General features: G+C 41.0%; 2 protein-coding genes and 2 long non-coding RNA genes across 6 annotated transcripts in view; 2 read left to right on the top strand and 2 right to left on the bottom strand.

Annotated features, from left to right (window-relative positions):
* Window positions 1-20,858, bottom strand: part of TNIK (TRAF2 and NCK interacting kinase) — a 273,951-nt gene extending 253,093 nt beyond the window's left edge. For 2 of the 3 annotated variants that reach the window (XM_070945923.1, XM_070945924.1), the window contains exon 1: window positions 20,796-20,810. The gene's annotated coding sequence lies outside the window, so the exon portion shown is untranslated. Of the gene's footprint in view, window positions 1-20,795 lie in introns of all 3 variants that reach the window. The other variant, XM_070945925.1, reaches the window with a different exon arrangement.
* A 65,745-nt stretch (window positions 20,859-86,603) lies between these two features.
* On the top strand, window positions 86,604-92,064 carry LOC139317869 (uncharacterized). Its single transcript, XR_011600482.1, has 3 exons — window positions 86,604-86,723; window positions 88,353-88,463; window positions 91,863-92,064. It is a non-coding gene; the product is annotated as an uncharacterized lncRNA (long non-coding RNA).
* A 70-nt stretch (window positions 92,065-92,134) lies between these two features.
* LOC139317870 (uncharacterized) lies at window positions 92,135-126,016 on the top strand. Its single transcript, XR_011600483.1, has 3 exons — window positions 92,135-92,182; window positions 124,691-124,777; window positions 125,911-126,016. It is a non-coding gene; the product is annotated as an uncharacterized lncRNA (long non-coding RNA).
* Window positions 125,420-266,006, bottom strand: PLD1 (phospholipase D1). Its single transcript, XM_070944998.1, has 26 exons — window positions 265,888-266,006; window positions 213,391-213,573; window positions 210,489-210,616; window positions 209,370-209,515; window positions 204,955-205,063; window positions 199,614-199,679; window positions 192,891-192,949; window positions 189,511-189,603; window positions 177,327-177,479; window positions 177,015-177,164; window positions 174,042-174,125; window positions 169,623-169,704; window positions 164,544-164,654; window positions 161,767-161,973; window positions 157,762-157,963; window positions 156,608-156,736; window positions 156,265-156,383; window positions 155,756-155,869; window positions 152,760-152,870; window positions 150,871-150,959; window positions 144,792-144,905; window positions 138,961-139,010; window positions 137,416-137,550; window positions 131,433-131,586; window positions 129,069-129,183; window positions 125,420-126,361 (listed from the first exon to the last, which is right to left on the bottom strand). Exons 2-26 carry the CDS (start codon window positions 213,542-213,544, stop codon window positions 126,137-126,139), a joined length of 3,099 nt encoding a protein of 1,032 aa, XP_070801099.1. The 5' UTR covers window positions 213,545-213,573; window positions 265,888-266,006; the 3' UTR covers window positions 125,420-126,136.
* Between the last annotated feature and the right edge of the window lie 22,352 nt (window positions 266,007-288,358).

Genomic DNA, 288,358 nt, shown 5'->3' with positions numbered 1-288,358 from the left:
TTCTATTCTGTTCTGTTCTGTTCTGTTCTGTTCTGTTCTGTTCTATTCTATTCTATTCTATTCTATTCTATTCTATTGTCCCTTTTCTGCCAGCAATTTAGTATTGAACTTTAGTTGATGAAATTCTTCTGTATAAGATTTGAATAAATCTTCTATGCTGCAATCTCATGAATGGTTCTGATTCTTTACACCTGACAGATATACATCAAATGAATGGATGAATATTTCTTTCCATACTATGCCAATGAATCCATTAAATTAATTAAACATACTCTCTCTTCATGTATCATTTCAACACAATTGGGGGGGGGGGTTTAGAATTTATGTCTACCTGACTTTCTGTTCAGATTTATAAAAATCTTATGTATTCTACATTAAAGAGTTACTTTATGTCTGCATCTGCTATTTTCGACCTTGAATCATGAATGTTTCAAACTCCAATTACTTCCAGAATTGACAGAATGACCAGTTTCAAATTCATCGCAATTGTTTCAAATTTGAAATAGAATGCTTCAAGCTTGAAATCTTTTAGTTTTAACCATGATTTTTATGCCTCTTCATTAGTTGGCCTTTTGTAGTTTTAAAAAATTTAACAGTAGGTAAAATGTGTCACACAGAGAAAAATGTATAATCTGAGCCTTAATTTTCCCCACACCTTTTCAATATTTTCCTGAAAATTAATATTTTCTGTACATTATTTCATACATTGCATGATATCTCAAGCCCTTAATATCATTTTAAGTAAAATATTGGCAGTTTAATTGTTTCTCTACTGTCTCCCCAAAATGGGCAATCCATCCATCCATCCATCCATCCATCCATCCATCCATCCAGAGACAGTACTATTTATAGAGTAAGAAAGCAATGTAGAAACTTGATAAGCTTATCATATAGTGCAGCAACTAAAAAAGAAAAAGATTTTCTGAACTGTGTTCTCCAGATGTTTAGATTTCAATTTAGATTTAGATTTCCCAGAATTCATGCAACTTTTGAATTGGGAGAAGTCATTATACTACTTGGGGGGCAGGAATCCAAATTAAAGCACCCTCTTTCTGTTCAGTCATTTCATGAACATTTCCAGTTTTCAGGGTAATGAGTTCTACTGTTCAATTTCCCTCCATGATGTCCCAACATGATTCTGTGTCCCTTTATTCCGTATCAATTCTGGTGTGATAGAGAACACAGGGCCCAACTTACTTTTGCTTGGCATTTTTTCAGTTATTCAAAAACGACTAGTCCTCAACGTACGACCAAAATTGAGCCCAACATTTCTATTGCTAAGCGAGATATTTGTTTAAGTGAATGTTGCCCCATTTTATGATTTTTCTTGCTACAGTTGTAAAGTGAATCACTGCAGTTGCTAAGTTAGTAATACAGCTGTTAAGTGAATCTGGCTTCCCCATTGACTTTGCTCATCAGAAGGTCACAAAAGGGTATCACATGACCCCAGGACTGTGCAACAGTCATAATATGACTCAGTTTGCCAAGCACTTGAAATTTGATCACGTGACCATGGGGATGTTACAACAATGGTAAGTAAGTGTGAAAAGAGGTCCTAAGTTGCTTAGGGCCGTTGTAACTTTGAATGGTCACTAAACGAACTGTTGTAAGTCATGGACTACCTGTATTATTAATCCCCTCTGATCTTTTCAACAGGTCCTTTAGTCTCTCCAGAATGTATATTCAACTGGAGAATTCTGGGAGCTGAAGTGCAAACATCTGGAGGGTACCTAGTGGTGTTGAGTGGTGACTTAGCTCTTCACGAGATGACAGATAACCCTTGAGAAATGATTGTATGGGGACAGGGTTGCAATCTTTCCATAACTCAAAACGGGAAGAACTGTAACGGGGAATATTAGCAATCTAAAATGCAATGGAGTTTTCCAGGAAGGGACCCTATGTCCGGATGTCATCCTGAACATTTGCTACATGCTGTTGCAGGTCCTAATTGAAAAAGTGGGTGGATTTGTTTGCTAATACCACAGAGATAAGGAAATCATGTAACTACATGTTGGAGAAATATGCAATGCAAATAGTTCCCTGTTCACAACAAGAAGAAAATGTGATAGCTTTATCTTTGCTGAGGCCTAGTGCTATTTTCAGACGTCCCAGAAAAACATCAGATTAGGAGGCACCATGAAAACATTCCCACACTGCTTTAATTTCTGACAAGAGGACTTGCACAATTGCTGACTACAGTTGTTGCAAGTACTTTGTAGCTGGAGCTTCCTGGGAAAGAAGTTCTCACACCATATCATAAAAACGAACAGTGACAGCCATCACCAACCCATCAACGCCCAGTGGCCCTCTCCGAGAGAGATGGGCGATTAGGAAATATGAAAATAAATAAATAAAAGCAACAATATATTAGCATTAGCTTGATGGGTTCTAGACTAGCTTGCTTCGGCAATGGATAAGGCATGAATTTTTGTTCCTGTTTTCATCCCTTTGAAAATCTGCATGCCATTTGTTTGCAGTTTTCCCAATGTATACCTTATTCTTCTTTATTTTGGCAAGCATTTCCCACCCCCCCATCTTTTGGATTTTTTTTCCTATAAGTTGGAGAATCATGTCACAAAGCTCAGAAAAGTTGCATCCACTTATTACTCAGAAGGTCTAGATTACAAAACTAATAATTTATTATTTAAAAAGAAACTCCCAGTATTAAGTTGTCGATCCATTTATCGTATGGTTTCTAAATTTTCTAAATGTCATATGCAGGGGTGAAATCCAATTTTTTTCCCTACCGGTTCTGTGGGCGTGGCTTGGTAGGCGTGGCACAGGAAGGATATTGCAAAATCTCCATTCCCATCCCATTCTGGGACCAGCCAGAGGTAGTATTTGCCAGTTCTCCGAACTACTCAAAATTTCCACTACCAGTTCTCCAGAACCTGTTAGAACCTGCTGGATTTCACCCTTGGTCATATGCTTTCTAAAGACAGCAAATTTGGTCCAATGGTTAAAGCACTAGGCTAGAAAGCATGGGACCGTGAGTTCAAGTCCCGCCTAAGCTATGAAAGCTAGTTGTGCCAGTCACTCTCTCTTAGCCCAACCATCTTACAGGGTTGATGTTGTGGGGAAAATAGGAAGAGAAAAGTATGTTGAATATTATGTTGACTTGCAGTTATTTGTAAAACTAATAAAGGTGGGAGATAAATAAATAAACAGGTACTCTTCTCTAAAACACTATTTTTTTTCTTTTAATTTTCACTCTTTCACACAAACATTTCAAGTGAGTTTGATGCAGTGGTGGAATCCAATTTTTTTTACTACTGGTTCTATGGGCGTGGCTTGGTGGGTGTGGTGTGGCTTAGTGGACGTGGCTTGGTGGGTGTGGCAGGGGAAGGATACTGCAAAATCTCCATTCCCACCCCACTCTGGGGCCAGCCAGAGGTGGCATCTGCCAGTTCTCCGAACTGCTCAAAATTTCCACTGCCGGTTCTCCAGACCTGTCAGAACCTGCTGGATTTCACCCCTGGTTTGATGGGATTTATTCCCCAAGGTTTTGGAAGCCTGAAGCTTGTCTATTAGGCGCCACACTAGAAAATCCCGATTTCTCCAATTTATGTCTTTGCTGAGGTGCTGCAGCTACAACTTTCACACATTTAACTAGCATGTGAATGAAAGCGAAAGTCAGCAAGCTTGATCATATCACAGACAGGATAACATCCCAAAACAGAAGTTATTACAGGCAATAAAGAAAATTAAAAGCAGGCCCTTTTAAAATAATACACAGAGATATTAAAAATATGGTTTTTATTGTAGTCTGTTGCTTTTTCTCAGCAGGAAAAAAATAATGAATTTTTTAAAAGACAATCGATCAAGATTTTTGGCTCCATGTGCATTCAAACTTTTTTTAAAAAAAACCCTGGCCATGGAGAAAATCATGATTGAAAATATTCACTGCTGAAATTCGTGCCAGGAATTATGAAATTGCAAGCTTGGGAAAAAAATGATTTCCAGACTAACCTTAACATTCCTTCAATTGCAATGTCCCGTCTGACAATTGCCTGCAGTTGTTTTGAAAGGAATACTTTCCAGTCATCCCTCAGGTAACCAAACTCTTATGCAACATGGTGTTAATCAGGGATGTCCAACCTTGGCAATTTTAAGACCTGTGGATTTCAACTCCCAGAATTCATGCTGGCTGGGGAATTCTGGGAGTTGAAGTCTACAAGTGTTAAAGTTGCCAAAGTTGGACATCCAACCTAGTGTTAATCAAAACTACCTGACATGCATCAGCTTCGGATCACGTGTGCATGTGCATGCATGTGCATGCGCCAGAGCACCGGAAACCCAAAAACCAGCTGGCTGGTGCATGCATGCCTGGTTTTTTTGGCTGTTTTTCGGGCCATTTTCAGGCTGTTTTTCAAGCCGTTTTCAGGCTGTTTTTTGAGCTGTTTTCAGGCCCTTTTTCGGGCTGTTTTCTGGGCCATTTTTCAGGCTGTTTTTCAGGCCATTTACAGGCTATTTTGGGGACCTTTTTCAGGATGTTTTCAGGCTGTTTTGGGGGCCATTTTCAGGCCGTTTTTGGGGCCGTTTTTCAAAAACCAGAAGAGCAACTGGTGAAGGTGTGTGTGCCCACAGAGAGGGCTCTGTGTGCCACCTCTAGCACGCGTGCCATAGGTTCGCCATCACGGGCATAGGGTTTCCTGCTTGAGCAGGGAGTTGGACTAGAAGATCTCCAAAGTCCCTTCCAACTCCTATTCTGTTATTCTATCTACTCGATACCTAGAAGGTTGCTGGTTCTGTTCTATATTACTACATGCTGGCTAGGGAATTCTGGGAGTTGAAGTCCATGCAGTTTAAAGTTGCTAAGGTTGGAAAACCGTGGACTACTAAACAGTGCATGGAGTTACACCAGCACAGTTGCAAAGAAGCAGAATGAAGTACAGTATAAAACAGGGGTGAAATCTAAAATTTTTTGCTACCGGTTCTGTGGGCGTGGCTTAATTAGTGGGCGTGGCTTGGTGGTAAGGTGACTGGGTAGGCGTGGCCAAGTCAATGTCACTTCTTTGCTCTTTTTTAACCTACAAAACACAACACAACACAACACAACACAACACAACACAACACAACACAACTGGCTCACCCACAATGTAAAAGCAGCTGTGCTAGAGCCAAAATGGCCCCGCAACAAGCAGGAACCTCACACAGCCACAAAAAGTCCAAAAAAACAACTTTCACACTTTACACACACACAACACAACTGGCTCACCCACAATGTAAAAAGCTGGAGGCTGGGCGGGGGGGGGGGGGAGAAAAAGAAACTTTTTTTCTTTTAAATGGGTCTGACAATCCAAGCTGAGTTGCCTGATTAGCAGGCAACTCAGCTGGGATCGTCAGAGCTTGGCTCGTCAGAGCCATTTATAAGGAAAAAAAGGCTCTGATGATCGCGCGGCTCAGCTGGGCATGGGGGGCGGGGGCAGGGATTTTTGCTACCGGTTCTCCGAACTGCCCACCGCCATCGCTACCTACTCGCCTGAGCTGATCCGAACCAGGAGCATTTCACCCCTGGTATAAAGCATTTTCAAGAGGACTGACCTTTCACGAATGAGTTAAGACCAAGCTACATAGCTTGGTCTTAAGCTCATTTTAGGGCCAGCAAGAAACAAAAGGCAAACAAGAATGCCAACTGGATTGTGAAAATTAGTAGAGTCATATCTATATGGGGAAGAGGGAAAAAACCCATCTCAAAGTATTCAAAACAGAAAGGGGGGGGACTAAAAATAGTTCAAAAAGAAAAGAAATAATATTAACCCTCCCCTTATCATTTCATCAAAAACTCATGCTTCAAAAAAGAGAAGGGTGATCCACCTTTGACTCAAACTGTTCCCCAAACACAAGTGCTATCATAACATCTTGATGAGGAGGAGTGTGTGGGCTGACTTCTACGTTTTGTGTCTTTCTCCCCCCCTTCCCCCCCCCCCGCTTATTCTTTCCAGAGTTCAGCTGTATCTTCTGCATAAACCAAGCAGCACAAGATGTACCAGTTGCTCCGGTAACAAGACTCTCCCCATCTTGAAACATCAATTTGAAGAGTTTTCCCAGGGAAGATTTAGCTCCCTAAGAGTTCAACATTTGTGGGTCATAGTATTATTATTATTATTATTATTATTATTATTATTATTATTATTATTATTATTATTATTATTTAATCTTTGGTAAGATTCACAGCCTTTGAGGCTGGTTAATAGCTCAGCAGCTCGAGTCCTAACCAAGGACCTAGGAACTGTTAAGGTATCATTGGAAGATGTAAGCTGTTCCGAGTAAGGTGGTTTTTTGTACAGTCAAAATGTTCAAGTCCGGTAAATTTAGAATTTCTAAATAGCGGGGTAGCCCTTTGGGTATTGCTCCAAGGGCTCCAATTACAATTGGGACAACACACGATTTCTTCTTCCATAGTCGCTCAACTTCAATTTGCAAGTCCCGGTACTTTGTGATTTTTTCTTGCTGCTTATCTTCAATCCGTGCATCACCAGGTATTGCAATGTCAATGAACCATACTTTTTTCTTTTCAACTATTGTTATGTCAGGTGCGTTGTGGACCAAGTGCCTATCAGTCTGAATCCTGAAGTCCCACAAGATCTTGAGTTTCTCATTCTCTAAAACTTTCTCAACCTGATGTTCCCAGTGGTTTTTGCTGTACTCAAATCCAAACTTCTGGCATAATTTCCAGTGAATAATAATAATAATAATAATAATAATAATAATAATAATAATAATAATAATAATAATTATTATTATTATTATTATTAATTATTATTATTATTATTATTATTATTATTATTATTATTATTATTATTATTATTATTATTTCCTTCCTCCTAACAAGCAAGCTCAGCCTTTTAAATTTTGCCCATGAGGACAAAATATCCCAGAAAATATGCTTTTAAAAACAGGTTTATTTTCAGCAGGGAAGAGAGGAACATTTCACGCCATAAGCATGTTTCCACCACAACACCACCTTATAATCTGTAACACTAATTACAGTACAATGCAGCGTTTATCTTTGTGGGCAAGAACGAATGGCATGGAAAACAGCCATAAACCACCAGCTGTCTTCCATATTACTGGATTTCTGCTACCTTTGTGGTACTTAGCTCCCTTTAGCCAAACAACACTTCATGCTTGTTTGGATTTGTTTTCATTTCATTTAATTATTTAATTAATTGGTCAGGGAGGGAGAAACACAAAGATCTGATCCAGACTACACAAGAGTGAGGGGGTGGAATTCCATCCCTACTACCACTCCTCAAGTCTTAATTTAATACACATACACACACCATTCCCTTTGGAGTTAAAAAATAGGGTAAGTTATAGCAAAAGAAATTACAATAAACTTGTTTTGCAAGTTTCCTGGCTCTACATGAATATTTTGCCAAGAAATTAAATGTAAAACAAATCATGGATTCCGTTTTAGGATCTAAACCTACAATCTGGGTTCAAGTGTCAAACTAATAGTGTTGTGAGTGAAACAGGTCATTAAATGTCAGGACACCATAATTTAACTTGCACAGTTAAGGGGTGAGTGTTTATAAATATAGTTGTAGCTGTATTTGTTTGGCTTCGTGATGGGCTGCAATCCAAAGGTTATACCAATTCAAACCCTGAGGAAACGAGATATACATTTAATGACCTTTTGCATGAGAGATAGTAATTCCTTTAGATCACGGCTGGTCTTGTAAAAGTAGCAATGATATAGATTATAGAAAATATCATAAATGCACCATCTTCCTGGACTTTATATTGCATTTGGTGGCCATTTTTTCAATAGGCTGAATGACAACCCCATTAGAACATCCCTACTGCCTTTGGGAAAAAAACTCTATGAAAACAATGGTTTGATAAGTAACCAACATCATAGCAGAGCCACAACTGTCACATCACTACAACTAGAACAACTAGACACAAGAACAGTTTTTTCCCGAACTCCATCACTCTGCTAAACAAATAATGAAATTATTTACTAAGTCTGCGGTAAACTATGGTTAAGTCTGTCCATGTGTAACTTAACCATAGTTTCCTGGACCAAGCCAAATTCTTAGAAGCCTGGCACTCAGACAAATTGGTCATCAATAAGCACAAAGAGGCAAACATTTACATCAAAAGAGACATCAAAAAGCCAAAAAGGAAACAAAAGACAACGACACCAGCAATCAACACCCAGATAAGTAGTGATTTACACCAAGATTAACATTAGATCAATAGTCAGGAAGCAAACAGTACCCCAATCACAGAACTACCAACTCGGACAAGATAACAACAGCCTAATGAAGGAACCACCAAAACCGATATGGCAAGCCAGGAGTATATAAAATGAAAGCAAACCCCACTCACTAGTAGCACTGATGATGTTCCCTAGTTTGGTAATGAAACATCTTCTTGCAGATCAACAATCAAGCTCAGGGAGCATCTCATTTCAATCCTGAGTTACAAATATTCTCTTCTATGAAAAGCCCATTTATCAGTTACTTCTCATACAGTTTGACTTTAAAAAAACAAAAAACTAAAACTAAAAACTATATTGCTATCCAGCATCTTTGCAATGAAATGGCCAGAAAATGATGCAAATATCACTGTTTATCCTTGTCCGGTGATATTATTCCACTACTATGGAGACTGTGCTATTTTAAGAACAGGATGAAAAAAGCCACTGGGAAAGTAAGGCTGTTTTCATTTTCTCTTTCTTTCCTCACTTTTCCACCTAATTTTTAAACATTATAATGTTTCCTTGATCCTGTGAAAAAGGTAGGAAAATCTGTTTTGAACAAGGGTTTTTGCACATGCTGGAATCCTTATTCAGTCTCCTCATTTCCTCTCTATCTCATAATGAGAGGGGGGGGAATCTAAGTGACATGACCTATAGATCAAGAACAAAATCTATACCCCACACACAAAGCACACGTGAGAAATCAAAACAGTACATTTGGGGAACACGAGAGTTCATGCAGAACTTGAAGCCTTTTCAGAAACATTTCCCCAGTAAATACTTATTTGAGCTTGTTGTACCCATTTATCCCACTCAACTGCAGAGCCTAAGATTAATTAAACTATTCACTAATGGTCTTCCAGATAGGTAATGAAAGCAGCAAAAGGGTTCAAACAATTAGCACCGTCTTTGTCTTGGCATTAACTCATCGGCCTCCCCCAGGTCTCACTAATGCAGTTTTGACAATTTGCATGGGACCGGTCCCTTCTTTCAGAACCACCTTCTGAAGTGTACAAGGACTTCTTAATAAGCAAAACTTTCTGCACTCTGAATAAAAATAGGCCTATATAAAAATGAATTCATAAGTGCCGGTGGACTGCTCGATTTGTTTGCACTAAATATCAGTACTATGAATGAAGAATATGGTATTTGAGACACGGAGTATTGATGCAATCTAATTAGGGCTGATTGGTACTGAAGCAATCCGGTACTGATGATTGATTCATTCATACAAGTAATTATCATCTGAATTTGTGAGTGGCATGCAATGTCCTTCCCTTTTTTAATATATCCTTAATCTCTCTCTCTCTCTCTCTCTCTCTCTCTCTCTCTCTCTCTCTCTCTCTCTCTCTCCCTCCCCATCCATCCATTTATCCAAAACATTTATATGGCTGTCCATCTTTCAATCAATTCTGTGAGGGTCCCAGATTTTCCTCAAACAATGGTTAGTGGCGAATATTCAAAGTTAAGTGAATTTTGTGAAGCTGCCATAACATTTTATACAGAAGTATCTGCAAAATTCAATTTCTTCAATCAAATGCATCAAGGAAAAATAAAGAGCTAGAAATATAGGGAGATCAATATATAAATTTTAAGAGGGATTAAGGGAGAGGAGAGAAAATTAATTAAAACCTATGGACCTTCAAAACTGCAAGAAATCACACAAACACAACAAGGTTAAAAGGTGCAGCTCTGGTTTTGGGTGACTGGATGAGGTGGGGTTTTAAAAACTGCAATTAATTCATTGCAGCACTACATGAATTCAGATGAGAGCATATATTCATAAAATGCTTTGCCAATTTCTTTAAATATCTGTACAGGCAGTCTTTGACTTTTGACCACAATTGAGCCCCAAAATTTATGTTGTTAAATGAAACATTTGTTAAGTGAGCCCCATTTTATGACTTTTCTTGTCACAGTTGTTAAGTGAGTCACTGCAGTGGATAAGTTAGTAACCTGGTTGTTAAGTGCATCTGGCTTTCCCCATTGACTTTGCTTGTCAGAAGGTCGCAAAAGGTGGTCACATGACCCTGGGACACAACAATGGTCGTTAAGTGTGAACCAGCTGCCATGCTCCTGAATTTTGATCACATGATCATGGGGATGCTTCAAAGGTGGTAACTGAAAAATGGTCATAAGTCATTTTTTTCAATGCCATTGTAACTTTGAACGGTCATTAACTGAACTGTTGTAAGTCGACTACTATCTGTATTACATATAAGTATCAAGAGGCAGCAGTTTCTTAACCTTTGCTATTTTTCTGCCACTCCTACAATCTGTTGATTGATCTCGAACAGAAGCTAATTAACACTTTCTCTAGCAGGGACACCAAGCAGGAGGTATGGGTGTAAATTCAAGTTCTAAAAACATTTCCTCCTCTCTCTGCTGAGTTGTTTCAAATTTAGTAGGTTTCTAGACCTCATCGTGCTGGGAATACTTTTCGTAAAATAAAACAAAATACTGAACTATACATTAGTTAATAGCACGAGACAAGGAATAATGGATGGAAACTGATCAAGGAGAGATTCAATCTAGAAATAAGGAGAAATTTTTTGACAGTGAGAACAATCAACTAATGGAACAGAAGTTGCCTTCGGAAGTTGTGGGAGCTTCATCACTGGAGGCTTTCAAGAAGAGATTGGACTGTCGTTTGTCAGAAATGGTGTAGTAGGGTCTCCTGCTTGGGAGACGGGGGTTGGACTAGATGACCTACAAGGTTCCTTCCAACTCTGTTATTCTGTTAAAAACTACTATAGCTGAAACAAACTTTGTCATGCTTTTTCTTTGCACCTGCTGAAGGTCATTGTGTGGTATATCTCTTCAAGAAGCGGGCTGGATTTCTCCACCCACACATTTTCCGGGGGGGGAGGGGGCACGCACAGGTGTGGGGGCAGGTTCACAAAGGAAGTGCCTTGAGCTTATTAGGGCCTAAATTGTTTTCAAGTGAAAACTGTGCCCCTGTAATCTGATGGCTCACCGTCAAATTTCAACACAGCAATTCCAAAGAAATCAAAGGCCTACAGAAAGAGGGTTAGGATCCGTATACAGGTAGTCCTCGACTTTTGACCACAGCCCAATATTTCTGTTGCTAAATGAGATGGTTGTTAATGAGTTTTGTCCCATCTTGTGACCTTCTTGCCACGGTTGTTAACTGAATCACTACGGTTATTAAGTTAGTAACTTGGTTGTTAAGTGGCTTCCCCATTGACTTTGCTCGTCAGAAGATCTCAAACAGTGATCACACGACCTCAGGACCAGGGTGGATAAAAATCAATGATTTTTTTGATTTAAATCGGATTTTTTTTATTTTTATTGAATTTATTTTAATAAAAAACTTTTGGGGTAAAAATCTATCGTAAGATAGTTTTCTATTTAAGATACATAAATAATTTAGTTTATTCAGCATGAAATGGAGCTTAGTTATATAGCACAAGGCTGTATATTCTGCAACACTGGGACTATCGGTGAGTCAACAATGGGTCAAAGGAATAGCAGAGATGACAGTTGCTTTTTAAAAATTATGATTTAAATCGAATTGATTTAAATCAAGTCTTTTTACTAGTGATTTAAATCATGATTTAAATCGACTTGATTTAAATCAAATCCACCCTGCTCAGGACATTGCAGCTATCAAGTTGCCAAGCGTCTTAATTTTGATCACATGATGCTACAGCGACATCCCTTGGTGGCGCAGCAGACTAAAGTGCTGTTAAATAGCACGAGCTGCCTGCAATTACTGCAAGTTCAAATCTCACTAGGCTCAAGGTTGACTCAGCCTTCCATCCTTTCGAGGTAGGTAAAATGAGGACCCGGATTGTGGGGGCAATAAACTGACTTTGTATAAAAAAAAAAAGAACACCACTTAGGGGGGGCCCGAAAGCCCTACTAAGCAGATATATACAAAAGTATAGAGGCTATTGCTTAACGCATTGTAAGCCGCCCTGAGTCTCCGGAAAAGGGCAGCATATAAATCGAACAAACAAACAAATAAACAAACAAACAAACAAACAAATAAATAAATAAATAAATAAATAGTCCAACCTCCTGTTCAAGGCAAGAGACATTATAACTGTGATGGCGAACCTATGGCACGCATGCCAGAGGTGGCACGCAGAGCCCTCTCTGTGGGCACATGCACCGTCACCAGCTGTTTTTCTGGTTTCCGGCCAGCTGGTCTTCGTGAGTGCCGTGGCACCGGAAAACTTCCAGGAAAACCGCCCAAAAAACAGGCTGTTTTTCAGGCCATTTTACAAGCTGTTTTCAGGCCGTTTTAGGCCCAAAAAACAGCCCTGAAAATGGCCAGAAAAGGGCCTGAAAAACGGCCCTGAAAATGACCTGAAAAACGACCTGAAACTGGCCAAAATACAGGCATGTGCACGCCGGCAAGCTGGTCTTTGGATTTCCGGCACTCCGGCATGTGCACATGCACACACATGCATGATGCGCATTCCAGTTTGGGCACTCAGTGCTAAAAAGGTTTGCCATCACTGACTGATAACTATCCCAGTCCAGTTGTTGTCCAGTTTGTTCTGTTCTGAGAACAATGTATGAGAGCGGAGGCAAGGCGAATTAATAATAACTTTTATTAACAACAACAGCTATCATCAGACCCACTCAGTGCTGAGGACCTTGGAGAGCAGGGCAGCTTCTGAGGCACTGACAGCTCTTAAATATGCAGAGCTGTCAGCGGCTGGGCCAATCAGGACGCGACCATTTCCCGCCAGCTGGTAGCCGACGATCGGGCCAATCGGCTGCTCTGTCCTTGTCATGTGTGCAGCCTCCAGATGCAACACAGTCTATTTTTGAAAGTGATGGAGGATCCATAATTCCAAGGAAGCAAGTTATTCCATCGATTAATTGTGCTCATTGTCATAAATTTTTATTTTACTTCTAGGTTGGCTCCCTCTTCAACAACAGAGCTCCACAGAACTCCACAGTTCAACCTGAGATAGATAGATAGATAGATAGATAGATAGATAGATAGATAGATAGATAGATAGATAGATAGATATAGATAGATAGATAGATAGATATTCTTCTATTACCACTCATATCCTAATGCATTCTCTTTGTATGGTTTTGTCAACACTCAGTATCTAGTTCAAATATTTGATATTGTTTGCATTTTCTCACATTATCATTGAGGTTTAATGGAAGTAGGAAACCAAGAACCATGACAGATGTGACTGTACAATGAAATGTAAGGTGTGTGTTTGTGTGTGTGCGTGTGTGTGCGTGTGTGTGTGTGTGTGTGTGTGTGTGTGTGTGTGTGCGCGACATACACACATAACTCTTTGGGCTATCTTTTCACTCCTTGCATGAAAATTTCACTCAACATCCTTTTCCTCGCTGAACATTTTAAAAGAAATTCCCTCTTTCATCAAACTGAATCAGAGAGGGCGGAGGGAAGGGAAATGCTGAACTTCTCTGCAGGACACTCGCTTTCCTGTCCTCCTTTCTCCAAAAAAGCCTACCGAACGCTCAATAGGTGTACAAAATAATGGCATTGATTAGAATAAAAGGGATAAAAGATTAGATCCAAGCAGGTGGTAGACCAAACAGCGAGAGATTTCAAAACCAACCACAGTATCCTTTATTGCAAAACGGCAATAAAAATAGAAAGAGAAGCTTTGAGTAACTGCTTAGGCCTTCCTTAGGAGACCGCCCCGCTATCTGGTAAGTCTTGAGATGAGAAGGCATTTTATTTTATTTATTTTTTTACAGAGGAAGAGGAAACAAAGAACACAGATGCACACCCTGAGCTAACTATCTTTAAAGCTAAATAATTCCTCCCACTTGCCACAAAGAAAAGCAGAAATTACTAGCTATGGCATATCTAGCTACAATTAATACGTTTTTGTACCCTAAGAGCATTCCTTAGCAGCACACACACACACAAAAAAGGTCAGAACTGGTTCACTCACGCCAGAATTTTTCAAAGAAGGCACAGTGGTTTGGTGGGTCTTTTACGCATGCATATGAATGCAAGCATCCATCGCAAGTGAAAAGTCTTTTGCAGTGAACAATGGACAAATCCAGCCTTGTGTTTTACCCCCTCCACCACCACCGCAGTATTCATTTAAGCTACAAAATTAACATGACAAGAACTTAAGAGATTCACCACAGACCGTTATTGTCGAATTATAAAACCCAGCAGATTCACATGAAAGGGATACACCGCCAAAGATGTGCTCCCATTCAAATAAAAACATATTCAAATTAAGCTGCATTATAGGGAGCCAAGAATTTACACCTGTGTCAAACGTACCGCAGGGTAGGAAATGTTTCTCCTATTTATGACCAACTAATTCTTGAGCCAGAATCACAGAATGCATTGAGTTGAGCCCTGACGCACCCACTCATGGCTTAGCACAGCTACAACAACTACAGGTATTCCTCGACTGGAAGGACTATGATGGAGCCCCAGATTTCTGTTGCTAAGTAAGACATGTGTTAAGTGAGTTTTGCCCCATTCTACAACCTTCCTTGCCACAGATGTTAAGGGAATCACTGTACTGTTAAGTTAGCAACATAGTTCTTACGTGAATCTGGCTTCCCCATCGATTTTGCTTGTCAGAAGGGTTATAATCATATTAGAGGATCGTAAGAGGGTTATATAACATGATCCCGGGGACATTGCAAACCGTCATAAATTGGAGCAAGTTGCTAAGCATCTGAATTTCAATCACGTGACCCTGGGGATGTTGTAATGGTCATAAGTGTGAAAAACGGTCTTAAGTCACTTTTTTCAGTGTCGTTGTAAAGGAACTGTTGTAAATCAAGGACTATCTGTATGTCATCTGAAAACGAATGTATAAATTTTAAAAAGAAAAAAGAAAAAAAGAAAACAAATGTAGTATTTCAGGTTCTTTCCTTAATCATAGATACTAGTTTTCAGGTAACCCAATCCTGGGCATAGTTCAAGGTTTCTCAACTTTCTTCTGGTAGATGAAGTCTGCACATCTTAAATTTGTTGACGTTGAGAAACACTGACCTAGTTGTCCTACTTTTTAAGCAATGGTTATTATTTTAGCAATAGGGAAATCCATAATCTTTAAATAGCAAAAAAGAAGTGTTGGGACATAACCATGTGACTCTACCAAGAGGCCTTATCCCTTCCTCTTTCAGATATTGAAGAGCGGCAAAATGTTGCATTACATATCCATTGCTGAAGATGACTCAGACACCAGGAACAAGGTCAGGCTTCCCTTCACAGTAATGACTTGGCTATATGTAATATAACAGAGCATGGACTAAATCTTCATGGTAGCTCATGAACAGTACCATGGCAAACAGCTGATGGCCTCCAATGCTGATTCTTAGCACTTACATCCTCGCTGAATTTGTATCTGACATCCTGTCTTCTTACATCTTCCTTGCATTAATAGTAAACCAGCTTTCTGTTGTTTCCTATACTCCCTTCTGAGCAGGAAAACGTAATTTTACGTTTTCTACAGGTATTTCTTGACTTATGACCATAATTGAGCCCAACATTTCCAAGCCAAGCAACACAGTGGCTAAGTTAGTTTTGCCCCATTTTACGACCTTTCTTCACATGGTTGTTGAGTGAATCACTGCAGTTGTTAAATGAGTAACATGGTTGTTAAGTGAATTCAGCTTTCCCATTGCTTTGCTGGTCAGAAGGTCACAAAGGGTTTTCACAAGATCCCAGGACATTGCAACCATCATAAAGATGAGTCAGTTGCCAAGCGTCCAAATTTCGATCACATGAACATGGGGATGCTGCAATTGTCGTAAGTGTGAAAAATAGACATAAGTCTCTCTTTTCATTGCCATTATAATTGAAATGGTCGCTAAATGAATGGTTGTAAGTTTCCCTGTATATTCTTGCCTCTATCTATTAACATTTCCCTGTATATTCTTGCCCCTATCAATTAACAAAACAGCAATGGAAAGGACAATTTATTTATGAGCCACAGTGGCGCAGTGGTTAGAGTTGAGTACTGCAAGCTGCTTCTGCTGACTGCCAGCTGCCTGCATTTTGGCAGTTCAAATCTCACCAGGCTCAAGGTTGACTCAGCCTTCCATCCTTCGTAGGTTGATAAAATGAGGACCCAGATTGTTGGGGACCATATGCTGAGAAGGCTGGAAAGCACTGGAAAGCGGTATAGTATATAAGTCTAAATGCTATTGCTATTTATATATAAAATTTCATTATTGCCCAACTCACAGACAGAGGGACATGTAATGGACTGGTGAACTAAACTCCAGGTTCAAATCTATTATATCCAAGATGTCCATGGGAAAACAGGCTAAAATAGTAACTGATTTTACAAGCAGAGAGATTACATACATGTTAGCCATAGTCAATCAGTTCCTTCTCTGCTTTTGGAAGGGAAAGCCATACACTTAAAGAAACATCGAGGGGTAATTTTGAAAAGAAAAGTGGCCCACTAATTTTTCTAGGTTTTGACTTTCCTTTGTCTCTCCTCTCAAAGATGATAGTTGCTCAAAAAGTTTGCAAAATGAATAGGATTGGATTAGGATTGGATTAGGATAGGATAGGAAATAGAATAGAATAGAATAGAATAGAATAGAATAGAATAGAATAGAATAGAATAGAATAGAATAGAATAGAATAGAATAACAGGCTCAATTCAAATCAACTGCCTCTACTAGAAATCTGGGGGCGGGGGGAGCCCTCCCACTGGGGGAAAATGGCTACAGGCAAAATTCTTTTTTAAAAAAAAAAATCCACACTTTAGAATTTTATCAATCCAAAGACACTGGTGGAAAGTCTGCTAAATGTCTATATGACTAGGAAAATGAGTGGTGCTCTCCAGCAGATTGTGCTTTAATGGATTTAAACAGTTTTATTCTTTAATGTTTTAATGATTTATGTGGATTTTTTTTAGTCATTTCTGTACTGTTTTGGGAATTTGTAATCTTATAAACCTTATAAGTCATGGTAGTGAGATAAGCAGCTGTATCAATTTAATAAATAAAGAGCCAAATAAACAAAAGGAATTCAAAATGTCTCCTGACAGCATTAAAAACAGAAAAAAACTCTGAGAAATACTTCTGAGTTTAACTCAATATATCCAGATAGGCTGCTAGGCCTAAATATTACTGTAGCATTTTTTATTTTTTTTTGCTGAACATCAATTAATCTGGGTTGTTGAAGCCTAAACACAGATTACCTGTGAAAATACAAGTATTTCAAGAGCCTTTGTGGTGCAGTGGTTAGAGTGCAGTACTATAGGCTACTTCTGCTGACTGCCAGCTACCTGCAATTTGGCAGTTCGAATCTCACCAGGCTTTTGACTCCGCCTTCCATCCTTCTGAGGTGGGTAAAATGAGGACCCAGATTGTTGAGGGCAATAAGATGACTCTGTAAACCCCTTAGAGAGGACTGTAAAGCACTGTAAAGCAGTATATAAGTCTAAGTGCTATTGCTATTGCTATTTCTGTCTTTCCCATTAATGCTTTGACAACTCCTTTAACATTTTTGTTAATGATAAATGCACTGCTTCCGATATTTAAAATGATTTTTTCAAGTGTACTTAGATAAGTTGAAGCTCCAGCAAGAAGTAAAATGGAAAATAAATAAATATAGAAAGACCACCATATAAAGATTAGTAAACATTTTTATTGTGTTTTTTGCTTGAAACATTAAGCTTTCAAAAAGGATGTTGTCACATTTTCCATCGGGAGCTATTAGTACTAACCAGATACTTAAAACTAGGTCAACACCATAGTTATCTTGTCAACAGAACAAAACCGTTTAGACATCACTCTGCACTGAGCCTCAGCAAATCAAGGCAAATGGTTTCAAAATTCAGCATTGTAAGGGGGAGGGGTATTTCCTGTGCCAATCACTTTTAATAAAACATTTTTGGCAGATTATAATTTTAGCAAAAGTTTGATGTTATTTTGGAAATTCACACTTCCAAAAACATCTAGAAATTTTTGTTCCAGTCTTGGTTCAGTGGCAAATTTTGAACATGCTTATTGAAGAGATGAGCACACAGCAGTACAAGAATAGAGAAAGCAGATTTCAGAATAAATATTTCTTTCCTATTGCTAATTCTATTTCTTTCCCCTTTTCTTTGATTTAGGGAGCAGGAAAGGAGGAAGAAAATGAGTGTTTATGCACGTCAAATACAGAAGTACAAAAAACAGGTTCAGTTGTACCATCTCCAAATTTGTTAATCCTTCACCACCATTTTCAAAACCACATACAAGAATAATTTAACGCAATGTAAATGCTCAAATTTATCCTTTCCTATCTTTATGCCCTATCTCCCAAGGATAAATAAAATAACAGGGTACCCAGAATTTCTGCTTGCAAATCCTTATTCGCCAGTCCTTCCTTAAGCTGGTTCCCTCCAAATATAGTTTAGATACTTTTTGACTTACAAGGACTATTGAGCTCAAAATTTCTGTTGCTAAGCAAGACAACTGTTAAGTCAGTTGCACCCCATTTTATGATCTTTTTTGTCAAAGTTGTTAAGTGAATCACTGCAGTTGTTAATTGAATCATGTGGTTATTGTGCGAATCTGGATTTCCCCATTGACTTTGCCAGTTGGGAAGGTTACAAATGGTGATCACATGACCCCAGGACACTGCAACCGTCATAAATACATGCCAGTTGCCGAGCACCCAAATGTTGATTATGTAACCATGGAGAGGCTGCAACAGTCTTACATGTGAAAACTGGTCTAAAGTCACTTTTTTTCTGCACCGTTGTAACTTCAAAAAATCACTGAACAAATGGTTGTAAATCAAGGACTACCTGTACAGGTAGCTTTTGTTTAGCACTGTGATGGTGAACCTATGGCACACGTGGCATGCAAAGCCATATTGGTGGGCACGTGAGCTCAGCTCCATGGACCAGCTGATTTTTGGGACTTCTGGGCCCACCGGAAGTCAGGAAACAGGCTGTTTCTGGCCTCCAGAGGACTTCCGGGAAGGGTGGGGAAGGCCATTTTCGCCCTCCCCAGGCTCCTAGAAAGCCTCTGGAGCCTGGGGAGGGTGAAAAATGGGCCTACCGGGCCTATTGTGCCATCGCATGCCAAAAGCGGGGTCAGCGTGGAGGTGTCACACACACATACGCGGGGATCGGGATGCATACAATTATGGGTGCGGGCACGCGCGTGTGACACCCCACCCCCCGCACTCCCCACGCTTTTGCCAGGCGATGGCAAAAAGGTTAGCCATCACTGGTTTAGCAAGTTTTTCAGTGACCGCTTGAATAGTGCTGAACAAGAAAACTTCAAACTGATCCTTGTAATATGGATGTTGCAGATCCTTGTAGTTATATAAGCATGATTTGGGCATTTGGCAACCATCTTCCAATTATGATGGTTGCAGCATCTTGCGCTCACATGATCACCATTTGTGCTGGTGTCCAACGAGCAAAGTCAATAGAAGAAGGCAATCATCAATGGTGCCTAACAAAGGTGTAGGATTCAGCTAACAACTCTAATTTGGACTGCTCGGACTACTGTTGTTAAGTTGGCACAATGATGTGATATTGTGCTTTGAAATTATACTGCTTATTGATGGAATTGAGAATCCCAGTTAGCATCGTTAAGCAAAGTCTACCTATACAATATATAGGACCATGTGGTTATAGTCCAAGAGGTATAAGGATACCAATGTGTAAAAGGCAAGATTTTTCAAGAGATTATAAAGGACAGCACAGCCCAAGAAATGTTGAGGTCCATCACAAAAACAGCACTTCTTGTAATAATAAAAACAAACAAGCAATTAAACAAGTAAAAAAATAATAATCATCAACCTTTAATAGTTTTACAAAGCCTGTCACTTGAAGCAAGTATCCTCCCTGTTGCAACTGCACTTATAATTAAATTGACAGTGACCGGGAAATACAATCTCAGCATTTTATCAACTGAAATTACCAGATTGCATGTAGAGTAATTGTTAACCCTGGCTTCTGCCATGCAACACCCCTTAGCAGTACTGGATTACAAACTCATTATCGCCAACTGGCTGGCCATGGAGATGGATATTCTAAAACCAAGCCTACCAGTTTGACAAAGCTACATTAACACCTTCACACTTACTCAAGCTGGTAGTCCTGAGGATCTGCTTTCCTCATACCGTAGAAGAGTCACCTTTGTCTTCTGATAAGGGATAGAGGTGAGAGGACTAGAAGGGGATAAGTCATACTACAGGTTTCCTCAGACTAGCTGGAAAGCTGTGAGAGTTTCTCAACTCAGAAGGTGATCTTTATGTTAGTTGAAGATTGTCCTACTGCTTTATCTTTCACTCTTTTCAGAAACATATGGGCTGCCTCTGTTGGGATCCAGCAAATTAAACTATCAAGAATCAGCCATAGTGTATTGCATCAATTTAAGAACCTTTTTCCCCATCTTCTTGAAGTTTGTTTATTCGCTAAATTATGCAAAGAAGAACAGACATTGTCGTGTTCCCTTTCACCATTTTATGCCGTTGCAGGAGGTTGTAAGAAAGCTTGAAGAAAACGGAAAGAACTTCATGAATTAATAATTCAGAATCCCAAAATAGTAAAAGAAGGGTAAGCAAAGGAATGTTTTGCATATAAACCTGTGCAAACAGAAGTTACATAAATCTTACCTTATACACTTGTCCGTAAGTCCCATTGCCAACCAGTTCAACCAGTTCAAAGATGCCTGCGGGATCCTGGAAAAAAAAAACACGAGAAAATTAAAGGGAGCCCAAACCAGATATTTTAACCGAATCCAAACAATGCTTTCATAAGAGTACTATTTCATGGGATTTCTCAGATTTATTTTGGCTGCCTTCCGAAATGGAGACCGCTTTAAAAACAGAAGCCCTGTTTCATTTTCAATGGTTTTAGGATACTTTAATTCTCTTTTCCAATAGCTTTACATAAGGTACATTTTGGATGGCATGTAACTGGGGTGTGGTCCAATATCCTGATTGCCACTGACTCTCACAAAATTTAAGCTAAATATTCACACAAACCCACACATCAGTTGATCAAGTTCACGACCGAATCCAAATCTCTTTTCCAAATGAAATTGCAATGTAAAGTTCAAAAATCAACAAAGTCTGTTTCAAGAATACCGGTTGGGTGATCCATTTTGACCCTGCTCATCTCAAATTGATCAGGTTGCCTAGGTGACTATAATAGGCAAATTCTACACGAAAAAGAATGATTGCCTTGATAACGTATAGAAGTACAGGGCCAGCCACTAGCACAGAGAGAAAGACAATACCCAAATCAATGTCTTAAATGCGCCCTTTCCAGGGGTGGCTGCTGGCAGTTCACAGGGGTTTGAGAGAACCTCTAGCTAAGATTCTGTGCAGTTTGGAGATCCCCCAAATCCCATTCCTGGCTGTCCCTGCCCACCCTGTCCCTCCCAGGAGTCCCCAAGCGGCCCATTTTGGATGCAGGTAACTGCAGGGCGTGCGCGGAGGCTCAGGGAGGGTGAAAAACAGGTCTACCAGAAGTTCAGGAAGGCCGGAAATTGCCCTGTTTCTGGCCTCCAGAGGGCCTCCAGAGCCTGGGGAGGCCGTTTTTGCCCTCCCGGAGGCCCAAAAAAAGCCTCTGGAGCCCGAGGAGGGCAAAAACACCCCACCCACCCATCGTGGTGCAGGAGGCTGACTAGGCCACACCCACCATGGCCACACCCACCCAGCGACTCGGCAGAGAACCCCTTGCTAAAATTTTTGAAGCCCACCCCTGGCTCTTTCACACCAGTTTAGAAGGCAAAGAAGATTTCTCAAGATGGGAATGGTCAAAAGACTTTGGCATAAAGATCATCTGAAGGATATTTCTATCTGGTCAAGGAAGACCAAAGTACACCAGAGAAAATGCAAACGGAAGTGAAATATTTCTAGAATCTAAAAGGTTTGTTTTTCCATCATAAGCAGTAAGTTCCTATTTTCAGACACTGAATGAGAGAGAAAGTAAGTACAAGGTAAAAAATAAAAATAACAAAGCAACTATTGTTTGTCAAGCTGCAGATTATTCAGCTGCATACAGAAAAATGTAGAACACTTGTTTTTAAAAAGACTACTGCAGCCAATAAATGTGTTCAAGTATGCCCACCATGAAAAGCAAAACCTAGAGAATTGTTAGCCATAAGTTTTTGATAATTGCAATGTTTAATTAAGTAGGTAACAAAAACAAAAAGTGAAAACGAAGAAAAGGGAAAGGAATACATAAACATATATAAAAGAAACTTTACAGTAAAGTGAAACCTGAACTGAAAATATCATTATTATAAAGGCAAAAGAAAAAAAAAAACTAAAAACATGAGAAAAAACATCCAAGTACCCCCAACCAACCGCATTTTTGAAAATGAGGTTGAATAAAGGATTGGCTTAAATGCAAATAGACTTCAGGATTTCTAACAGCTTTAATAGCAAAATATGGAATCACAACAGGAGGCTGTTGCTAGGAGTCATTCTGTATGGACTCTAATTTACAGCTGTAAATGAAAAATGAGCCAGTTTTGTTGACCCATTCAGATAACAAGGAGAATTACCGTTTGGGGGGGCAAAAACGCAGTTCGTGGGGGGTTTGAGAGGCCAAAAACGGGCCTGTTTTTTGCAAAAATGGGGGGTGCAGAGGGTTTGAGAGGCCTGCAGAGTGATCCTGGGGGCTGAAGAGAGCAAAAACATGACCCGTGGGGGGTTTGGGAATTTTTGGCCTCCCTAACCCCCCACGCATCGTGTTTTTGACCTCCCCAGTCCCCAGGAGCACTCTGCAGGCCTCCCAAACCCTCTGCGCATCCCGTTTTTGCAAAAAATGGGCCTGTTTTTGGCGAAAACTGGACACGCAGGGCAGGGTTTCAGGAGGCCCAAAATGGCTGTATTCAGTGTATAAAACACACCAACATTTCTACCCTCTTTGGGGGGGGGTGCGTTTTATACTCCGAAAAGTACGGTAATCCATACTTGCACACACTTTGATAAAATGCAGGTTAGAATCCTTTCTTCTACCCTAAAAGAAATGGAAGGAAAGAATCTTCGTAATTGTATATTTCAAAGGAGTATAAAGGGAGAGGTAAAAAATATTGGAAGAAGCATTCCTCATTAAAGTGAACTCATTACAATAAACTAACCCACCCCCTCAAAGTAAAAGTGAGAGCTTTTTATGGTTTACCAATCTAGATATCCACGTTCCTGTGTCTGTTCACAGTTGTTTTGACTCAATCGATGCCAGATATAAATTGCTTAATGCTACAAACTCGAATGACTAGGAAGAGCGGAAGAACAAAATTAGACACAGAAAAAAGCAAATAAGACGTACTTTCTGACATTTTGGAATCAAAATATGAAAAATCGTTTAATGGAACCTTTGAATTATTCAGGATAAGTTTAAATGGGGACCTGATGCAAAATACTGTAAAATCCCAGATCACATATAATCACTTTTATAGATAATGAGACTTTTGCTGCTAATACAAATGCCTTATGTTTCCATTTAACAAACGTTTTCTTTCACCGGCCACCCATCCCAATAAATCTCGTGTGACAGACATGAACTGGAGGGCCTTCTATTACTTTTCTTTCCTAAAAGTTTTATTTATTTCTTCCTTTCCCACAAGGCTTCAAGAGGTAAAATATGAAACAGCACCTCACGAGCAAAAGCCACAACAAGCAGTATTTGAAATGAAAAAGGTGAAGAGACAGCCTCTGCACCATCAAATGGTTTGCAATGTCTCTTCCTTGCACAGTTTTGAAGGTTTTTCAAGACATCCACCTCTCGTCTCCTGAACCTACACTCTCACCCACAGTAAGCTAAGCATCTGCAACATCTATGGAGACAACAAGGCTTTTATATCCAGGTCTATGCATGAATCCATGCATGCGTAAGAAATGAAAAGAAGGACTAGGGGAGACATGATAGCAGTGTTCCAATATCTCAGGGGCTGCCACAGAGAAGAGAGAGTCAAACTATTCTCCAAAGCACCTGACGGCAGGACAAGAAGCAATGAGTGAAAACTGATCAAGGAGAGAAGCAATCTAGAACTAAGGAAAAACTTCCTGACAGTTAAAACAATTAATCAGTGGAATAACTTGCCTCCAGAAGTTGTAAAAGTTCCAACACTGGAAGTTTTTAAGAAGAGATTGGATAACCATTTGTCTGAAGTGGTGTAGGGTTTCCTGCCTAAGCAGGGGGTTGGATTAGATGACCTACAAGGTACCTTCCAACTCTGTTATTCTAAATTTCACCGAACTTGGAAAGATGGAAGACTGAGTCAACCTTGAGCTGGTGAGGATCGAACTCCAGGCTGTGGGCAGAGTTCGCCTGCAATACTGCATTCTAACACTGAGTCACCACAGCTCTTTGATGGGGTTTGGAAGCAATGCAAACTATGGGGTCTCTTGGTTCAACTAGAAATGGTTGTTTGGAGATTTGTTCAACTCCTTAGGAATTGTCCAAGACAATTCGTAGAGGCAGTTGATTTGAAAAGAACCTGTTATTCTACTTTACGAAAGTGGTGGGTCAAAAGTGTTGGCTATAAAGGACACAATTTTCTTTCTATCAACAGCAATGTCCAATGCCTAAGTGGTTATGGTAGTAGCCTAGAAACCAGGAGACTGTGAGTTCTAGTCTCACCTTAGGCAAGATAGCTGGCTGGGTGATTTTGGGTCAATCATCAGTCTAGGTAGACCTGTATTAATTTGGATTTTTATATTTTATATCTTTTTTATATCTATGCTTATATCTTACAATTTATATTGTTTACTTAGCATCCTAGTATGAGGGTCGAGCTGAGGATTTTGTGCAGTATCTGTATGACAAAATCGCTCAGATTCGGGAAGGGCTGGCCTCTGACTGGGTATGTCCGGACGGGACGACTGAGGCAGGTCTTGAGAGCGTTATCTGGGGGGAGTTCGATCCTGTGGCTCCCGAGGACATGGACAGGGTCCTGGGACGGCTGAACGCGACCACATGTTTATTGGACCCGTGTCCCTCCTGGTTGGTACTGGCTTCCCGGGAGGTGACACGAGGCTGGCTCCAGAAGATTGTTAACGCTTCTTTGAGTGAGGGGGTCCTGCCGGCCGCTTTGAAAGAAGCGGTTGTGAGGCCCCTCCTCAAGAAGCCCTCTCTGGATCCGGCTGTTTTGGCTAACTATCGTCCAGTCTCCAACCTTCGCTTTGTTGCGAAGGTTGTTGAGAGTGTGGTGGCGCAACAGCTTCCCCGGTACCTGGATGAAGCTGTCTATCTAGACCCGCTCCAGTCCGGCTTCCGGCCTGGGCACAGCACGGAAACGGCATTGGTCGCATTGGTGGATGATCTCTGGAGGGCCCGGGATAGGGGTTGCTCCTCTATCCTGGTCCTGTTAGACCTCTCAGCGGCTTTTGATACCATCGACCATGGTATCATGTTGCACCGGTTGGCGGGGTTGGGGGTGGGAGGCACCGTTTTGAGGTGGTTCTCCTCCTACCTCTCTGACCGGTCGCAATCTGTGTTGACAGGGGGGCAGCGGTCGACCCCGAGGCACCTTGCTTGTGGGGTGCCACAAGGGTCGGTCCTCTCGCCCCTTCTGTTCAACATTTATGTAAAGCCGCTGGGTGAGATCATCCGTGGCTTCGGGGTGGAGTTCCATCAGTACGCTGATGACACCCAGCTGTACATCTCCACCCCAGGCCACCCCAATGATGCCCTTGAAGTGATGTCCCAGTGCCTGGAGGCCGTGCGGGCCTGGATGGGGAGAAACAGGCTCCGACTCAACCCCTCCAAGACCGAGTGGCTGTGGCTTCCGGCGTCCCGATATAGCCAGCTGATGCCATCGCTGGCTATTGGGGGTGAATCACTCGCCCCCACGGAGAGGGCTCGTAACTTGGGCGTCCTCCTGGACGCACGGCTGTCTTTAGAAGACCATTTGGCGGCCGTGGCCAGGGGGGCTTTCTATCAGGTTCGCCTGATACGCCAGTTGCGCCCCTTTCTAGATCGGGACTCCTTACGCACAGTCACTCAGGCACTCGTCACTTCCCGCCTGGACTACTGCAACGCTCTCTACATGGGGCTCCCCCTGGGGTGCACCCGGAGGCTCCAGCTGGTCCAGAACGCGGCCGCGCGGGGGATTATGGGGGCGACAAGGCGCTCCCATGTGACACCTCTCCTGCGCGAGCTGCACTGGCTCCCGGTGGTCTTCCGGGTGCGCTTCAAGGTGTTGGAGACCACCTTTAAAGCGCTCCATGGCTTAGGGCCGGGGTATTTACGAGACCGCCTTCTGTCACCAATAGCCTCCCACCGGCCAGTACGCTCACACAGAGTAGGCCTCCTCAGGGTGCCGTCCGCCAGACAATGTCGGCTGGCGACCCCCAGGGGGAGAGCCTTCTCTGTGGTGGCGCCCACCCTCTGGAACAACCTCCCCCCAGAGTTACGTACAATAACAGACCTCCGGATTTTTCGTCGGGCCCTGAAAACCCATTTATTCCAACTAGCTGGGCTGGCTTGAGTCAAATTTTAAATTGATTTTAAATTGGAACAGTTTTAATTATGGCCAAGATATTTAATTATTTTAATCAGTTTTTTAGATTTTGTACGTTTTGTATGTATGTCTTGTTTTTACTTTGGCTGTTCACCGCCCTGAGTCCTATATTGGAGAAGGGCGGTATAGAAATTTAAACAAATAAAAATAAATAAATAAATAAATGATTTATGCTGATTGCTAATTTAGTATCCATGACTATGACTAAGTGTTGTACCTAATGTTTTATGATGAATGTATTTTTACAATAACTATGATAATGATCTATCACTATTGTTGTATGTACACTGAGAGCTTATGCATCGGAGACAAATTCCTTCTGTACCTAATCACACTTGGCCAATAAAGAATTCTAATTCTATTTGTTGCTGTTATCTGATTATTATACACACCCAGACTTGCTTTTGGCGAGTTGAGTGGCTATGTAAATTCAATTAATAAATAAATGAATAAACAAAAATATTTCTGTCCATTATTCTGTGTTCTTCTGGCATGACAGAGAACAAGTCTTGACCTTCTTCTATGTGCTACCTGCCTCCAGGCATGTCACACTTGCTCATATTTTTGTCCATGAATGATTGCTAAGTGTACAAAGCCTCTGAGTACAACTCATGGTACAAGTCAAATTACAGAACTAATGATCTTGATATTTTCAGAGCTGAGGAAAGCAGCCATTCCCTTTAGCCCTTCAATGTTAAATGCAAATTGACATCAGTAACATTTAATGGACTTCATTCACCATCTCGAGAATGACTTGAGCTACAGATTCAGGACTGAATTGCTCGGCCTTGTTGTGGACTTTTTCTCTTTGTGACTTCTTTTCTGACCAGAGCAGTGGTGAAATCCAAAGATTTTTACGACCGGTTCTGTGGGCGTGGCTTGGTGGGCGTGGTGTGGTTTGGTGGGCGTGGCTTGGTGGGCATGGCAGGGGAAGGATACTGCAAAATCTCCATTCCCACCCCACTCCAAGGGAAGGATACTGCAAAATCCCCATTCCCTCTCTATTCTTGGGGAAAGGATATTGCAGAATTTCCATTCCCACCCCACTCTGGGGCCAGCCAGAGGTGATATTTGCTGGTTCTCTGAACTGCTCAAAATTTCCGCTACCGGTTCTCCAGAACCTGTCAGAATCTGCTGGATTTCACTCCTGGACCAGGGTCCTGGAGTATTTTTGCCCAGCTGGTATAAGGTTTTTTTTTTTGTTTTTTAAGCTATTTTTCCCTCATGAATCACTATAGCTATGCTATTTTCTTTTAATGCTTGTAATAACTCAGAATTGAGCATTCAATGCAATTTTGCTGAAAAGGTTTTCGGAGGCATCCTGCCATTACAATGGTTTTGCCCTCTGCATCAGACGCCTCAACAGTGGAACTAAAGAATAGGCACCTGTGACTATGCAGCAAAATTTCATTAGGCGGCTCGAAAAAGCCAATTTGTTCACCCTGTGGTTCATTAAATAATACCTCAAAGAGGCTCCTGTATAGAGAGAGGAGATTGAATCCTGAACTAAGTACAGTGTCAAAAATTGCAAGTGTTATCCAAATGTAAAATTGTTATTATTGAATTAAAAAGAACAGACTGCAATCTTCCCCTATATGCACTCCAATAAATTAATATGCTCAACATGGCACAAGTGTACATAAATAAATGGAACACATTTATAATATCAAACTTTTTAATTCCCAAACATACCCACCTACATATCATGTTTAAATCCAGCTATTACTTCCCATTTTGATAAATATCCATATCATCTGTTTTTCTCCAAAGAAAATTATCTCATATACAGGTAGTCCCCCCCCCCCGCGACTTACAATAGTTTGTTTAATAACCATTCGAAGTTACAACGGCACTGAAAAAAGGGGACTTATGACCATTTTTCACACTTATGACCGTTGCAGCATCCCCAGTGTCACGTAATGAAAACTCAAGACGCTTGGCAACTGACTCATATTTATGACAATTGCAGTGTCCTAGGTCATGTTTTTTTGCAACCTTCTAACAAGCAAAGTCAATGGGGAAACAAGATTCGCTTAACAATCATGTTACTAATTTAACAACGGCAGTGATTTGCTTAACAATTATGGCAAGAAAGGGCGTAAAATTTAATGGGACAAAATTCACTTAACAAATGTTTCGCTTACCAACAAAAATTTGGGCTTCAAGTCAAGGACTACCTGTATTCTTCCAAAGGGCTTTCTGATTGATTGCACATTTAAAGTTCTGTCACTTTATCTATCTACAGCTTTTTTTCTACAAGTAGAAATAGAAAGTGGGTTTTTGATTTATATGTGTTTCCTTCTAATATTTCTTTTATCATTAATTAATTTGTTCTATACTTTGTTCTTGTTAATCACTCCGAATGCCTGCATAACTCAATCAAACTTAATAGTAACAACATATTACAGCGCTGTTCTGCAGGTGTGCATGGATATGATTTTTTTGTTGAATTTATTTGCTGTATATCTTGCTGTAGGGCTAGTCTAGGCCAGGGGTCTCCAACCTTAGCAACTTTAAGACTTGTGGACTTCAACTCTGGGAGACTTAAAGTTGCCAAGGTTGGAGACCCTGATCTAGGCGGTTTAAAAATAATATGTAATAATGTCAGACAAGCAAACAAAGCAATTTGTGAGACAAAGAAGGACAAGTTCATGAAAGTGTATAAACTAAGCCTTTGGTCTACCACTATGATATACTCTCCTAGGTAATGGCCAAAGTTTTTTTGAGATATCGAAGTTGGAAGGTGGAAACCACCATAGTCTTTGACTTAAGACTACTTATTGTAGTCTTTGTAATTGTAATGTACAATTACATTACAATTGTAATTGTAATAGAGTGCAGAATTTCCATCATAAGTCATGGCAATATTAAGGCTTCCATGTGACTAACCTAATTTTACGACTTCTTCTCTGGGGTCATTAAGTGAATGTGGCGCTTGAATGATGAACACGGCAGTTATAACATGGCTTAAAACAAATACAGTTGTAAAGCTAATCAATGTATTTTTTATTTTATTTTTTTGCAGAAACTGGCTGAAAAGCCCCAAAACCGGCAAAAACCATCATAATTTTCAATCACATGACTGTGGAAGGCTGCAACTGGCCTTAAAAGTGAGCTGGTTGCCAAGCACCCAAAATACCTTTGTGGAGTGGTTCCTTCGTAACTTTGAATTCTTGCTAAGCAACTGGTCAATAAACAAGGACTACCTGTAATAAATTCTCAAGGATTGATCTCCAAGTGCTCTGCATTTACAGTAGAGGCTTCTCCATCAACAAAAGGCATCATCTCAAATGAGTATCAGCATTGTCTAGACTGAATTCTGGATCCTATAGACTTACACCAATAGCAAACACTATATATTCACCAAAGGTGAATAATCTTTAGCCTCAGGTCTCGATTCAGTCCCCAAACCTCTCGGTTACAGAGTCCCAGACCTCCAAATATAGCCCTAAGCCATTGTTTATCAAACTTGGCAACTTTCCCTCCCAGAAGTCCCTAACCAGCCTGGCAGTCCACACATCATAACGTTACCAAGGCTGAAAAATAGCGCATTGCACAAAGAAATAAAAAAATTCTGAAATACTCTATATCAAGAGTGTCAAACTCGATTTCATTGAGGGAAATCGCATCAGGATTGTGTTTGATCTTGGGGGCTGGGGGGGGCATGACCAGGTGGTGTGGCCAACCGGCGTGGCCAGCTCGACGTCTATTTTCATCCGCAACGGCCTCCTGCAGCCCCCTGCCAGCGAAAACGGAGCTCAGGGGGGCCGCCCGTGGCCCTCTCAAGCTCCATTTTCACTGGCAAAAGGTTGCAGGAGGCCATTGCAGACAAAAACAGGCCTTCTGAGCTCCGTTTTTCCTGGGAGAGGCACCACGGGCCAGTCCTTGGCTGTTTCCAGGGTGGCCCCATGGGCCATATCTAAGCACCCCAGGGGCCAGATTTGGCCCACGGGCCTTGAGTTTGACACCCCTGCTCTTTATCATATGTAACCCTCCACAGGTTACATGTGTCTTTCTGCCATTTTTATGTCTTCAGGGCAGACTATTTTTCCTGCCGATTCTGCCTCCATTCCCAGTTTCCACTGGGAATAAATTCTTCTTTGTCGTCTCTCAGGTCCAAACATATTACACAAATGGATTAAATAAAGAATTTAATCAGTGCTTTTGCCATTTTTTTTTTTTAGTAGATTTAAAAGAAAAACAAGCAATACCATCTTATTAGCTTTCATTAATTATCTGGCAACATACATTTTATAATAGAATAACAGATGTCCATTTAACAGATGCTGGAACAGTTCATTTATACATTTATTTCCATCATTTCAATCCAACATTGTTAGAGTGATTTTTATAACGTTTGATATTCTCATGATACTTCAGCTATTGCCATCTCTCAAAGTCACACTGCAGTCAGATTTATATTTGGCTCGAAAAGAAGCAGTAGCTAAAAGCAATTAAAAAGTTTGCTTGTCCAATTATTATTAAACTCTATGTATGTGTGACTTTTTCAACTGTGGAAACCACAAAACCCTAACTGGGTCCATTCCTGCTAACCTTTTTCAAAATCAGTAAAGGTCAGCCACCTTCCAAATTTTCTGCTCAAAATCTACCCTTCCATTTCCCAAACTTCAATCCTATCTCAAGCCCAAGAACGTTGAGTGTGGCCCTTGGTCTCCACCAGTAACATAGATATTTTTTTTCCCAAACAGAAAACTTAACAACTACCTTGCCTCTAATTTCATAGCACAGAATGTGCCAAAATAAATGGACTCAAATCCACTAAATCAAATTCAGATTAACCTTGCACCAGTTCCATTTTTCTGTGGTTGAATAAAAGCTTCCCTTATAAAATCACTTTTTTCAGTACTGTCATGAACACAGGCACTAAATGAATGGTCATAAGTCCAGGACTTACGTCCCTTTATAAGAGAAGTTATAAGGTCATGTGGGATGTTCCCAGCAAGTAAGGGAAACTGGCAGAAAAGGTCACAAGTTGCAGTCACACGATATCTTGCTTAACAGCCATGGTGTTTTGTGTAACAACCACAGCAAAAAGGTTATAAAATTAGGCTGGATCACATAATGCTCCATTTAACAATTACCGTGCTTAACGATGAATTTTCTGGTCCCTACTGTGGTCATAAATTGAGAAATAACAGAAAGCAAAAGATGTCTATGGAGATTCTCAGTCATCCAGGCCATGGTTTTCCCAAAGGTGCTTTTTTAAGAGGCCACTGGACTTTCTGGTTTTTCTTTGAAGATGTTTCGCTTCTCATCCAAGAAGCTTCTTCAGCTCTGACCTGCATATTCCCCACCATCCAGTCAGAGCTGAAGAAGCTTCTTGGACAAGAAGCGAAACTTCTTCAAAGAAAAACCAGAAAGTCCAGTTGCCTCTTGAAAAAAGCACCTTTGGGACAGAAAGCAAAAGACCAACATGGTACTCATATATATTTTTCATTGTACCTTATTGAATAAACCACAAATGACTGTCTTTCTATAGTCAATAGCCAAGATTTACAAGCTACAATATCTGGGTTTAATCAACCTAGGCCTCAACTTATTTCCCTTATTTGCTGAAATCTTACAAGGAAGCCTCTTAATGCCAGATGCTAATATAAAGCACATTTGCTCATTTAAGCACACAAGTACCACTGTTCAAACTCAATGCTCTTTGGCTCTTTTGTAAATCCCCACGGCTACTTACTTACAGCTGCTAATGCCATATGACCAGAATCACCACCATATCTGCACAATGAACAGTAGATTACTGTGGTATGTTAAGGGAAGATCTCAGGCTGGAGAAACTAAGCATGTTCTCTCTGCAAGAAGCTAATTCATTTCAAGCCGTTCGGTTATGACGACAGAAAAAAAAAAAGAAAAGAAAAAGAAAAAAACACCGGCCATCAAATCGTGAGAAATCTGGCCACAGATGGGCTTGCAAAATGACTTTGCATTTGAAGTGCAGGTAGACCAAGATTTGTTCAGAGGCTCTCGAAAAAAGCTCCCTCAAGTTCCACTTTTCAAATGCAGTAGCTGAAATGTATTAGCTGGAGAGAAAGGATATCAATAAAGTTTGCATACAGAAGATCCAGACATGGTCCTCGACTTACAACAGTTTGTTTTAGTGACCGTTCAAATTTACAATGGCACTAATAAAAAGGGACTCATTAACGTTTCTTTCTTCTTTTCTTTCTTTCTTTTTCTTTCTTTCTTTCTCTTTCTTTCTTTCTTTCTCTTTCTTTCTCTCTTTCTTTCTTTCTCTTTCTTTCTTTCTTTCTCTTTCTTCTTTCTTTCTTTCTTTCTTTCTTTCTTTCTTTCTTTCTTTCTTTCTTTCTTTCTTTCTTGGTTCGATTTATACGCCGCCCTTCTCCGGAGATTCAGGGCGGCTTACAATGCGTTAAGCAATAGCCTTCATACTTTTGTATATACCTACTTAGTAGGGCTTTTGCCCCCCCCCCAAGCGGTGTTCTTTTTTTATACAAAGTCAGCTTATTGCCCCAACAATCCGGGTCCTCATTTTACCTACCTCGAAAGGATGGAAGGCTGAGTCAACCTTGAGCCTGGTGAGATTTGAACTTGCAGTAATTGCAGGCAGCTGGTGTTACTTAACAGTGCTTTAGTTTGCTGTGCTACCAAGGCTCTTTTCACTTATGACCGTTGGCAACTGACTCGTGCTTATGACGGTTGCAATGTTCCAGAGTCCTGTGAATCCCCTCCCCCCTTTTGCAATCTTCTGACAAGCAAAGTCAAGGGGGAAGCTAGGTTGACTAAATGACCGTGTTACTAAGTGAACAACTCCATTTAACAACCGTGGCAAGATAGATTGTCAAATGGGGCAAAACTCAATTAATAACTGTCTCGCTTTGCAATGGAAATGTTGGGTTGAATTGTGGTCATAAGTTGAGGACTACCTGTATGATATTATGGGAACCCACCACCACTACCCACCATACCCGCAGTATACTTTTCAACAAGGTTCTCCATTTACCTTTTCAAAGAGGTTGGTCAGATTTCCTTAGGTTTTAGAATATCATCATTTTTTATCTAAGCATTGTGTATACTTGGAAATGGGACATGGTGGCTCAGTGGCTAAGACGCTGAGCAAGTCGATCGAAAGGGCGGCAGTCCAGCAGTTCGAATCCCTAGTGCCGCGTAACGGGGTGAGCTCCCGTTACTTGTCCCAGCTTCTGCCAACTTAGCAGTTCGAAAGCACGTAGAAAATGCAAGTAGAAAAACAGGGTCCACCTTTGGTGGGAAGGTAACAGTATTCTGTGTGCCTTTGGCATTTAGTTATGCCGGCCACATGACCACGGAGACATATTCTGACAGCGCTGGCTCTTCGGCTTTGAAACGGAGATGAGCGCCGGTCCCTAGAGTCAGGAACGACTAGCACCAGGGGTGGGTTCTAAAATTTTTTACTACCAGTTCTGTGGGCATGGCTTATTTTTTGGGCATGGCTTGATGGTGATGGGACAATTCTTTAGGATTTAGCGGAGGTACTGGTCTACCAGGCTTTTAACTGCTTGCAGAGCTGTACTGGTCTACCTATTTATTTTTGCAGGCACTGGTCTACCCATTTATTTTTGCAGGCATTGGTCTACTCATGTATTTTTGCAGGCACTGGTCTACCCATTTATTTTTGCAGGCTCATTTGTTTTGGAGGTACCGGTCTACCACCAAACTGCCTTTTACCACTGATCAGCTGTAGGGCGGCCCTTTGAAGCCCCACGGCAAGAGTTTAAACAGTTTTTTTTCCTTATAGCCCATCAGCTGGGACTCAGGAGGCAGCAATAGATTGGGGGTGGGGCCAAATAAAAGGTAAGAATAATGCGGGGGGGCAGAACTGGTTCGGTGACGTCATATCGTCATCACTACCAGCTCGGCCGAACCGGGCCGAACCAGGAGGAACCCACCACTGACTAGCACATATGTGCGAGGGGAACCTTTATCTTTACCTTATACTTAGAAACCACCCAGGATCACACTGTTTGTTAGGGTCAGAAAAAAAAATCCTCTACTTGTGAGTTGCTATCAATAAGATAGCATGGACCTTCTTCCTGATCTACAACTCTTCTCAACTGCCTCCTTCACATGCCACTTGGAAAGAGCCCGTCTTCTTCTCAAACACAAGTTTTGATCTCCACAATGATTCTTGTGTGGAAACACATCACTGGCATAATAGGGATGTTCTACCTGAGGAGTCTTTGGTCCTCTCTGAGCTGGGTTGCTTTCTTGCAGACATTTCATTCCGCAAACTAGGTATTTATTTATTTAGAATTCTTTATTGGCCACGTGTGATTGGACACACAAGGAATTTGTCTCCGGTGCATAAGCTCTCAGGGTACATACAAGCAATAAGTGATAAATCATGATCGTAGTCATCGTAAAAATAGGATACTAAATAAGCAATCAACATAAATCATACTAGGTTACTAAATAAACCAATATAAATCATAAGCTACAAACAACAAAGTTATACTCCTAAGAAGATAAGGAGATAGGTAATAGGAAAGATGAGAATAATGATGGTAATACTGCTTTCCTAGATAGTTTGACGCTGTTGTGGAAACTAGTTATTTAGCATCATGATGGAACTAGGGAAGAAAACTACCCTTGTGTCCAGTTGTTCTGGTGTGCAATGCCCTATCCCAGTGATGGCTAACCTTTTCTGGACCGAGTGCCTAAAGCACATGCGTAAGCGCACAAATGTGCATGCGTGCATCCAAACCCCCAAAACGCAATGTGGCATGCCCCCATGCATGCTCATGCGGCCCCCTGCATGCACCCCACTCCGGACATGCGTGCGCCCCCGGGCATGCACACACACCCCCCACGCAGGTGCCCCACCCCCACGCATGCGCGGCAGAGACCCAAAGACCAGCTGGCCGGCAGGAGGCGTGTGCACATGCGCAGCAGATCTGAACTGGCGTGACAGCTCACATGCCATCAGAGAGGGCGCGGCATGCCACCTCTGGCACACGTGCCACAGATTTGCCATCACGGCCCTATCCTATAGTATCATTTTGAAGGTAGAAGTTGAAAAATTTATGACCAGGTTGTGTATTGAAATTATACTTCGTATTTCTGAACTTCTCATCTCCTTCGGAGGTAAGATCAACAGTGCTAGTTATAACACTGATTATCTTACCTAGCTTGGGTAATGAATCATCTGCAGGAAAATAACCCAGCTCAGAGAGCACCAAGGACCTGTTCTGCCCCAGCTACGGACCCCAAAGAACGCAGCACACACAAACTCTATACAAAGCTTATTTTACTCAAATAAGTCTTTATCATTCAAAAGCTGTTAATGAACTGTCTTAACAGCCTACCAGAATCCTAAGATAAGGTAATCAGTCTTACTAGAGTTGGCAGAAAGCCCAGAAGCAATTTTGCAGACACGAAGGAGAGTGAACTAAAGTTGTTCTCTACAGCTTGTTGCAAGCGGCGTTCCTTCTTAAATAGGCTAAGGGAGTGGCCACTTAGCCCCAAGCCTTACTCTTGAGGAGACCTCCTCCTGAGGAGCCACTCCTGCCTTTTGGCAGCTCTGCGCGCCCGTGCATTAAGAAGAGGCGCCTCCTCTTCATCCTCTTCACTTAAGGGAGCTTCTGGAGGTTCTGAAGGCCGTGGCTGAATCCCTGCCTCTGGCACCACATCTTCTTCAGCCTCCTCACTGTCCGACTCGAGTGCCAGCTGCACAGGCTGCTGGCGCAGCACCACACCAGCCTCCTCGTTGTCGGAATCAACTACAATCTGCACAGGCCGCTGATGGGCCACAACAGGACCCCTCATTTCACATTCTCCTTTACTAAAGTTCTACCTTTAATTTATTGAACTAATCCAATGATTAAGATCTATTTCACCAAGAGACCAATCCATAAACAGCCATTTTTTTGACTTACGTATTTCTTCTAAGTATCTTGCAGATTTTTCAAGGATCAAACTTTATCAAAAATTGTCAACTTCAAGTGTATACATTCACAGAAAGAGACACATGAAGAACTGATGCTCCTCAGTGGAATAGCAAAGAAATTTCCTTTGCTACAAAGTATACAATAAGAACATAAGAACCAAAAGAAGTTCTCACTTAATGACTGATCGCTTAATGACCATACAAAGTTATATTGGTTTCAAATAACTTACCTACGACCCATCCTCTAAGCTACAACTGCTACCCCTCCACAGTCACATGGTCACTTTTTAGGCACTTGGCAACCGACTCGCATTTACGACCAGCTGCAGCCTCCCATGGTCATGGGACTGCAATTTCCAGCAGAAAATGGCAACAAAAAAAAAATGCCCTTTGGATATGCTGGATTCACTTAACAAACACATGGGGATTTGCATGGGGTCATTCTTAATTGCAGTGACTTGTTTTACAACCATTATAAAAATGACTGTAAACCGAAGTCAGGTGCTTAATCCATGGAATAACCATATGCACTTACAACCAAAATTCCAGGTTCAATTGTGGTCATAAATTGAGGATTATCGGTATCCTAAATGGGACCAAATTCAGCATTGTCAATTACACATCATGTAAATCCAAGCTAACCCTGCTATCTGTATCATTTTCCTAGACCAGACGCTTAAATATTTGCCATTCTTTTATTCCACAAAAGGCTTGACTGCCATAAACAGTGCATATATTACTGCTTTTCTACCACAAAGAGTATTATACATGCACTTGCATTTCCTGGGAATGATACTGTATATGTTACGAATGAAGGCAAATATATGTTATTTGACAAATACAATTATTTATCAGATATACATGCCTAATAAAAACATTTATCCTATGTCCCTCAACATTTATCCAGGTGCTTCTCAGACCTCTAGGGCATCAAGACTCCCGTTCACCAAAAATTAATATTAATAGGCATTAGTTTTAGATACTAGAGGATTACAGACAACCATAACAACTAAAAGCCCTTGACAAATTTACCCTCCACAAATGTATTTAATCTGTCTTTCCCCCTGTTTCTTCATCTATATCTTGTAGAAACGTATCCTTTAGATTCACTGTGGAGTGTGTAAAAAAGCACATTTTCCCCATGGATATTTCACCCGTTTCTGCTGAAGGTATGCTAAACTTTTGAAATACAGTTAGTGCTCAGGTTACAACACCAACCGTCCCCATAATTTCTACTCCTAAGTGATGCAGTCATTAAGTGTGCCATTACATGACTGCACCATTTAGTGACGGAAATCGTAGCAAGAGCCGAGGTGGTGCAGTGGTTAGAGTACTGTACTGCAGGCCAATTCAGCTGATTGCTAGCTGCAGTCCAGCAGTTCAAATCTCACTGGCTCAAGGTTGACTCAGCCTTCCATCCTTCCAAGGTGGATAAAATGAGGACCCAGATTGTTGGGGGCGATATGCTGACTCTGTAAACCACTTAGAGAGATCTGTAAAGCACTATGAAGCGGTATATAAGTCTAAGTGCTATTGCTAATCCCAATTGGTACTGCAACCCAGAACCGCACAAGTCATTAAGCAAGGAGGCAGGAGTTCCAGGCAAGGAGGCCGGTGGGTGAGAGCTTCAGGTGAGAACGCTAGGTAAGCAAGTGCCATAGGCAGGTACTACAAAGCACAGGCAGAGGGGTCCTTTGGGAAGGTGCTACGGAGTGCAGGTAAATGCACTGGTGCCGCAGGCAGACAGGTGGATGCCACAGGCAGGCCCAATTTTGCAGACCCATTGAAATGTTACCTTCATTTAGTCCTATCATAACTAAATGGTCATTGAACAAATAGCCTTAACCCAAGGACTACCTGCAGACAGCTCTGATTCAGTGGTGGGTTCCAACCAGTGTTACCATCGGTTCTCTTCGTGCATGCGTTTTGAGCGCGATCGCCAAACTTGCGCTCCGAGCAAGCGTGTTGAGGTTTCTGCCCAGCTGAGGTGCGGCAATCCAGTCTGCCGCGCCTATCAGTTGTGCTAAACAACAAGAAATAAAGGTAGGAATAGGGCAAGGGCAGGCAGGAGGGCCCATCTCCCAGTCAAAGAGAACCAGTTCGGTGACATCACATCGTCACCGCTACTGGCTCGGCCGAACCGGGAGCAACCCACCACTGCTCTGATTCATTCTAATGCCATTTAAGTCAGGGGTCTCCAACCTTGGCAACTTTAAGACTTGCGGACTTCAACTCCCAAAATTCTGGGAGTTGAAGTCCGCAAGTCTTAAAGTTGCCAAAGTTGGAGACCCCTGATTTAAAGAATTATAGAGAAATAAGAAGGAGGACTCAAGGTTATGTTTTCTGACGTGTTCCAAAAGTAAGGAAATTCAAAAAGAAGGCACATTGTCACATATCGGCTGCGGATGGAAACTGATGATGTCTTGCACCGTTTTCAGAGAGGGTCTGCTCTGCAACCTATCACCTATCTTTTCTAACTGCTGGTTTATGCACAGCTCTGTGAGATTAGGTAGCACGCAGAGCGTCGTACAATCTATCGGTGGGGAATGTTCCATCAAAGTTCAGTACAGAAAATAAACCATTTGAGGTTTTTGTACTTTCACTTCTCAAAAAACTGCATGAATTACAGTGTTGTGTCAAGCTGCACTGTGGTTTTTCATAAAAAAAAAAAATAAACCAACCAACCAACAACCTGCCAAATGAGCTGCAAAAAAATCCACAAAGCAAAAATATAAAATCTTAATTTGCAGTCTGGATGATCTTTTCTTCCCACAGTTTAAGGGGACTTCTTGGGGTTGTGGGAACCATTCTGACAGGTGCTTGGGAAAGTGAGCAAAATGCCTTTTCCAACTCACTGCAGGAAATATCAAGGTGTCATATGCTCTTGATGCTTCAGCACAACCACTCTATAAAGGCCTCTCCTTATTATCTGTGGATTTGTGTACCCGTACAGGTGACAGTTCTGCTGGAATTGTCAACCACATCAAAGATCTTGGTGTTGTGGCCCGTCAGCGGCCTGTGCAGGTAGTAGCTGATTCAGACTGCGAGGAGGCTGGTGTGGTGCTGCACCAGCAGCCTGGAGTCAGACAATGAGGAGGCTAGAGAAGGTGTGGTGTCAGAGGCGGGGATTCAGCCATGGCCTTCAGAACCTCCAGAAGCTCCCTTAAGTGAAGAGGATGAAGAGGAGGCGCCTCTTCTCGATGCACAGGCGTGCAGAGCTGCCAAAAGGCAGGAATGGCTCCTCAGGAGGAGGTCTCCTTGAGAGTAAGGCTTGGGGCTAATTGGCCACTCCCTTAGCCTATTTAAGGAGGAACGCCGACTGAAGCAATTTGCAGGGAACAACTTCGTTCAGATACCTCCGTGTCTTGTCTTGCTTATCTTATCAGCTTCCTGCAAATTGCTTCTGGGCATTCTGCCAACCACAGTAAGCTTTCAGTATTATTCTTTGAATTCTTGGCGGCTTTTAATGCAGTTAATTAACAGCCGTTGTTGTAAAAAAACTGGTTTATTTAGTAAACTAAGGTTTGAACGAACTTTGTGTGTGCTGCGTTCTTTGGGGTCCGTAGCCGGGGCAGAACACTTGGCACCTTTCCAACAGAAGAGACCATTTGTAGCTCTGAATTGAACAATAGGGCGCTTGGTGCTGGTTGTTTGCTTGCAGACGTTTCATTGATGATGTTACCCAGTTGGGTCATTTTCTGCAAGAAAATGACCAAACTCAGACAGCAACGAAGACTTCACAGCAAGTATTTTGCATGCATAAACACATGTTCAAACAACACAAGGTGGTTTTCAAAATGATTGTGATAAACCACCAAACAATGTTCCTGCCAATAATTCACACAACTCTAGCATCTCTGTGGTTGCCTTCATACATACATACGTACCTTGTGTGGTTAAGCATTTATGTCCATAGGTTGTTGAGATTTAGTTAAGGTTGATGGATTGGGTTTGGACAAAGCATTGAACTGTGTAACTTGATCAAATCATCCAGGGTTGCCTAATTCTTCAGCCATGCACATGCACACAAAGCCCTAAGCAACATTTGCACAGCCCTATGAGTTTTCCTTAGCATCAAGGAGAGAATTATACCAGGTTGTGTAAATAAATAATAAAAAAAAAACTAAGCAAACCTGAAAAACGCATCTGCTACATCTTAACTAACCGAAGTCATGTAAACACAACCATAATCGGTACCATGCCCTTTCTTTTCACATTTCATCCAGAATCTAATACAAGTCATAATCTATATGAATATTGTTTTATCAGATTTATCTCGGGATGCTTGCTTTTTATTTTTAAAAAAAGAGAGAAAATATTTGTTTTTTCAATATTTGATACATGGCACAATTTATAAAACAGTATGATGAAATTTAAAAAAAATTAACTTTCTGAAGGTTGCAGAGTGCTAAAAGCCAAATGCTACAAAAGAAAAGTGTCAAAAATAACATTTTCTGCCTATTCATATGCCGTGCATGATTTTTATGCACATCAATCACCTTCCCTGCCCCTCATTGCCATTTTTCAAAACTGAAGCATCTCTAACCTACTAGCGTCTTCTTGCAAAGAATGTGTTTGAATTCTCTGTACATTTTAGATGCCTTTTTTGGCTCCCGTTCAGCTTTACTATATCCTTTTTGAAATGTGGTGAGCAGATGCAGGCTCTCACAAAAACAATTTGTACTGGAGAGAGAGAAGGGAAATTGTATCATTAGCAGCCAGATGCAGCATTCAATGCTTTTTTTTAAAAAAAAAAACTATTATAGAAAAACCTGCATTGTGGAGAGGTGGCATATATCAAACAATGTTCTTCTCCGAGACTGCTACAATCACTTTGGGTTGCAGTGCTTTAGCTCAAATAGAGCCAAATGCTTAGCTATTAAAGAATCAATATGATGATTTAAGCAAAACAACATACTTCAAAACACACAGTTATCCTATGTACCATTGTGGGTAATTTATAATATACCTTAGGAAGCAGATTGTATAGGTCTTGATTATTTGCAAGGATGCATTTGCAGGGATATGTGAAATGCATTCATATGTATTTCTAGAGATGCAAGGGGAAATAATGTCTAGAAATCCTGGGGAGAAAATTCAGCTTTGGAAAAAAGCAATGCAAATGACTTACACTAGCCAAATTGTAAAAAATTTTGTAGGTGTACTACAGGTGGTCCTTGACTCACAACCAAGTGGCTTAACCAAATTTCGGTCCAACCCCAAAAAAGGGGGGGATCTACAACCTGGATTCTGACAGTGGTCTAGGATTTTTCGTCCCTGCCACATGCTCGCACCCCGCCGCCCGCCCTCCAGCCCCAGCAACCTCCAGTAATAACATTAGATCTGAATCCTTCCCAGCACATTCCAGCAACCTAATTATGGCATTCTTTTTCTCTAAAGAAGATTTTGGTATTATGCATTAAGACCTTGCAGCTTTAGTAACATTTTTCTGGACCAAAAGTTCTTTTCTACAAAAGAACCATTCTACATTACGTTAATCAAATAAAGTAGGCCACAGGGATTAATTAAAACAGTAAAAAAAAAAAACAGTAAAACCCAGTCTCACTCCATCACATTGGCCATCTTTCATTGTTATCTTTTACTAGTATTTACTATACTTTCTTTGATTGTTGTGAACCACCCGAAGTCATTGAGAGTTGGGTGGCATACAAGTTTAACGTATTGCTCTATCGCTGTTGCTGTTACTTGTCTCAAAGGGAAGTACAAATACTATTTGTGCTCACTTGATGGATGGAAAAAGGGACAGATTGAAAAAAATCACTCTTTCAGCTCACCAGGAACTGGGCAAAAGACAACTTTTCTACAAACTCAGAAATATGTTAATAAATAGGAGGTCATTCTTCTAACAACATTCTTGTATGAGAGCCATATATCCCCCAGGGAGGAGGATAAATACAGAGGATTGAATGAATGGGAACTATTTGTTTTCCCTCTGGGAGATACTTCTTCAATAATTTTGTTCCTAAACTTAAATCTCATTTAGAATCATATGTCCTTTGTTTTTCATTTCTCTATCCTTTCTTATGGAGAAAAGCCTACAACAATACTTCCCACATGGCCGTCCATAACCATTCTCATGGTCTCTCATGGTCTTCCATGACCATGACCATTCTCACCAAGTACTCAGTCTGCAGTTAGGACCACTGGCTGTGGGTGCTTGAAAAACGAGGTCCTTCCTTCCTTGCCATAGCAATAGCACTTAGACTTATATACCGCTTTACAGTGCTTTACAGCCCTCTCTAAGTGATTTACGGAGTCAGCCTATTGCCCCCAACAATCTGGGTCCTCATTTTATCACCTCGGAAGGATGGAAGGCTGAGTCAACCTTTAGTCTGATGAGATTTTATCTGCCAAACTGCTGGCAGCCGGTGATCAGCAGAAGTAGCCTGCAGTACTGCACTCTAACCACTGCGCCATATGCTCTTTCACTGGTTTGAGAGAGTAATAGACTTGTATAGGAGCTGCTGTATACAGATAAGTCCACAACTTACAACCATTTGTTTAGTGACCAAAGTTACAATGACACAGAAACAAGTGATTTATAACCATTATTCATACTTATGACCATAGCAGCATCCCCATGGTCATGTGATCAAAATTTATACACTTGGCAAGTGGCATGTATTTATATCATTGTAGTGTCCCAGTGTCGTGTGATCAACTTTTGCAACCTTCTGAGTCAATGGGGAAGCTAGATTCATTTCACAACCCTGTTATTAATTTAACTATTGCAGTGATTCACTTAACCAACTGTGGCAAGAAAGGTCACAAAATGGGACAAAACTCACTTAACAAATGTGTCGCTTAGCAACATAAATTGTAGGCTCAATTGTTATCATATGTCAAGGACTACATGTATATAGTGCAATGCTTATTCACACAAAATAACTTTCCTGTTACTATTGTTTGTAATAACTTACTATTAAGTTATTTAAATTTTATTTTAGGTCTCAGGCAACTAATTGTTCTGGAATGCTGCTTTATTTGATGAAATACTGCTATATTTTCTCTGGCAGAGGAATACACAAATGAATGGGTAACAAAAATGCAACGTGTACCTATACAGTCGCATAGCAACTGTCTTTAAGTTATCAATTCTTGTGAATGAAAACTTAACTCAGGGCAATAAGCAAACCCTAATTTATTAAAATCCCTAATTTGACACCCACCAGATGTGCTGGCAGTATAAAAACATGAAAATCTTCAAATTGTGGTCCCAAAGCATCTGGAGACTGCCAGATGGGGCCAAGAGATTTGAAGATATAGTAGAACAAACAGGGTAACTATCAAATATTTCTTTGCTGCCTGAAAATGCATCTCACACAATGGATATTTTCATTATCTGGAGTTACCGGTATTTATTCGGAAGATTTATATAGCTGCCCAACACATATAATCATGACTCTGAATGACATATACTAAATAAAAGTTAGAGTTTCTAAGCCAGGAGTAGGCAACCTCTAACATGTGAATCAGTGTTTCTGTATGTGTTTATGTGTTTGTGTAGCGTATGTTCTCTGCAATTTATTTTGACCACCATTTTGAGTAAGGAAAATGCCACAACCTGCAATTTTCATTCTATCCACAGTTTGTTGGACAAGTCAGAATTGTCCGTATTACTGTGCTATGTCATATCCCAGTGACTGAGTTCCCACAACACACTAAGCTAAAATAAGAAAGCTAACACTAGCACTAGTAGCGAATGCAGTCTTGAAGGATGGAAACACTAAAAGGGGATATTTATAGCTCAGGGTTGAACTGTGGGGTCCTTGGTGCTCTCTTGGTGCTTTTCTTGAACGTGTTTTATTACCAAACCAGGTAACATCATCAGCGCTAGAGCAAACCCCACTCCCTTCTAATACTGATGATGTTACCTATTTGGGTAATGAAATATCTGCAAAAAAAAACAAAAAAAAACCACAAAGCTCAGGGAGCACCAAGGATCCCACAATGGGAAAACCTCTTCAAATGCAGGCATTAAACGTAACTAATTCAGGAATGATGAAGAAAGTTGCATTTTAAAACCAGGTTCATTGATTATCTATACTAGAGAACTCTCTGAAAGCAAGTTTAAATTTAAACATTGTTACCGTTCTGGGGAAAAAAAAACAATTGATGGTCTAGCCAACACCAGCTGAATTTTCTGCATACATTTTAAAAGCAGCCACACAATACAATGTACAGCTTCATCTGGACGTAGACAACTTGCACATTTTGAATGCAAACCTGTTCAAGTGTAAAATGAAGGATGATCCTATTTTAATTAAAAAAAAACATTTTTTAAATCAACCAATAAATTGTCTGCTGTTTTTGTAATCTGCTGTTCTAAATCCTTTGGAAACTAAGTTCTTTGCTGTTATTTTTTGTTTTTTTGTTTTGAAGAAAACATCTAGGTGAACTTTAAACAAGTGATTGATTTATTAATTCCAAATATTTTGGGTTCCCAACTGAGACCAGCTCTGCTGAAAAGAAAATGAGTTCAGGAAAGTGCTGTGTCCACCAGGAATACCAAGATAGGATTGTGAATTTATATTTGTAACAGAAGTGTTTGGAAGAAACATACACAAAGACAGACCGATGGACAGAAAGAATCAACTACAGGTGCAGAATTAGAAAGGATCATATTTCCCAATTGGTTAACACCTGACTTTTTCAAGAAGCCACAAAGGTGAGTTAGTTGTTATAAATCACTCCTCTTTAAAATGAGTCAGGTTGTACATATATTTAGTATATTCTATTAGAAAAATGACTTAAAATGAATAACTACCAACTTCCTCGAAGTGACCGCTTAGGTAAAGGTAAAGTTTCCCCTCGCACATATGTGCTAGTCGTTCCTGACTCTAGGGGGCGGTGCTCATCTCCATCTCAAAGCCAAAGAGCCAGCGCTGTCTGAAGACGTCTCCATGGTCATGTGGCCGGCATGACTAAACGACAAAGGCGCACGGAACGCTGTTACCTTCCCATCAAAGGTGGTCCCTATTTTTCTACTTGCATTTTTTACATGCTTTCGAACTGCTAGGTTGGCAGAAGCTGGGACAAGTAACGGGAGCTCACCCCGTTACGCGGCACTAGGGATTCAAACCACTGACCTGCCAACCTTTCGACCGACAAGCTCAGCGTCTTAGCCACTGAGCCACCTCGTCCGTATGCCATATTTGTGTGTCAGTATAATATAAGGCTAGGAGTTCCATTCACACATGAGCCTTCAAACCAAATTGGTAGTCTCGCTGTACTTCTACTTAAGAAGTTTGGTGTTGTGGTTAAGTCATAAAGCCAGAAGGTTAGGAACCAGGAGACCATATGTTCTCGTCCTGCCAAGGCAAAAAGTCAACTGGATGACCTTGGGCCAGTCTGTCTCTCTCAGCCCAGGAAGGAGGAAATGGTAAAACACTTCTGAAAACCTTTCCAAGAAAGCTGCAGGAACTTGTCCAGACAGTCTTCTGAGAATAGCAAAGAAAGAAAAGAGGATCTTAGGTAGATAAGCCAATGGAAAATGGTATCTATAATATATTAGGTGGAGAGCTGGCACAGCATAACAGTTCAGGGAGAAACCATTATCTGGATACTACCTCACATTTAGTTGAAAAATGTAAGTTATGTCATATTACTTTGTTGTTTCCTATTTCCTGAAAGTGTCATAAAATAACCTAGAATAATGCAATAACTGTTAAGAACTCAAAATGCTCAGTTCGATTTATTCTGAGCCTCTAATAGCAAAAGCAATAGCACTTAAAGTTTACAGTAGTCTCTGGGCAGTGTATAGTGTCAGCATATTGTCCCTAACAATCTGGGTCCTCATTTTACCGACCTCGGAAGGATGGAAGGCTGAGTCAACCTTGAGCCTGTCAGGATTGAACTCCAGGCTATGGGCAGAGTTATCCTGCAATATTGCGTTCTAACCACTGTGCCACCCAAGTTCCTAATAAAGTTTCTTTCTCTAATCTGAGTCCCTCTGGGACCAAACTAAAACTCTCAGAGCATTTAAGATCTCATATGTAGTAGACATGTCAACTGGCAATTCCACAAACTGCAATTCCAAAATATTTGGATGACATCAAAGGTGACAAGACTGAATTATGAAGCTATAGACCAGCCACTAAATCTCTCAACTAATCACGATCAATAATCTTGGAGGCAGAATTATAAGCCCAAGTATACAAATAGTATGAATAAGTTACATTCACAAAGTTGTTGTAAAATCATTACAATAAAGTGCTGTGCTATGCAAACACCTCAGTGTTCCATCCCAAGGGATTACTGCCATTCAATAAATTAAAATTAATTTCTTGGAGGTGAACTCTTTTACTAAATAACCAAGGCATTTTTAAAAAATATGTTAAAACTGGGTAGAAAAGATGGCTACCAGGGGTGATATCTGAATCTCTTCTAAACTAACCAGCTAATTTCTTTTATGTACACTGAGAGCATATGCACCAAGACAAATTCCTTGTATGTCCAATCACACATGGCTAATAAAAAAATCTATTCTATTCTATTCTAATCTAAATGTATAAAAATTTTGCTCCCAGACAGATAAAAGGGAAAGTAGCTTGCATGCCTCTTTATTTAAATCCATCTAGACATTAGCCAGCCACACAGACAGCTGTATCAAAAATCTTCATTTACTGCATGCAGTAAGCCTGTTTTATATTACAGTTTTGGGTCAACCTTTATTACGTACAGAAGGCATCACTACCAATTTGGCCATGTTTCCTCTGACAAAAACCAACACAGGCAATTTCCCCACCATAGACTGAACCCAAGAGAAGTAAACAATTACAGTACCAGAGAATAGTAGCTCATAAATTGATAGCATCTCTACAGAACGATTTTCACTGACAGCAGAAACAATCCATGACAGTAGATGCTGAACAAGACAGAAGAAAATAGCAGCTCTATTCATCAGAAAATCTTATGGGGCTGGATATACTATGAGTTATAGGGTTCAATGCTGTAAATCTGAGGTTGATGGCATTATTCTTGATTGGCCAAATGTGAGTGGACACACAAAGAATTTGTCTTTGGTGCATAAAGTCTCTGGGTACATACAAACCAAAAGTAATATAATCGTAAGATACCAATAGGAGAAGGTAATGGTACCAATACCAATAGAGACTGTAACTGAGACAATCCACGGTTCCAAACCATGCCAGCAAAGGAAGAGGCCACACTGTGAGTAGAACGGGTCTCTTTACTGGAGTCTCAGCTTGGCACGTGGTAAACAATAGAGTAAAAGGGTTACTAGCCAGCATTACTGGCTTCTGCTAGCCAGCTGGCTATATGAACTCAGCACGCTCCACCCTCCTGTTCCTGGCCGGCTCCAGCAAGTACTTTTTTGGCCCAGCTCCAGCAAGCACTTGGGAGGGGCGGCCCTCCCGAGCTCTGATTTCACTGGCAGAGGCCGTCGCAGCTGAAAACTGAGCATGGGAGCCCATCTTTGCTGGCACTGCACTCTGGTCACCACAGGTGACCCCGACACAATGATGTTGAGCTGGCCATGCCCACCCTGGGCCCCCCAAGGTCAAACACAATGCTGATGCGGCCCTCAATGAAATCAAGTTTGACATCCCTAGTCTATGGCACCTAGAATGCTTTATCTAAATGCACGCCTACTTATCCTAGACCCGCGATGGTGAACCTATGGCACGTGTGCCACAGGTGGCACGCGAAGCCATATCGGTGGGCACGCGAGCATTGCCCTAGTTCAGCTCCGCCAGCTCATTTTTGGGCCCTCTGGGACCACTGGAAGTTGGGAAACAGGCTGTTTCCGGCCTCCAGAGGGCCTCCAGGGGGGGTGGGGAAGGCCTATTTTTTGCTCTCCCCAGGCTCCAGAACCTTTTTAGGAGTCTGGGGAGGGCAAAAACAGCCTTTGCCACACACCCCCCGGAGACCCTCCCGAGGCCGGAAATGGGGGGGGGGCGAAGGCCATTTCCATCCTCCCCAGGCTCCTGGAAAGGCTCTGGAGCCTGGGGAGGGCAAAAAACAGGCCCACCGGGCCATTATGTGCCAAAAGCGGGGAGCGTACGGGGTGGTCACACGTGCATGGGTGGGGCACATTGAATTATGGGTGTGGGCACGCACGTGCACAACACCCCCCCGCGTTCCCCCCCCCCCGCTTTTGGCATGCAATGGCAAAAAGGTTAGCTATCACTGTCCTAGACCTAAACTATTCCATCTAAGGGTGGGGCTGCCATGACTGGACTGCTAAAAATCCACACCACCACAAAATCGCATAAAGACTTAGAGCCCACATAAGCCTGAGAAAACTGCTTTAAGGAAGCCCCGTAAAACTAAATTTGACTTTCAAAACCTTGAACTCTTTTTCTGTCACCCACTGTTTTGTATTATTCTTGACCTCTTGTAAAGTCTTCTATAGCAGACTTGCAGACACTTCTCTGGATAGCAATGAGATTTCCCATCCTTTGGTAGATTTGGTTCTAAGACTGCATATATTCTGCCTTAGTTTTCTGTTGTGTGGTCTGTATCGTCTGTAGGAGGTTTGCAAGAAGGCAGGTGAGGCTTCACTATCCAAGTCCTGCCCCCTTTATTTCTGTGTCGTTGCCTTCTTGCAGATATTTACACTCTCACGTGCATCCTTTGTTCAAGATGCGGGTAGGAAGTGGAAATCGAGTCGGAGGTAGGAATATTAAGCGCCTACAGAACATAATATCTGTAGCTCAGGTTTGAACTGTGGGGTCCCTGGTGCTCTCTGAGCTTGGTGGTTTCCTTGTAGATGTTTTGTTACCAAACTAGGTAGTCTCATCAGTGCGTCTGCAAGAAAAACACCATCAAGCTCAGAGAATATGAAGTGAATCTTGCTTGTGCATGCATTTCTTCACTTCTGCACGTCTTCACAGTGTCACAATTGCCTTCAGAAAATAAGGTAATTTTGTAGACTTTTGTCTACGAAATTGTGGTGAGAAGCACATGATTAGGTCTTTCTGGTCAAGACCTTATTGCTGTCCTAACATCTTGGATTGCTTAATTTTCTTTTAACTTCTATATTTTGTTTGTTTGATAAAAGGGTATTTCACGACTCATTCACTATGGCACCCATTGCCAGCAAACGTTGGTAATTCAGGAATATTGTGAAATGAATTAATTGCACAGAAGCTACTTTTTCAAGACATTCCCAACTCCTCACCTTCCTGGTTAATTACATCAATTGTTTTGGTCTTCTTGAGTGGCCTTTGATTTGTTTTGAAGATTAGGGCTGAGTGACAGCACTGAATTACTGAATGGAAAACCTAGGATATAACTCTAGAGAGCAGGGGTGTCAAACTCAATTTCATTGAGGGCCCATCAGGGTTACGTTTGACCTCCAGGGACCAGGGTGGGCGTGGCCAGGGTGGGCCCTAGTCAAGTCACTCATGGCAGGAGCACCTGTGGTGGCCCAAGTGCTCTGCCAGCAAAAACAGGCTCCTGAACTCCATTTTTGGCTGCCACGGCCTCCTGCAACCTTCTGCCAGTGAAAACGGAGTTCGGGAGGGCCCTCCCAAGCTGTTTTCGATGGCAGAAGCACCATGGGCCGGTCCTTCACTGTTTCCAGGGTGGCCCCGCGGTCCAGATCTAAGTACCGCGTGGGCCGGATCCAGACCCCGAGCTTTGAGTTTGACCCTGCTCTAGAGGTTGTGCCAGATATGAGATGTTATCTTTTACCGTACCTGAGATGTATATTTTTTTTTCTGATTATCATCTTAATACTGTAAAAGTGCTGCGATAAACAAAAGCACTACTAGTTTAAAAGGCCCCAGAGAAATGTCAATCAGAAATTGCACAAAGTAGCCCATGGAAGAAAGCATGAATAGTTTCATTCATCCAGATTCTAGAACTTCTGAGCCTAGAATCTGGAATTCTGGTGCCTGCATTCATTTGAAATTCCTATGCTTAACAATTTAAGAGATCCAGAAAAACTTTTTAGTATATTTAATGGCGACTTTAGAAAGAACACTTTGATTCCCACAACCACACTATTTCCTACTTGCATTGTCAGGATACTTACATAAAAAGTATGTTTGCGAAGACCAGGAAGAGTAACACAAATGGGACTTTTTCTGGAGACCACAAATTGTGTAATGTATTTTCATCAAAGAGTTCTCACATGCAAGTGCCATTGACTAACAATACTTCTACTGCTTGTTCTTCCATCTTTCTTGAGTCAATAACATGCTCAGCATATTATGAAACTGGAGTGAGAACCAAGTCCTTTCCCAGACAATTTTTAGATATTGTGTCATTAGCCTGAAGAGCTGGTCTTATGATCTTGCATACATCTGCTTCCCTTTACTAAGGTCTACTACCTCTAGAGGAGGTGAAGAATAGGAGGTAGTTTCTATATTAATAATAATAAAATAGCCATTCAACAGATATTTTCACTTCTGGAGGGTTCTTGATTCCCTCCAAATTGGACTAACCACAAATACTTTAGATTAAGCCAAGACAAAACAATTAATTGACACAAGTCCTCAATTTTCATCTAGATGTCAATATCTGTTGGTTTATCTACTCACTGTCTAAAAACACTTCCTTCCTCTCTTTATTTGTATCCTTGCATCAGTCACATGCCTCAACTCTACATCTATCAGAGCACACGTAATAGTATCCTCCAGATGTCTGCTGCGATTCTCAGACCAGCATAGCACACATCTGGAAGGCATAGCTTTGGATGGGCTGACCTAGGTTTTCCTGTATCAGGAAATAAAACTGGGTCCATATGCAACTTCCAAAAATTAGGCAAACTGGAATTGTTCTGGAGGGCTTTGGGGCAGTGGTGGGATTCAAAAAATTTTGCTAGTGGTTCTCTGGGTGTGGCTTGGTGGGTGTGGCAGGGGAAGGATACTGTAAAATCCCCATTCTCCGAACTACTCAAAATTTTCGCTACCGGTTCTCCAGAACTGGTCAGAACCTGCTGAATACCACCTCTGCTTTGGGGGTGAACTGAAATGCCACCAATAGACATAGATTTTAGACCAGGGGTGTCAAACACTGAGAGCCACATCAGGGTTGCATTTGACCTCAGGGGATTGGGCTGGGTGTGGCCAGGGTAGGCGTGGCCAGCTCAATGTCACTCATGTCGGGGCGCCTGTGGTGGCTCGAGCACTTTGCCAGCGAAAATGGGCTCCTGAGCTGTTTTCAGCTGCGACAGCCTCCTGCAATCCTCTGCCAGTGAAAACAGAGATTGGGAGGGCTGTGGGTGGCCCTCCCAAGCTCCATTTTCGCTGACAGAGGCACCGTAGGCCGGTCCTTCGCTGTTTCCAGGGCGACCCCGCGGACCAGATGTAAGTACCCCGGGGGCCACATCCGACCCCTGGGCCTTGAGTTTGACACCCCTGTTCTAGACTAATTGGATTTTTTTAAAATTTAGAAACCCCAGAAAATCAACCTTCTTATTGAATCAACTCAAGCTCCATGACAGACTTTATTATAAACACTCTGGCTATCAATTAATAATAAAATCACCATAAAAAATAATTAAGGTCTTAAATTTTACCCGTGACTGAACATAGGCCCAGCAGAGCATGCACTGAGAAATAGCTCTTGCCGGCAGCTTAATATGTGTAATTATAGCTTTGTGGCAGGGTCCTTGCTTTGCAAACAAAAATTCCCAGATTTAAGGGCTGGCATCTCCATTTAAATGATCAGGTAGTAGAGGATAGGGAAGTCCATGGTCCAACTCCATGGAGCATTTAAGAGCTTTTCCAAACCTTGCTGTTAGGTTTAGCAGGCAGTAGGTTCAAGAGCAGTGGTATGTAACAAGTTTGCATCAAGAACTAGAAAAACTATTCATAAAGAATTCCAGTGACTGCCAAGTATAAAATGCAAAGCCTAACTTATGATTAATTGAAGCTTAATTCAATTAATCTGTGTATCTCTTTCTCCCACCTACGCAGTGTTACCAACTAGAGACTTCCCTTCTGGGAAGGAGGAAAATTTTCCACTAGTCCCTTGTTATGGTAATGGACTTGTCTGGTTTCAGGTTGTTGGTTTCAGGCTAGTTTGCCAGGATTAGTTCTCACACATGCTAGAAAACCTAGTATTATTTATTTATTTATTTATTGGTTCGATTTATATGCTGCCCTCCGGAGAGACTCAGGGCGGCTTACAATGTGTTAAGCAATAGCCTTCATACTTTTGTATATACCTGCTTTAGTAGGGCTTTTGGCCCCCCCCAAGCGGTGTTCTTTTTTATACAAAGTCAGTTTATTGCCCCCACAATCTGGGTCCTCATTTTACCTACCTCGGAAGGATGGAAGGCTGGTATTGAAGTCACAATACATTTAAATGCATCAGGCTGCAGGAGGGACTTATATAATACCAGACTAAAATGGAGGTGTACAAACTGCAGTTTTGGGCCCAGGTCACAAAGCCTCTCCAAAACATTAGATCTCTGACATAACAGAAGACGAAAAAAATAAATCCAGAAGGGATATATTTAAGTACATTATTAAATATGTTACTATATTAAATTAAAATGAATGAATTTTTGTTCTTATCTCACCCAAAAGTCAAATTTAGCACTTGGCACAAAAAAGATAATTTCTGAATGAGGTGGCCTTTCTACACACAGGATGGAGTAATCTTGGATGTGACCATGGTTCATAGTATTGTCAGGGACGCTACACCTTCTCTCCATGACCAGTTTTCTTTGTTACCTTCTGAGAGGAGGCTTTGTAGTATCCAAAGCAGAACACCTAGATTCTGTAATAGCCTGTACCTTATACTATCAGTCTTGATCAATCTTAAGAACCTTTTTCCACTATGTATTCAAAATGGTAATTAATACATATATGTACAAAATGGTTGTTAATACATATATGTACATATGTACATATGGTGTATACGTGTGTGTGTGTGTAGCTATATCTATATCTAATCTCTATATCTATATCTCTATCCATATCTTTACCGTGTTTCCCCGAAAATAAACCCTCCCCCAAAAATAAACCCTCCCCAAAAATATTTAAAAGCATGCGCAACCGGTCGCCGCCATTTCCTCTGGTTAGGGTTAGGGAGACAGAGCTGGAAATCAGGTAAGATGCAAGAGGATCCCGTCTCGCTCCACATGCCCCAAATAATTTATTTATAATTTATTTATTTATTTATTTTTAAATTTGTATACCGCCCTTCTCCCTGAGGACTATTATAATATATAATAAGACCTCCCCCAAAATAAGGCTGAAAATTTGGGTGCGTCTTATACTCCAAATGTAACCCCGCGCGGTGCACAAAATGGCTACCCAGAACAGCTGCTGCCTTCTCTTACCCCTTCCGTGTTTTGCCTGCTTTAGTCACTGCAGCTCCCTTTTGAAACTGTTTTTCATCCCCAACGTGAGCTAAGCAATCTTTCGTGCTTTACCTGCTTTTCTAATTGTTGCTCCCTCCAACGATCAGCTCTGCCTTAGAAGCTGCTTTTTAGCCCCAACCAGCCCCAACCTCAAAACCAGCGAGTGAACTAATGTGCTGGGACTAGCCAGATGAATACCTGGTAGGCAGAATTTTTCCCCCTATTTTCCTCCTCAAAAACTAAGGTGTGTTTTATACTCCATTGTGTCTTATACTCTGAAAAATACGGTACACACACACACACACACACACACACACATACACACACAGGTGTGTGTGTGTATTCTTTTGAAGCAGGCATCAAAATTTCATTTTTTAATGTGTGCCAGTGTTGAAAGAAAAAAGTGACAATAAAAATTATCTTATCATCTTGACCTATCCTACCCTACCCTACCGTACCCTACTCAACCTAGCCTATCTGTGTGTGAATATTTCAAATAAATTTGGCTAGATAAAAATGTCTATTTTCCCCTTTTTCCAAAATGCTCTAATAATCCAAACTCCTGTACCAGGTAAATCACACTAAAGCAGTTCATATCGCTGTAATACAACTTCGTTGTTTCATGCAGCCAATCTGGGCCTTCCATAAAATTCAAAGAAATGTTGGGAAACCCATGGTTTAGAAATTGTCAAATCGGAGAGAGAGAAAAAAAACCAGATCACAGGACTGAGCAAATGAAAATAGCTAGGAACAAAGGAAGGCACAGAGAGTAACTAGGGCATTAAAAAATGAAAGGGGAAATGAAATAGACAAGGAATAAGTTGAGACAGATCATGTTGAATGAGGAGGCGGGGAAAAGAAAGAACATCATCATTTATGGAGTTATCTTGCAGAAGCTAATATGAGTGAGACATCGGATTTTAACAAAACCTTCTCCCTCACCCCTATTTTAATGTGGAATCTGTTTCTGGTGACCTCCACCGTGATAAAGCTCTTCACATCACAAACTGTGAACTGTCCCCCTTTGACTTCTTCTGAATAACAATGGAACAGCTAAGTAATCATCTCAAGAACTTCATGACTGGTAGACTTCAAGACCATGCATGTGATGTAAAAAAAATTCATTATCCCAAGTTTATAGACAAGGCAAACCAGACAGAACAAGTCAAGTGACTGGATAAAGAAGGTGAGGTGGCCAAAACCAGGGTAATCTAACAAGATGCTGCACTGATACAGTACATGTCAGATTTCAGCCTTAACAAACCAATCATTTTCAGACTAGTAAAACTCTTGTCATGTATCTCAGGATGGGAAAACAGGATAGAAATATAATATTGTATATACAGTAAATGACCAATTGTAATTTTTTAAAATGAGGGTTGACGAAGGACATGAATAAGATTAGATATTGGCTTGGCAAATGGAAAGCATAAGTGCCGAATGCTTCAAGAAAGAGTTCAAATCAAGGACTGAAGGAGTTGGGCAACCACTATTTGTAGAAAAGAATATTTTCTTTTGGATTGAATTGTGGGGTCCTTGTTGCCAGTGGTGAAATTCACTTTTTTTACCACAGGGGCGTGGCTTGGTGGGTGTGGTGTGGTGTGGCTTGGTGGGTGTGGCGGGGAAGGATACTGCAAAATCTCCATTCCCACCCCACTCCAGGGGAAGGATGCTGCAAAATCCCCATTCCCTCCCCACTCCTGGGGGAAGGATATTGCAAAATCTCCATTCCTTCCCCACTCTGGGACCAGCCAGAGGTGGCATTTGCTGGTTCTCCGAACTACTCAAAATTCCCGCTACTGGTTCTCCAGAACCTGTCAGAACTTGCTGGATTTCACCCCTGCTTGTTGCTCTCTGGGCTTAGTTATTTTCTTGCAATTTTTTTTATTACCCAACTAGGTAATAACATCAGTGCTAGAAGGCAGTAGGGTTTGTTCAACTTTGGTGGGAGTATTTCTGGCTTGTTTCTCTATGCTGGTAGTTCCTTGAGCTTCACACAGGAAACAATACTCCAAATCAAGCAACTACCAATTCAGACATACACTCAAACAGTAAACAACATCTCATCAAGGAACCACCAAGTACACTCCACCAACACTGAGGTGAGCCACTTGCATATAAACAGAGACCAAACTCCATTCCCTTCTAGCATTATGTTACCTAGTTGGATAATAAAACTCCACAGAATTTCTTTTAATGCACAGTTTATTTTTAATATATTGTTCATCTTCCTATCGTTTTCTTCTATAACTAGGACCTCCCAACAGAGTTAAAAATCAAGAATGTCAACGTAGGGTTTAATACATTGAACTAAGCCATATTTAATTTTAACCCTGATTTAATGAACAAACCACGGTGGCTAAATTCATGCACTGTGATAAACTATAAACCATAGTTTACAATCTACCATAGCTGAATTCACACAACATGCTAAGCCTAAACCAATCACATTACAGTATGGCTTAAATCTATAAGAATCTGACTGGGAGAATCCAGTCAGTGACTGAACCACAGCATAAGTTAATAATAAAGTTTTGAAGCTGAGGATAAAAAGATGGTTTAAAACCCATGCAGCATTTACGATCCCTTAAAACATTTGTATATGTCCTGGAATTGTGAAGGTCCCCTCTGCAGCTGCAATGCAATCCCTAAACAGTAAAAATCCATCAGTTTTAAGGAAAACCTATTTGCAACCCTAACTGCAATTCTTCTCTACTTAATAATAAAATGAAGCTTTATTCACAAAACAAAAAATTGCAAGAACCTAAAGTGCTCCTGGCTATTATTTTGTGGAAATGTAATTTCTTTAGCTTCCATCTGACAGCAGGAAGAAAAGAGGCCAACCGATATTCCAGAGCAAATTTAGGTCACATGTCAACCAACTGGGTATTTTCATTCCCAACTTCATTTTAGAGGTTAAGGAAGTTCTGCTTAATACAAGAATCCAACAATAACAACAACAACAACAACAACAACAAAATGAAATGGAAGCTTAAAGGAAAGGCTGAATTATCCCATTTTTTAAAAAAGAGCAAACATGTTTTAATCACATTTTCCTTAACGTTTCAAAGAACAACATTTCTTTGATTAAGCTGTTTTAGGAAGGAAATGTCCATCTCCTGCAGAAAGTAGTTACTATACTAAGCTCAACTTTACAAGTCAACATAAAGAGCTGGAAAACCATATTATAACAGGAATTGAGATAAAGGGGAGAAAATGGAAGATTTTTAAAAAATATTACTTTATCTCCAATGAAACAGGAGCCTCCAACTTCAATTTCTACTTGTAAATGACATCATGGCACAGAGAACTTCAGCCCACAGAGCAAGATAACCAGTGCAAGTTTTGAGTAGCGTATGTATGTATGTATGTATGTATGTATGTATGTATGTATGTAGTAAAATGCAAGAAACATCTTTAGCCTGCCTTGGAAAACAACCAAGCCTCATTTCTGCTTGCAATTTAAAAATGTATCAATATAAATTTTATTTATTTATTTTGTATCGTTTTAATTATTTTTACAAATAACTCAGAGAGATGAATATATCCAACACATCTTCCTTCTTCTATTTTCCCCACGCAACAGCTACCTTGTAATCCAAAGTTACTGGCCCAAAATTAATTAGTTAATTAGTTAGTTAGTTTTCACATTTTTGAACTGCCCGTCTCCCTCACAAAGGAATTCTGGGCGGTGTACAATAAAATGTTATCATGTAACAGTGTTGGTGAACCTTTTCGGCACCAAGTGCCGAAACGGGAGTGTGCAGGGGGGTTGTGCCAGAACTGGAAAAGCAGCCCTCCGCCGTGCATGCGCAGGAGCACAGCAAAACGGAAGAGTACTTCCCTGGTGCTTCCCTGGTTTCCCCAATGGAAACCAGAAATTCATGTGTGCCAAGGAGCTGCTCTTCCACTTTCTGGCACTCCCGTGAACACGGAGACTAGCTACCTGGAACCTGGAAGAGCAATGGAACCTGGAAGAACAACGGGCAACGTGCCATAGGTTTGCCATCACGGCTGTATAAGAACTGCATAGGTCCGTGGGAAAATTAAAATTTTGAATTTAGAAGGAGGAATGAATAATTAAATGCTGTTACAATTAGTTTAAAAGGCGAAGGGAGGGGTCTCAGGCAGTAGTGGGTTTCAATTTAGTTTGCTACCGGTTTGCTTGTGTGTGTGCGAATGTGCGACACTTCTCCGCATGCGCAGAAGCATCTGGGCGGGTGGGCTGAGCCTCCCGCCGCTATCGGTTTGCCTGATCCACGGCAAATCCCACCACTGGTAGCAACCCACCACTGGTAGCAACCCACCACTGGTCTCAGGGCACCAGCAAGTCCCATGGCTGCATGCTGTTCTGGGCTCCCCATGCGAGGCTACAGACCCATGTTTTTTGCGGAAGGTCAGGAGATGGGGGCCTGTCTCACTTCCAGGGGGAGGATATTTCATGTACATATGTGTGTGTGTGTGTGTGTGTGTGTGTGTGTGTATGTATGTGTGTGTGTATGTGTATGACAAAGAAGATTTTCTTCCTAGACTCTGCCATTCAGAGTTGTTTAACTGACAAGGTTTGCAACATATATTTCCTGCCCAAATAAATGAAGTTTAGGCCAAGCATACTGCTTGTTGGCAATTAATGGCCCTCAACACATTTCCTTGCTTTTCAAGGTTACTTGTGGACATAAAAACATTGGAAGGTGGACATAAGCAAGGGGTAAGTGTAATCAACAATAAGTATTGCAATAAACATATGTTTCTATGGATTATTTCTGAAGAAAACCATTGTTTGTTTTAATTCCTGTTGGATTATTTTACACATCTCCATAAATTTGTAACCACATTTGGACCATAATATGTGAAATGCTAAGGGGTGGCTGTCTCAGGAGTTCTAGGAGTTGAAGTCCACAGGTCGTAAAGTTGTAGTAGCTGCTGACCCCTGCTCTAAATACTAGTTTTTCAACAAACACTGGAAAATATGGCTGGCTGTTTTATTTCTAGGAGGCTTTGTAAATTGGGAAGAATTTATTGATATTTTTGTTTCTTCCTTCCTTTTTAAAAAATTCCAAATCAGATGTTTTTTTGAAATTATTGATTCCTATATTTACCTCTGCTGCTGCTGTTGCTGCAATTCCATTCTGTGTTTGATTGTTTTTAATATATTTTATTTTTTATTGATTTCAACATTTCATTTTTGACTGATTCAGAGATGTTACATAGCACTGTTTTTATACACACACATACTCACATGAAGTATAGATATTTCATGTGTGTGTGTGTGTGTGATTATGTGTTTGTATTGTTCTTGTAGTTGATTTTTAATTGATTTTATAATTCTTTGCCGCCCCGAGTCACTTGTCTGGGAAGGACAGCTATAGAAATTAAATAAACATACAAAATAAATAAAAATGAAATGAAGTAGCCAAAATAACCACAACTTTGTACATGTTTTATATTGTTTGAGGTTTCAACATTAGGTGACAACAAATAAATGCAATAATTAATCCTTGGATTCTTTATTAATTCTTTCTTCTGCATAATATGCAAACAAATATACTACTATGTGTTTTAACAATTAGTCTCTCTAATCACCAGAGTATTTTTTTTTCTTTCATAAACAAAGAATAGATTATTCTCCCTGGATATCTGACCCTATTCTGCTTACTACCATCAGTCATTAGCAAAATTCTTCAAGAAGAGAATGAGGCGGCAAAGGATCACAGAGCTCAGACACGATATCATCAACAAAATTAACAGGAAACACACAGTGTTAATGGCTGAACTCCATAATGAAGACAAATAATGCAAAACGGGTCATAAACAAACTTTAAAACAGGTGCTCATCCTGTTTCTTCTGTACTAGAAGCTAGGTGGATCTTCCAATACTCTAGGGCAGTGATGACTAACCTTTTTGCCGTCACGTGCCAAAAGCGGGGAGAGTGGGGGGGATTGCACGTGCGAGTGCCCACATCCATTATTCAGTGCACCCCATCCCCCCACGCATGCATGTGTGACCTCCCCGCTCTCCCCCCGCTTTTGGCACGTGATGGCCCGGTAGGCCCCTTTTTTTGCCCTCCCCAGGCTCCAGAGGCTTTCTAGGAGTCTGGGGAGGGCAAAAACAGCCTTCCCCAACCCCCGGAGGCCCTCCAGAGGCCCAGAAACAGCCCATTTCCCGACTTCCGGTGGGCCCGGAAGGCCTGAAAATCAGCTGGCCAGCGCACACATGCGTGCTGGACTGAGGTAGGGCAATGCTCATGTGCCCACCGATATGGCTCCGTGTGCCACCTGTGGCACCCGTGCCATAGGTTCACCATCACGGCTCTAGGGTGTCAAACTCGATTTCATTGAGGGCCGCATCAGAGCTGTATTTGACCTCAGGGGTGGGAGTGTGACCAGGTTGAGTGTGACCAGCTTGACATCACTTGTGTTGGGAGCGCCTGTGGTGGCTTGAGCACTCTGCCAGTGAAAACAGGCTCCTGAGCTTCGTTTTCAGCTGCGACAGCCTCCTGCAACCCTCTGCCAACGAAAACGGAGCCCGGGAGGGCCGCACATGACCCTCCCGAGATCCATTTTTGCTAGCCAGTCCTTTGCTGTTTCTAAGGTGGCCCCACAGGCCAGATCTAAGCACCTTGCGGGCCGGATCTGGACTCCAGGCCTTGAGTTTGACACCCCTGTTCTAGGAGATGAGAAGATGCAATTCCATTTTCATTCAAGTCATACTTCAGTAGCCCTTTAGCCCTTTAATCTTTGTGGCTGACATCTTCAGATGGAAAAGCAATGAAAGCCATAAGCGGAAGCACCGATGAATAATTTGATCCTCCAAGAAGCAAATTGCAAATCACAGGATGGAGCAAGGCTTTGTTCAAAGTATGAACATTGGACGAAATCTTACAGTTAGCAATTCACTCAAAAATACCGGCCTATTTTTTCCCCCCTTCCAAGTAGAATAAAGAAAATCAATAACATAAAAAGCAAGCTGTGACATTTTTGGAGTAGAGGCTCAGAATGTCACAAGGTACAGTTCGTATCCTACTTAAACTGCACTAATTTTGACAAACTCTTGAGAATCTGACATTTTTTAGCCAATTCACTGAAAATCACCCCGAGAACAGTAGCTCCTATTCTACCTTCTGTGGATGCATGGATCTAGGCAATTACGCTTTTTCTCCCCCCACTGTATTCAGGAGGGAAGGGAAAAACATACTTCTGAGATGGTTTTCCATGGATCATTATGCACTTCATTAACTTTTCAAAAGGCAAAAGAGGAAGGTGATTAATATTATACTGCTTGTTGATTAACGACATCGCCTGCTGCAGCTGCTACTGTCTGGGTTAGCGTAATATCATATACAAACATGGATGTATAATAAACTGCTGATATACAAGGCAACATGTTACATTAAATTTGCTGGACAAAGCATAAGCTAACATCAACAGGAAAATAAAGGAGATTATTTGTAGCTCAAGTTTGAAATGAGAAATCCTTGGAGCTCTCCAAGCTTGGCTGTTTTCTGGCAGACATTTCATTAACAGCAATGAATGCTAGTGAAACAGGATATAGAACAGAGGTGTCAAACTCAAGGCCCGTGGGGCCGCCCTGGAGACAGCGAAGGACCGGCCCGCGGTGCTTCTGCCAGCAAAAACGGAGCGCGGGAGGGCTGCAGGCGGCCCTCCCGAGCTCTGTTTTCACTGGCAGAAGGTTGCAGGAAGCCATGGCAGTCGAAAATGGAACTTGGGAGTCCGTTTTCATTGGCAGAGCACTTGGGCCACCACAGGCGGCCTCCCCAACACAAGTGATGTTGACCTGGCCACGCCCATCCTGGCCATGCCCACCCCGGCTCTCCGAGTTCAAACACAGCCTGATGCGTCCCTCAATGAAATCAAGTTTGACACTCTTGATATAGAAGTAAGGTAATATTCTGATATGTCTTATAGAGATAGCAATAGCAATTAGACTTATATACTACTTCACAGTGCTCTACAGCCCTCTCTAAGCTGTTTTCAGAATCAGCATATGGCCCCCAACAATCCTCATTTTACCAACCTTGGAAGGATGGAAGGCTGAGTCAACCTTGAGCCGATGAGAATAAAACTGCCAAACTGCTGGCAGCTGGCAGTCACCAGAAATAGCCTGCAGTACTGCATTGTAACCACTGCGCCACCATGGCTCTAACCAGAGTTTATTCCTTATAGGTAGGAGTAAACAACTATGTATTTTCTAAACAGAACAAATAGCCATGTTGCTCCACAGGGGAAAATTATTATAGTTGTATAATAACTTTACTGGAATCAAAGGGACTCAAAAGAACATGCAAGCTTTTGCATTTTCAGAATTTTGCTAACTGTGATATGTTACTTGACGAAGAATCTTGAAAAACTTGATCGGATTTCACCTTTAATTCAGAAGGTTCTTAAAATAAATATAAAACTGAAACCAGAACTTTTTCCTTTTAACTTGGATGGATAAAGAATTGAAAGAAAATCTGAACCTTAATGATCATACCTCTTGACAGCAGCAAGAATCTTGTATGTGCAAAGATGAAAAGACACACTACCACCCACAATGAAAAAGTGGATAGTAAAATTGGAAAAGATGGTGAAATTGACTGTTTTAATTAAAGAAAATAATTTTGTTTCTACTTTGAGACTTCTTTTGGACTTTTTGCTAGAAACTAAAAAGAATGAAACTTTGATTTTAGGATTTGATGCTCGAATGGCTTGAAATGATGAGAAATGTCCAGCAAAAGGTTGATGTATTATTTTTATAATCTACTGCAATGAAGAAAGTCAGAAATAATTACTTTTTTCTCTTTGTACTTTTTCTTCCTTTCGTAACTTTTTGAGAGGGGATTTTATATTTGTATTTTATAATAAAATGGAATAAAAATGTATTACAGGAGTTTTTTAAAAAGCTCTGCATATTCTTTTGATCAATTTTTGTTGATCCCAGCAAACATTTTAGCTTTCTTTGGTTCCGGATAAAAGAATAACCATCAAACAGATGATAAACAAAGAAAATGTTGGTATTTTTAAACTGTTAAAAAGCAAGGCTAAGACCAGAAATAGGGAAACCGGTACCCTGAAAACATTTTGAACTCAATTTCCATCAGTTCCAGCCATTACCATCAATGGCCAGGTACTGTGAAGACTGCAGTCGAAATTTCTGAAGGGCATAAAATAAGGTAGCTTTATTCCACATTGAGGAATGGAACAGATTTTAAAAAATAGCAGGTCACTGATATACCAACAGGCAGATTTATGATCTGGACAATTCGAGTTCAGTATGAGAGTGAAGAAAGGCTATTAAATATTTTATAGTTTGGGACTAGGGAACTAGTTTCCACCTTCACAGCTTTATTTTTGCCCTTGCCAACTACTCTGCAGCACTGCAGGAGAGCATGAAAGCTGACAAAATATTGGTTTTAAGCTTTACGATTCTGAATTCTGACCATTAATCCAAAAATAAAGTACATGAGGTCCAATATACTCAGCCAGGGAAATTTGTTTTTTGTCCTATTTATCTATTTGTCCTTTAGCCAAGCAAAGACATCTGCCAAACAAATAAAAGGGGCGATCATCTAACAACAAATACACGTAGACCTCTACTTACAATCGAGACCAAAATTTCTGCTGTTCAGTGACAGATTTGTTCAGTGAGGTTTTGCTCCATTTTACGACTTTTCTTGCTACAGTTGTTAACTGAATCACTGCAGTTGTTAAGTTAGTTAAGTGAATCTGGCTTCCCCATTGAACTTTGTTTGTCAGATGGTCACAAAAGTGGATCACAAGACCCTGGGGCACTGCAACCTTCATAACTGTGAGTCAGTTGTCAAGCATCCGAATGTAAATCACATGGCCATGTGTGTGTGTGTGTGTGTGTGTGTGTGTGTGTGTGTGTTGCAATCGTGTGAAAAATGGTCATGAGTCACTTGTTTCAGTGCCGTTGTAACTTCGAATTTACTGTTTTAAGTTGAGGACTACCTGTACGACTTTTAGCAAACTGATTCACTCCTATTATGCCATTTGGCCACAACAGCATCCTTGAACATAGCAATGCAAGATTGTAGAGATAAGAAGGCCAAAGGGAGAGAAACTACGGAAGCAGCTAATACAGTGATGGCTAACCTTTTTGCCGCCGCGTGCCAAAAACGGGGGGAGCAGGGCAGGTTGCGCATGTGCATGCCAACAGCCATAATTCAATGCCCCCTGCACCCCCGCGCATGCGTGTGTGACCCCCCACACTCTCCCCGCTTTTGGCATGCAACTGCAAAAAGGTTACTGGTGGGCCCGGTAGGCCCGTTTTTTTCGCCCTCCCCAAGTTCCAGAGGCTTTCTTGGAACCTGGGGAGGGCGAAAACGGCCTCCCCCTCCCCCGGAGGCCCTCTGGAACACTCTCCCAGAGCCTCCGCGTGAGCCCTGTACTTACTTGGCATCCAAAACGGGCTGCATGGAGACTCCTGGGAGGGGAGGGCGGAGTGGCTGGGGCCAGCCAAAAATCAGCTGGCGCTGGCGTGCACATGCACGCTGGAGCTGAGCTAGGGCAACAGCTCATGTGCCCACAGATATGGGTCCACGTGCCACCTGTGGCACGCATGCCATAGGTTCGCCATCACGGAGCTAATATAACCTTTATTGTCACTGCACAATATATGTACAATGAGATTGGTGGAGCTCCCTCAGTGTACCCCCCCCCAACACAATACAACTCAGTGGAAACAAAAAATCCCTAACCCAATAAATCATATTAACAAACACCCGGTCCTATTGTACCAGTGTGAACATGTTACACATTGCGCCGGCACTGCAGTCCATCATACTACATAGTTATGATGTTATTTCTCATTCAGGATTCTGACAGCCCACGGATAAAAACTGTTCTTCAGCCTGTTTGTGCGGCTGGCTATGCTTCTATATCTCCATCCGGATGGTAGGAGGGTAAAGAAGTGCTGACCAGGGTGAGGGTTGTCCCTGAGGATTTTACTCACTCTTCTAAGGCAGCGAGGCCTAGTGATGTCGTCTAGTGGTATCAGGGGACAGCCCACAATGTTTTGTGCTGTGCTCACCATCCTCTGTAATGTAACTTTTTCATTATTGACTCAAACTAATGAGGATCCGTTCACATACATACATACATACATACATACATACATACATACATACTTTAAGCAGAACTTCTTTTGAATCATGGTTTCATTTCAAATAGAGCTATTCATGTTTGCAACGTATGAAACTATCATATTATTCCCTTTTGTGATAAGCACTGTTATACAATATACCGGAAAGGAATTAAGAAATAATGCACCAATTTAATTAAAGGTATGAGATAAGAAGAAGGAAGAAATATAAATCTTGATTTACGCCATTATCTCTCACTGTTATAGTGAGCGATAATTATTTAAACAATAATAATTATTATTATTAAAAAAGAAACACCAGATCAGGAACAGCCGTCCAAGGCATCAATTCAATCAACTAAAATGTAAACATAATCATACTCTTGAGCCAGCTCGATTAACAGTATGCAAGGTAGAAGCCAGATGAAATTTCAGATGGAAGAAATTATACATAACCAAGAGATAAGCTTAAAAATGTTCCACCTCAAAAGACAATGGTGTTGAAGGATATGTATGTACAATGCTGTATACTAAAAAAACATACTTGAAGCTCAGTATAGGTATCTTGGACTCAAATCTTTCTTTCCTTCCTTCCTTCCTTCCTTCCTTCCTTCTTTTCTTCCTTTCTTCCTTCCTTCCTTCCTCTTCCTCTCCCCGCCCCCCTCTGTGTAAATGAAAAGAGCCAGAATTTTCAGCTAGCTAGAAACCAGAAGACTGTGAGTTTTACTCCTGCTCTGGGCACAAAGCCAACTGGGTGACTTGAGCCAGTCATTCTCTCTCAGCCCCAAGAAAGAGGCAATGGCAAACATGCTTCTGAAAAACTTTGCCAACAAAACTGAAGGGACTTGTCCAGCTAGTCTCCCAGACACTGGACACAGCTAAATGGAAGGAAGAAAAAAACATTTATGAAAACTACCTGGAAAAAAATAAATGCACGTTTTTGCAAAAACAGATCATCAATGTCGGGTAACTAAATATATATGAAAACAGCATGAGAAGAAAGCAATTTGTCCCCGCCTCTCTCACAGCAGATCACTGACCTTTTCAAACTTAGTGAGCCCGCTTGGAAATGTGAAGGAGCGTGTCGTCAGTATTCTTATAAAATTGCTGGCACTGGGAGAAAGACTTGACCTTTAACAAGATGGCTACTGCGATCAGGTTAGGTCCAATTAAAAATCACAGCTGTATAAGATCAGTTTTATGAAAGACAGGATTGGCCAAATCTTCTTTACCTGGACAGATTCTTTCAATTACCCTTTAAACCAGAGGTGTCAAACTCAAGGGCCCGGGGGCTGGATCCAGCCCACAGGGTGCTTAAATCTAGGCTGCAGGACCATCCTGGAAACAGTGAAGGACCAGCCGTGGCCCTCCCGAGCTCCGTTTTCCATGGCAGAGGGTTGCAGGAGACCGTCGCAGCCAGAAACGGAGCTCGGGAGCCCGTTTTCTCTGGCAGAACGCTCGGGCCACCACAGGCACCGTAAACATGAGTGACATTGAGCTGGCCACGCCCCCAGGCCATGCCCCCTCTGGCCACTCCCCCCCAGGCCCCACCAAGGTCAAACACAATCCTGATGCGGCCCTCAATAAAACTGAGTTTGACACCCCTGCCTTAAACACTCAACAGCCTACCATCACTCACTTGCAATAGCTACAACTACAAATGTACCACATTTAAATAGAATCTGTGACAAAGGACTTGAAGAACCTTAACAGAAACCACTAATTTTTAATTAACCATCACAAGACCAGGCCATGAGATTTTTTGTGGTAGACTGGAATAATTCACCAAGTCTTATGAAACTTGCGTCTTGATCAATTTAATTTGGCAACAGAATCGGGACTATCATGCATGGTCTCATTATACAGCCCAGATTTGTTCTATTGGCAGTTTCTCCCGCTGTGACCTATCCTGGCCAAGGACTCGTTGTTTTTCCACTTTTTCAAGACAAAACAGTCCACAAGCAAAACATTACCTAACTTTTTTTCCCCACATGAGACAACTGAATCACGTATCACAATTAAAATCCTCAAAACTACAATCCATCATTTTTTATACAATGCTCTATGTACAGAACGACCCCTCCCCCCGGTTTCCATTTTTCAGGTTGAAAGTAAAAGGTAAAAAGTAAAGGAGTCCCTGCGGATTTTACTCCACTAGTCATTGCCGACTACAGGAGGTGTTGCTCATCTGTTTCAAGCCAGCACTGTCCGAAGACATTTCCACGGTCATGTGGCCAGCATGACATCACAGAGCACTGTTACCTTCCCACCAAAGTGGTACCTATTTATCTACTCGCATTTGCATGCTTTCAAAGGAGTGGTGCAGTGGCCTAGAAGCGGAGCTCTCGCCTCACAATCAGGAAGCTGCGAGTTCGAACCTAGGTAGAGGCAGGTATCTCTCTCTCTCTGGGCACACTGAGAATATATCTGCTGAACAAAACTCTGCATTGGCGACAGGAAGAGCATCCGGCCATTAAAACACTCTGCTAGCTCCATTCAATTGCCCAGACTACACCCCGCAAGGGATTATGGGGTCGTTAAATGAAGATGATGATGATTTGCATGCTTTCGATCTTCTAGGTTGGCAGGAGTTGGATCAAGGACAGGAGTTCATCACGTTATGTGGCACTCAGATCTTGAACCTGGGTTGCCGACTTTCCAGCCCACAAACCCAGAGTCTTAACCACTGAGTCACCGCACCGCCTCAGGTTGATAGTACCATCAATATATTTGTCTAGTGTTTTTCATTGCAAAACTAAAACTAAAACTACCAAAATAGTCTTGCATTTGTCAAAACAACCTCTCATACATACAAGAGAAGAGCAAAATAGGAAGCTTAGCAGAAGCGCAAGGTTTACAGAACTTTGTGGGAGGTTAACCACAAAACACAGCTTAATGGGTACTGAGCATGCTCAACTGACCAATACTGGAAAATTATGATTAGAAAAGGAAATAGAATAGAAGTCTAGCAATGGAGCAAGGTATTAGAATTATAAACAGTATCGTTTTACACTGCCATGTTTTGTTGCATTTCCAGTCTTACAGGGTATCACACAAGTTTTGGCCCTGGTTTAACCTAAATGGAAGCAAAGATTTCCTGACAACCTTTGTGGAGTGGTGTTGTATAAAGATAAGGTAGGGAAGAAGGAAAAGATTTTTATTCCTTTTAAGTTTCATTGCTCAATTTCCTTCCTACAGATCATGGCATTAATTTTTGCTAGAAACCCTGTTGAAGTAAATTTCTCTGCACTCACTGGCTTGATCTGTGTAAGAGTTATATTATAGTTATATCCGCAACTTGTTGAGATCATAGTTATGACAGTAATTCTTCACAAAGAAACTACACAAAGAAACTACTTTTCTCCCTTTCCATGCAAGGCACCAAACTACCATGGTTAACTAAATTTGGGCTGCCCAGTCTTGGCGATGGTTCACAGCAACGTGTATCACATCCATTATACACCAGGATAGATAGTTTTCTATTTAAGATACATAAATAATTTAGTTTATTCAGCATGAAATGGAGCTTAGTTATGTAGCATGAGGCTGTATATTCTGCAACACTGGGACTATCGGTGAGTCAACAGTGGGTCAAAGGAGTAGCAGAGATGACAGTTGCTCTTTAAAAATTATGATTTAAATCGAGTTGATTTAAATCAAGCCTTTTTACTAGTGATTTAAATCATGATTTAAATTGTGATTTAAATCAACTCGATTTAAATCAAATCCACCCTGTTATACACTGAACACAAACACATGTTGGGGCAGTATTTAGCCTTTGGTCCACAATAGCAAGAGCCATGTTTACTTATACCATGCGAAAAATTCTGAAGATATAATTTTTAAAACTAATTTCTCTACCTATTTCATTGCAGGTAGAAGGATAGATGGGATTATTTGCTGTTAGGAAGTACAAAACATTTCAGCTGCCAATGCAACAGCCGTCTCATTTATTTATTTATTTATTAGTTGCATAGCTTCTCACATTGTTGATTTGTGGCACAGACCTGAAGGATGAATAATAAGGGAATATATTAACAATCAAAGAAGGATAAGATGGGAAATGGTTTTTTAACTAGCAGTTGCTTCCAGAACACTGGTAATTAAATAGAGCTAAAGCAGAAAGGATTAAGAGAATTATGATTTGTTCTCCTTGTTAAATGCCTTTTCCCCAAACCCAACTGCTTTCTTGTCTCCTGACAGAAAGTAATAATTAAATCAGATTATTCTAGTGCGAAATAATGAACAACCTCTTGGGGAGGGTGCCAAGACCTCTGGCTCTGTTTGGTTCCTACATTCTGTTCTATACATATTCAGTTTCCTGATGGGAAAATCTTTATCACAGACATGTTTTTAATCTGAGTTTTAAAAAGTACCAAAAAGAGGAGGAGGAGATGCCAGGGGTTTCTCGACAGTCCAAGGAATATGCTACAGACCCAAGTTACTTTTCTCTTTTGAGTTTCCAAATTCTCTTCATCCACAGTAAAAGTAGCTACCAAGAAAAGTAGACATCAAAGAAAACTTCAACGTGCACTCATCATGAGCCACGGTGGCACAGTGGTTAGAGTGCAGTATTGCAGGCTACTTCTGCTGACTGCCAGCTGCTTGCAATTTGGCAGTTCAAATCTCACCAGGCTCAAGGTTGACTCAGCCTTCCATCCTTCTGAGGTGGGTAAAATGAGGACCCAGATTGTTGGGGGCAATATGCTGACTCTGTAAACCACTTAGAGAGGGCTGTAAAGTGGTATATAAGTCTAATTGTTATTGCTATTTGCTGATAGCCCAACAAGCACTAATCTCACCACCCACATTCAACTGACAAAGGGAAGGGGATCAAATTTAGAAAGAAAAGCAACAGGGCTCAGAGAGCATCAAGATCCCCCACATACCACATTGTTCTTAAGAGCAATGTGTGAAATTCAAAGTGTAGGTTTAAATCTATAAAGCTCTAGAACGGCTTGTTCTCAGATACCTTCAAAAATTTCTTCCCCAACCATATTTGACACATCCCAGGCAGAATTGCTAAAGGTTCTCAGTTTCACAAGGTGAGAAGGATTCAAAAGTGATGGCTTCCATTCTGTGTGAAAAGCTTTCCTCTGCAAGTTGGATTGGCAATTTAGATATCGATCAGAGCTTTTCCAGTAAAATGAGATAAGTGGGATGGTACTGTTTTATAGTGTCTGGTTAATGGCTCCAGGTGACTATTGGTCCTTTATATATTATTAGAGCCTTTGTTATTTTTTATGGCACCAAGGCTTATAGTGGTATACAAAACAAATTCCCAAGAATTCACATAGATCCTAAAGTGTAACTAAACAGATGTTAGGGCATCCTTAAAGATCATTCAAGGTTAACTCCAAATTACCAAAAATTAACTCCAAATTAACTCCAAAGGGTAGAGTGCAGACGAAGGAGAAAGACTCATACGGGACAGACAGCAACATCTAGGAAAAGCTGCCATGGTCTATATAAAAATTATTCCAGGAAAGAAAAGGTTACTAATACAGGTAGTCCTCGACTTACAACCACAATTGACCCCAGAATGTACGTTGCTAACTGAAAAATTAGTTAAGTGGGTTTCGTCCCATTTTGTGATTTTTCTTGCTACAGTTGTTAAGTGAATCACTGCAGTTGTTAAATTAGTAACACGGTTGTTAAGTGAATCCGGCTTCCCCATTGACTTTGCTTCTCAGAAGGTCGCAAAAGATGGTCACATGATCCCAGGACATTACAACTGTCATAAATATGAACCAGTTGTCAAGCATCTGAATGTAAATCACATGACCATGGGGATGCTGCAATTGTCATAAGTGTGAAAATTCATATGTCCCTTTTTTCAGTGACCTTGTAACTTTGAACAGTCACTGAATGAACCGTGTATTACCTGTATTATACTTCAGCGCTCAACTTACAAAAAAAGTAGGACAAAACCGGTGGTGGTATTCAGCCAGTAGCGGCGGCTGCGGGAGGGTCCACCCACCCGCCCGGATGTAATCACGTCCCATTTTTGACGCTCTGCACATGTGTGGAAGGCCCCGCGCACGCTCACATTTGAGAGAGAGAGAAAGAGAGAGAGAGAGGGAGAGAGAGAGAGAGGGAGAGAGAGAGAGGGAGAGAGAGATCTCATGCTCACATATACAGACAGACCATATATTTACTATTTATAAACGTTTATATCTGAGGACATGTTTGATGATCCATGAAAGTTAATATCATAATTACTTGGTGAGATCTGCTTCAGACTGTCTATCCAGAGTGTTTTTTGATATCTCATGCTATCCTATGAGCCCAATAAGTATTTCCCATGTGAGTATTAACCAGGCCTGATTCTGTTTTGTTTAACAAAATCTAGCAGCAAAATAAACTAAACTTAAATGTAGCTGGCAATGTGACAAACAAGTTCACAGGCCTTGACCAAAGTTTCAGGCTATTGTGGTCATATGTGCCCCTAAGGACATTCTACGGAGAGCTCAATGAAAGTTAAGCAGGGATACATACCGCTTAGAATACACTTACCGCTAATTTACCTCAGCACAGTGCTAAAATAAAAGATGTCCATGCCAGAGGATATGCTAAAACAAAAACACAATTTGCACAAAAATCCTTTTGTGTATCCTACAACTTTCCCCTCTTTTGCCACTCAAATGGAACTGATGGCACACTGATGGGACACACTGGCAACAGTGCAATAGATGAATTCTGTTTCGCACACAAGCATCTTATCTTAATTGAAAAAGATTAGCTGTAAAATAAACAAATGGCCTTTGAAAAAATGATTGTTTTTATAGATGTGGGGCTATGGGAATACATAGTTACACTGTTGGATGTCATCCAAACACATATCAACATTCAGCTCTGAACAAGTTGCCTGGAATTAGTGCAACAGCAAAATAAACTAAAATTAACAAAGCACTGAAGTTTTTGGCTGGATAATATCTGATATTAAAGACCCTTATTTTTGATTCAGGATGAAGAAATTCCAACGTCCCTGGATCTTCAACTTGAAGTACAATTTGTTTTTTTTAATTAATTAATGCACTAAACATCCAAGTAACAATATCCTTATAAAACTAGTAAGATACCATCAACAAAGGTCAACATAGGTGTACAACTACCTCTCTCTTCTTGGAAACTTCTCTTTATAAAGAAAAATACACAATCTGAGTTATGTCTAAAATGGCATACAACCTGTTAGAATCAGGAGTATACTCTTCTAGACTTACCACCAAATTCTCATGTTTAATGTGATATAGGGAGAAGGGTCGTTTAAATCCTTAAATCAATATGGAATTTGTCATTGGCCATGCCAATATGTAGAAGATAGTTCATAACACACTGCTAAAAATCTAGGTGGAATTCCTAGTACAAACTCAATTGGTATCTCTAAAATGACTAAAAATGGATTCTTACTGCAATTCTAGGTGAACAGCAGAGAATTCCCATAGATAGCGCATAATGCGTCAGTAACTCAACAAGCTCTACAGGGCACATATCATAAACATGTCACATAAAATGCAATAAAATTATATTGACCAGACAAGACATATCTATCCAAGAAATTCCAGTCACTAAGAGCAGGTTTCTTCCTATCTTTTAACGATATTTTAGGCAGCCAATAGCCTCCACATCACTCCCCACAACATATAACATGCACTTTTTTGTGTCTCTTTAGTCAACCAATCTCAATTTCTTTAATTATATAAATTATTTCCCCCTTGTTCTTTGAAGCCAGAAGTTCACTGATCACCACCTTTCAAACCGGGAATATGCAGACCTGCTATTTGTATGGCTTATATCAGAATCAAATTTGAATTAAAATGACTAGCTCAAGGTATAAGTAGATCACTACTCTTGGACAAAAAATTAAATAACCAACATTATTTAAGTACCAGCATGGTTTGATCTACTTAAATACAAATATTTCTTTTTCAAATGTTCATCTTTATTATAATTATTACGCTTGACTTTTTTTTTAAAAAAAAAATAATGCAATACATTTGTCACAGTACTTAATGTACCCTTGCTTTTAAGGAATTTGAAAACTGGAATCTTACATTTTGTGTATGTTCAAGGCAACCTTAACAGGTTCAATATGCAACTCTCTTTCATATGATTTTGTGATTGTGGGGGTCTAGTTACCTATTTAGTTTAGTAATGAAATGTCTACAAGAAACCAAGCTCAGAGAACATCAAGGACCCTACAGTTCAACCTTTTTTTATTGAGTGTGATGGTTTTACCAACCTCCAAGAACACAAAACATCTTTTGCTCAACATTCCTCTCTGCGTTTCACATAGTTTTAATATCCAAATGTAATTTTATCAGCTTGGCTTGAATTGCATTTATATTTTCCTTCCTCAAGTGTGTCAATTTCACTTCCACTATTCTCCTACACTTGATAAGCTGTATTGTGGTCCAAACCCTGACTTTGAAACAATCAAAAGTCAGACTGACGTATGAAATCGTTTCTGCCTCCATGCTTCTGGGCTCAGGCAGCAAAATCACTATTGATTTCTGATTGCAAGTCTTTGCATAATTATAGGTTTCCCTCACCATGCCCTTGCAGTAACTCTTTAACAATTACTGGAAGGAGAGAGAGGCAGAGGGTATTTGTATTTATGTCTGTCTGTATAGGTGTGTGTATAGTTATAGCAACCAAATTCACTTAGCTTTTTCAAGGTCCATAGTCTCTTGTCTATTCACAGATATGGAAACATATGACTAGTTTCTTCCCCACATCCCCCAATTACTTGTATAAGGATTAGACTCTATACTAGTCATGTTGTCTTATAGTTTCTGTTATGGATTGCACCAGTGGTGGGTTTCAAAAATGTTTACTACTGGTTCTGTGGGTGTGGCTTGGTGGGCGTGGCATTGCTTGGTGGGCGTGGCACGGGAAGGATACTGTAAAATCTCCATTCCCATCTCACTCTGGGGGGAAGATACTGCCAAATCCCCATTTTCTCCTGATCAGCTGGGACTTGGGAGACAGAGAATAGATGGGGGCAGGGACAGTCAGAATTTTTACTAGCGATTCTCCGAACTACTCAAAATTTCCGCTACCGGTTCTCAAGAACTGGTCAGAACCTGCTGAAACCCACCTCTGAATTGCATCAGTAGAACAAATATCGTTATATCCATGATGATGTACAATGACAATAAAGGCTATTATTATTATAATAAACTCACTGAACAACCTAGCAACTGTCTGAAGTTACAATGGACATCCCCCCACCCCAAAGAGTTTTGTCACCTGATTTAGAAGTTCCAACGCGCGCTCTCTCTCTCTCTCCCTCCCTCTCTCTCTCTCACACACATATGGCATTCTTGCATGGTATGGGAGCAGATCTGTAGCGGACAAAAAAGTTCTAAAGAGAATCATTAAAACTACCCAGAATATTATCAGACTCCAGCTACCAGCCCTGGACAACATCTTCGAATCTTGCTGTTTGAGGAAGTTGCATAACATTCTCAGAGACTCTTCGCATCCTGCTTACAATCTTTTTGGACTGTTGCCTTCTGGCAGAAGATACAGAACAATTAAAACTCGGACCACACGTTTTCTGAATAGTTTTTATCTCAGAGCTATAATTGCACTCAACAATGAACTAAAGGGCCACCATCAGTGAGCTCTTGGACAGTATTACTTGGTCTGTTGTGTGGATGTTTGGGTGGTTTAGGGGTGGGGAATTGTGGTGGGTGGGAGTGTGTTTGGGGATTATGTATGTGGGACCTGATCTTTGGGTGTCAAGTAAATTTCGTCGTATGTGTATACTGTGTATACACATACAATGACAATAAAGTTTGTTTATTTATTTATTTATTTATTTATTTATACAGGGTCATGTGGTCATATTTTGTTGTTTGGCAAATGGGGCACACTACTTAAGTGGCCAGTTTTAAGTTTCTGGGTATTATTATAAAAGAGACCTGACCTGGGACGCTTACATTGCAGCACTGGTTAAAAGAGCCCAGCAGAGATTATACTACCTGAGACTTCTCAGGAAACAACAACTGAATAAATCACTGCCGGTGACCTTCTACCATTGCACTATAGAGAGTGTTTTAACTTACTGTGCCTGTGCATGGTTTGCCAATTGCAGTGGCAGATAGGACAACACTCCAGAGGGTTAACAACATTGCTCAGAGGATCAATAGTTGCCCTCTCCCCTCCTTGGAAGAGCTTTATAGCTCCCGCTGCCTTAAAAAAATTCAAAACATTCTTAAAGATCCATCTCATCCTGGGCACCCTTTTTTTTGTACTATTACCATCTGGCAGATGGTACAGGACAATAAAAACAAGGACTAATAGGCTGAAAAACAGCTTCCATCCCAGAACAGTAACTATATTGAATTCTACTGTATAGTGCAATATTAATGCAATATCAGGGCTTTTCAATTTAATTGTATAGAATGTGAAGGATGTGGGGTTTTTGTTCTATTTTTATAGTTTTTCTTATATATGATGTACACTGAAGATGGCATTTAATTTTGTTGTACGAGGTGCAATGACAATAAAGTAACTAACTAATATACAACATCCTGCAGTCATGTGACCGTGATTTTCAGTGGTTTTTGCCGGTTGCCCAGTTTCCGGCAAAAAACACCCATTGACTAAATTGGCACATTTGTGGTCATATTTTGTTGTTTGGCAAATGGGGCACACTACTTAAGTGGCCAGTTTTAAGTTTCTGGGTATTATTATAAAAGAGACCTGACCTGGGACGCTTACATTGCAGCACTGCAGCTTCAAACAAAGATTATAAACTCAGGACCGATCACTAGTGACCTGCTTAACAACTGCAGGGACTTATGGCCTAATTGTGATTCTAAATAAAGGATGTTATCAGATACTATCTGCAGCATATAGTACTGCAAGAGTGTTTTTGGTGACTTTGGCCAGCATAATGCTTTCACTTGGAGGAAGTTGCTGGAGCTCCAAGTTGAACTTTTGCAACGTGTCATATTTTAGAATACAGATTTTTGGCCAATGTCACAACATATGGTTTACAAAAGCCACTTTCCAAAGGCTTAGTCATTCAAAAGCCAGGTATTTTGGTTCTTTTGTTTGTATGCATGAAAGTCAATTTGGTGTGGTGTTAAGACATCAGGCTGGGAAACTGTGAGTTCTAGTCATGCCTTAGGCCCAAAGCCAGTTGAACCTATGACATTGTCTCACAGGTGATATGCCATGCTATTTTTAGAGACACACCAGGCTTATGGACCCTCTGGAAGTCATGCGAGAGGACCCTGCTATGGGGTAGCCTCTGGAGCCTCCAAAAATTGTGTGACAACAGGGTGTTCTTTCCTGCTCTCTTTACACACTTCAAGGCCACAGAAGAGGTTTCCACAAAGTTTCCTGACCTCATGCAACCTGGAGCAGATTCAAACAGGTATTTCAAAAAAATATTTACAATTATGTAAGTTTTTATTTATTAATACATTGAAGTAATTTAATTTATTACTATGTCATGAATTGTTTCCCGTGTGTGTGTGTGTGTGCAATACACCAGTAGAATTCTTAGGCATTTTCTGAATTTTTGACACACCAATCCCAAAAAGTTCACCATCACTGGGCCAGTCATTTTCTCTCAGCCCTAGGAAGGAGTCAATGGCAAACCACTTCTGGAAAACCTTGCCAAGAAAACTGCAGGGATTTGTCACCTTTTTGGCACCGAGTGCCCAAACCGGAACATGCATGTGCGTGCACCGGAGCACCGAAAACCCAAAGACCAGCTGGCTGGCATGCACAGGTCTGTTTTTTGGCTGGTTTTGGCTATTTTTGGGCCGTTTTCAGGCCTTTTTTCGACCATTTTCAGGCAGTTTCTCAGCATTCCAGCACCACATGAAGACCAGCTGACCAGAAACTAGAAAATCAGCTGGTAACGGAGCCCTTGCCCACAGAGAGGGCTCTGTGTGCCACCTCTGGCATGTATGCCATAGGTTCACCATTGCAGGTCTAGGAAGTCTGTCCGAAAATCAGACAAGACTGAATAAAAAAACCATGTACGTATTTGTTCTAGCATGGCTATTTTCCACCATTTTCTTCAGCTGCTTGCTTGGGTAACCTTTTCCAAATTATATCGGACACCACCTTTGAGTCCTTGGAGAAAGCAACTGGAGATCATTTGAATGGGTAAACCAATAAATGAATGCCTCAAGTTCAATCCCCGCTATTTCCATTTGAAATGCATAGAAGTCCTCAAGATTTGGTCAGACCCAGATGCCAGGAACTGCTACACAGCAGATAAGCCATCTAGCCTGGTACTGTTTACTCAGTCCTCTGAGATTATAAATTGGTATCTTTCGTATCTCTTGCTCCCCGATTCTTTTCAGCAAGGATTTAGCATGGCTCTTTCTGCAAGAAAAACATGCTACTACTGAGGGAAAGAAATATTGAGGCCAGAAACCAGCTTCGTAGCTACATTAATACTGAACAATTCATCATATCCTTGAGAATATCCCAGAACCGATAGATGTGTGTATTTTAAGAAGAGAAGAAATCTCTCTCTCTCCCCCAGAGTTCTGTTTACACAAAGGTAAATCTGATGTACCATACAGTGTCAACCCTTAGAGAGCATTACAGCACCAGGATCAGATGGTTCAGAGTGCCTCGGCTGTTTCCTATGCAGTTGACCTTGAAGGATTACATTGTGTCAAACAGACGTACAGATATCTGTAACATTGACGTGTGCAAATGGTCTTTGATAAAAAAAAAAAAATGATGCATGCATTTCAACATCAGTAACTCTGGGAACATCCATTTGATTTAAAAAAAAAAAGCCTCAATCCTGATTCCACAAGACTAGTAACATGATGGAGTAACTAGGGCAGTGATGGCTAATCTTTTTGCAATCGTGTGCCAAAAGCGGGAGAGTGCGGGGGGGAGTCATGCGCGTGTGTGCCCATACCCATAATTCAATGCACCCCGCCCCCCCACATGCGTGCATGACACACACCCCTGTGCTCCCCCTGCTTTTGACATGCGATGGCACGATGGGCCCGGTAGGCCTGGGGAGGGTGAAAACAGCCTTCCCCATCCCCCCCCCCCCCCGGAGGCCCTCTGGAGGCTGGAAACAGCCTGTTTCCTGACTTCTGGGGGACCCGGAAGGCCTGAAAATCAGCTGGCCGGCTCACACATGCGCTTGCAGCTGAGGTAGAGCAATGCTCACGTGCCTACTGATATGGCTCCGTGTGCCACCTGTGGCACGCGTGCCATAGGTTTGCCATCACGGAACTAGGGCCAGAATCTCAATTGAGCCACATATTGTCTTAAGCATAGCAAGGGAACCCAGCCTTTGCAATTTCTAAACCATAGTTTAGAACCTGGTTCCAACTGGCCTGCTGCCCGTTGAGTAGTTTATTCTGAAATCATGGCTAAGCAAATCTTTAATACATTATGAACTTCGTGGTTAATTTAAGCTTGACACACTGAAATAAGAAAACAAAAGCAACTTCTTAGATCTATCAGCTCTGGCTACAATTGCAAAATGTGTCCACTTACCCACAGTTTACTGAACCACGCTGTACTCATTTAACACCAATACACCCACATGTATCGGTTCACATGACGTACTGAACTGTAAGCTAGCTAGCTAGCTATACAAGCTAGGTGAGATGAGCTTGGAGAGTTTGTGGTTTAGCGTTTCGTGAGAGCCCAGCCAACCTCTTAGCATGCTACTGTATGAGCTATAATATGGATTGTTTGGGCACAGCATGCTGGGTAACACTGTGCATTATTAACCTGGGTTTACTGTTTACTGGGTGTGAATCCAGAAAATATATTATGCACACTGAGTCACTGCCAGTCAGTGTAAACCAAGAAAAGCAGCTCACAGAGATCTAAAGATAGATTTCTAGCCCAGGTGATCAACAAGGATTTCAACTTCCATAATACCTGAACAGGTATTGCAACATCCTGCATCTCATTACTGAATTATGCAAATTTGAGGAATTTGATGTGGACATTTACTAGCTGGTTAGCTCAACTGTTAATGTGTTCACATAACAGGTGAAACCATAAACTAATCACATTAGCTTGATTTGCTACAAACCAACCAAGCACATTTTGGCTGGGGTATGTGTGATTGGCTAAGGGTTTAGTATGTCATGAGAACTCAGGCAATGATTGAGTAACTCATAGTTAAGGATGTAAACACAGGCATGATTTACCCAGCCGTAATCTAGCCACTGTGAATTATGCTCATTACTGATTCCAAAAACAAGTTCAAGGTTCAGCATATTTTGGTAATATGTCTCTTCTATTCCAGGGGTCCTAGGAATCTAGTAATAAAAGAGTTTCCCAAATAGGTCCAGTACTAAGACAATGAAATGAATGCTATGGCAAGAGATCAAACCAGAGTGTAGCAATACTTAAGGCCCAATTCCAGTTACAAGGAGGAGCTGTTCCTGCATTGAGTCCTCCAAAGGCTTCTGCAGAAGCCAAGAATCTATGCTAAATGAGACGCTCTGGGAAAATGTACCATTAAATCAATTATCTCCACTCCACAATAACATGTGTGTAGCATGTCATGTGGCTGCCATAGCCAGGAAATCTCCCCCCCCACTCCCCTTTTTTCAGGAGAAGTGCAAAGGGGAGCACACCAAGGTTCATGCAATTTCATTTCACCCTATGGTCAAGATGGACCCGAGCAGCAATCTTGAACGCTGACCCTGAAGCCGATGCAAACTCAGTTTTGCATCCAAGTCTACAAAGCATTGCAGTGTGTGGCCGGGCAATGTTCTCTCTTAGCATTTAGCAGAGGCCACATGTAAAAGACCACCCAATTAATCCTTGCAGAAAACCCTGATTTTTTTCCCACCTACTACAAGAGCTGTGCATTGTCTTTCGTTATAAGGAGGCTAAAAAGGTAAAAGGTTCAAGAAGGGGGGGGCAACTAAGTGAAGGCGGCTTGGACGCCAGGGAAACGTTTTAAGGAGGAGAAAATGTGGCAACCTATCAAATGCACACTAACCAATACACACACACACAATCTGCCTAGAAACATTCCCATGCTTTCCTCTCTAACTATAGGAGCAGCATTGCTGATTCTACAGCGGAAGGCAGTCCCCCCCCCACAAAAAAAACCAGGGTGGGGGTGGGAGGAAGGAGAGAGAGAGAGAGAAAAAAACCACTTGACTTGCAAGTGTGAAATTAACAGCTTTCCAAATGTGCAAAAGGTGATCTCCAAAACAGCTCTCCTCTCCAATCAACCTTCCACCCTTTTTCTTTCTTTCTTTCCTTCCTTCCACTTGCAGCTGAGAGATGCACCATTAAAAAAAGAGACAGCAAGAGACAGATGTTCTTTCCCTTTCCCAAACCCACCCACCCAAGCCGTTTTCATTCTCAGCAAAACATCAATGAGCGCCTACATTCCTCCGCGTCCAGCAAAAAAAAAAAAAGGGGGGGAGATAATCTAGATTAATCTAGATTATTTCCCCAACGCCATCCTTTTTCTTTGCAACCAGCTACCCTTTTTTTTTTTTTTTTTGCAAACTTAAGGCGATGCTCAGATCATAAAACGGGGAGGGGGGGGTGGGAGAGGAAGGAAACGGGCAGGGGGCAGAGAGGGAAGAATGGAAAAGGGGGGGGCTGTTCGGGTGGGTTTTCAAATCTCCCCTCCCCACATCTTTCCCAGCTCGCTCCGATTCTCCCCCCTCTTACCCTCAAGGCGGACAGATCTATCTCGTCCAAGCTCCGAGCCGGAGAATCACTCGCCATGTTGACGAGGGGGGGGGGCTACCACCTCCGCGCCCGTGGAGATGGAAAGGAGCGCAAGACCAAGGTTACCGACGCCGTCGCCCACCGGGGCAGCCTCGGCCAAGTCGTCAGTCTCTCGTACCCGGAGGGAGGGAGGCGTCCTCAGGGCGCTTCTCTCCTCATGCGCTGCGACCGACGGAGGGGAGACCCTCCCCCGGGCACTCTTCCCCAGGCAAGGGCGAAGGGGAAAGCCGGAGCTCGCTCTCCAAACGAGCGCTCAGGAGGGGAAGAAAAAAAAACCACTAAATCGCCCGAGGCGCGATGCCCAGTTTTCGTGCGCCCCAGCCCGGTGTTCCTCGGTGTCAGAAAAAGGAGGCGCGAGTTGCGTTCGGCGGCCGAGATTCCCTCAGGGGCGCGAGTGCTTCGGCGGAGGCATGCCCGTCTCTCTCTCTCTCTCTCTCTCCTTCTCCTCCTTCCCGACGGCTCGCCAACCGGCGGCTTTTCGGAGGAGGAGCGGCGCGTCACCTCGTCCACTTGCTCCGGAGAGAAGAGCCCTCGCCGTCACGGCGGCTTCCTGGGAGGAGAAAGAGCCGCTTGAAGGGGCGGCGCCTGAGCGCGCGTTTGGAGAGCCGGGTGGCGGCGGTCGGCGGAATCGCGGGCCGGGTGCTTGCCGCTAATTCGGTGCTCGGTACCCGGGGGGTAGGGTGGGGAGGAGGATGGAGCGCGGCGCGGTTTCCCTTTAAACGCCTGAGGGGGAAAAAAAAAATCAGGCGGGTTTGGAAGAAGGAGAGCCAAGGAAAGGAGGCAGGAAATAAAAGGGAAGGCAGCGTCGGCGGATCTTTCAGGTCTGCTGCTCCCCAGTTCTGGTGGGTCGAGCCGGCTGAGAAAATCCTTGCCCCAAAACGCAGCCCGATCCTCAACCCGGATCCGATGTACAAGGTCTGCGTTAAAAAATAATAATAATAATCTGGATTTAGAATTCGAAACGCCGGGAGAGCATCCGAGATGGCTCCGAGGAAACGGCACTTTGCGCGGATACGAACTTCTGCTTGAAACCCTTGTTGCGGCGTCTCCAGATCAAGCATAGGATGGGCGCGAGTTTCCTTCAGGGTAAAACTCGGGCTTGGCCCGAGTCGCATTCAGATGGTCTTATTTCCATCACCACCACCACCACCTTCGTTCCGGGCAGTTGCTTGGACTTGTGAGTTTGAAGCGGAGATGGAGCTAAAAGACAAGTCAACAATAATGAATGCCAAAAGAAGAACAAGACCTTTGAATCAGCCTTAGGAGTCTCAACCTTCTCCCCCCGCCACCCCTCCCGGTTCTCTTTCTAATGTGCCCAATAGCACTCTGACTTCGTCTATTTGAATAAGAAACTGACCACGCCTTATTTTCAACTACTTTTTTTTTAAGTGCTCCCTTTTGGTCGTTTTCCTTTGCTGTGCCAAATTATGAATTCAAAAATGAAAAAAAAAAAAAAAACAAGCTTCCCTGGGTGACTGACAGTCATTTCAAATCCACCGTTAAAATTCTTGCCGGGTTGGGTTGGGCAACATCTACAGATGGTTTTCTTTTGGCCTTAAATAAGCCGTTAAAACCGAGGAAAGCTAGCCAGGAATATAAGAAATACAGGCTCTGGCATTCACTATACTTAGCAGCAAGTGTATTTTACTTTCTGCAAAAAAGGAAAAAGCCAGGAACTGTTCTAGAAAACCCATCCAATTAAACACAGTCTTATGGTGGTCTGCTGGAAAGGGGAGAGTTATGTTTATAGTAGGAGTCAGACTTTTTCCATAGGCTTTCTTGGCTATGAGTTCCTAAAATACCTGCTTTATGCACATATGCATGCCTGCCTAGGTGCAGGCATGCATATGTGCACACCTGGTTAACAGGCTTCATTTAGAGCACAGATACCTAGCAAAGTCTCTTGGGAGAAATGGTCACCAAGGATTAGTTCAGTGGTGAAATCCAATTTATTTTACTACCGGTTCTGTGGGCATGGCTTGGTGGGCGTGGCAGGGGAAGGATACTGCAAAATCTCCATTCCCACCACACTCCAGGGGATGGATATTGCAAAATCTCCATTCACACCCCACTCTGGGTCTAGCCAGAGGTGGTATTTGACGGTTCTCCGAACTACTCAAAATTTCTGCTACCGGTTCTCCAGAACCTGTCAGAACCTGCTGGATTTCACCCCGGATTACTCCCATAAAATGTGCATCGGATGTATGGCTGAATTTGAATGGAAAGTGTCGTCATTGTCGTCGTCCCCCCAATCCATTTCCTTGTGTTCACACAACATATTCATGGTTACCCACATTTACTAAACATACTTTTCTGGCTGTATGGACTAGATTCACATAATGCATGTGGGTAACATGCAAATACTTTGTGATGCTTGGTCTGTCAGGCAAACAGCTCTTCAGTGCAGCAGGACGTATTTCTGAATAAAAGTGCATTATTTTAGTTTTCCAATGTTGCTGAATTGGCCAAGCTGGTTGGGACTCCTAACATTTGTAATTTAGTGTCAGAAGAAACATAAGGCCATAGATGTCTAGGCAACATCATGTTACAGTGTAACATCCTTATGCAAATGACAGAAAAGCGGTGTTGTTTTTTTAATTTATTTATTTGTATCCTGCCTTTATTGTTTTACACAAACTGGCAAACATATCCAACACACCTTCCTCTTCCTATTTTCCCCACAACAATCGCCCTGTGAAGCCAACACAGACACAACAAAATCAAATATATGTGATGCCATGTTTTGTACCAGATTCTTAGTAACTGGCTAGATTACCCTAACAATGCTAAAGGCGTAAGTGAGCAAATTGCATCTTGGCGTAGCACGTTCTGTGACACCCCCCCCCCAGCTGTTGTGGGTTTATAAACCAAGATATCCAGTATAGCATGTGATCCCTGCTCATTGTAATCAATCACGATCAAACAAACCATGACTTGACACGCGTACAAGTAGTCCAGAGGTGGGTTTCAGTAGGTTCTGACCAGTTCTGGAGAACCAGTAGCAGAAATTTTGAGTAGTTCGGAGAACCGGTAGTAAAAATTCTGACTGGCCACACCCCCATCTATTCTCTGCCTCTGAAGTCCCAGCTGATTGGGAGGAAATGGGGATTTTGCAGTATCCTTCCCCTGCCATGCCCACCAAGCCACGCCCACCAAGACATGCCATGCCCACCAAGCCACACCCACGGAACCAGTAGTAAAAATTTTTGAAACCCACCACTGAAGTAGTCCTTGACTTAACAACCATTTGTGTAGTGACCAAAGTTACAAAGGCACTAAAAAAAGTGATTCATGATTATTTTTCCCACTTAACAACTATTGCAACATCCTCATGGACATGCGATCAAAATCCAAACACTTTGTAACTGGTTCATAAGTATGACGTTTGCATGTCCTGAAGTCATGTGACCACCTTTTGTGACCTTCTGACGAGCAAAATTAATGGCGAAGCCAGATTCCCTTAACAACCATGTTACTAACTTAACAATCGCAGCGATTCACTGAAGAACTGTGGCAAGAAAGCTCATAAAATGGGAAAGCTCATTAATAACTGTCTCGCTTAGCAACAGGAATTTTGGGCTCAATTGTGGTTGTAAGTTGAGGACTACTTGTACCTGGTCATAATACAAGTTTTCTGAATTTTGGCTTTAGCTGAGGAACTATATGTGTCTCTGGAACTCCCAATATTTTGGCTGGGACTGCTGGGAAATATAGTTCAATTACAGTTGTTTTCCTCTCTTGCTTTATTTAGTTATCTTCAGCATGGGAGTCCATTATGTTTTGCAACACCTACAATAACAAGTCACAATTCTGAGAAGTTTGCCCTTTCATCTGAAAAATAGCCATTAGGGGAAAAAAACCACTTCCTTATTCTTTCATCAAAGAAATATTAGAGAAATATTTCTCACCCTTGGCAATTCTTAACAATTACTGTACAAACTGTAATTGAACAGTTGTTCAATTACAACAATTGTAATTTTTTTTTAAATTTGATTTATATGCCGCCCTTCTCCGGAGACTCAGGGCGGCTTACAATGCGTTAAGCAATAGCCTTCATACTTTGTATATTTATACAAAGTCAGCTTATTGCCCCCACAAACTGGGTCCTCATTTCACCTACCTTAGAAAGGAGGGAAGGCTGAGTCAACCTTGAGCCTTGGAGAGATTCGAACCAGCAGTAAATTGCAGGCAGCTGTGTTAATAACAGGGTGCGTAGACCACTGTACTATCAAAGCTCTTATTGATTAATTGAAATATAACTATAGGTGGACTTCAATTCACGTGTGGAGATGCAAACATTTGGATTAAGAAATGCTTGTTCCTTTGCCTGTAGACATGGAAGTAAACAAACAATACACTGGAACCTGATCTGGAGGAAGGGCAAGTCATCCTGTGTAGCATTGATGATATTACCTAGTTGGGTGTGAAACATCTGCAAGAAAACAACCAACCTCAGAGAGAATTAAGGACCCCACAGTTCAACCCTGAATTACAAACATTTTTTTTATTGGTATTAATGCCATTGGCGAAGTAGAGTTGTATATCTGATATTGCATTAAAGAGGTTCATGAACATCAGTTTATGCTTCACCGGGGAACAACAACCAAAGTGGCCCTTAGCCAATTCTGGCTGATCTCAGAAAGTGAAACAGGGCAAGACCTGATCAATATTTGTATGGGTAATTCAAATTTGTTTATTACCGATCCTGTGGGAGTGGCTTGGTGGGCGTGGCAGGGGAAGGATACTGCAAAATCTCCATTCCCACCCCATTCCAGGGGAAAGATACTGCAAAATCCTCATTCCCTCCCCAATCCTGGGGGAAGGATATTGCAAAAACTCCATTCCCACCCCACTCTGGGGCCAGCAAGAGGTGGTATTTGCCAGTTCTCTGAACTACTCAAAATTTCCGCTACCGGTTCTCCAGAACCTGCTGGATTTCACCCCTGGGTACCACCAGGAAATCCCTGGGTTGCAGGCTAGAGTGGGAAGTCAAAACAAACCCCCCAAAGTAAAGTAGGCAGTGCCCACCGCCTTCTGTGTTATTGCCAAGAAAACAACACACTAATGTTCATCTATACAATCAACAAAAGCTGAGTTCAGTTCAAAAGAAACTTGAATGCTGGAGTCAATGGCGTTTTGGTCTGGTCCAGCCTAAACCTCCTTACATTTTCATGTGCAGGTAGTCCTCAACTTACGATCACAATCGAGCCCAACATTTATGTTGCTAAGGAAGAAATTTGTTAAGTGAGTTTTGCCCCATTTTACTGTGACTTTCCTTGCCACATTGGTTAAGGGAATCACTGCAGTTCTTAAATTGGCATCACTGTTATTGTTAAGCAAATCTGGCTTCTTCCTGGCTTGTCAGAAGGTCACAAAAGAGAATCACCTGACCCCGTGGACACTGCCACCATCATAAAAATGAAGTTGTCAAACGTCTGAATTTAAATCACATGCTGAAATGGTCACAAGTGTAAAAAAAAATGGTCATAAGTCACTTTTTCAAGTGCCGGTGTAACTTCGGTCACTAAACAAAGTGTTGTAAGTTGAGGACTGCCTGTGTGCACCACAAGCTACAGCTTCAGAGAGTTTTACTTTCCACCTAAATTGAGACACAAAAATAAGTTTCCCAGGAATTTAGGTTGAGCACCACTGAAGTTTCACAGAGACACTGATTTTCATTAGAGGAAAGATGGACCAAAGAATAGAAGTCTCTTCCTTCTGTTCTTCTTTCTTTCTCTCCCTCCCTTTCTCTCTTGACCGTTGCTCTGTCTGCATTTGTTTTACGAGGCAGCCTCTTGCAAGCGCTGGACCTGAATCAATGCCTTATTATGGTCATTAGTGCTGAGTACTGAGGCACTTAGAGAAGCAACCTGCAGTCGTGTCTTCAGCCAGAGGAGGTAGCAAAAGGAGGAGATCCAGGGTGGAAACAGACGTCTCTAGCAATACATTCACAGCAGCAACTTATAGAAATGATGCATTCTGCAAAAACAGTAAGGGGGCAGCATAAGTGCCTGCAGATACAGTAAGTGGCTGATAATTATTTCATTGCAAACCAGAACAGTGTGGTTGATGTTATTTTTTTATAAACCAGTCCTGTTTCTCAGCCTTTATTTAGCCAGTGGGTGATGACTTATAGCAGAACTGTGGAGGAAAATGTGGACAGCTTGAGTTCTAAACCATCACACTTGCCTTAACAGGGTTTGTTTGGATTTGAATAAGCGTAAGTGCTATGCCATATCTTATGCATAGATGTTTGAATCTGTCTACATGCAGTATGTTCAATAAATCATGGTTTATTATTTCTTTAAAAAAACCATGGTTAAGCAAACCATGGGTTAGTGTGATGCAGAATTTCTGTCACATTCTTAATACCTTCAACTGGCTTCTTACAAAAGTACTTTCTATATTTATGTTTTATGGAAAGTATAAGAATTGGAGTCAGGTGACATCACATATGAGTAAACAAACTAGGTTTCAAACAAATGTTCTTCCTGTAGTAACTTTGAAAGTGTTTCTGCTATTAACAGTCCTTGTGGATCCACAGTGTATAATAATACATTTTAATTAAGTCATTTATTTCTTGGATTTTATAGGATTGTTGGTCATTCTCCACAAGACAAAATATCCTGGGATTAAACACTTCATAGAGGTAGTCTTTGACTCATGGCCACAATTGAGCCCAACATTTCTGTTGCTAAACAAGACAGTTATTAAGTATTTTACAACTTTTTTTTTCCACAGTTGTTAAACAAATCACTGCAGTTGTTAAATGAATAATTATTAAACAAAACTGGCTTCCCCCATTAATTTTACATGTCTGATGCCAGTCGTCGTGTCCAGCTTTTTTCACTCTTCATTCATTGTGGACAAATATATATTTTTTTTCCCATTTGAGTAAAACATTTTTAAAAGAAGGCAATTAGTGATTTTTTTTTATGCCTTCAAGTCAATGTTAGTTTCTTGGTCATTGTCCCTGCAGTTTTTTTGGCATGACTTCAGAAGTGATTTGCTATTACCTCCTTCTGAGGGCTGAGAGAGAGTGGCTGGCACAATATCGCCCAGCTAGCTTTTTGTATCCATCATAAGGCAGGACTGGAACTCACCATCTTCCGGTTTCTAGCCTGATGTTTTAAATACCTCACCAAAGTGATTCCAGTGAATAATATACACAGCAAAAAAACCCAGTTTCTGTTCCTAGAGTTAATCCTAGGGTTTTTACTCCCCACTGGTAATCAACTGGTATATCAGAAGAAGGAACACTTCTTCTGCCTTAGCTTTGTGAGGAATGCATGGGTTAGAAACAATACAGTTTTCCAGTTAAGAGTTTGGCAATGCTGCCATGTTTTCCTTCCCTTGAAACTGCAGATTGCAAACTGAAGGTGTGAACATAAAGGATTTGGAAAATCTGTGAATTGCATTTGCTCTCCCTCAGGATAGCTTGCCCATCTAATCAGCTGAGGTGTAATATTTATTTAAAACATTTCCATAGCCACCTATATTAAGCTCTTAGCAGCTGACAATGCATGCAGGCAATAAAAACAGAACAATAAAACCAAACCCAAAAACACCTGGCGCCACACTTTCCCAATGCAACCCACAACATTCTCAACATACCTCTAATCTCTTGTCCAAATGCTTCTTGGATCTCCAGGGCAATTGTGTTCACAAAACGGGTACTGCAATGAAAAAGGCACATTTACAAGATTCTGCAAGATGGCAATGTTTAAGAGAAGAGGCCTGGAGGAGCATCATATCCAATCTGGTAAGAAGGCAGGTACCCAGAGGCAGAGACAATCCTACAGATACCCTGGTCCTGTGCCATGCAGGGCTTTGAAAGGTGATAACCAACAGCTTGAATTGCACCTGGAAGGCTGAAATGAGGTGGAGGGAAACCATAGGTGCATGCATTTAATATTGGCATGGGTCAAATTTCTACCAAGCTGTAGGTGTTGTTTCAGTCTGGTATTTGAAGAAATGAGTGAGATAAATGTTATGAATGAAGGCAAATATACATGTCCCGGGATAATGTTGCAGGATCCAATCTGGGTTGGTCACAGGGACCAGAGCAGGAGTGAAATGCTCCCAGTTCGGACCGGATTGCCTGATCCCATAGCAATGGAGGCAGGTGGTTCAGAGAACCAGTAGCAAAAATCTCTGCCCCCCCCCCATGCCCAGCTGAGCTGCCCGATCATCAGAGGCTTTTTTAAAAAAATTTAAAAGCATTTTTTTCTACAACCTCTTCAGTCAAAAAAAATGCTTTTAAAAGTAAAAAAAAAAGCCTCTGATGATCACACGGCTCAGCTGGGATCATCAGAGGCTTTTAAAAGCATTTTTTCTACAATCATTTTGGCCGAAGAGGTTTTAGAAAAAAAAATGCCTTTAAAAGCCTCTGATGATCCCAGCTGAGTTGCCTGATCATCAGAGGCTTTTAAAAGAAAAAAAGCCACTGCCAATCAGGTAACTCAGCTGGGATCATCAGAGCCTTTTAAAAGCAATTTTTTACAACCTCTTCAGCCGAAGAGGTTGTAGAAAAAATGGTTTTAAAAGTACAATCGCAAATTACTATGAAAAAGAAATACAATATTTGATAATCCATATCCTGACAGCAGCAAGAATCACATTCACGCAAATGTGGAAATTAGAAGATACACCATTGGAGGATAAAATAATACAAAAAGTAATGGAATGTGCAGAGATGGACAGGCTTACCAAAGAAATACAAGAAAAAGAAGACACAGAGTACTACATGGTTTGGCAACGATGGTACGACTGGTTAGAGAAAAGGAAAACGAAATAAAAAATAATTAGTAGGATAGAAAGGGAATACCAACTAAGGAAACAAAAATCAAGAAATAATCTTAAAATATCGTTATATAATGAAAGATGTAGATAGATATATATATATAGAAATATAGAATACCGAAGTAACTTTCTTTTTTCTTAAGGCTCAAGTTGCAAGACTTGATTTAAATGTATAGTTTGTTTATATTGTGTATTGTATGTATGTATGTTTTTGTTTGTCTATCTTTAATTAAATATTTTTTTAAAAAAAGTAAAAAAAAGTTGGCCACACCGACCCAGTCTCATTACCCCCCACAAAGCCACGCCCACAGAATTGGTAGTAACAAATTTCACCACTGGACCAGAGGTTTGGTCTTTCGAACTTTCAGACTCTTGCTGGAGCCCATCCTGTAGGAACTTCTCTCTTCTGGTGAGAGAGAAGTTCCCTGATGATGGGTTCCAGGATGAGTCTGAAAGCGTAGAAGACTAAACCTCTGGTCTCAACGACTCACCCAGATTGGATCCTGTGAGATAAATGTTGTTCTCGGAAGAGATGTTATGGGATTAGGTGTGGTGACTTTCAGTCATGAAGCTGCTGGGAGCTCAAGGGGATGAAACATTCTTCCATATGGCTTCTTGAAGTAACAAACAGGAAGCTACTCATATGGTTACCACCATGGCTGTTTCTTTTAAGCTTCCATCTCATTGTCTAAATCAGGGGTGTGAAACTCAAGGCCTGTGGGCCAGATCTGGCCTGTGGAGTGTTTAGATCTGGCCCTCAGGGCTGCCCTGGGAACAGTGAAGGACCGACCTTCACTGGACCGACCATGTGTGGCCCTCCCAAGCTCTGTTTTTGCTGGCAGGGGGTTGCAGGAGGCTGTCGCAGCTGAAAACGGAGCTCAGGAGCCTGTTTTTGCTGGCAGAGTAGTCAGGCCACCACAGCAGCCCCCCCTCCGACATGTGTGACATTGAACTGGCCATGCCCACCTGGCCACGCCCACCCCGGCCTCCCAAAGTCAAACACAACCCTGATGCGGCCCTCAATGAAATCGAGTTTGACACCCCTGGTTTAAATTAATGTTTTTTTTCAAACTTGGCAGGGGTGTCCATAGGGTGTGGTCAAACAAGTCAAGATACGGACAAAGGAGGCAAAGTTGCTGCACATAAAAAAACCAGGTGAAGCTTTAACTATAGCTTCCATCCTAATTCTTTCGACATACCTGCTGACTCCCGAAAAGAAGATGGGACTTCTTACCCACCACCCCAGATGCCTTGTAACAGAGAAGGTGCCAAACAAATACGATATATAGGTGGTTCTCAATTTACAACCCCAATTGGAACCTTGGTTAAGACAGGCAGCTGTTCAGTGAATCATTCCTGATTTTATGACCTTTTCCGCAGCTGTTAAATGAATCACTGCAGTTGTTGAGTGAATCATGTGATCATTAAATGAATCTGGCTTCCCCATCGATTTTGTCAGTCGGAAGCCAGCTGCAAAGGTTGCAACCAGCGATCACATGACCCTGGGATGCTGCAACCATGGTAAATATATGCCACTTGCCAAGCACCCAAATTTTGATCATGTGACCATAGGGATGTTGCAATGGTTGTAAATGTGAAGACTGGTCATAAGTCACTTTTTTCAATGCCATTGTAACTTTGATCAATCACTAAACGAATGGTTGAGGACTACCTGTAAATCCATAATGTATTCAATCCAAGAGTAGGAGATGACCAGGCTGAACGTGATGGAGGGGCCAAATGTGTCATCAGTCCTGAGTTCTGTTGTGCTCAGAAGAGATATGAGTCCAGCCCACCTTGAATTCCATTGACTCTTATCTACCACCAATTTTTTTTGACTGTTAGTAGTTCAAATTCTTGTACAGAGGTTAAGGTTGCAATAAATGTTTATATTTGAACTGCCTGATTTCCCATGCTTGACACCAAGGTTTTGACAAGATTCTAATTTTCTTAGATGGGGGAAAAAATTAATTGCATCAAATGCAAATTCCCCATTTTCTTTGCATAGCAAGCTGCCTTCTATTAAACGAGACTATCTGAACGTCCATTTGCCGTAGTAGTATTCATTCTTCTGACTGTCAGTGGGCTGCTTCTGTGCAGCAGATCCAAAAAAATCTATAAACCATACTGTTGCAGCCTCCATCTTGACTTTTCCGACCACACCCAGCAGACACAGCTGGTGGTGGCCCGACCTAAAGGAAGACCAAGAATGGCTAGGGTAGGCCATCTTGGAAAGGATCTGCAGAGTTCAGCTGCTTCGGTTCCCATGTCAAAGCTGACATTTTGTGCTGCTTCTGACAGCCTCCTGTTAGAAAGGCTTCATGCATAATTTATCTCCATGCTTCTCTTTTAAAACCAGCTCCTGTAGCAAAGCAGGAATCAGCTTAGTCAATTAACCTCCCTGCCGCAGCCCTTCTTCTCCAGAGAGCCCATCAAAGTCCAAATCTGCTGATGGAAAAGAATAGAGGGGATCCACCACCAGACCTCTGATACATCTCTTTTCTTCTCTTTTGCCATGAACGATATTTTGGCACCGACTGCAAATAAATGCTGCGCTGTTTGATCCTTTCACAATTTATATCCTTCAGATTTTACCTGGATATATTGAACACGTATGCCTGAGGAAATGGCTAATATTTCACCACAGGCACACATCTTAGTTTCTTGGACCACATTCAGGTTGGTGAGGTTTTCAATTAACTAATTTCCCATACCTGACATCTGTTTCCAAGCACTGTCATTGTCACAGAAAGCTGAAAGATTGGCACATGCTTGTTCTGTTTTCACTGCCGGGGGTCTATGCAGGAAGGGGGTCAAAAGAAGGCAAGATGGCAGCTGCACCAAGCGATCAAATTCTCATTCGTGTTTTACATGTGTGGTTTGCTCAGCACATGAGGGGCACAGATTTGTTTGGGCGTCTCTGTTTTGACTCCTCCTGTGGACTCCCCTACAATAGTGTGCTGCATTGTGTCATTCCATTTCAAAAGGTTATTTTCCTCCGTGAAAGACCTGTCTGATTTCTACCTTATTTTCAAAATGATCTTCTGGTGGATACCGTTTGGTCTAGTGGTTAAGGCATCAGCAGACTGAGTTCTACTCCCCACTTTAACTGTGAAAGCCAGCTGGGTGTCTTTCAGCAATCACCAGGAGGCTGTGAGTTCTAGTCCTGCCTTAAGCACGAAAGCCAGCTGGGTGACTTTGGGACAATCACCAGGACAATAATCCCACTTTAGGCATGAAAGATGTCTGGGTGACTTTGGACCATTAACCAGGAGATGGTCAATTTGAGTCCTGCCTTAGGCATAAAAGCTGGCTGGGTGGTTTTGGGCCAGTGACTCTTTCTCAATCCATACATAGCACCTCACAGGGTTGTTGTTGTGAGGAAAATAGAATGAAGAAAAAATATTATGTATATTCCAGTGGTGAAATCTTCCCCGGTTTGCCACCGATTTGCTGCCCATACAGGCGTGGTGCACGCCAAGCATGTGTTGTGCATGCACATGTGCAGTATGTGCCAAACGCGTGCTTCCTGTGGAAAAAGGAGGTTTGGGAAGGTAAGTAGAACAGAGGAGGGGGGAATAGCTGTGCCGCACGATTTAGATTCACTAGAAAGTAGGATTTCTTGCTTTCTAGCGATTTTAAATCGTGCGGCACAGCTGATCATCGGAAATACCAGTTCGGACCAACCGGTAGCTTTTTTTTACTACCAGCTCACCCGAACCGGTAGTTTTTATCACTACCGGTTAGCCCAAACTGGTGCGAACCGGTAGCATTTCACCGCTGGTATATTCACTGCATTCGGTTTCTTGTAAATAAAGGAGGGATAGAAATCTAATAAAGTAATAAATACTGTACTTCCAAGATTAGAGGAAGGCATAAAAGATGCTACTGCTACTGGTGTTTTCTGTTACACGTCTTTCCATTATATTATACTTTCCCCCCTTCTTAGAAAAGCCAACAGGAGAAGCTTTCTTGGCACTTATCTAAGAGGCAGGGAGCCAGAAAAGTTGTAGACCATTAGAGAGAGGATTGTAGAGTGAAAGACGGAAAATTTTTGCATACCACCCCAGTTGCATTGTAACTGGGCAGTGTGCCAAACAAGCACAAAAACTCCATAGCATGTTTACCCCAGGAAGGTTTCACTAAGATTTGAATATCCTGGGTGTGTATGGGTGTGTATGTCTGTGGAGGATCAATTGCCTCAAGTGCAAAAAAATGTTCTTTTACGTAACAATCTTCCCGATACCATATCAAACTATTCTGAGTATCTATTCCATTCTCTTTTTCTGACTGGCAGTCGGCCTGCCCTGTGTCAGGGAAGACTAAGAACTCCACTAACTGAAATCCTAAAAACAAGCAAAGCTTTGATTACATTATTGATGCTGCCATCTTAATTGTTTTTTTCCCCCTAACCATACACTACAGCAGGAGTGTCAAACTCAAGGTCCGGGGACTGGATGCGGCCCACGGGGTGCTTAGATCTGGCCCGTGGGGCTGCCCTGGAAACAGTGAAGGACCAGCCTGCGATGCCTCTGCCAGCGAAAACAGAGCTTGGGAGGTCCTCCCGAGCTCTGTTTTCACTGGCAGAGGGTTGCAGGAGGCTGTCCTAGCCAAAAGCAGAGTTTGGGAGCCCGTTTTCGCTGGCAGAGCGCTTGGACCATCACAGGTGCCCCTGACACGAGTGATGTCATTCTGGCCAGACACACCCTGGCCACCCACCCAACGCCCTCCCCCCCCGAGGCCAAACACAACCCTGATGCGGTCCTCAATGAAATCAAGTTTGACACTCCTACACTACAGAGACTCTCATAGCTAGTCAAGGATATTCTTGATGATGATACCTTGAAAATTAAGGATTTCCCCCCCTTGCTGGTCATTAAATGCAATAGTGTGTAAGATGTGTGTTGAAAATCAGAGTATTAAGGCATCAGACTTCCCAGTAAGGCTCCAGCTATCAATTGCAAAACACTTAGCAACCATTAGGTGGCAGCAAGGATATACAAACAATCTTTGTTGCCACCTAGTGGACTAGATTTTGGCAGGCTAGATCGATCCTATTTCAGGAAAGAAAGTTGGTGAACCTTAGTCAAAATGAAAGCACTGAAGAAGAAATGGGAGGGATCACGTGGCTGGGAGGAACGTCATGAATTATACCTGTGTTGAAAATTTGGATAAGGAAACATCAAATCGTAATGAAAACTCAACTTTCAGTGAATATGATAGTTTGTTCACAAATTTAGATTGTACCAGGAGCTTGAGATGGCATACAAAAAACATATGTTCCCCAATGTTTCCCTCTAATAACCCTGTGAGGTAACTTCACCTGAAAAATTACTGTTGGCCCAACATCAGCCAGTGAAATTCCATAGTTGAGGAACTGGATTTAAACTGGGTCACCTGACTTGATCCAGTACAGAAGTGCAAAGGCTCCAAGATGTGTGAGATATCAATATCTAGAGAATGATATGATAATGAAAAAGGAAGATGGAATGAATTAAGTATTCTGCAAGGGAGCATGTCTGCGATTTTAAAGGCGAGCTCTCTACACTGCAACTTTGTGGAATAAACCTACCTTCTAGCATTTAACTGGTCTCTAATTGCTTTTGAAGAAGTTTTATCTGCCAGAAATGCTTTTGAAAAATTATTGTAACCACTCGATTGCTTTCATGATGCAAGGAAAGCCATCTAAATGATTTAATTGAAAGAGGGGAGTATCAATATTGTAATGAATAAGATTCATTTATTTACAGAAGGATTGGTAACGGCAATAAAATCAGTGCGGTCAACCCAGAGTGCAAATCATATTCTAGCTGAGGGACAGAACACCAAATCCTCTTTATCTATTGCTCTGTTGAACCTGTTTTCAGGGCCTCCTCCAACAGCTAAGCTGGTGGATTTAGATTACAAAATGTTGAGAAATATCCATTTTACCCAAAGAGCTGTACCCTCATTGCCTTAATGGAAATTTTTACTTCACAAATGTACTTGTATCCCACCACCATCACTGCCAGAAAGTAGCGAAACAGCTGCCATAATTTATCTGGATTTCAGGAACATGTTTGGTATTGTGCCATGCACCACTCTGATTTACAAGGCCAGAAACGATGATGAAAAGTAGGCTGTTTTGACACTGTCTGAAAACAATATCTAAGAATGGAAAAACAGGTAACAATCAATCTGAAATGATGGGATTCAAAATATCTCGCGGTAGCTGGTGATACACCAGCTGCTATTTTCTTAGATTTCTCTGCCTTTTTCCATCTGTGACCTTTTAGAAATTCTTATTTTGTTGCTTCTTCATATTGGACAACATCAATGATGTCAAAACTTTGATTGATTGATTGATTGATTGATTGAATGTATGTTCTCAAGTCATTTCAATTCTTAGCAGCCACATAGATATCCCAAAGGTGCTTTTTTCCAAAGGCAACTGGACTTCCTTTGTTTCGCTTGAAGACATTTTGCTTTTCATCCAAGAAGCTTCTTCGCAAAACAAAACAAGGAAAGTCCACTTGCCTTTGGAAAAAAGCATCTTTGGAACACCATGACCTGGATGACTAAGAATCTCCATAGATAATTAGCCACATAGACAGATTTCTCCATAACACTCTATCCCTAACCTATTGTTTAAAGTTTACCAATGGTGTCCCACCATCACTAACTGAGTCCATCCAGTTTGCTGCTGGTTGTCCTCTTCTTCTCTTTCCTTCCGCTTTTCCCAGCAGTAGAGCTTTTTCCACCTACCAAGGTCTTCACATCAATGGGTCCAAAATAGGATAATTTGAGCCTGGTTGTTTGTGCCTGAAGTGAGAACTCTATGTTGATTTAATCAATGATCCATTGGTTTAATTTCTTAGCTGTCTATGAGTGTCAATGAAGATTCTTCCAGGAACAGTTGTCTGGAAGTTGAGTCATGGCAATTGGATTTCTTTTCTCTTTCGGTTTGAAACATTTTACTGCTTATCCAAGTTGATTCTTCAGTCCAGTTCCACTGAAGAAGCTACCCTACTTGGATAAGCAGCAAAACATTTTAAAAACAGAAGTCCAACTTCCAGAATACACTCAGAGTCAGGGGTATTATCTAACACCAAAGTTCAGAGGTGTTGCAAGGTGCTCTTCCTGTCCTATATCTTTAGAATCTAATTTTTTACTTGCATAGAACGTCACGGGGAATTCCATGGTTACACAATCCTGATCTTTGTAGATATGGACATTTGGATATATTTCCCCAGGTTTTCAACGGTGCTTCACCAAGTGTTAATCTGTGGCCTACTTTTTGACAGCTGTGTCTAAGAGGCAGAAGCTGCCCACTGCTTCAATAACTTTGTTGCCCAATTCTCAGGCCAGGTGTTTTACCTGTTGTTATTAATCTGATCTTCTTTATGCTTAATTTTAATCCCATGATTTTAACTGCGCTGAGGAATAAATTATATATCGAACCCACATCACATTTTCCTGCCTTTCCTCCCCCACCCCACCCCCATTAATCAGGACAACAATGCCTTTGGATCCCAAATGAGTCCAATAGACTCTTAGAAGATAAAAATAATGGAATTATGCAACCCAGTGCAAAACTTGAAAGATCAAAAGAAAGCAGGAGGAGAAGTAGATAGTTTCCTGCAGAACGTTGGATAAGAGATAGGCAGGGAGTATTCTGTTGTATCATGGTTTTTAAGTAGTTATATCCCTTCTGATAGTCACTTCGTGAATGAACAAGTTCATTTCCCTAGTATCTGTTTTGAGAATGTGGACAAATCTGATGGGACCCAAAATTTTGCAAAATCTGATTTTTTCAGGGCTGCACAGACTCCACACGTGTACTTGTGTGAAGAGTAAATAAGTCTCAAATATTTAAGGTCTCCTCAAGGAGAAAATTCTCCGCTGGCACATCTTCTGTGACAGCCTAGTTTCAAGTTGCATAATGTACATTTATATCTGAGCCAGGGGTGAAATGCTCCCGGTTCGGACAGGATCGCCCAATCCGGTAGCGATGGTGGTGGGTGGTTCGGAGAACCAGTAGCAAAAATCCCTGCCCCTCCCCACTATGCCTAGCTGAGCTGCACAATCATCAGAGGCTTTTTTTTTTTACTTTTAAAAGCATTTTTTCTACAACCTCTTCCGACGAAAAAATGCTTTTAAAAGTAAAAAAAAAAAAAGCTTCTGATGATCACGCAGCTCAGCTGGGATCGTCAGAGGCTTTTCAAAGCATTTTTTTCTGCAACCTGTTGGCCGAAGAGGTGGTAAAAAAAATTGCTTTGTGAAAAGTCTCTGACGATCCCAGCTGAGTTGCCTGATCGGCAGAGGCTTTTCAAAGCATTAGAAAAAATGCTTTGAAAAGTTAAAAAAAAAAAAAAGTTGGCCACACCCACCCAGTCACATTACCACCACCACCACCAAGCCACGCCCACAGAACCAGTAGTAACAAATTTTACATTTCACCCCTGATCTGAGCCCCAGTCTGCATTTCACACCTGTGACCCACACACCTGTGGCTAAGTCTGTTTGTGGGAATCTTGACAGTAAGGCAGTAAGACTTGTTACCCAGATGATAAAATCTGATTTATAAGTTTTATCTCAAAAATCCCAACAGTTTGGGTTTGTTTTAAAGAACTCTTGTCGGTTCTTTGAGCAACTGAACCTGTGGATGGTGCTTTAAATAAATAATTAGTCACACAATTGGGAAGCATGGAGGAGACAGAATTGTGCCTAGGGGTGCCAGTGGTACCCAAGAAATAAGTAGGACAATTGATCGGTCTCATTGTAGAACAATGTTAAAACAATGTGTCTTTGTATAGACAATTGTGCTGCAAAGGGAGCAGATCTACCCACCTCCCAACAATTCTCTGGTATTAGCAAGCCAGCACAAGTGCCTTAAGCCTGGGCAAATATGTTACATCTCCAGAAGTTCTTAAATTAAAAGACTTGTATTGATCCTTTCCAGTCTGAGTTCAGACCCAGCTCTGGCATGGAAATGGTGTATAGATACTCCTCAACATACGACCACAATTGAGTCCAAAATTTCTCTTGTTAGGTGAGACATCTGTTAAGTGAGTTTTGCCCTATTTTACAACTTTTTTGCCTCAGTTGTTAAGTGAATCACCGCAGTTGATAAGTTAATAACCCGGTTGTTAAATGAATCTAACTTCCCCATTGACTTTGCTTGTCAGAAGGTCGCAAAAGGTGATCACATGACCCTGGGACACAGCAATGGTCATAAATAGGAACCAGTTGCCAAGCAGCTGAATTTTGATCACACAATCATGGGGATGCTACAAAGATCGTAACTGGGAAAAACATCTTAAATCACTTTTTTCAGTGCCACTGTAACTCTGAATGATCACTATCCAGAGCCTGGATAGCTCTGCGGACAAGGCACTGTAATTTAACACCAGCTGTCTGCAATTAAAGTAAGTTCGAATCTTGCCAGGCTCAAGGTTGACTCAGCCTTCCGTCCTTTCTAAGGTAGGTAAATTGAGGACCCAGTTTGTGGGGGCAATAAGATGACTTTGTATAAAATATACAAAAGTATGAAGGCTATTGCTTAACGCATTGTAAGCCGCCCTGAGTCTCCGGAGAAGGGCGGCATATAAATCAAATTAAAAAAAAAAAAGTGAACTGTTTTAAGTCGAGCATTACCTTTGTACCAGAATACAGGAGGACAATCTTTTAATAAAATGGATCACAGTATCATGTCGGAGTCCTTGGGGGAGATAGCAATAGTAATAGCACTTGCTTATATACTGCTTCATAGTACTTTAGAGTCCTCTCTAAACGGTTTAGAGTGAGCATATTATTGCCCCCAACAATCTGGTCCTCAAGAGAATGGTTGCAGGAACTGGCTATATCTAGTTTAATGAAAAGAAGGACCAGGGGAGACATGATCACAGTGTTCCAATATCTCAGGGTCTGCCACAAAGAAGAGGGAGTCAAACTATTCTTCAAAGCACCTGAGGACAGGACAAGAAGCAATGGGTGGAAACTAATCAAGGAGAGAAGCAACTTAGAACTAAGGAGAAATTTCCTGACAGTTAGAAAAATTAATCAGTGGAACAACTTGCCTCCAGAAGTTGTGAATGCTCCAACACTGGAAATTTTTAAGAAGAGATTGGATAACCATTTGTCTGAAGTGGTGTAGGGTTTCCTGCCTAAGCAGGGGGTTGGATTAGAAGACCTCCACGGTTCCTCCCAACTCTGTTACTCTAAATTTTACTGACCTCGGAAGGATGGAAGGCTGAGCGAACCTGAGCTGGTGAGGATCAAACTCCAGGTTGTGGGCAGAGTTTACCTGCAATACTGCACTGAGTCACCACGGCTCTTTGATGGGGTTTGGAAGCAATGCAATCTATGGGTTCTCTTGGTTCAGCCAGAAATGGTTGTTTGGAGATTTGTTCAACTCCTTAGGAGTTGTCCAAGACAATTCTGCAAGTCTTGTCTCTCATGTTCTTTAACATCTTAAGCTCCTGGAAACTCACAGATTTGGAGCCGATAATACTCTGCTTGAGTTCTTTCCTCAGCTCAGGGTTAAAGGTCCCATGGTGTATATATGCCCACAGGCTGCAAAGGATTAGATAGGAGAGACTAAAGCTGCACTCAACAAAAGATATTGGCTATTGGGGACTGGAGTTCAGGGCTTAGGTGATACTGTTCTGACTGGGATTACAATGCCTTTTAAGGAAGAAAGATATACAGATAGTCCTTGATTTATGACCGGTTGCTTAGTGACTATCTGAAGTTACAATCGACCTTCCTAAGGTACTTACAACCTGATTCAACATTCTGATGGCTGCCCCCACCCCAAGGTCACATGACTGCATTTTGGACACTCGGCACCAGCCTGCATTTATGGCCATTCGCAACATTCTGTGGTTGCATGACTTAGATTTATTATTATTTATTTATCAACTTTCTATACCGCACATCACACTTGAACTGAGAGATCATGATTGGCCCAAAGTCACCCAACCAGCTTTCATGCCCAAGGCGGGATTAGAACTCACAAAATTCCTGGTATTTCTACACCAGCACCTTCACCGCTATACCAAACTCGCTTTATTATTATTATTTTCCCATCGCTTTTGGCCTAATTGGGAGATCTTTCAGGTTGTTTCTCATACCTCCTACTTTCCCCATCAGGTGGCCTGTTACAGTTCTTGCACACTGTAAAACCTGCATACTGTCCAGTGACACTGCGTGGACTTTGGATATTTTCATTAAAAATTAATGTGGCTATTATCTATCTATCTATCTGTTTGTCTCTCTCTCTTTCTTCTCTCTTCTCTCTTTCTTCTCCCTCTTTTCTCTTTTTCTTCTCTCTCTTTCTTCTCTCTCTCTCTCCCCCTCCCCCCTCTCGATCTCTGAATCTCTTAGAGCTTGTTGATTGATTATGTGCCAAATGTGTGCGGTGTCGAACATAAACATTTGGCTTACTAGATTTCTGAAGTTGTCAGTGCCTCTTAGTAATTCAAAACTGCATGCTGTAATCTAGCCCCATATTCCACATAAGCTTGTAATTGATATAGACAAGCTTTGAACATCAGCCACACTCATTCCCAAGGCTCCAAATGTTGGCCACTAATTTAACCTGATCAAAAAGTCCTGAAGCACAAATAGAAGTTACACACTATTGTATGATACTGAGTTGGCCTATGAAAAAATATTTCAAATGAAATTCAGTAATTGTTGTTTTCTCCTTCGTTCCATTACAGTATACTTAAAACACATTATGGTAAATTGTGCTTAAAAGTACAGGGACCCATCGCCTTTTTCATATGTTAAAGTCAGTGCATTGATTTACCAGACTATGTATCACCTTCTGAATGATTTTGTTGATATAATGATACATCATCCAGCATACCCTGACACATACAATAACTACTTTTATTAAAAATGGTTGTACATGCTGAAAGTCCTTATCATAAATTAGATTTAATTTTAAAGTTGCACGCATCAAGAGGAATGAACTGGGAGAAAAAGAGAAATATTTTCTATTTATAACAATAATGTTCCTTGTGAAATTATATGAACTTTAAAAAGAACTCCACTGAACATGTTTTCTTGATGCAACAACATACCAAAAAAAGATATCTTCGTTCTACAAGACTAGTAGGACAGTTTGATAAGATGTAATATTGCAAATCCCATGCTACCCTTTTGTGGTTTCCAAGCCTAAATATTCTTGTCCCATTTTTGCTGTCTCAGCTGGGACAGAAAACTCAAGAATTTTATTGGCCTCTGAGAATTGCCCATAAATGATAAGCTGCATATGTGTATTGGACAACAGCTTGTTCGAACACTTTCTAATGTTAAATTCTATTATCTGCTTGATTTAGCCTTGTCACCAGGGAGTTTTCATTTCAAAGGTTTAGAGAGAAAAAATGGGTGTAGTTCTCTTGTGAAGCTGGTTATAAAAACTCAAGATTTAAAGTTCTTACCTTGAATAAGGTAATTCCATGGAATCATAGTCTTGAAAGACATGTTGTAATGTTGGGGCTTCCTCTAACCACCTTTTTTTAGCCTCCAAGATTCTCATCACCTTTGTTACTCTTCACTCTTTCAAGTCCTTATTTTTTTAAAATTTGTGATGACTTCTAAATTTGCATGGCCAAATTGTAAATGGATTCCTATATCTTCAGCACTGTTTAATTTGATGGAGATCAATTTATGAATGAATAGTTAAAATGACCAGGCCTAGCTCATCAAATATTTCCATAATGTGATACTTTTCTGTTATGTTGTCTTCCAAATCATCTTTCAAAATCCAGCACACTAGTTATAAGGATTGTAATCCCAACAACTATTTAGTTCACACAATCAAGGGAAAATTGGTCTAAGCTCAGAATGCTGATAGGGATATGGAAAAGATCAAAAGTGATTTCTGTTCAGTTCTGGAGCTCAAAACAAATTCCTGACTTCAAAAATTTTTATTACTAGAGATGGTCTTCCACCATAGGTTCCATTTGGTAGGTTGTGGGGTAATTGTGATGTAACAACAACCACCACAATTCTAGTGCTGTGAGCCAAGCTTGCCTACCTATGTTTAATTTAAGGCAATGCTTTGTGTGGATTTCAATCCCCAAATTTCTCAGGAATGAATTTCTCAAATAAAGTTCCTACATCTGGAATTTGCCTAACTTGAGAAATACTATTCTAAAAACAGAATTGGAGATCACAGGAAGCATTTTAAAGCCTTCAGTCTGAAGGTGTCCTCCAACCAAAATATTTGTTGCCAGGTTTTAATTTTTAAATGATGTAAAAAAATATTGAACCGGATGGAAATTAGACATACAGTATCTCTTCTAGTAAATCCAATTTATTTATTTATTTATTTTATATGCCGCCCATCTCACTGATAAAATGATTTTATCTAAAAAAAAAAACAAATACAAAAGCAATTAAAATGTAAACAGTTACATAAAAGGGAGACGGACAATGTTGGGATGATTTAAATTTAAATTTAATCCATGTAAATGTAAATCAATTAAATGAATTAAATTTAAATGTAAATCAAATGAATTAAATTTAAATTTCAAACCATTAAATGAATTACATTTCAATTATCTCCGTGCTGTATTAACTTTTATGAAAAATTTAAATTGAAATGGTTTCTATGTTTATCTAAATTACATTTAAATCAATTAATTTAATTGATTAATTTATTTAAATTATATTTACACCAATTACGTTTATTAAATTTAAATTTAAATGCATACCTTCTGTTCTAAGTTGTATCTTCTGTTCTAAGTATTGGTATGGCCTGTTGTGGCCATTCAACAGAAACACTACATCAAGAACTGATAAGATTTTGTTTATCAAGGAACAAGCTTAAGATTTTCATGGACCCACTCAAATGGCTGCAAGTGGTGGGGAAAAGATGCCCAGAGGGCAATGATATGTATTTTTCACATTTAGTGTATGGCTTCTACAGAGGTCATGCAATCAGTGATACATAACACTAATAAATCACCTTATGCGTACAAACACAAATATAAATTTAAATAAAGCATTGGCAAATAACATGTATATTTAAAATGTGTGGACGGTAGAGTAGATGAGATAAAATATTAAATTAGGGTGAAACCTTGGTAAAAATGCCATAATATGGTGCCACAGAATCACAATACCATGTTTCCCTGAAAATAAGACCCTGTCTTATATTTTTTTGAACCCTGAAATAAGCGCTTGGCCTTATTGCCATACGCTCAAAAGCCCAATTGGGCTTATTATCAGGGGATATCTTATTTGGGGGGAAACAGGGTAGTATTGATGTTATAATATGATATTGTAACCATGTAACTGCTTCTGGCGTGGCTGCATTGAGATCCCAGATGCCTTGAAATTTCCCGAAGTGACATTCTTGAACAATATGTGTGATTGTTTGTTCTGATGTACCACAGTTACATTGTGAGCTCTCAGCCATTCCTCACATAAAGAGCTTGGCCTTTCCTAATTCTATTCTGGTGGCTCCATATTTTTCAGGACAGCTTGATTCCTGGAAATGGTTTGGTTAGATCTACATGATCCGTTTGGTTATGGTTATTAAGGATCACCCATTTTGGCCACCATTTTTCATCTAGATCTGGTATGCTATGGTATATATGAGGCAGGGGTAAAATCTACTTCCCTTCCTTACCGGTTCAGAAGTGCACACGTATGCGCGCATGTGCTCACTTCACTCACTCACATGCGTCACATGCGCACACAGACTTGCGCATGCGCAGAAGGTAAAAAACACATTACTTCCTGGTTAAAACCAGGAAGTAATGACACCCGGGTGGGTGGGTGGAGCTTCGCTCCGCCATCGCTACCAGATCGCTGAACCACCAGCCAAGATCGCTCTGATCCGGGAGCATTTCATCCCTGATATGAGTTATATTTTTCATATCACAATGATGGAAGACCATACCATTCATTTTTCATAGTGACGGTAAGACGGAGCTCTGTAGGATGAAAGAGAAGCATTTGAAAGCTATTTCAGATATCCATCACTGCACTACTTTAAAAAACAAAAGGCATCCTCTGATTTTATGCATAAACTGAAGTGGTAGCATTGTTAATTGCAACATTAAAATAAGACTATCATCTACCTTTGCCTGGAAAAAAAAAAGCAGAGAAATATATTTATTTCAGTGGTGGATTTCAGGTTTTTTTTACTATTGGGTCTCTGGGCATGGGTTGGTGGGCATGGTGTGGCTTGATGGGCATGGCAGGGGAAAGATATTGCAAAATCTCCATTCCCTCCCCACTCCTGGGGGAAGGATATTGCAAAATCTCCATTCCCATCCTACCCTGGGGCCAGCCAGGGGAGATATTTGCCAGTTCTCCAAACTACTCAACATTTCCACTACCGGTTCTCCAGAACCTGTCAGAACCTGCTAAATTTCACCCCTGATTTATTCTGCATTTGCCAAACCTGGTTTCCACACTGTCTCAACATTTATTCTCTATGTCATATGATGCTCCCATCACATTCATTAAACATATTTAAATAAAACTGAAATCATAATATTATAGTACACAAGGAAGTGATAGTAGGCAGAAATTATGAATCCAGTGATTCATAATTTGAGAGGGAAACTAGTCTTGTGGGAAGAGCAATTAAAGGCTGTGTTTAAGATCAGGTAGCAAGTTACCTAGTGCATTTCGTCACAGATAATGATGTTTCCATATACAAGGAAGTACAATGAAGAGTAGCTTGGCTAAAGTTTTATTTTTAGGTTCCTGAAAGATAATGGCAACTATCATCAGAGTCAATAAAGACTTTCCAGGACATTCCTATGCTGTATTCAAATTGCTGTTTCACTTGTACCCTCTAATACAAATATTTAGTACCTTATTAGACTTTAATCAGGGTTTTACCTTCCGCTCTTTGACTGAATGGTGGAAAAGGAAAGGAAAAATGATTGGAGATGCCATTCCATCCTTATCCTAGGACCATAAAGGAATTACAGGTAATCTTTGATTTCCAACAACAGTACAATTGAGTCCAAAATTTCCATTGCTAAGCAACACAGTTGTTAAGTGAATTTTGCTTCCTTTTATGGCTTTTCTTGCCACAGTTGTTAAGTGAATCACTGCAGTTGTTAGTAACATGGTTGTTAAATAAATCTGGCTTCCCCATTGATTTTGCTTGTCAGAAGGTCACAAAAGGTGAAAGGTGAAGGTCACAAAAAGATAGTTGACCCTACAACCATCATAAATACATGCCAGTAACCAAGTGTCCAAATTTTGATCATGTCACATGAAAAACTGTCACAGGTCATTTTTTCCAAATAGCTTGAATTTCAGTCACTAAATGAATAGTTGTAAGTCAAGGACAACCTGTAGAAGAAACAAGTAAGAGATTCCCTCATGATTCCTGTTTCTCTCAGATCTGCTGTCCCCAGTTAAAAGACCTGACACTTTTCAGTCTGCGTTTTATAGGAAGAATAAAATACTTCCTCTTCCTCCTTCTCTTTCTCCCTTATACGAGGTTTTCTCTCTCTGTAGTAACTTCCTTAATACACAATACTTATTCTTTTAGATCTTAAATACCAACCTCTGTTACATGCATCCATGGGGAGGTGAGGAGGGAAAGACAAAATACACATTGTGTTATAATGATGGAGTTTAGATAACGGTACCAGACTTCATCAGACAAGTTCATATTTGCAGTGTGTACATGATGACATTGCCGTGCACATTAAGATTTTAGTATCAAGAGGTACCCTGTACGGCTATCAAGAATTGAGAGTTGAGCTCTCCTTGAGGTTTGGACAAAAGTTAAACAACATGGATATGGAATATGGAAATCCCAGCCTGGCTCTCTACGTTGGAGGTGTTGGTACATCCAAATTTCATTAATTTGGGAAAAGTAGTTACATCTAAGGATACATTAAATGAAAGAGGGGAATTAAGATCTAGAAAAGAACTACAAGAAGAAGGAATAGGACTGGAGTAGTGGGTATACCTTCAAATACAATCACACTATATGAAAGATAGCAAAGAATGGGGTATTATGAAAGAATTAATGACGCTAGATAAAATTTTATTAGGAACAGATGAAAAGGTGATAAAGAAAACTTATCAATATTTACTGGAATATGAAATGGCGGAAGAGCAAGCAAAGGAAACTATGGTAGTGTGGGCCAAAAACTTTGGTTACAATATTGAACTGGATAAATGGCAAGACTTATGGGAGAGAAATAGGAAATTAACGTTAGCCACCACGTACAAAGAAAACCTATATAAAATGTTTCATAGGTGGCATGTATGAATGCCAAGGAATTTTGGCATCAGATAAAGACATGGTTGGAAGAGATGCTAGACCAAAATATAGATTTGAAACCAGAACTATTCCTATTAGGAATTATAAAAGAGACATATAGTAAAAAAATGATATATTTAATGCTGCATGTTATAACAGCAGCAAGATTGGTGTATGCGCAAAATTGGAAAAATAAAGATATCCCCTCTGAAGAAGAGATACTGTAATAAAGAAAAGAATGGCCTGTGCAGAAATGGACAGACTAACACTAAAAATAAAGGTGAGTATTACGAAATTTGGAACAAAATGTACCAATGGTTGGAAACGAGAAAAAGGAGTTGAAACAGAAAATATTGAGGATTCGTAGAAATGAAACTGGACAATACTTAGACAAATATTTAAATGAGGATAAGGGATTGTTTATAGTATCAATGTAACAATGTATGATGAGTGGGAATTGTATCTTACAATTATCTTAAAATATCTATGAAAATGACAAAGCCAGGATGGTCACACTGTGTCCATTGTTTTAATGTTTATTTAATAAAAATTTGCAGTAACCTTACCCTGGAGTGGGGTGGGAATGGAGATTTTACGTATCCTTCCCCTGCCATGGCCACCAAGCCACGCCCACCAAGCCACACCCACAGAACCGGTAGTAAAATTTTTTGAAACCCACCACTGCCTTGACTCTGATGTAACTGAAGAAATGTTCGTGGATGAATGCTGGTTTATAATGAGAAATAAAATTGTAAATTTATTTGAATTAAAAGAACTTTGACAAAATCAACATCATCATCAGTTATTATCAATCATCTTTAAATCTGTGGCTTTTAACTTAAAAACAAGGAAGTTTTCTCATGATGAAAAGCATAGTATCATGGGATCATGTTTTGTTCAGAGGCGCCATCTAGAGGAGAGGAAGAATATCTCTCTTGGCTGCTGAATCATGTTCATTTTCAAGGATTTTGGAATATGATTTCTAGAAGTCCTCTTCCTCCTCCTCTTCGTCCTTATCCTCCTCCTCCTCCTCCTCCTCCTCCTCCTCCTCCTCCTCCTGTGTCTCTATTTGGGATTAAAGAACCAATCACGACACAATTTAAACAGTATATTATATTGAGAAATCTTCATCATTGTCACCTTCCTGCTAGCATTATTCCTGCATTTTATTGAGAAATAGAAATAGTAGAGCACAGTGGCTCATAAGGCTAGAATGCTGAGAATCAGTAAGCCCGAGTTCAAGGCCTGAGTGTTGCTGTGTGAGGGAGGGAGTTCCTGTCATTTGCTCCAGCTGCTGCCCACCTAGCAGTTCGAAAGCATGTAAACACAAGTTGATAAATAAATACCATTTCAATAGGCACATTAACTGGGTAACGGTAATGTCACTGGCTAATTCTTTCAATCCAGAAGTGCCTCAGTGCTTCTGACATGAATACAACGAATGAGAAACATATTTTAATAAAATAATTTATTACAAAACAGTTGTGATGAACCAGGATTTTTTTAAATCAATTTTTCTGACTAACAAATTTTATTAAAAGGCACAATCATTCATGAGCTGCAGTTCATTTCATCAGGCACATCCAGATACATCCAGTGCTACCAAATTCTTGGCCACCATAGACTAACATGATCCTTCTCTAACATGATGATTAGGGAATCTTCTGCCTCTGAACCTCTCTGCTATAAATTAATACCTTTAAGTAGACATCAATATTATTTTACAAGAACTACCATTTTGTTATGGAAAGAACAATGAATTTTCAACAAGAAATAATAGAAAGCATCTATAATTATGTAAATAGCCATCTATCTCATTACTAAAATATTGTCACAGTAGAGGTGTGCTGTATAAAATTTAATAGCCGCAGCATATTTTGGTGTAGCAGTTTCAGACCTGCTACTGGTATTGTGATATGTTTGTCAATTTTGGTCTCCCTTGGCTCTGCTGCTTTAGATTTCAATTTTGATCTCTACCTTAGTCCATCATAATTGCAAGTCTTCTTCTTCTTCTTGTGCCATATCCGTCATTGGACATTGGCAATCATGTCGGTGATCCTATTTTTATCAACAGCCGCACGAAAAAGTGCTGCTGAGTTTTGTCCAAACCAGTCCCTTAGATTTTGAAGCCATGATGTTCTTCTTCTGCCTGGACTTGTTTGCCTTCAATCTTTCCTTGGAAGATTAAGTGAAGTATGCCGTATTTTTCTGGGTATCGCATCACATGTCCAAAATATTCCAACTTTCGCTTTTTTTATGGTTTTGATGATTTCTCTTGGTTTTCCCAGGCAGCTTATCAAGTCTATAGTTTTTTGCAATTGCAAGTCTACAGTTTTTTCCCCTCTACCCCAATGGTTTCACTTTTCATTTCTTTCATACTTCCTTTAACTTCAGGGACTAGTTTAATTAAGCAGGAGTGATCAGGACCTCGGACAGAAGACAGTGATCAAGCTGGCTGGAATTATTTTCTCCACAAAACTTAAGAAAGATGTTCCATCCATACCTAGTTACCTTTGGCTGATTTCCATGAGCTAAGTGGGAGTCCGTTGTTACTACTTTGGTTACTACTTGGATGAGAGACAACAGGAAAATTGAGAAAGTAGATTTGACTGGGAAGTTTGAAGAAAATATCTCGGAGGGACTAACTTCTTCCAAACTGTTTCTTTAGAAAACTGCAAGGATGCTGTATTAGGGTCACGGAAAGGTAAACCCATCGGTTTAGGTTTTTAAAGGGCTATAAGTAGTGGTGGAGTTCCAATATTCTTACTTCTGGTTTGCCGTGCACACCTTCCGTGCATGAGCCTGGCCTTCCGCGCATGCGCCCGGCCTTCCGCGCATGTGCCCGGCCTCAAAAACATGGTTAAACAGGATGGCATTACACCGGTGTGTGTGTGTGTGTGTGTGTGTGTGTGTGTGTGTGTGAGCAGGCCCACCTGCAGTTGCCGCTACTGGTTCACTTAAATCAGTCCGAACCGGCTGAATACCACCTCTGGCTATAAGTAGGCTAATCCCCTCCATGAGGATCTTCAGTGGTCTTACATGGCTTTTGGCTCCAGGACGTTTTTTGGAGTGGTGAAGGTTGCTTTGGACATGATCCATATGAATCTTGGAAAGAGTTCAGAATGGGTAACAGAGATTCTTGAAGAGAACTATTCTTCCCAGCTACTTGACTACGTTTCGGTGAGGGTCATACTATGGTCAAAGACAACAAAGGACCATTTTCATTGATTGACAAAACAGTAAAATATGTACAAAGTGCAAAACAGTAAAATGGCATTAAGGAAAGCTTTGGGTGTGGTGAAAAAATAGATTATGATGAAGCAGTTAGAGAAATAAGGGGGGAAGTGGCAGTTCAATCTCTGATTCCTATTATTGTGTAAGCATGCACACTCCTTGAAAATAGCAAAAGTAATCGATTTCCATATGTAGAAAAATGTTTCCTATCTTAAAATGTTATGAGAATAAATGTGTTCTTATACCGAGGGACGCGGTGGCTCAGTGGCTAAGACTCTGAGCTTGTCGATCAAAAGGTCAGCAGTTCAGTGGTTCAAATCCCTAGTGCTGCGTAACAGGGTGAGCTCCCTTTACTTGTCCCAGCTTCTGCCAACCTAGAAGTTCGAAAGCATGTAAAAAATGCAAGTAGAAAAATAGGGACTACCTTTGGTGGGAAAGTAACAGCGTTCCGTGCGCCTTTGGCATTTAGTCATGCCGGCCACATGACCACAGAGATGTCTTCGGACAGCGCTGGCTCTTCGGCTTTGAAACAGAGATAAGCACCGCCCTCTAGAGTCAGGAACAACTAGCACATATGTGCAAGGAGAACCTTTACCTTTACCTTAGACCAGTGGTTCTCAACCTGTGGGTCACGACCCCTTTGGGGGTCGAACGACCCTTTCACAGGGGTCACCTAAGACCATCAGAAAACAAGTATTTTCAACTGTTTTAGGAATAATTTTATGGTTGGGGGTCACCACAACATGAGGAACTGTATTAAAGGGTCGCGGCATTAGGAAGGTTAAGAACCACTGCCTTAGACCGAACTAAAAAATAAATTGGAGATACCCCCTTTCCACTTCTCTTGCAGGAAAAAAATGTGATTGTAAAATACATAGAAAACATGATGTAACAGTGGCACTAAATTGGACTAGTTGTTAATAATTTTGAATATCTGCAGAGGCTTTTCCACAAAATGGCAACATTTTGATATTAGAAGAAATGGTTTCTTGTTTCTTCGGAATATTCTTCCAAAATGCATTTAAAAACAAAAACAAGGAATCATTTGGAAATCTAAACTCTCAGAATAATTATAGGAATATAACAACAATTAAGAACACAAAAGCTAGAGAATGTTTTTTAAAAGTTGGGCAGGCAAGGTTATTGAACAAAATAAGAGTTTCTTGACGAATGCAGAGAAACAAATGCCAGCGACCTATTTAACAAAAATGGGCAAAGTATTCATTATTACTGAAATTGGAATAATTACCCAGCAGATGCACCTAGTCAGTTTTTGTTACTACTTTAATAGTAATAGTAATAGCACTTATAAAAAGAAATGATGGGAAACCTCTTTTCTGTATTTAAGAAGTAACCTTTTATAATGCCTTTTGGTCGCTAAAAGAAAAGCTAGGAAAAGGAACCTGACAATAAAAAAGATACATTTAATTTTACACATTCTACTTAGGTCAATACCCTTTAGTGGCATTGGCTCCAGAATTTCTTTTATTTAGAAGAATGAACTATCCTGTTATTTCTGAATAAGAAGCAATCTGTACATTTAAGAAAGACATGTATAAGAATCAGAGAAAGTATGATGTTTTCTAGTCCAGGGGTGAAATTCAAAATTTTCCCCTACCGGTTCGGTGGGCGTGGCTTGGTGGGGGTAGCAGAGGAAGGATATTGCAAAATCTCCATTCCCACCCCACTCTGGGCCCAGCCAGAGGTGGTATTTGCCGGTTCTCTGAACTAATCAAAATTTCCGCTACCAGTTCTCCAGAACCTGTTAGAACCTGTTGGATTTCCCCCCTGCTCTAGTCATATATCATCAGTGGCTTTTGAATGTTTGCAGAAGAATAGTATTAATGATCTTATCTACTATTGTTCCAGGTGACAAAATGAATCCCTATTTAAATTCTCCATTTTATTGAAAAATAAAGAATCTAAAAAGCAAAATATAGAATAGGAGGGAATCACAGTTTTCTCCTTTCATTTTTCATATAAATGTCTTCGAAGCTTGAGGGAGGAGGATTGGCTAGAAGTACAAATGTTAGGATCTTGAAATTGATGATAGAGGATCTGTTTCTCAACAGGAATAATTTCAGTGCCGCTGATTATCCATCCTTTCCCCAAAGTTAATTTTAAGTGGTGAGAAAGGAGGAGGAGCAGGAGGAGGATAGGATTGGATTTATGTAATCTCAGTTACAAAAGAAGTTAATTGTTTTGAAAACAATTAAGTGTGAGCATGTTCCCTCAGAATAGCAAGAATATATCATTGAGAATTAACAAGAGATTCATATATCAAAGTTCAATATATGTGCATGTATTTTTATAACTGTTAATTTTAAACTGAAGAAAATCAGACATAGTGACCAACTAAGAAATCATTTTGCAATATAACAAAATGTCCCAAAATGCTAGTATCTCCCACTTCTTTTCATTTCACGTCTTGTAATCGGGTAGATATTACATTCTCTGGCAGAAAGCCATCATTTTCTCTGCCTCTCTGACCTGCTGAAATAGAAGGTTATCGAGCTGCCTCTAATCAGGCAGTTTTCTATTGTCCTCCTGAGATAAACCTTTCACTTCAAAGCTCTCTCTACTCACAGAGCTTACTCCTTTTTTTTAATTGGGATAAACCTAGCTATGAATCGGGATATAATATTAGAAGACTTGGTTATCATCCAGCCACTGGCAGCTGGTTTTGGAGCAATCCGATTTTAAAGGGCGGTACAGATTTTTAAAAAAATTAAAAATAAATAAAAGGAACACCTTAAGTATTTGATGTAAAGGGTTATTAAAAGACTTTCAAACTATCCTTTTCTATTTCCTTCTGAGAAAGGATTTTCCCTCAGGGCCATCCAGATTTAAAGAAAGCTATCTATTCTTTTTGATATGGTCGGTGCATTCTATGACCTCCTTCATGTTCCCTAGTGGGCATGCCCCAATCTTCCTGGTTTTCTAACTCTTAAAAAAAGCAGGGATTACGCTTAAGGGAAACCCTTTCTTTCTTTCTTTTATTGTGAACATTTAAAGAAAGGCTTTAAAACATTTATTCAGAAGATGTAAAAGCCTCATTCCCCATGTTAGAAGCAGAGGCAGGTTTGCAGGTATGCTGTTGTTGTATCTTAAGAAAGGAATTCAAGTTGGAAGGAAAACAGTCACACCACAAATGATAATTTGGATGACTGGATGAAAATGAATTGATCTAGCCTAGATGACATGCTAGTTAGATTTGGCATGATATCCAAACCTAGACCAAGTGGTAAACTCTGCTTAATGCAACTGTAGTTTATTATTTACAGGATTTGTGTCAGTGGTGGGTTGCTCCTGGTTCGCACCGGTTCACAAGAACCAGTAGTAAAAATTTGTAGTAGTTCGGAGAACCGGTAATAACATTGGCTGGCCACACTCCCGAACCGGTCCCTGGCCTGGTCGCCGCTCCCTTACCCCGCCCATCTCATCAGAGGCTTCTTTTTTTTCTTTTAAAAGCATTTTTTCTACAACCTCTTCGGCTGAAGTGGTTGTAGGAAATAAAATGCCTTTAAAAGCCTCTGGCAATCCCAGCTGAGTTGCCTGATCGTCAGAGGCTTTTAAAAGCATTTTTTTCTGCAACCTCTTAAGGTTGTAGAAAAAATGTTTTTAAAAGTTAAAAAAAAAGTTGGCCACGCCCATCCAGTCACATTAACACCCCCCACCAAGCCATGCCCACACCCATAGAACCGGTAGTAAAAAAATTTAGAACCCACCCCTGATTTGTGTGTAATCCAGACCTGTATGTTAGTGTGTATGTGTTGTGTGTGTGAGAGAGACAGAAACAGAATGAAAGAGATGTTAATCTTTTCTTTTGGTCTTTGGACATAGAGACAAAAAGCAGTAAGTCAAGGCAGTGGCCTAGTGGTTAAGACATTTAGCTTATCAACCAGAAGGTAGACAGTTCAACTTTCAAGCACTGTGTGATGGGGTGAGTTCCCATTCTTGCTCTAGCTCCTGCCAATCTATTTTATTTTATTTTATTTTGTTTTGTTTGTCAAACATGTAGAAGATAGCAGGTATAAACATAAACATAAAAGTAAGTAAGTATAGATAAAAGGAGACAGTAAGACAGGGATGGTAGGTACACTAGTGTGCTTATGCACGCCCCCTTTACGGACGCCTCTAGTGTGCTTATGCATGCCTCTTAGGAATGGGGTGAGGTCCACGGTAGACAGTTTGAGGTTGAAGTTGTGAGGGTTTGAGGCTGTAACAACGGAGTCAGGTAGAGCATTCCAGGTGCTGACCACTCTGTTGCTGAAGTCGTATTTTCTGCAATCGAATTTGGAGTGGTTTGTATCGATTATTTGCCCATGTATTATTGTGGTTACAGCTGAAGTTGTTGTTGACAGGTAAGAAGTTGTAGCAATTTTGTGTACTATGCTTAGATCAGACCGCAGGTGGCGCAGTTCCAGATTGTCTAAGTCCAGAATTTCAAGTCTGGTGGCATAAGGGATTCTATTGTGAGTAGAGGAGGGGAGTACTCTAGCGGCTTGAAAGCATGCAAATGCAAGTAGATAATAGTTCAGTGGGAAGGTTACAGCATTCTGTACACCTCGGCATATAGTCATGCTGGCCACATGACCACATGGAAGCATCTTTGGACAATGCTGGCTCCCTCGGCTAAGAAACAGAGATGAGCACTGCCCCTTAGAATTGGACTGGAGTGGACTGGACAGGGGAATCCTTTAACTTTTTAAAGTCAATGCAGTGTCTTTTCCTTAGAAGAGTTGGTCTTGAGCAGTGACGATTTTTTGTGGAACCAACTCTTTTGGAAACAATAAGAAAATGGTTCTAATAGAAGAGAATATCTACAGCTCAGGATGAACTGTTGAATCATTGGTGTTCTTTCAACTTGCCTCTTTGTTTGCAGACATTTCATTACATGACTAGGGAACATCTTCAGTGATGTTTCATTATCTGACTAGATGATGTTATGCCAATGAAACATCTGAAGGCAGAGCACCAAACTCAGACAGCATCAACAACTCCACAATATCAAAATGGACTGACACTCCCATTGCCACCTACTGGGATTTAAAAAAAAAAACTTATTCTAGCCTACAGACATGAAATCTTCAGACCACAACTAGCTGGGATACTAGCCAGCACTGAAGGCAACTGGAAATTGATCCTGGTCTGGGGAAGGTATGGCTCATTGGCTGAGTTCATACAACACAATAAATCCTAAACCTGGGATTGCGTTATATTTACATAAAGTTATTTTTAACTGATACTTTACTGTCAAGGCTTCACACCAGAATTTAATTCTCCAGACTTCTAAAGAGCTTGGCCAAATAAGTTTTTTTTTATTGCAGGTAAAAATGAAGCCATGTCAATACAGATTTGCCCAAAAGGTCAAACCCTTTCTATAGGTCTATTTTTAAATCTACTCCTACTTTTAAATTTTTCTCCTACTTCTGCAAGTTAATGGATAGTTTTGGTTGTTTTCTTGGTGACTCTGAGAAGTACCTGATCCATGTTGACATAGCAGTTTTGTTTAGCTTAAGAACATCCAATTCCTGATTCAGCAGCTCTATTTCTTGCAAGTACAGCTTTATGTGATGGCCTAGTTCCCATATTATGCTACAACCATGCTGAACATACATCATCAATTAAACCACAATCCACTCAAAACTATTTTAAATTTGATTAATGAATCTCTATATAATTGAATTCTATTACCATGGTGGTGCAGTGGTTAGAATGCAGTATTGCAGGTTGACTCTGCTCATTGCCAGTTTGATCCTGACTGGCTCAAGGTTGACCTATCCTTCCATCCTTCCGAGGTCGGTAAAATGAAGATCCAGCTTGTTGGGGCAATATGCTGGCTGGGGAATTCTGGGAGTTGAAGTCCATACATCTTCAAGTTGCCAAGGTTGAAAAATACTAGTTTAGAGAGTGCTGTAAAGCAGTGGTCCCCAACCCCCGGTCCGCGGACCGGTGCCGGGCCGTGGAGTACCTGGCACCGGGCCGCGCAGCGGCCGGGGGACATGAACGCTGCAGCGCAAAGGCTCCTGGGCCGTGCGCAATGGGCCGTGCGCAAAAGCTCCTGGGCCGTGCCCCCACCCCTGCGCGCGCTCAGCGGGCCGCGGCGATAAAAAGGTTGGGGACCACTGCTGTAAAGCACTATGGAGTGGTATATAAGTCTAAGTGTTATTGCTATTGCTATTATTATTACATAAAACTTTTTGTGAGATTAAAAAAAAAAACAAATGAAAACATCAAACATGGAACAACATTTGGGTCTGAATTTCAATCTGGTCTTATTGAGAACAGAACAATCTGTTTTTATTTGTCCACTGCTGAAATCCGCACAATCTTTTCAAAATCTCTCCTTAGCTGTAGGAAAAAGCATAATCTTGCAACCAATTTGCAGATTTTTTTCTTATGTGTGTGTGTGTCTACGAATGAGAAGGTCTTTGCCAATTCAGATCTTTCCAGTTAAGTCACAAAACGTTTCCTAAGTCTAATGATATGCATGGAGGTTCAAATGAAACCAGATTTCCCAGCAAGCATATACAATAAAGTATGTTAATTTTGCTGTTAAATTGTATGCTGACCACTCTTGCATTTCCTCTTGTGGTAGACTAATCCTTATGTAACAGAAATCTGGAAAAGCGTGATAATGTTTTAGCCCCCTTTTTTATTTCAAATGGTGTTCCTTCTTATTCAAATGAAGTTTACCACATCTGCAATTCTCATTATAGATTATCATGCATGGCTGAATATTGCTGGATTTGGGTATGTGTGAACAATGCCTATGTCCCCATATGTCTACCTATATTTGAATCCAGATGGTCCTATATAAACCATTTAAATCAGTGGGATTTAACATTTCTCCCAGTTTTTCATCAGTGTTTTAATGTATAGGGATTGTTTCATCCCTTATGTCTAGTTCCAATACCTGTAAATATGAATTTACATGAATTTATATCAATTCATGCACACAAAACATTGCATAAATAGATAGGAAACCACAGGTACATGCATGTTCTCTGAAGCTAAGGTTTTAAAAATAAATTTGCTATTCACCTTTCTTTTGAACAGTGCTGTGCTTGCTACTATCCTTACAGATTCAATTCAGCGTGTTCTTTGGGGCCTCCTGTTGTCTATGGTTAGTCACTATGGCAGCAGAATGCTGGAATAAATCCAGTTTTGGTCTGATTCTGCACAAATCATACATTTTAAAATTAAGATAAAAAGAAACCCATCTTTCTGATGTTTTATTATTATCTTTTGAATGATTGCATCATGTTTTATGAAATGTACCTAGAATTTAAATAAATAAATAAATCTTGAAATGTTTATTGTGGATGTGTTAAACTGGGCTTTGGGGCTTTAACAAAAAATTCTTAAGACACCAAGAGCCAAGAGCATTTCAAATAACCAAGAACTTAACCCTGTTTTTCTTTTACGGTGGTTGACTAGTCAATCATTATGTGGTTAATCAAGGAAACAGTTATTGAAGCCATGTGGTATATGGCTGGGCTAAAGATTGGCTTCATTGCAGCCTTTAGACTGCAAGCACAGAAGTTAGAAATCTGTTTCCAACCCATTTCTTATAATGGGCTCTGACCAGAACCAATTATAATCTTTTTTTTCCTTAGCAGTCATAATCATGTAAATTTGCACAAAGCAAGCACATTGTTAATTGGAAAACAAAAGTCACTCCAGCAGTCAAGGATTAAAGGCTGTTGATTGGCAGCCATTTCCACTCACTGTCTGTTTTTTTCAACCCTGCTTTTTTCTTCCTTTTCTTCATTTGTGATACAATCTGTCAGCTTTTCAGTAAGTGGGAGAAATGGACAATTTTAGGCACTGGCCTGAAAAAAACGATCCTAAACTTTGCTGTAACAACTTTGAAATGTGACAACAGCTTTAGGCTTAGTATCTCTCAGAAGTCAGTCACACATTTTTTAACCTCATTTACAATTACACACAGGTGACATTGAGTGTAATTTCATTTTTTAAATATATATAGGTAAAGTCATGCTCTGATCTTGAACATGGATTACATCACGGGTGTCAAACTCGCCGCATGTTGCCATCACAGATGTTTTTTCCCTTCACGGAGCTGGGGTGGGTGTGGCTTGCGCGTGACGCATCCGGCCCATGGGCCGCCAGTTTGACACCCCTGGATTACATAAAGCCATGTTGCTTTATTGGTAACATTACAGAACTGGTTTGTCATAGCTTTTTCCAGCATTTTTTTAAAAAAATAATTCAGATTTATAGTCCTTCAAGTCCAAATCTACTTTCTTTGTTTTTTCTTTTTTCTTTTTTCTTTCTTTTTTCTTTTTGGAGAACTTCCAATGACAACAATCTCCTGTCAATTGCTTTGATGATGACATTTGTTTAACCCTTGGACCACTCTGGTCTGAGGCAAACTTAACATACTGATTATGTGCCGTGAAGTCATTGTCATCTCTTAGCACCCACATAATCCCCCCCCCATAATAATCTGTTCCTAACTCAGCCTTTCAAATCTCCCAATTGAAAAAGTGTGTCACCAAAGGACTCTTGATGCTATAAAGCAGGGGTCTCCAACAGTGGTGGGTTTCAAATTTTTTTACTACTGGTTCTGTGGGTGTGGCTTGGTGGGTGTGGCAGGGGAAGGATACTGCAAAATCTCCATTCCCATCCCACTCCAGGGGCAGGTTACTGCAAAAATCCACATTTCCTCCTGATCAGTTGGGACTTGGGAGGCAGAGAATAGATGGGGGTGGGGCTAGTCAGAGGTGGTATTTACTGGTTCTCTGAACTATTCAAAATTTCCACTACCGGTTCTCCAGAACTGGTCAGAACCTGCTGAAACCCACCTCTGGTCCCCAATCTTGGCAACTTTAAGACTTGTGGACTTCAACTCCAAGAGCCTTGGTCGTACAGTGGTCTAAAGCACCCTGTTATTAAGAACAGCTGCCTGCAATTACTGCAGGTTCGAATCTCGCCAAGGCTCAAGGTTGACTCAGCCTTCCATCCTTTCTAAGGTAGGTAAAATGAGGACCCAGATTGTGGGGGCAATAAGCTGACTTTGTATAAATATACAAAAGAATGAAGACTATTGCTTAGCGTATTGTAAGCCACCCTGAGTCTCCGGAGAAGGGCAGCATATAAATCAAATTAAAAAAAACAAAACAAAACTCCAAGACTTCAAGTCTTAAAAATTGCCAAGGTTGGAGACCCCTGCTATAAAGCTTGATTGGAATGAATGGGAGCCTTCTCCCTAATTAAAATTCCAAGCATGGTAACTTAATATAGACTGGAGAGGATCTCAGAGCTACAAGAATGTTTATGTTGGTGTTAGAAAGTTAAATTCCCTATTAACCTTCTTATAGAGAATCTTCCTAGAAGACAGCATTACTTCAATTGCTGGCATCTTTATGTTGCCTTTTAGTTTTTAACCAACTGTATTTTGGATGGTCCCTATCCACTTTTGTGGCATTGTCAAACATATTTTGTGCTTTCTGAGGATCTCAGCTCCTCCTGTCTACAAACAGTGTTTCTTGTTTCCCACTATTGTTACTGAATCTAGCATCTGCAGGCACCAACTTTCTGCAGTCTTTCTCAGTTTTAGCAACTTTTTAAAGATGTGTGAACTTCAACTTCCAGGCTGGCTGGGGAATTCTGGGAATTGGAGCCCACACGTTTGAAAGTTGTTAAGGTTGAAAAACCCTGCGTTAAGTAATTGTCCCTTTAATAAGAGAGGTATTCCACCTCATCCAGTGTGAAAGGAAACTAGAGTTTTGAAAATGAAGACACACAATGCAATGGGCCCAATATTTTATATTCAAGTTCCGTTTTTCAGTTGATAAACATGTAAGTATTCCCAGTTACAGAAAAAAGGAGAAAAAATAGTGAAAGCAGACGTTAGCGAGGCTAGCAATTTAAAAAAAAAAAAGATAATTATGTATCCTTCACAGAAGGTAATATTCACAGTGTTGCACAAATACATAAAATTGTTCCAACCCTTCTGAAGATGTAAAACTACAAGCTTTTTTGCCACCTAGATAACACTCCATTGATGTGACAGCAGCTTGACTGGCCAATTAAAAAGCTAATGTTGTTTTTTTCTCCCATTATCTCAGTGTCAAGGATGTAGACAAATAAATTACAATTATTCCCAGCGTCTACATCTATTTTAGGAAAATGCAATACAGAGAAAATAAAGGACTTAGTGACAACTGAGAGAGAGAGAAATAACTTTTTTTCTTCTCTTCTTAAAAGGTCAAACAGAAAAGAAAAAAACCAACGCTTAAATTCCAGTAGTTTCTGACTTTCATTCAGGCTCTGTTTTGGTTGCAGGATTATTTCAATCAATACTGAGTTTTGTCCTTCAACTTCGCGTGTTCCTGATTCATCAGGCAATAAAGTCTCAGCAATTACAGCAACTGGGATAATCTTGTTTGATGGTCTTAGAAGTTTTAACATCAGTAGAAATGTGAACAAAGTACAACTCTGTTTCATCCCAGTATATCCCTTCATTCCTAGTTCCTGATCGCATCTACTTATATGGATTTTCCAATGCCACAAGCACTCAGCAATTAAAAACAAGACCTTAACACTAAATGATACAGACCAGCACATGAATCAGCATATACCATCAGCCAGTTTAAACTATAAAAAGAGGCTCAAAATATGACTCCTGTCAAAAACACACATTTCCTCATTTGAATGCAGAATATGAAAGTCAAGTGAGCCTTACTGGGTAAAGTTGAATAAAATTGATGCCATAGCTGAGAAGGTTCTAAACTGCGACCAACATAATACAATCTAACACATTTTGAACAATATTGTGACAAGATGAAGCTCTTATGATAACTTGAGTGAACAGGAAGGATGCTCTGGAAGATATATTTTAGCTGTATTGGTTTCATGTTATGTACCATAAGGACTGTATTGTCCTAACTAGAATGGATCTTTTAACAGAGGTTGGCGCCTACAAGGAAATTGACTTGTCAGAGTCATATTTTCTCTTGTCAATTTAGCATTCCTAAAGGATGGAGTCAGGACAGTTCTGGTGGTCCCCACAGCAAAAGACTATTACTGGAGGAATAGTAGCAAAAAGCATAGCAAAAAAGCCCATTATTGATACCAGTCATATTACGGTTTATGTAATTTTGGTACATAATGTTTCTTGCAGGTCTTGTATATACAAGAGTGAAGACGATGGACTTTAATGAAGGAACCAATTGATCTGATAATTTCCTGGACCTGATAATATAAAAGAATTAGAAAATACAGCTTAAAAAGATTTGTGTGTGTGTGTGTGTGTGTGTGTGTGTGTGTGTGTGTGTGAAAGGATCCAGTTTTGTACAATGTGCAATGTGTTAATTTATGTGCAGAAGTGTATGATTAGAATTATTCTAAAAATGCAAGACATTTTTCCCAATGTAACAAAGTGATAACCTTCCTAATGTATGGATGGTCAATGATACTCGAACAGAGTATCCACTTTTCCACTTGTTAAATACTACCCATGATTATATCCAGATCATTTACACATTTGAAAAACCAGCTTTAGATCATCTGTATTTCATGTAGTGAACATTTAAAGCGTACATATTTGTTGATATTCTTCTGACACAATGATTTGCCAGTCATTCTCAAAATAACAAAATAAGCAGTTCTAACAGAGTACTTGGAAGCATGATAAAACAAACACAATCTAGACCAGAAATAATTCATGGGCTTTTTACAAGACATACCTAACCAGTTAAATTAAAAATTGGTTCCATTCACACAGCATGCTAAGCTTGGGAAGCTTTAATCTTAGTTTTAAAAAAATTATGTGTCACCAAGGTGCTTTTTCAAGAGGCAACTTTACTGTTTTTTCTTTGAAGATGTTTTGCTTCTCATCCAAGAAGTTTCTTCAGCTCTGAAAAAGCTTTTTGGATGAGAAGCAAAACGTCTTCAAAGAAAAACCAGAAAGTTTAGTTACCTCTTGAAAAAGCACCTTTGGGACAACCATGACCTGGATGACTGAGAATCTCCATAGACATTTTTTCCTGTGGTAGTGAAAATACAGCCTCTTTAATTAATCTATGATTTCAAGTTCTCTGCAAGTAAAAAATAAGTTAAATAAGTTAAGCATGTTGCGTCAAACCAATCATTTTTGGGACAAAACATACAAAGCCCCAAGTTTTCTTCCATTCAATCAGGACTCCAAGGCGGGTACACATACCGTGCCTGTCATTTCTGCAACTGGAGAACTTGTAGCCAGATGTTGTTAAACAGATGTTGCTAAACAGTTTCTGCCAACCTTATCAATGTTGCAAGGGGCTGATGATGGTTGGAACCCTACAACATTTGCAATAGGTCAGTTTCCCATGCCTGATCTATAAAGTGCATTTCATGTACAAAAAGTACTAAAGTGAAATTCTAACTGAAATGCTGCACATCAGTTAGATGTGCTTCTTCCAGATTTTCTAATAAGGGGACAGGATAGGTGATCCCCAATGTTTATTGCAAATAGCAATAATGGAAAGACTTGAAACAAACTTTCTGAGTAATCATATGGCATAGCGATGAAAAGATTGGATAAGGATCAGGGAGATCCAGATTTAAATCTACCTTAGGTCATTGGGTGACTTCGGGCCAGTCCCTCGTGATGGTTACTCTAGAGAAAAAATTGCAGAAGTGTTATGTATGTTATCTTGAGCTACTTAAGAAAAGGTAGGGTATACATTTAATGAACAATGTACAAAAGACTATAGTGTTATAATTATTTAGACTTCTTGTGCTGCAAGAATTATTGAAAGCACAATATAATCTCTCGTTTTAAACAATGATTATGATTTCCATCCTTATTACTAATTAAGAGCATGAAGCACCAAGCATGCTAACAACTAAGCTGGGCAGTTGGTTTGCCCATGACAAATATTGATTCCCATTTGCTGCGCACTGTTCTACGCCTTATTAAATTGCTTCTGCAATGTGGCCAACAGGTCTTAAACTGAACATGGAAGGGCCAGTTATGCTTTATGGGAGAGACTATAAAACCCTTGTCACAGACTTTTAAAAGCCAAGGAATACAATGTAAACACTCTCCAGAGTATTGAGGACAAACTACAACTCCCAGCATCTTGACCATGCTGCTAGCAGTTGTAGATCAGCAAGACCTGAAATATAATCCATGCTAGAAGATGAAACAAACACAGTCTAGACCAGAAATAATTCATGGGCTTTTTACAAGATATACCTAACTAGTTAAATTAAAGGCTGGTTTCATTCACACAGCATGCTAAGCTTGGGCCAGCTTTAATCTTAGTTAAATATTTTTTGTTGCTTAACACATAGCGAAAATCCAATCTTTTAAAATCTATGTTTACATGTGCTATGCAACTAAAAAAATATGTTAAATAAGTTAAGCATGTTGCATTACGCCGTAATTGTATTTGGGACAAACGTACAAAGTCCAAAGACTTTGGCCATGCTGCTAGTCTTTGTAGTTCAACAAGATCTGAAATATCACTCATGCTAGAAGATGAAACACAGAATATTTGAGAGATCCTCAGATGGAGAAATCAAAATCCGATTAGACTGAATCCAAGATTACTGTCTATAGGCAAATGGTCCCAGGTGGTTCTCAAGCAGTAGGCAGTTAAGTAGGCTGCTGGGTGAGGAGGTTGTGTGGGTAGCCAACAAGATATGGTACAAGCCCCGCAGGGGTACCGGCTTCTGGGCAAGGGAGGAAGCTGAAATCGCTCATGAGGCACTGCATGAGCGCAGCAGGGCCAGGGGTGACCTGCTATTGGGTAGGGGAGAGTGTGAATTATCTACCTGGGAGAATTAAAATCCTCCCTGCCAGTTTCCCCACTGAGATTGCTGGCAGGGAAGTTTGCAAATGGTGATCATAGGATTGTAGGATGTTGCAACCATTGAAAAGTGCAAGATGATTGCCAAGTGCCCAGATGGCAATCATGTCACTGCTAGAGTGTTGCGATGGCTTGAACTTCAAGGTCCAGTTGTAAGCATCACTTGTTCAGCATTTGTCATAACTTCAAGGGGTTGCTGAGCGAGTGGTTGTTAACTGAGGACTATCTGTAACCCATAGGAAGATAATGCCAGAAGTTAATGTATGGTCCCAAATTAGTCAGGATATACAGTACAACTGTGTGGTCTTGCTCTTATATCACAGTGTAAGGCTTCAGACAACTTTTTGCAAGTTAGGATCTGGAGAAAGTAGATGAAGTTTTACTACGGTTTTCCTGCCTACCTCAAATTCTGATAAGCAGGCCTAATTTGTTTACTTTTTATTTATTTATTCATGTTTCCTATTTCTAAACCACTCTCCTTACTTAAACACTGTTATCTTTTTAATACAAGATATGTTCTCATGTACTTTCTAAGAAACAGGAACTTGGAAACAGGACAATAATTTATATCTCATTTAGCTTGGTTTTGTTTATTTTGATTGGTCATGCTGGTTGGAGATGACGGGAATCAGAGCCCAACACAGAAGGACGATTTGGATTTGAGAAAACTGCATTGGGGTTTCTGGTAAAGACCTTAATCCCATTGACCTTGAAATGCCAGGGGTTGAATAGTTCAAAGTCTAGAATTTAGAGTCTAGTAGAATGTTTCTTTTCTCTACATCCATCTATTGTGGGGTGATGGTGGGAAGAATCTCATAAGCACAGGGCTGAACAACCTATAATGAAACAACATATATGATTCCTACCCTTCTTCTTTTGCAGGTCTCACAGTCCTTCCAATCACAACTGCCAAATTGGTGGCATGGATTCCCTACTGTGTGCGGACAGGAAACACACCTACATTGTAATGTAAGACTCTTGCATCTGTGAAAAAAATAATAAAACTTGACCCACCGTTGCAGTCCTTGAAAATTGTTGAGTAGCCTCTAACATAGTATTTCATAGATTGTTTGCTGCTCCTGCTGCTCAAGCAGGAGACCCCATACCGTTCCAGACAAGAGGTTGTCTCTTTTTAAAAGCCTCCAATGATGGAACACCACAACCTCTGAAGACAAGCCGTTCCACTGGTTAATTGTTCTCACTGTCAGGAAATTTCTCCTTAAGTCTAGGTTGCTTCTCTCCTTGATTAGTTTCTCTCCATTGTTTCTTGTCTTGCCTTCTGGTGCTTAGGAAAATAGGTTGACCCCCCTTGTCTTTGTGGCAGCCCCTCAAATATTGGAACACTGAACTGTAGGCATACAAGAAGGAATTCTTTGGCCATGTGTTTCTGAACAGGAAGGGAAGAACTAATTGGTCCCTCTTGAAGAGAATAAAGAGATTTTTGCTAAATCATTACATAAATACACTTTTTTCAGCCATTAAGGACACAAAACAAATCGGTCGGCTTACTAGTAGTGTTTGAGAAAGCTTCAACACATACTGTTCCAACATGACACAGGATGAATTATTTCTCCTGCTAAACACAGCACTAAAAAAAAAAAAAATCATCTATGCAAAACCTCTATAACTTACTCCAGAAAGATCACAGTTAAGCCCAAAGGGGTGTCGTGCAGTGTTTCTCAGTAGTTGCTATACTATGTGCAGAATTTAAAAAAGGAATTATAAAGAAATACTCTATCTTAACAAGTTCCATAGTTCCAAAGACATAAACAACACTAAGAGCCCACAAAAGAGTGAAGGCATTGTCACTGTTACACGTGGATTTCTTCTAAAGTAGACACCGTAGATGCAGGTCACTTTGCTTAGAAAGGTAATTTCTACAAGCAGTAACCTTAGTTACAAGGTTTTCTCAATTTTTGTCCAGAATAAAAGATGGCTAGTATAAGCAAATATCTGAGTTACTCATAACGAAGACTTTGTAGATTTTGTTTGAGATAATCAAACATGTAGGGTGAGCATGCATGGAATATGAAAAGTGTCTTGACGTATGATTGTAGACTTTTAGAGAAACTATCTTCCATTACCCTCTTCCCTCTTTTCAGGTTGCTTGGATGGCCCTGCTATCACTGAGAACATAATTTATCAATGATCTGCTATTTCCAACCCTGCCTCTAGTCGATTGTGATTTTCTCTAAAACCCTACCATCAAAAGGCACTTTTGGATTGGTGCAGCTTTTCCTTCTTAGGACAACAGGTTCTTGTGAAACAGAAGCCAAACCAGATCTGCGTCTTGTTTACTCAGAAACAAAAATTCAAGCTGACTTCTCTTTAAGTCCACGTTTCCATGGGCACCATGGATTCTTTTGTTCCGACAGAGGGAAGCAAATTCTCTTCATCCAGAAAGCGAAAGGGGAACTGGACAAGAAATCCACGGATTTTCTTCAATTCTTCAGTTGCTTTAGTGGGATTCTCGCATGCAAGTTTCGGTTTATTGATGAAATCCCGCAGGTGAGTTAAGTTATTGACTTCATCGCTAGGAAGACATCGGAAAACCTAATTGAGAAGAGGAAGAATGAAGAAAAAGATGTGAGAACAGATCTCTCTCCAAGAACATGTCTATACTAGAAACTTGCCCAACTGTTTAGTCATGTTACCTCTGTGCTCATTGAATTTTAGAACTTTAACAAAGGATTTTCAGAATCTCCAAGACACTTGATTTTTGTCCCCCAAGATTTTTTGGAATCAAGTCATGTAAATATGTTTATATTTACATTCTGGTTGATGTTAGGACCTTAAACCGTTCCAGCCCTCTTTCACTTAAGAAGAAAATTATCACTGGTTTTTCAGAAGCACTTGAAAGCAAAGCTGTCAACTATAAATATACAGGTAGTCCTCGACTTACGACCACAATTGAGCCCAACATTTCTGTTGCTAAGCAAGGCAAGTTGTTAAATGAATAGTGCCTTATGTTATGACACAGCTGTTAAGCTAATCACTGCAACTGGTAAGTGAATCATGCAGCCGTTAAGCGAATCTGGTTTCCCCCATTGACTTTGCTTGTCGGAAGCCAGCTGGAAAAGTCATGAATGGAGATCATGTGACCCCAGGACAGTGCAACTATGATAAATACATGTTAAGTGTCTGAATTTTGAACACATGACCATAGGGATGCTGCAGTGGTTGTAAGTGTGAAAACCAGTCATAAGTCACTTTTTTTCGGTGCTGTTGTAATTTTGAGTGATCACTAAACAAATGGTTGTCAGTCAAGGACTACCTGTATATAGGTGAGACAGAGATTCTTTGGATCTATGGCCGTGATGGTGAACCTATGGCACGCTTACATTTTTTGCTGTCCCCAGCCTCCAGAGACTCCTAGAGAGGCTCTGGAGGCTGAGGACAGCAAAAAAGTCACTTCCTGTTTCACTGGAAGTTGGGAAATGGGCCCTTTTAGGCCTCCAAGGGGGTGGGGAAGGCTGTTTTCGCTCTCCCCAGATGCATAGAGAGGATCTGGAGCCAGGTGAGAAAGAAAAACAGGTCTACCGAGCTATTGCATGCCAGGAGCGGGGGGGAGGAGGGGTTGCGCACGCAGGGCAGGGCACATAGAATTATGGGTGTGGGCACACACACGCGCAAACCTCCCCCGCCCCCCCCCCCTCCTGGCACGCGATGGCAAAAAGGTTAGCCATCACTGATCTATGGCTTAAGGATTGTTATCCTGGTCAAGGGTTTTGAGATCATGCTACAGATATAAGCCAATCATTAACCATACACCTAGGATAAAAGTAGGCAGGTTTTCAGGTGTTGGGTTTGTCTATGGAGATTCTCAGTCATCCAGGTCATGGTTGTCCCAAAGGTGCTTTTTCAAGAAGCAACTGGACTTTCTGGTTTTACCTTGAGGACATTTCACTTCTCCTCCAAGAAGCTTCTTCAGTTCTGATGAGAAGTGAAACATCTTCAAGGAAAAACAAAGGAAGTCCAGTTGCCTTTGAAAAAGCACCTTTCGGACAGGTGTTGGGTTGTAAAAAAGTAAGCAAGAATATTTTTAAAACAGCCAAAAATCTCGCAGAATTCCGAAGTTCACAAATGTCAAGGCTTTCATAACCGAGGCATGTCACATAAGAACACCAAAATCGTATACATTCTTGCCTAAAACCTCATGAGAACACAAACCTTTAGCAACGTGGTTGATCTTACAAACTTTCAGTCTGTTGATCTTTTTAAAGTTATGTTTAGTTCTAAAGTTCTGGGGTCACCTTCAAGTGTTGTTGTGTGGGCATTCCTAGCAATACCACATCTCTGATCCCTAAAATTTCTAATATGGATGTGAAATGCTTTTGGATTTGATTCCAAAGGTTGGTGTGCGTTGTGCAGGAGCATAAATATAGCACTGGTCAGGGATTTATTAAAGCAAGGTTGGGAGACTTCTAAGAATTGGACAGCCCTATTCAGAATAACAGAGTTGGAAGTCTTCTAGTCCAACCTCCTGCTCAAGCAGGAGACCCCCTACCAGTGGTGGAATTCAATTTTTTTTTACTACCGATTCTGTGGGCGTGGCAGGCAAAGGATACTGCAAAATCTCCATTCCCACCCCACTCCAGGGGAAGGATACTGCAAAATCTCCATTCCCACCCCACTCCAGGGGAAGGATACTGCAAAATCTCCATTCCCACCGCACTCCAAGGGAAGGATACTGCAAAATCTCCATTCCCACCCCACTCCAGGGGAAGGATACTGCAAAATCTCCATTCCCACCGCACTCTGGGGCAAGCCAGAGGTGGTATGTATGTATGTATGTATGTATGTATGTATGTATGTATGTATTTATTTATTTATTTATTTATTTATTTATTTATTTATTTATTTATTTATTTATTTATTTAAATTTTTATACCGCTCTTCTCCCGAAGGACTCAGGGCGGTGTACAGCCATATTAAAACAAACATAAACCCATAAAATTTAAAAACAATTTAAAATATATTAAAATATGGCCCTATATTAAAAACTACAAACACCCCGTTAAGATTCATTTTCTAAGCCAGTTCTCCGAACTGCTCAAAATTTCTACTACCGGTTCTCCAGAACCTGTCAGAACCTGCTGAATAGCACTCCTGCCCCATACCATACCATTCCATATGAATGTCTGTCCAGTCTCTCCTTAAAAGTTCCCAGTGACAGAGCACCCACAACTTCTGAAGGCAAGTTGTACAATACTCATGCCTTTCAGTAACAATAAGTGTGAAACAGAAGCCCATACTTCACCTTCCCAAAAATAGTGGCGTTACGTGCTGCTGTTGAAACCCACACTTCTTTAAAGAATTTGTCACTTATGGGATCCTGGATATCATTCAGATCTATTGAGCTGCCAAGAACAACCCTGAAGAATGGGAGAAGAGAAAAGGAAAAAAATAATAAAAAGAAAGGAAAGTACGCACAATTAAACTCGTAGGTGAGGTCAACGATAACCACTGTGAAATCAGGAAGATACAACCCCACAGGGTACTAATAAAATACAAGAACATTGCTCCAACAGAAGCCAAACAAAGAATGATAGTCATTATCAACCCAAGGTTTGGCTGTTTTGTTTTAAAGCTTCTTCGCAGGTTTCAACAGCTTGTCTATATCTTCCCCGAGAAGCAAAATGTGCATGATGATCTAAACTCCATCTCTTGCTTATTTGTGTATTTAATTTTTAAAAAATCCTGCCTTTATTATTTTTATAAAGGTTACAAACATACGTACATAATATTCCCAAAGGTGCTTTTTAAAAGGCAACTGGAATTTTGTGGCTTTTTCCTTGAAAACATTTCACTTCTCATCCAAGAGGCTTCTGGACCTGGATGATTCAGAATCTCCATAAATATACATAATACTCTTTCCTCCTCCTATTTTCCCCACAACAACCACTTTGTGAGATGGGTTGGGCTGAGAGGAAGTGACTGGCTCAAGTACACCAGCTAGCTTTCATGTTTAAGGAGGGACTAGAACTCACAGTCTCCTGGTGATGGGCCCAAAGTCACCCAGCCAGCTTTCATGTCTAAGGAGGGACTAGAACTCACAGTCTCCTGGTGATGGGCCCAAAGTCACCCAGCTAGCTTTCATGTCTAAGGAGGGACTAGAACTCACAGTCTCCTGGTGATGGGCCCAAAGTCACCCAGCCAGCTTTCATGTCTAAGGAGGGACTAGAACTCACAGTCTCCTGGTGATGGGCCCAAAGTCACCCAGCCAGCTTTCATGCCTAATGGAGGACTAGAACCCAGTCTCCTGGTTTCTAGCCTGCCATATGAACCACTAACCAAAGTGGCTCCTGTCGTAGCTCATACAACACAAATGAAATGGTGTTTGTGTTGCAATGCACCTTTCCTAGTTTGCTTTCGCAACCTGCCTTTTGCAAATGCCCGCGGTTTTCTTGACTTGACATTCACAGTAGGCGGTGGAAAAGGCCGGGATTTTTGTGGCAGCTACTCTGCTGCTTATCTGTCCAGTTAGATAGCAGGGGCAAATTAAGGAGGTCTGCTAATTATCTTTCCCACTCTGACAGTGGCAGCTTTAATTCTGAACAATTTTTCAAAGGAAGAACTTTGAACAGGCAGGCAATTATTATAAAGACAATTAAACCTCTCCCCCTCAAAATAGGGAGAAGCCAGGCTATATCTACTACAAAGTGACTCTGAAGCTGAATAAATGATGAGATGATGTAAAATGAAAAGATGAAAGGTTAAACCATTCATCCAGGTTATGGTTTAATGGGTAGAAAGCTCCCTTTCTCAGGACAGATGACAGTCGATCTTGTCCAGCCATTGTAAATGCATGCTGAGTTCCAAATCTCAGATTTTGATCAGTTGGGATGCTGCAATGGTCATCAGTGTCAGGACTAGTTGTAAGTCATTTTTTTCCAGTGCTGTTGAAACCTCAAACAGTCACTAAACAAATGGTTGTAAGTTGAGGACCACCTTAATACATTATCTACAGAGATTCTCAATTATTCAGGTCATGGTTGTGCCAAAGGATCAGAATTGAAGAAGCTACTTGGATAAGAAGTGAAATGTTTTCACACAAAAATAAACAAGAAAGTCCAGTTGTTTTTTGGATTACCTTAATACATATACCTACAAATTAGAACAGACCCCACTGAACTAAATAGAACAGGGGTGTCAAACTCAATTTCATTGAGGGCTGCATCAGGGCTGTGTTTGACTTCAGGGGGCCGGGGTGGGAGTGGCAAGGATGGGCGTGGCCAGCTTGACGTCATTCGTGTTGGGGGGCGCCTGTGGTGGCCTGAGCGCTCTGCCAGTGACAATAGGCTCCCAAGCTCAGTTTTCAGCTGCCATGGCCTCCTGCAACCCTCTGAAAGCAAAAATGGAGCTCGGGAGGGCCGTGTGTGGCCCTCCCGAGCTCTGTTTTTGCTGGCAGAAGCACCGTGGGCCGGGCTTTTAAAGTTTCCAGGGCGGCCCCACAGGCCGAATACAACTCCTGGGCCTTGAGTTTGACACCTCTGAAATAGAAGACCTGGCCGAATAGACAAACACAGGATTGTCTATTCTGTGGATGCTAAGGCAATCAAATGACCTTTGTAGATTGGTTTTACTCTGACTTTTCTTGAAGCCATTTTGCCAGCTGTGGTACCTAAAGCACTGAAGGCGAAGAGACTGGGCAAATCTTCCTGCTTTGTAGTCTTCCCCATCCATCACTGAAGCAATCATGTCGGTATCCTCCACAATGACAGCCATTTCACTGTCTCTTTTGCCCAACATGCTTCTGTCATTGATGTTTGCAGAGCCTGTAAAGACACAGCATTGACAGAGTTGCAAATGCAAGGGATAAATAAATATCTATTTTAAAGTAGCTCATGATGCCCCAGTTTGCATCATAAATGGATGCAAACAATCCTCTGTTTCAAACTCTACCATAATCTACCCAATCATCAATTATGATCCACAGTAATAAAAAACAACAACTCTGAAATACAATAAATATAGGAAAATGCTAGATCTTACTTCATTTGATAACTAATAGTTGATCTGGTGAGATGGAAGGCTATATAAATTTTATACAAAAATAAAAACAATAAAATATTGTTTTTATGAGATTTTTTCTAGAACAAGTGTTTACTTTCAAATTCAGGATTTGATGAAACCACTTATTTGGGCTTTGTATCAATTTTGGTTCAGTATGGAGTCTGGAGCAGAAAGGGCCACGATAGCATTATGGTAAAAATTAAATGGGGAATATGTTATGTTGGGTTCTGCTGGATCTCTAAACAATATAGATACCATAGGGCAAGGATTAAAAATTTCTGGCCTTCAATTGTTCCTGAACTTTGGCTGGTTCTAACCAACATTTCTGGTTAATGGGAGTTGTACTCCAACTATTTTACTAGAAGAGTATTCAAATCTTCTGCTCGAAATAAAATTCCTTATACCTCCAGGCTTGAAATTTTAGGTCTGGATAGCCTCTAACTACGCCATCTACGTTCCAACCTATGCTTAGTTCATAAGATTATTTACCAAAACGTCCTACCTGTAAATGAGTACTTTAATTTCAACTGCAATAACACTAAGGGCTATCAATCGATTCAAACTCAATGTAATTCGCTCTAATCTTGATTGTAAGAAATATGACTTCTGCAATAGAGTAGTAAATGTCTGGAATGCTCTACCTGATCCTGTTGTTAGTCTCGCTAATCTCCATACCTTTTACCTTAAACTGTCTACCGTGGACCTTTCATGTTTCTTAAGAGGTCCCTAAGGGGGCGTGCATAAGCGCACCAGCGTGCCTACCATCCCTGTCCTACTGTCCCCATTTATATGTAATCATTCTATCTGTTTATGGCTATGTTGTGCCTATTTATATCCTTTTATTTGTGCCAAAAATTTTTTTTCATGTGTCCATGTCTATGTCTGTACTGTTACTTGTTTCCTTGTACTTGTTGACAAATGAATAAATAAATAAATAAATAAAATAAAATAAACTCTGTATGTCACACCTGTTGTCATAGTTCATGGAATCCTTCTGGATACCTTGGAATGTAAAAGCTTGGACCTAAAGCTGCACTATAATCAGATAAGTAAATTTTGAGTAAACAACCGTATCAAGACTGCAAGAAAATCTACTGCTCCGTTGCTCAACTGCATCTAAACTTCGGTTGCTTAAGGGGGAGCCCAAAACCAAACCTTTACTTCTTTCTTTGTTGACAAAAAATAGTTCATTGGATTTTTTTTTTGTAGTGCAAAATGTATGCAAATCCTAATGATAACACTTTTCTTTCCCTTTACAGGAATTTTCTAGTCTTTGCATACTGGGGGAAAAAAAGGGGGATCTTTATCATGGAAAGGCAGCAAATTAACTGCAATGAATCAGGGCAGGAAAGGTGAACATCTTCTGCTTCAAATGTCAACATAATCTGACTGGGTTTGCTCATAATGCGTTGGGGAGGAACTGCTCTATGCCCTTCTGTCTTTTGCCAGCCTCAGCTGCACCTCTTACGTCTTGTGGGCCACATTTCCTTAATTCAGAGTAGTAGACGTACTGGCAATATTTTACATCTTTTTTGCTTAGTTAGCTTTCGTCTCAGCTATGGATCTAAGCTACCCATTAGGGCCTGTTTAAAAACTTCCTTTACTGGCAGATGGGAAAAAGAAGGCTGGATCATCTTGCTAATCTGTGCATATCAATCAATAGAAATGTCTTGTGGACATTATCCACTGCTCTTTCATAAAAAAAAGAAAAGAAAGGAAAGGAACGGGTGTGACAGTAGATAGCTGTCTGAAGATGAAGATTGCTGAAGAGAGGCAATCAAAGATCCTGCTTATTAGAAAGAGTCATAGCCACATTAAGTAATGCCCAAGACCATTTGTTTATTGATTAATCATTTGACCATATTGAAAAGCTATAAAAACAATGTAAAGAAAAGTAGGACATATTCATAATATATTGTTTCCCCTGCTTAGGTCATTAAAATCCAAGAAATACTCGGATACCAAGAATAAATTATTACATATTTTGCACGGAATGCACTTACACATAGCTGGGGGCGTGGGGGGGGTATGTTTTTATATCAAAAGAGGGTGGACCCCATAGAACAGATTGGGGTTAACTGCAGGGCAATAATATGTTGTCGATATGTCCTATTTTGTTTTTACAATGACTTGGTATGGACGAATGACTAATCAATAAACAAATTGAACTGAATTAAAACAGGAATGTCACGAAGATCTCTCTCTCTCTCTCTCTCCCTCTCTCTCTCAGAATAGAATAGAATAGAATAGAATAGAATAGAATAGAATAGAATAGAATAGAATAGAATAGAATAGAATAGAATAGAATAGAATAGAATAGAGTAACAGAGTTGGAAGGGACCTTGGAGTCTTCTAGTCCAACCCCCTGCTCAGGCAAGAAACCAGAGGGGTGTGTGTGTGTGTGTGTGTGTATTTGTGTAGAAATACCAACAGCTTTATAAATCCCAGCCTACAAGAGAAGGCTAAATAATTCTCAGTTCAGATCAGGCAAAAATAAGATTTATTTCTTCAGTAATTCCACAGGATTTCTGCAGAGCAGCACCCATACATTATAGGATCAACAGCTCTGCCAGGAAGGTATTTCAGTTGAAAACTGTTGAAACACATGAAATGCAGGGCCAGTTTTAAGTAAGTAAGGGTTTGCTCAATGTTGGAAGCATTTATTCTTCTCCAGAGATACAGTAAATAAAAAGATATTTCACCTATTCGGTCCCTTCCAACTCTGTTATTCGATTCTATATATATCCTTTTTGCCTTTAATCCAGAAGAATCTTCTTTGGGGAATACTGTTTGTTCTGGATTAATGTATCATTTAACTATGGCTACTGGATTTTTCTCTTCGTATAGCAATACGACCGAATATGTTGCTTGCTATTAATTTTCTTCATGTCCCTTTCCTGATCTAATGTGCTTCTAATGTACTGTATCTACCTTGGTCAGGCTGCTTCCTAAATTTAATTACACAAGCAATTACTTGTAAAAAACAACAACCCAAGATGGTTTACAATTTTAAAAATCCTACTAAAACAATACTTTAAATAGTTTAACATAACTCCTGAAGCTCAAATACTTTGGCCATCTAATGAGAAGAGAGGACTCATTGGAAAAGACCCTGATGTTGAGGAAGTTTGAAGGCAAAAGGAGAAGGGGATGGCAGAGGATGAGATGGTTAGATGGTGTCATTGACACAATGAACATGAATTTAGGCAAACTCAGGGGGAAAGGGAAGGATAATGGGACCTGGTGTGCTATGGTCCATGGGGTCGCAAAAAGTCAGACTTGACTTAATGACTGAACAAAACCTAACTACTGAACATAAGACAGCCTTAATATCATGGTGCCCACATTCTGCAGAGTTCTCCAATCCTTCTCTCTTTTTTTTAATATTATTTTTTATTATACAATTTTCTTTGTTATATATAAAATTTCCATATCCACAATGGCAGTGTACTGACTGGGTATAATCTCTTTTAAATACAAATAATAACTCTTACATATACAATAGCTATCACTACTATTCTCAAAATCTATTCATCATATTCTTTGCATATCCTTATTAAACATTTTCCATTATTTAATTAAATGCTCTATTCAGTTTTATCTATACTTAATGGTATCAATATCAATAAACATCATATAACCATCACATTTGTAACCATTATCGTCCAAGTCTATTAATTATGTTTACTTATCCTCATGATTCAATATTCATTATTTAATTGCAAATTTATTTCATTTTTATTTACATATCCTCCTTGATTCTAAATTTCTAATTTCTGCTTCTATTTTCTAACCCTTGATAGAATAATTCCCAAGTTTAAAAATATTATGTTTCCTCCTTATCCTTAATTTTCAATGTTAATCTACCCATTTCAGCACATTCTAGTAGTTTCTTTATTACGTTTTTCTCTATAGGTATATTTTCATTTTTCCAGTTTTGTGCATACACAATTCTTGCTGCTGTTACCACATGTAAAATCAAATTAAACTAATCTGATTTTAGTTTAATTTTAATTAATTTGGCATATAAATTAAACAAACAAACAAACAAACAAATATTTCTTTTATTATATTTCTCCGGTAGAATACTCAACAAGAACATTTAGTTCTATTTGTTGTTTTATCTTTTCTTCTAGCCACATTTTTATTTTTTTTTTGTCATAGGGCAAGTCCACCACATATGATAACCCGGGATCTGTTTGCATATCCAACATCTGGGAGATATATTTTGGAACATCTCTGCCATTCTTGCTGGTGGCAAATGTTGCCTATAAAACATTTTGTAGAGATTTTCTTTGTAGGCTGTTGACATCGTCAATTTATAGTTTCTTTCCCAGGATTTTTGCCATTTATCTAATTCTATAGTGCCGTGATGGTGAATTTATGGCACGCATGCCAGATGTGGCACGCAGAGCCCACTCTGTGGGCATGCATGCCGTTGCCAGTTGCTCTTCTACTTTCCGGCGCGGTCTTCCTGGAGTGCCTGAAAATGGCCAAAAAAACAGGCCTTTTTCGGGCCATTTTGCAAGCCAAAACCAGCCTGAAAACCAGCCTGAAAATGCCCAAAAAACAGGGATGCACACGCCGGCCAGCTGGTCTTTGGGTTTCTGGTGCTCCGGTGCGCGCGAAGACCAGCTGGCTGGTGTGGTGGTATTCGGGTTTCCGGCGCTCTGGCTCACACACATGCATGCATGCACGTTCTGGTTCAGCACTCAGAGTTGAAAAGTTTCGCCATCCCTGCTATAGTGTATCCAAAGAGTTCTCCAGTCCTTCTTGAAGGCTAGAAGCTGGAGGGAATTCCTCATCTTTGTTGGGTATCCAAAGAGCACAGGATGTTACTGAAAAAGTATGCCCCCCCCCCCACGCCTCATCTCTGGCAGGATGGGGAATCCAAGAAATGCATGGATCAGGTCAAATCTGGGTAGGAACGATGTTCTTAAAGTTATTCAGACTCCATGCTATGAAGGTTTTAAAGTTATTCAGACTCCAATAATAATAAAGTTATTCAGACTTCTTAATAATTTTTAAATTTAATTGGAATTTGTATTGTTTTTACTTGGCTGTGCACCGCCCCGAGTCCTTCGGGAGAGGGGCAGTATAGAAATAAAATTATCTATCTATCTAATATATCTATCTATATCTATCATCTATCTATCTATCTATCTATCTATCTATCTATCTATCTATCTACCTACCTACCTACCTACCTACCTACCTACCTACCTACCTACCTACCTACCTATCCAAGCTATGAAGGTTTTAGGCAGAACTTTCACTGGGACCAAGAAACAAATTTGGAACTAGCGTAGCAACAGAAGGAGGTATCTACCGACATGGATTTCAAGTGCTGTAAATCCTAAATTCTAGGCTGATGCACTCAAGCTCAGGTTTGCATCACCTATTCAATCTGGAGAAAGATTGAATTAACAAATCAATCATCCACTTCAATGCCTGATTCAAAGGAGTGAGTCATTCAAACTGCCCTCTAATTGAAACTCCAAATTGGTCCCCTGGCCCCCTTGAAATCTGCAGAGATATATGGCAGGACAGTCAACTCTCAAACACTGGTACTTAGCAAATTTCTCTCTTACCTATAATGACCGTGTTGTCATCAGCAATCAGCAGCTTACTGTGGACATAGATAAGTTCAGTAATGAGTTTCCCTTCCAGCTCAGCATAATTTCGAAGTCCACAGAATGAAATGTAATTAATCCATTGGTCTCCAACTGAAGGGTCCCATTAAGAAATGGAGGATGAAAGAAAAGAAAAAAGAACAGAAAAACTTTAGGACTTTAAAAAGTAGAAGAAATGAAAATGTACAGTTTTTTTAAATTACAGAAATGTAGGTCTGGGCTAATTATTAGAATACATTTCTTGACAGTAATAGCCCGTTAAGCCAATTACCTAGGGAGACCTGCTACTATTTAGAACCCTTCAGATATATCATACTTAATTACTATAATTCCAAGATAGCGTGATCTTTAGCAATGATTGTTAGAATTATGGGAGGTAGCAAAGATTGATAGAAGAAGTCTTGGAGGGGTTGATGTAGGACAGCAACACTGGATTTTATGCATCGAGTTATAATAATACCAAGTTGGCTGTATCAGATGCTATAGAGGTAGACTGGATAACATTCAACCCCACCAATCCTATATTATTATAATTATGTAACTGCAGTCCCAATAAGAACAAATATCATAAATATCATTTAAAAAAAAGCTCTACAGAGAATCATTAAAATTGTCCAGAATATCATCGGGCTCCAGCTACCAGCCCTGGACAACATCTTCAAATCTCGCTGTTTGAGGAAGTTGCATAACATGCTCAGAGACTCTTCCCATCCTGCTTACAATCTTTTTGGGCTGTTGCCTTCTGGCAGAAGATACAGTTTTTATCCCAGAGCTATAATTGCACTCAACAATGAACTAAAGGGCCACCAACAGTGAGCTGTTGGACAGCATTACTTGGTCTGTTGTGTGGATGTTTGGGTGGTTTAGGGGTGAGGAATTTGTGGTGAGTGGGGGTGTGTTTGGGGATTGTTATGTGTGTTGGACCTGGTCTTTGGGTGTTAAGTGAATTTCGTTGTATGGGTATACTGTGTATATACGTACAATGACAATAAAGTTATTATTATTATTAAAATGCATCTGAAAAAAGAAAAACATGGGTGCAAATGTCTGAAATTTATGCATCAAAATGTGCATTTTTATTCTATCATTCAGCTAATGTCTATCAAAGAGGAAAAAAAGGAAACAATAAACATTCTCAATCTGACTACCTAGCAGTTTTGGCATAAATCCAAATTTCAACTGCCCAGATCCTTATGACTGAGCCCAGGGAGTCAGTTTGCTGGAATGACATCAAGCAAACTCAGGAGAAGCAGCTCATTTAGAATCACGTCCAAAGGGATGCATAAGAGAGCAGCTATTTTTCTTCTTCCCAGACACCCAGATGTTGTTTTGCTAGTTTGTTTTCATTATCTTTGAAGATTTCCCTGACACAATCGAAGCCTCCTACTTTAGCTATTACACAATCCTGCAATTATTCCAGCTACTATGTGTTTTATGGCAGATCCATCAAGGTTTGGTGTCCTATGGTGAGGGCACCTACAGAGACCCAAGCAAAGGACTTACTTTCAGCTTTCAGCTGTCCCAAGATTGAATTTTCTCCTCTGCACATGGTCCTGGAAAAATTAAAACCACCATTACATTTACAAAACAGCACTATGTGAATGAATTTATACAAGAATGTGTTTAGCTGAAATCATCAAATATGTGCCTCTCTTTCTATAGAGATAGGTAGATAGGTAGATAGATGGATGGATGGATGGTGGGTAGGTGGGTGGGTAGGTAGGTATATGGATAGATGGATGGGTAGATGATAGATAGATAGATAGATAGATAGATAGATAGCTATAGAGATACATAGATATAAAGATAGATATAGATAGATAAATAAATATATATCTTAGAGAAAGAAAAACATTTTTTGGCCTTCTGCAACTTAAAATTTATTCAATGTTTTCTGGCCCTCGTGTTCTCTCGTTATATATATTATCTCAACTCCTGTTAATGTCATAGACACAACCATGTAGTTTTTGATATTGGTATGGAACAACACCATTGTTTTCTTTGCTTTTCCCCCCTGACCTCTTCATATATAGATGAAGAAAGATCACGAGGGCCAGAAAACATTGAACAACTTTAAGTTGCAGAAGGCCAAGAAAATGTTTGTGCTTTCTCTTAAGTCTTAAAGGAAGTCAGCAATTTGAAGCCTCAGGCTCTTCTCTGTGCAACCTGGAATCTGAGGCCTTAAGGCTGTGGCCTAATGTGCAGGAATTCAGGTTACAGAGCTCCTTTCGAAAGTCAGGGGAAAAAAGTAAACGAAACTATGGTGTTGTCCAATACCAATACCTTCAGCCGAACCAGAAAAGCTAAGCAATGGGAGATCATCATGTAATAATGGGAGCTATAGGCTGAGCTGGGAAATCAATAAGATATCCTGGAAGAGAGCAAAGCCAGCCATTTCTCTTGCCAAAAAACCCCCTACATACTTGAGTTTATGACACAATAGCAGGAGTTGAGATCAACTGGATGGAGGTGTTACTTTTCATGCAACGTCAGCTTCTGTGACTTCTCAATCATATCAGAGGTGGGTTTCATCAGGTTCTGACCAGTTCTGGAGAACTGGTAGCGGAAATTTTGAGTAGTTCGGAGAACTGGTAGTAAAAATTCTGACTGGCCCCACCCCCATCTATTCTCTGCCTCCTAAATCCCAGCTGATTGGGAAGAAATGGGGATTTTGCAGTAACCTTCCCCTGGAGTGGGGAGGGAATGGGGATTTTACAGTATCCTTCCCCTGCCACGCCCACCAAGCCATGCCATGCCCACCAAGCCACACCCACAGAACCGGTAGTAAAAATTTTTGAAACCCACCACTGAATCATACAGTGAACTTAAGTCTTGTCCTCCATAACTTATTAGAAGAAAGCTTTCTGACCGAGTCTCAGAACTGTTTGACATTATTTGTATGAAAGAAAACTAAATATGAGCACAGGCAATGTGTGGGCTTCCAGATATAGAACTGGAAACTCATCACCATGGTCAACAGCAATATATAATAGAATAACAGAGTTGGAAGGGACTTCGGATGAGGGGGACAGGACACCTGGAGAAATAGGTACCTTGACTAGGAAAATAAGGGAGCCTCTTATGGTTCTAAATAAATATATTATGCCGCCCTAAATATGAATCACTGTACAGATGTTCCAAGCCTGGCATGTTTCCACCTTAGGAGTTCTTCAAGACAACAAGGTGGACACAAAAATCCCCCTTTGAACACAATTGTAAATGGGCATTACTAAAGCAAGTCCCATACTGAATGATACCAATACGTAAGACCTAGAACAGTGGTTCTCAACCTTCCTAATGCCGTGACCCTTTAATACAGTTCCTCATGTTGTGGTGACCCCCAACCATAAAATTATTCCTAAAACCATTGAAAATATGTGTTTTCCGATGGTCTTAGGCGACCCCTGTGAAAGGGTCATTCGATCCCCAAAAGGGTCGTGACCCACAGGTTGAGAACGACTGACCTAGAAGAACATACAACACAGAATAAAAGGGTTGGACTTGGAAGGGACCTTCAAGGTCTTCTAGTCCAACCCCCTGCTAAAACAGGAGAGCCTGATATCATTCTGTCCACTCTCTTCTTGAAATACTCTAGTGATGGAACATCCAACTTCTGAAAGCAACCCGTTTCACTGAGTCATTGTTCCCACTGTCAGGAAATTTCTCTTTAGTTCTAGGTTGGATCTCTCTTTAATGATTTTTTTCGCACCTGTTACTTCTTGTCCTGTCCTCAGGTGCTTTGAAGAATAATTTGACCCCTTCTTTTCTTTGATAGCCCCTCAAATATTGAAAGAATGCTATCATATTACCCCCAGTTCTTCTCTTTGTTAGACTAGACATAAGGTAGTTCCCTCAATCATTTTGAAAAGCATTAAAAATGTGAATGTGAACACATGCCCATATGTATCACTTAATTTACTTTAAAAGTAGGTGTAGACTGCCCCACCCAAAACCACAAAACACAATGGGAAAAGGAAAGAAGAAAGATTAATTAAAAAGCCAGAAAATATATTTCTAGATTTTCTTGGCGAGGCACAACCCCAAACTCAGTGCTCCCTCTGCTGACTCTTTAGCAGAAATACATAATAAAATGAGCTTTGTTCAGCTTTGAGAAGGTCCAACACTGACCCTGTTGGATTATAAAATATTGTTTCATAGATCATAGTGGTTTTTACTACTGATCTTTTAAACTGCATTTCCACTTCAGGGCTTAGACTGGTTGTAGTCCCTGAGATGTTTGTGTTGTTTCCAATGGTATTGTTGTCCATCCCAGATGCAGAGTTCCCTGCCACCTTTCCTCCCCAGCTGGATGGGACATAGCTGAGTAGTTTTCTATGAAAGCATCACTCAAGACAACACCTAATTAGCTTCAATTATATTGCTGCTGTTAACTCCTTCTCGTTACTTCCTTTGATTGGAATAGTCCCAAAAATGGGACTCTTTTCTTTGAATTCCTGCTCAAATGCCAGTTTTTCAGTCAAATGAACCCCAATAAGCGGCCTCATTTTGACCTGCAGAGAATAACACCTGTGTATGACTTTTGACTACAAGAAATACTTTATGAGCATTCTGGTTTATGTATGTTCTCCACTTATTCTGAATATTTAAAGGTTGGGCTAGAGCAGCAACCCCCAAGTTTTTGGGCACCAGGGACCTGTTCTGTAGAAAGAGATTTTTCTGCAGACTGGAGGGAGCATTGTTTCATGTGCTGCCTGCATCCTACAAATGGGGCTTTGTTTGTTTTGTGCAACCCGGTTTCCGGCATGCCACGGACCAGTGCCAGTGCATGGACCGGGGGAGTTGGAGACATCTGGGCTAAATGCATCTTTTAGATGTTTGCCTAACAAGTGTTTTACGTGAATATAACCAGAATCAGAGAACCAGATATATGTTCACTTTGATATCTCTTTTGACTTCCTTTCTTTTCCTTCCATGCTTCCAATGGAAACTCAATAGGATAAGGCCCTACTACGAATCTAGAAACTGTCAAACATTCCGTGTATGAATTTGAATTTGAATCCTAAAAATATAAATCATGTAACACAATCTGCAATTTAAAATTTAAAGGCAACCTTCCTTTTAACACAGGCATGAGAGAAGTAGAAAATCCTATGGCTTTACCAGCCAGCAAAGTGGAAGAAAGATTATAAAAATGAAATAAATTCTACAGATCTAATCACAGATTCTTGGCTAAAATGTCCGCCGCTATCTTAGAGAAAAAGGATTACTCCAGCAAATGACTCTTGCTTGCTTTTCCTAGATGTTCCTTGAGTCTGATAAATTGCAACCTTAAATCAGAGTCTCTGGAACAATTTTTATCTAAGCCTTTTCCTATCACAGTAGCAGGCTTATTTTCCCAGATGATCTATCTCCCATTTCAAACAACAGGGAGATTTTTCTCTTTAGCAGAAAGGGCTAAAATGAGGAAAATCTTCTTGATAATCCCAGGTGTGCTTCAGTCTACAGAGCCTGTTTATTGGGTGTGTCCAAGAACCAGCATCTTGGTTCTAATCCAAGAGTCTGGTTTGTAGCAATTGTGTGGAGACAACTTGCCTATTCACTACAACAAGATTCCAAGAAGTTGCCGAAGTACTGTATGTGTATGTGAACAAGAAAATGTAGCACTATTACTTTATCAACTGCTCCTACTCTGGCTCCAAATTGGCCATCCCCATTTTCATTTGTGCCAATGCTTCAAAAGCTGAGTGACTTCCAGAGCATTGATCTGAAAAAAATGCACCACTCAGTCTCTCTTTTCAGCTCACTGACCTAGAGATAATGAAACTTCTGGTGCATTATGGAGATTGAAAAAGAAATGTCTTGATAAGGCCACACTTGGAATACTGCATCCAGTTTTGGTCACCAAGATATCAAAATATGTTGAGACTCTAAAAGAGTGTAGAGAAGAGCAACAAAGATGATTAGGGGACTGGAAGCTAAAACATATAAAGAACAGTGGTTGGAATTCAGTATGTCTAGTTTAATGAAAAGGACTAGGGGGTGACATGATAGCAGTGTTCCAATATCTAAAGGGCTGCCACAAAAAAGAGGGAGTCAACCTATTCTCCAAAGCACCTGAAGACAGGACAAGAAGCAATTGATGGAAACTAATCAAGGAGAGTAGCAACCTAGAACTAAGGAAAAATTTCCTGATAGAACAATTAATCAGTGAAATGAAAGCTGTGAGTGCTCCAACACTGGAGGTTTTTAAGAAGAGATTGGTTTGTCTGAAATGGTATAGGGCAGTGATGGTGAACCTTTTCGGCACCGAGTGCCAAAAAGGAAGCGTGCACATGTGCGTGCCGCACCAAGTGCCGGAAAGGGAGCTCGTGCACACTCATCAGGGCCGTGAACAGAAAAAGGAGTTGCCCAGGGACCATGCACGTGCCGGATAAGTTACTTCTGGTTTCCAGCACACGCATGTGCACTGACAAGCAAGTCTTCCGGTTACTGCCGCGCATGCACACACGCCGATCAGCTGGCTGGCACGCATGCTTACGCCGGAAAAGGGAAGACCAGGTCTTCTGGTTTCTGGCACTGCTGCATGCAGAAAGGGCAGCTGATTGTTGTGTGCACATGTGCGTCAGAAATCCGGAAGAGGAACGGGCAGCACACGTGCCATGCAACATGGCTCTGCGTGCCACTTTGGGCATGCGTGCCATAGGTTCGTCATCATGAGTATAAGATTTCTGCTTGAGCAGGGATTTGGATTAGAAGACCTCCAAAGTCCCTTCCATCTCAGTTATTCTGTTATTCCTTTAGCCTAGCATTGTAGGGACCATAGTAATAAGTGCTCATCATGAAACGTAGGCAACAGAGGTGGGTTTCAGCAGGTTCTGACCAGTTCTGGAGAACCGGTAGCAGAAATTTTGAGTAGTTCAGAGAACCGGTAGTAAAAATGCTGACTGACCCCACCCCCATCTATTCTCTGCCTCCCAAGTCCCAGCTGTTCAGGAGGAAATGGGGATTTTGCAGTATCCTTCCCCTGGAGTGGGGAGGAAATGGAGATTTGACAGTATCCTACCCCTGCCACGCCCACCAAGCCACGCCCGCCAAACAATGCCATGCCCACCAAGCCACGCCCACAGAACCGGTAGTAAAAAATTTTGAAACCCACCACTGGTAGGCAACGATGAACATCTTCATCTTAGGACACTGTTTCAGCAGAGGGCCCTATGCCAAGGGCTCTTTTAACTCTGGCGCCATCTCTGCTTTCAATTTGTTTTTTGAATTTTGGGCCAAGCATCCATCAGAGAGCTGCTTACATGACTTACTAAAATGCTTTACTGCATTGCTGAAAATAAAAAAGATCCAGGCTGGACCTCTAAATTTACCTGTAGTTAAAATGCATAATGGCCTGGAGAGCATTGCCTCCTCCTGTTGAAATATCACCTTCAAAACCAGGCAGCAAGGGGATCACTATGTAGACTCGGTATCTTTTGTTTTCCCTAAAAGAAAATGCAAAACAAGTAATTTAGTTTTGTGACAATATTGTATATTTTACAGTACTGGTGTTTCAGTGCAGTTCAGGGAGTCCTTAGCTCATGATTGCAATTGCGACTGGAATTGTGATTGTTGAGTGAAAGGTCATTAAATGAGAAGTTGTGTCACTGAAGAACCATAAACCTGGCACTCCTGGTTGCATTCATTAAACAATCCCTGTTTTTTAAGCAGATGGATAAAAGAGCTGCCTGCCAAAGGATTTCAGCTTCCCACAGAGCTGAAATCTTCTGGCAGGCAGCCCTTTTGCTCTCAAAGAATTTGAGATAGAATCCTATTGGCAGGCAGCAGCAGTTTGCAACCTTCCCTGCCAGCTTTTCACTGACTTTCTCAATACGTCAGCAGAGAACATTGCAAATGGTGATCACAGGACTGCAAAACACTTGGCAACTGATCATAAGTGCAAACAGGCTGTGCAACAGATCACGATCATGTGATGCAGGAATATGGTGGGATATTTTGCAATAGGTGGGATTGCTTTACAGGCCATAAAGAACCCTTTCCAAGGTTGTCATAATTTCGGACCAGTGTTTTAAAAAGTCATAAGTTGAGAACTACCTACACAAGCACTTATGATGTTATCTACCTGGGTAATTAAATAAATCTGCAAGAAAACCACCAAGGTCAGAGTGTACCAAGGATTCCATAGTTCAATTCTGAGCCATATATATTCCCTTCTATTTGAAGAATGTATTTTAAAAATGTATATTGGGGGGTTTATACTAGAACTAATCATTTATTTTAATACATGATCTCAGAGGAGTGTTTAGGTGGGGTTTATTTTTCAATCATTTGCGTAAAGAACAATGATCTATGAAACTTGTTCACCAATTTTTACAAACATGAAAATAGATGGTAGAACATAAAAATAGCAAATTCTCTCACAGATTATCTTCACCTTACAGTTCTGCTATGTTTCTCAAAATCTGCCCCCCCCCATTTCACATACACCACACCAAACTACTAAACAAACAAGCCAAGATTGAACAAAGATTGGTATAGCTTTGTTTGATGAATACATTATATTAGGCAACACTGATATTTTACTGATTTAACCATGCCCTGTTGTTAGCGTTGCTAACATGTGATACAGATCAAAAGTAGGCAATCTTTAACATCAGACTGTATATGGCAGGGATGGCTAACCTTTTTGCCATCGTGTGCCAGGAGGCGGGGGAGGTTCGTGCACGCATGTGCCCACACCCATAATTCTATGCGCCCTGCCTCTCTAGGAGTCTCTAGAGGCTGGGGACAGCAAAAAATGTCACTTCCTGTCCAACTGGAAGTTGGGAAACGGGCCATTTCGGGCCTCCGAGGGAGTGGGGAAGGCTGTTTTCACCCTCCCCAAACGCATAGAGAGGATCTGGAGCGAGGTGAGAAAGAAAAACGGGCCTTCCCCAACCCCCCAGGCCCTCTGGAGGCAGGGAACAGCCTGTTTCCCTACTTCTGGTAGGCCCAGAAGGCCTGAAAATCAACTGGCCAGCGCATGCATGCGTGCCAGAGCTGAGCTGACATGCCCACTGATATGGCTATGTGTGCCACCTGTGGCACACGTGCCATAGGTTCGCCATCACAGGTATATAGTCTATGGACCAACTCCCACTGTAGTTCAAATGTTTCTTGAAAGGGATCAGGTACTTCTGGATAAAAAGATGGTCTTCCAGCAAAACAATTGCAAAAGAGGTGGAATCAAAATAAGAGAGAGAAAAGGATGCAATCATAACCACATTTAAGTTCTATCCCAAACAAACTGCTTTCTCAAGGAGGCATGGTCCAAAACTATAAGGAGATATCTCTATTAACAGGTTCTGAAGCTAATAGGGAAAAGAAGAGCTGGTATTTTCTTGAAACGGATTGTTCTTAAAATACACAGTTTATATAAGTAGTAAAAATACATTCTTATTTCTTTAAAGACTAGAGTACTTTGTCTATGTACTTTTCTTGAAATTGGTTTTCAAGCCTGGCTTGGAATTAAAGACTATCACTTGTGTGAGACGGGATAGAGAGCATATGTGTGAAGTTAATTAATGAAACTTTTCAAAATTAATTAGACAAATTAATCACCCAGGAGCAACCTACTTCATTAAAAACAGCTACAGCATGCCTGGAAAAACAGAACATTTGTTATTTATTTATCGGAGAAACTGATCATATTTATTATATATGTTTCAGTTGTCTCAAGGACTGAGAGGTGTATTATTCAGTGGGCGGGAATTCTCCATCAAACCTTTCCATTGCAGGCACTCCTTGACTTATGACAATTAGGATTGGAATTTCCACTATAAGTAATTGCAGTCAGGTTGGACCTGATTTTATGACAAATTTTACGACAATCATTAAGCGAAGCACTACCGTCATTAAAAATCCAGCTTCTCCAATGTTTTCTTTTCTTTCTTTTTTTTTTTTTTGGCAAAAAAGGTTGCAAATAATAAGCATGTGACTGCAGGGCAGTGGATGTGACTGCAGTTACAACTGCAACTGGTTTTAAATGCAAGTAGTTCTCAAGCACTCAAATTGCGATCATGTGGCTCTGGGGTGGTACAAGTACAGGTCATTACTTTTTCCAACGTCTTTGTAACTTTGAAGCATTGTTAAATTAATGGTCATAAGTCGAGGACTACCTGAATCATTTAAATAATTATGCAAGAGCAAAATTTACAGACCAGAAGATGCAAAGGCAAAGTATTTTGTACAGTATATACCTGTGGAAGTTTTACCACTGACTGACCAACAGGAGGCAGTGCATGACTGGTTTCATTGTTATTGGAACTCATCAATTTTAGATCTTCAATCAGTTCAACTTTTTCTTTTTTTAGCAAGAATTGAAACTCTTAGGCTGTAGATTTTGTTCACCATTACATAGTGCACTCTACTTTATGAACTATAGTGTTCTCACGATGTCATAAATCATAAAGTCATAAATCACTTTTTTCAATGCCACTGTAATTTTGAACTGTCACTAAATGATCTGTTGTAAGTCAAGGACTACCTGTACGTGAGAAGGTTAAGAGGTGGGTTTTGTCAAAAATGCTTATTTCATTTCTGAGCACGTACTGTATGAAGGTAGTCCTTGACCTATGACTGGTTGCTAAGCAACCATTCGAAGTTACGACAGATTTCCACAAAGCTACGGTAGTTATGATCTGGCTTTAATTTCCGATGGCCCCCTTCCCCAAAGTCACGTGATCACATTTTGGGTGATTGGCAAGTGGCCTGCATTTACAATTGCTTGTAGTGCCCTGTCACACAACTGTGATTTATGGCATATATTGCCGGAAACCAACATTTACTTCCTGTTCCTGGCCAAAATAAAAAAAACATCATTGATTACCATGGATTTGGTTAATGTGTTTATTGAATGAACGCAGAGTTTGCTTAATGACCAATCAATTATGGGTGTAAATCAAGGACTACCTGTATGATCTTACATCAGATCTGTACCTCGTAAAACATATTTTACATGTCCTATATTCCATCCAAATCTACAGCTCAGAAATGGCTAAATTGGGGCAATCCAGATGTTGCCAAATTAGAACTCCCAAAAGTCTCAGCTAGCATTACCAAAAGTGACATAGGCCACCTCCAGGCTCCTATGGGAAGGATAATATCTCCGGTGCTCGGAGCATCGAAACACACATTAGGTTATCTTTTTCCAATTCTCCTGCGAGAAACAATTTTGCTTATTTGTATGCATAACAGTGGAAAATGGAGAAAATGTAAAACTTAATATTTTGTTTTGCTGTTGAACAGAATCCTGGAGATCCAATTTGGTTGAAGCATGCGGGCTCTGCAGCATAAAATGTCGATCTGGAGGCCGAACTGCAGATCTCATCATCAATCGAGCTTCTGAAAATGCTCCGGGGGGTTGAGAATTGATCACTTGTTTTGATAGGAATACAATTTGCTGCAATGCATACGCCACTACCTGAATCACAATTATACTCAGGGAAGCATATTCTGTCTCTTTAGCTATATTCCGTACCATGGAAACCCAAGGCTCTATTTAGATTTATGTAAATGCACTTTTTGTTTGCATAATTTCTTCGGCTAACAAGACTTGTGGATCCTTCAAGCAATCTGAAAAGGTTTCAGTCAAGGCCTTCCTAGAAAGGATTTATGATCTCTGAACAGTACATTGTTTGTTCTCATGGCTCAATAGCAGGGGTGAAATGCTCCCGGTTCGGACCGGATCGCCTGATCCAGTAGCAATGGCGGCGGGTGGTTCAGAGAACCGGTAGCAAAAATCCCTGCACCCCCCCCCTGCCCAGCTGAGCCGTGTGATCATCAGAGGCTGTTTTTTTACTTTTAAAAGCATTTTTTCTATAACCTCTTCAGCCGAAAAAATGCTTTTAAAAGGAAAAAAAAAAAGCCTCTGATGATCGCGTGGCTCAGCTGGGATCGTCACAGGCTTTTAAAAGCATTTTTTTTTCTACAACCTCTTTGCCCAAAGAGGTTGTAGAAAAAATGCTTTTAAAAGCCTCTGATGATCCCAGCTGAGTTGCCTGATCGTCAGAGGCTTTTAAAAGCATTTTTTTCTGCAACCTCTTCGGCTGAAGAGGTTGTAGATAAAATGCTTTTAAAAGTAAAAAAGAAAAGAAAAGAAAAGTTGGCCACGCCCACCCAGTCATATTTAACCCCCCCAAGCCACGCCCACAGAACCAGTAGTAACAAATTTTAGTTTCACCCCTGCACAATAGTTTAAAAAAAAATACTGTGAAAACTGACTGCAAAATTGGGTTGCATATAGACATCAACTTACAACATCAGTCGAGCCCAAAATATCTGGTGTTAAACAAGACGTTTGTTGAGTGCGTTTTGTCCCATTTTACAATCTTTCTGGCCACAGGTTGTTAAGCAAATCACCACAATTGTTAAATTAGTAATGCAGCTGTTAAGTGAATCTGACTTCCCCATTGACTTTGCTTTTCAGAAGCTTACAAAAGATGATCACATGACTCTGAGATATGGCAACCGTCATAATTGTGAACCAGTTGCCAAGCATTTGACTTTTGATTACTTGGCCATGGGGATGCTACAATGGTTGTATGTATGAAAAATGGTCATAAATCATTCTTTTCTCTGCTGTTGTAACTGTGAATGGTCACTAAATGAACTGTTGTAAGTTGAGGACTACAAAAGTCACAATTGCATAAAAGCGATTGATGACCATATTTCACACTTATGACCATTTCATCATCCTTGTGATCACGTGATCAAAATTCAGATGCTTGGCAACTGGCATATATTTATGACGGGTTGCAGTGTCCTGGGGTCATGTGACCCCTTTTGTGACCTGAGAAGCAAAGTCAGTGGGGAAGCCAGAAACTAAATTGACAATTGCAGTGATTCACTTAACAGCTGTAGCAAGAAAGGACATAAAACGGGGCAACTTAACAACTGTCTTGCTTAGCAATGGAAATTTTGAGCTCAATTGTTTCATTACCTGACTAGGTAATGCAAACCAGCCTAGCACATCACCTAGCACTGATGATGTTACCTAATCAGGTAATGAAATGTCTGCAAGAAAATAGCTAAGCTCACAGAACACCAAAAAAACCAACAGTTCAATCCTGAGCTACAAATATTTCCTTCTATTATTTTTAGATGATATCTAAAGTTTATAAAATAATATCAGCGTTGTGTTGAGGACTGTTAAGGTATTGCTTGAAGTTACAGTAAAACTTACTTTTTGTTTAGTGGAAAAAAGAAAACTAAGACTCACCGCTTTGATTGCAAACCCCTCTTTCCGGCAAGTTCTATAAAATCTGCCAATCCTTGAAGATTATCTAACTTTGAAGGCTTTCTCATCTTTGACAACTTTAAGAAGTCTGGACTTCAGCTCCCAGAATTCCCCAGCAAGTTTTTTCCATTGCAAAAATAGTTGCAAGAAAACATATTTTGCAGCCAGATTACCTGTAAGCTTTAAGAATTCTGCGTGCAATGGCATCACCAATTCGGTTCGACACAAGTTTATCATCGGCGCAGCTAATAAAAAACTGGTTCTACAATTTGAGAAAGGAAAACAGAAAGGAATTGCAAATGTTTATGTTGCTAACAAAACTGTGTTATTGCAAGTTTTGCATGTACAATATTTGAAAAGACAACCATTTCTAAAGAAGGAGCTTTGGGATTATTTGTAAAGTTATTTTGTGAAGTCTGATGAGAAGATCAGTTTTTCTAAAAGTGGAATCTATAATTAATAACCTTCTCTTCCAGTTACTACCTTAGCTTCAGGAAAGTGCTGAGCATAATCCCAGTGCATTCTAATTACCCAGACTAGGCTAGGGATTGGCAATCTGTGGCTCTGGAGCCACATGTAGCTCTTTCATCCTCTGCTGCGGCTTCCTGTCGCCAGTCAGCTCCACAATTGATAGGGCTTTCAGTTAGGACAGGTAGAGGAAAAGGAATGCCGAGCTAGGAGACTCTATGGTGGGGGAACCGAACTTCTGGTCGACAGAGGAAAAAGGAAGCCACGCTAGGAGGAGTGGTGGGGGAACCGGACTTCCGGTCAGCTCCAAAATTGAACGGGGGGCTTCCGGTTAGGACCTTTGTGGCTCTTTTGAGTGTTTAAGGTTGCCGACCCCTGGACTAGACTGCCAACCTGCTGTGCTCCAAATGCCCTGGAAACATCTCTTAGAATTCCGGCTGGCTGCTTGAGAATTCTGGGACATTTATTTCTGAAAATAAACACTTCTGAAACGCACAAGGTCATGGAAAGGTCTGGCTGGAATACTATTTAATCAAAGAGTGCATCTTGGAATGAATTCCAGAATTCTCAGCCATGCTGAGGTTACTTAGCAGACAGATGAAAGTCTCTTCAATTCAATTGGAGGAAAGAAAGTTTATTGAGAGACGCCCCTTCTCAAGAGCTGCATGAGGCATAGAAAAGGCAGCAGGTCTTCCAGAGATAAGACACCACTCTCTGCAATATTCTTCTCCTGCTCTTTGTGGATTTTAAAGAATTAAATCTACATTTCCCCAGTGGCCTTTAACTATGGTTTGTTATCACAGTGATTTTCATTTGGATTAGAAGACCTCCAAAGTCCCTTCCAATTCAGTTATTCTGTTATTCCTTTAGCCTAGCATTGCAGGGACCATAGTAATAAGTGCTCATCATGAAACGTAGGCAGCAAAGGTGGGTTTCAGCAGGTTCTGACCAGTTCTGGAGAACCGGTAGTGGAAATTTTGAGTTGTTCGTAAAACCGGTAGTAAAAATGCTGACTGGACCCGCCCCCATCTATTCTCTGCCTCCCAAGTTCCAGCTGATCGTGAGGAAATGGGGATTTTGCAGTAACCTTCTCCTAGAGTGGGGAGGGAATGGAGATTTTACAGTATCTTTCCCCTGCCACGCCCACCAAGCCATACCATGCCCACCAAGCCACACCCACAGAACCGGTAATGGAGGGCAATCAAGGTGTGAAAGTTTCATTTACTTTACTGTTGGCCTGATGCCTACAGAAGACAACATATAAGATATGTGATGGAGAAGAGGCCCAATGATTCCATCCAACTCCAGGGGACAACCCACCTGGTTTAGAATTTAGACTTAGAATAACTTTACTGTCACTTTGAATGTACACTAATCGGCATACATTAAAATGAAATTGCATTGCATACAGCTCTTAAAGGGCCTTCTAAGGCAGCTGCCTCCAATCACAAAAATACTCCCACTTATGCACATACAGGCAAAGGCAGCACTATTTATGTCTCTGAAGAATTTCAACCTATATGAAAACTATAAATTTAGCCACTGGCTACTTTCACTGAACTGAGCCAGATCTCCACACACGGCAACTACTTGCCTCTATATAGATGTAGTGCTTGCTGTTTTCTATCACGCACACGTAAGCAGAATGGATCGATTCTTCATGGTACTTAATGCCAGCAGACCAATCAGCAGCAGAGCGAAGCACCTAGGAGTGAAAACACCAGCTTTTTCAAAATATATTTCTCTTAGATCAGGGGTGTCAAACTCATGGCGTCACATTGTCGTCACATGACATATCATGACTTTCCCCTCCCCTTCGCTAAACCGGGGGTGGGCATGGCCAGCGTGTGATGCATCTGAACTGTGGGCCGCGATTTTGACACCCCTGTCTTAGATAATCCTATACAAGGAGCTTCCATTTCACAGCATCCAGCTAGTTTTAACATAAAAACCTAATTATATGCAATTATATGTCTCAGAGGTGGTATTCAGCCGGTTCTGACAGGTTCTGGAGAGCCGGTAGTGGAAATTTTGAGTAGTTCGGAGAACCGGTAAATACCACCTGTGGTTGGCCCCGCCCCCATCTAGTCACTGCTAGATAGGGGCGAGTCCCGAGTCCCAGCTGATCGGAGTCCCAGCTGATCAGCTGGGTCTTCTTTTGTTGCACAGGAGAACAGAGCTGGAAAGCAGGTTAATGGGGTGGGGAGGGAATGGGGATTTTACAGTATCCTTCTCCTGGAGTGGGGTGGAAATGGGGATTTTACAGTATCCTTCCCCTGCCACACCACACCCATCAAGCCACGCCCACAGAACCAGTAGTTTTAAAAAAACGAATACCACCACTGGTCTGCCTCTGTCAGCTCTATCTCCTAAGAATCGGCTTCTGGTGACAAGTCTTAATATTACTTTTTGTTGGATTAACATGTCATCTGAAGCCCCCATTTGTGGCTTATCATTAAGCAAACAGTGGCGTTGAGTGAGATTTGAACTCACTCATTGATTGACTGCAGCTGTTTTTCAGCCTTGCCTGAAGGTGTTGGCACAGCTGAGATTGAGGTAAACTCTATTGCTGACCTCTATCCGTTTTCCAAACAGGGAGAAACTAAAGGAATATTAGACAATAATCCCAGGCTGCCATTAGATTCATTCGAGGAGGCAACAGGAAGGGTGAGGAGGAAGGTATTACTGTCAGCAGAAGGTCTTTTTCCTAAGAAAAACAGTAGAAAAACCTCAAACAGCTGCCGCCCCTATTGCCATGGTTAACGCAACAAAGCATTTCCTTTCTGTTGTCTGAAAAGAATGAAGTCATCTCCTAAAACTCTTGCAGATCATGAACTAATGGACTTAAACCAGAGGAAAGCAGATTCCTCAGAAGAGTTTCACAATATAATCTATGACAAAGGAAGATTATGAGTACTGCCTCATTGGATGTGTAGGAGACGGAATTGTCTATAACGGGTGTCAAACTTGATTTCATTGAGGGCCGGGATGTTTGACCTCGGGAGGCGGGTGCGGGCTGAGGTTTGTGTGGCCCGGGGGGGGCGAGTTTGACGTCACTCATGTCAGGGGCACCTCTGGTGGCCAATTGCTAAGGCAGGACTTCCCTCAGACTCTCCCTCCCTCTCATTATAATCTCCTTTCTTCCTTTCCTTCCTCCCCCCTCCCTCCCTTCCCTTTTCCTTCTCCTTTCTACTTCCTCCCCCTCTTTCCTTCTTTTTTCTTTCTTGTTCTCTTCTCTTCTCATCTTTCCTTCTTTTTCTTTGTCTTTCCTCTTTCCCCTTCTCCTTTCCTGTCCCTTCTTGCATGTTGAAATGCAAAAGGGCAAACATTTCTCCTTTTGTTTTGAGCTTGTTTTGCTAGCCCTCTGCCAGTGAAAACGGAGTCCGGTCCGTGGCCCTCAGTGCTGGCAGACGCACCGCGGACCGGTCCTTCGCCATTTCCAGGGCAGCCCCGCAGGCCAGATCTAAGCACCTTGTGGGCCAGATCTGGCCCATGGGCCTTGAGTTTGACACCTCTGACCTAGGCCGAGAAATTTAAAAAAATAATAATCTAGAAAATGGTGGTGGCAAATTACTTTTGTTGTACTGTTACCAAGAAAACTACATGGTTGCATGCATGAAATCCTTAGGAGTCACGCTCAGTTTGAATGCTTTCTCTTCAAATTGCTACCGTCCATGACTACAATGAGCAAAACACATCTTTCTTTGTTCCAGCAAAGTTTCCATCAATCATTCTCATTTTAAAAAAAATGTTCGCTAAACATTTTATTTTATTTTTTTTGCTTTGAGATGATGATTCCCCTGTTGAAAATAAATTTTATCTAGCCAGGGACCTTGTCTCGCAAAAGCAAAGGCCAGCAGATCATAAAGTCAAGGAAGACAAATTATTTTCAGTTTCACGGCATTACAAGAGAACAATCAATTCCATCCACAATCGCTTCCTTTGAAACTTTTTCTCACCAACTAATTGTGTTTGGACAAGTCATTCCAACTCCTAAGATTTATTTCCTGTGGAACAAGAAACAGGCTTTCGCAATCTCACATTTTTCAGATCATCTTCGACTGCAACTCTCAATCTTGCAAATAATTGAGAAATGTGCAGTGCTTTTCCAGAGAAGAGTATCTGTCTTGTCTTTCTTTCCTTCCCATTCTTCATGATTTAAGAGTCCAAAAACATATTTTCCTTCCACATTGTTTAAAAGAGACTTTAATGAAACTGAAGTGGTAAATGGAAGCCTAGCTTAGCGATACGACTGGGAAATGTCTTTTGTTGGCAATTCCAGAAGGCTGCTGAACACTGAGTGACTTTACTTCTGAGTAAATATCCCCAGGGGTAGCTTTGTCTCTGTTTTGAAGAATGAAAAAATTTATATAGATGTTTTTTTCAGCGGATGAGAAAAATAAAAGGCCATGGGCCTCTTCCACAGCATCTCCAGATACTGTACATCAGTGATATAGAAATAAGAAAAGTGGCAATTAATCTATGGTTCAGAAGTATTTCAATTTTGGAGTCGTTTTATATGATGACAGAAGGAATTCAATATCTAACACTTGACAGTTATACATTTCATAAATATTAGAACACTCTTACCTGCACTTTGGCATTCACAGCCTCAGGGACTTGATAGTTCAATTCCTCAGCTGTTCGCTGAGATTTTGGCAACAAGAAAGGGTACGAAAGGGACCTGTATTTGGATTTCATGATCTTGTATCAAGAAAGAAAGAACGAAAGAACGAAAGAAAGAAAGAAAGAAAGGAAAGAAGGAAAGAAAGAAAGAAAAAAGAAAAAGAAAAAAGGAAGGAAGGAAGGAAAGAAAGAACAAACGAAAGAAAGAAAGAAAAAAAGGAAGGAAGGAAAGAAAGAAAGAGAAGGAAGGAAGGAAGGAAGGAAAGGAAGGAAGGAAGGAAGGAAGGAAGGAAGGAAGGAAGGAAGGAAGGAAGGAAGGAAGGAAAAAAAAAACATTAGTCACTCTTGCAAATGTTCAGATTTAACATGCAGTATGACTGTGACATCATATTACATCTTACCGACTAGGGATTCAGAAGATCCCAACATATCTGTCAGCAGTTCCAGTAATTGAAAAACTATATGAAATTCACCTTTGTGAAGTTCCAGCGTTGAATGAAGTGCCGAGCTACATCCCGTGCAGCTTTGCCATGGACTACAGAGGCAATGTCATGCCATGGCATCCTTGGCATGGTGTAACGATCAATAAAATCTGAAGAGGAAGCAAAAAAAAAAAAAAAGTCAAGAGCCTGAAGAACTATCAGCTATTCCTGGCTATGCTACCAACATCGGGTTGGCTATTGTGGGAAGCAAGATACCCAATCACCTAGGCTTTTGCCTTCCGCCAAACTCATTGTCTCTAAACTCTAAATATTCACAAATTCATTGGCCCCCACTGACTGTCCAGATACGATTCTAACTTGCAGTGATGCTTACCAGCAAAGGGTTTATCCAGTTGGACCCAGTCTTTAAAGACGAAGTTGCAATAATCTTTTCCATGCCAGAATCTGGTTTCACCAAGAAGCTCTCCAACCCCTGTCTTCAAACTGCGAACTGAGCCTTTACCTGTTTCAAACACAAAACAGATTTTTGGAACTTGCTACTAACATAACTATAATTGCCTCAATTATAGTTATGCAAATTTTTAATCTTTAAATTAATGCCAATCATGAAGAAGAGTGCATCCTCAAAGCAGAGCAAGCAGAATTGGAATGCTATTCAATACATTATTAGGGTTTTCTTTTCTATTAATCTTCTCATCTGGGACTGGGTCTTAGGAATGAGGAGACACAGTTCCAAATTTCCTAGATTGTAATATCCTAGATTGTAAATCTCATTGACCTGAAGCCATTCAATCATCCCAGCTTCATCATATGGTCCTTGTGAAGATAAGAAGAGGAGATTTTTTTTTTTGTCTCCCTTGAGTTGGATGTATAGTATATATCCGTGATTGTGAACCTATGGCAGGTGTGCCACAGGTGGCACACAGAGCCCTCTTTGCAGGCACGCCAGCTCTTGGCCCAGCCCAGCTCCACCGTGCATATGCACATGCCTCCCACTGGCCAGCTGGTCTTTGGGTCTCTGCCGCGCATGCATGGGAAGGGCGCATACGTGGGGGCGCTCGCATTGCATTTGGGGGGTTCGCACGCATGCGTCCCACATGCCCCGTTTTGGGCCTGGAAAGCCTCCTGCACCAACTTGGAAGCCAAAATGGGGTACGGGGGGGAAGGGGCACATGTGTGGGCAGTGGGGCGCATGTGTGGGCGGCACTCACACTGCATTTTGGGGGTTTGCGCACACATCTGTGCATTCTTGCGCGCATACGCACACTTTGGCCACTCGGCACCAAAAGGGTTAAACATCACTGGTATATATAATAACCTAAGTGCTGCCCTACATTTATGTTGTCCAGGTTTTCCCTATTTTATGGTGAAATTTAATTAATTGATTGTATTTGAATGTTCATCCACCCAACCATCAATTCATTTTTATATCATCCTGTTGACAAAGTTCTTGAGACTTGTCTTGGAAGGATTTTGACCCTGAAATATGGCACAGAAATACAATGAATAAGTAAAGAAATCACTCACAAGAATCACTGTCTACACTGCTCACACTATCTGCACGATGCATAGTATGTCGATGGAGCTGTCTGTAGATGCTGAATCTGGCAAATTTCTTGGGTCTCCCTACTCCTTTCATTCTTGAAACTTCTGGGGCATCGTCGCTGCATCCTTGAAGAGGTGTGGTTATTGGAGTCTCCACCTGAGGTTGAACAGTTTCAGCTAAAGACTTAGGGCAGAAAAAGGACAAATGCGGTTCAATTTTAGTATGTATTTGTGTATCTATCTTGGTTGCTAAGAATTGACATTTGATTTGATGGTATGTAAATCCATTTTAATCAACATGCGTATTCTGTGTATGCAGAATACGGCACAGGCCTTTATGCATATCCTATAAATGAGGGTATACCAAACTGCAGCATCTGTAAAAGCCATAACAACATTAAAATGAGGACGTACGTTATAATATAATGCAAATAATGCAATCATGTAATAATATCATGACATCTAAGATGAATGTACAAATCATGTCATTTGCTTAAAAACATGATACACTTATCATCACTTGCTCTTCTTGCCCACAGATGCTTTTGGATTAAATGACTCAAAGCTGCTTCCCACGGAAAACGAATCAGTTATGAAGAAGAGCCCTCCTATTTTCATTCAAAAATAATACAGACCCGCAAGAAGTACACTATATATGCTGTTTTTGAAAAGATGGACAAGTTTAAAGTCAGCACATACGTAGATTGAACTGCAAGAGAAACAGAAGTAAATATCCATGCCAATTCTTTGGCCTGGATATTGCAAAACTAGTTTGGGTACCATGGGTTTATACTCAATACATATTTTTCACTGCGTGTTTTCAAAAACAAATATTAGAGGAAACACTTATGCAGTTATTTAAACTACAGTTCTCTTCCACAGATAAAGTCTGGATTGTGAGCCACAAGTCAGAGTGTCTGAATATGTCTAACAGTTGCAACCCCTATAGAACGTTTACTGCAACCTTGAAACAGCTCCAGCTAGCTCACAACCCCATTAGGTTTATCAAGTGATGCTGATGAATGGACAGATGGTTTCATGCATGTGTGTCCACCACTGCAAAGAAACAAGAAATTGGCGTTCTCCAATTCTGGCGAGATCACAACTCTTAATCTAACATTGGCTAAACAGCTGGTACTCTAAGAAATGTAACAGCTAATGTGCCATGAAAAAAGTTGTCTGGACTGAGGACTTGTATGCTAGGGTTGATAGGGTTGATGCTAGGATGTCAAACCATGTAGTAGGGCTGTATTATCCTTCTCGCATCCTGGACATAAACTGTTTCAACTCCTACCCTCAAAATGACGCTATAGAGCACTGCATACCAGAACAACTAGACACAAGAACAGTTTTTCCCCCGAACGCTATCACTCTGCTAAACAAATAATTACTTCAACATTGTCAAACTAGTTACTAAGTCTGCATTACTATTAATCTTCTCATCGTTCCTATCACCCACCTCCTCCCATTTATGACTATATGACTGAAACCTTGTTGCTGATATCCTTAAGATTTATATTGACTGTTTCCCTATGACTATCATTAAGTGTTGTACCTTATGATTCTTGATGAATGTATCTTTTCTTTTATGTACACTGAGAGCATATGCACCAAGACAAATTCCTTGTGTGTCCAATCACACTTGGCCAATAAAGAATTCAATTCAATTCAATTCAATTCAATTCAATTCAATTCAATTCAATTCAATTCAATTCTATTCTATTCTATTCTATTCTATTCTATTCTATTCTATTCTTTCCTATTACCTATTCCTTTAACATCTTATGACTATCACTTTGTTGCTTGTGCCTTATGATTTATGTTGATTGCTTTTATTTAGTATCCTATGACTATCACGGAGGGTTGTATCTTATGATTTACGATGACTGTATTTTACGGTTATGGTCATGATTTATCATTTGTTACTTGTATGTACACTTATGCACCGGAGTCAAATTCCTTGTGTGTCCAATCACACTTGGGTAATAAAGAATTCTAATTCTAAAAAAATAACAATAATAAGACCAGCAGCACCCCAACTGATCCTGCAAAAGATATTCAGATAGAAACTGAAGGTAGATAGGTATTCAGTTTCTATTGCACCACAGGGTGTCTGCAATCCACATTAAACTGGCTTATTAGCAGGGAAAACAGAGTGTTAGCAGTGCAGGTTAAAAGGCACCAGAAATTGGATGCAGGATATCTTGTTTGATAGATACAGCCCTTTATAAAATGATTTCCCAGGAGCTAAGCCTGCCAGAAATCTTAAACCAATTGCTAGGCACCTCCACTGACCCAAGCAGTTGTCTAAATGTCAATCTGAAACAAGTTAGGAGAATTACTTTCTCAATTTCTTGTTGATTTTCAGAAAGTCACAATTTAAAAGGAAGGGAAACTGACCTGATCTGTATGTGTTTATTTTACACAGAGGCAACATTGAGTTCAGAGGATTTGGAGATCAATAAACTGCACAATTTAATTTTGGATGGGAATATTAATAAATTTAGAATCTCTTTAAGAAAAAAGCACAAGCTTTCACAAGCTAAGCAAAATACAAAAATGACTGTGGAAAACAAAAAACAAAAACAAAATCCGATAGACGTCATCCCATGTTCCTTTGCCTTTCTTTTGTGACTTATCAGTTTAAATCAAAACAGGAAAGGATGTTTAAGAGTCATAATTTCCTTGCTGTTTCTTAAACCAACAGTTCTCTAGAACCTGACAGAAAAGTTATAAAAGACAACCCTGCAGATATTTGAGGTATTTGTGAATATAATTTTATCCAGACAAAGTTTTTATTTATTTTTTATTTTATTTTATTTCGAATTTATATACCGCACCTTCTCCCAAGGGACTCAGGGCAGTGTACAGCCAGATAAAAACATACAATACAAACATTAAAAAACAATTAAAAGAATATATATTAATTTGGCCCCAGTTTAAAATGACAAACCAATTAAAAATATTTAAAAATATGTTAAGCCAGCCCGGCTTGCTGAAAAAAAAAGTTTTAAGGGCACAGCGGAAGGCACCGAGGTCTTGGATTCTCCTTATCTCAGGGGGCAGCTGGTTCCATAGGGTGGGTGCCCCCACAGAGAAGGCCCTCCCCCTGGGGAGAGCCTTGGCAGTTACCTTGGGAATGTGTACATTAATACATATATGTACTTTAGATAGATAGATAGATAGATAGATAGATAGATAGATAGATAGATGGATGAATTTTAATTATTAAAAAGTAATAAAATTTAAACATAGAGAAAGCAAACGTAATGGCAGGAAAAACAGAAAACGTTCGGAAAAAGAAAAACAAGAATAAAGAAAACAAATATATATAAATAAATGAGTTCTAAACCTCCTGACTACAAATAACAACTAATTTAGCAATTCTTCACCCTTATAAAGTTAAATAAATATCTCTTCATCCCATATTCCATCCTTTATCTATAAGCAAACTCATAAAACATTAATCCTAGTGTAAGAAAAAGCCCTCAAAGGGTTTCCAGATCATTGCCAAACAAGAGTGTCTTATTTTAACTGTGATCAAATAAACTCACTTTATATTCCTTCATTTTACTTTTTAAGTCTTGATCTTTAATTCAACTAATTTTTATTTATTTGTATCCCACCTTCATCATTTTCTACACATAACTCAAGACAGCAAATATATCTATTTTCCCTACAAAGTAGGTTGGGTTGGCAAAGACTGACGAGGTGGGACTAGAACTCAGTCTCCTGGTGATTGATCCAAAGTCACCCAGCCAGCTTTCATGCATAAGGCAGGATTAGAACTCACAATCTTCTGGTTTCTAAAATAGCACCTTAACTGCTTTGCCACACTGATATTAACAGAAAAATGTTTGATAGTGACGTTCTCTGAACAAGCTGAATGTAGTACCAATCTCAGAAGTAGCTTCCCTGATTTGTGTAGTCCCACCTCACCATTTTGTGCTTTTCCGTTTGTGTTCAGGCTGCAGAAATCATACTTACAGAAAGATCCACTGAAGACTCAGATTTGGTCGCTGTCATACGTTTCACGCTGCCCACATCTGTCAGTCGGTGCTCATTGTCATCCCATCTGCCATACGCCAAGTCTATGCCACCAACAAAAGCTACGGACTGGTCAATGATCACCAGCTTTTCATGGTGGGCCCATAAATAAACAGTAGAGGACACATGATCAGGGTGCCTCATTACCTGGAAAAGAAACACTGACCTTAATATCAAGTGGGTTATAGGTGAAGATTTTAATGGTGTAAACCTTAGATCAGAGGTCTTCAAACTTGGCAGCTTTAAGACTTGTGGACTTCAACTCCCAGAATTCTCCAGCAGCTGGCTGGAGAATTCTGGGAGTTGAAGTCCACAAGTCTTAAAGCTGCCAAGTTTGAAGACCTCTGCCTTAGATGATCAGAAATTCCATTTGGATAAATACCATGTTTCCCCAAAAATAAGACCCTGTCTTATATTTTTTTGAACCCTGAAATAAGCGCTTGGCCTTATTGCCATGCGCTCAAAAGCCTGATTGGGCTTATTATCAGGGGATGTCTTATTTGGGGGGAAACAGAGTAAATATATAAGATTCCCTTTTTGAGCAGGTATTTCTCCATCGTATTCAAGCAGCATGCTACCACAATTATGTAATCATTCCTAAATTGAGGTGGACTTTCTCATTGGCTAGGTTTAACACCTTCTTGACACTCATCAGTTATGCTCACATGAAACGGGAGCAACTTGGAGTTATTTTGTATTTTACTGTCCCTGATTTATGTCTGGAAGTTGTTATCTCTGTTTCTAGATAAATGCCCTGGTCATTCAGATTCCTTTTACCTGACTAGAACTGTCTGACCATGTTCATTCTGTCTCACTGAATGCAGCCAAAGACGGGTAGATCTCGACTTACAATCATTCATTTAGCAACTGTACGAAGTTACAGAAGCACTGAAAAAAGTGATTTACGGCTAGTTCTTGCACTAACGACAACTGCAGCATCCCCAGAGTTATGTGTTCAGCCAGCCCTTGGCAACCACCCTATATTTATGATAATTGCAGGGTCCCAGGATCATCTACTACTTTCCTAGCTGGCTTCCAACAAGGAAATATTCACTTAATGACCTCATGATTCCCTTATCAACAGCAGCAATTCACCTAATGACTGCTACGTTAATAAACGTAGCACAAAAAAAACAAACAGTTGTAAAATCGGGTGTGAGTTATTTAGCAATGGCCTTGCTTAGCAATGGAAATATTGGTTCCAACTGTGGCTGTAAGTCAAACATTACCTGTACTATCTACGGAGATTCTCATCCACATCCAGATCGTGGTTGTCCCAAAGTTGCTTTTCCAAAAGGCAACTGGCCTTTCTTGGTTTTTCCTTGAAAATATTTCGCTTCTCATCCAAGAAGCTTCTTTAGTTCAGAACTGAAGAAATGTCTTGGATGAAAAATGAAACGTTTTCAAAGGAAAAAAAACCTAGGAACATCCAACTTTGGGACTGACCTGTACTGTTTTGCTATCTCTAATATTCAATAAGCATTAATAAGAAGCAGTGGTGAAATCCAATTGTTTTTTTACTACTGGTTCTGTGGGCGTGGCTTGGTGGGCATGGCAGAGGAAGGATATTGCAAAATCTCCATTCCCACCCCACTCGGGCAGCCAGAAGTGATATTTGCCAGTTCTCCGAATTGCTCAAAATTTCTGCTACCGGTTCCCCAGAACCTGCTGGATTTCACCCCTGATAAGAAGGATTTGTCTGTCTGTCTATTTTTAAAGTTTTTTATTTTTATTTCTCACAAAACATATATAAATGTACAATCTCTTTAACCATTCTTATCACACATATTATCTTTTGGTTTCCATATTGGTTCATTCTTCATCCTAAAACTTTAAAATACATTCAGAGTTGCTCTTCCTACCATTCCATATCTTCCTTCTTCCACAACAACCATTCCTCTCCTTCTCCTCTCTTACCCTTCCCTCCTCTATTCTTTTCAACTTTCTTCTTTCCTCCTCTCCTTCCCTTTCTCTCCTTCCCCTTCCTTTCCCCCACTCCTCCCCTCTTCCTCTCTTTCCAACCTTGTCTCCTACTCTTATTTCCCCTCCCTTTCTCTTTCTTCTCTCTCTCTCTTTTCCTCCCTTCTCCTCTTTCCTTCCTCCCTGTCCCTCTACTCCTCTCCCCCTTCCCTCTCCGTTGTTGTGTCCATTTCCAGTTCAATATTTTGTCAAGATGGTATTCGAGCATCCCCAATTTTATATTTAGCCACATTTTCCTTTCAATTTCTTTTCTATTTTGCTGGTTAGATATCTTTTTGCTCAGATAAGCTGATTATTTAGTTCTGTTTAATTACAATTGGCAACATTACATTTTCACAGTTCTGTATAGTGCTGTTTATTTGGAAACAGCGTGTTTTATGTATATTTCACTACAGTTTATCCTTGGAATTTCTTTTGATCTGGTCTATTTCTTTTGATTTGGTAATAAAACTGAATCGAAGTATGTGATTTCCTCTAGAAGAATAAACAGGACTGACCTCCTGGCAAGGCCAAAATGACAGAATGGAAACTACTTTATGTACATCTTTTGGACATATCCTCATAAACATAATAGAACATGCTTTTGAGTACAGCACTAAAACACTATTTCTTCCTGGTCTTGAAGTTGTTTTGTGAATAGAGCAACAGTTACTCTATAGAAGTCAACAGCCTCAACATGGAGCAGCTATACCTAAAGATAAATAAACAGTGTAACTGTTATAATGGATACCAAATACCTTAATATTGGGATGCAGGCGCATTAGAGTCCTCTTGGTATATTCACTGTTGATACCCAGAGTGAGTTCTAGTTCTTTGTAGATCATCACAAAGATTTTCACTCCTTGTTGCTGTCAGAAGAAAAAAAAAATACCAATCATATTTGATGCATGCAGAATCAACTAAAAGCTTAGCCGAATGCTTTACACCCTTATTTACTCGTTGGGGTTATGCTACAATAGCAATGTGGGCAATCTTTTGTGGGTCAGGAGTTGCACTTAGAAAAATGGATCTTAAGAAGAAATGTGATGCTGGTAATGACCCAAAGTAAGTAGGATTGCCTCAGTGGTGAAATTCAATTTTTTTTTACTATCGGTTCTCTGGGTGTGGCTTGGGCATGGTCTGGCTTGGTGGGCGTGGCAGGGGAAGGATACTGCAAAATTCCCATTCCCACCCCACCCCTGGGGGAAGGATATTGCAAAATCTCCATTCCCACCCCACTCTGGGGCCAGCCAGAGGTGGTATTTGCTGGTTCTCTGAACTACTCAAAATTTCTGCTACCGGTTCTCCAGAACCTGTCATAACCTGCTGAATTTCACCCCTGGATTTCCTATATCTCTGGATAGAGCCAATTTTTTTTAGGACTGCCTAAATCTATGCTAGAGCCAAGATTTTTTTAAAAAAAGAATTTTCTGGACAGGGATAGAATTCACTGTTTTAAAAACATATATCAATCTATTTTAGAGTTTGAATTACACATTTACGAATTTTTCTTCCCTGACAGTGGCAAGGACACCTGAGGTCAATTTTCTGAACACACATTGTATAAAGTTGGTGAATCAGCTGAACAAAGGGGCTTGAGAAACCTCTTGGCCCACTCATACACAAACAAACAAAACTGGGAAGAAAACAGACTACAGTCATTAAATGCAACCAAATACATATTTCACTTATTGCTGTTTGGATTTTATGAGCTACAGCAGGAGTGTCAAACTCGATTTCGTTGAGGACTGCATCAGGTTGTATTTGACCTCGGGGGGGGGGGGGGGGCTGGCCAGCTTGATGTCACTTGTGTCGGGGGTACCTGTGATGGCCTGAGTGCTCGGCTAGCAAAAACGGAGCCAATCTCCGTTTTTGGCTGGGACGGCCTCCTGCAACCCTCTGCCAATGAAAACGGAGCCTGTTCCGTTTTTGCTGGTACAGGCACCGTGGGCCGGTCCCTTTGTTGTTTCCAGGGCAGCCCCGCAGGCCATGTTTAAGCACCCCACGGGCCGAATCCAGCCAGCAGGCCTTGAATTTGACACCCCTGAGCTACAGCATGACTTCTACATCTGCTTCAACCATCCAGGAAAGCCTGCTTCAGTCTTCCCGTCTTTTGAAGTGGGGCTAGAGAAGGATCTTTTTGGGTGGTGATCCTCTGATGTGGAATCCCTTACCATAGTGATTCTTCATTTCTCAATTTGCAAGAGAAAATAAAAATACCAGAGCAGCATGAGTAAGCTGCATTGTCCAGGTGTTAATTCTCCATATAAGGTTTTCTGGTTAATAACTTTTATAATTTGAAGATGTATTTTTAAGTGCTATTGATGACTGATATAAAGAAAAAAGCTGACATTAACAAATGAATAGGTTCCAGAATCTGAAATCTTCAATTTATATAACTTCAGAAGATGCTAGTCACATAGCATAGAACTTCAATAACCTCTCTCCCTCCCTCCTCCCCTTCTTTCTTTCCTTCCTTCCTTCCTTCTTACTTTCTCTCTCTCTATCCCTTCCTTCCTTCCCTCCCTCCCTTCCTCTTTTCTTTTCTTTTTTCTTCTCTTTCCTTTTCTTTTTTTCAACATGCACATTTCAGTAATCTATATTCTATGCCCAATAATAAATGCTATGTGTGGCTGGCACCTTTTATCTGCAGGATTCTTGCCCGCTTTGAAGAAAAGACATGGGAAATGAAAGGGATCTTTCTGGGTAGTTTGAAAAGCCAAAGATAAACCTGGTAGTAGTCAGGGTTCTTCATTCAGAACTAAAGGATGTATCTGGGATAATCCTGACAAGTCTGTCTTCTGATAAAATACTGTATTTTTTGGAGTATAAGGCGGACCTTTTTCCCACCTAAGAGGAGGTGAAAATGTAGGTGGGTCTTATACACAGAATGTAGCCCCGCCCACCCACTGGCCTTTGGCCTCTGCCTCCCAGCAATTTACCTCCTTTCAAGCAAACAGCAAGAAAAAACAGCTCCTTTCAGCTTCAGCACAGTCTAATTAGCACAAGTTGATTGGGTCGGACTCCCGACTCACAGTTGTTTTGTTCTCAGCTGTTTTGCGCAGGGCTCTGCTGCTTGCTGCAAAGAGGTAAATTGCTGGAGCAGATTTTTTTTCCTTGTGCTAATCAAGCTATGCTGAAAACGAAAGTGAAAGTAAAGCAGGCTGTTTGCTGCAACGAGGCAAAATTGCTCAGAGGCAGAGGCAGATTTCTTTTTCTTCTTTTCCTCACCAAAAAAAGTAGGTGCATCTTATACTCTGGTGCGTCTTATTCTCGGAAAAATACAGTATACGTTTTGTGAACAGACCAGCAAGCCTTCCTGCAGCAGGCATTTTGTAAGTGTGCCCAGGATGAGGTGTCAAAATTCCAGATGAGCTCACTAAATATTCCAAAACACGGTTCTTTCTATGTTCCTTTGATGCCGGTAAACATTATCCTAATCTAAAATAACCATGAAATTTAGCAACCTGTGCATGGTTAAAAAAAAAAAACCCAGCTAAGTTCAAAATTAAGACTAAAAAAATATCACCCAGCTTAAAATCTGAGATCTGGAAGCAGAGCAATCCAAGAGACTTCAATTGTGACATGACCTTTTCTCCCTTTTTCACAATAAAATTATTGTTATGCTTGCCAGAAGTGTATCAATGATTTGACTGACATTCCAAGGTGATATTCTAGGATGGGATCATCCTTGCCACAAAAGGAATAATTCTTTCTGACCTACAAGAACTCAAAACATACCTTGTCCACATTGGCAAAAGTATTTTATGAAGACGACAGAAAGCTTCCATTGAAGTAATCAGTCACCTCAAGCTCAATAACAAGGCACATGTTAAGCCCTCTCCTAATTAGACCTATATTCTTGGAGAAGATCAATGCCTACCATTAGCAATTTAATGAGTATCCATTTTGAACACAGACAAATAGAATATATCACATCACACTGAGATCATCTCTCTGGAAAATCAATTTATACTGTTTCTGCTCATGCCACTGATGTCCCTTGGAACAGGCCAAAAGAGATGATTGCACAGGATGCAGATAGCATTTAGACCTAAATTCCCTTCAGTTTGCATTGAGAGTTTCTAGAGTGCAGATGCCTTCAAAGTGAACATGGGAAAATGCTCAAAATTGAACAGTGTTATCATCTACAATCAAGGAGAGGTTTAGGAAGGAGGAATTTCCTATCCTTGACAATATTCAGGGGTTTGGAACAGAGGTCAAGGAAACAATGAAAATGAGACAGGAGGTCATAGGAAAGGGAGATGGGCCTAAAAAAATACAGCCCACTGAAGCAAACTCCTCTCTACTTCTGAACTCAGTCCAGGAAATATAATGAAGTTTAAGCAATGAGCTCTGGGGCTGTAGTATAAATGCATCTAAAGATAAATACTTCACTTTTACAGGAGCTTGGCATACCTCTGGAAGGAAGGAAGGAAGGAAGGAAGGAAGAGTTATTATTCAGGCAAATGCTGGGTTCATATAACAAAATGGTTAGATTATGCTTCAGTGTGTCATCAAAATCTAAACAACTGAATTAGATAAATAATGGTTATGTTAACCACAGATTAGGATGAAACACAAAGATAAGCTAAAACATACAATACAACAAGAGCCTGTAGTACAGTGGACTAAGCACTGTTATTAATATCTGCTGCTTGCAATTACTGCAAGTGCAAATCTCCCCAGGCTCAAGGTTGACTCAGCCTTCCATCCTTTCAAAGGTAGGTGAAATGAGGACCCAGATTGTGGGGGCAATAAGCTGACTTTGTATAAATATACAAAAGTATGAAGGCTATTGCTTAACACATTGTAAGCCGCCCTGAGTCTCCGGAGAAGGGTGGCATATAAATTAAAGCAAAATAAAATAAAATTCCCCTCTGTGTATTTATATGATTATGTATGTGTATAAACACACATACACAGAAAGAGCTAACCCACATTTTCTCCACTAATACACAAATGCATAAGTAGACAACATATTCCTAAGAAAACACGGGCAAAACCTCTATGGCATCTGATATACCATCTGGATACTGGCAGAAAAGAACAGAAAGAAACAAATCTGGAACTTACTATGTATGCCATAATTATTTTAACTGATTACCAGATTGATGCTGACTTTTCCTACAAATGTAGCATACTAGTGTGAGTCATCATCCAAACAGCCTAGAATACTGCATTAACATAGGCCATAATGAAAGTTTATGGTGCAACATGTTGGGCAGCTCAAAAACTGAATTAACTAATTAATTCAGTTATCTGCAGTACCATTCACCCAAGACACAATATTTGTTTATTGTGCAAAGGCTATCCATTACATCAGGGATGGCTAACCTTTTCTGGACTGAATGCCGAAAGCGTGTGCATGCGCCCAAACCCCCAAAGCGCATGTGCCATGCCCTTGTGCACCCCACCCTCGCATGTGCCATGCCCCCACACATGCGCGCATGGCCCCCCACACGTGTCCTGCCCCCAAGGAAGTGCATGTGGCCTCCCGCATGTGCCCGCCTCCACACAGCCCCCGTGCATGCATGGCAGAGACCCGAAGACCAGTCGGCCGGTGGGAGGCACATGCACATGCACAGCGGACCTGAACTGGAGCGACGGCTCGTGTGCCCACAGAGAGGGCGCTGTGTGCCACCTCTGGCATGCGTGCCATAGGTTCGCCATCACGGCACTACATTTTCACTTCACTTATCTAAGAGTGTTGAGTGAATACAGGTAGTCCATCATGAATGCAGCCATACCTTGAGTCCCTGCCTGAAAAATGAGAGATATCTCTATTCTATTATCTTTCGCAGCTTTGTAAGGCTTGAAAAATACTGTACACTTACAGCCTTCCGCCTCAAAATGCAATCCAATCTCCAGCGATTGCCTTCAACCACAGGCCGCTTCATAAATATTTCAGGGCTCAGCCTGTAAAAAAAAGGTAGAAGAGGAAGTAAGCTTGGCTGAAAAATACACTAGTGAACTTTTCTCAGTGGAGCTGTTGTCCACTTTACTACATTTTCTGGAATGAACACAAGCAGATGCCCCAATCCACGCAGTTAGGAGAGAGAGTCCGCCAGCAAAGAGGACCCTGATTTCTTTCTATTACAATATAAAACAGCAACGCCTCCTTAAGGCTGAAAGTCTTTTTCAAGTGTTGCTGTGCCCCCCAATAGAATATATAACCATTCTGGGTGAGGAAATTGTTCTGTTTCCTAGGTTTTAGAGGCTATTTGTCTTACATATTTTATTTCTCATTCTATTTTTTTAATAAAAAAAAATACTTGAAAGGAAAAATACAAACAACTTAAATTTGGAGACGGACACTGTTTTATTCTTTTTTCTCAAAGCTGCGGGGGGGAAACATCCTCCCTCATGGTTGCCTACAAAGTCACAATACAAGCAGCACATGAAATGGCACTGGGCCTGTATGCTGAGGAAAAGTTAAACCATTTCCTCAGGCGTCTTGGTGTAAGCAAGCTAAGGAAATGACATAATTCTTAAATAGTAAAGGAGGGTGTCTAAGTTTCGTGTAAAAGCAATGAGCAGTCACAGTGCATTTTTATTACAATTTTTCAAATTATAATTATAATAAGGAAAATCTGAAGGCCCGCTCTGGATGGCCACTCTGGCATTGTGATAGTCAACTGATGTGCCACACGGAATAAATATAACAGGTTTAAAAAAATAAGGGCCATCACCTTCATACTGTAGGTATTCTTCCACAGATGTGATTACTGCTGGTAGTCTCAAAATACTAAGGACATTATATGAATACGTCCTCCACTGGACAAATACACCAAACCAGCACCCAGTCCGTAATCCACATTCATGCTGTTTTCATTTAAAGGTTACAAAATAATCTGAGGTGTTGCTATGAAGGAAAAAGCTGAAAAGCTGCCATGGTGCCATTCCTTTATTCAATACTACTACTACTGCTACTGCTACTGCTACTACTACTACTACCATATTTCCCTAAAAATAAGACTGGGTCTTATATTGATTTTTGCTTCAAAAGATGCATTAGGCCTTAGTTTCTGGTTAGGTCTTATTTCCAGGGAAATATGGTACTAAATGCATCCGTCTGGCTGACGAGCTTAACTGGGGCTTATTTTTTTGGGTCAGGCTTATATTGAAAGCATCCTGAAAAATCATGCTAGGGCTTATTTTCTGGTTAGGTATTATTTTTTGGGAAACATGGTAAACAATAATAGTATTAATAATAATAATAATAATAATAATAATAATAATAATAAGTAGTAGTAGTAGTAGTAGTAGTAGTCTCAATTATCTATAACTAACTAGGAAAAGAAAGGACATAATAGGTAATCCAAATAAAATCAATTTTTCATGGCAAAATATCATTGAAAAAGACAATTTTTATGCTAGGGATCATTAGGAAAGGGACCAAAAAAACAACACCTGCCAATACTGTAATGCCTTTAACATCTGTGGAATTCTATATATAATCCTAGGTCACCATATTTGAAAAAGTATGGAGAGAATGAATCAGAATGATCTGGAGGCATCAGTATGTTTCCTATGGGAAAAGATTAGGACATCTGCCCTTGTTAGCTTAAAAAAAAGTAAGCAATTGAGGTAATTGAGGTGTAAGAATCATACATGGCATGGAGAAAATATAAGAGGGGAAGTTTTCTCCTTTTCAAAAAGCTCTAGGAACAGAAATCATCCAAAAAAGTGATTGATGAGAATTTCAGAGTAGGCAAAAACACATTAATGAGTGAAATTCACGACTATGTGACATGATGGTAACAGGTCTACGACATGGCCAACTCGCCACAGCCAACTCGCCATTGCCAACTTGCTATGGCCAACTCACTGAAGGACAGGAGTTACACTAATATGAAATAAAAGTTGGAACAGAAGCATTAAAGAAAGGTTGCCAAAGGAGGGACAAAATAAATGTCCCTTTCTTAAATTAAAATAATTTTAAATACTTAAATTGAATTGTTGAATTCTTCTGCAGTGAGTTGGCCCATGGTGAGTTGGCCATGGCAAGTTGGCTGTGGCGAATTGTCCCATTCCGGGTGGTGACCATTAATTTGGAAGCTTTCAGCAGGGATTGGGTAACTCCATGTCAGTTATGAAGAATCTATGTTATATCCAAACCGGAGAAAACAGCTCTAAATACCAGCTGTAGGGTAACAATGGTGACAGAGATTTATGTTACCATCAAACATTAACCCCAAAGCATCTGGGCCTCAGATCCCAATTCTTGCTTTAATCACTCTAAGGTCCTTTCTTCCATTCTATAGCAAATACTGGCATTGAGATATTAGGAAGGAAAACATCTGAATTATATTATATACATTTTTGGACTAGTGCCACGAGTTTTCCTCCTTCCCTCTTGTTTCAAAGTGCCACAGGTCTTTGGGGGTCATATTTTTATACTCCACATTTCCCATCTCCCAACAAATAGGCCACAACCATCCTTGATGCTTACAACATTCATACAGATGAGGAAAATAAGTCATCTAAAGTTTTTCAAAGTTATGATCCTATGTTTTAAAATTCACTAATACTTTCCAGTTCTCTTTGGCAAATTTGATACCTGCCAATACAACAAGTTTTGCAGTTTTCATTTATTCAGTAATATAGTCCAGCTTATTGTTTCTTTGTCTGAAGGTGGAAGCTGAACAGGGTTAAGTTTAATCAGTTCTGGAATGGGAAACCACTAAAAAAATTCCAGGGTTTAAAGACTAAGCTTGAAAGCTACAAAAATTTCCCATAAAATAGCAACGGCAAATCATGTTTGTACTGTTGTTGATTGAGACATATCCATGTCACCAGAAGCTCAGCTCAGCATTATCTTCACTTTTTATTACAAGATTAGATTGCACACTGTTTATATGTGAATAAAACCAACAAGTATGACTTTAAAAGTTCATATTTACATGGGGACCTGGCTTGGGTCTAAACAGTCAGCTGAGAATCCAGTCTATAAGCACTGTGGTTGTTTGTTGTTGAGCAAAGTAATACTAGGCCAGATGTCTCTATTCCCTACTGCTTCACACCTCTTCTCCTAATCCTGTAAAACAACAGCTTCTTCTATTCCAGGGGTGTCAAACTGTATTTCTTTGAGGGCCAGATCAGCACTGTAGTTTTCTTCTACCGGCTGGCGGGAGGGGGGGGACAGTGGGGAGCGGGGGTGAGATGAGACGGATGCCTCCTGCAACACTTTACCACCCAAAAAGGTGGGTGCACAGCCTCCCGCACCTTATTTTCGCCCTCCAGGGCCTCCTGCAGCAGTTTGCTGGCCGAAAGCCCCCATGCGGCCCATTTTTGGCCGTCCGAGTGCTGCTGGAGGCTGTGGGGGCTGAAAACAGGCCATTTTCAGCCCGTTTTTGGTGGCAGAGGCACCGCGGGCCGGTCCTTTGATATTCCCAAACTGGCCTTGCGGGCCTTGAGTTTGTTATCCCTGTTCTATTCCCTTCTCTCCCTCCAATTATTCTTTTTGTGCCTCGGGTCTCTTAATTTACAGGTAGTCCTTGACCTATGACCACAACTGAGCCCAAAATTTATGTTGTTAAGTGAGACATTTGTGAAGTGAGTTTTGCCTCATTTTATGACCTTTCTTGCCTCAGTTGTTAAGTGAATGACTGCAGTTGATAATTTAGTAACCCTGTTGACAAGTGAATCTGACTTCCCCATTGACTTTGCTTGTCAGAAGGACGCAAAAAGTGATCACATGAGCCCGTGGACACAGCAATGGTCATAAGTATGAACTAGTTGCCAAGCATCTGTATTTTGAGCACATGACCATGGGGCTGCTACAAAGGTTGTAACTGTGAAAAATGGTCATAAGTCACTTTCTTCAGTGCCGTTGTAACTTTGAACGGTCACTAAATGAACTGTTGTAAAGTGAGGACTACCTGTACATGCTAAATGTTCAAGAAAGGCCAATAAGAGACTTTTGATTTTCATTTCTTTTTCCCCCATGCAAAAGAGACAAGTTGAAAAGGAATCAGTACATTAAAGTGATTTCTGTTAAATTAAAAGTTTTCATTGGCTCATCTTTGTTTCCTTTGCCAAGTGTCCTGAAAAGACCTTTGCAGCAAAGCCTCACTTATTCTCTGCCTCTTCCTCTAAGATGTTGCCAAACCATCTGGTCCCGCTGTTAAGTTTCCATGTGAAAGGACCTAACAGTGCCACATTATAATTATATATTCTAGAAAGTACCTTGAGAGGCTAGAAGGAGGCTGAGCAGGAAGGGTGGAATCTGATCATGTCAGTTAAATACTAACCACCAATCTGTGATGAAAATCTCTTCCTTGGCAGCTTCCATGGCATTTGCTACGTCTTCAAAGTACCCCTTGGCATTGACATACCTAGAAGCAAATGACAACATCACACTAACAGGCAGGACTGGAAATCCGGAAGCAAAAGGTAACAATATATAGGACTTTTTTGGGTTTTTTTTGTTTTATTATTGGAAGAAGCACCAAAAATGAGGAAATGCCCAAAAAAATGAAAGAGGTGAAAATGATTAGGGGACTAGAACATCTTCCTAGTCAGGAAAGATGGAAGCAATAAGTGTAGGACTTTTTGCAGAAAAGATTGTAGCAATAACTGTAGGATTTTTTTTTACCCTACAGCTATAAAGATGTGTTGAAAAACAAACATAATGGAGATATGTGAAACCACGCATGGTGTGGAAAATGTGGAAGGTTTTTCTCTCTCACTCTCATTTCACAGTCTTTAACCTTGGGTTCATCCACTGAAACTAAACACTAAAGAAATTCAAAGGCAAAGAAAAGATTGCTTTATCCATAGATAGTAATACTGTGGGAAATTGCTGTCATCAAACATGACAATGACCAGCAGTTTTGGTGTTTTAAAAAGGAATTTGTACAATTCAGGGAAAATAGGGCTGGGCAGCTACATACGATCCAGGGGTGGATTCTAAATTTTTTTACTACCAGTTCTGTGGGCGTGGCTTATTTTGTGGGCTTGGCTTGATGGTCATGTGACAATTCTTTAGGATTTAGTAGAGGTACTGGTCTACCATGCTTTTAACTGCTTGCAGAACTGTACCGGTCTACTCATTTGTTTTTGGAGGCACCGGTCTACTCATTTGTTTTTGGAGGCACCGTCTACCCATTTGTTTTTGGAGGCACTGGTCTACTCATTTGTTTTTGGAGGCACCGGTCTACTCATTTGTTTTTGGAGGCACCGGTCTACCACCACACTGCCTTTTAACACTGATCAGCTGTAGGGCAGCCCTTTGAAGCCCTGCGGCAAGAGTTTAAACAGTTTTTTTCCTTCTAGCCAATCGGCTGGGACTCGGGAGGCAGCAATAGATTGGGGGCGGAGCCAAATAAAAGGTAAGAATAACGTGGGTAGGGGAAGCGGGAGGGCCCAGCTCCCGAACAAAGAGAACTGGTTCGGTGACGTCTTATCATCACTTCTACCGGCTCGGCCGAACCAGGCCGAACCGGGAAGAACCCACCACTGATACGATCATTGAATCTCAGCAGAATATTTAATCAGCAATTGCTAAAAAGCAACAGTATAAGAGGTATAATATTTAATCAGTACCTGCTGGAGACCAACAGTAGAAGAGGGCCACTGACCTTGAGCACACTTTTGAGTTTTATGGCTACACCTATGCTGCTATGCTAAACGGGGACTGATGCAGTTATTATGGTTTTAAAGGGGTGTGATCAGTGGTGGGATTCACCGGTTGTAACAACTGGTTCGCTATGCGCGCTTCTGCACATGCACATTACGATCAAAATTAACCTTCTACTGGATCCAGAGTGAGTAAAACAGCTGAGGCAGCACCTATCAGCTGGGCTTAAAACAAAAGAAATATAGGTAGGTTATAGCGCAGGGGCGGGCAGGAGGGCCCATCTGATCATTGGAGCGAACCAGTTTACTCTCAGCTGATTGTCGGAGATACCGGTATGCCTGAATCGGTCAAAGCCGGCTGAATCCCACCCCTGGGTGTGATAAACAAGTCAATGATTAACCAATCATCATCATCATCATCATCATCATCATCATCATCATCATCATCTCCTTTTAATGACCCCATAATCCCTTGTGGGGTGGAGTCTGGGCAACTGAATGGAGCTGAGTGTTTACTGGCCGGATGCCCTTCCTGTCGCCAATGCAGAGTTTTTTTCCAGATATATTCTAAGTGTGCCCAGAGAGAGAAATATCTGCCTCTTCCTAGGATCGAACTCGCAGCCTCCTGATTGTGAGGCGAGAGCTCCACCTCTAGGCCACTCCACCACTCAAGTCAATGGTTAACCAATGTTCTAATATAAATCAGAACACAATCCTCGTAGCTATTTTTTATTTATTTTATTTATTAAATTCAGAGACCACCCCAAGTTAAAAGCCGGAGGGAGCAGCCTCAAGTCACCAGGCTCCTCCAGGATTACATGCTGCTCAGGCTCAGGTTTTCAAACTCTTCAGGAAGGTCAGAGTGCAGGGGCCAACTTCACCTCATGGGGCAAGAGGTTACATACAGTGGGGGCAAAGGCAGAGGAAACTTTTCTTTTATCTGAAAAAACAGAAGTACTTTGTAACTCTGACTTTATCATCAGATGGAGATTTAAGTCCTTCATGTATGGCTCATCCACATTCATGAGCATCCTGAGGACAATTGTTGTCCCTTGGAAAATTGTTGCTATACAAGCAGAGAAATGCTGCTGGTTTAGATTTGACCACAGATATCAGGGTTGCTACTTCTGCCCTGTCCCCGCCCTCCCCAAAAGCCTAGCAACGTTTCTTGCATTATGGGAAGAATTGCCACAGGTGACTCATCACCAATAAAGCCATCTGCATGCAAAAGGCTGTGTGGGTGGGTGGGTGGGTGCGTATCTGTATGTGTCTGTCTGTCTGTCATCTCTCTCTCTCTCTCCATCTATCATTTATCATAAAGTATGACTTGTGCATCATAACATCAACCTGCAAACAATGTGACTAACGCATTTGGAACAGATACCATGATGCAAATACATAATTGCATCATTAGTGTGATGCCCTCCATGACACATGTTGTCTTGCTACAGACTGTCTTGCTACAGACTAGACTCAACCTTGACAACTTTAACAAGTGTGGACATTAGAAATCCCAAGCCACAATGCTGACTAGAATTCTGGGACTTGAACTCCACACCTATTAACAGTGGCTAAAGTTGACTGCTACAGATACCTACAGTCATATGCCATCAGCAGCTATTAAACAATGGAAGGTCTTCTCTTACCACTTGGCTAATGTGCTCTCCTGGATGGCTGCGTAGGAACCGAATCTGTGATGTTTGAGGAAGTTCTTGCCATTTTTCTGAATGAATTCTTCTATTCCTTGGCACCACCAGAGAGCATGTCTGTAGCTGTTGCACTTCAAAATCAGTGACCTGGACAGGAAACAAACATTCGGCTTTATCTCTTCTTCACCTGTACACAATCACCATTTGCCATAAGCAACCAGCACAAAACTTGCAATTTGGAACACGTTGAATCAGAATGCTCGACATTGCAGAGGGAGATAATCATGTGGTACTATATGAACTTCTCACCTGGAAAGATTATCAATCCGTAACCCATATTTAGTTTCTGTCTCCTTCTTGCCAATCTTTATGCTGAATTCTTTATCAACCAGGAGGACGAAAGAAATAGCTCCACTGTCTGGCTTCATGTACAATAAGAAAGACTCTTTTACCACTAACCACCTGGGGAAGGAATACAAGTAGAAAAAAAACCCCAGTAGATTATGTTGATAACTTAATCATATTAACATTTAAAGCATTTCATCCATGTTTGCTACATTCCCAACAATACTTTTTCCCCAGACTGTTCCTAAAGCAACACAATTTGCCTGCTGCGTACTTTTTTTCTGTATCACGTTTTCTGTGAACTGCTTTACTTTTAACATAATCCATTCTAGACAAGCTAAAGCATAATTATAGTTATTCCTCTTCTGAAGAGAATGCAGGTAGGCAATTTCCAGACTCAGTTCACTGAGGTGTAACAACAGCGGTAAGTATGGTTAAAACCCTCCCAGTTTAGAGTTGTTAAGTAACCAATGAATCATCTAAACCAGCTTTGTCTAACCTGACCCTTAAGACTTTATTTATATTTATATACTTGATTCTCACAAGAGTTCAACTTACTTTTAGGTTACACCTGATATATTGATTTTCATTTAACAAAAAAATAAAATAAAATCTAGGAACTACATAATAAGCCAAGATATTGTTGCCTAGGTTGTATGGGCAGCGTAACGTCACGTTAAGACCATAACTCCCCAAACTTCTAATTGCCTGGATATACTCTCAAATATATGTTAATTAAATATTTAAAAGATGCATTCACAGAACCTACTAATTTTGGTTAGTTGCATTCATATAGAAATCATTAATTTTGGTTCATTCATTTTGATGTTCGATTGTGGCTTAATGTATTATTTAGCTAGTTCTTTAATTTATGGTTCCTTGTATAGTCTTTTTTTTGTTTGTTTGCTTTCAAGTTACCGTTGACTCCTGGCAATTGCCTGGGCAAGTCCCTCAGTTTTCTTGGCAAGATTTTGGAAGTGGTTTGCTGTTGCCTTTTTCCTAGGGCTTGAGAGACCGTGACTGGCCCAAGGTCACCCAGTTGCCTTTGGGTCTAACGTATAGACTAGAACTCACTGTCTCCCAGTTTCTAGCCTGATACCTTAATCATTACACCAAACTGGCTCTTGGAGAAATCCAGGGAATGAGTTAATTCAGCACCAGGGTCTATAGTTCTCCTTTTTGTGTGGGAGTCAGCTGAGTCACCTTGGGCTGGTCATTGCTTCTACGTGCTAATTAGCATCCACCATGAAACGCTTCACTGCATCCCCTGTTACTAACTTTGCTACAAGAACTAGGTGTGTACAAGAAACCATATGGGTCAAACACAAAGAAAAACAACCGGCTAGGAATTCTGAAATTCGATAGCCCCAACATAACACTCTGAGCTGGCAGTATGATGTGGAAGCCTGACCTGAGATGACATTTTTATGAATGCATTCTTCAGGAAAAAAAAAAATCTTTGGGGGCCACTGTGCTAAGAGATAGCAATTTTACAAAAGAGACAGCTTCTAGCCCTGAACTAAGGCTCAGTCTTACTAGCCCTGAACTAAGTCTTACTCAACTAAGGGTAATCCAATTCCCAGTTACAAGGATGTACCTTTGTAAATGTGACTGCTTTTTGTTACATTTTCTAAAGCAAACCAGAACTGATCTTCCAAATCTGAAATACCAGGGGTGTCCATCCTTGGAGACTTGTGGATTTCAATTTCAACATGTTGGCTGGGGAATTCTGGGAACTGAAGTCCACAAATCTTAAAGTTGCCAAGGTTGGACACCCCTGGTTTAGCAGCACCTTTCCCCCACCCCCAAACAATGTGGCAGTCAGAATGTTGAACTGAACTGAATACTTTAGTGGCCAAGTCTGATTAAAGATACAAGGAATTTGCCTCTGGTACAGAAGCATTCGGTGTACTTGCAAGTCAATTGAGAAAATAATAATTCAAAAGGTAAACAAAAATGCTAAATTCAGTCTGACTGTATCACAAACCATAATAGGCACCTGCCTATCTCAGGTCCTTGGAAAGGACTTCATAGGTAGACAAAAGTGTTAAATCCAGTCTGAACATCTGGCTGACTGTGTGATGAACCATAATACCAATAAAAGGGGGAAGTAAAGAAAATAATAAAAGGAATAAATAATAATACCATTGCCACACTCTATGGGTTGATATAGATACATATTAGATAACTGAGAATTAGGTGTTTCCACCATATACTTCTGTGGCTCTATAGACTTTGTCATTATCTCAATTTAATGTGGGTGGTTTTTTCTGCCCCCTGGACCTTTTAATTGGACTAAAGTTTGTTTGTTCCTTTCTGCTCTGCATTTGTGAGTTTTGTGAAGGAACTCTATGTCTTTTCTCTATTGCTCCAATTTTGCAATTCAGAAATGACATTTCCACCCTAGCCAAGTGGAGCGAAATATTCCAGCCTGACACTTTTCATATCCATGCAAGCCAGGTTGAAATTTTCCAAGGCAATAATTAGTTGCTAAGCTCTTCAGTGACTCACTGGATCGTCTGAGCCTTAATGCTGGAAATGACTCAGAAAAGTCACATTCGCCATGGTGCTCTGTTAACATAAACCACCATTCAGTCTAGGATTTGATTCAACAAAAACAATATTCGATGTTTGTTTGGCTAGTGATTCCTGACCTCCACTTTCTGGAGCACGTTGTTTGGAAATGCTTCCCCCCATCATTATAGACTCAACACTTTAAAACTCAGGTGTTATTGTAAAAGTTGTTTATAAAAACACACCGACTTAATTCCATTAAAGTTTATAAAAAGGAGACTGCAAGTTTAGCTTTGAAAAGGTGAATTGCTAAGCAACAGGCTGTGCAGCAACGAGAGAGAGAGAGAGAGAGAGAGAGAGAGGGAGGGAGGGAGGGAGGGAGGGGGCGCACATGCATGTACATGCACACACACACAGAGGAGGGGGTGGGAGGGAGAGACCAGTGAGGTAGAAGAAGACTGAACAGATTTTGCTGTTTTCAGTGTAGACTTCCTAAGTGCTGTGGGACGAATGGGGAAGAGAAAGTCTCCTATTCAAACTATTTTTACCATCAGGGTATGCACGTACATAGTCGGAATACCGAAGTGAATGTTTCACAAAACTAGTTCTCAAAATGGGTGCATGTTTTCTCCAGGAGGAGGAAGAACTCTTTGCTGATCTCAAATCATGGCTGGGGTTGGAGGGCTTTCTCCAGACTACTTCACAAGGACTAGTAACACCTTGTTATTTTTATGTTTTGCCTTTTCCTCTTTGATGGTACACATTGCTTGACAGTTTTGGGTTCTGGATACAGGAAATGACACATTAGTGAGGGGAAAGAAGGATACGCATACTCTGGCCACATGCTTTCCCTACGTGAAGTTCTTAACTCTTATGAATTCAGAACATGTGTCATGGGAGCATCCAAACTGTTCCTCTTCACACAAGGAACCAGAATTGGTATATTTCTCCACTTTGTTGCTGCAGAGTCATAATTTGTTCCAAATCACGTCATGTGCCAATTTTCCATGCAATTTAGAACTGCTGTAGTGATGCCATCATTAATAGCAAAGCATCAAAACTCAGTCTGTTTGCTACATAGGGAGAAGCATCCATCTGCCAACCACTAATATTTACCCACTTATTGCTGTCTCCCTTTCTGTCTGCAGAATAGCCTGTTCCAACTCATTTCTGCATCACAGCCAAGAATATTAGATAACATGTCTGTGGAATTGCCCAGAGCTTATATTATTCAATGTAAACTAGGTGGTACCTGTATACGATTGTGTGAGACTTTGGTGTGATTACACAATTGCACAGTGCAGCAAGCAACCGCCCTGAAATTCTATGAAAATTGTTCCTCTTGGGTATATTTTATTAAAAGTGTTTTTAAGAGTAAAAAATAATGCCAATATAAAAAGAAAAAAGAAAGGAAGGAAGGAAGGAAGGAAGGAAGGAAGGAAGGAAGGAAGGAAGGAAGGAGAAAATTAAAAGTGCAAGAAAAGAAAAAAATAGAAAAGAAAAAAATATACAAAGTGGTTTCTTGTCTATGGAGTTTCTCAGTCATCCAGGTCATGGCTGTCCCAACGGTGCTTTTTCAAGAGACAACTGGACTTTCTTTGTCAGAACTGAAGAAGCTTCTTCTTCTTTTTTTTTTTTAAATTTGATTTATATGCCGCCCTTCTCCGGAGGCTCAGGGCGGCTTACAATGCGTTAAGCAATAGCCTTCATTCTTTTGTATATTTTATACAAAGTCAGCTTATTGCCCCCACAAACTGGGTCCTCATTTCACCTACCTTAGAAAGGATGGAAGGCTGAGTCAACCTTGAGCCTTGGAGAGATTCGAACCAGCAGAAATTGCAGGCAGCTGTGTTAATAACAGGGTGCACTAAACCCCTGTACTATCAAGGCTCTTGGATGAAAAGCAAAACATCTTCAGGAAACAAAGAAAGGAAAAACAAAGCAAGTTGTCTCTTGAAAAAGCACCTTCGGGACAAAGTGGTTTTCTTATTCTGTGGCTTCAACATAACTCTCTTCTTTCTTTAATCTAGTCTGTCTAAAACTATGAATGGTTAAATTCATGTTTCACACAAAAAATATGTAAGACGGTTTCCAATCAGCAATAAATACAATTTTTGTGAGCCTTGAGATAGTATTCATTTCATCTTTAAAAGCTATTTAATTTTAATGGGGCAGTGGTGCTGGAAGAACAATTGGACACTTGGACCAAAGGTACAAGTATAGATTCGGCGAAACCTGGCTCAAGAATAGTAACTGTGAGTGGGACCTTGGAGTCCTAGTGGACGATCACTTAAACATGAGCAGCAGTGTGTGCGGCAGCAGCCAACAAGGCCAATACAATCTTTGGTTGTATAAATAGAGGCATAGAATCAAAATCATGAGATGATGATGATGATGATGATTGTTTAGACTTCTATACTGCTTCATAGTGCTTTACAGCCCTCTCTAAGCTGTTTACAAAGTTTACAAAGTTAGCATATAGCATATTGCATATTAGCATATTGCATTAGCATTAGCATATTGCCCCCAACAATCTGGGTCCTCATTTTACCCACCTCGGAAGGATGGAAGGCTGAGTCAACCTTGAGCTGGTGAGATTTTTATCTGTTGACCTGCTGAACTAACAGTCAGCTGAAGTAGCTGCAGTACTGCACTCTAATCACTGCGCTACCTCGGCTCTTAGGAGATTTATTAGTACCACTTTATAAAGCTTTACTAAGGCCACACCTAGAATACTGCATCCAGTTTTGGTCACCACATTACAAAAAAGATGTTGAGACTTTGTAAAAAGTGCAAAGAAGAGCAACTAAGATGATTAAAAGCCTGGAGATGAAAACATATGAAGAATGGTTGAAGGATTTGGGTTTGGCTAGTCTAGAGAAAAGAAGGACTAGGGGTGACATGATAGCAGTATTCAGTATTTGAGAGGTTTGCCACAAAGAGGAGGGGGTCAATTTATTTACCAATGCACCTTTAGGCAGGGCAAAAAAGAATGGATGGAAACTAATCAAGGAGAGAAGCAACCTGGAACTAAGGACAAACTTCCTAACAGTGAGAACAATTAACTAGTGGAAGAGGTTCAGAAGTTATGGGTACTCCATCACTAGAGGTTTTTAAGAAGACACTGGACAGTCACTTGTCTGAAATGGTATAGGGCTTTGATGGCGAACCTATGGCATGCGTAGCCATATTGGTGGGCACATGAGCTCAGCTCTGGCCAGCTGATTTTCAGGCCTTCTGGGCCCACCGGAAGTAGGGAAACTGGCAGTTTCCAGCCTCCGGAGGGCCTCGGGTGTGGGGGAGGTCATTTTCGTCCTTCCCAGGCTCTTAGAAAGGCTCTGGAGCCTGGGGAGAGAGAAAAACGGGCCTACCGTGCCTACCGTGCCAGGAGCGGGAGGGGGGGAGGGTTGCGCAGACATGCAAGGGAGGGCGCATAGAATTATGGGTGTGGGCACACATGCGCGCGAACCCCCCTCCCCCTCTCGCTCCTGGCAAAAAGGTTAGCCATCACTGGTATAGGGTCTCCTTCTTAAGCAGGGGGTTGGACTAGAAGACCTCTAAGGTCCTTTCCAACTCTACTCTGGTTGAATGCTGACTGTGCATGCAGCAGATTCTGTTATTTTCTGTCCTGGGAAGTCAGTCTTTTGTCTCTCTTTTTTGAGAGGCCGAGACTTGATGTTCCATAAAATGCAAATGAGCAACTGAGGGCATCCAGCCTGCTTACTGGTGACAGTAATTGAATGGTGCCATGTAGTCCAGGACAAAACCTGCATTGTCTTCACACCGCTAATTGAATTGAGATTTTTGTAAATGTTTCAGGACACCCGAGGGCTCTCCAAGGAGAACAATTATCCGGAAACATTGGGTAGCAAATTGGCTGCCAAGGTTGTACTGCATCTTTCGTGAGTCTACAAGGCAAAACATGTTTCAAAGAAGGAAAGGAAGAGAGAATGAAAGGAAAAAGGCTTAAAATAGAGTGGTACTAAAAAAAGAGAGAAATGCTCAGATAAATGTAGGCATTGCTGTGGTCATATAGCCACCCATTCACAGAATGCAAACTCTGAGTCTAATGAGATTTATTTCCCAGGAGGTTTGCTTAGGAAGAAAATCATGACCAAGAATAAAGTGGTATTGAATTCTTGGGGACTTGAAGAAACAAAACAAAACAAACCCAGAACTCTGACAGCATCTTACACACTGTAAAGTCAGGGATAGGTTGCTGGAGGTTCACAGCGGTTCAGGAGAACCTCTAACTAAGATTCTGTGCCATTCAGAGAACCCCCAAATCCCACTCCTGGCTGGCCCCGCCTACCCCGCCCCTCTCTTCCCAGGAGTCCCCACGTGGCCCATTTTGGATGCAGGTAAGTGCAGGGCGCGTGCAGAGGCTCAGGGCAGGTGAAAAATGGGCCTACCGGAAGGTCAGGACCGTTTCTGGCCTCCAGAGACTGGGGAGGCCGTTTTCGCTCTCCCGGAGGCTCGAGGAAAGCCTCCAAAGCCCAGGGAGGGCAAAAACGCCTCCCCCCCCGCCGTGGTGCAGGAGGCCAACTAGGCCACGCCCACCCAGCAACTGGGCAGAGAACCCCTTGCTAAAATTTTTGAAGCCCACCCCTGTGTAAAGTTACTTTAATCCAGGCGAATGCTAATAATGTTTTTTTAAAAAATAAATTTTATTAAATATACAGTTTAAAAACATTAGACTTGGTGCGACTTGTCAGATACATACTTTTCTAACACTTTTTCTTTCGCGTATATTACAATATAATATCATGCATATTCCATATATACTTTTTGTACATTCAAACTCACTTTAATTACATACATATTCCCTTTGTCTCTATTCAAATCCAATTTATTCCTATCTAATATTTCTTAATTTTATTTTATTTACTTTTCTCCCCTTTTCTTCACTCTGTTTCTAATTCTCTATCTCTACATTCCTCCTTTTCTCTAGCCATTTATAAAATGTATTCCAGGTTACATAGAATTCCGATTCATCTTTATCTTTGAGCTCCATTGTTAACCTGTCCATTTCTGCACAGGTCAATATTTTGTTAATTATTTCTACCTCTTGTAGATTCTCTCTGCATTTCCAATTTTGTGGGAATATCAACCTCACTGCCGTTAATATGTATATTTTTCTTCTTTTTATATATTTCTTCTTTTTTGTAATAATTGTAATTATTTTGTAATAATAGTATCAGTAGTGATATTAACATTATTAGCAGTAGTAGTGAATGCTAATAATGTTAATATCACTACTGATACTATTAGCAATTCCGATAGTCCTCAACATATGACCATAACGGACCCTAGAATTTCTGTCGTAAGTTGTGATGGTTATAAATTGAGGCACTTATGTGACAAACCTGATTTTATGTTGCAGTGGTTGTAAAGCATACATTGTAAAGCAAATCCATTTATTCCTAGGGGCATTTTGTTTTGTTTTGTTTTGCTGGAAAGCAGTGAAAAGGTCAGAAATCATAAAAAAATAATAATCATAAATAGTGGTCATGTGATTACAGAATGCCACAACCAATTATAAAAATGAATCATAGTGCCTGAAATGTAGTTATGTGACCATGGATGTGTATTTGTGCATGTGTACTGCTGTCGGAACTCCAGAACTGGAGAACCGGTAGCGGAAATTTTGAGTAGTTCGGAGAACCGGTAGTAAAAATTCTGACTGGCCCCTCCCCCATCTATTCTCTGCCTCCCAAGTCCCAGCTGATCGGGAGGAAATGGGGATTTTGCAGTAACCTTCCCTTGGAGTTGGGTGGGAATGGAGATTTTACAGTATCCTTCCCCTGGAGTGGGGTGGGAATGGAGATTTTTCAGTATCCTTCCCCTGGAGTTGGGTGGGAATGGAGATTTTACAGTATCCTTCCCCTGCCATGCCCACCAAACCACGCCCACCAAGCCAGGCCACGCCCACCAAGCCACACCCACAGAACTGGTAGTAAAAAAATTTGAAACCCACCACTGCTGTAATACAATTTTTAAAAACTCCCTATGCATGAAGGCTGCACAGGTCCAACCGGTCTATTAAACACCGAATGTTTGTAATCCAAATCCATTAAACTAACAAAATTAAAATGTATCTATAAATATCAATTCCTAATAGACATATAGATCCAAGGTATTGAAAATTAAATCCATAGTCCTTCAGTCTTTAGAACAGTGTTAGCATTTTAGGTGTTTTCGTGGTAGTTTCCAGAAAATAACAAATACTACATCTGCAGTGCCCCCCCTCCCCCCCAAATGTGTTCATCTGGCAAAAGGAATATCTACAAAATCTAAACCACAATATGCTTTGTAACTTAGCTTTTTGCTTTTGTTCAAAAGGGACAGCAACACATTTTCAAACTGCCAGGAGGCATTTCGATGCTTTATCAAATGTTGGATTTTGCAAGCAGAAGATACAACTTCCATAATATCTCCATGAATTAAGAATGGACTCCTAATGAAAACATTTGCCAAATGAAGGGGGTTGAATGAGGTGAATTATTTCTGCTAGCTGAATCTCCTTCTGCGAGGAAGAGGCCTGCCAAGAATACAGAGATATCTGCCAAAGAAGAGGTCCAATTGGGGCAGGGAAAAGCAAGAAGCATATTACCTATAATAATCATAATTGACAGGGTTGGAAGGGACCTTGAAGGGCTTCTGATTGAACCCCTTGCTCAAACTGGAGACCCTATACTATTTCAGAAAATGGATGTCCAGTCTCGCTTGAAAACCTCTAATGATGGAGCACCCACAACTGCTGGAGGTAAGTCGTTCCACTGATTAATTCTTCTTACTGTCAAGAAATTTCTCTTTGGTTCTAGATGGGATATTCTCTTCCATGATTTTCCACCCATTACTTCTTGTCCTGCCCTCAGGTACTTTGGAGAATAGATTGACCTTCACTTCTCTGATAGCCCCTAAATACTGGAAGACTTCTATCATCTCCTGGAGCCTGGATAGCTCAGCAGACTAATGCATTGTAATTTAACTCCAGCTGTCTGCAATTAGTAAGTTCGAATCTCACCAGGCTCAAGGTTGACTCAGCCTTCCATCCTTTCTAAGGTAGGTAAATTGAGGACCCAGTTTGTGGGGGCAATAAACTGACTTTGTAAAAATATATAAAAGTATGAAGGCTATTGCTTAACGCATTGTAAGCCGCCCTAAGTCTCCGGAGAAGGGCGGCATATAAATCAAATTTTTTTAAAAAAATCACTCTTAATCTGGCATTATATTTTTTTTGTTAGACTAGACATACCATACTTTTTGGAGTATAAGACACACTTCCCCCACCCTCAAAAAAAGGGTGGAAATGTTGGTGCGTCTTATACACTGAATACAGCCATTTTTGGCCTCCTGAAACCCTGCCCTGCGTGCCCTATTTTTGCCAAAAAGAGGCCCTTTTTTGCAAAAATGGGGCCTGCAGAGGGTTTGGGAGGCCTGCAGAGTGCTCCTGGGGAGGGCAAAACCATGATGCATGGGGGGTTTGGGAGGACAAAAACGGGCCCGTTTTTCACGAAAATAGGGCCTGCAGAGGGCTTGGGAGGCCTGGAGAGTGCTCCTGGGGGCTGAGGGGGAAAAAACGCGATGTGGGGAGGAGGGGGGGTTGGAGGTCAAAAATGGCCCATTTGTGAAAATGGGTCCATTTTTTGAAAGAAATGGGGGTATTTTTGCCCTCCCCATCCCCCAGAAGCACTCTGCAGGCCTCCCAAACCCTCTGCACATTCCATTTTTGCAAAAACGGGACATGCAGAAGGTTTGGGAGGCCTGCAGAGTGCTCCTGGGAGCCGGAGAAGGCAACCCCCCCTTTTTTTTCCTGGTTTACCTCTTCAAAATCTTAGTGCATCTTATACTCCGAAAAATACCGTACTTAGTTCCCTCAATTGTTCATTGTATAATATTAGATCAGACCTAAAGCACAAGTAGGGAAGTATCTATACAGGTCAAGGAGCATCCTAAGTGAGGGACTAGCCACATGATGGCCAGAACAACAATCTTTCTAGAGATCTCTTTTACGGACCTGCCAGTAAACCAAAGTGTAAAAATGTAGCCTCGTCTTTTCTGTATTTCCAGAGATGCCTTTGGGTCTTCCTTAGGCTCCGTAGACATTTCAGAACATTAAAAAGTGGTGGTTGCCTTGGAGGACTTATTTGAAGTTGGAGCCATGGTGATTATTTCTGACCAAGAGGCTGTTCCCAGTAAGAGAAACCATTGGGTTTTTTCTTAAAAAATTTTTTTTTATTGCATTTAAAATAACGACAGAAAATGAACTAGAGAAACAATTGTTAGTAAATAGAATGCCATTCCTACCTGAAGGTAAGTCTGAAGAAAGGTTGTTGCATATTTTGTAGGTGTATACCTTCACTTTAAATTTAATTGGAATAGAATAGAATAGAATAGAATAGAATAGAATAGAATAGAATAGAATAGAATAGAATAGAATTTTTTATTAGCCAAGTGTGATTGGACTTGGACACAAGGAATTTGTCTTGGTGCATATGCTCTCAGTGTACATAAAAGAAAAGATACGTTTAATAAATTGCTTTTTAGGGTGCCTTAATTCCTAATCAATGAAACGTTCATTTAAGAAGAAAAGTATGCATTGTGTAAATAGGAATAGTAGTAATGATTTTGTGTATTTGAGTGTGTATGTGTGTGTGTGTGCCTTCGAGTGAGCATTGACTCATGGCAACTGCCTGGACTACTCCCTGAAGTTTTCTTGGCAAGATTTTTGGACGTGGTTTGCCATTGTCTTCTTCCTTCTAGGGCTGAGAAAGAGTGATTGGCCCAAGGTCACCCGGCTGGCTTTATGGGACTAGAACTCAGGATCTCTCTATTTTAGCCTGGTGCCTTAACCATCACATCAAACTGGCTTTCTATAATATCAATAATAAGAACTGAGGACACAGTCTTTAAAATTAAAATGTTTTGAATTTATCAACTAAACATGGCATTTTTAACGCATCTGTCTCTCATGCTCTGCCTGAATACATCTGTCAAACCCCGAATCCCCTGGATTCCATTCGTGAATCTCCATCCCAACTTTTGCACAAAGCACAGAGGTACACCAACCTTTAGTCTTGTAATAAAGCAATTATCTGTGCTGCAATTATTTCTTAATTAGATTAAAACCTGTGTTTGTCCTACCCATCTGAACAGTATATTCTGAAGAAAGAAAAAAAAAAAAACTGTATTCCCTATCTCCTGCCCACAGTTGTGTTATAAATCCCTATTGTTTTTGAAGGTAAAAAATGTGCTCCCAATTTGAAAGGAAAAGGAACAAAGCAGAAAAGTATTAAAAATGGGCTCCTGGAGCTCGAATAAAGGTGAGCTATGAGTTATTGCCAGATAATTCATGAAATTGAGTGCAAAGGGGGTCCAATTTAATATATACCACTCTTATCTGTCACTAGTTTTGCATCTGATTTAGGTGAGAGTAATATCACTCAGGTCTTTTCAAAATGTTTCTTCTGCTTAAAACATACCAGACAGCTGTTAAGAGAGCAAAAATTACTTCTACTACCCACAGTTTTTTTTAAAGCTACCTTTCTTTGCTTCTAAACCATTCAGTTTAATGCTGGGGGTGGGTGGGAGGGAGCATTTAGAAGGAAATTCAGAATTTCCACAAAAGTACCTTTTTGACCATCGGTAGCATAGCCTTCCTTGCCCACAACAGTTTAAGCCAGGAATTCGGTGTCCTCCAGACCTCTTCATAATCATACCCTCTCTGAAGACAAAGACAAGAAAAAGGGTGTAATGATTTAGCAAGCCTTTAGGAGAAGAAAAACCTAATCAGGAGTTTTGTCTACTGCAGTGTTTCTCAACTTTGTCTACTTGAAGATGCGTGGACTTCAACTTCTTAGAATTCTCCAGCCAGCCATGCTGGCTGGGAAATTCTGGGAATTGAAGTTCATATATCTTCAAATGGACTTCTTCTTGTTGTGCCATATCCATCATTGGACGTTGGCGATCATGTTGGCGATTCTATTTTTATCAACAGCCGCACGAAAAAGTACTGCTGAGTTCTGTCCAAACCAGTCTCTTAGATTTTGAAGCCATGATGTTCTGCCTGGACCTCGTTTGCCTTCAATCTTTCCCCTGGAGGATTAAGTGAAGTATGCCGTATTCTTCCGGATGTTGCATCACATGTTCAAATGGATAAAATTGAGAAAAATTGGTCTACTGGATATTACTGAACAAAGTCCAATCTTACAGAGGTTTTTTTCCAACCAATTTCAAACATGAAGAACCCCTGGTGCATTTCCTTTTTTCATATCAGAAACCATCTCTATAATTTGTCTGCAAGATTTATTTATTTGCGATATATGTACTCTTTCCTTGCCGTTTTATTTGCGATATATACACTCTTTCCTTGCTGAATCCAATATCAAAGCATCATGAAAATCAATCGAATTTGACAGAGTGAAAATTGAACATAAAATTAACATAAAACTCACTGGCTCCCTGTGAACGAGTCTTCAAAGTCCAAAGGCCTGCCTGAATTGTTCCATTGCTATCTTGAAGATGCCAAATATAGGGTTCATATGGATTTAGTCCCAAAGGGTTGGGCTGTCAGTGAGAAGATGTTTTTTGGAGCTTCTTCTCTTCTAAACTCAGAAGGTGGGATACCCACAATATCCCATCCCAGGCTAAACCAACTGGTTGGGGAGAGTCTACCTGGAGGAGAAGGTTGTCAAAATAACCTGGACCTTAGCCCTGCAGGACCAATATCTTGAATTGGATGCCTTCAAGCAACCACAATTTATGCTTGGTTGACAGTGAATCACCAGATCATACTCTAACCTAGTTCTATTTCTCAGTGAACTTCTTAAATGGGTGGCTTGTTTATTTTTTGTTTAGAAACAGATGAAGGCCTTAAACTAAAAGCAAAGCATGGGTTCTTTAAGGTTTGTTTCTTGGATTACCAGCCAGATGCAAATAACATAATAAATATGAAATAAGCCAGCAGGAACACCGAGAAAACCACGTGGTGAAGCATGGTAGAGCCAGCTTGTACAATCAAGTCCATTCATAACTGACTATAAAGTTGTCTTTGTCTCAAATTTACAGAACTGTAATGCTAGAGGCAGATGTTTAGGTCATCAACTCCAATCCTCTGTTCAGGACAGAAATCCAATGTTCCTGGACAGAAAGTTGCCCTGTCTCTGCTTGAATAAATCCAGCAAAGGAGAGCTGGGTAACTTTCTGGATAATGCTGAATTCTTACCATTAGGAATTCCATTTAAAAAAAAAAGAATATCCAGTTAGAATCCTGCCTTTGACTCTATGGAATTCACAAGTTGTGGTAATTTCATGCACACATTCATGCCTTTTTCTTAATCAGGTTATATAAATGGTTTAGCATTGTTTTCGGTCCAGAGGACTGGAGGGTCATCAAAATGGCATTGGCATGTCACCTGTGACACATTTGTCACAGTTCACCATCGCTTTAGGCAATGTTATAGTTTGCAGGAATTAGAAGGGGGAATTCTTTCACAACAAGTTGTCACTTACTAACTCTAGTTGCTACAGAAATAGAAGCAGGAGGTGGCTGCAAAATTCACAGCTTTTCATCCTGCAAATCTCTTCCTGCATAAAATATCCCTCGGGTTAAGCTCGGCTTCTGGTGATTACATGGAATCCTCCATGCCGTTTTCTTGCAACAGCATGGATATAGTTTATCAATACCTTCTTCCAGCTATCCTACAGTTATAAGATTTCCCAGTGTTCTCCCATACTGTATTATTCACAGGCAACCCTGCTTAGCTTTTTCAAGATTAGTCACATTGATTAAGTGCTGCCACCCGTGTATTTTTCTGCATACAACCTTCCATAACTTGAATATTTAGCTGACTCTCCCTACCAAAGCTTTGAAAAATTGGAAATCTGCATCAAATGTCCATGTGTGTGGTTATCCGTACAGCTTCAATGCCCTTGTGTTTGTGCTTTGTGTTGTGCACCAGTTCCTGGACTGGGAGGCTCTGCTCACAGTCACTCTTGCCATGGTACCTCCCAAATGGACTACTGTATTGTGCTCTACCTGGGGCTGCCCTTGAAGAGTATACAGAAGTTTCAGCTGGTGCCCAATGCAGTAGGACTGGCAGCTATGTGTGTCTCTAGATTGGCACATGTTACACTCCTGCCCTATGTCTCTGGAGATTCTCAGTCATCCAAGTCATGGTTGTCCCAAAGGCAACTGGACTTCATTTATCCTTGAGGACATTTTGTTTCTTATCCAAGACATTTCTTCAGTTCTGAACTGAAATATCTTCAAGGAAAAACAAGGAAGTCCAGATGCTTTTTGAAAAAAGAGTGTGAAACACTCCTGTCCTATGAACAGCGCTGGCTGCCAGTTTGCTTCCAGATCCAATTCAAAATGCTGGGCTTGACTTTTAAAGCCCTTCATGGCAGTTTATCTGAGGGACTGTCTCCACCTGATTATATCTAGTCTTGTCAGGTCTGGCAAAACAGGTATGCTGTGGGTCCTCCTGTCTACAAATGAAGATGGGCCTTTTTTTGCAGTGGCACCTACCCTGTGGAATATTGTCTGCCCCACTGAGGTGAGATTTGCCCCCTGCCTCCCATCCTTGATCTCAGTGCAATGGCGAGTTAATGAAATGGCCACATTGTTTTTAACATCAATTCTCTCCATTGTCTTATTACAGCAATAATATTGCTGTTTTTTTAAAAATTGTAGTTATTTTATATTTGGATTTTATGATTATTTCTGTTGTAAGCTGCCTATAATCACTTTGTTGTGAGATGGGTAGCTATATAAATGTGAGAAATTAAGTAAACAAACCAAAATAAGACATCTCTTGATAGTAAGCCCAATTGGGCTTTTGAGCGCTTGGCAATAAGGCCAAGTGCTTATTTCAGGGTTCAAAAAAATATAAGACAGGGTCTTATTTTCGGGGAAACACAGTATATGTTCTACTCAAAATGTTCTGTAAACCAGAACCTGAAAACCGAAATGTTTTCACTAAACAGATTCATAAAGAGGCCAAGACTTACATGCCTTTAGGTCCCAGATCATGGATGAAAGACAGTTGACTTACACCAAGGAATTCCATCTGAAAAGTAAAATACAAAGGGAAAGGGAACATTTCCTATTAACTTAATAGTTAAAATAGCAAAAATAGTCTACGTATTGCTTTACTTCAGTGTTACCAGGATGCTAAATCACAGTCAACCAAAAGCAGACAGGGAATCTGTAGGAGACAACCAGGCTGAGCATCAGGGCAGGATCAAACACATCATCAGTTTAGAGTCTCTACATCCCCATAAGAGACCTAAATTCAGGCCCCTTTGAAGTCCATTGAGTCTTATCTGCGACCAATTCGCCTTGATCATTAGTGGTTCACAGTCTTGTGTATAGGTAGCATGATATGAACCAGTAGTGGGTTGCTCCCGGTCCGGTCCAGTTCTATAGAACTGGTAGTAAAACCGGTGGGAGGCTCCATCCATCCACCCACCACAACATCATCATGGGTGATCTGCGCATGCGCAGAAGTGTGCGCACGCAAAGCAAGCATGCACATTCCCATTGCGAACTGGTAGTAAAGGTAAGTGAAACCCACCCCTGATATAAACTCGTAGTACTTTTGATTCTGCTACCTAACTTCTTGCACCTGACAGGATCTCATATGAAGGTAGCACTGAATTGAGTGAAATGGAGAGGATTCTACAACATTTAACCTTGCCATAAATGCCTGGTTCAGTCCTATACTTCAGAGCAAAAGTTATCAAAAAGATCCATGTCAGCCCCACTATCTTGTAAGGTTGAGCTTCTTGTGGGCAAGGAGAACGGAAATAGTGGCCTTAAACTGAGACAGTTTCATCTGGACTCCTCTTGTTTATTCTGTGACCTCTACACAAAATGCAGAACCACAAACAAGCTAAATGCATTTAGTATGTTGTGTAAACCCAACCTTTGTAGTTTATGGTCCAAAGCATTATGTAGAAAACCAGTGAGCTGGGTTGAGAAAGCCACCAGTAGGCATGTTATGGCAACACAGTCTCTGCATAATGGCAGATAATCCAGGGTTCATCCAGAAGCTTCTCCAATGTTTAGACTCTGATGATTTCTCTCAGAGTGGAACTGAACTTAGACTCTTCTTTAAAGCGCTCCATGGCATAGGGCCTAGCTATCTTCGAGACCGCCTGCTGCCACCGACAATCTCCCATCGACCCGTGCGCTCCCACAGAGAGGGCCTCCTCGGGGTGCCATCAGCCAAACAGTGCAGGCTGGTGACCCCCAGGGGGAGGGCCTTCTCTGTGGGGGCACCTACCCTCTGGAATCAATTGCCTCCAGAGATAAGGAGAATCCAAGACCTCGGTGCCTTCCGCCGTGCCCTTAAAACCTTCCTTTTCCAGCAAGCCGGGCTGGCCTAATTTTTTAAGTGTTTTTAAGTGTTTTGTTTATTGTTTTTAATTAATGGGGCCAAATTTATATATGTATATTTTAACTGTATTTTAATATTTGTACTTGATGTTTTTACTTGGCTGTTCACCGCCCTGAGTCCTCAGGGAGAAGGGCGGTATACAAATTCAAAATAAAATAAATAAAATAAAAGCAAAGGACCATTGTGTTAAACTGAAGACAGAGAAAACCTAACTTCACACTCAACCATTATACCTCATTGGGACACTGGATGACCACCGTCTCTCAACCCAAATTTCATCCACAGGGTTGTTGTGATGCTCTGAAAACTGCAGAGAAGCATGCTATGGTTTGAGCTCTTACTCAGATTAAGCATGATGCAACGCTAATAGTAGAGAATTTAGCTCAGTATTGAACTGTGAAGTTCTTGGTGATCTCTGAAATGAGTTGTTTACTTGCAGATATTTTATTACCCAGCTAGATAACACCACCAGTTTGTTGAGGGTGTTGCCTAACTGAGTAACAAAACATCTGCAAGGAAGTAACAAAGGCTAGGTGGTTCAGTGGCTAAGATGCTGAGCATGTCGATCAGAAAGGTCGGCAGTTCGGCGGTTCGGATCTCTAGTATAGGTCTCCTGTGGGAGCAGGGGGTTGGACTAGATGACCTCCAAGGTCCCTTCCAACTCTGTTACTGTTACCACTTAGAGAGTATGAATATCTCCACAGTGATATAAAATTCCTGCTCACTGGGTATTTGTATTGCCAATGGATGGTAGCATTATAGCTTTGTACTGATATACACTGGAATGTTTGCATTTGTCAAATGTTGGATAACTTTTATTGTTGTTGTTGAGGTCAGCAGGAAACATCTGTCGGGAACCACACACTTACAGGTGTTTTTGCCATCTCTATAATTGGTGAAAAATACACATTATTACTGGAATCACAAACCATATTTGTGCCAAACCCTGATTCACGTATTTTAATAAATAACGAGCTAATGAACTAATTGGTTTGTGGTTACTGTGACAAATTAAAACCATCATAGTAATCAAAGCCAGGCTATATGGCTTTAGTGTTAAATGTGAAGAAAGGCACTATGGCTTCTCCAACAAACCATACCCGTGTTTACACATTGTGCTAGCCATGTTTTAGTTTTTATAATTATTTGTTGAAAAAGGCATACTGGCTATAATCACATATTGTACTGTCATACATGGTTTAGGGACAAAATTAAAAACAAACATATTGGCTATGTTAGTGGAACACTGTTAAATATGGTTGTCTCTAAGTAAGATGATGTCCTAAAACAAACTAGCTACCTAGGATTAGACTTGTCAACGTATTAAGTGAAAAAAAATTGTTTCAGGATCCAATCTGGGTCAGTCACTGAGACCAGAGGTTTTGTCTTCCGAGCTTTCGGACTCATGCTGGAGCCCATCTTCAGGGAATTTCTCTCTAGCAGAGTGTGTGCTGTTCTGTGGTGTGGTATTTATAGTGCCTATTGTATGATGCTGATTGGAGTGTGTTGATGGCTGGCTTTTAAGTTGTTGCTTGTTGTTTGCTTGTGCTGCCCAGCCTTTGCCTTCTAAGTACTTGGAAGGGGCAGCACAAGCAAACAATAGCTAATGACTTAAAAACCAACCATCAACACACCCTAAAAAGCCACATGCATCAGACCGTTTAAATACCACACACAGAACAGCACACACTCTGCTAGAGAGAAGTTCCCTGAAGTTGGAACTCCTACACAAGTCTGAAAGCTGGAAGACAAAACCTCTGGACCCAGACTGGATCCTGCAGCATTATCCTGGGACACATATATTCAGTTTCATGAGGAAAAAGATTTCTGTGCAAATGTACCCAATAAGTCCAAGTGTAATCTCTGACCATTATTAAAAAAGAAAGAAAGAAAGAAAGAATTAAACCACTGCCTGAATTTGGTGAATTTGAGCCTGCAGCAGTTCTGCCATCTTTTCATGTTTGCAGAGTAATCATTTAACACAAAAGGTATTATGGAAAAGTACTGTAGGATGCCTTGAGCTTAAAAGCTGCAGAATCCCATAAAGGGCTGCAAAGTACTGTATTTTTTGGAGTATAAGACGCCCCGGAGTATAAGACGCACCTTAGTTTTTGGGGAGGAAAATAAGAAAAAAGGTGATTGGCAGGTGGATCCGCTTCCCGGAATACCCCCAATCAGCTGTCCCCAGAGGTGAATTTTAGAAACAGGTTTCTTGGTTGTAAGCTCTGTGCCTTGGGTTTTTCTTTTCTTTTCTTTTTCTTTTTTTTCTGCATCTAAAAACTTTTTTTTTTGAAAGCCTTCAAAACAGAGCTTCAGAAAAAAAGCCTCTGAAGCTCTGTTTCTGAGGCTTTTTTTCTGAAGCTCTGTTTGGGGGCTTTTTTTCTGAAGCTTCGTTTCTGATGCTTTTTTCAGCCTCTGAAACCTCTGTTTGAGAAGCTGGGCGGGGCTACATTCGGAGTATAAGATGCACCCAGATTTTCACCCTCTTTTTGGGGGGAAAAAGGTGCATCTTATACTCTGAAAAATACGGTAACATTTTCTATGCTACATCTGAAATTATAGATTCCCTCAGCTATCCCAGGGAATATTCAAGATCTCATCCAGGTTTTCCAATGAACCTGGTTATGAAGTAAGGTCTGTGAAGATTTCAACATACATTGTTCCACCAAGAAAAACACCCAGGGAAAATCCCTCTAAGAACAACGGAGAATTGAATGTGAATTGGCAACAGTTGTTTGGTGGAGACAAATCCCAAAGGATCTTTTGTGCTACCCTTGAAACACAAAATTCAGGTTCTTTTAAGCCAGAAGCAAAGGCAATTATGCTTACGACAATGTTCTAGTTTAGCATTATACTGACGATCAGGGTAACACAGAGATATGTAACATTCTTGAGCTGAAGGTCATATTTTATCTTTTATGCTTTGACTTAAGGTACCCACTTTGGCCTTAATCCTCTGCTAATGGAATGAATTGCTCTTGGCCCTTGGAAGGGTTTAAGGCACTAATTTCACTAATTCACTAATATCTCTCCCCCCACATGCAAATAACAAAAAAACTGGATCAACATTTTTAATCCCACTGACTCACTTGGGCTACACAGGAGTCCCATGTGAAGTATTGCATGCAAGACACAAGTCTTTCATCTCTTTCTTTACAATGCTCATATACACCTTTACAGAGATGCAGTGCAATTTTTTTAAAAATACAGCAATTACCACCTGCGGTAAACAGTTCACAACTACCAAATCAATAAGCAGCTATTGGTTTCAAATGAGAATTAGTGACCTTGCTGTATAGTGAACAAATGGATGCAGAATCAGCTGATCATCATTGATGAAAAAAGCTCCCAGGTGAAAGCCTTATAAACACACTCCACAACCGTTGACCATTCATCATCACTGAGAACTACAAAGACAAGCAGAGAGTCTTTGACATAAACAATGACTATAATCAAAGCATTGATTATTCCACCAAGCCAGCCTAGCCTAAATGGTTTTTAATTGGGATTTTACATTTTATGGATTTGGGGGTTTTAAATTGGGAAGCTAATGATTTAATTCTTTTTTAATTATCTTAACTTTTGTATTTGTATGTTTTTTAATTGTGGCTGTTCACCGCCCTGAGTCCCCTCTGGGAGAAGGGCGGTATACAAATTAAATAAATAAATAAATAAATAAAATTCAAGAGAACGATGTAAAAGGTAAATAGAATAGGATTCAGGCTGAATCCTGGTTTCTAATCCAGCATTCAATATTGCAACAGAACCAGAAGGCAGAAAAGCCACAAACCTATAAAGTGCATAGCCAATAATATTGGAAGACCATAATGTATCTGGTAATCGAATGTACTCCGTAATACAAGAAGTAGCTTTATTCTTTAGGATGTGCAAAAGAATATTATGCATGTGCAGGCACACCCATATATTCCTTTCTGTGCATATATACTGTCCTTCTGAATTCAAAACTCTGTCCTGGAAATAATTCTTCAATGGACTTGAATTATTCTCTGCTACCAGAAATTACTTGTTGAAGAAGCAGTAAAATTCCACAGAGGAAGTAGACACCTGAAAACATGTTGGGAGCGAAATTTTACACAGCAGCGCTATGTACTTACATCCTCTTCAGTGACTCAACATTTCCAAGTGCCAAGTTGGCATGATATTGCATTTATGAACAGAAGGCAATTATGTTATTACACATGTACACCAGTTCAAGCCTACACAAACAGGTGAGAAATTATAATCACCTTTTCAAAACCCTAAAGGGAGGCCCTGCTGAGTTAGCTCAAGGGTTTGTTTCTGTTTCAAGTAAATGGAAACTAGGCAATTTCAGGGATGATACACGTCAGAAACACTTCTCTCTTCTTACATCCCAAAAGCTAGAAGTAGATATACACAGCCTCTATACCCGTGATGGCGAACCTATGGTGTGGGCACGCCAGCCGTCGCCCCAGCCAAGCTCCACCACGAATGCACGCATGCCTCCCACTGGCCATCTGGTCTTCAGGTCTCTGCTGCCCATGCGTGGGGGGCATGGGGCATGCGCTGGGGACGCTCATATTGTATTTTGGGGTCTTGAGCAGTGCCCCCACACCCCGTTTTGGCTTCCAGGTTGGTGCAGGAGGCTTTCCAGGCCCAAAATGTTATGTGAATGTTATAAATGCAAAGATTAGTTGCAAAGTTTTTTTTTTTTTTTTCATCACTGTATGAATGATTGCAAAACAAGGCAATCACTAAATGTGGATGTCATGCAGTTGCTTCTGGGCTCTCATAAATTTACTGAATCTTAAACTTTGGTAAACATGTAAATGATATGCTCCCTCCCACTACATACCCATATTATGACTTAATGTTATATTTTGGGGGATCATATCATGCTAAGTCAATGAATGAGAGTGTACCCCTTCAAACTGCAAATGAACCCTAAAGCTAATTTCTCTATTACAGTAGTACTTTACAACACAAGATTCAGCCAAGAACACCTTCGTATCACAAAGAACATTACAGATAATGTTCAGATTGGCTGAATTAGCACTGTTCTTTGACCATGATATGTTCAAAAAGTTTTAACTACAATAGCTAGGTTTATATTGTTCTAGATACAAAATCAAAATGTCTTCTTTCACTTAAAAAAAACTCCAAATATTTATGATCTGGCAGCCCAAACACTTTTGAAAACTTCTTAAAGTTACCATTTATATATATTTAAGTCAAGCTATCAATTATAACTCACATCACTAATTCGATCTTTCTTTATCAAACAATCATAGAATAATGATAGAATAACTTTAACTGAGCAGAAAAAAGTAAACACCATCTTAAGGTCACTTACTGTTCCATGATAATTCTTGTACAGGGGCATTTTTAAGAGATTTGTGAGATAATCTTCCAGTTGTTTCTGCAAAGGAAACACAGAGATACAATGTACAAAGGAAACACAAACATACCAGTGTAAGGACTGCAACAGCCATTATTAAAACAGGCAGGCAGAAGACAAGCAAAGCACATCCATGAATATCAACTACCATTCAGAAGACATGATGAAAACTTCTTAATCTCACAACACATGGACTGATTTAACCATAGTTTCAACTGGAAAACTAAACATCCTGTATTAAGCTAAATTCAAAAATGCTAGGCAATTCTTGGAAACTTGACACATAAATTAGCCATCAACAGGCACATTTTTTTAATTTTTTAATTTTTCAGATTTCTATACCACCCTTCTCCTTTCGGACTCAGGGCGGTGAACAGCCAAAGTAAAACCCTTTATACACAAAAGTTAAAATAGATTTAAACCCATCCAAGACCGAGTGGCTGTGGTTTCTGACGTCCCGATATAGTCAGCTGGTGCCATCGCTGACTATTGGGGGCGAAGCATTGGCCCCCACGGAGAGGGTTCGCAACTTGGGTGTCCTCCTGGATTCACGGCTGTCTTTAGAAGAGCACTTGACGGCCGTGACCGGGAGGATTTTTCATCAGGTCCGCCTGATTCGCCAGTTGCGTCCCTTTCTGGATCGGGACTCGTTACGCACGGTCACTCATGCCCTCGTCACCTCCCGTTTGGACTATTGTAACGCTCTCTACATGGGGCTCCCCTTGAGGAGCACTCGGAGGCTCCAACTGGCGCAGAGTGCGGCCGCGCGGGTGGTGATGGGAGCGACGTGGCGCTCCCATGTAACGCCTCTCCTGCGCGAGCTGCACTGGCTCCCGGTGGTCTTCCGAGTGCGCTTCAGGTTTTGGTTATCACCTTCAGAGCGCTCCATGGCTTAGGACCTGGCTATTTATGGGACCGCCTGCTGCCACCAATAGCCTCCCACCGACCAGTACGCTCCCATAGAGAGGGGCTCCTCCGGGTGCCATCGGCCAAACAATGTCGACTGGCGGCCCCCAGGGGGAGAGCCTTCTCTGTGGGGGCACCTACGATCTGGAACGAGCTCCCCCCGGAGATACGGAGGATTCCGGATCTGTGTACCTTCCGTCGTGCGCTTAAGACGTTCTTATTCCATCAAGCTGGCCTGACCTAAACTTTTCCTCTTTTTAAATGGAATTTTAAATTTGGTTTTAATTTATTGGGGTTTTAAAATGGTTCAGCCAAATTTATTTAATTAGTTTTATCTCTATTTTAAATTTTGTATCTATATGTTTTATTTTATGGCTGTTCACCGCCCTGAGTCCTTCGGGAGTAGGGCGGTATACAAATTTAATAAAATGAAAATGAAAATAAAATAATTAAATTTGGCCCATAATTTAAAACATTTCAATTTAAAACCAATTTCAAATTTTAAAAACCCATCATAAAATCAAGACAGCCCAGTTCCATGGTCGATGGTATCAAAAGCCGCTGAGAGATCTAACAAGACCAGGATAGAGGAATAACCCCTACCCCGAACCCTCCAGAGATCATCCACCAACACGACCAATGCCGTTTCCGTGCTGTACCCAGGTCTGAAACCGGACTGGAGCGGATCTAAATAGACAGCTTCATCCAGGTACTGGGGAAGCTGTCGCGCCACCACACTCTCAACAACCTTCGTAATAAAGCGAAGGTTGGAAACTGGACGATAGTTAGCCAAAACATCCAGGGAGGGCTTCTTGAGGAGGAGCCTCACAACCGCCTCTTTTAAGGCGGCCGGCAAGACACCCTCACTCAAAGAAGCGTTAATAATCCCCTGGAGCCAGCCTCGTGTAACCTCCCGGGAAGCCAGCACCAACCTGGAGGGACACGGGTCCAATAAACATGTGGCCGCGTTCAGCCGTCCCAAGATATTGTCCATGTCCTCGGGAGCCACAGGATCAAACTCCTCCCAGATAACACTCTCAAGGCCTGCCTCAGTCATCTCGTCTGAACTAACCCAGTCAGCGGCCAAGTCTTCCCGAATCTGAGTTATTTTATCATACAGATACTGTACAAAATCCTCAGCTCGGCCCTGCAAGGGGTCATCATAAAGGTAAACCGCATTTACATACCATTCAAAAGCTAAGAAGGAAACAAAAAGACCAGAATACATCCTTTCTGGCAACCGGCACACAGATAAGCAGGGTTTAACACCAGAAAAATAATCAAGCAGAAAACAATACCCTAATCAAGGAACTTCCAAGGTGAAAACCACAACCCCACCAACACTAGCAGGGCAAGTCACTGTATATAAACAGGGAAGAAACCCCACATTCAGTAGCGCTGATGATATTACCTAGTCAGATAATGAAATGACTGCAAGCAAACAACCAATCTGAGTTGTTGTTATGCAGAATCAGACTAAAACAAGAAGATCTCTTTTGGAGAGAATGACAAAATTGAAATGTTGCATGGGTGATAGAAAGACAGCAAGTGGAGAGGGAGGCAGAGGAAATAGGATATGAAGAAGATTAAGCAGGAGAATGATTTATGAAGATAACGATAATGAAAAGATGAGATAATTAACAAAGGAGTAATTGATTTTACTTTGCAGGTGAATCTGAGAAATGCCTCATGATGAAAAGCAATCTGAAATAGCTGGAGATTTACATGAAAGGAAGACTGATATTTTTTTCACAAGTAATTAACTTTGAAGACAGGAGGATGAATTTCGATTTGCTGAGAATAGGGTAAAAAATATATGTGGTTTTTTTTTTCTGCCTACAACTGCTCTCAGGGAGAGTCTTTCAAATTCAAGATAATCTTTCTTTCTGGTAAACAGAGCAAAAAATTGAGAAAGAGAAACTAAGGGGGGAAAAGCCCAAAACAAAACAAAGCCTTAAATCTCAATGACAGGACTAAGCACAAACAGCATGCTTAAAATTGGACTTGAATTAGAATGTCAACATAATCCTTCTTTAGTAATATACATCAATATGAATTTTGTATACAATGCTTGTGGTTCATTTCTCATTGTGTTGAACTTATATTTACCAACAAAGAAATAAAGGGAGACTAGTATAGATCTATTTCAAGCTATTTAGCTCTCATCAGCTAGTCATACCCTTCTATGATTTGAACCTGGGTTACCTGCATATTAGATATGCTCCATTCCATATTTGGGTAGAACAGGTTGCCCTGATAAAAAACACTTATTTCTCTCTGTGCTACACAAGATAATAATTGGGAGTGTTTACAGAAGAGAAGTCAAAGAAGTAAAAATGGATAGTTGCAATCCTGTGATCAAAGCTCTATTCCTTTTAATAGGAATTGCATGTATGTTAAAAAAGGGACAAGGCTTTGATCCTATGAGTCATGACTGCCATCTTAACATTTTCTGAGACCTCACCTACCACAGACATCCCTGGTAAGAAGATAGGAAGTTGTGGAAACACTGTTGTTTGTTAAGTAGTTATTTAAGACAGCCAGTTCTACACCAAGCATTTGAATCCAGCACTGAATAAGTTACATACAACTGGTACTCACCGTTGATCACCATTTGTGATTTTTCCCACGAGCGTCTGACAAATAAAGTTAATGGGGAAAGCCAAATTTGCTTAACAACCAAGTGATTCATTTAACCATGGCATAAAAGGTTGTGAAATTGGCTACAACTCATTCAACAAATGCTTTGCTTAAGAATGGAAATTTTGGTCCCAACTGTGATCATAAGCCCAGGACTACCTGTAATAATCATTTACTACCATTCCAGATAACCACATTCCAGATGCCCATTCCAGATACCTACATCTCCTCAAACATGCTCAGTTCCTGAATGCAGGCCCATGAACATCAAAAGTGAGGGCGCTGCTCGTATTTCAGAGGCCGCTCTTTATTGTATCAGATGAGAGAGGCAGCCTTGAAAAGGTACTCTTGGCCCTAATCCATATAGGCTTTATATATTTTAATCAGGAACTTGATTGTTATTTGGAAATAAACCAACAACCAATGCAATGCCAAACTGCTGGTGCAGTATGACGATATCAGACCGCTAACATGCAGACAGCTGCATTGCCTTCAAAGCCAATCCCATTTACAGTGGGATTTACAAGGCTTTTAAGTTAGGGGAGACCAAAAAAAACCCCAAGTAATTCAAGGATTCCTGGAATGCTAATGTCAGGTTTCCAAGCGATGAAACCCATTCAAAAAAGAAATAGGAAAAGCCCATCTTCCAAAACAAATTGCTTTTATCAAATTGGCAAAGACTGTTGTAATTCCAGATCTGACACAAACCGGAATTACACTACATAATATTGCAATTTAGAAACATCCCACAAAAGTCACATTCTCCAATAAACACTCAATCCACATTGCCCGGTGTCTTCAAACTCTACCTTCCTTTCTCACCAGGAGCAGCCTCTGTTCCCATGGGAAAGAAGGTCACCTAGAAGGTCACAATCCTCACTATCTATTTGACAGCTACTTTATTGGAAAAAAGATGGAATAACAAAACCTTGAAATTCTATTCAAGTTCCCCTCCCTCCCTCCCTCCCTCTCTCCCCTCCCCTCCCCTTCCCTTCCCTTCATACTAAACAAAATCAAGCGATATCTTTCTCAGGTTTTCCGTCGGTCTCTGGATTATATCATTAAATGTCCAAGTTCTCCTTAACAGTGCATTCTTCCTTCCCCAATTTTAATAGCCTTCCATACCTTCCTGAAGGAAATCTCTTTAGGGTCTAAGAATCTTGTGATGAAGATGGCCACCAGCACCAGCTTTCCTAGGAATAGCTTCAACTGGTAAACCACGAGTCTAGAACACGGGTGTCAAACTCATGTCATCATGGCGTTGTCAAGTGACTATTGTGACTTCCCCCCCCTTTGCTAAACCAGGCATGGGCGTGGCCAGCGCGTGACGCATCTGGCCTGATCTACCCTGATCTAGAAGGACCACCAAAGTTGTGGACTACTTCCTTCTAATCAAAAATAGAACTGAAGCCAGTACTGATATTAGATAAGTTAGGAGAAATGGTTGAACTCTATACACTCCTTACTGGAGCACCCAAGAGGCAAAACGTCTCCACTATGCACTAGAATGATCCACTTAGAAGGTCCTAAATATAGCTCGAAACTTACTTAGAAGAGATATTCAGTTCCAGCTCTCTGGCTTTATCAATTACATAGGTAAAGGGAGCGATGAAATCAGAACAAATGCATGACATGCTTGAAATGTATACATAAGCTCATTTATGGAAACTACAATTCGATATGTAGCCAAGGTCTAACATTAACATTAAAAAAATAACTTAAAATTTATTTTTCAGATGAAGGATCTTACTCTTCTACTGGAGAGATGATCCTCTCTGACCATGTTTTCAGATGTGCGTGGAAGACTCGGCATTTGTCTTGCTTCTCCCCTTTTGACAGTCTGTCTCCGCACAGTGTGTCTAAAAAAATAAAAACATTGATTTGGTTGCATGCACTGGAATGTGTCCTAACGAAGGAAGGTGAATTTGGCAACAGAAAAGATCCTCATTGTTTAAAAGAAAACATTTGCAGCTAATGATTCAAATGCCTTTAATTACTGGGAAAGATAACATAAAACATACATAGATATATTAATTGCATGTGCACCTTCAGGCTTGTGTCTTCATCTACCACAAAATATCCCAAAGTGCTACAATAGACCTTTACCACACTTCACTTACATAAATGAGTAAATTCTGCCTTAGCCAACAGACATGTCCAAACAATTAAAATCATAAAATTGATTTGGATTACTGATTTTTTTTTTTAGCTTTTTCTATTTTTTATTTATTTATTTATTTATTTTCAATTTTTATTTATAAGTATAAATTAAACAGAACAATGAAACGTACAAAACATAAAAACATATAAACATCCATTTCAATACATGTCTAGTTTGTCGCAACTATAATATACATTTCTCTTTGTATTTTGACTCTTCCTTATTTGGTCATTCCCTTTTATCTATCTAATATTGATCTTTGTTGACCTATGTCTGTTCTTTGTTTCCATCATATTATATTTGGTCATTTTATTTACTTCCTATTGCTTCATCTCTTTCCTATCTTTCAACCAACTATACCACTTTTCCCATACTAAGTAAAAGTCATGTTCTTCCCTATTTTGTAATTCCTTTGTGAGCCTATCTAATTCCGCACATTCCATAATTTTATTGATTACTTTATCTGGTATTGGTATATCACTACTCTTCCAGTGTTGCGCATATAGTATTCGTGCTGCTGTTATCATATGTATAATTAAATAGGTTGTTTCTTTTTCATAGTATCCATTCACTATGCCTAATAAGAAGCTTTCTGGTCTTAGTTCTATCTTTTGGTGTGTTATTTCCTCTATTTGTATTTTGATCCTTTGCCAATATTGTTTTGCCATTGGGCAGGTCCACCACATATGGTAATAGGTGCCTTTGTGATGGTTGCATTTCCAACATGTTGATGACGTGCCGGGGAACATTCTTGCCAATCTGGCTGGTGGCAAGTGCCACCTATAAAACATTTTATAGAGATTTTCTTTATAGGATACAGACATTGTCATTTTATAATTTATTTTCCATAATTTTTCCCATTTGTCTAATTGAATACTATAACCGAATTTTTTTGCCCAGGTTATCATATTTTCTTTCACTACCTCTTCTTCTAATTTAATCCTCGTAAGTAATTGTAAATTTTTTTGATCAGTTTGTCCTGTGTCCCTTGCAAAATTTTATCTAATTCTGTTTGACCTTTTTGAAATTCAAATTGAGCCAAATCTTTATTGTATCTTGATTTTATTTGTATATACGGCCACCAGTCAATGTCTGTACCCATCTCTTTTAGTTCTTGCCAAGTTCTTAGTTCCTCCTGATTGTTTAACAGATCTTTATAAGTTTTCGTTTTGTTATAGTCCATGGCATTTGGATAGATCTGGGCTTCCATCGTTGACAACCACTCCGGGATTTTGTAATAATGTGCCTTTTTAATACTCTGCCATGTTTGGTATAATGTGTGTCTGATTGTATGCCTCTGAAAATATTCATGCCTTTTGTCTGTGCCCTCCCATAAGAAGGCATGCCATCCTCGCTGAAGATCGAATCCTTCCAAATTCAATAGTCTATGGTTTTTGAGTTCCATCCACTCCTTGATCCAAATTAATGCTGATGCTTTGTAATATATTTCCCAATCGGGCAATGCCAATCCTCCTCTCTCTCTTGAGTCCTGTAAGTGTTTTAGTTTAATTCTTGTCTTCTTCCCTTGCCATATGTAGTCTGCAATTAGTTTATTAAAGTCCTTGAAGAAGTTCTTCCCCGGTTTTATTGGAATCACTTGAAACAAGAATAGTATTCGAGGCAACACATTCATTTTAATGGAGGCGATCCTTCCCAAAAGAGATAGCTGTAACTTTTTCCAAATTTCTAAGTCTTTCTTAATTTGTTTTGTTAGTTTATCATAATTATCTTCTTTAATTGATGAACTTTTATTGGTCAGCCATATCCCTAGGTATTTTACTCTTTTTGTCGTTTGTATGCCTAATTTCTCTTCTAATTGTTTTTCTTGTTAATTGGTAAGGTTCTTAGTCGATATTTTTGTCAATATTTTATTTTTTGGATTACTGATTTATCTACCTAGAATCACCAAGTTAATTTGGAATTGATTTAACAAAATTCAGATATCTAAATCAGGCCAATTTAGGCCAAATCTATGGGTGAATGATCATGACATCTCCGAACCAAATCAATCTGGCAGTCTCTGATATAGCTTGACCATTTAAAACAATTACTTTGGTCCTAAAGTGATGACTTCAATCATCTCTGAACTGAACATTCACAATCATTTTTCTAGGTCATCTAGTAGATAGTAGGTAGTAGTAGTATTAGTAGATAATAAAGAGAGAGCCAGTTTGGTGTAGTGGTTAAGTCAGGGGTGTCAAGCTGGATTTCTTCAAAGGCTGGATCAGCATTGTAGTTCTCCTCTGCGGGCCGGATTGGGGGGTGGGGAAGAGACAGGACAGATGCCTCCCTGCAACACTCTGCTGGGGCATGGGGGGGTACGTGCAGCCCCCCGCACCCGTTTTCAGCCTGGATGGCCTCCTGCAGCACTGTGCCAGCCGAAGTGGGGTCCGTTTTGGTTGCCAGAGGCACCGCGGGTTGGTTCTTTGCTATTTCCAGGCTGGCTCTGCGGGCCAGATTTAAGCACCCCACAGGCCGGATCCAGTTTGTGGGCCTTGAGTTTGACACCTCAGGGTTAAGGCATCAAGTTAGAAACTAGGAGACCATGAGGTCTAGTCCTGCCTTAAGAGTTGGAAGCTGGTTGGATGATTGTGAGCCCATCACACTCTCTCATCCCTAACAAGGAGTCAACGGCAAACAACTTCTGAAATTTTTCCAAGAAAACTGCAGGGATTTGTCCAGGAGTCAATACTGACCCAAAAGCACACAGAACACAGTAGATAAAAGCAAGACTTTATTTTTTTGTGATTGTTACGTCCATAAAACTGCCATCTTAGCACTTTTACTTCTTTGAAGAGAATCTCTATTTGCTAGAATCATGGTGATCACCTGCTTTTTAGCAATAATAAGCAAGCATTCATAAGAATTAGTTTGATGTAGTGATTAAGGTGCTGACCTAGAAACCAGAAAATTGTAACGATACCTTTAATGTTATGAAACAACAATATCTGCCTATTGCAAGTCCATGGGGGAAAGGAAAAAATGCCAAATCCAATCTAAACATCTGGTTGATTTTGTGATTAACTATAATAATAATGCATAATTCTTTGATACAGATGTTCATAAATGTTTTTAAGCCATTGCATATTTCTACTATTTCGCCTCCATGTAATCCCAAAGAAACTTAATTACATGAAGCCAATTCTTGGCCTACTGAAATTTTGGCAACTTTTTGAAACATGTTCAAAACCATAAAATCTTTGTTTTAATAACTGAAAAACAGTAGTCGTTAAAGCAGGGTTAGGGTCAGAACAGTGTTAATATGATCACAACAGCAATGTCTGGAGAGTCTTTAGGGACTCACTCAATTAATATGCTGGGTGACTGCATGGAGACCTACCTACCGAACTCTGGATTACAGCGTGAGTTTAGGAGAAATATGGGTTCAAAAATCTTGCTCGGACAGGAAGTGTCTTAGGTTAGAGATATCTAGACAGAAAAAATCCTGAAAAAAATTAATGGTAAAAATTCAGAATCTCCTGTAGTTCTTTGATAGCACCTGCTCAAAAAAGCAAGCCATCTAGATGTTTATAATTCAGATAATTACCCTATTTCCGCCCGAAATAAAACATCCCCTGATAATAAGCCCAATTGGGCTTTTGAGCGCCTGGCAATAAGGCCAAGCGCTTATTTCAGGATTCAAAAAAATATAAAACAGGGTCTTATTTTCGGGGAAACACTGTACCTACTTTAGATAATTCACTGTCTTTTAGCTTATCCAACCTCATAATACATTCTTCCTTTTAAAAAACGAGAAAGAACCAACTATGCCATCAATAAACCTCTTGGCTAATGGTGGTATAAATATACTAAGACTACTGTAGTGCTAAAGCTGATACAAATCTGAACAATATTGTCTGAGAGAAAAATCACATCTCTAACGCAACGTACTGAGCTCTCAACAAATCACTAGCATACCACCGGATGAAAATTGGGCAGCTATGAGTGTTTTTTATTCACTCTATTCAAATGAATCCCTGTTTAGAAAGATGGCATGCAATCACCTCCGTGTTGGGATGGGAATTCGGATAAAAGCTTTGTATCGAAGGAGTTCCCTATGCAGCTCCTGAAAATGCTTGTATTTCCTTTTCACTTGCCATGTAAACTCCGCATGAGTCAGCTCAATTGTGTAAACACGTGGACTTGGCACCTTCAAAAAGGAAAACAGACATTAAAGACTCAAAAGAAGATTATTTAGTCATTTCCTTCTTGTAGCAGCTTTAAGCAGCAGATTCTACAAAGAGTCCATTAGTGACCTTCCAGTAGGGTTAGAGCAGGGGTGTCAAACACAAGGCCCATGGGCTGAATTTGGCCTACAATGTGGTTGGATCCGGCCCATGGGGCTGTCCTGAAAAATGTAAGGGGCTGGCTACGTGGCTTCGGCCTGGTCTATCCAATGTGAAGAGAAAACATGTCATCAGTTTGGGGAGTGGCATCAAGGTGGCCATACCCACCCAGTTGGCTACATCCAGTGAGTGGCATCATGCTGGACACGCCCACCCAGTTGGCCACACCCACCCAGTTGGGCAAGGCCAACCACAGCCCTGATGCAGCCCTCAATGAAATTGAGTTTGACACCCCTGGGTTAGAGTATTAACCTAAACTCTCATTTAATACAAGTAGTTCTTGACTTACAACCACAACTGAGCCCAACGTTTCTGTTGCTAAGCAAGACAGTTAAGTAAGTTTTGCTCCATTTTATGACCTTTCTTGCCACAATTAAGTTAGTAACACAGTTGTTAAGTGAATCTGGCTTCTCCACTGACTTGGATAATGAAACCAGTGCCATATACATTTAATAATAAATAAAAAAAACCTTCCTCCTTTCCTTTCTCCCTCTATCACATTTGGGGAAAATTTATCATTTGGGGAAAAATTTATCTCGGTTAAAGATTAAGACCCCGCAGTGGAGATTCCAATGCAAATCATCAGGTGTACCAACTTTTAAAAATGGCACACAGAAACCTTCCTTGAGCTATTCCTATGGATCAGATTAAAAAGCATTTAAACATGATATCCCTGATGCTTTTTTTTTTTTTTTTAAATTAGTCTTCCATTAAAAAAACTGCAGCCTTGCAAAACATGAAAGTATGATGGAGAGTTCAGAGAGAGCTAGGTCTGACCTTGGTTGTTGACGTAAAACGCTCCACTTCTAGAACTCGTACTCGGATGGGACACCCGGTTAGGTAGAGCTGCACGTGAGGCTCTTTAAATCCTTTAGTGTTATAAATGGCTGAGAATGGAATGCCCACTGCAAATAATGATAATGGCCGGGTATCAGTTCTTTACATGGGTTTTAAAGCGCACGTTTAACAGGTTACAGCAAAAGCAGTTAAATGACAGATCGAGACAGAATGGCAGCAGAATGTGGATTCCTTCAGGCAAGCTCCCTTCAAATAAATAAATAAAAACTCCGGATTATTTTGTATTAGTCACTTCCGCATTAGAAAGGAAACCTGATGCCGAAAGGGTGAATTTGAGTGAAATGGTTTTTTTAAAAAAAGTAATACAAGTTTCACAACAAAAACTTAAATTAATGAATTGGATGAATGGGTATATGAGAGACTGAATCTGGGTTCTTCTATAATAATGCAAAACATTATTCTTAGACTTAGAATAACGTTGTTACTTTGACTGTAGAGCATACATTAAAATGAAATTTCGTTGCATGCAGCTTTCAAAGGGTCACTACTTCCAATATAATACTACATAAACAGGACAAAATAAATAAATTTTACGCATATACCCACATATATTATATGACATAGAGAAACAACACAGTTTACACTCTGAATCAGATCGGACAGTAATTTATATTTTGCCTAACTGTACTTTGTTGAATAAAACACAGTTGATGTCGCTCATGGTTTTCTTTCAGTTTTTGGTGGCACCTCTATTCGAAACTGGTAGAGTGTTCAAATATATATCTCTATCTCCATCTATCACCCCTCTGTCTGTCTGTCTGTCCGTCCATCCATCTTCTCTACATCTATAGAAATAGATATTTGAAGCCTCCACCAGTTTTGAAGAGAGTGCCACCAAAACTGATAGATAGAAAATCATAGGTGACATCACCCACAATCAGAGCCATGAAAGTCCAATGTTGTAGTAGCTGTGGATGATGACACTCATGTTTTTCTGGTGGAAACTTCATAGCACAGGGCTCATCAGCAGATTCTGTCAACAACTGTGGCTGAATGTCACAATGGCAACATGTTTCTTTCGTAGCATTTGTGTGGTACTTGTGTGGTTGACCTCAAGGTCTCTTCTCAGATTTCAGTACAACTGCAGAGCAACTGGCAAGGCGTACAGTGGTTGCCCATTCTGATTATGTGTCCCACCCACCTCTGATCATCAGGGACTCAATGCTAGCAGTCTCCACACAATCCAAGACAGCCCACATATAATTTGTATAAACAAAGGAGCTTTTTTAAAATGATATTTGCTGTTAATTACCATATGGTTTGCATAATACACTAAACCACAGGTTTTGAACACAGTTGATTGGGTGCCTCTAAGCTGTAAGTGAAACACATCACATTACAGCACACTGAATGAACCAGGCCACTCAAAACAACAGGGCTTAAGTTGTTGCACTGGTTTCAACATGGCCTTTGGACATGAATAACTTCAGTTAGATAAAAGTGTATATTTATGCATACGCAAGCAGATGCTGGATGAAAAAGTTTCTCCTTCTCAACTCGCTGATGTTTATCTATCATTGTGTAGTTTATCTAGCACAGCTGGCTGGGGAATTCTGGGAGTTAAAGTCCACACATCGTCCAGCGGCCAAGGTTGAGAAACACTGATCTAGCACCATCAATCTAAGCCACAGCAATCCCAACACAGTAATTGCTAAATAATGGGAAAGGCCTGGGGTTTTCTGTATCTCTTTCCTTCCACCTAATGGTCATGTGGATTTTTTTTTGCAATCCATATTGGCAGTCCTAATTTATTGCGGTTGTTAGCAAACCTCTTTGAAGAGAAAGCTCAGAGTAGATTAGAAAATTTCTAATCTAAAAAAGTGTTTCTCTAGTTCCAGTTTCTGTGCCATTACTGTATTTCAGAATGATTCAGGACAGGTTTTTTTTTTTTTTTCAATTTTAAGATGTGTGGACTGGGGAATTCTGAAAGTTGAAGTCTACACATCTTAAAATTGATATGTCTCACAACACTGAATTAAGAGAACAGATGGTACCATTTCAGATTCCATACTGAATCCTTCCCATTATTATTCCGCAGATACCTGGCGGACCATCTGCGGCCAGCGATGAAAACAAAACATTATCCAATAAAAAAATTCCAGAATATGCACTCAGCAGTATAGTTCTTTGCTTTCTCATGAACTTTGTATGACTTGACACCAAGACTTCTAAAAACAGGAGTGGATAAAGCCACACAGGCCATGCGCTGCCCATCACTTCCCTTTTTGGTTCCCAAAGCAGTGCAAGATGTCATCTCTGAAACCCAGTGTCAAGAGGGCTAAATTTTCAGAGTTTCATATTTAAACTTCAGAATAAGGGAAGGAATGGGGCTGCAAGTCTTTTGGACATAAAAACTCCCATTACTCTCTTAACCTGGTTATCAAAAAAATCCCTGAAAAGTTCGAAGGGGAAAAAAAACTGGGTCCAAACTTTCAAACTTTTCCGTTCTGATGACCAGAAGACCTTTCTGTGATGTGTTGGGTATTTGGGACGTTTCATCACCTGAAAAATTATCTCCCCCTTGTTTAAAAGAAAACCAGCTTTTGGAGTTATTAAATATAGACTTTTGGTTTTTAATTGGTAAAAGAAGGAGGTTAGTTGTTAAGTTACAGTAGTACAGGAAACAGAAATATCAGGCAGGATGGTTGCTGAAGACTTTACAGAGAGCATCAAAGCTCCACTCAAAATTCCTGGATTCAGTGTAATTCTATCACATTTGATTTCTCTTCCCCCTAATTCAGTAAAAACTATCAACCTTCTTTTTAAAAAAGAACACTTGGGTTTCAAAGAAGCATTTTGTACGCTTGTGCTATTGACTTACCAGGAGCTTTTGGATCATGTACCACATCACTATCCAATTCGTCCCCTTCAAAATGCAGCTCCCTTGAGTCCAGACTTTCGATTAAGGTACTCATGTCGGCAGCAATTTTCCTCAGTGCTGAAGTGCTCACTTGCTTTCTATTGGTGAGAGACATCTTAAAGGTTTACTCTTACGCACAAGGGGCTGTTTGAGAGAAGGAGCAAAGAAAATGCATTACTGTGGTGGTTAGAATTGGAGTTTGTTGCTTCATCCAAAGATTTATCTGCGTGCCCGCTTGACCAAGAAATTCAACCGTCTTTCTTTCTATGTTGCATGATAAAAAGAGCTCAAACAGGATGGAGTAGCTCAAGTCACCCCAGGGGGGTGGGGGGTGCACTGTAATATTTGTATTTTTTCCCCTTTTTTTGTATTTAGATGTATATGTTCTATGTTTGTATTATTTGTATTTAAAATAAAAAAAATATTTAAAAATAAATAAAAAATTATATTTTTTAAAAAAACACAGCCAAAAGTTTGTCTAAAGAACAGATGAACTGCCTAGTTCCTGTTGCCACTGTTGTATCAGAAGAATTATTCTATGTCTTCATGTAAGTTACGTATGAGAGATAGATACCCTCCATTTTTATAACCCTGTAGTCCTTATTGGGGGTAGAGTTGGGGTGATTGGATGGAGCTCATCCGGGTGTCCTTCCTGACAAGTTCAGAGCAGATGTTTTTTCTTTGTGCCCTAGGACATCTGTCGCTACCTAGGATCAAACTCTCACTGTTCCGAGTGGGAGGTGAGCATCTTCACCACTAGGCCACCACACCACTCACATGAGAGTTACAAGACTAGTAAATATTTATTTTCCTTCTTGTGGGAGATAGAAAGGTGATACAAATGGAACATTAGCAATAGCAATAGCATTTAGACTTATATACCGCTTAACAGTGCTTTACAGTCCTCTCTAAGCGGTTTACAGAGTCAGCCTATTGCCCCCAACAATCTGGGTCCTCCTTTTACCGAGCTTGGAAGGATGGAAGGCTGAGTCAACCTTGAGCCTGGTGAGATTTGATCTGCCAAACTGCTGGCAGCCGGTGATCAGCAGAAGTAGCCTGCAGTACAGCACTCTAACCACTGCACCATCACAGCTCTAGAAAATCCCATAGCATGCTTGCTAATTTTGCCCATCTAGGAAAACTCTTTCTCTGGAGAACAAACTTCTGATTCTCTTTCAATATGTACATCACTGAACATGTAACAGACACAATTATGATACAAACTTAGCAAGGGCCAAACAACATGAGGAGTCCTTGGAGCTGCATGTGATTCAATTTCATGTGGATTGGTGGGATATAAACTAATTTTCTTGATTAAGTATAAACAAAGCATCACACAATGTGTGAATGGTCCAGAGAATTCCAAAATTAAAAGAATCTTACACAAGGTGCCTAGCAGGATCTGAACATGGTGTCGCTTAAGCTATCTCCTGTTGTGGCTCGCCAGCAGCCAGAGAGCTGGTGGCAGATTCAGACAGTGAGGAGGTTGGGGAGGAACATGGGCCAGTCCCGAAGTCTGGGGAAGGCTCAGACGAGGGCTCTGAGTTAGAGGGAGAGAGGGGGCCAAGGCCATCTTGTAGATCTTTGCTGCCTCTGGAATCTCCAGAGTCTGACATCAGCGAGGCAGAAGAACAGTGTCAAACTGTTACCAGTGTTCGCATGCGCAGAGCTGCCAGAGGACAGGAAAAATTAAGAAAACAGGGTTGATTTGGGAGTAAGGCTTGGAGATGATTGGCCCCTCCCATAAGACATAAAAGAGAAGCGAATGGGACATGAACTTTTGCAGGAAGCAATTAGTTCATCTGGTCGGTAAAAGCTGTGGAAAAGCTCTTTTTGACTCTGTGCTAAATTTGGCCTTGCCTTGCATGTGGCAATTAGTTCTCTGGCAGCATTCCAAGGGAGATAAGGTGGGTTTGTAAATACTCCCCTGATAGAGTGAGAAGCCTTTCGGACTGGGAATGACAATAATTCACAGCTGTATGAATTAAAGAGGTTTGCCGGGACTAATTTTGTGCTGTATACTTTCTAATGAAGCCTAGGTCAGAACATCTCCTTTTGTCTAATTCTGGCCAATCAGGTTTGTACATTTGGCATTTCCATTGAGAAAAAGTCTCAGAACTCAAGATCAGTATTTCATCTCCCTGATGGTGTGCAGAAGCAAATGGCATAGTCCAGTGTTTCTCAATCTTGGTGACTTAAAGATGGATGGACTTCAACTCCCAGAATCCCCCAGCCAGCGAAGCAAAAGCTCAAGAAGGAAGGCTATTGACCAAGTGAGAATCAGATGTGTATGGGATACCAGTGGTTGTACGCGCTCGATTTCTGATGTTTGTTTGTTTGTTTGTTTGTTTGTTTGTTTGTTTGTTTGTTTATTTATTTATTTATTTATTTATTTATTTATTTATTTATTTATTTATTTATTTATTTATTTATTCATTCATTCATTCATTCATTCATTCATTCATTCATTCATTCATTCAATTTATATACCGCCCTTCTCCTAGTGGACTCAGGGTGGTGCACAGCCAAAACTAAAATACATAACAATACAAAATTTAAAATTAATTAAAAGAACTATATACTTTGGCCCAAATTAAAACAGTGCGAATTAAAACCCATTAACAAATTAAAACTAAACAATTAATAACCATTTAAAAACTAAAAAAGGGGGGCGGGGTTCACGCCAGCCCTGCTTGCTGGAAAAAAAGAGTTTTCATGGCACGGCGAAAGACCCGGAGATCCGATATCCTTCTTATCTCCGGGGTTTTGATCATGTATAGGTAGTCCTTCGCTTACGACCACAATTGAGCCCCCAATTTCCATTGTTAAGCGAGACATTTGTCAAGTGAGTTTTGCCCCATTTTACAACCTTTCCTGCCACTGTTGTTAAGTGAATCACTGCAGTTGATAAGTTAGCAACCCGGTTGTTAAGTGAATCTGGCTTCCTCATTGAGCTTGCTTGTCAGGAGGTCGCAAAAGGGGATCACGTGATCTTGGGAGACAGCAATGGTCATAAGTATGAACGAGTTGCCAGGCATCTGAATTTTTATCACATGATTTTGGGGATGGTGCAAAGGTTGTAACTGTGAAAAACGGTCATAAGTCAGTGCCGTTGTAACTTTGAACGGTCACTAAATGAACTGTTGTAACTTGAGGACTACCTGCACTTTGTATAAATGAAAATTATTATGTGCTCAGTTTAATACTGATAGTTTTTGAAATGATTAAGATGCACAAGATATAGGATTCTTCCAAGAATCCTCTTCTGTAGCACACACACACAGGCAGTGATTTCTTAGCAAGAACAGGAAAAAAACCAACAGCAACAAACAAAATTGTATTTCTCATTAAAAAAATATGTTTTTTTTCTTAGTTTTACTTTGTTCTTGGGCTAGGTCTGACACATATCCACTAACCTGCCCATATACTGATTAATTTTTTAAATGAATTACCTCCCTGTCCCATTATCTCTTTGTTCTTGCCAAGCAAATCCCAGCCATCTTAAATGTAAAAGCCTAGAATTGGCATACATATTTAATTAAGCAAGCAATTTTAGTGTTCTCTTCCTTTAAAATATTCAGCAGCAACAAGGCTGCCGCTATACCTGAATCTTTTAAAGGGACACAGCTCCAAAACAAGACAGGGTTATGTGCGCACGCTCTTTGCAACCAGTGCCAAGCTTAGGTGTGTTCAAAAGTGAAAAAAGACCACGCGAGAAAAAGAACAGTCAAAGCTCATGCTTCAGAAAGGGTCTAACAGAAACAGAGAGTTGCAATTCCAGTTCTTCTTATACAAACTGTATGAAAAGCTATGCATTTTTCCCTTGGATATGAGTCTTCTGGGTCATTTCCCCTCAAGACAAAGAGATGAGTTACTAGTTTTTCTTGTTAGTGGGTGTTTTGTTTTGCTTTGGAACAATAGTTATAAATAGCAGAATATGCCATCATCCATTTTGTTCATTGTTCAGAAGGCAGATCAGACAAAGCAACGGGAAATGAAGCATTAAGCCTCCCTCTTCCTTTATATGACCTATATATTACCCTGTTCAATCTACCTGTTTGCAAAGATAAATGTTGAAAAGGAACATAGAGTTGGCGGCAAGAGCCAAGGAATGAGTTGATTATTCAACTTTATTACCATATAGTTATGGTATGTCTGTATACTAGTTGAATACCTGTGCTCCGCTACGAAACTATGTGATTGGGCTTGATAAATCGACACTTACAACTTGAAAATTAATGAGTAGTTACAATCGGCCTCTCCTCTCCCCTTCTCTCCCTCAGCCTTGCCCCACAGAAGCCTATCCTATTCTATCTCCTTCTCTCCTTCAGGCTTGCCCCACAGTTCCCCTGGTTGCTGCTGTCAAAGTAAAACTGAAAATGAAACTTGTTAAGGATATTCTTGGCTCATAACCGATGTTATGGGTTATTGAGCAGAGTACCCCCTGAGTATACACATGAAAGCGGCTGAGAGTGAATAACCACAGTTAATATACTGACACACTGAGTTGTGGTAGCCTTTTACTTTTAGAAGAAAGTAAAGCAAAGTCCAATAACAATCCAAGTCATACACAGATACGGTGCTAGTTAAAATATCAATTCAGGGATATTCCAAGTACAAAGTCTTCTTACCAGTTGTTGTCATTACACAATAAAACAGTTCTTCTCGAGTTTCAAACAGGAACAAGTTCAGTATTAAAACATTCAATAAATATCAGAAAGCAACAAGTAGCAATGATCAAACAGTGATCATGCAGAGAGATCAGGTAGAAAGTAACAGCAAATAAGCAGATAAAATGGTATAGTGTTCTCAAGCCATGATTCAGGCTTCCCCTTAAGTACATTGGCTACAGAGCTTAACCAATCAGGATACAGAATGATACCTGTTACCTTCCCACCAAAGGTGGTCCCTATTTTTCTACTTGCATTTTTTACGTGCTTTCGAACTGCTAGGTTGGCAGAATAACTGCTGGGGCAAATAACAGGAGCTCACCCTGTTATGCAGAACTAGGGATTCGAACCACTGAACTGCCGACCTTTCGATCGATAAGCTCAGCATTTTAGCTACTGAGCCACCGCGTCCTTCTTGTACCTCTATTGAACAGCAAAAATTGTAGCACAAATACCACTGCTTTCTATTACACTCTGAATGTCGAAGCAGGGATCAAACATAGTCTACCTCAACTCCTTAGGTCAAACGAATTTGAAGTTGCTGTGTGATCTTGTGAAAAGACATAGCTGGATTAAAGAGTTGCTGACAGATGCCATAATCATAGCTCCCCCCCCACTCTAAAGCAGATTATGCCTTTAAATCCTAAACACTGTGGAGCTCTATTGCCTGCAGCAATAGTGTCCATGGACACTGCATTGGGTATGCAGCAGTGGTGGGTTACTCCCGATTCGGTCCGGTTCTTGCAAACCGGGTAGTAATGATGGTGGAATGCTCCGCCCACCCGCCCAGACATCATCATGAATAAAGCTTCTACGCATAAACAGAAATGTGAGCGCGTGCTCCTGTTGCGAACCGGTAGCGGAGGTAAGTAGAACCCACCCCTGGTATCCAAGATATTTCCTTTTTATTTATGCATACCATTTCTTGGAAAATAGGGAGATCCTTTGATTTGCATTTACTTCTTCCTTGGGATTATAGACAAACTAATGATGGGACACCCACTCTTGTTAAATTGGTTTATTGAAAATTCTCAATGCCTTCCAAGAAAAGAAACAGACTAGCATGCCAACAAATACATTAATTACTGACAATAGTTATTTCTTCTTGTGACAGAAAAAAAATGCTTTGAAAGTAAACATTTAAATATTTGTTTAATCCTGTATGCTAAACTGTGAATTCACTCATCTAATGTCTATAGTTTTGCAGCCAAAATAACTCCATCCTGGTGCTTAGGTAAGTACAAGAAAACAGATACAAAAACTAAATGAGACAAAATATTATAGGAGAGAATTGGAAGTGGTATCAGGCTTGTAGAAACAGTCTGGACTGGGAGTGGCTAATCATAAGTTTTGATTAGAATAAATTACTAGGAAGAAGGTTAAAGTAATGACAGAGAATTCCAGTGAGTATTATGCTTTCAAAAGAGGTACATACCGGTATATAATTTTTTTCTTTTAAAAAATTGCTTCTCACTTTTATGTGTAGTATGTGTCTTCCTCAATCTCAGCCCTACAGATACTTGAAGACAACTCTTATGTCTCTTCTCCAAGTTAAAGATACCAAAGGTGAGAGTTGTTTTCCAGTTTAATAGAATAACAGAATAAAAGAGTTGGAAGGGACCTTGGAAGTCATCTAGTCCAACCACTGGCTCAATCAGGAGATCTTATCCCATTTCTGACAAGTGGCTGTCCAGTCTCGTCTTGAAAGCCTCCAGTGATGGAGCACATACAACTTCCGAAGGCAACTTCTGTTCCATGGGTTGATTGTTCTCATTGGTCAGAAAAATTCTCATTTCTAGGCTGAATCTCTCCTTGATCAGTTTCCATCCATTGTTCCTTGTTTGCCCTTCAGTGCTTTGGAAAATAGCTTGATCCCTTCCTCTCTGTTGCAGTGCCTCAAATATTGGAAGACTGCAAGCATGTCTCCCCTGGTCCTTCCCTTCACTAGACTAGCCATGCCCAGTTCTGCAACCATTCAATAATAAGATGTTTAATAAGATGTCTAGTAGCTAATTTCAAAAGAATCAACAGATATGGTCTGTCTCCTCTTCCCAAAAGAAACCAGAGTCATGGGAGTTTGAGGATTCCAGGCAGTTAAGATAAACTGCTCCTATCACTGCACTCTTCTGGACAGAGAGCTCTGATTTGCTCCTCAGATGTTCTGAGACTGGAGTCGGCAACCTTAAACACTCAAAGAGCCACAAAGATCCTAACTGGAAGCCCCCCATTCAATTCTGGAGCCAACCGGAAGTCTGTTTCCCCCACCATAGAGTCTTTTCCTAGCGCAGTGTCCTTCCTCTGCCGACCCGAAATCTGGTTCCCCCACCATAGAGTCTCCTCCTGCGCGGTGTCCTTTTTCCTCTACCTGTCCTAACCAAAAGCCCTATCAATTGAGGAACTAACTGGCAACAGGGAGCCACAGCAGAGGGATGAAAGAGCCACATGTGGCTCCAGAGCCACGGGGTGCTGACCCCAGTTACTGAGAGAAGGTAACTGGCTTAAAGTTGTTCAGTTAGCTTCCATGGTTGAGGGTGGTCTAAAATTATCCTTCTGTGGTTTCCACGTATTTTGATGGAGAGGGAAGGATTCTGGATTCTTTGGGGAAGAGGAGGCAGGCCACATTTGTTGATTCTTTTCAAGTTAGCTCCTAGGCATCTTCTTAAACTGGAAAACAACTCTCACCTTTGGTATCTTTAACTTGGAGAAGAGACATGAGAGCTGTCTTCAAGTATCTATAGGGCTATCATGTAGACAAAGTGCTAGAATTTTTCGGGAAACAATGGATTTAAATTACAAGAGGGTAGATTAATCACTGGACATCAGAAGTGTTGATCAAACATCAGGTTTTGTTTCCTAAAAATAAGAACTGCTCAACATAGCCACAGATTGCCTCCAGAGTTGGTGGATTCTTCTTTTTGAACTAGTTTTTTTAAAAAAAGAAAGCTGTAGTATTGGATGCCTGCATTGGACAGATGCTTGGTCTATGATATTCAAGGTCCCATCAACTTTTACATTCTATGTCTATGTTTTGATGTTTGCCCAATGTTATTTCTGACTGAACAGCTAGCTGGAGCCCTGAACAGAAACATTCACCGCTGCAACCTTTTGTTACAGTTCATGCTTTTATGATTTCCTTTCCTTTTTTTCCTTTTTTCTTTATTTAATGAGTAACATAAAAGTCACAAAGAAACCTCATGATCCTTCCAGAGTCATAACTTTCAATCAATAAGTACATCACGTACTCTTATTAAAATCATGAGATGACATGGCAGAAGGGGAAATTCTTTTCCCTTTTAACCTATTCTGCCATTCTGCCTAAATCAGGATATCCCGTTCAAGGGATTTGTCATTCAAAGGCACATAGAAATGGCCATCATTAGCTTTTAAGATACCTTGATTATCTTTTTCTTTCCATCCATCTGTCCGTCCGTCCATCCATCCATCCTACCATCCATCCATCCATCCATTCACCCACCCACCCATTTACCCACCCACCCATCCATCCATCCATCCATCCATCCATCCATCCATCCATCCATCCATCCTATTTACGCATCACCCATCTCACTATCTAAGTCAGTGGCTCCCAACCTTTTGGGCACCAGAGACCTGTTCTGTGGAGAGGGGTTTTTCTGCAGAACGGAGGGCATGAGGTTTCGCTTGCTGCCTGCATACCACAGATGGGACTTGGCATATTTGCATAGCCCGGTTTCTGGCATGCCGCAGACTGGTGCCAGTCTATGGATTTGGGATCCCGGATCTAAGTGACTCTGGGCAATTTGCAGATTAAAAAAAAAAAGCTTGGAGTATCAACCGTAACAGTTTGCCATGGCTGCGCTTACAGGAACAGCTGGGAGATTTTCTTTTGCTTCTAGAGGGCATAGAAAGTGACCATGGTGAAGAAATCCTATGGTGAGGGCATCTTTTATTCATGTTATTTTATTTATTTATGAAATGTATTATTCACAGCAGGGCAATATGTCCCAATGGAAGTGGGACTTTCTGTATCGGTTGTTGTAACGAGAGTGGAGAACGTGTTGGAGACAAAAGATTACACTCACCACTGGAAGGAACAACAGTGAGGATTTTAGATTATTCCACTCACCCTCTTCCAGAATGGGTTGTAGGAGAGACTTTAGGAACTTTTTCTTCCTTTTTTAAAACTAAGTGAACTCTACTTTAGAAACTGTATTACATCTTTGTTGACCAGAATAGTAAGAAAATAATGCTGTTTTTTTTTTAGTAACCATAATTGAATGAGGGGTGAGGGGAAATAAATAAAAAATGGGGCATAGGAAATTTTGAGCCAAGGATCACCCATCTTGGTCTTCAAGATTATAACATGAATCACTTTCAAGGAAACAAGCAATAAAGAAAAATGGGATTTGCTTGCCTAATGGGCCCCATGGAAAGGTCCAAACAAAACTAAATAAAAACTTAGTTGTTGTTGTTAGTTGCAAAGTCGTGTCCAACCCATCACAACCCCATGGACAACATTCCTCCAGGCCTTCCTGTCCTCTACCATCCTCTGGAGTCCATTTAATCTCACGCCGACTGCTTCAGTGACTCCATCCAACTACCTCGTTCTCTGTCGTCCCCTTCTTTTGCCCTCAATCGTTCCTAGCGTTAGGCTCTTCTCCAGTGAGGCCTTCCTTCTCATTAGGTGGCCAAAGTATTTGAGTTTCATCTTCTAACAACAATTAAATTATACAAAAGCAATATACACCAGTCACAGTACAAATAATTATGATGCGACTCTAAAATCCTGAATCCATAAACATATACCCCTGCTGTCTGATTACCTTTTAAAATAAATTAGCCCTACTTTTCAAATTTAAGTTCTATCCAAATTCTCCTAACAATCCATTTATTTTATACAATATGTATGCTTTCAAAACTTTCTATAACCTATCCAAAAATGTACGGACCTGGCAGGTGGAGATGGGGAAGTAGAATTTTATAAACAGGGACCAGTCTTTGAAATGCAGAAAATGAGGTAGAGATTCTCAGTCATCCAGGTCATGGTTGTCCCAAAGGTGCTTTTTCAGGAGGCACCTGGACGTTCTTGTTTTTTTCTTTTGAAAACATTTCGCTTCTCATCCAAGAAGCTTTTTCAGCTCTGACAGGATAGTGGGGAATGGAAGGATTTATATTTCTTGCAGACAGCTGATAATTAGCATCCATTTAGGGTTGTTGAAGCACTTGGAGGTTTATCTGTGTTCACAGGGTCACCGGAGTAGTGCTTCTGGTTCCTGTAGTCTTGTTCTGCCCCAGCTCCGGATTTCCGAGGATATTGACACACACCAACAGTCCTTATCACATTTATTAAGTAGCGTTGGCAACCAGCCCAAAAAACAAGATATGATAAGACTTTTCCAAAAATGCTCTGATGATAATTACAAGTTGTTTCTAGCAAGAAACTTACTAACGGTGTGTGACTTAAATAGGCTAAGGGAGTGGCCAATTATCCTCAAGCCTTCCTCTCGAGGAGACCTCCTCCTCCTGAGTAGCCACTCCTGCCTTTTGGCAGCCCTGCATGCTCGAGTATTGAGGAGAGGCTCCTCCACTTCACTATCTCCACTTGAAGGAGCCTCTGGAGGTTCTGAAGGCCCTGGCTGAGTCTCTGCCTCTTGCACCACGTCCTCTTCAGCCTCCTCGCTGTCCGACGAGAGCGCTGGTTGCGCAGGCTGCTGGCGCGACACCACACCAGCCTCCTCATCGTCGGGATCAGCCACGATCCGCGCAGGCCGCTGGCGGGCCACGACACGTCTGTAATTTTTCCTCTGGAAATCCATTCCTACTCCCACACGATTCAAAGGGTGTTCATCCCGAATTGTATAGCTAAAAGTCTGTAGAGATTCTCAGTCATCCAGGTCATGGTTGTCCGAAAGGATGTTTTTTCAGAAGGCAACTGGACTTTCTTGTTTTTTCCTTTTGAAGAAGAAGCAGCAGCAGCTTCTTGGATGAAAAGCAAAACGTCTTCAAAAGAAAAAACAAGAAAGTCCAGTTGCCTCCTGAAAAAGCACCTTTAGGGGAAAATGAGATGGAAAACCCGTGAAATGGGTATGGAAAAAAAGCCTATCAATTGAATTAAAAACAGGAGCATGGCAAGCCAGGTGGTGGGACAGGGAGTGAAGCCATCACCAGTACCAAGAGCTCAAATAGGGCTCTGACTCTAATAGGGAGACAGTCTAAGGGTCTGCGGTGAAAGGAAACTTGGACAAAAGCAAGAGAGGTCTAAAACACTGCATGATGCACATTTCTGGATCATGGTTAGAAGATGGCCTTGTACACTAGAAGTGCTCTGAGGATTGCTGGCGGTTACATGGATTGTACATATGAAAGAGTTAGAACTTGCTTTACAACATTCCATCTGCCATCTTGCCAAATCTGTCCCATGAACGCTGTCCCATGGACACCACTGGTTGCTCACCTTCCCTCTAAATTTAAAGCAAACAAACTGCACAGTACATGCAATAAAGGAATCTCACAATAGTATGGACTGAACACAGCTATGGACTCTTCTGTTGTTCACAGCCTCCTTCTATGACTGCTGAAAATGGACAGCACCGTGTCCTGCCTTTCTAAGGTGGAGAACCCACGAGGAATGTGTTGCCTGTCTTGAAATGAGCATCTCATAGTTAAATAAATATTTCCAGTTACATATGTAGACAGACTATCCCATTTGCAACGCCTGCCCCCCCCCCCCAAAAAAAATATCAATGTCCTTGTTGGCTACTAAAACCTTGTCCACAATCAGGGTTTTATGGCCAGTGAGCATTCTTTGAGAAGTGTCAAGCTAAACATTTCAGTCTTTTTTTTCTTATTTTGTGCTTCAGCTAAATTTGGAGTTCTTATTGGTGTTTGGATGATGCTGTTTTAGCATTAAGATTAAAATGGAAATATAAAATGGAAGTACAATTACCATATTTTTCGGACTATAAGACGCACCGGAATATAAGACGCACATTAGTTTTGGGGGAGGAAAATAAGAAAAAGGCTGATTGGCGGATGGATGGCCTCCCAGAATACTCCCAATCAGCTGTTCCCAGAAGTGAATTTTAGCAACAGGTTCGTTGGTTGTGAGCTCTGCGCCTTGCTTTTTTTTCAGCTTCTGAAACCTCCCTTTAAGATGCTTTTTTTCAGCTTCTGAAATCTCCGTTTCAGAGGCTGGGCGGGGCTACATTTGGTGTATAAGAAGCACCCAAATTTTCACCCTCTTTTAGGGGGGAAAAAGGTGTGCCTTATACTCCGAAAAATACGATAAAATGGAAGTATATAACATGATATTTATAATGATCCCAAAGCACTCAGAAGATTGTTTTAAGACTCTAACATATTAAACTAAAGATTAAAAAGAAACAGACAGCAATGATGTCTGCTTCTTTTGTTTGTTTGCGATCTCGGATTCATGCCATTTTATTACTTTGCATCGTCATGCAGCCTGGAAACGTACAGCCACATTATTGAGAATTTTCCTTCTTTTTACTCTGAAAGAATAATTTATCAAGACTGTTGGTGTTTCCCATGATAGATAGAAGTAATAAAAGTAAAAAAAATCCAAACAGCATTGCAACTGAATGCATTCAACTGTGGCTCCTGGGGATATATGGAAATAATTAAAAGGAAATGAATTGATACTTCTTTATTTTCACATCAGGGACAAGCTGTGGCTCGGCTTCAAATACCAAAAAATGGATGTTGAACTCAATGAGAGAGGACCAAAGTCAGAAAAGGAATCTCTGTTTTTGCTGAGGCGGACTGTGCAGCACATAACAATACAGGTAGTCCTCGACTTACAACAGTTCATTTAGCGACCGTTCAAAGTTACAACAGGACTGAAAAAAAGTGACTTATGACCATTTTTCACACTTACAACCTTTGTAACATCCCCACGATCATGTGATCAAAATTCAGATGCTTGGCAACTGGTTCATACTTATGACCGTTGCTATGTCCCAAGGTCATGTGATCCCCTTTTGCAACCTTTTGACAAGCAAAATCAATGGGGAAGCCAGATTCACTTAACAACCGTGTGAACAACTTATCAACTGCAGTGATTCACTTAACCACGGTGGCAAGGAAAGTCGTAAAACGGAGGGAAAAAAAATCACTTAACAAATGTCTCACTTAACAACAGACATTTCGGGCTCAGTTGTGGTCATAAGTCAAGGACTTCCTGTACATACAACAGTAATAAATGACAAATAACTTCACCTAATATTTTCAAGGAATCTTCTACCTGTATTTAAACCCTACTAAAGGTATCAAAGCAGGATAAGATAGCAATATTCTTATTTCATTTTGCAAGCTATTCCACTGGAAACAAGTGTTGAACAGGTATTAAACAATGACTTAATAGCTTACTAAGTAATGGACAATCCTTATTAATTGGAGAAGCAGAACTTGGTTGTGCCAAGCACAGGATGGTACAGCTGATTGAGAAGATGGTTCTCATTTCCGCCTTTGCTGCCTGCTGATAATGAATAGCTTAACTAGAACTTTGTGATAAATAATTAAAAGCACGATAAGGAAAAGGTTTTATGAACTTTGTGCAAACAATACCTGTGTTCACATGGATAGAGACCCACTTGGGGAAGGAATGTGCTCTGAGATAAATGCCAGGCTGGCACTGGAATAACAACATGATCTGATCTTTAATCCAGTGAATAAGGAAAAAAGAATTACAAAGGGAATTTGCAACGTAATAACTTTATTGTCATTGTATGTGCATACACAGTATATACCCATACAACGAAATTCACTTAACACCCAAAGACCAGGTCCAACACACATAACAGTCCCCAAGCACACCCCCACCCACCACAAATTTCCCACCCCTAAACCACACAAACATCCACACAACAGACCAAGTAATGCTGTCCAACAGCTTACTGATGGTGCTTGTCGGCTGTAAACCACTTGTGCCTGAACATGCAAAGCACTCACTAAAAATACACAAACAATAAATTAATTAAAAGATACCGGTCTCTGAAGCATTGAGCCGCTGCATATACTGCCATCTTAGACAACAGCATGTTGCAGCATGAACTCTTGTATTCGGGGCATGAACAAAGCCTATTTCAGAACAGCATGTATGGTGTAGTCCAGTGGTGGGTTGCCCCCGGTTCGTACCAGTTCTGTAGAACCAGTAGTAAAACCAGCGGGAGGCTCCGCCCACCAACCCCGATGTCATCAGAACACTTCTGCACATGCGCAGAAGAGCTTGCGCGCACGCAGCCCCATTGCGAACCGGTAGTAAAGATAAGTAGAACCCACCCCTGGTGTAGTCATTAGGTAGAATTGTGGAGACATATGAGGGGTCCTTGGTGCTCTCTGAGCTTGGTTGTTTTCTTGCAGACATTTAATTACCCAAATTAGGTAACATTACAGGTCTATGCTCTCTACATGGGGCTCCCCTTGAAGAGCACCTGGAGGCTCCCATGTAACACTGCTCCTGCGTGAGCTGCACTGGCTCTGGTGGTCTTCCGGGTGCGATTCAAGGTGTTGGTTGCCATCTTTAAAGCGCTCCATGGCTTAGGACCTGGGTACATACGAGACCGCCTTCTGCCACCGATAGCCTCCCATCGACCAGTACGCTTCCACAGAGAGGGACTCCTCAGGGTGCCGTCGATCAAACAATGTCGACTGGCGACCCCCAGGGGGAGAGCCTTCGCTGTAGGCTGCCCTTTGGAATGAGCTGCCCCTGGAGATTCGTAGGATCCCCGACCTTCGCACCTTTCACCGCGCCCTCAAAACGCTATTGTTTCACCAAGCAGGGCTGGCCTAAATGCTATTTTAATGGGTGGTTTCAGCCTTCCATCCTTCCGAGGTGGGTAAAATGAGGACCCAGATTGTTGGGGGCAATATGCTATTTAGTGTACTGTCTTTGGTGTAAGCCGCCCAGAGTCCTCAGAGAGTGGGTGGCATAGAAATATGACTAATAAAATAAATAAATAAATAAATAAATAAATAAATAAATAAATAAATAAATAAATAAATAAATAAATAAATAAATAAATTTCAACCCTGAGCTACAAATACTGTCATTTAGTGATAGATATGTACATGTATATGATGTATGTGCATGTCCATTCTCAGTTATGGAAGATCTTCGATAACTTTAAACCAGTCATTCTGTTTCAATAATCCAATTTACTTAAAAATGGAAGGACACTTTGATTCCCACTATGGACGAACAGTTGCAGAAGCTGATGGAGTTGGCAGAAATGGCTAAATTGACTACCTTTATTTCCGCTTCTGAAGTTTGTGTTTGAGGTGGAAAAAAATGAAACTCTGATTTTGGGTTTTACCGATTAGACTTGAGGATTCACAGTGAAATGTTCTATGTAATTGTTCCAATTGTATATTTGTGTATTTATTTAGTCAATTGAATTTAACTCCTGTCTTTGTTTCAGGACATATATTTATTTATTTATTTTTAAATTTGTATACCGCCCTTCTCTCTGAGGACTCAGGGCGGTGAACAGCCAAGTAAAAGCATAAACTACAAACATTAAAATACAATTAAAAAGATATATATAAATTTGGCCCCATGATTAAAAACAATAACAAACAATTAAAAACATTTTAAAAAGTGTTAGGCCAGCCCAGCTTGCTGGAAAAAGAAGGTTTTATGTCCTGAATATATACATCTCTCTCTCTCTCTCTCTCTCTCTCTCTCTCTCTCTCTCTGTAGCATTCTTTCCCTCCTTTTCTTCCCAGTGCTGCAACTTCATAAGTAAATTGGATTATTCAAGTTTTAAACATTTTATTAGGTTATAAAATAAGATACAAAATACAAAAGTAAATAGGAAAGCAGTGGGGAGGGGGAAAGAAAAGTGAGGAAAGGTTGGGAAAAAGAAAAAAAAGTGTTGACTTATGACTCTCTCCGTTGCAGTAAAATAAGGCATTAACAGCAAACCACAACTTTTTGCTTTTTCATGATAATATAAATTAGTCATTTGTATAAGCATCTATCATTTTAATGGTTAAATTGGAGGGTGGGATGTTGTTATTAAGGAAAATCTATTGAGTGAAAGAGTAGTACATGGAGGGAATTCCTGTCGATTTCATAATACAATTATGTAAATCTCATAAATTCACCCAAATGACATCATTTGCCAAATATTATCATGTACACAATACAGCATGACCCCTGGTTTTAGGGAAAGAGCAAAATAGAAGGAAATTAGTTTTTAAAATAATTGTATTACAACATGTATGACCTATAGATTCGTTTTTCTCTTCATGTACATGTATACATCTGAATTAGACTGTGTTGTTTCCCTGTGTCATATATGTGGGTGTATGCATAGTTTTGTATTTATTTATTTACTTACTTATTTATTCTGTAATGGTTATTTATTCTGTATTTACTTATTTATTCTGTAATGGTTATGCAGGGTATATTGGAGATGGTGACCCTTTGAGAGCTGTATGCAATGAAATTTATTTTAATGTATGCCGATTAGTGTATATTCAAAGTGACAATAATGTTATTCTATTCTATTCTATTCTATTCTATTCTATTCTATTCTATTCTATTCTATTCTATTCTATTCCTATTCCTATTCCTATTCCTATTCCTATTCCTATTCCTATTCCTATTCCTATTCTAATTTCCCCCAACTAAAGTTCCCTTCAAATGCCTTACTCTGTCCATTCCAGGTTAAGAACACGTTGCATTGCAGGCCACTTCCATTAAGCCAGAAATAAATCATAACACTATTACGAATGGCAACAGCATCCACACGTTAAATGAACTGCAAGGTATTCATTCAATTTTCGAATGCCCTGCAGAATTCATTCCATCTCCAAATGCCTACATTTCCAGAGTTGATTGCTCAATTAATTAAGCAATTTATATCTTGTTCTTCTAATTCACTGGTACCATTCATGGCAGTTCACTGAAAACAATGAAAACCAATGTTACTGTGAACAAAGCTGTAAGAAGCATATGAAAGCCTATTAAGAATTTTCTAATAAGAGTAGGCTGAAGGCAAGTGACATTTTTCAAGACATATTTTACCCTGTCTCTGGAGTGAATGCCTCCCTAAAGAATTTCAACAGGGAAAGAATGATTTGAACATCTAACCTGATTAGAAGTCAAAAAGCATCTTGGATGAAGGAACTGCTTTCATGCTGTTGCCAAGAAAATTGCATAGGCTATAAAAATCACAGAGTTCAGATCAACTCAAAATAACTCTAATTTAGCTGCTTAAAGGACTTGGCATAGTCCTCCATTACCTAGCTGCCCTCCAAATATGTGGATTTTTGACTCCCAGAATTCCTCAATGGAATTCACCTCTGCTGAGAATTGTGGGATTGAAGTCTGCCCATCTGGAGAATGGGAAGGCTGAGGGTGCTTTGTTTATTTTTTGTCAGAACAGCCATGATCTCCCCTGGACTGAAAGCTTTAATGTCCTGAAGGTGCTTTTTCAAAAGGCAACTGGACTTTCTTTGTTTTTCCTTGAAGGAGTTTCACTTCTCATCCAAGAAGCTTCTTCAGTTCTTGACTGAATGGTGGAGAATAGAAGCATTTATATTCCTTACAGTCATCTGGTCGTTAGCACTCCTTCTGAGAGCCGTTGAGGTCACTTGGAGGTTTATCTGTGCCCTCAGGGTCACCTGAGTAGTGCAAATGGATTGTCTTTTGCTATGGACTTGAAGTGGTTAGAATGCAGTATTGCAGGCTACTTCTGCTGACTGCCGGCTGCCAGCAGTTCAGCAGTTTGATTCTCACCGGCTCAAGGTTGATTCAGCCTTCCATCCTTCCGAGGTTCTTAAAATGAGGTCCCAGATTTTTGGAGGCCATAGGCTGACTCTGTAACTGCTTATAGAGCAGCTGTAAGGCATTGCGAAGTGGTATTTAAGTCTATTGCTTTTGAAAGAACACCTTTGGAACAACCAATTAACAGAGAGATACAATCAAGATCAAGTGATATACTAATACCATTCTATAAAGCCTTAGTAAGGCCACACTTGGAATACTGCATCCAGTTTTGGTCACCACACTATAAAAAAGATGTTGAGATTCTAGAAAAAGGGCAGAGAAGACAACCAGGATGAATAGGGGACTGGAAACTAAAACATATGAAGAGCGGTTATAGGAACTGGGCACGGCTAGTCTAGTGAAGAGAAGAGAAGGACCGCGACAGACATGATAGCAGTGTTCCAATATTTGAGGGGTTGCCACAGAGAGGAGGGGGTCAAGCTATTTTCCAAGGCACCTGAAGGCCAGATAAGGAATAATGGATGGAAACTGATCAAGGAGAGATTCAACCTAGAAATAAGGAGAAATTTTCTGACAGTGAGAACAATTGACCAATGGGACAGCTTGACTTTGGAAGTTGTGGGAACTTCACCACTGGAGGCTTTCAAGAAGAGATTAAACTGCCATTTGTCAGAAATGGTGTAGGGTCTCCTGCTTGGGTGGGGATTGGACTAGATGACCTACAAGATCCCTTCCAACTCTGTTAATCTAATCTAAAACCAAATGACTGATATATAACAAAAATGTTCTTGAGATGATAAAAGTTCAGGAGAAAAGAAGCGAACAAGGCAAGAATTCATTACAACTTTGCCAGCTCTTTTTAAAATACTTGTGGGCATTTTTCTCCAAAATAGAAGCTACCATAGGTACTGGACAACAATCCTCTTTGTGAATTTTGTATTATTTGAAAAAACACAACTTCAGCAAACTTTTCAACTATCTCTCTCCCCCCACTACTGAAAAATAATTTTAAAAATCCCTTTATATCTCCAAAATATCTGGCTGTAAACCTCATGTATCTTTCCCATTATCACCTCCTTCTGTGCTAAAAAATAAGAAGAAAATATCTAGGGGTAAGATTGCAAAAGGGCAGAATTTGCAGAAAGCTCACTGATTGCTAACCTCACTATAGACATCACCCTTGGATATTACATTTACACTTTAATATATACTGTTTGGATAAGTGTAATGGCAGGAATAATCTGATGAGCCAAGGAGGAAGAGCCACAGACAGGAGGAAGAGGCAGCTGAGCGTACAGAAGGAATGAGAGCATAGCAAAGATTTTAGAAAATACCCTCCCTAGTTTCTTAGGGTGTAAAAGAAGGGGGGGGATACTTTCAGATTTGCAAGATTCTGTTAATGTAGCCTTAGAATAAAGTTAGAACTGGTACTTTGAGTTGCGTTTCTTATCCAGACTGTCTTGCAAGGCTGACAATAAGATATGGGTTTGTTGTCCAATATCTATGTTAGATTCCAGTTTGAAGAAAAATATTCTTGAGTAGCTATAAGAATTCTATAAGTTACTTAAATGCATAGCAAACTATTTCATAACTTCCTGTAGAATAATATGGCAAAATCTGAAGCACCGCATGGATCTGACTCACAGTCAGTCATCAGACCCGACTTCTATAGATTTCTTCTGAAACCAGTGACACAGCGACCAATGTTTTGAGCCAGATTTTCAGGGTTGGAGATTGTCCTGCAATTCTACTTTTCATCCAACACTGCAAACAATAGCAGGAAGGTCCTTGCAGGGCACAAGCTACTGTGTTCAACATTTGTTCTGTTTCCGTAAGACCAGACTTATGGTCTTTTGATGAGGCTTCAAACAACCAGCATTTACAATAAGCCTTCTTTTCTTTCCAACTAAGCTAAAAAAAATTTTTTTTTTGAAAAAACTTTTTGATCAAATTCATCCCCCAAAGAATAAATCTAGGCACTTGCAGTCACAGAAAGTGGCTCATGTGATTAAATGATTTTCCCTAAAAAAAATTCCCAAACCAGGAGTTAACACATCAAGAGAAATAATCCTACCAGCCTTTTCCGGATGTGTTAGATTTGTTTAGTTTAAAGGTATCCAGAGATTTCCATGTTTCTTTTCTGTGAATATATAGCTTATTGCAACAATATCCACACTTCATTTTCACATTTTGTAAAACTCATCTCAGCCTTTCTGTATCTTTTTAAAATATCTCAGCTGCTAACCCTTAGGGTCCCAAACTTATTTTTTTCCCTGTTTTTATCAGAAGGGGCGTTGGTCCTACCTGAGACGCACCTTCTCGTTGGGTGGAGACAGCAGCTAGGATGGGGTGTGCTCGTCTGTTAGGCAGATAGACTGAGCCTGTCAAAGTTGCTAAGTCCCGCCCTTGTTACTGGGCAGACCCAGCTTTTGGCGAAGACAAGAAGACAGGCTCGGCGTGTGGGACACCAAACAAAGGATAGAGAAAGTAGACAGTAGACACTGGTGAAGAGAGGGTCTGGCTGCTGTCTCCACCCAATGAGAAGGTGCGTCTCAGGTAGGACCAACGCCCCTTCTCCATTGTGGGTGGAGACAGCAGCCAGGATGGGACATACCAAAGATTCACGTCCCTACAATTGAGGGACCAGGCTGGTCCGAAAAATTCTCCGCCGAAACAACCCGCTGTAGCACCCTACGACCAAAGGCGGCATCTGCCGAAGCAAATTTGTCCAGTTTATAGTGCAGGATGAATGGAGAGGGCGAAGTCCACGTAGCCGCCCTGCAGATTTCAAGCAATGAGGCCTGCGTGGCCCAGGCCACCGATGTAGCAGCGCTGCGGGTAGAATGCGCAGTCAGTCGAGGAGGTCTCGGAAGGGAGCACAGTTCGTAGGCCTTGGCAATCGTTTGCCGGATCCAACGTCCACAGAGTCGGAAGGGTCTTTGGAGGACTTCTAGACCAACCCCTGCTCAAGCATGAAATCCTATACCAAATGATTGTCCAATCTCTTCTTAAAATCCTCTCGTGTTGGAGCACCCACAACTTCAGGAGACAAGCTGTTCCACTGGCTAATTGTTCTAACTGCAAAAAAATTCTCCTTTGTTCTAGGTTGGTTCTGTCCTCAATTAGTTTCCATCCATTTCTTCTTGTTCTGCCTTCGGGTGCTTTGGAAAATAGGCTGACCCCCTCTTCTCTGTAGCAACCCCTTAGATGTTAAAACATGGCTATCATGTTCCCCATAGTCCTTCTTCTCTATCTTTAGTCATACATGTGGGCAGGCACAGCTTCTAGCTTAGAAGGGGCGTTGGTCCTACCTGAGACGCACCTTCTCGTTGGGTGGAGACAGCAGCCAGGATGGGGTGTGCTCATCTGCTATGCTGATAGACTGAGCCAGTCAAAGTTGCCAAGTCCCGCCCTTGTTGCTGGGCAAACCCAGCTTTTGGCGAAGGCAAGAAGAGAGGCTCGGCGTGTGGGACACTAAATAAAGGAGAGAGGAAGTACACAAGAGATAGAGGCCAGACTGGAGAAGGGAGGGTCTGGCTGCTGTCTCCACCCAACGAGAAGGTGCGTCTCAGGTAGGACCAACACCCCTTCTCCATTGTGGGTGGAGACAGCAGCCAGGATGGGACATACCAAAGATTCACGTCCCTAAGAGAGGGTGGGGCCAGGCTGGTCCGAAACAACCCCCCCTTCAACCACCCGCTGCAACACTCTACGCCCAAAAGCGGCGTCCGCCGAGGCGAATTTGTCCAATTTATAATGTAGAATAAATGGGGAAGGCGAAGTCCACGTAGCCGCCCTGCAGATTTCCAGCAAGGATGCCTGGGCCGCCCAGGCCGCTGATGTCGCCGCGCTACGGGTAGAATGCGCCGTCAGACGAGGCGGCCTCGGAAGCGAGCGTAGTTCATAGGCCTTGGCTATCGTTTGGCGAATCCAACGACCGATGGTAGAGGCCGATACCTTATTGCCCAAGGAACATGGCAAGAAAGATACAAAGAGTGATTCTGTTTTGCGAATAGTCGCAGTTCGCTTAATGTAAATCCGCAGAGCTCGACGGACATCCAGCGAATGCCACCGTCGTTCGAGTCGGTGAGACGGTCGAGGGCAAAAATTAGGCAAGATCAGTTCCTGCATGCGGTGGAAGGTGGTATTAACCTTTGGCACAAAGGTGGGGTCTAGACGAAGCACCACATGGTCCGCATGGAAAACGCAGAGATCTTCCCGTATGGAGAGTGCAGCTACCTCCGAGATGCGGCGAGCTGAGGTGATCGCTACCAGGAATGCAACTTTGCACGTTAGAAGTCGAAGGCTCACTGTCCGTAAAGGTTCAAAAGGAGCCGCCGTGAGTGAATTAAGGACGAGCGAGAGATCCCAAGTCGGGTATCTATGTAGGACTGGAGGGCAGAGGTTCGTGGCACCTCGTAGAAAACGGCGAATTAGCGGATGCTGAGCAAGAGAGGACAACGAGCCGAGGGTAAGTATTGAGGAAATCGCTGCCACCTGCCGCCGCAGAGTGTTGGGCGCAAGGCCACTAGCCAGACCCTCCTGTAGGAAAACCAGAATGTTGAGGATCGATGCTCGAAGAGGCTGAACTCCAGTACGATCACACCAGGCACAGAAGGCTCGCCAGGTGGCCGAGTAAATCCTATTAGTCGAGGGCCTCCGCGACGCTTGAATGATGTCGATTACGTCTGCGGGTACATTGGCGTCTGAGAACGACTGCCGCTCAACCGCCAAGCGGTCAGACGGAGCCACTGCAAGTCCGGATGCCTCACGGCCCCTTGTGTCAATGCGTCCTCCGGCTGGGGCAACTGCCACGGCTGGCATGTCGAGAGAGACACAAGGTCGGCAAACCAAGGTCTGCGAGGCCAATAGGGGGCCACAAGGATGATCTCCGCCTGCTCCATCAATAGTTTGCGAACCACCCGGGAGATCAGAGCGACCGGAGGAAAGGCATAAAGGAGCCCCGGAGGCCACGGAGAGCGGATGGCGTCCACAGCCTCCGCAAGAGGAGATGGGTACCGTGAGAGGAAGCGTGGCAGTTGAGAATTGTCCGCAGTGGCAAAAAGGTCTATCGCTGGAGTCCCGAATCGTGCCACAATCAGTTGGAAGATGCGCGGGTGAAGATGCCATTCCGCATGGTCCAATCGCTGACGGCTTAGTCAGTCCGCCTGTAGATTGGTGGCACCGGAAATGTGTTCCGCTCGCAAAGAGGCAAGATGGATCTCCGACCAGACTCCCAGACGCAATGCTTCTGCCATCAGGGACAGAGATCGAGTGCCCCCTTGGCGATTGACGTGGGCCTTTGCTGTGATATTGTCCGTGAGGACCAGGACATGCGAATTGGCTACAATGTGACGGAAGGCTCGGAGGGCCAGGAAGATAGCCCGTAGCTCTAGCCAGTTGATTGGACGACGGGATTCGGCGTTGCTCCATGTGCCCTGTGCGATCTGACTCAGACAATGGGCCCCCCAGCCGTGGAGACTGGAGTCTGTCGTCACCACAACTCTCTGCGGGTCAAAGAAAAAACAACCCCGGGATAAAGCCTGAGACCGCCACCATGTTAAGGACCTGAGAACCTTTCTAGGGATAGGAATGGAAGAATGAGAGGTGCACCTGCCTGCCTTCTGCCAGGGTAAAAGGAACCACTGGAGTTCCCTCGAGTGGAGCTGGGCCCATGGGACGATAGAGATGGCAGATATCATCTTCCCTAGGAGTTGGGACAGAACGAGGGGAGAGACAGACCTGGTCTGCTGTACTCTAGCCACTAGCGATCGTAAACTAGCCTGTCGCTCACGCGATAAGTAGACCCTCCCCGCCACCGAATCTATCAGGGTCCCTAGATGGACCAAGCGAGTTGAGGGAGTCAAATGGCTCTTTTCTACATTAATGGAAAAACCATGGGCCGCCAGAGTACGGATGGTAAGTTGCAGGTCGGAGAAAGCTTGCTGACGGTCAGATGACAAAATCAGAATATCGTCCAAATAGCATTGGAGACGAACCGATTTAGCCCTAAGGGAAGCTGCTAAAGCAGCCAGGACCTTGGTAAAGGTACGAGGGGCCGATGAAAGGCCAAAGGGCAGGGCCCGATATTGGTAATGGTGTCCCCCGTAACAGAATCTAAGGAACCTTCTATGGGAAGGGAGAATGGGGATATGGAGATAGGCCTCGGTGAGGTCTATAGAAGAGAGGAGATCGCCCCTCCTAACGCCATCGAGAATAGATTTTAGGGACTGCATTTTAAATTTACGGTATGCGACATACCGATTAAGACGTTTGAGGTCCAGAATGGGTCTCCACCCCCCCGAAGACTTTGGTACAAGAAAAACACGGGAGTAGAATCCCGTGCCCTGATCTATCTCGGGCACGGGTTCGATCGCCCTGATTGAAAGGAGATGCTGAACCGCTGAATCCATAAGAGATCTCTTCCCGATGTCATGGGAAAGCGGACAGCGTACAAAGAAACTCGGAGGAGGGGAGAGAAATTCAATGGCCAACCCAGATCTCAGGGTGGCCAGGACCCATTTATCGGAAGTGGAACCCTCCCAAACAGGGGCGAAAAGGGCCAATCTGCCCCCTATTGGAGGATCCGGAATGCAGTTACCGACGGCGTCTGGAGAAACGACCTCCTCCCCCTCGAAAGGGCCGTTTGGAGGCAAACGTCCTACCTCTGGGCGCTCTGTCCTGAGCCCCCCGCTGTCTGGGTTGAAAATTCCCATGAGGTCTGGAAGATGAAGACGGAAAACTAGCACCCTCATATGCCCGAGGCTGGGACCGGGACTGGTAAGGTTGGAACCTAGGCTCCCCCCTGCGGAAAACAACCGGGAGAACCTTTCTCTTATCCTTCGTTTCAACGAGGAAGGAATCCAGAGAGTCCCCAAACAATTTAGAGCCGCCAAAGGGGACTGAAGCCAGTCGCCACTTGTGTCTGGCATCGGCCTGCCAATGGCGGAGCCAGACTAACCGACGGGCAGAAACGGAAGATGCTAGGGATTTAGCCGCAAAGCGGGCGGCATTGAGGGTGGCATCCGCTGAGAACTGAGTGGCCGCTATGATCTTGTTTATTTCCTGCCGTATGTGGACATCTTCCGTAGCCAAGGATTCCTGGAGATGGCGAAGCCAGAGGAGGGTAGTGCGGTTAAAAAAGGAGGCAGTTGACGCCGACCGAATAGCCCACGCGGCTCCCTGGTGTGCCCGTTGTAAAACCTGGTCTGCCCGGCGTTCTTCCGGACGGAGGCCTTCATCTGGAACTCCCGGAACCGCAGCTTGGGGTAAGAGAGCAGTTACAGGCGCGTCGACAGATGGAACCTGAAGAAGGGAGTCCAGATCAGACGCCACCGTGAAGTTCCGGCGGTCCGTTGAAGTAGGAGCCGGAGCCGATCCAGGTGAAGACCACTGCTTCCGGATCACATCGAGGAACAGAGGTGGAGTAGGAATGGTGTCCACCGGACGCGATGGTTCAGCAAACAGAGGATTTAAAGCCCCTTTGGCTATGGATGAAGTAGCCGGTGATGGCTTCGGCGTGTCCAACTGAGCTGTAGCAATTGCCTTGTGCAGAAGGGATTTGAACAGGGCCTGAGGAAATAAACCCGTGAAGGCGGGTTGATCCGGGGGAAGATCCTCATCCTCTGACAAATCCATGTCCGGACACACCTCGGCGACCACGGAAGAGGAACGGCTCGCAATAGAGGAGACAGGAGAGTCCGGAGCCTCGATCGAGAGGACATCATCCGGATGAACATCCATCTTAGAAAGCGTCACCGCCGACCGAATGGAATCCGCCTTATCAGTGGAAAGGAAGTGGGAAGCCAACGACTGCTGCACCGCTGTCGTAATCATTTGTTGAATCTGGTCCGGAGATGGAAATTCGCGTTGTTGAGCCCCGTCAGATCTCTGGTCAGGTGGTTGAGCCACTGGTTCAGGGGCGGCCCGCTCTGAAAGGGGCGCAGATGATGGTAGCGGTGCAGGAATAGTCTCCGAACCCCACAGATTTTCCGATTGAATGACCACCGGGCAATCTTGCAGAGAGACTTGGTCAGACTGCGCACCCGTGCCCGATGTGCTAGCCCCCCGGGGGGAAACCGCGGCCACCTCCCTGGAGGAAGCCTGGTGAGTGCTTGCTTTAGCACAGATTTTCTTGAGGACCTTGTCCCGGCGAGCTTCGGCACGGGAGGTCGTAAGGTGGGAGGAGGATTTATGATGCGGGCGAGGCGCCTCAGAATTGATGGATCGGGAAGGGAGGACCGCAGGTTGGTCCTTTCTGGGTTGCGGGTCCCCTTCAGCATGAGGGCTCTCTGAGCGACCCGCCTTCCGGCCATGTCTTGATTTATGCAAGGCCTTGGGCATCTCAACACAATTAATATGTCAGGCCAAGCAATGAAGCCAAACTCAGGAGATATGGCCAAAGATGCCAAACAAAAAAACCGGAAGGGACAGGCAGAAATATGTCAGAAAGCACAGGCCGAGACCTGGAGGCCCGACAACTGAATTTAATAACCTGAGGCAGAGGGCACAGACAAGGGGCCCCAATTAATGGGAGCGTAAAAAACTCCACTAATTTTTAACGCCCGGGCCTTCACCAAGGGAAAGAGAGACCACCCGGGCCTTTGGGGGTTGCGTGGGGGGTGGGGGGAGTGCAAAGCTCCACTAAGAAATCTAACCCCGCTGGAGATCGTGCTAGCTGTTAATGGGGGCGCGAGACCCCTCCGAAGCGTTCCCAACGCAGCGATCAGGCAATCCCACCGACTTGAAGGAGCGGCAGAGAGAGGGCGCGCAACGCAGCCACGGCAAGCCAAAAAGTCTCTGCAGTTGAAATTGGCGCCAAAACTGACAGCGGGCTGCGTAATCCACCTCCCCCAAGCGCCGATCGAATAGAGGCTCAGGGGTTCAAGTCGGCCCTGTCGGGGGCGCGAAGCTCCACTCGTAAGCCCCGATCCGCCGAAGACCTTTCAAACGTAAAAATAAACGGCGCGAAGTAATTTAGCAAGGGGAGACGGCCGTTAGAAAAAAAGGTCTCTCAAAATGGCCACCGGAGGCAAATGCAGGGGGGCGCGAAGCTCCGCAAATGGTAAATCGGCTAAAAAAGCCGAGATAGGGCTCAAGCCTCTCCCACGGGGGCGCGAAGCTCCACAAACCGCAAAAAATTCCCAGTGCTTTACTCGGAGCGAAATAAAGTGGAAGTAAAAGAAAAAAGGTTCCCCAGATAACCAGGCAAGCCAGTTACTGGGGCTTCAAGGCTTACAGTTTAAATCGAAATCCAAAGCAGTCCAGAGAAATGTCCAAGGTCAAACCAGTGATATCAATCAGAAAGAGATCCAAATATAGGAAAGGTAAGTATAGATAGAAATTGCTAGAGGAACAGTCCCACACGCCTGTCTATGCTGACAGACTGAGCCAAAAGCTGGGTTTGCCCAGCAACAAGGGCGGGACTTGGCAACTTTGACTGGCTCAGTCTATCAGCATAGCAGATGAGCACACCCCATCCTGGCTGCTGTCTCCACCCACAATGGAGAATATACTATCAGGATGTTTGTGTTTATATATATATATATTACAGTATTTCTGGACATTTATTATATTATTGCTACTACAGTACCTAATGAGATATTGTATGGACCACTTGTGAAAAAACAATAGTATGGTGCTAGGAAAACCGATTATATTACTATGCTTGGATTTCCTGTTTTATCTAAAGTTACTTTTGGTACTGCAGCTATTAAAAAAAAAGTGGTTTTGGATGGTAATGTATTGTAATAAACAGTGTTAAATTCATAGTACTCTTCTATTTGCTTGGAAAGCAAGCTTGAAAAAAAGTGTGTGTGAAAGTCAGAGAGGAAAGTGAAAGGTTAATCTATAGAATGTGTGTTGCTTTCAACATTCCAAGGGAATAACTAGCGAACCTTAATTGTACATATGCTATATACAAATAAAAATAAATTGAATCCTGCTTGACCGAACTAGCTGAAACTACTTGAGTTTGCATAATACACAGAGCCTGAACTAACATAGAGACTATATTTGAGCCACAAAGTAAAGAATCATGCTTTCATTTTTTGTATTTGATCTCAGCCCTTATGATTTTAGTTTTTCAATCTATAAAACTTCAGAGATTACAGCTCTCTCAATTGCCAGCTAATCCATTCAGGATGACTAAGGCAGTTCTGAGGCCATCAGTCAGTCTTAAAATCCGTAGCTCAAAGGTTGAGGAAAAGTTAGATAGCAGCTTGTATGAGAAGATGGGATTGTCATGAAGGGTTTAGAAGAATTGTCAAATACAGGCTGATGGATAAACAGCTAGGAAAAAAAGGCATGGAACACTGATTAGAGAAAAGACAATGTCTAGTACCTACAGTTATTGGTGACTGGAAAGCCCTTATGGACTTTTTAAATAAAAGAAGAAGAAATGAACTTGCTGTTTATAGTTTTGATGATTAGATAGGATAGATTATAAAAAGGGAGTCATGACAAAACTTTAGAGAGAGAGGTTAAAATATAATTGTACTTATAATTGTTGTGAAGATCAGAAGCATTTTTATAATTTTATTTTCTTTTCTTTTTCCACTGTTAGGTATTTTTCCCCCCTTCCTTTCTCTTTTTTCTTTTTTTGTTCTACTTTAGTTTGTATTCTTACTGGTGTTAAAACTTTCAATGCAAAATTATGATAGATAGATAGATAGATAGATAGATAGATAGATAGATAGATAGATAGACAGACAGACAGACAGACAGACAGACAGACAGACAGACAGACAGACAGACAGACAGACAGATAGATGATAGGCAGGCAGACAGATAGACCAACAAGAATTGGTCAACAATTGATGGAGTCCCAGAACAGCTGTTTCCAGATGAGTCAGGGATTGCCAATAAGAAAACTCTCTGTGGCATAATTATAACAACAGTTTGAGAGCTTATAATTAAAGGAATGAGTAGCTATGTTTAGTTCGGAAGACGAAGCTGTGAGTATGAGTTTTGTTTTTATGTGGAGTTATTCAGCTACACCAAAACATATAGAAAGCTGGAAGTTTGTTTTGCCTCCATTAAAGTTACTGATTAAACCTTCTGTCAACACTTGCTGCTCTCTTTGCTCCATTAATCCTCAGACCTAAGAAGAGTATTGCTATGTTGTTAATATGGATTTCTGAGGTAAGTTTTAGGGAAGGATTAGCACTTTCATGGTTTTATACTCCCAGTTTTATCTTCCCAACCACCTTATGTGATCCTCTGAGGCGAGAAGCTTCCTATTGTTGTGAAGTTATCCTGTTAATTTACAGAGAGGAGAGGAGGTTGAACTGAGATCCGCTTACTTCTGATATAATTAAACCACTCTTTATCATTCCTTAAAAAAAACAACACTAAGATTTTCTAGCTTTCATGGATATATAAGATAATGGTGCACAGTCTTTGGGCCATGTAAGCTAATATCTCAGCAGAAAGATGAATAGATTTCATTGATTGAGAAACATTCATCGTTCTCCATTCCCTTCAAATCGAGGTTTGCAAAATATATCTGCCACTAAAGCAGGGTTTTGTTTTGTTTTTTTAAAAATGAGATGCTTACAAAATGTCATTATGGACTAGAATGCATTTAATACTAAACAAAGCAGAGTGCAGATTTTCATTATATGTAAATTAAGCCATTGACTGAGTTCATAACTCATGTTCAGCTGTGATTTGTTTTACCATAGTTTATAAATAAGCGGAAATTGACTAAATTTGCACAACACATATTGAGCCTGTAAATTAGGTTATACCCCAGTGTCAGGGTTCTATCCAATGTGTGAACTTAACCAGCAGTGATTAGTTAATAAATCATATGTCACCAAAAAAAAAAAAAAAGATGCTAAAAAAAAAAAACGGTCTGAAACCAGCCTTTTAATTTGTTCCTCCAGATTAATTAGAAGCTGAAGCGAATAAGAGGAAAATCTCTTTGTTAACCTCTTGAGTTTCATCTTTGTAATTATTATCAGTCTTATTTGATTTGGACACACGGTTAGGACCCCATCCAAGTAACAAGCTAGCAACTCAGGATGTTCTCATGAAAAAAAAAAATCTAAAGCTATCTATTTTTTTATTTTCATTCTTTCCAGTTTGTGTATTCAGGTTGACGAGTCTTTGTGAATGTCTCCTTTTATGAGAAGCATGACTTTTTAAATGGCTGTTTGTTTAACAGCGTCAATATCCAGTCTAGTGAAATAGTTTCCTTGTTATGGCGAAGAAGGCCTCAAACACTCATATGGGTTATGAACACTGTGCGTACTTCTTATATTTTTCTGAAAATGAACAGGATGTATTTTCTAACTGTCATGCTGACCTGTAGTCTGTTCCTTCCAGGCAAAAAAACAGATTGAAATTTTCACTCAATTTAGTTTTAAACCATTCATGCAAAGGGTTTCATCTCTAGGAATAGTTTTAATGAGAGATTGCCTTAGGCTTCAGTCAGATACACTCATCTCTCTATATTTAAACCAAATATAAAATGTGATTACATGTTGTTCAGATGATAGGTTTGGTTGTCAGCATCCCTCCAAAAAGGGGACTGGAGTGGGATGATTGCTGGAATTGGGTATATCTAGTGTAATGAAAATAAGCCATCTCATCAACGAGGAAGAATTTTTTTCACTCAGGTCTGGGTTTCAAAGTTAAGCAGGGGCAGCTCTGGTTAATATTTGGAGGGGAAATCTCCATGAATTTCCAGTAGAAGGCAATCTGCAGGATATGTCCCTGAAGCCCTCAGAAATTGAGCCAACTTGAAAAACACTTGTTCTTTTAAATGTAACTAGTAACTGGTATAGATTCGTGCCATAAAAGTATAGCAAAAACTTTTATGGATTACGATCTTTTGCAGATTTATATTGAAGTCAAACAGAGGTGGTATTCAGCCGGTTCGGGAAAACTGCCCACCCACCCTGGCTCTATGCTATCCTATTTAGGCATGTTTTTGAGGCCGGGCACATGCGTGGAAGGCCTGTGTGTGAGCAAAGTGTATGTGCAGAAGGCCGGGCACATGCGTGGAAGGCACGCGCATGCGCAAAGCAAATGTGCATGCAGTGAACCAGTAGTAACAAAATGTGAAACCCACTGCTGAAGTCAACTGCAACACCTGAACAGCTCTTATAGCTGTTTCTTTTATAGTAAATAGCCTGTAGAAAGACCATAACCATAACACTTACCATAAGAAATAAATATTTTCCTAAATATCACACCAAATGCATCTCTTCAAAGTACATAAAACTTCTCTAAATGTCTATAACATTATTTTTGTCTTTCCAGAGTTGACAAATTAACAAAGAATGGAGAACAGAGCAAACTAAATTCAAACTCTAAGGCACAACAAACCCCATTTAAAGTGTCCCGCAATTATATATTGTATTTCCAGTTAGATACATTTAGAAATATTGTCATGGTAACTGTAATCTGATGCCACCTCAAACCCATCATCCAAACTGTGACAGTTGCACATCAAGTCTGTATTCCAGACCTTCATTTAGCAGACTTCAGATACAAGCTAAATTTATATTCAGACTTCACCCCTGAAATAACGGACACATTTGTTGTTTCTGAAGCCTGCCAGAGCCATTAATGTTATTTACTTCATTTGTATTAATTTGCATCATCTGTGTCATTACACATTGAATTTTAGCCTCACGCATGTTAATTTACATGGCTTGTGTAATTACTTAATGTGCAACTGGCCTGGATTGACACTGATGTAAGAATGTTGACTGCATGCTTACACAAGTATATGTTAGGTCAATTATGTGTACGTCGATTTAACAGACATCCTTTTTTCCAAATGGGCCATTATATTGAAGTTTTACAGTGCTGAAGTGCCTATTGCCAAACAAGGCAACAATGAATGGGTGTTGAAGCACTGTGGAAAGAACTTAAACATAAATGACCAGGATGAAAGGAGGTGGATGGAGGTGATCTAGAGAGAATGGCTGAAAATAATAGTTGCAAAACCAATATATGAAGCTAGAAATGAATAGACTGAGCGGAATGAGGCTGAGAAAGTGATGGCTGGATAAGACTGATGAAAAGCTCAAGATGCCAAGATGTCTCCAAACAATCCACCACACTGTTGGAAATGTAATTATTCACAAGGGACATACTACCACATGTGGTGGACATGTCCCAAAGCAAGAGAATATTGGTTTAAAATTAAAAAATGGTTGGAGGAAATGACTGGGGAAAAAATTGATATGAATCCTGAATTATTTTTGTTAGGCATTATAAAACAAAAAATGACTGAAGAAATTCAATACCTCATACTCCACATAATTACGGCCGCTAGAATCTCATTTGCCCAAAACTGGAAACAACAACATGCTCCAACAAACACGATGATTATAAAAAAGGTGCTGGAGTGTGCAGAAGCAGACAAGTTAACGATGGAATTTAAGGACCGAGAGGAAACGATTTATTATGAAACATGGAACAGATGGTATGATTGGCTGGAAAAGGAATCTAAAATTAGTGGATAATGTATAGCAAAAGAGAAGATATTAGAATGAAATGTTATATTTAATATGTAGTAGGTAAATATAAAATGTATTGATTATATGAATAAGTATGTAACAAAAAAATGTGTATGTATATAGTTGGCTGAAAGATAAATTGGATATTACTAAAAATGCCGGTATTGGAAAGCTGTAAAAGTGTAACTAAGATTTAAAAGATGTAAATGTTGAATAAAAATAATTTTAAAAAAGAAAAGAAAAGAAAAGCTCAAAAAGAGCAGCGGTATGATAAAAAAAGATAGAAGTCATTGCTAACTGTCTATGGAGATTCTCAGTCATCCAGGCCATGGTTGTCCCAAAGGTGCTTTTTCAAGAGGCAACTGGACTTTCTGGTTTTTCTTTGAAGACGTTTCGCTTCTCATCCAAGGAGCTGAAGAAGCTTGGATGAGAAGCGAAACGTCTTCAAAGAAAAACCAGAAAGTCCAGTTGCCTCTTGAAAAAGCACTTTTTGGACATAAAAGGCATTACATAAAGTCATTATTGAAGTAGAGGCAGGAAAAAGAATAGCCAGCAGGAATAGAAAGTTATGGAGAAATACAGCAAATGAAATTGATGTAAACTAGTTTAGCTATATTTCCTTTCTGAATTTCTTACTCCTTTGCATAATATTGCTTATCCCGAAAGGGAGTAGAATTATGGGCATATATGCACATATCAAATTATTCAAGTAAGAAATTTTCATTTACTTCTGATAAACTCTACGGTTGCTAAGAAAATCTATTTAAAATAAGGATTCAACAATTCATTCAACAATATGAAGCCATAATTTGGTTTGTTTTGGGTTTTATTTTGCCTGATGTGTGCAAAACAGCCATTACGTTTATTCACCAAAGGATGCTTAAATTGTGGTTTAGCAAGATGTAAACAGAAAACCCAGAAATTGCTACAATGCATATAAGAGAATATGGAAGACAGAATAGGTGTTTGTGCCAAGCTTTCCTCATTAGCTTAATGAAAAAGTCCCAAGCAGCAGTGTTTCATTTTCATTTGCAGTTGTAATTTTTCTTTGGCTATCATAAATATCTCCAAGAGTCTTTAAAAAACCAACTAATTGCATGCTTTTAATTATCTTAATGCTAGCAACACATAGCACCAGTCCCTGCTATTGCTTTCGTATATCATTCTGAATGCTATTCTGGGATCCTTATATAATAGACCAGGCAGATAAAATAACCACCTGCCAAATCAGATTCCTGCGTGATGTTTCTAGCATGTCAAAATGAATGACAGCATTGGAATTCTATCTGGCACTTCACTCCTTCAACTGTACCAAGTGGGCTGAGATAGAGCAGATGACAATGTTTCATATAACAAGAACTCAACCTAGTTCCCTTCTGTGACCTTCTGATTTACTTAATAACTGTGTTACTAACTTAACAACTGCAACAATTCACCTAACAACTGTGGCAAGAAAGGTTATAAAATGGGGTAAAACTCACTTATTTATTATTTATTTATTGGTTCGATTTATATGCCGCCCTTCTCCAGAGACTCAGGACGGCTTACAATGCATTAAGCAATAGCCTTCATACTTTTGTATATACCTGCTTAGTAGGGCTTTCGCCCCCCCCCCCCAAGTGGTGTTCTTTTTATACAAAGTCACCTTATTGCCCCCACAATCCGGGTCCTCATTTTACCTACCTTGAAAGGATGGAAAGCTGAGTCAACCTTGAGCCTGGTGAGATTTGAACTTGCAGTAATTGCAGGCAGCTGGTGCTACTTAACACTTAACCAATATCTCAATTAGCAACAGATATTTTGGGCTGAATTGTGGTCATACGTCAACGACTACTTGTGCATGGAATTATATAGATACTTCAACAAGGGCCATCACTCAGTTGACTGGATGCCAAGACAGACGTGCAACAGCTGCCCAGATTATTCGGTCAATCAATACAAGAATTGAAATTACAACAGAGCCCCCACCAAAGCTACTTACAACCCAATTCTGACGGTATAGCCATTAGGTAGAATTGTGGAAACATATGTACATGACGCGTCCTTGGTGCTCTCTGAGCTTGGTTGTTTTCTTGCAGACATTTAATTAAAATAGAATAGAATAGAATAGAATAGAATAGAATAGAATAGAATAGAATAGAATAGAATAGAATAGAATAGAATAGAATTTTTTATTGACCAAGTGTGATTGGACACACAAGGAATTTGTCTTGGTGCGTATGCTCTCAGTGTACATAAAAGAAAAGATACGTTCATCAAGAATCATAAGGTACAACACTTAATTACACAAATTAGGTAACATTATCAGACTATGCATAGATTAACAGCAAGATTAACATCAGACCAATAATCAAGAAGTAAACAATACCTCAATCAAGAAACTCTCAAAGAAGCCAAGAGTAAACAGCCCAACCAAAGAACCTCTAAGACCATTGCCACCAACAGTGACAAGGCAAGCCAACAGAACAGAACAGAGAATAGAATAGAATAGAATAGAATAGAATAGAATAGAATTCTTTATTGGCCAAGTGTGATTGGACACACAAGGAATTTGTCTTGGTGCATACGCTCTCGGTGCACATAAAAGAAAAGATACATTCGTCAAGAATCATAAGGTACAATACTTAATGATAGCTATAGGGTACAAATAAGCAATCAAATCATATTAGGAAAAAGCCAATATAAATCTTAAGGATACCAGCAACAAGGTTACAGTCACACAGTCGTAAGTGGGAGGAGATGGGTGATAGGAACGATGAGAAGATTAATAGTAGTGCAGACTTAGTAACTAGTTTGACAGTGTTGAGGGAATTATTTGTTTAGCAGAGTGATGGCATTCAGGAAAAAAACATTCTTGTGTCTAGTTGCAGTGCTCTATAGCGTCGTTTTGAGGGTAGGAGTTGAAACAGTTTATGTCCAAGATGCGAGGGGTCTGTAAATATTTTCACAGCCCTCTTTTTGACTCGTGCAGTATACAGGTCCTCAATGGAAGGCAGGTTGATAGTAATTGTTTTTTCTGCAGTTCTAATTATCCTCTGAAGTCTGTGTCTGTAAACTGAGAGCAAACCCCACTCCTTACTAGCACTGAGGATGTTACCTAGTTTGGGAAATGAAATGTTTGCATGGAAACAACCAAATGAGAGAAGAACAAGGACCCCTCATTTCAACCCTGAGCTACAAATACTGTCATTTGTATGCACTGTCATATGTTGCAGATGTGCAACAGCTGCCAGATTATTTGGTCAATCAATACAATATCTGAAGTTACAACAAAACCCCCCAAAGCTACTTACAACCTAGTTCTGAAGTTCTGCTCCACCTTGAGATCATGTGACCACATTTTGGTCACTTGCCAGCCAACCCACATTTATGGTTCTCAGAGTCCTCTGGCCATGTGACCGTAATTTATGACTTTTTTCCCTGGAAATTAACATTTACTTCCAGTTTCTTGGGGGGGGGGGATCATGGTGCTTGCTTAATGACCACTGCAAAAAAGATCGTAAAATTGGATTCAGTCATGTGATGACCTGCTTTGCGACTGTCAAAACTTTCAACCATAATTGCCAGGCTCAATTACAGTCTTAAATTGTGGACTCCCTGTATAGCAGGGGTGTCAAATTCAATTTCATTGAGGGTCACATCAGGGTTGTTTGACCTTAGGGGGCTGAGGTGGGCGTGGCCAAGGTGGGCATGGTCAGCTTGATGTCACTCATGTCAGGGGCGCCTGTGGTGGCCTGAGTGCTCTGCCAGAGAAAACAGCGGCCCTCCTGAGCTCTGTTTTCACTGGCAGAGGGTTGCAGGAGGCCATCCCAGCCGAAAATGGAGATTGGGAGTCCGTTTTCGCTGGCAGAGGCACCACAGGCCGATCCTTTGCTCTTTCCAAGGCAGCTATGCAGGCCAGATCTAAGCAACCCCCCAATTCAGATCTGGTCCCCAAGCCTTGAGTTTGACTATAGGATACATTTATATCTTTATATACTCTCCCTCTCTGTCTTCTATTGATGTATCCAACATTTATTTCTTGGATATGTTTCCTCTCCTGTATAATAGTCAAACACACACTCAAATAGTTGTTGTGAAAGGCTGGGTGCTTATTTTCTTTGTTGTTGCAACACAATCAAAAGTACTTTATGTTATCAGACTGGAAACGATACTTTAAGAAGGTTTCCATATATATGAACTTGAATTCTTCCTTTCTCTGTCTTGTTCATATCTGCTTGAAAGTTAGTATAGATATATATCTACCTGCCAATCAATCAATCTGGTTTCCTTCCTTTAAATCCAACTTCTACCTGTGATGGTAATCGTTTTATATTATGGGAGGCTTTAATCAATACTTCCTACATCTATTATTTTACCTAAGAATTTCCCCCGAATGCCCTTTGATTGGCTTCAAATTATAGTTAAGCTTGATCTATTCTTCTGGGTCTACTGGCATTTTTATCCCCCAGTTACTAATGAGATGACTTGACATCTTTGTGTGTTGCCATGGAAATTATTACAATAACACATGTTAACTTACGTAGTTCTGGATATGTGCTATAAGATTCACCAAAATTATCCTTCATTCATAAGAATAAAAAATTCATGGGGGCCACAAATTAAAGATGGCTACCCATTTGTTCTCCCTCCCTGACATTTTTTTTTTAAAAAAACCTTCATAACAACATATACAGCTGTTATACAGCAAATTATATTTTAGAATGGCTTATTAAGTAATCCACCACTGACTGGATTTGTCCATTGTAAGCCATAAACAACTGGCAAAGAGTACAGAGAAAAGCAAACAAACCACATTATAGCTTTAGCATGTAGGTTACTACTGCATATTGCTGCACTACGCATCCCAACTTGAAAAACTTGAAAAACATCCTCTTCGTGGACTTAATGTAGATTAGTAGGAAATGAATTATATGTAGGGAAAGCTTCTGTCCAACTCTCATCTTCTATGCCAGGGGTGTCAAACTCAATTTCATTGAGGGCAGCATCAGGGTTGTGTTTGACCTTGGGGGGGGCGGGGGGGGGACATGACCAGGGTGGGCATGGCCAGCTCAATGTCACTCGTGTTGGGGGCGCCAGTGGTGGCCCGAGCGTTCTGCCAGAGAAAACAGGCTCCCAAGCTCCATTTTCAGCTATGACAGCCTCCTGCAACCCTCTGCCAGTGAAAACAGAGCTCAGGAGGGCTCCCTGCGGCCCTTGTGAGCTCAGTTTTCAGCTGTGATGGCCGCCTGCAACCCTCTGCCGGCAAAAATAGAGCTCGGGAGGGCCACTCACAGTCCTCACGAAGTCTGTTTTCGCTGGCAGAGGCACCGCGGGCCGATCCTTCACTGTTTCCAGGGCAGCCCTGTGGGTCAGATCTAAGCACCTTGCGGGCCAGATCCGGCCCCCGGGCCTTGAGTTTGACACCCCTGTTCTATGCCATCAACTGGGTGATTTTCTCAGGAAATCTGCTAAGAACATTTGATGAGGAGATTTCAAGCTTTGATGAGACTAGTGTTTTCTTCATGAAAAACCTGTACTTCACCAAAGATATATTCCCAGTTAGACTTTACTGGGAAAGAACACATTACATAAAATGCTTCTTGACTACAGTCAATTTTCAATTGAATTACTTTGTCTATTAGGACTTTCTGTAATGGTTGACCACCTAGTTTTAAAGCAAGAAGATATATAGATTTTTCTTTTGTGCTGCACATTGCACAGATGCTATTGGACTATTAGACTCCCAGAAAACTATTATAGTTTAGTGCACAATTAGCAGTGAGTTAGCTTTCATCAGCCTATTGACCTCCATATGGGCTGACATTTCTAGAATTCCTAGCTAGCCTATTCATTAGAATTTCTGAGAATTGTACTTCAACACTAGAAAGTAGCAAAAGGCTGAAGGAAATACTAATATAAAATGAACCTAGAGAAAGGGCATATTACTGTAAAATGTTTTAAAGCAACACTGGAATTTTCCTCTGCCGTCCAAAAGAAACCACAAACAGATAAGCAAGTCTTTTTCAAGTCAAATACCAGAAATAACCAAGCAAGACCAATTAAGATCAGACTCAACTTTGGGGCATGCAACCCATGAGACTTTGTTCCTTCCAATAGTGATTGGTATATTCCAAGAGTTTGGAGCCAAAATGAGATAACCTGTCAAGCGCCAGGAAAATCAGGAGATCCAGGCAGTTCAAATGGGTATAAAGATTTATTGCAAACTTAGAAGAATTTTAACTACTAACAGCCAAGGGAAATTAGTGGGAGATAAGAGTAGAAGGAATTAAAAATGGGCTGGGCTTAGATCTCTTGTGGGCATGAAGGGACTCATGATTGATGACATATTTGACCCCTCCTTCAGGCTCAGCTTGGTCATCTACTACATCAGTGGGTCTCAACCTTCCTAATGCCGTGACCCTTTAATTCAGTTCCTCATGTTGTGGTGACCCCCAACCATAAAATTATTCCTAAAACCATTGAAAATATGTGTTTTCCGATGGTCTTAGGTGACCCCTGTGAACGGGTCATTCGACCCCCAAAGGGGTCCCGACCCACAGGTTGAGAACCACTGTACTACATAATCAAGCTTTATATGTTCAAGAGAAGTTTTAAAAATAAAACTTTTATCTGAAGTCCAAAGTCCTACACTGAACAGAAAAATGGACACAAAGACCTGAATTATTCTTTCCAGTGCAAGATTCCATGATAGGTTATTACATTTTTTTCCAGATCCTCAATCCAGAAAAACAAAATTTGCAGAGTGTGGCTTATTCTTTACCAGCTAGTTCTTAAATTATTGCAAATTTACTTTACTGTAAATATCAAGATTAATTATACTGGTGAAAACAATAACACAGAGAGGTGAATTACAATAATGTAACCTAAGAACAAAGTTATTCATTGCCTTTGTTATTTTGGCACAAGACAAATGAGATTGATACAGCAGTCTACGCCCATTAACACCAGGCCACTGTTCATGTTCTTCACTAAGTTCTTCCAATGAAAAGCTATGAAGAATTTTTGTGGCTGCTATTAAAGCACGGAAAAAGTCAAGGCATCATTTTCAGTTACTGTTTCCCCCACAGTACTATTTTAAAATTTATTGTAAAGGTTAAAAAGGTAAAGCTTCCCCTCGCACATATGTACTAGTTGTTTCCAACTCTAGGGGGCGGTGCTAATCTCTGTTTCAAAGTCGAAGAGCCAGCGCTATCTGAAGACGTCTCCGTGGTCATGTGGCCAGCCTGACTAAACACCAAAGGTGCACGGAACTCTGTTACCTTCCCACCAAAGGTAGTCCCTATTTTTCTATTTGCATTTTTTACGTGCTTTCGAACTGCTAAGTTGGCAGAAGCTGGGAGCTCACCCCATTATTCAACACTAGGGATTTGAACCGCTGAACTGCCAACCTTTTGATTGACAAGCTCAGCGTCTTAGCCACTGAGCCACCACGTCCCTAATTGTAAAACTTATATCTTACTAATTTTTAAGCACATTTCTAAAAGACTCTTCTTTCTGCTTCACTTTGCCATAAAAAGAAAAAAGAAAAGAAAAGAACGTGCTATTACTTTCCTTAATGATTATTAAACCATATTTCATAATAATCCAAACTGACAGGATTTGGAGGAAGCAAGTTGATATAACAATAATGAAATACCGCAAATCATACATCTCTCTTTTGCATTTTACATAAACAAAGATCAATTTTGTTTGTTGGTTTTTCCTTAATCCATGTGGGCACCACCATAGAAATGCTGGCCCAAAGCAGACCAAATTCATTATGAGGCTTTTCTCCACAATGCTCATAAATGCTCAAATCTGCTTTTCTTCAAATTAAATGATGCTTGCAAAGATGAGTAAATAAAACACCTCTTATTTTATCTTTTATTTTATCTCATCTTAATTTAATATCCTGCTTTTTGTCCGGGTACTCAAGAAATTTCACAGAGAGCTCTGCTTACATTCTGTTGTAACAATAATCACCCCAGAAATATGGGCTAAGAGTGTCTGATTGAAAGTCATTAATGTTGTGACCTAGGCTTCCTGAGTCATTAAAACACATGAGTAGTCCCAAAAACCTCTTTTATTGCAACAGCTGTGAATTACGTTCATTCACAGCTGAATCCCAATTAGTTGCAAAAAGCCCTTCGGCAGAAGTCCTTCGGGATAATCACCAACCTTTATCTCCTTTAACACTCTGCCAAAGACCTACTTGGCAAAGCCACACGGATTCCAGAAACAAACAAGAGATGCCGACTGGGAATAGAATTAACAATGTAGCTTTCCTGCAAAGTGCCCACGTGCCTTTGCTCCTCTTTTAAGCCTTGGGAGGGGCCAATCATCTCCAGGCCTTACTCCTGAGTCGTCCCTTTTGTTTGTGCCTTCTGGCAGCTCTGTGCATGTGCACACTAGGAACAGGCTCCTCCTGTTCCTCTGCCTCTCTGCTGTCCAACTCTGGAGGCTCTGGAGTCCACGCATCACTCCCAGATGGCCCTGGCCCCATCTCTGCCTCCGACACAGAGCCCTCGTCCAGGCCTTCCTCAGACTCCAGGACTGGCCCATGTTCCTCCCCAGCCTCCTCACTGTCCGACTCCGCTGCCAGCTCCGCAGTCTGCTGGCGGACCACAACAACTAAATAGATTTTCATGATTAGAAAGAGATTAGAATGCGGGTCTCACCAGTTATAATATACTCATAACTGCTATCATATAATAGTTTATATAATTTCACCATTCTCTTAATCATTCCATAGAAATATTATATAGCTTATAAGGGAGTGATTCATGTAAAACACATGCCTGAAGAAAACCCATCTACATCTAAAACAAATATGTGAGATCCTTCTAGGTTGTAGCACTCCAATCTCTTAAGGTGGGACAAATTTAATGAATCTTACATAAGTGTAGCTCAGTGTGTGTTATTTAGCTTATTAGTTGAGTATTCTACTGATGCATTTGTTTAGCTGGCATTGATAACATAAAGTATCCTGCCCTAAGATAGATGCTATAAGAAACAAGTAAGAAAAACATTACATAGTCTAAGGCAGTGGTCCCCAACCTTTCAGGCTTGGCAGCCTAATTGGGGAAAAGGGGAGGGGATAGTTCCCTGTGAGGTGCTGCGGCTCACATGAGGGGAGTTTCACACGTGAGTGCAAGCAGTTGCCACTTGGGTGAGGAGAGCTTAGCATGTGCAAGCGCTCATCCACCACCTGCATGGCCCAGTTTTGAACAGGCTGAGACCCGGTAGTGGGCAGCAGCCTGGGGATTGGGCCCCCGTGGTCTAATGGTTAAGATGCTCAACTAGGAATGTGGAAATGTGAGTTCTAATCCTGGTTTATGGAAGGAAGCTAGCTGGATGATTTGAGCCAGTCTCTCTCTCTCTCTCAGTCTTCCTCTGCCTTAGGAAGAAGGCAAGGGCAAATCACCTATAAAAACGTTATCAAGACAACTGCATGGACTTTTCCAGACAGTTCCCAGAAATCAAGATTGACTTGAAGAAACAGCTCCCACCCATCCTTTGACCACTGGAATCTCAGTCTTTAGTGTCGCATTCTCCAAAGGACCTGAAGGCAAGACAAGAAGCAATGAATGGAAACTAAACTAAGGAGAGAACTAATCTAGAAATAAGGAGAAATTTCCTGACAGCTAAAACAATTAATCAATGGAATGGCTTGCCTTTACAAGTTGTGGGCACACAAAGTTGGAACAGATAGTCAATTTATCCAATGTGAGTTTAGTGGTTTCTTGTTCTCACATGTACTCTACTCATAAGCTCACTCGTTTGCTTAGAAGTCTTCACAGCCTCTCTCCTTTTCCATCTGTTTTGGCAGATGGTTCCTGGTGATTACAGTACCTCTAAAATACATCAGAGTGGGTGAATTGTCTGACAAATGAAGAGCAGTGATTATATAATTTTTCACTTATGTTGTTTCATCTGCTTTTAATTGAGAGAAAGCTCCTACAACATTCTGGGGTGGATGGGAGTGGAATGGTGCATTGGGAAAACATCTAAATGACAAGCTACGTGGTCAATATATTGAAGTTCATTCTTATGTAATTTAAAATATGTGGGCGGAAATAGTGAAGGCATCTGCCCACCTTTATATCTTCGATCACTTCAGCAGCAAACAATGAAATGGGGTGGGAGAGGAAGACAGAAAGCTGCAAGTCTTTCTCTTCCCACGCAGCATTCCCTCTACCCTTTCGTTGCAAGGGAAGATATTTTAAAAGAGCTTAGAAAGATGAACAGAAAATGGATGCATAAATCAATACTCAGGTTTTGCTGCCTAAGCAATGTGTATTAACAGGAAGACAGGTCCTACATCAATGTAATTGCTTTACAAATCAAGTAAGCATATTCAGGCACTGTTGCGAAGGTCTGCAGGCTAATTTCGGGATACACACTGACACACTTTGAAGTGGAAACATCACCAATGCTACCTATGCTGAAACACCATTTGCTCAACATTGTCAATGTCTCCTTCCAATCTTGTGTGTTTCCAAAGGCCTGCAACAAGTGTATATATTCCATAACATATACAAGTAGTCCTCGACCTACAACAGTTCATTTACTGATCGTTCAGAGTTACAACAAAACTGAAAAAGTTGACTTATGACCGCTTTTCACACGAACATTGCAGCATCTTATGGTCACGAGATCAAAATTCAGATGATTGGCAACCGACTCATGTTTATGATGGTTGCAGTGCCTTGGGGTCAGGGGTGGGATTCTATCGGTTTAACAATTGGTTCACTAAGCATGCACGCGCAGTTTGGAGAAAACTCACCTACTACATTGCTGCCGGCAAGGAAAGCAGCTGAGGCGTGGCAATCCATTCTGCCGCGCTGATCAACTGGGCTTCAGAAACGAAAATATAGGTGAGTATAACACAGGGGTGGGCAGGCCCACTTCAAAATCAGAGCGAACCGGTTCGCTCATGGTTGAAAGTCGGAACTAATGGTTCGCTCGAACCGGTCTGAACCGGTAGAATCCCAACACTGCTTGGGGTCCTGTGATCCCCTTTTGTGACCTTCTGGCAACAAAGTCAATGGTGAAACCAGATTCACTTAACAACCTAGTTGCTACTAGATTACCAACTGCCGGGATTCACTTAACTGCTATGGCAAGAAAGGTTTAAGATGGGGCAAAGCTCACTTAACAAATGTGTTGCTTAGCAACATAAATTTTGGGCTCAGTTGTGGTTGTAAGTCAAGGACTACCTATAAAGTGGAGTGATCAAGAAACATACAAAACTGTAAAGGGGCCTTGTTGAGTTGTTTTTTTTCTAAATCACAATTTACGTATTTAGCATGTTCTGCCAATGTAGACAATTATGGCTTATTTAATAAACCATGGTTACTTAGTACAAAGTATCACAGTACTCTTTGTAGCAGTACCCGCCTGCGTGTGCTTCATAGCGCACATACCCATAGCCCCAAATGACCCATCTGTGTTCTATAGTGTGTGCCTATGGCCCCTCCTGGCCAGCCCATGCTCTGTAATGCCTGCCCGTGGCACCCACACAATCTACACTTCCCTGGGACACCAACCTCTTTCCAACTAAGGACCTGCACAGTCAGTTGCAGTGGCCACCAAGAGTCCTGGGATTGCCACTGCTAAGTGATGTGATCGCATTTTCAACTGCATTGTTTAGCAATAGAAATTCTCCTCTCAATTGCAGTCATAACCCGAGGACTATCTGCAATATTTGTGTAGGAAACCACAAGAGACTCTCAGATCAGTAGGTTAATCTGGGGAGCTGCAAAACATCACAAGGAAGACAATTACAAGTCCCTCCTGCAGCGTTGCCAAAAATCTATTTTGGGGGGTTGTTAGGTTATGTTTCAGTCCTACATTGTGGGCCATCTGGAATCTCAGGATTGGAGTGTTATATAAATAGATCTACATAAATAGATGTTTTCTGTATGAAGCCTGTGTTTGTGTAGCCACTGGGAAATGAACTTGATTCAAGTGTCTTTATTTTTTGAAGCCGTATAAACTGAGCCACTTCCATTCATTTAGCCACGTAACATGCAAAGAATGTGGCATCTTTCCAACTCCTCTTGATCCAGAAACTGCATGTCCTCACGGCCTTATTTTGATTGCTCTGTAATGTCTCACTACTTACAGGCTGAGATTCCAGGAATTTCAACATTTTGAACCCATGAGCTTCCCCATTTAACTCACCCTTTAACCAGGTAAAAAGCAGAAGGCCTATCAACAACTTTCTGCTTTGTTGACTTGCTTACTAACTGATATCCTGGCTGAGGAGATTTTAGTGCCGATGATGAAGGACGAGACATTCCTCTTCCTCACACAGCAGCCTAACCTGACTTAACCTTTTGATGATAGACAGCATCCACTGAATCTTAAATGAGATTAGATTTAATAGCAATAGCGCTTAAGACTTATATACCACTTCACAGTGTTTTACAGGCCTCTCTAAGTGGTTTACAGAGTCAGCATATTGCCCCCAACAATCTGGGTCTTCATTTTACCAATCTGGGAAGCAGGGGTGGGTTATAATTTTTTTTACTACCGGTCCTGTGGGCATGGCTTATTTTGTGGGCATAGCTTGATGGTCATGTGACAATTATTTAGGATTTAGCAGAGGTACTGGTCTACCAGGCTTTTACCTGCTTGCAGAGCTGTACCGATCTACCCATTTATTTTTTGCAGTCACTGGTCTACCTATTTATTTTTGCAGGCACTGATCTACTCATGTATTTTTGCAGGCACTGATCTACTCATGTATTTTTGCAGGCACTGGTCTACCCATTTATTTTTGCAGGCACTGATCTACTCATGTATTTTTGCAGGCACTGGTCTACTCATTTGTTTTCTTTTAACACTGATCAGCTGTAGGGCGGCCCTTTGAAGCCCCGCGGCAAGAGTTTAAACAGTTTTTTTTTCCCTCTAGCCATCAGCTGGGACTCAGGAGGCAGCAATAGATTGGGGGTGGGGCCAAATAAAAGGTAAGAATAATGCGGTGGGTGGGGGGGGGGGCAGGGGGGCAGAATTGGTTTGGTGACATCATATCGTCACTGCTATCGGCTCAGGAGAACTGGGCCGAACCGGGAGGAACCCACCACTGCTGGGAAGGATGGAAGACTGAGTCAACCTTGAGCCGGTGAGACCTGAACTGCCAAATTGCAGGCATCCGGAAGTCAACAGAAGTAGCCTGCAGTCCTGCACTCTAACCACTGCACCACCACATAGTTAAATTAGAGAAAGCAAAGGGGACTATGTAATACAGGAAGTCTTTGACTTACAACCATTGTTTAGTGACCATTTGAAGTTACTATGGCAGTGAAAAAAGGGACAAAAGATGGCTTCCAGGCCTGACAGCGTGATTGTGTGATCAAAATTCAGATGCTTGGCAATAAGTTCACATCTATGACTCTTGCAGTGTCCTGGGGTCATGTGATCACCTTTTGTGACCTTCTGACAAGCAAAATCAACGGGGAAGCCAGATTCACTTAACAACCCTCTTACTAATTTAACAACCACAGTGGTTCACTTAACAAGGATGGCAAAAATAGGTCATTAAAATGGGGCAAAATTCCCTTAATAGCTGTTCTGCTTAGACAGAACAGAAATTTTGGGGTCAAGTTGTAGTTGTAAATCAAGAGCTACCTGTACATATTACTTCAATCAGCTGAAGGGAGTAACCATTTTAGCCCAATTACACACCATAGCAACTCCTAACTCCCCGTTATTTAATAGTAAAGAAAAATAACAGCATTCTGGCAGAAGTTGTTTAAATCTTTCCTTGCATGCTTTTTTCCCCAAATTTAATATTACAGATTATGCAATTACCTGGGGGGGGGGGGGGGAAGAAGGCAGACACAAATGTTGCATCTGAAGTTCCTCTCTTGAAAAAAAAGCAGCTAACTCAGGGGTCTCCAACCTTGGCCACTTTTAAGACTTGTGGACTTCAACTTCCAGAATTTTGGGAGTTGAAGTCCACAAGTCTTAAAGTGACCAAGGTTGGAGACCCCTGAGCTAGCCTATTTATTATTTATTTATTTATTTGTTCAACTTGTATGCCGCCTTTCTCCGAAGACTCAAGGCGGCTTACAATACATTTAAAAACCATATATAAAACATTAAAAGTTAAACCATTAAAAACAATTAAAACCCATTCACACCATTCATAGCCGGATCTCGTCAGATCGCAAAGCGAGATCAATGACCCCAGGCCTGCCAGAAGAGCCAGGTCTTCACCGCTTTTTGGAAGGCCAATAGGGTGGGGATGGTCCGGACCTCAGGAGGTAACTAGTTCCAGAGAGCTGGGGCAGCCACAGAGAAGGCCCTCCCCCGCGGGTCCGCCAGCCGGCACTGTTTAGCTGACGGGACCCTGAGGAGACCAACTGTGGGATCTTACCGGTCGCTGGGAGCTATGCAGTAGAAGGCGGTCTCGAAGATACCCTGGCCCTGAGCCATGTAGGGCTTTAAAGGTAATAACCAACACCTTGAATTGTGACCGGAGACCAATAGGGAGCCAGTGCAGCTCACGGATAATTGGTGTATCTTTCCCAAAGGAAGATGGCTTTGAATTTAAGACAACCCACCTTAAGAAAGAGCCCATTCCTAAATTTTCAGCAAATATAAAAAAGAATCCTAATAAGATAATTGGCTTCAGATATAGTAAATTGTTTTGAAGAAAAGAAAAAAAATTTTTCATGTTAGCACAGGAATAAAAGATTTAGCTTGGAGAAAAAGGGTTACAAAAGAAATAATCAGGTATCACCTTTGCTAATATCTTTTTTCCTGCTCTTCAAAGTAGCTCAGCAGAGTTAGCCATTGATTGAAAAGAAAAGGCAGATTTCCTTATTTCAGATCTTGCTTATAGTGCCTCTTTTAACTAGCTAAAGGAGGAAAGGTGCTTTTTTAAAAAAATTAGTAAGGAGGAATAACAGAAGGAAGCCAATCAATCATTCTGACAACTGATTTGGGATTTTGTTCCTATTATTTGTGCCAAAGGGGGCCATCTGGGAATTTCAAAGGATGTTTCAGACACTTTATGATGAAAATTGGACGTCAACCATACAGTATGATTGATCACAAACATCAAATTCTGTTTATCTGAATGTAAACCTTCATATTTTGTGTTGAAAGGTCACTGGATGTGAAATTCAATGGCAATGCATGATGCATTCCAAATTCCAGTAATAATTAGTAACTTATTAGCTGGAATTTCTCACTCCACAAGCTTGCAGCTATAGAGAAATAGCCTTGGCAAGGTTTCACTTGCTTTTAGGCCCCCAAACATCTAAAATAAGAATCCCAGCCTTATCATTCATAGCCTTCTGTACTAGCCTGGGTATTCAAAAGCATCCCCCCCCCCAAAAATCACTATTTCTTCATTTTAATTACTTGAAAAAAAAGTCTCCTTTTAAGCCTTTTTTTGCTGATAGTTGGTGGCTTTTTAAAGGAGAATCTCCTTTTACAACAAACGCAAATAAATCTTCTCTCCTAACTACTTTTCTTTGGTTTGAAGGTCTTGATCGCCTGGCTACTGCCTAAAAAGCAATTGAGAAAAGAACATTTATGGCAAAGACTAAGCTGGTAGTGGAAGGATTAAGTTCCTGGCCTTACAATTTTTTTCTTGGATGTCATGTTCTTCAAGATTCATTTTACAAGGGTGAAGGACTCTAAAAACAGTGTTTTTCTAGAAACCGCTTTACCACCACTACTCCTAAATTTAATCACTGGACTAGTGGTGGGTTTCAAATTTTTTTACTACCATGGCTTGGTGGGCATGGCATGGCTCCGTGGGCGTGGCTTCGTGGGCATGGCAGGGGAAGGATACTATAAAATCCCCATTTCCTCCCAATCAGCTAGAACTTGGGAAGCAGAGAATAGATGGGGGTGTGGCCAGTCAGAATTTTTACTACCAGTTCTCCGAACTACTCAAAATTTCCGCTACCAGTTCTCCAGAACTGGTCAGAACCTGCTGAAACCCACCTCTGCACTGGACCATAAGAACCCCAAAAACCCTCTCATACATGTGCAGGATAAACTGTAATCCAGCTTCTCCTAACAGATAAAAGTCACAATTTGATTTCTGCTTTGGCTGAAGCTAGTCCTTCTAATACTTTGTATAAGTATTACTTCTAATACTTCAAATACTTTGGCCACCTAATGAGAAGGAAGGACTCATTTTTGTGCAAATTTTGTGCAAATCTCTCAGAAAAAAATGCTTCAAAACAAACAATAATTTCCTCAAACCGCCCTCCCTCAAAAAAAAACCCCAAATAAGTTATAATTTTCTGCATTTACGCAGCACAAATGTGCTTGTTTTTTCCCCTGTTCAAGATCAGCTAAGCATTGTCAAGTTTAAAAGATGAAAAAAGATATACCCCTTCACTGCCACAAAAACCATTCACCTAATCATACTTGAGTTGCAGCAAGGACATCACAGTAACAATTACAAATGTCCCCATTTATTTGCCTAGGTTGGTGTAGAGAAGTGTGAAGATATACTTGAAGAAGGAATGCAAGATGGGTTAAAAAAACATCAGCTTAGCTTTGAGAGAAAGAGAGGGATGAAAAAGAAACTCAAGATAACCCCATCTTGATTCTCTTTAGAGAATATAAGGGGGAGGGTGAATCTCTATCAAGCTTTCGGGGTTCTGTTAAACAACAGTAGAATTCCAATAATTCTCGTGATGTCTGTTTCATGACTAGGCCGAACTTCAAGGACTGACAATTGGATTACTTGCTCTCCAAGCAACTTATCTTTGACAAAGAACTTGAAATAGAGATTGGCTTATGATAGCAATAGCTACAGCCACTTTTTTGTACTATTCTCCTTTCTCTCCCTCCCTCCCTCTTTCTCTCCCCTCCCCCTCTCTCTCGCTGTGTGTATTTGTGTGCACTTTTCCATCAGTTTTTGACTACTGGTAATTGCCTGGATTAGTCCCTGCAATTATTATTTTTTTTGACAAAATTCCATAATTACTGTAGTTTGACATTACTTCTTCAGAGCTGAGACAGAGTGACTGGCGTAAGGTCACAGTTGATTTTGTGCCTAAGGCAAGGGTAAAACGCATTGTCTTCGTTTCTAGCCTGGAGCCTTAACCACTACACCAGGCCGGTTCTACTTCATCCCTGATCTGCTATAATGTTCAGGATGGGCATAGCTGAAGATTTAAAAAAAATGTGCTAACAGTGTGAATGAATCTTCTTTTCCCTTATGTACCTGCCTGCCAATTAAGATTGAATTGGCAGAAGATGCTCTCAATACTGGTAGTTCTTCAATAATGGAATTTCTTCCCTATCCAGGCCCAATTGGTGCTGAATCCTTTGTATCATCAAAGACCGTACCTATTCATCCACTCTTTGAGTTGAGCTTCTGCTGTTGATAGGATACGATGGCAAGTTTGGCCGTAAACTTCAGAAGTTTGTTCTATTTTATTGCAACCTGCTTGAGCTTACTTTCAGTAAAAAGAGAACTATTTTTTTAGGGCAAAGAAGCAGATAAAATTATTCCTAGTTTAGTTCTTTTGTTGTACTAGGCTTCTCCAATAGGATGCCTTCCAGATGTTTTGGGACTTGGCCAAAATTATCTTGCTGACCGTTACAATTCCCAGCACATCTGGGGAAAATCTGACTGGGCGATCTACCATCACCACTAATGCTGCCTTCCAACAGGCAATCAGAGAATTTTGCACTCAAAGAACAATAATGGGATCCACTTGAGCAGTGGATGCTCAACGTAAAGCTCACACCTGAACAACAGAAAGGTCCAAACTGATCCTGGATAGATTCTGCTCAAGAATGGCACAGAAATTAAGATACATTGGTTGGAAAGCCTGCTGGCAGCCCTCGTTTGCTCCAAGGAATTCCAAAACCTCAGCAATAAATAAGTGACACAATTAAGCTGGCTCTTGAACTTCCATTTTAAGAAGTACATTACTCTTGAAGGAATGGCATGCAAGTTATTCAGTAAATATACAACCCTCTACAGCAGGGGTATCAAACTCAAAGCCCAGGGGCCAGATCTGGCCTGTGGGATGCTTAGTTTTGGCCCATGGGGCTGCCCTGAAAACAGCAAAGGACCGGCCCGTGGTGCCTCTGCCAGCAAAAATGGAGCTCGGGAGGGCCACCCTCCCGAGCTGTTTTCGCTGGCAGAGGGTTGCAGGAGACAGAGACAGCCGCAAATGGAGCTCGGGAGTCTGTTTTTGCTGGCAGAGCGCTCAGGCCACCGCAGGCCCCTGACCCAAGTGACGTAGAGCTAGCTACGCCCGCCCTGGCCATGCCCCCCCAGCCCCCCCCCCGAGGTCAAACACAACCCTGATGTGACTCTCAATGAAATTGAGTTTGACATCCCTACTCTACATCAAAGGTGTCAAACTTGCCGCGGCATGTTGTCATCATGTGATGTGATGTTTCGCCATGTTTTTCCCCTTCGCAGAGCTGGGTTGGGCGTGGCCCTGCGTGTGACACATCTGGCCCGCGGGCCACCAGTTTGACACCTCTGCTCTACATGTATGACTTGAAGAAATGCAGGCAGAAGAAAACTGATTTTATTTTGCAGTCCATGTTAATATGCAACTCATTTTTTTTTAAAAAAACTCACTTTCTAAAGCGATTTCCTGCTGGGTGAATTAATGCTGGCTCAATTCCCAAATGCTTGATGCTTACAAGGAAACATTCAGGAAGAAGCCCGCAAGCAATTACTCTTGGGCTGATTTTCCTTTATGCAAATGCTAATTCAAAGCTTTCCTATAGTGGTTTAAACTTTCCCCTTTTTTTGTATCCATATTACTGCTTCTATTCCAGTCAGGTGCTGGCTGGGGAATTTGGGGAGATGAAATTCGTAAATCGTAAAGTTGCTGAGGTAAAGAAACATGCCCTAAAAGACGGTCCCCCAAAGTTTTGCACTGAGAATGCAAAAAACGCATCTGCCAAGAATTCATGAATGAAGGTCCAAATATATCTGAAGAGTTGCCAATTGCACAAGGTAATTCTAGTATGGTCTGCTTGGTCTCCTATTAACTGAAATATTTGGTGCAATTTTTTCTATCAATGATTCTTAGCAGCAGAAACTTTTCATACATTGCTCAGGAGTCTGCCCCTGAATAATGAAAAGTAGCTTTTACCAAGCTGACAACAGTGCTGCAAAAATCCAAATTACTACTAGATGGCAGCAAAGGAGTTTGGGGGGGGCGGGGGTTCCCCTGAATATTTTTACTGCCATCTAGTGATGGTTTATATTTTTTTGCAATTCCCGAATTAGCTTTCTTCTATTTGCATCTATGCAATGCCTGAACACATGCATGCATTTTAGATATAAATTGATTTCAAAGACCTCATTCCGAGAACAGTACAAATAACATCAAATCTGCTTCCATGTCTGCTTTCTAAGCACACTAATTAACACAAAGGTCATTCAGGGAGCCTTGCAGGGAAGACACACACTGCTTCCTGATTTCTTGAACTCTCAATTGCTGCAAAAGCAAACATGTTTATCAAGAAATTGGAGAACTGGGTGGCACAATTTAGGCTTGTTCTGCAGTTCTGAATTTTGCAAAAAATGCCCTCAATGGTCAATGGGTGCAGTTGATGGGATACGAAAGCCCCAGACCAGAATCATCCATAAACTGCCCACTGCCATTTCATCCTCTGCAGGTTTAAACTGAGTGCACATTTTCAATGTCTGTAGTTTTATTTGCATTGACAAATTTACCCCCTTTAACTTTGGATGGTTTGCATAATCCTACACCCATTTACTTAGTTTTCTCTGTACATGAATAACCCTATAAAGTCTCTTAGGTTGGAGCTAATGATGGGTTCAAGGTTACTATTGAGTTCCATAGCTAAATGAAGAATTAACCTTAAAGAATATGATCGGTCTGTCCTTCCCTGTTCACAAATTGCTTCCTTGCCAGCCCTTAGGTGCCACACCTTTTTGTGTCACTGGTAAGAGTTTATGGACCCATCCGATGATTATTAATTACATGTTCAAGAACAGCTGTCAAATATGCGCATATCTGCATATTATCCAATTTTAGGATTGCCTGATACCGACTGGCTTTGCTTGGTAAAGATCCCCACGGGATTAGAAAGCATGCTGATTTTAAAGCACCCATAGCAATTTCTCTACCCTCTACTGAGCAAAATAGGCAGAAGCGTCTAACCTCTCTAAATAGCCGGCAAACACAATTTCAAACCGAAACTTTAAACAGCCCGTTCTTTTGTAAAAGTTTAGCTTTTCCCATCTCCATTCCCTGTTTCAAAAACTTCGCCTCTGCTTTTTCCTGAAACTCGACCAAAAGCAAAGTAAAAACCAAGTCTCAAAAATCCAAGGGAAAGAAGCAGAACTCAGAAGCTTGCATAAAAAAAAAAAAAAAAAAAAACTCACAGCGGGGACATTTTTAGCACCCAATTCCCATCACCCTGCCTTTCCTGCAAAAGCATACACACCATTTCCTTAAATATAAAGTCATTTCCCCCCTCTCTGCAGCCAGACACAGTTTCTGTGGGGTTTTTTTTAGACTGTTTTATTCCTCTGGCCGCTCCACGGAATCATGAGGAATGACAGGACTTTTGACACGGGGAAGACTGAAGTTTGAAGTTTACTAACCTTGTGCCCCAGGAGAGGGAAGTGCCCCATTGTCCTTCTAAAAAGCAACACCTGGCCCTCTTCTGCTTGTTAAATATTCATGCTGTGGTTCAGCAAAAGAAAAGAAAGCACAGTTGGACTCTTCCGTGGGTAGGAAAGCAACAGTCTGCGGGCGTTTTTTTTTTGCTACGTCTTTTCAGCACCAAGTAGCTCAGTGCTGGTTCCAGAGGCAGTTTGAGGGAAAAACCCAGCCCACGAAATCCCTTCAGCCTATGAAGTTGCTCAGCGAGGGAAAACCACTCCCTGGCAAGCAGAATGTTAGAATGGAAGGAAGAAACTGAAAAGGTGGAGAAAAGAAAAGAAAAAAAACCACCCAATGCTCCACATCAAGAATATATGAAGTGAACAGTCTCTAAATTCTGTTTTAGTTTTAAAAATATTAAGCACTTTCTCAAAAGTGCTTTCAGGGATCTAAAAGCAAAACACCAAAAACCAAATCTCAGGCTACTCCGGAGGCTTTAAGCCATGACACAAGTAAGAATGCCAACAGATGAATTAAATTCAGAATAGAGCTGGAAGGGACCTTGGAGGTCTTCTAGTCCAACCCCCTGCTCAGGCAGGAGGCCTATACCATTTCAGACAAGTGACTGTCCAGTGTCTTCTTAAAAATCTTCAGTGATGAAGCACCTACAACTTCTGAAGGCAAGCCCTCTTGTTCCACTGGTTAATTGTCCTGACTGTTAGGAAGTTTCTCCTTAATTTCAGGTTGCTTCTCTCCTTGATTAGAGTCCATTTAAAAAGAAAACAAGAGACAATGGGGATATTTAAAGTTTTTACAAGCAAGTGGACTCGGTGGCAGAGGATTCAAAAAGGGGGGGGGACTCCAATTTAAGACCAATCTCAGCACTGAAAATTCATTGATTGGGTGATTCTGGACCCAAGACAAGGCAGAGGCATAACTGGAGATGGGATTGCTGCCCAACTGCTTTTGGAGAAAAGGGGCTATATAAATCTAATAAATAAATAAGATGCCCTGTTTAAGATAGAGACCAGGTCAAATCACTCTCCTGCCTCCAGAGAGTTTTGAAATACTTTATTGGCCAAAGTAGCCAAGAAAAAGAATACAGGTAGTCTTCAACTAAAAACCACAAGTGAGCCTAACATTTATGTTGCTAAACAAGAGAGTTGTTAAATGAGTTTTGCTCCATTTTATGATCTCAGATGTTAACTGAATCACCACCACAGTTGTTAAGTTAGTAACACACTTGTTAAGTGAATCTGGTTTCCCCACTGATTTTGCTTGTCAGAAGGTCACAAAAGGTGATGACATGACCCTGGGACACTGCGGCCGTCATAAATGTGGATCAGTTGCCAAGCGTCTGAATTTTGATCACATGACCGCGGGGAATGCTGCAATAGTTATAAGTGTGAAAAATGGTCACATATCACTTTTTTCAGTGCCAACTGTAACATCAAATAGTCACTAAGCAAGTGATTGTAAGTCAAGGACTACCTGTAGTGCTTTTTAAAATTATTATACAAATATTCCAGTTACATGAGTATTGTATTTCTGGAGAGGATGAATAGGAAGGCAAGTGACAACATCAGTTTATTATATTATATTATATTATAATTATATTATATTATATTATATTATTATATTATATTATATTATATTATATTATATTATATTATATTATATTATATTATATTATATTATATTATATTATATTATATTATATTATATTATATTATATTATATTATATTATTATATTATATTATATTATATTATATTATATTATATTATTATATTATATTATATTATTATATTATATTATTATATTATATTATATTATATTATATTATATTATATTATATTATATTATATTATATTATATTATATTATATTATATTATTATATTATATTATATTATATTATATTATATTATAATTATATTATATTATATTATTATATTATATTATATTATATTATATTATTATATTATATTATATTATATTATATTATATTATTATATTATATTATATTATTATATTATAATTTTATTTTATTTTATTTTATTTTATTTTATTTTATTTATTATTCATATTTCTATGCCGCCCACTCTCCAAGGACTCTGGGCAGCTTACACCAAAGACAGTATACTAAATAGCATATTGCCCCCAACAATCTGGGTCCTCATTTTACCCACCTCGGAAGGATGGAAGGCTGAGTCAACCTTGAGCCGGTGAGATTTGATCCGCTGATCTGCTGAGCTAGCAGTCAGCTGAAATAGCTGCAGTACTGCACCCTAACCACTGCGCCACCTCGGCTCTTACTCAGTTGTAAATTGACTGGTGCTAATTAAATAATAATTGCACAATGTTGTTATGACAACATGGCAGCCTGATGACATTTATTAAAACATTTAATCCACGTGTCTTAACAAGCACCAAAATAATAATCTAGGTACCTGTGATCATTCAAATACCTCTTACAGGAACCATTATGATAGTCATTTAATGAGGAGGGAATATGCCCCATTGATCCATACTCAGTGGCCCTTACTGTTACCTTGGTTGACAATAAAGTTTTGGTTGTGATCCTCAGCTATATGCCCAACTCAGGTGGCAACATCTTACTTAACCTTGGTTGATCTCAAAAAAGCTAAACACAGTTGGATATGGTGAGTACTTAAGATGAGAAACTTCTAGGACAGTGATGGCTAACCTTTTCCGGACCTAGTACCCAAAGCATGTGTGTGTCCAAACCCCCAAAATGCAATGCGTGTGCAGGCCCCGCGCATGCACCCCACCCCCACATATGCCCCCCCATGCGCCCTGCCCCCCATGCATGCGTGGCAGAGACCCAAAGACCAGCTGGCTGGCAGGAGGCATGCACGCATGCGCAGAGAAGCTGAACTCGGGTGACGGCTTACGTGCCATCAGAGAAGGCGCTGCGTGCCACCTCTGGCACGCGTGCCATAGGTTCGCCATCACGGTTCTAGGAAATTCCAGTTAGGAATTTTTTTAAAAAATTATTCTAGAAGAATGCTAAGGCAAACCACTGCCACAAGGTTGCCAGGAAAACTGTCTGGGTATGAACATCTAGCCACCAAAAATAAATCTCAACTCAGTGCAGAGTCTGCTTCAGCACATGTACAGAACATGCCACAAGCATGTTCACTGTGGGACACTCCAAAGTGCTTTTGAATTGCAGCCAATGCTTATTCAAAAGACTTGAGTCTTGAGTCAACAATAAGTCATCGAACCCTAATTATTATGGAAATATGAAAAAAAGAAAAACAAAGGTCATCTAATCTATATTGTACAGTATAATATATTGTACAGTATAAATGGACCTGCTAGATGGGAATTTGTGGAAGACATCTGGGAGAGGTTGGTCTAGTGTCCAAACAGCATATCACAGTCATATCAAGAAAGCTGATAGGCCTTCCTCTTTTGCGCAGTTCTGTGATTTTTGAGGGGAACTGGAATTTGCAATGGAAATCAAAAGATCAGAAGAGGGCAGGATGGGGATAAGGAAGCTCAGATGCAACTCTTCATACAAACATGGAAATTCCCTGGTGACCTTGCACCAGTCACTAAGTCTCATCCCAAACAATCCCACAAGACTGTTGTGTGTAGATAACACTGGAGGACAAGGGAAGTATTTATGATGCCTTGAGTTCCTTAGGAGCAAATAAATGAATGAAACTGAAGGGAGCAAAGCCGCATCCTTGAAACACACACACACACACACACACACACACACACACACACACACATTTTGTCATGGGGAGGAGAAGGGTTGGATTTCTAGCTGTTAATACTACAGTATTATTATTTGATGGAACCTTTCCCCAAATTTAAACCCAGTTGCTATTGCTACTAGCTTGAGTTCTGCTTGTGGATTCCCACATCTCTGTTGGTAGAACTGAATCCAAATTTTGTAATTCTAATACAGTTAGATCTGTATTAACAGTTCATTTAGTGAGTGTTCAAAGTTACAACGGCACTGAAAAAAAAATGAGTTATGGCCATTTTTCAGTTACAACCTTTGCAGCATCCTCATGGTCATGGGATCAAAATTCAGATACTTGGCAACTGGCTCATATTTATGACGGTTGCAGTGTCCCATGTCATGTGATCATTTTTTTTTCTGACAAAGTCAATGGGGAAGACAGATTCACTAAACAACTGTGTTACTAACTAATCCACTGCAGTGATCGTCTTAACAACTGTGGCAAGAAAGGGGGTAAATGGGACAAACCTCACTTAACAAATGTCTCACTTAAGAGCAGAAATGTTGGGCTCAATTGTGGTCGTAAATCGAGGACTGCCTGTGCAACAACATAATCCATAATGGCTCTGAAGCTGCCAAATTCAGAACCTTTTTTTAAATGTCTTCAAGTCAGTTTTTTCACTCTTGCCATCTACCTGGAAAAGTCTCTGTAGTTTTCTTGGCAAGATTTCAAAATTTGTCATTACCATCTTCCTAGGACTGAGAAAGACTGACTGACCCAATGTTATCCAGCTGGCTTTGTGCCTAAGGCGGGATTAGAACTCAAAACCTCCTGGATTCTAGACAGATGCCTTAACCACTTCACCCAACTGGTTCCAAATTGAGATCTTTAATTTGCAGAGGTCGCAAGAAACAAGAGAGACATTTTCCTGTTCTCTGCATAAGCTCTGTTGCCAAACGACTGTTCCGTATTGTTGCATATCTAGAGCATTTCTCATTTATGAGAGACTGGGTGGTGCAGCGAATGAAATGGTTATAAAAGGACAAGCCAGGAAAAGTCACACTTGTTTATTTCTGTACTGGGACCTCTCCTCTCAGTTAAGGCTGTGCAATATTTTCCAAGTGCAGGAGAACATAATATATCCCCTGTCTGCTATACATACCTTCAAATACTTGCATACTGACAAGATTGACAGCATACAACAGCCTTTGGAGATTGTATCCAAAGTTCTCCCTAGCAGCCCTAATATTTATATCGCCTTATAAACACATGTGCACATATGCAGAACACAAACTGTGTGCTTACTATTTTAGCCTCTTCAAATGCTAGATAATGCTTGCTGCTGGACTCAGCTACTGTACCGGAATGCTAGATTCTCAAGGCATGAAGATATGCAGAAATACACATATACACGACATACCACACACAGGCATGCCTGGGTTTTCTGCTATGTATTTCCAGTACACGTATTCTAACACAAACAGCTTAACTCTTTTTGATGCAAAAGCTATCAGATAAGTGCAGCGTTGCTCAACAGAAATCAATGTGTCTTCCTAAAACAAGAATAGAATAGAATAGAATAGAATAGAATAGAATAGAATAGAATAGAATAGAATAGAATAGAATAGAATAGAATAGAATTTTTTATTGGTCAATGTGATTGGACACACAAGGAATTTGTCTTGGTGCATATGCTCTCAGTGTACATAAAAGAAAAGATACGTTCATTAAGAATCAAACAAAAAGCATTTTAAGAGAGGTCGTAAGGCGGGATAATACTTATGCAACCAAGGTCTCCTGAATTAGTTTTAGGGTTTTTCTTAAATTTACAAACCAAGTATTTAAGAAAAAACACCAAAGATTAATCAACAGCATTTAGAAACTGAAAACAAAAGAGATTATTTGAAACAAACTTTATTATGCAAGTAAGGAAATCACACAAAGTTAGCTTTTCTCATATTTTTAGTGCTACACATTTTTTTTTTTTTTGCTTTGAACGTTCTTAGTAAAAATAGACAGTTCTAAAGACTATATTGGTATTAGATGGGTGGAAATAGTCAGACCCTTAGCAGCTTACCCATCTTGCTGTTTCTTCAGAGCTGATGGACTACAACTCCCATATCTCTAGCTGACTGGAGATTTCTAGGTTTTAGAATCTCGTATCCTTAGCAGACTGGGAAAGCTGGAGAAAAGGATGGTTACAAATTTTCCAATATTATTTCTATTCTTTTATAGGATTTTTTTTTTTTTAAAAAAGGTTTTCTTTCCTTCCAAATAAGTAAAGTGCAAATACGACCTTCCATATTTCAAGAATTGACTGTTTAGTATGATAAAAGTAGCCATGGTATTTTTAAGTTTTCAATGACATGAGAAAGCAAGCAAGTTGCGACATGCAATCTCTGCTTGCTTGAAATCTTTGGAGAGTAAGGAAAAGTGAGACTGGACGTTGTTCACGTTTTAGTCAAGTTTTACTGGGCAGAACTCTTATCAACATGAAACTCTGGAGTCTTTTTCCATGCTATCAACCGAGGCCCTATTATGTTAAAAAAGGGGCATTTCTTCTAGAATCACACATCATAGCAAACCATCAGACAGATCAAGTTGTTAAAACTCCAGGGGAAATTGAAGACAAAATATTTTCAGGAAGCAACGGATCAATCAGAATAGAGCTGGAAGGGACCTTGGAGGTCTTCTAGTCCACCTCCCTGCTCAAGCAGGAGGCCCTATACCATTTCAAACAAGTGACTGTCTAGTGTCTTCTTAAAAACCTCCAGTGATGAAGCACCCACAACTTCTGGTTAATTGTCCTCACTGTTAGGAAGTTTCTCCTTAATTCCAGGTTGCGTCTCTCCTTTAATTACTTGCCATCCATTGTTTCTTGTCCTGGTCTCTAGTGCTTTGGTAAATAAGTTGGTCCCCTCTTTTTTGTGGCAACCTCTCAAATGCTGGAATACTGCTATCATGTCCCCCCTAGTCCTTCTTTTCTCTAGACTAGCCAAACTGAAATCATGCAACCAGACCTTTAACCATCTTTTAGTCTCCAGGCCTTTAACCATCTTAGTTTACTCTTCTTTGCACTTTTTCCAAACTCACAACATATATTTTTGTAATTGGTGACTAAAACTGGATGCAGTATTCCAGGTTCCATCTTTAGAAAGTCTGGGACTTTACTCATAGGCTTTTCCCTCTGGTTTCAAGTGATATTTTTAAACTTTCCATGGGGAGCAGGCATCATTCCGATCAACTCACTGATTCTGCAACTTTTTTCTTCTCACGGTACACTGAGCAGATTCCAGCACAGAGAGGAAATAGTTTAATTTTCCATCATTTTTTTTTAAATGGTAACTTCTGTTTTCATTTAGAGATGAAAGGAGGAAGGCGACCAGAGAAAGAGGAAATTCAAATCCCACCCTATCTATAGACGTCTGGGTGGAGATGAAGGAAGAGATGGTCCAATTTACCTGGCAAATCCCAGGATGGAGAACCTTATATCTTGAGGTGAGCCTCCCCAAACATAAAGATGTGCTGAACATCATTGCCAAAAGGCCATTCCGAGTGCTGAATTGGGACATAGTGTGGTACAAGCACAGTACAGTAGTTTAAGGTTAGGTTTAAGTCTCCCATCAACCATGGAAGATTAGTGGGTAACTTTGGGCAAGTCATTTTTACTCAGCCCAGCCCACATCAGCAATTGTTCCTGAGGGGGGATAAACTGAAAGAGACTTTGAGCTCTTCGTGAAAAGGTGTGATAAGCATTGAAGAAATAAAATAATTAATAACTAAACAATTATGGAGACTGAAGTCCAGCAATCAGGTTGATACTCTTTTGATGGCAGCACACTAGGATGCAGTGGGATTTTGAATCAGCCTGTTATGCAAACCCAAAACATTGGCTTTATTGGAGCACATGAACTTATTCTTCTCATACAATCTAATGGAAGAAAATTAGATGAACAGAGTTGGAAGGGACCTTATAGGTCATCTAGTTCAACCCCTCCCCCCCACCCAAACAGGAGACTCTACACCATTTCTGACAGATGGCAGTCCAGTCTCTTCTTGAAAGCCTCCAGTGATGAAGCTCCCACAAATTCTGAAGGCATTAGTTGATCGTTCTCACTGTCAGAAATTTTCTTCTTATTTCCAGGTTGAATTTCTCCTTGTTCAGTTTCCATCCATTATTCCTTGTCTGGCCTTCAGGTGCTTTGGAAAATAGCTTGACCCTCTCCTCTGTGGCAGCCCCTCAAATTTTGGAACACTGCTATCATGTCTCCCCTGATTCTTCTCTTCACTTTACTAGCCATACCAAGTTCCTGCAACCGTTCATCGTATGTTTTAGCCTCCAGTCCCCTAATCATCTTGATTGCTCTTCTCTGCACTCTTTCTAGAGTCTCAACATCTTTTTTGTAGTGTGGTGACCAAAACTGGATGCAGTCTTCAAAGTGTGGTCTTACTAAGGCTTTATAGAATGGTATTAGTACCTCACTTGATCTTGAAATGAATTTAGCTTTTTAGACTTCTTTCAAAGTTGAAGAGAAAACATTTCTAAGGCATTTTCATGAGTGCCACATGAAACATTTGCTGCACCTCCCTAGTGCAGTCTTCCATAGTGGCCTGCAGTTTCCTTGGTGCACCATGGTTCAATTAAATTATAAGGTAGTTCTTCCATTGGGCTTTGTCAATGGTACTACAAAGGGTTGTTCCCATAAATGGGACAGCTGTCACCACAAAAGGGAACTCCTGCCCTTGAAAAATAGTTGGAGGTTTGATCCCCTGGGAAATCAACACAATTTCTCTGCCCATCAATTTGACAAAGGATTTTGAAAGTTCTCTTGTAACCAATTCTAACTGAAATTGGTATACTGCACCATTTCATTTTTATGCAAATATAATTCAGCTTTTAGTCCAGATCTGTCCATAGATACACTTTTTTTTTCCTCCTGTCAGCAATGCTCTTATTTTGTCATCACTGCTCCAAAAACCAACTCCAAAAATAAATCTGGAGAGGCATTTAATATCTGAATCTGTTTTCACACCATTAGGATATCCAAGCAATTTAGGCCTAAAAAAGAATGGCCTTACTTGGACTCTGGAGCTGAACCAGAAAGAAGCCCAGTAAAAGGATTTTTGGAAGGAAAAACACAGAGAAGAAAAGCTAACATAGAATCATAGAATTATAAAAATTCTCCTAGGCTGGGGATCGGTGGCACCTTCAATCAAAGTTGAAAGGGTGTTTCAAAACAGATAGGGGGTACCTACAATACCACACCTGTCTGCAATTCCTTAAAAAAAATCTTTTTTTTAAGTTCCCATGATAGCTGCATAATCCTAGCAAATAAGATGTTTGAGGTGCTGATAGTATGCATCTTAATACTCCAGGTGTTTTCTGAAAGGGAGGGAGCTTGGGAGGGAATGGGTCAAAGCAGTGGAGATCAAAGCTACAGAGGATCAGCTGTCAAGGTTGGGGTGAGGTCTCGTAAATCTTGTATCTGTGAAGAGGGCAGATCTTCCCCTTGGTGCCAAGCCTATAGTAGCTACTCAAGATCAAAAAGAGGCTGGGTTCTCACAGAGTTTTATTACAGTTAGGCAGATTTATTGAAAAGAAAATGGGGTTAGGTTACAAAACCTTGGAAGCAGAATGTACATCCTTCAGCATCCCATTTAAGTTTGTAAAAATGGGGGATTCTTTGATTCTCTCGCTTTCTGCTTCTCAAATCAGTGGGGAAGTTGTCACTCACTTTCCTGGTACAAAAGGGACTTGGAGAAGTTCCTTCACAGACTCTGGCAGTTTCATTATATCAGGATTGGAATAAAGGGGGAAGGGGTGTCTCTGTGCTCCCAGCCCTTCTATGGCATACTATCATGGCTGGGATAAGCCTACTTCTCTTTTACCATCACAGTTGCTCCTTGTTGTGATTTGGGATGAGGGGACAACTCAGTGCTCGGGAAGTGGTGAGCTTCCCCAGTCAAGAGTGAACCAGGGGTAAAATGTACTTCAGGCCCTGTGCTGATGTTGCCTCATGACTAGGCCTTGTCAGCGTGCTACAGATGGCGAGGGGCTGCATTGGTGCCATAATGGGAGAGGTAGATGGGATTAACTCAGAGTATCCGTTCCCAAATTGATTGAAGAGAAAAAATAGAATCTCACTGAAAGAGGCAGAATAACAGAACAGAACAACAGAATTGGAAGGGACCTTCTAGTCCAACTCTCTGCTCAAGCAGGAGACCCAGGGGTGAAATGCTCCCGGTTCGGACCGGATCGCCCGATCCGGTAGCGATGGAGCTGGGTGGTTCGGAGAACCGGTAGCAAAAATCCCTGCCCCCCCCCCACTGCCCAGCTGAGCCGTGCAACCATCAGAGCCTTTTTTTTAATTTTTAAAAGCATTTTTTTCTACAACCTCTTCAGCCGAAGAGGTTATAGAAAAAATGTTTTTAAAAGGAAAAAAAGCCTCTGACGATCAGGCAAGTCAGCCGGGATCGTCAGAGGCTTTTAAAAAAAAAAAAGCTTCTGCCGATCAGGCAAGTCAGCTGGGATCGTCAGAGGCTTTTTTTAAAAAAAAGAAAGCCTCTGCCGATCAGGCAAGTCAGCTGGGATCGTCAGAGGCTTTTAAAAAAAAAAAGAAAGCCTCTGCTGATCAGGCAAGTCAGCTGGGATTGTCAGAGGCTTTAAAAGCATTTTTTTCTACAACCTCTTCAGCCAAAGAGGTTGTAGAAAAAATGGTTTTAAAAGAAAAAAAAAGTTGGCCACGCCCACTCAGTCATATTACCCCTCCACCAAGCCACGCCCACAGAACTGATAGTAACAAATTTTACATTTCACCACTGAGGAGACCCTATACCATTCTAGACAAGTGGCTGTCCAGTCTAAAAGCCTTCAATGATGGAGCACTCACACTTCTGAAGGCAATACGTTTCACTGGTTAATTGTTCTCACAGTCAGGAAATTTCTCCTTAGTTCTAGGTTGCTTCTCTTCTTGAGTAGTTTCCAACCATTGTTTCTTGTCCTGCCTTCAGGTGCTTTGGAAAATAAGTTGGTACCCTCTTCTTTGTCGCCTCCTGTCCTTTTTCACTAGATGGAGTAGGCAATATAAATCATAGCCCAGAGCTAAGTGAAGGAGGGTTTCACAGATACAGGCGGCCCTTGACTTATGGCCATTCATTAAGTGACTATTGAAGTTATAATGGCACTGAAAAAGAGACTTATGACCGTTTTTCACACTTATGACTGTTGCATCATCCACAACAGTCACATGATCAAAATTTGGACGCTTGCCAACTGGCTCATATTTATGACGGTTGCAGTGTCTCGGGGTCATGTGATCCTCTTTTGCGACCTTCTGACAAGCAAAGTGAATGGGGAAGCCAGATTCACTTAACAACCGTGTTACTAACACAAGTTAGCCCAAATGAGATAGGTGTTAAACGATTTTTGCCCCGTTTTATGAACTTTTTTGCCACAATTGTTAAGTGAATCACTGCAGTTGTTAAGTTAGCAACACGGTTGTTCAGTGAATCTGGCTTCCCCATTGACTTTGCTTGTCAGAAGGTCACAAAAGGTAGGATTCCATGACCCCAGGACAACTGCAACTGTCATAAACAGGAGTCAAGCATCCGAATTTTAATCACCTGACTATGGGGATGCTACAATGGTGTGAAAAATGGTCATAAGTCACTTTTTTTCAGTGCTGTTGTAACTTTGAATGGTCACTAAGCCAACTGTTATAAGTCGGGCAGTACCTGTGAACTCTCCCAGTAGATGTTCCACAGATGTTAAGTAATATACCCTGTTTCCCCGAAAATAAGACATCCCCTGATAATAAGCCCAAATGGGCTTTTGAGCTCATGCGCTGAAATAAGCCTCCCCCAAAAAATAAGCCCTCCCTGAAAATATTTAAATGCAGAGCTGGAAATCAGGTAAGACAGCAAGAGGAGCCCCATCTTGCTCCACGTGCCCCAAAATAATAAGATTTCCCCCAAAATAAGGCCAAGCGCTTATTTCGGGGTTCAAAAAAATATAAGACAGGGTCTTATTTTTCAGGGAAACACGGTAGAACATCAGGTCTTGGGGTACTTCATATGGAGCAACCACAACACTATTTCATTATTAATTCATTATTAATAATGAATTAATTATTATTAATAATTAATAATAATGAATATTATTAATAATATTCATTAATTCATTATTAATAATGAATTATTTCATTATTCATTATTAATACTGAATAGAATAATTCATTGAGGAAAGCTCGTGACTATTTTAGAATAAGAAACCCTAACTTCTAACTTTCACAGGTAATTCAGAAGGATATCATAAATGAGCAAGGTCACCAATGGTGGCAATCAGGGGTGGGTTCTACTTACCTTTACTACTGGTTCACAACGGGAGCGTGTTTGCGCTTCTGCACATGCACAGATCGTCCATAATGATGTATGGGCGGAGCCTCCTGCCGCTTTTACTACCAGTTCGCAAGAACCAGACAGAACCGGGAGCAACCCACCACTGGTGGCAATGCTTTATAATATGAAACCTTTAATTGGACACAGTAAGTAAATAATATTAACACAGGGCTTCTGCATACATTGTCCTCGCTATCTCACAACCAGTTTGTGAGTGTGCTACTTCTAAATTCGGTTAAATATCTCTGCAATGGTGTTTTAAGGAGCTAACTTTCAAATAAGTATGCAGATGCTCACAAGCCCAGTCTAGACAAAGTCGAGGGCGAGTCATGCATTCAAAAACATCCGTAAAGCAAAGAATGGATAGCTAGCTGAGAGATTTATTAATGGTCTGTTTCTCCCATGTCACTCCTAATTTATCAACTCCCTTTGGGTGTCAGAGGAAAGCTTTTATTGCCTTGGCAATCTTCTTGTTCAACATTCAGCACAACAATAATAAAGAACAGCAACAGTTAAGAGTCAGGGTTGGGGCTATAATCATCACCACATATTTAAGTATGTATGCCTATACAATGCACAGTTCAAAGCTCAGGCCACATCCACAATTAGCAAAGTAGGGCATTTACACGAACAAGCCAATCCCTAGCCAATCATACTATTCAAACAAAGGAAATGGCAGCCTCAGCCTGACCTTTTCTGACCTCAGAAGCTAAACATGGTTAGATTTATTTAGGACTTCAATGGGAGACTATTATGTAATACCAGGGTTGTAAATTGGACCAGGAACTTGAAAAACAAACCGGACAACAGCAGTGGCAAAACTATTTATGTACTGTTGCTACAAAGGATTGCATGGTTGAATCTAAACGATCACCAGAAGTTATCTCCAACTCCAAATAATATTCATTTTTACTGGTATTTCAAGGCCAAACTAGTTATGACATCCTCAATAAATGTTATTTCCCTAAATTAATCCTGCATGTTATAAAACCAGCTCTCCCCTACCCCACCCATGGTGATTTCCCGAAAATAAGACCCTGTCTTATATTTTTTTGAACCCTGCAATAAGCACTTGGCTTTATTGCCATGCGTTCAAAAGCCCAGTTGGGTTTATTATCAGGAGATGTCTTATTTTGGGGGAAACAGGATAACAACTTTCTAGCAGAGGACAATTTAACTAGGAAAATGATGAGCACAATTTACAATCCTATACCCTACCTTGTTAGATTAAAGATGACTTTGAATGATGTTTGAAGATTCAGATGTTGATTGTTGCCTTTAAAACCTTACATGGCTTGGGGTCAGATTATTTGAAAGACTGTCTTTTCCCAGCTACAGCTACCCAACCAACAAGAGTGGGCAGGCAGGGTATGTTACAGTTTCCCTCTTTTAAGGAGGTCCATCTAGCGCAGGGGTGTCAAACTCGATTTCATTGCGGGCCACATCAGGGTTGTATTTGACCTTGGGAATGGTGGTGGGGTGTGGCCGGAGTAGGCGTAGCCAGGGTGGGCATGGCCATGGTGGGTATTTGACACAGGCTCAAGATGCATTTTTTCCCCTTTGCATTCAAAACAGCTATTCCAGAAAAAGGGAGATTTACTTTCTGGCAAAAATAGTCTCAATTCCATAATATAGAGATTAAATACATGTAATCTGCAGCTGCTATGGGATTTGACCAGTAGTGGGTTTCAAAACCCGGGGCTACCGTTTTGCTATCAGTAGCGCATGGGCACGCAGATATGCAGATGCTTCTGCGCATGAGATCGTTTTTGATGATGTCTGGGTGGGCGGAGCCTCCCACTGCCGCCAATACCAGTTCGCCCAAGCGCTACCGGTTTGCCTGAACTGGAGTGAATCAGGAAAAACCCACCATTGGGCTTGACTCTTTTGTATAGGAGCAGAGCATAACACCTCTGACACAGCCCTAGAGGAGGACTTAATATTAGTAATAATTTACACAATTGATATACCACCCAATTCTCAATGACCCTGGGTGGTTCACAATTAAAAAAAATTACAATTGAATCAATCACAGGTAAAAGATTAACGTAAAAGATGACAAACTCAGTGATACGAGGGGGCTCACTCTCATCAAAGACCTGGGTGAAGAACCAGAAGTTTCTGCCTCTTCTGAACAACAGCCATCCAGATCTTGGAGGGTACCTAGTTCTACTTGGCAGATGTGCTAAAGAGAAGGTGAAGAAGGTGCCGCCTCATGTAGCACTCTGCCGGCCAAAATGGGCTTCGGAAATTGATGTATCTTCTAATGAGCTTCTATTTAGAAAATGATTTGAAAGATGATATAGACACCTTGCTGTATTAGGGCCTAGTCAGTTTTGACACAACTGTATTTATGTCATTATGCTGCTGCCAAATGATTTAGACACCGTATTGGAGGAGAAAAAAAGAACAAATGTTCAATGAATCAGATGTGAAAAATTAGATCAGCTTCAGGAGGCAGAGTCTCAAGGTACAATACTTATCTCAGCAGTTCCAAGCTTAGCACCTGGTTCTCCATATCTGGATTTAGAAGCTATGGAGAGTTAAGCCTAGTTAATATTTGGGTGGAAATATTGGGGGGGGGGGAAGGGGGGAAATAATCCAATCTTGGAGGGTACCTAGTTCCAGTCGGCAGATACTGCTAAAGAGAGGGTGAAGAAGGTGCTGCCTCCTGTAGCACTCTGCCGGATGAAATCAGGCCATGGTCCGTTTTGGCCAGCAGAGGCACCGCGGGCTGGTCCTTTTGATATTTCCAGGCCAGACCCATGAGGTAGATCTAAGCAGCTCGCAGGCCGCATCTGGCCTGTGGGCCTTGAGTTTGACCACCCTGATCTAGTGGGACCAAAAAGAATGGCCTTCTCTATGGTGGTTCCCTCCAGTGGTGGGTTTCACATTTTGTTACTACCGGTTCGCCACGCGTGTGCACGCTTGCTTTACATGCATGCACGCCCGGTTTGCACACATGCCTGCCTTCCGTGCATGTGCCCAGCCTCAAAAATGTGCCTAAATAGGACGGCATAGAGCTGGGGTGGGTGGGCAGGTGTACCCACAATTTCCACTACCGGTTCACATGAACTGGTACAAACCGGCTGAATACCACCTCTGGTTCCATCCCTCTGGAAATATCATCCCCACAGAGATAAGATTGGCCTCCGCTTCCATACTTTTTCAAAAAGCCCTGGAGACATCATTTTGCCAGCAGGCCTGGGGAACCCCAGGATAATATAAAACCCCAGATGTTTTATTTGAGGAAGGTGGGTGTTCATTGGGATTTATATTTGGGGTTTTAGTTCTATAAGTCATCCGGAGTCATTGTGAATGAGTTGGGCAGTCATATAAAGGTCTTAATAAAATAAATAACCTAAATCTCAAGCCAAACCACCATGGCTTAGTCTACGGCATTGCCTAAACCTACTTGCCCACCACACCTAGCATGCTCTAAATGGCATTCTCCAAGTCTCAGGCAGTCTAGGATAACGGTTAGGGACTCAATTCTTGTTCACCTTCGGCACAGAAGCTCAGTTTGACCCCAGGAACCCTGCCTGATGTGGAAGTGGTTGTGGGGAAAAAACAGGAAGGAACATTATATCAGTTTAAGCTGCAGAATGGAAAGGCAGGTTAGAAATCATTTGTGTCTGTGTGTATGCTTATTATGTGTACACATGCACATGTAACTGAACCTTTGATTTTCACAGCAAAATTTATACCAAGCTTTAATGCCTCTTCAAAAGTGAGAAAGCATCTCTTCAGAATCTTTTTTGAGTACCATTTGATTACATTTCGTATCCCTCCCTGTCTCCTGTGTACTGTGGTGACTTTCATACATCCGGACTAGTCTGTGTTGTTTCTCTGTGTCATAAAATATATGTGGGCATCGGCATAATTTTTCCATTCATTCATTCATTCATTCATTCATTCATTCATTCATTCATTCATTTATGTTTGTTTATGTGGTGTATATTGGATCCTTTGAGAGCTGGATGCAGTGAAATTTTGTTTTAATGTATGCCAATTAAGTGTACATTCAAAGTAACAATAAAGTTATTCTATTCTAATTTAAAAAGAGGAAAGACCAATTTCCCACCTTATTTGCCCATGAAATTCTCCTCTTGCTACAAAAGCTACTCAGAATTAAAAAGCCAAAGCCACGAGCACTTAAAAGGTTTTCTGCTGGATCCCAGCTTCAGATCAATCGTCGGTCCCATTTAACAGAAGACCATCCTCAACCTGACGGTGCTTTCTGCTTGAAAAACTGTTTTTATGATGATCATTAAATTAAATCATGGTCATTAAGCAAACCACGAGGTTGTTCAGCGAATCCAGCATGTGCAATTGTTGGAAGATAGCAAAAGCCATTACCAATCATGGTTGCGTGATGTTGCCAATGGACATAAACTGGTTGCCAGGCATTAAAATGCAAGTGTTTGACTGGAAGGGAGGGGAGAAGGGGAGTGGCAGTTGTAACTTTGAAGATGGGTTCTAAACAACTTTTTTTTAAACTTCTTGTAACTCTGAACCAGTGGTGAAATCTGAACCGGTTTGCTACTGGTTCGCTGGCTGCGCATGCGCACCGCGTGCCAAATGCACGCTGTGTGCGCGCATGCGCAATGCACACCAAAAGAAGTAAGTAGAACAGCGAGGGGGGGGGGAATCAGCTGTGCCATGCAATTTAGCTTCGCTAGAAAGCAGGATTCCCTGCTTTCTAGCAAAGCTAAACCGTGCGGCACAGCTGATCATTGGAAATACCAGTTCGGAGGACTAATTCAGTCATTGGCTGCATCACCTTTGGCTGCAATAGGAATGGTGCAGTGGCCTAGAGGGGGAGCTCTCGCCTCACAATCAGGAGGCTGTGAGTTCGATCCTAGGTAGAGGCATATATTTCTCTCTCTGGACACACTGAGAGTATATCTGCTGAACAAATCTCCGCGTTGGCAACAGGAAGGGCATCCGGCCATTAAAACACTCTGCTAGCTCCATTCAGTTGCCCAGATTCCACCCCGCAAGGGATTATGGGGTGGTTAAATGACAATGATGATGAGCTTTGGCTGCAATAACTGCAACTAAATACTGTATTTCTTGCAATTGGCAATCAGCCTCTTCCACTAGCCTGGGGGAATTCGGGCCCATCCTTCCACGTCAAACTGCTTTAATATTTCAGGTTTTCTGGCATGTCCTGCTCGTTTCAGAGCCTGCCAGAACAATTTTATGGGCTTTTAGTTGGTCATTCCAGTAGAAAGTATGATGCAACTACCTTCATGCTTGATAGCTAGTAAAAGGTTCTCATTGTGCAATGCACTGTCTGGTTTCTACCATCTAAAAAATTCCATTTTTGATGTACAGGTAATCCTCAACTGATTACAATTCATTTAGTGGCCATTCAAAGTTAAAACGGCACTGAAAACAGTGAGTTATGGCCATTTTTCATACGACCGTTGCAGCATCCCCATGGTCACATGATCAAAATTTGGATGCTTGGCACCTGACTCATATTTATGACGGTTCAGTGGTGGGTTCCTCCCGGTTCGGTCCGGTTCGGCCGAGCCAGTAGCGGTGACAATATGACATCACTGAACCGGTTCTCCCCCCCGCCCTCCCACCCCCCCACCCCCCCACGTTATTCTTACCTTTTATTTGGTTCCACCCCCAATCTATTGCTGCCTCCTGAGTCCCAGCTGATGACTAGAGGGAAAAAAACTGTTTAAACTCTTGCCGCGGGGCTTCAAAGGGCCGTCCTACAGCTGATCAGTGTTAAAAGCAAACAAATGAGTCGGGTCGTAAGTGTGAGGACTGGTCGTAAGTGCGAGGACCTTCCAGAAATGACTCTGACCAGCTAGCCACGCCCACCTAGTCACATGACCTCCAAGTCACACCCACAAAATATGCCACGCCCACAGAACTGGTAGTAAAAAAATTTAGAACCCACCCCTGTGACGGTTGCAGTATCCCAGGGTCATGTGATCCCCTTTTGTGACCTTTTGACCAGCAAAGTCCATGGGGAAGCCAGATTCACTTAACAACTGTGTCATTAACTTAACAACTACAGTGATTCACTTAACAACTAGGACAAGAAAAGTCTTAAAATGGGGCAAAATTCACTTAACAAATATCTTGCTTATCAAGAGAATTTTGGGGCTCAGTTGTGGTTGCAAGCGGAGGACTACCTGTATATGACGATAGAATATTTTTCCACAGTGTCATCTACTCTATGTGCTTTTGGACAAATATGAGATGAGTATCAGTGCTCTTCACAGGGAGCCATTGGTTTCTTCCTCACTATTCTCTACAAATCCCCTTTTTATGCCTTTCTTTGCAGGGGACAGAAATTAAGAGCTGTGGTGGCGCAGTGGTTAGAATGCAGTATTGCAGGCTAATTCTGCCCGCAGCCTGGAGTTCGATCCTGAGCGGATCAAGGTTGACTCATCCTTCCATCCTTCCGAGGTGGGTAAAATGAGGAGCCAGATTATTGGGGGCAGTATGCTGACTCTGTAAACCGCTTAGAGAGGACTATGGAATGGTATATATGTCTAAGCCCTATTGCTACTACTATCCTCTCAATTTAACCCAGAGGGTAACAAGTTGCACTTCACCCATTCCATATGTGGCTTAATTTAAAAAAAAAAAATCAGAAAAGGAAGCAACTACCGTATTTTTCGGAATATAAGACACACCTTTCCCCCCCCAAAAGGGGGTGAAAATTTAGGTGCATCTTATACACTGAATGTAGCCAGACCCACCAACTGGCCCCTACCCTTTGGCCTCTGCCTCGCAGCAATTACCTCCTTGCAAGCAAACAGCAAGAAAAAACAGCTCCTTTCAGCTTCAGCACAGGCTAATTAGCACAAGTTGATTGGATCGGCCTCCGACTCTCAGCTGATTTGCTCTCAGCTGTTTTGCGCAGGGCTCTGCTGCTTGCTGCAAAGAGGTAAATTGCTGGAGCAGATTTTTTTTTTCCTTGTGCTAATCAAGCTATGCTGAAAACAAAAATGAAAGTAAAGCTGTTTGCTGTTTGCTGCAATGAGCCAAAATTGCTCAGAGGCAGAGGCAGAGGCAGATTTCTTTTTCTTCTTTTCCTCACCAAAAAAGGTAGGTGCGTCTTATACTCCCCAAAATATGGTAGTTTATTTTGGCTCCATTAAAAAAAAAAACCCTAACAAGAATTTGATCATATTATATCTTGAACAGGAGAAAACAAGGAAATTTATAGGCTGGCTTTTGTTAAATCATGTCCGACTCTTCGCAGACCCATGGACCGTAACACACCAGTACCCCACCCCACCCCACCTCCCTGTCCTCCACTCTCCACTCCACTCTATCAGAGTTTGCCCAAATTCATGTTCACTGCACCAATGCCACTATCATCAGATAGATTAGGAAGTTAAAAAGAAGAGGGGGGAAAAATAACTTCTGTATCAATTACCAAAAAAACTATATATGGGCTGCAAACAGCTGATTCAAACAGAAATCTGAGACATGAACAGCATGATCTTCTTAATAAGAACTGGGAAGAGATACCGAGTGCAAGAATTTCAGGAACCAAATTATTTTCCATCAGAAACAAGTTACCTCCTAGGGCAGCAGGGGAGAGCTTTATATAATTTATTTTTAACAGCTTCCGCTTGAACTGCCCAGGTGGCAGGTCTCTTTACTGATAATGCAGGAGCCTGGAGGTTTGTCTGTATCCCCAATCATCTGTTGAATCCTTATCGGCTGGGCACCTGCCCTTAAAATTACATGGATTTCCAAGGAGTCAATAATCAGCAAGAGTCAAGCTTGACTAGAAAGAGACTACTTTTTACTAAGGAGGAAAAACACTTGCTTTGATACTGTCCATCAACAGCTCATTGAGCTGATGAACTCATTCACCGTGGTTTCCTTTGCTAGCAAGAGATGCACTATTGCTTATTGCAAACATTACCTTTTCTTTTCCACTCTTACTGTATGGGCACAAATAGCATGTTGCACTAGCTTTTAAACACTGGTTGATCAGACTGGCTTACTGCTTTTTTTTGCTTGGGTATCTGCATGTAAAATTGCACAAGGGAGCGAAGCTGTTTACAACTTTCTAAACCAGGGTCCCCAACCTGTGGGCCAGGCCCACTACCGGTCCGTGGCCTATTCACAACCAGGCCATGCGAGTGGCTGGTTGGTGCGTGCGCGCACTGCCCCACTTGCACCAGCATCACCACTTGCGTGAGCAATGGGTACACATGCAACTGCCCCTCCCACAAAACTATGTCCTCTCCCCCCCCCCCATGGGCCACCAATCCAGAACGGTTGGGGAACTCTATTCTAAATATGTTTTAGTGCATGGGCTGGGTTGGGGGATTCACAATCCATGGAGGGTTTTATGAGCCAGAGTTACTCAAACACAAGTTCTGGGCTTTAGATACTAGTTCTGGATGATATGTTTCATAAGTGTTGTTAGCAGAAGTGAAGTGGGAATATCAGGCAAGTCGGTTCTTATCTGTATGACTGATTAGCAATAAACCGTGAAAACCTTCCTAGATCTAACATTATCATTTCTACTGGTTTTGTAATATAGGGTTTATTTATAATTTGAGAAGCAAAGCAAATGAGAGAAAAAGAATATGGATTTCTAACAGACTGGAGATCCACCAGAGTGATGAACATCAAGTGGCATGTCGCAAAGAGGGGGTTGCGGGGTTTTTTAAAATTGTCTATGTCTAACCTTTTAAGGGGTTTGGGGAGGGGGGAGGGGGGTGGTATTGGAATTAGGGGCGTGGGTTTGGGGGATAACCCACCAAGGGGAGGGTCGGGCCCGGCCACGACGCGCGGCGGGGCGGGTGGGGGACCCGGGGGCAATGGAGGGGGTCGAGCTTGTTCGGACTGTGTTTTTACCATCAGTACTGTGAGTGGGAGGGGTAGATATGGCGGGAGCAGGGGGCCATATCATGTTAAGGGAGCACGCACCCGCTGTCTCCAAGCGGTAGGGTGCTCCGGCCCCCAAGGCTCTACCCGTTTGCCAGGTTGCATAGATCCTCACGGCCCGGGCCTTCGTCTGATGTTGTGCAACGCCAGGTCCGTAGTAAATAAAGCCCCCCTCATCTGTGATCTTGTTCAGGAGGGGGGAGCGGACCTGGCGGGTATTACGGAGACCTGGTTGGGCCCGGAGGGAGGGGTCCCTCTGGTAGAAATGTGCCCACCAGGCTTCCGCGCATTCCATCAGCCGAGGTCACAAGGGAGGGGCGGGGGAGTAGCGGTTATTATTAGAGAAGGCCTTAGGCCCAGGGAGACCACTGTACCTCAGACAGCTGGTTGTGAGTCCCTCCTTGTGAAGTGGGGCCATGGGGTTCAGATGGGCTTGCTGATCACGTACCTGGCTCCCTGCCGCGTGGCAGCAACCCTGCCTGAGCTACTCAACGTTATTGCTGCGGTGGCGGTTGATACCCCCAGACTTATGGTCATGGGGGATTTCAACCTGCCGTCCGTGGGCGAGACGTCTGAGGTGGCTCGGGAGTTCATGGCTTCCATGACGGCCATGGATCTGACCCAACTAATTCATGGCCCTACGCACACTGGGGGAAACACACTGGACTTGCTTTTTGTCTCTGGACAGTGGTTGAGTGATCTTGAGATAGGGGATGTAGTCATCGCGCCCTTGTCATGGTCGGATCACTCTCTCCTTCGCCTTGACCTTCGTACCGTGGCACCCCGCTGCAGGGAGGCGGAACCGATAAGATGGTACCGCCCCAGGCGCCTGATGGAACCCGATAGGTTCCAGACGGAGCTTGGGCCAATTCCTGAGGTTCTGGCTCACGCCTCGACTGGAGACCTAGTGGCCGCCTGGGATAGGGCGGCCGCTGGGGCCCTGGATCGAGTCGTGCCTTTGCGGCCTCTGACCCGGCGCGGATCTCGCCTTGCTCCTTGGTTTACCGAGGAGCTGAGGGAGATGAAGCGCCGGAAAAGACGCCTAGAGAGTAGTTGGAGAGCTAGTCTTTCTGAATCGGACCGGACACTGGTTAGATCCCATATTAGGACTTACCTAGTGGCGATAAAAGCAGCAAAATGTACGCATTTTGCTGCTCTTATTGCGTCATCAGATAATCGCCCCGGCCGCCCTGTTTAGGGTGACCCGCTCCCTGCTCCACCAGGAAGCGCGGGAGGACCCCTTGGAGGGAAGAGCCGAGGACTTTGTTCAGTATCTGTATGACAAAATCACTCAGATTCGGGAAGGTCTGGACTCTGACTGGGTAGATCCAGCGAGAGTGACGGAGGCAGGTCTTGAGACTGTTATCTGGGATGAGTTTGATCCTGTGACCCCAGATGACGTGGACAGGATTCTGGGTAGATTGAACGCGACCACATGTTTGTTGGACCCGTGTCCCTCCTG

The sequence above is a fragment of the Pituophis catenifer genome, unplaced genomic scaffold (assembly GCF_029215685.1).
Source record: "Pituophis catenifer annectens isolate HBS135680 unplaced genomic scaffold, rPitCat1.0.hap2 SCAF_6, whole genome shotgun sequence".
Lineage (NCBI taxonomy): Eukaryota > Metazoa > Chordata > Lepidosauria > Squamata > Colubridae > Pituophis > Pituophis catenifer.
Note: the sequence above shows the minus strand (reverse complement) of the source record. Positions and strands in the feature narration are given on the sequence as shown.

Bases quoted from the DNA above. Each gene is read 5' to 3' on its own strand.
- PLD1 (XM_070944998.1), bottom strand. From the start codon at position 213,544: ATGTCTCTCACCAATAGAAAGCAAGTGAGCACTTCAGCACTGAGGAAA. The intron at 210,617-213,390 runs GTAAGTCAATAG...CATTATTTGCAG, and splicing joins ACATGATCCAAAAGCTCCTG to TGGGCATTCCATTCTCAGCC. The intron at 150,960-152,759 runs GCAAGTAGTTGC...CTCAAATTGTAG, and splicing joins AGCACTACATCTATATAGAG to AACCAGTTTTTTATTAGCTG.